This window comes from Ciconia boyciana, chromosome 1 (assembly GCF_034638445.1).
Source record: "Ciconia boyciana chromosome 1, ASM3463844v1, whole genome shotgun sequence".
NCBI classification, from domain to species: Eukaryota; Metazoa; Chordata; class Aves; order Ciconiiformes; family Ciconiidae; genus Ciconia; species Ciconia boyciana.
The window spans coordinates 210,442,001-210,685,793 of NC_132934.1; the positions used below are offsets into that span (position 1 = coordinate 210,442,001).

The window sequence follows — 243,793 nt, forward strand, 5'->3', positions numbered from 1 at the left end:
AACATAAACATCCTTCCTACATTGTGTTTGTTTGTTTAGAATAATTAAATGAAAATACGTGTCTGAATCATGGTTCATACTGATATGTTTGGAAATTTATTTCTCAGCTGAAAGCAATAATGAAGTCTATCCACTACCTAAATCCTAATTAAGCCTAGTGGCACCAGACAGAAACAACCCTCTTCATTTAGGCTGTATCAGTCTACAGGCACTTGGCTGATTTATGCTATGGTAACTGAGGACAGAATTTGGCAGTTTACTTAAGAAAAAGGGAACTTCTCTTTAGAGTGTATACATAATCATATTTTAGAATAATGGACTAGAGGAAGGACAAACGAAGAACTGTGTACTGAAAGTAGCTGAGATTGTGGAGCTTGGACACCTGGAATGCATTCACTGAATCTCTCTCTCTTGCAGTGAGGGAGTCCAAGGAATAAGACAAAAAACACAGAACAGTGTCTCTTGGTATTTCCCTTCGTTGTTGTTATTTCAGCCCCATGTTATGGACACACAAATAGTTCCAAGGGAAATTATTACTGTTATAATTAATATTATCTACCAAATTATAATTTTTAGAAAGCTAAACACAATAGGGATAACTAGATGACTGCTCGATTTAAAGATAATATGTGAAACTATATGAACTTGGCAATGCTGAATGTAGGTGATGTTCCCTGATCTTACAGCTGGGTCTTGTAATATATCTACTTCATATAACATCTGTTTTCTATTATATTGAGTGTATTTTAGCTACCTAACTCTTTCTACTGTTTCCAGTTGTAAAAGTGTTACTTTTACAAATAAAACAGTTTCAATAGGCATGTCTCTACTGACCAATGAATGTTGATCTCTAGGGGACTGGAAACAAGCCTTACCAACACTGACAAAGTTTCAGTGAATAACAGTGCTCTGTCTGTCTGCAGAGTGCTGAAGATAATTGCTTCCTTTCTCTGGACAAGGACAGCTTTCTTTAGTCCTAGACCTCTTGCTCTGCTCTCCTACACCTGCTGTGTTTTCCTCCCACTTACCACTTCAACAGTGCCCTTGATTTATAGCAGTGTAACCCAGTGATCCCTCTGCAAAGGACAGGGAAGTGTATTATATTCCAGTCATTACTATACATCATAACTAGTGAATATTGTAAGGAAGTGAAATTGGGACCAATCATATTAATGGATAAATATATAGGTTTTTGCACATTCAGTCCAATGCACTATGCACTGATGGTATCTTTTCAGGATACCCTAATGTCACTGGGTGAGTTCTTGATCCATAGAGGGCGGTGATAGTTTTGTCAGTTTTATCAGTTTTAGCCAGGATGTTAATGGTTTTATGAAGAAAGCTTATGGAGTCCTCTGCAGTTGCCTAACACATCCCATGTTGTTTATAATTTTTGTACCATGTGTATAGAGCAAGCAAGCAAGCCTCGTAGTAGTTCTAGTGCTTTCTAACCTACCTGTGTATGGACAAACATTGTAGAAATGATCTGTCTATATAAATGTATTTGCACATAGGGAGTGCAGAATAAGGCTCTCAAGAAACCTTGGATGATATAATAGAAATCCATTTAAATAGGAACGTACCCTCTGTTGCTGTTAGTCTGCTGAACAGACTGGTATATTTCCTCAGGTACTAAGTCATCTTTTAACAAGGTGATGAAGGACTTTGATGTTACTGCCTTTTCTTGGCAGCTTAACTAACCAAGAAAACTGAATAAAGTTAATTGCAAGCTCATCCACAGTAGAGATGCAACAGAAGTAAACATCACTTCACAAATGTTATAACTTTGACTGTTTCCAGTATCACTTGTGCCTGCATACTGGAATTGCTGGGCTAAGGCTCAGTGTCCCATGCTGGGAAGAGGACTGTATGAGATCAGTCACATGCATTCCTATTGACTTTTAAAATGTATTATCTTAAAGTATGCTTGTTTGGAATCTGCATTTGTATGCTATGAAGAGGGATGTACCCTGCACATCCACATGGTAGCCAATTTAAACTGTATCAATTTAAAACAAATAATAAAGAAAAAACATGTAAAACTGTTGACCAAAATGCTTATGGCTGTCTTGGAAATTCGTGCTCTTTCCTCATTTTGCCTCTTGTGGTTACAGAGGAGGTGAAGCAGACACGGGCAGTGTGTCTGCCACAGATCGCTTTTACATTGCGGATTCTTTCCAGCGGAGACAGATGCTTGCCGTGCAAATAGCACCTACCACAGTGGGAAGCCTGCTCTGAGGTCTCTCATCACCTCCACAACCCATTTAAATTCTCAAGTCCACTCCAGGTCCTTCTAGACTGAGGGTCTGGCCTCCTCTGTTTGATGCAATCTGGGCATAGCCCTTTTTCCCGTGGTATCTAGTTTCGCATTCGCAAGTGTGTGAGGAGTTATATTTCAAGGAAAAGGCATTAAGGATGAAAGAGATGCCATTTATGCTGGAACTGATCCTTGTCTATTCTGGATACTGAGCATCTTCCATATTTTAAGGTAGTAAAAGGAGTGTCAGAGTGGAAACAAGAGTAGCAGGCTGTGAGGAGGTGAGGTAGCTAAGTATGTATGTCTTAATATGTATTTTATCTTGCTATAGAATTCACATCTGTGGTGTAACATAGTGGAATACAACTCATGGACAGCCTTGTTTTCTTTAAGTCTCATAACATATGGCTTAGGGCAGTATTGCTGTTACTTCACTATTCAAGAATCACAGCTATAAATCACTGTCAAAACAAAAATGGATAAGCACATGTGCTTTGGGAGGTGAGCTGTTTAACACTGAGGCCCTTTTTAAACCTGTCTTCTCTGAGTTAATTAAACACCTATTACAGAGCTGTCCTATTTGGCCTAAACTTCATTTTCCATGACACTGAATGCATGACAACCATGATATGCACTGACATCGCAGAGACTGAACCAAGAATATCCTATGCAAAAAACGTTAAATAATTAAGGAATTAAGAATTAAGGAACCAGTGTTTTCAAGTTAGTGCTAGAGCTAGTCTCTGGGTTTGGTGATTCTGGCCCCACAGGGAGTGATCTGCAATATGCACAAGAGGTGAAATTAGAATTCTGTGAAGATTTGGGGGAGAGCATGGATCTTAGAAGGCTAAGTACTTCCATGAATTCAGCTGTACAATTTAGCTCCTATTCTATTTTAGATCTCAGCTATTTGATTTGGATCCAGCTTATTTAAACTGGAACTGTATCAGCAACTATCCTTTTATTTCCACATTTGATTAGTGGTACCACAGTTAAAAAAAATCATTTGCCCAGGTCATGTCCAGCAAAGTTTATGAAAACCTCATGGATCAAATGTTCTGTTGTGAATCTGTCAAAATCCATGGTGTTCTGAGTTGCAACAAGGACTGACTTTGATCAATGAAAGAAAAGAAAAAGACAAATACACCATTAATCATTATTAGTTTTATGTGGTCTTTTTCTTGAATTCAAGATTCAGTGCCAGTCCCATGTCTCCAAGGAGGCACAAATTACTTACATGATTTTATGTTGGATTTACTCTTTCTGGTATGCTTAGGAAGCTGCCATCAGAGTAAGAACTTTAAAAGGATAAGTGACTGCCTGGCCACTGGATATCACCACCATTATTAATTTAATGTTGTTAATATAATTATAAATATTTTTTACTCCATTTACAAACCTTCATTATATTTTACATCCCAGGTAAAAAATCATTCATATACTTGACAGATAAGCCTTCTAAAATTTCGTTTATCTAAATGAACTGTACTTCACAAAGGCAGCAAGATAGCCTACTTGTCCTAAATTCTTCTTCTCTGTAATCATTATATCTTTTTCATGGAACAGCCCAGGAAAAGACTAGAAAAATCTGAAGAGCTCATGTTATAAGTCACACAGATGGGCTGAGAATATTATGCAGACAAATTACAATGCTGCCTGCTCAGGTCAACAGATTGCCCATTAAGGATAGATAATCTGATAATGATTTAGGATGCATTTGTGGGCAGAGGGGAGCAGAAGTTCTGGCCAAAGTTGTTCCCATTGAGTTGGAATAATGCCAGTGGATGATAATTTATCTCCTAGAGCCCATAGAACTGAACTGCAGCTAGCTACTTGGATATACTACCTCAACCTACCATGCCAGAAATGGGCAGGTGTATAAAAGCCACTGCTGAATTATACTCTGAGGATGCTTTTTGTTGGCTCTTTTCCATAGGGAGAATTGTGAAGGGCATGCAGTAAGTGTGCCACATCACCATAAAGTCAGATTTGTACTTCTTATCGCTCTTCACTTTGACCTCTATTTCTGCAAACTAAATACTAGCACTGATGCTGATGATGCTTGCATTCCAATACAGGTGGATAATTTTTGATTATTTGCTGCTAGAGCCAAATAAAATATTGACTTTTAAACACAGAAGGCACAGAACAAGGGAGCATACTGCTATCTAGCTTTAAAATCCAGCTCCAATTCTTACTCCAGCTCCTGACTTTAATATGTGTTCTTGATATATAGCGCTTGAGAGGGTGGTTAGTAGGTTGCAATGAGCTAAGTAATGAAGTCAATAAAGAACTTCTTTTTGGCTCACTTACTTTATATTAGTAAATAGCTTTATTTCTGTTTTCTCTGCTTATTTCATTAAGTGTTATCCCAACTGACAAACAGAGAGTTGGTATTTTATGCTGTGTATTTCTAGTGCTTATAAGACCTTTGCACTAAATGCACTCATTTATGTATTACTATTTGATATGAATATTTATTAAAGTCCTTTACTGTGTTGAAACTGAAGTATTTAGTTAAGTCATCATCCCAGAATGCTTTGCACTGGCAGTTTTGCTACCATAATGGTGTTAGCTGTTGCTGGCAGCATGTATTTAAAAAGACTGCTCAAAATTAATTCTGAAGGTGTTCCCCAAGCATTTACTCTGTACTGGCGACAAAAGATGGCTTTGAAACTGCATTTCCTTTTGGTAAGCTCTCTTCAAAAAGAAATAGGAAACTGCTAGAAATATTTTGATTTATACAGTATGACAGAAATGGGATGTATATTTGGGGTGTTCGAACAGGAATTGTGAACTGCAATAGGAATGCTGCAGCACTGAACTATGCCAGGATTGGTAATGGATCCATGGATGCTTTCTTCCATTTACTAATGACACTAAAATAACTGGGTCTGGTCAGTTTGGCCTTCTAAGACTTTTATTCTTTATACAAAATAACTAATAGTCAGCAGTTCCAGAATTTTAAAGAGATTCAGACATTATTTTATTATTTGTACAGCAATAATGCTTACAAACCTCTGATTAGATCCGGATCCCTATGGGCTTGGTCCTATACTTCCTTCTTCCCTGTTAAGCTGAAAACCTAAATAAGAACAAAAATAGAAAAATATTGCCCTCTTATACTGTCCCATTGTATAATCTAAAATACTTTTAAATATTTTAAATGCAAAAACATTTTTAAAAACCTATAAATCAAACAGGCATTAACATCATAGCCTGACTGGGAGAATTAAAACAGTGAAACAAAGGATAAAAGTAAAAAAGACTTGCTGGCATCCAGGGGCTTGTGACTATCCTGTGTAAAGATTCACTTGTCTAGACCTACTCTGGGTGTCTGGATCCTCAAAACGTCCAACGTAATTTAGATAAGAGATCTGAACTAACACAGCTTGGTTTGTTTCTAAGGCTGTATTCAGATTCTCGGCAGGAGAAATTAGCCCATGTCATGCTCTGACTTACTATGGCTAGACTGCTTCTTGCAGGCAAGCTAACTTGTTTCCTGTACACTCAGTGGCGGAGTGCAATGTAGATGTGATGCTGAGACCACAGGAATCCTTGCCTCGAAATTTGTGCCAAGATTCTTGAAAGTCTGGTTGTACAATTAAAAATGATTGGTTCTGTTGTGGTTTCTACCTGCCTGCTGAAGGGTGGTGATGGACTTGATAACCAGTGTTAGATGTCTGCAACTGAGAAGTAAATTGCCTTAGTTTTATGACTAACAAGCAGTAAACTGTTATGCTGCAGGAGTAAAATCGCTTTTGTATATATAGCCTTACCCAAGCTATTCTTTTTGCACATTGTATTTTTTTCAATATAGACAATATGTTTAAGCAGAGCACAATATAAGTGCTTATTTTTTAAAGTAGCACCTGTCCTTCTCATTTTTTTTAAAGTATTGATGCTTCCTTTTTTTCAGTATTAAATATAAAGGTAACAATTGCACAGCTCTTTCTAAAGCATGAGACAAATCAGAAAATCTGTACGAGAGCCAGGTATGATATTCAGCCAGAAGATTGTCTTGGTAGCTTTGGGACTGGGGAATTTATGACACTAAACAGTTTCACATGAATTGTTTCTCTAAAGAAATCCCATCTTTGAGAATAAGGCAGACAGAAAATGACATTTAGGCTGACCTTCCAAGAAAACAAATTTTGTTTTTATTATTTTAACAAGAGCTACAGATGTTTATCTGAGCATCTGCTAAATTTACCCTGATTTTGAAGTTTGATACAACAAATGGATGCTCAGTACATTATTAATAGGTTTTTAAAAATAAGAAGGAAGTTTTGACCCATCCTGGGTGGGCAAAGGCTCTAAACCCCTGACCTACGCTTCATCATATCATGAATCCAAGAAAGCATCATTATAATGTTAATGGCATTGCCTCAGTTTAAAGTGTTAGTGTCTGTAGTTAGGGGTGATTTCGTTACTTATTTCATATTGGTGTAAAATTTGCAAATTGTGGCACCTTTCAAAAGCTGCAGAAAAGCTAATCGGTGGCCTGGAGAATCATGCAGATACTTGTCATTCTGGGTCATAGTAACTGAGACTATGAATAAATGAATGTTAAACATTTTTTTTTTCCAGAATGTGCCTGTTTAAAAAGGAAGAAGCCATTCTGATTGCAATCACAGCATTCCAGTCACCTTATAAATAAAATCTCAATCTAAAATTGCATTAAAACACTGTAAAGCTTCCCACATTTTATATAAAGCCATGCATTAGCTAGATGCATTTAGTTGTGCAACCCTGTGAATTGTTTAATCCACAGCAAACATAATAATGAAATTAAGTGTCTTAGACATTTCTGTGTGTGGGTTCCCTTGGCTGTCCATGGACCTACTGAAAATCGAATAGGTCCCAAAGGGAGTGAGTGAGTATGGCAAAGCTTGGGACAGCTTATGAAATTACTTCCTCCAATTGTCCTTCTGTCCCTGCTGCACAGAGGATGGGGCTGTTCATGGATTATCTCTGTCACTCTAAGTACATTAAAGATAAATTTGCTTCTTAATGCATGAGGCTAATGAGTCATTGGGCCACCTCACTGATGGAAGGGGCAATGAAGCTGGAAGCACTGACCTGGTCAACGCTGTTGTTCCTGCTTTCACCTAATCAGCTGGGGTACAAAGAATAATCTACCAGAGCAGCATGGGGACATCTGCTCTACATCATCACTGTACAAACAAACAGCCTCAGTCTTTGTCCTGCTTCATGGTTGAGACTGTAACCTTGCTGATCTCACAGCCATTGTAGCCAGCGAGTCTGTCACTATGATTAAAATTTAGAAACAGCTCCCATATCTTTTAAAAATCTTTTAAAAATTTTACTCATCCTGTATTACAAAGTGCATAGTAATAGGCTCAGTGTCAGTTTGGTGTTTATTTCTTTTTTTTCACTTTGATTTACCCCTGGAAGTTTAGAGATTGTATAATTTTAAAAAGGGAAAAAGGGAAAAAAATGGCACATATGCCTAAAAATTCTATAGTTTAGACACAAATGTACTGGAGTTCAAGGTCCCAGTCATTATAGCTGCTTGGTTTATTCATTAAGGATAACAAACAGCCCCATCTTCCATTCTGTCCTGAATGAATTCTATTTCAGAAAAGTCTCAGATTCCAGAAACCTGTGCAATTAGCACTCAGAAAAGAGCATCACAACAGTAGGAAAAGGCATAAGGACAGATTGCCAGTTGACTAGTTGATATATTCCTGCTGAGAATCTGCTGCAGAAACAGATCAACTACTCCATTTTTCTAAGAGAAAGGCCTCTGCTAATACCTGCGTGAACAGTAGTCTTATGCTACTTTTCCTGAGTAAGGACTACACTGATTAGCTCTGCTTCTGGTTTTCCCCAGTTCAGAGCAAGGACATTATAGCAGCTGACAAGTGGTAGAGCACCATCTGGGTTGGGGTGGATGCACAGCATGGAAAGAAAACATACCTGCTGCACCAGAAACACAGCGGATACATCCTTACGTTCACTGGAGGGCAACTGGTCAGCTTCCAATGGACCTGAGCCATTGCACACAGAATTGGATAACACACTATATTTGTTGCTGAAGCTGAAGTTACGCTATTATTAATATGGGTCAGGAAATGTCTGCTCTCTCTCTCCCTGCTAAAAGACAAAAGTACTTAATTTTGGGATATGTTTGTTAGCTCCTCCCTTCCAAGGGATTCATGATGGATTTAGTGGGATGCTAAATGTCTTAATTTATTCTCTGGGGTTAATTAAACTTAATTTCAAACACAGGTTTGAAGATGACAGGCCAGATCTCTGAAGGACACATGCCTTCTGTTCCCTCAATTAGTGTGAATGCATGGTAATTGACATTTTGGTAATACCTCCTAGATCTGCTATTTTAAGGTGAAGCATAGAATTGTCTTTGCAACGTTGCCTGACAGGCCCTTTCAACTTATCAACTCAACATGTCTATTCTGGAGTGAGAACTTTGTTTTTTTTTCTTTACGGCACTTAGTGGCTGAAACTTAAAAATAAGGATTAAGGGTGGTAAAAACAGAAGATTACTCAATTATTATATAACAAATATGACAAGTTCCAACTTCAGATGATTCCAAAAAAGGGTGGGAACAAGCAGAAGAAAAATAAAGAATTTCAAGGAAATACAATGCGGTTCTCATCAGGCTGCTTCTAAAAGCAAGGGAGATCATGAGAAGGAACGATTTCTAATTTTTAAATACCACAGGATAACCAATCATAAATCTTAACTTAGAACCAAAGAAAGGGATTAATGTGTTAGTACGCCTGTGCGCTGTAGGTTTATTAATGTGATTCATCAGTAGTTGTAGGAGCTAGTTTGAATTTCATGGAACAAGTAAAATCAAAGGAGGCTTGGATGAGGTAGAATTTTTTCTCCTTTGCTGGGAAATTTTTACTTTACAAATATGATAACAGAGCATGAATATGCCTTGGACCAAAACAACTGCTGAAGCAATTTTTCCTTCTAATCCCTTCTTCTAGGTGAGTTTGCAATATTAACAACATCCAGTTTTTAGTGAAATAACTTCAATTAAATAAAATAAATCCAACTTTTGAAATCATGTTCTCCTCTTTCCACTAGGCCAAACAAAGGCTTAATGATCAGGAGGTGGAAGAAATTTTTTTTAATTTTTGTAGTGAACTGGAAATTTTTCTCTTCCCTTTACTTTGCCCCCTCCCCTTTGTTAGAAAAGGATTGATCAGTATTGAAAAAATGGGAGAATGATCAGGGGAGAAAACTACCCAGCTGAAATTCTATTTTGAAAGAGAAAGCAATTTTTTTTCCTCCACTTGTTATTTATTTTTCTGTTACAATTGTCACTAGAAAAACATGGAGAGTTGAAAATTGAGCAAAATGTGAACTTTTTTCACTCTGAAACATACCACTGAATTTCTCCCTTCTCCTTCACCCTTCATCTGCTCTAGTTAACATGCAAGCTTTCTTGATGCTGTAGTATGATCATGAAGGAATGGTCTAAATATTTATTAGAGACTTTAAATTTAGTCTTATACTTTCCTGTGCAACTCCTCCAGTCTCACTTATCAGCTGCCTGTCTCTCTGGAAAGAGCTCTGAAAGAAGTAAGCAAAGGAAAGCACGAGAAATGGCTTCCAAGACCACAGGGTGCCAAGCAGACATATGTGGGCTTGTTTTTAAAACTGTTCTTGACTTTTTAGGCCTCTTAACTTCTGAAGGTTCCCCCTTGTTTCTGCAAAAAAGTCACATTTACTGGCCCTGTGCTCCTTATCTGAAAATTGAATTATCTGTGGGGATTTCTGCTTGGACAGAGAGGAAGTTTTGTGGCTAAGGCTGAGATGGGACAAGGAGAGCTCACTGCTACCAGGCTGGAGGTGCCATTCTCTGTTCCACCATGTACCAGCTCCCTGGAAATGTGCTCCTGCTGTTGCCTATCTGTTCAGTCACATCAGAGCTCCTCTGATCTGACTGAGCCAGGTCTGTTCTCTACCTCCAACATTTCATGTGGGTAGATGTTTTTTTTCCTGCCTTTAGTGAGCACTACCAGCTCATGGAGCACTCAGGAAAGCATGAGCACAAGGCAGCACTTGAGCATAGAGGAGACTGGAGTCCTGACTGCTTCTTTCAGCAATCCCCTAGATTTGACTAGATTAGCTGCAGCATAACTCTTACTTTATAAATTAGCATATTCAAACAGCCACTGTATTTTCTTTAAAACTGAAACAGTTTTGGAAGGTGATCAATAGGAGCAGAGATGCATCAGCTAGTCCAAATGCAAAAGTAATAATGACAAAACCGCACTTTTTCTACAGTCACTTTCATGTCTCTCCCATGTTAATTAAGACTTCAACACTCTTGCCAGTTAACTGAGGTATGAGAATATGAAGAATCTTGCCCAAGGTCACATAGCAAGGAACTACTGTCTCCAAGGAGTCTCTGCCTTGCAACAGCGAACTTCCCTGCTGGAGTTAGAGGAAACAACAGTGCTGCTTAATTGAATTGGCATTCTGTGCCCCATTCTGTTCCCTGGAAACTGCAGAAGTCTAGTATCAGTAAAGGCAAAATATTCCTGCTCTCTGATCCAGGATTTGATTTGAACCAGATGCCCTTTTTGGTCCCTCATGAAGGCTCATTCCCTTTGGGAGTAATTCCTTGGCATATCAAAAATTCTTCTGGAGGAAATGCTACTGGGCTTGGCAGGTCCCAAGAGGAAGCTAAAAAAAGAGAGAGAGTGAGAGGTGATGTTTCAAAGCAGGGCCAGGCTGTCTTGGGAACCTTTTCTACCCTGCAGCTGAAACCTCCATCATCTGAAATTTGGCATCCTTGGGTGGTGCTGGTGGTGTTTATTTATTTTTGATTGCCATTTTATGCTTTAAATTGCAGAAATGGGGAGCACTTTGCAGATTATCCATGAGAAATTGTCTCTTTTCCCAGGCACTGCCCAAGAAGCAAGTTTGTTGTTTTCTTTTTTAATGTGACTGTTGGCTGTCATTGTTGATCTTTCACTGGCGACCTTTCAGTCCCAGTACTCCCTCCAATCTGCAGTTAGTTAACTGTGAATATATTTAATTAAAGCTGTGTCTCACAGCAGGGGAAGTATTAGCAGTCTGTATATCATTAGGTTTTTTTATTTTTATTAGTCTTAGAGTGTTTTAGGACTCTCACTATGAAAATATCATGACATCCCCATCTGCTTTCTCCTGACAGAAGCTGTAGCCAGCTACAAAATGTAGACTTTTTGCAGACTGTGAGCTCAGAGAAAACTGTTCTTTCATCAACCTTGTCTTAATTGCAAAGCACTGCGACTGCAGTCATGCTTTAGGTTCGCATCACCAGATTTTGTGCTTCCTCATGTAAAATACTTCAGTGATGAAAGTTATAGTAACACCTCTCAATGACTTGTGCCAGAGCAGTCAACAGAAAGTCGGAAAGAGGGATTACAAAACAGAGAAAAAGACATATAGAGATTTGGAGGCATTAATAAAAAAATGTCAATGTTACCGTATAAGCTAATAAGAGGAAAAAACATTTTCTTTGAAGAAGTAATTACCTGACAGGACTTCATTTGCTTCCCACTCCTCTGCCCCCTCTCTTCCAAACACACTCAAGCAGTTGCCATTGACATTTCCTGACTGGGGGTTGAACATCTACCTGCTGGTTCAGGCCATGCTCTTCCACCTGTACATCCCAGAATCTTTCAAAACTCAAATATGTATCCCCTGTCATTACAGTCTCTATCTTCTGCTGCATTATCAATGAACCAGAAAACATTGTCACAATATTTTCACTTTGTACTACCTTTGGTGAGATTCTCTTGACAGTAAGAATTTAAGCCAGCCCCTACATTTACTGGGAATTTAGAAATCGCATCAAATGTGCTTGCAACTTGAAAAAGTGGCAGAAGACTGAGGTGACTGTTAGAAATTGTCATTGATTTTAAAACTATTTCATTTTATCTAGATGTACTGCTATACAGCAGGTCTCTAACAGGAGATAAGTGTTAATATATTAAGATAAGTAGGCTTCTTTAAAGGTTGTTATCTGGCACAATGGAAATTCAAATTTGTCAAATTGGTGCCAAAATTAAGTAAAGCTTTGATGAATCACAGCTTTGTTTTATTTGGGGGCAGGGGAGTCATAGTCTAATGAAAATAATAAACTCTTGTCTGAGGCTACAGGCTTGCCATCATAATTTTACAAATTGTTGCTGCAAGAAATACAAGTTGTTTCAGCTACAGAAGCAGCTTCTGTTTTAAGAAACACACCCTTACCCTCCTCCAGAGAGTCCATTAAACCTGTGGTCCTTACGGTGTGTCCAGAACATCACCAGGTGGAGATCATTTCTGTTGAAGAAGAAAGGAAAAAGCAAATTTTAGTACTCTGACACCCTCTCAGAAATCATACTGCCAATGGTGCTACGAAGTGGGAATATGGGCTGACTGCAGCCGTGGTAGAGCAGTGCAAAGAGAGGCAGCCCTACCCAGAAATACAGTCTCAGGCTTTTGAGACATCTTGTATATTAAACTCTACCAAGGATCAAGTGGCTGTTGAAAGAGCAGGATTGCCATGAAAAGTGACTTGAAAACTTGTTGTGGTGTTTGCATATGTTTTCTTTGCTTCCCCTGGCTCCCTTTGAAACTGCAGAATTAACAGGACTATCCAGGAGTGACCTGGATCAGTATTATTGTAATAAAATCTCTATTACATCCCTTTGAATACAATTACATTTATCAAGTCAATAAATGTTGCCTGCATATTAACATTTTAAAGGATTAGCACCATAATTTAACAAAACATTTTGATACAGATGTCAAATATTCATAAGATTGTTACAGCCCAACAAGAAACATTTTTGTTTCTCCAAGGGGAAAAAAAGGAAACAATTTAAAGGCTGTAACACCTCCCACCACTTATTTTTTAGTATGACTGCGCTCAATTCTTTTGTTCTTGTTTTCAATGTCCTGGAGTTTTGTCCATCTCATTTGCAGCCTGGACTAGATGGCATTTCAAGGAAGAAGATAAATGTGTAATAGGATTTAAAAGTTGGGATCTTGGGATCCTGCTGACCATAGAAAAGATCTAGAGAGCACATAAGGAGAACAGTAAAGGAATTCTTCTGTTTGCTGGATGCGTGCAGAAATGGGTGGCTATGAAGGGGTCAAAGTCAAGGAATTAGTCATGCAGACACACTCTTTCCAGGCTCTTTCCCAAGTTCATGTTGTTCATCCCTTCCCTTTCTAGGGCTTCTTTTTGTCAAATCCATGCAATGATTGGGAGTAGGGTGGGTACTGCTTTTCAAGACCACCATGATGTTCGAGTGCACCAGCAGGTCTTAATTGTCCTGACTGACCTCACCTTGGGACCTCCACTCCATGCAGCCTCTGTCGATTTCTCAAGGAGCTCTGTTTAAGCTTGGGCTGTGTCTATATGCCTCACCTGAGCTATACTGTATGTATACATTTCTAGCCTTGTCTCTTGTTTGGATTTTGGACCTATCTTGTTGACTTGTCTCTAGTCTTGTCTCCAGCGTGTCTCTTGCTGCTCTGAACCCCTTAGATACATGCTGGACCAGATTCATCACCTTTCTTTGTCTGGGGCTGCTGATGGATCCTGTTACCAGCATCCTGCTCTGCTCAGATACATGGGACTTGCACCATGCCTCTGCTGTGGCCACCTGTGGCTCCCAGCTCGTCCTTCCTTGTGCAGCAGCCCTGCTCTTGCTGCTCCCTGACATGGGAAACATTTGGTTTTCTTTTTGCAGAAATTCTAAGTAGGAGCTTAGGTATTATCTTACAAACAGCCAGCACTAAAGTTCCATTCAATCAATATCTTGTTTAAACTGGCTATGAAAATTAAAATTGCCAGAACTGAAGTGGAAGCTAATCTCAAGATGCTTAGCATCTAAGGGAGAGAGTGTGTGTATGGGAAGAATGAGATATATTTTATTCCAGAATTCTGATATTCTGATTGCATTAAACATGAATGTATTAGTGAGGATTATTGCCAAATGGTGGGGGAAGAAGGGGAGAGATGAGAGAGATGTGTTATATGCAACTTTTAGAGAGGATAAAACAGAATTTGAATATGTTACACTGAATTGGTTATATGAAAAACTTTACAATGTAATTTGAAGAAGAAAGTCCTTTACCAATGGGGTGATGTGTGGGAAATGGAGAAAAAGCAGCATGAATTTCCCAAGAGCAAACAATATTCAGTAACCCAGCCATTTTCTCTGATAAGATTTCTGTTTTTTGCTAAATAAAGGAGATGTAATAAATTTTCCTTATCTGGGCTTCAGTAAAGAATTTTAAAACAACAAACACAATGCTGTGATATATTGGACAACATATTTCCACCAGAGTATTAATGCCATTGACCAAGGCCCTGGAAACCTGTCTGTGATTGTGGTCTCTTCCCAGCAAGGAGTCATAACCCAGCCATGGTACACAGCTGGGATGCAAGACTTCAGACTACCCCAGAGAATATCCCTGTACCATGTTTGGCTTAGCAAATTAGAGCTTAAGTGGGGAGGTCATGGCTCCTTGTAAATTTGTTGGGAAGGAATAACTGAGAAAAAGAGAAATTTAAGCTAAAAAAGAGCATTGGAACAAATTCAGGGTCGATTTCAGAGAATGCAAATACATTTGTAAAGCTGGATAACAGAAGACAGTGTCTAGGTATTTGAAGAATGAAGCTGTGTGATGATCATTTGGTAGTAACAGGAGGATCAGAACTGAAATGAGAAGGAATTTTAAGACAGAGATTAATCAGTTTATGAAATAAACTTCCCTGAGTGGTTCCTCAAAGGTCTGAGTACACTGACTGAAGAGATTCCTCACAACCATGTTATGATTTTTTCCAGTGGACTGAGAATGGATTGATTTTGACAGAGAACAAGACTATTCGGCAACTCTGACAACTGTCGTTTCCACTTTATACTTGGATACAGTCTGTTGCTTACTACTGTGTGCTTCACTTTCTCACAGAACATTTCAGACTATTTAATCTTCCTCTGAATAATGAGAAAAATTTCAGTTATGCTGAATTAGCTGGTCCTTTATTGTTGGTTACTGGATGACTTACAGAGACAGAGATCTTTCTCCATTGTTGAATAGTGGTAAGACTGTGTCCACTCTGATATATAGAAAGTTAACACCAAGCAAAATTATGTTCTCTTCTCCAAATAGATGATTGTACCTATTTTCCTGCTTGCCAGCCTCCTAGAAGGTTACAAATTCTTGTGCCTTCTGCAGCATTTGAAGAATTAGAGCAGCAATATACAGCCAAGACAATGATTTACTAAGAGCAAAATGCTAACTGGCCCAAATGTCTCCTTGAAATACATAGGCAAAGAAAAAAATTGAACTTACGATTTTCTGCTAATGAGAACAGTATTTCTTCAAGTACTAATATGAGCTATGATGAAGTGTATCATAAACAAGCCATGATGGGACAGTTAAAATTTTTCAAACCATGAATGATCTGCTAAGTAGTTGCAGTTTTTTATGTTCAAGGACCTGACATTTCTTTAAAAGCAGACAAAAATATTTTGTTTCTTATTTCCATGCAATGAACCAATTAAGGTCCACAAAACTGAAATAATTTCTTTCACAGTCACACCGAGAATTAATGTCGGTGTGTTGTGGTATACAGAGGTTTGACTGTTAAGTCTTGTGCTTGAGGAAGTTTTACTTATCAACAGAATTCTGCTTTTGATCTACTGTAAAGAAACAAACTTAAAAAGACATTTGAGATCTTTCTACTTGCACTTTTTTGTCTGTACTTTAACTCAGCCAACAAGCCTGTGATACAGAGGATACCACAGGAATATCACTGCTCACAGGAATATCTTTTTGTTGATAAGCCCTTAAAAGCAAATACAAAACCCCAGAGAGTTGCCAAGAATAGACCTATTGAATGTCCACTATTAACAAACTGAGGTTTCTTTCGCTGAAGGGAAAGTAGAACCTTGTTCATAGTCTCTTAAAACTGAAAATGTAACAAAAGAAAATTGAAGCACAGTAATGTACCACATGAATTTCCATCAAAATGTACATCATAGGTCCCAGGCAACATTTTTTTGGTAAATGCTGAGTATCTTACAGTTCTCCCAGAGCTCAGAAAATGTAGCTTGAACTCCCAGGACAACTTAGAGTTAATGGTGTCTTCCAGGGAGAAGAGTTATATTCAGGCCAGTGCAAAAGTGTCCTTTGGTATGTGAGAGGGAGTATCAGGGATGTAGAACAACAGCATTAATGGCCACAGGATCTGCCTGGTGGAGGAGGAGCAGTGGAGTTGGGAGCTGGAGCAGTGGGAGGAAAGCAAAAAAACATCCTGCCCCAAGCACTGAAATGCCTCAGTATGGCTCTGCCAACTCTAAACTGAGGTATGATACCTCCTTCTGTGAGAGTCGGAGAGGTGGAAATGATGCCATGCCCACTCTTACACCTTTGCAAGATTAGGGTGAGAGGGTAGCATCTCTGTGAAGCAACTGAGCTACTTATGATACAGAAATTCCTGTAAGGGTGTATCAAGGTGCCCAGCACCCTGCTGCTCAGGAGTGTATAGGAAGCAACAATCTCCCTCCCATTATACAATTAACTAATTACGCTTCTCAGTAGAATTGATTATATATAAAATTCCCTCATTCATATTCATAATTCTTGTGTCTCTACATGGTAGCTATGATTTTCCTCTATTACAGTTAGAATTATAGCAGCCTAAATCTGTTCATTTTTCCACTTCTGAACACTTCTCATCCCTTCACGTCTTTGGCACAGCTGCTATTTCTGAAGCAAAGGCAAAAAGAGAATGCAACATTTTCTTCCCTTCTATGACTTCTCAGAACTCATATTGCCCCATTGGGAAAAATTTATTGCCCCATTGGGAAAAACATTTTAACAAGGCTACACATTATGCATAAACTGTTCTCTGTTTTCTCTGGAGGAAACCATTATGCTCTCTGCTTTACGGTCTAGAAAGTGATTCACTGTCTGTACTGAGCGTGTGTAACCTAGAAACCTTATGTATAATTTAAACCTCTTCCATTACATGCAGCATCTCATGGCTGAAGACCAGCTTTCACTATTAGAGATGAGGATGTGCTCAATGAGGTACTTAAAACTCTCAGGAAAAAAACCCTCAAAATTTGTTAGCTAGTTTTGCAAACGCTCTGAGAATTTGTCACACAAACTTTGGATTAGGATATGCACCCTTTATACCTTCACCTCAGCTACTATCTGGCTGTGAGCATAAACCCTTTTTGCAAGAGGAAAGAGATATTTGGTTGCGCAAATGTCCATGTACACTGCAAACATCACTTAGACATTTGAAACTAAACTGAATTTCATTTACACTGCAGTAATCTAGAGAAACTTGACTGAGCTTAATGAAATGGTTTTGGATTAGGCTTGAAGAAATGGCAACAGAATTTAGCTTCAACCTTACAAATCTTTTCCCTAAATTTCTAACATTTTTTTCACTTTTAAAGAGCTGCCAAGAAATCATTTATAGGCCACAAAATGTTGTCTTGATTAAAAAAAAACCCACAACCCAGAAGCCCCAAATAAACCCCTCCAGGAATAGAACTAACTTTTCATTTGTTCATTTGACAGAAAGTATGAATTGCAAACCTGAAGCATTCCGGGGAAATATGTTTTGTTTGTTAGTGTTTTCTGTCTAAACATTGGAGAGAGGTTATCTCTGTGTGTATGTGTACCTACGCCTCACTGCAACAAGGAGAGAGACATGTAGCCCCATTGCAGTCTGGAACTCCTGTGCCTCTCATTTCCCTTAAAAAAAGGAGAAATCTATGTCCCTGCTTGGTGGGGAAGTTGCTTTGTGCTGGAATCAACGCATGTGGGCAGATGAGTTAGTTCTGGATGAGCATAACTACAACTAAGAAGTCTGTTTCAGCTAGTGTATTGTATGGCCTTCTCCCAGTTTGCTCGAAAGGTAGTCCTGGTTAGTCTGAGAAGGTTTTTACTGGGAAGCAAGAGAGGGATACAGCTTTTTTGCTGAAACTGAAGAAAAAGCTATGAGGAAAACAGACCAAGACATAAGTTAAGGCTTGGGCCAAAGTGACAAGATTGACTGTCGAGAGATAATCAATAAAGCTGAATGCTCCGTGGAGCTTCATAGGTTTGGGATACTTATCTAAGCATGCTGGAGGACACAAGAATATGAAGAGCAGAAGATGAACTTGCAGAGACACCCTCACTAGAAAATAACTTTTAGATTTTCATTTCATTTCATTTTCATTTTAGTTTCATTTTTTAAGTGAAAGCAGATTTTTCCTTTGTTTTTCTTAGAAGAGAAATTAAAAGCAACGTCCTTGCTAAATGGTGTCTTAAAACGACTATGGGCATTCAGGAGTGAATTTATTTGCTCTCATTTGTTCATAATTTTCCCTACTGCAAAAAAATATCTTGGGTAATTTCTCTTACTGCTTACATTGCATACTGTGCTATATTCCTTTATGATGTGGTTAATGTTTCTATAGGACGGCTAACCTTTCAGTTTCCTTTAACTTTTGTGCATTTTAAACTTCAAAAATATCCACTATATTAATGTGGAGGAAGAGGAACTGCATTACCCCTCTTAATGGTGAGCTTGAGTTCTCCAAAGAGTTGCTGGAACAGATTCATGGCCAGCTCACTTCTTACAACCAGCCAACTCAGGCAAAAATAGGATGAGGTCACCTCTTTCCAGCGTCTGAACATTTTATGCTGTGCTACTGTTTCGAGTACAACCTCTTTTCCCTTAGGTTCATGTGCATCACTCTCCAGACAGGCAAATATTTAAAAAAAAAAAAAAAAAAATCAAGTTGGTCTAGCAAATTAAAAACAGAGAATCTTGCCAGGAAAAAAAGATATTAAAACTTGGTTATTCAGTCTCTGTTTATCTCAGTTGGAATGACTGATGGCTGTTTTTCTTCTGCTCTTTGGCTGTTTTCTCTTCTCCAACTTGAGTTTAAAAACTTCATAGCAGTATTTAAACTTGAAGTAATAGTAATATCTAAATGTTCTAAATCTTGAAGTGCACATACTCAAGTACTTAACTTGGCCTCCAAAATTGCTCAGTGGGCAAGTTTATTGACTTGCTAAGACTGTCTCCAGGAAAGCAGTGATACCAGATATGTTTAATCTATTGATAAATTTTAATTGCTTGAGGGCTAGTTAAGAAACTACACTCGTATGTGCATAAGTGTATCATATATTGAATAATAAAAATATTATTCTTATTTTCCTAAAACAAAACAGCAAACATCTGATATTTCCTTATAATTGTCTTGGCCCAGTGCTTCTGAGCTGGTTCAAAAGAATTTTGAAAAGAATTTGCTAGGAATTTTGAAAAGAAAATAAATATTAATGGTTTAAAAGAAAATGTGAAATGAACACACATGCAGTTCTCAAATAACATGCAAGTTGGAGGACAGGTAAATTATACAAATAGGTTTCTACAGCTTGATAAGGAGTGTACCTATGAATAATTTGCTTCTTAATAAAGTCATAGGGAAAGCCTAGCAAAAAGGGTGTATACATATGGTGAAGAACTGTCTCCTAGAAAAGTGATTATGAGATAGGAGCTGGGACATGATCCATAGCAAATCAAGTGCAAACCTCAAATGTGGTGGTGCAGTTGAAGGTAAACAGAGTACTTGGATCTACCGTCAGAGGAACGTCAGCTAGAATAAAGAGGTGGTGTTATAGTCATGTGCAGAACAGAGAAGACCACTACTGGAATATTTTGTCTAGATCTGGTTACTCTCTTCAAACAGAAGTATCAAGCAATTCCTAAGCATTCTGAAAAGAAGTGAGAGAACTGAAGTTTGGTGTCAGGTGTGATAACTGAGCCTAATTCATTTGCAAATAGAAATATTACAAAGCTGATGAAGGTACCTTTTGAATATACCAACAGAAGAAAAGAAATCTGATGGTACATGCTCTTTGATCTAGGAGAACAAGGTATGCCTGAGATCCAGTCTCTAGAAATTGATGATATATCAATTCAGATCGAGAATGGAGTGAAACATTTGAACAGGGATGTTAATAAACTACTAAGAACTATTACCAATGGCTGTGGAAGATTTTTTATCACTTGATGTTTAAACGAGAGTGGGTATCTTGTGAGCGATGGGTATCTTGTAGGAGTGGGTATCTTGTGAGGACTTATGAGCAATGTGATGGTTGGAGGCCATCTTGGGCAGAGTGATCACAAAATGATAGAGTTTTTTATTCTTGGAGAAGTGACGAGGGGGGTAAGCAGAACTGTCACCTTAGACTTCCAGAGGGCAGACTTTGGCCTATATGGGAGACTGGTCAACAGAGTCCCCTGGGAGGCAGCCTTAATGGGCAAAGGAGTACAGGAAGGGTGGACATTCTTTAAGGAGAAAGTCCTAAAGGCACAAGAGCAGGCTGTCCCCAGGTGCCGAAAGATGAGCTGGCGGGGAAGAAGACCGGCCTGGCTGAATAGAGAGCTTTGGCTAGAATTCAGGAAAAAGAGAAGAGTCTGTGACCTTTGGAAGAAGGGGCAGGCAACTCAGGAGGACTACAAAGGTGTAGCGAGGTTGTGTGGGGAGAAAATTAGAAGGGCCAAAGCTGAGCTAGAGCTCAATCTGGCTACTGCTGTAAAAGACAACAAAAAATGCTTCTTCAAATACATTAGCAGCAAAAGGAGAGCTAAGGAGAATCTCCAGCCCCTAGCAGACGGGGGAGGGAACACAGTGACCAAGGATGAGGAAAAGGCTGAGCTACTTAATGCCTACTTTGCCTCAGTCTTTAATAGCAGGGCCAATAGTTCTCTGGGTACCCAGCCCCCTGAGTCAGAAGATAGGGACGGGGACCAGAATGGAGCCCCCATAATCCATGGGGAAATGGTCAGTGACCTGCTGCACCACTTAGACACTCACAAGTCTATGGGGCCTGATGAGATCCACCCGAGAGTACTGAAGGAACTGGCAGATGTGCTCACCAAGCCCCTTTCCATCATTTACCAGCAGTCCTGGCTAACTAGGGAGGTCCCTGCTGACTGGAGATTAGCAAATGTGACACCCATCTACAAGAAGGGTCGGAAGGAGGACCCGGGGAACTACAGGCCTGGCAGCCTGACCTTGGTACCGGGGAAGCTGATGGAGCAGATCATTTTGAGGATGAGGGGAAGGCTGTGGATGTTGTCTGTCTAGACTTCAGTAAAGCCTTTGACACCATTTCCCACAGCATTCTCCTGGAGAAACTGGCTGCTCATGGCTTGGACGGGTATACTCTTCGCTGGGTAAAGAACTGGCTGGATGGCCAGGCCCAAAGAGTGGTGGTGAATGGAGTTTACTCCAGTTGGTAGCCTGTCACAAGTGGTGTTCCCCAGGGCTGTGTTGGGGCAGTCCTGTTTAATATCTTCATCAATGATCTGGACAAAGGGATCGAGTGCACCCTCAGTAAGTTTGCAGATGACACCAAGTTGTGCGGGAGTGTTGATCTGCTTGAGGGGAGGAAGGCTCTGCAGAGGGACCTGGACAGGCTGGATCGATGGGCCGAGGTCAATTGTATGGGGTTCAACAAGTCTCAGTGCAAGGTCCTGCACTTGGGCCACAGCAACCCCATGCAATGCTACAGGCTTGGGGAAGAGTGGCTGGAAAGCTGCCCTGTGGAAAAGGACCTGGGGGTGTTGGTTGACAGCCACCTGAATATGAGCCAGCAGTGTGCCCAGGTGGCCAAGAAAGCCAATGGCATCCTGGCTTGTATCAAAAACAGTGTGGCCAGCAGGACTAGGGAAGTGATCGTGCCCCTGTACTCAGCACTGGTGAGGCTGCACCTTGAATCCTGTGTTCAGTTTTGGGCCCCTCACTACAAGAGAGACCTTGAGGTGCTGGAGCGTGTCCAGAGAAGGGCAACGAAGCTGGTGAAGCGTCTGGAGCACAAGTCTGATGAGGAGCGGCTGAGGGAACTGGGGTTGTTTAGCCTGGAGAAAAGGAGGCTGAGGGGAGACCTTATCACTCTCTACAACTACCTGAAAGGAGGTTGTAGCGAGGTGGGGGTCGGTCTCTTCTCCCAGGTAACAAGTGATAGGATGAGAGGAAATGGCCTCAAGTTGCACCAGGGGAGGTTTAGACTGGATATTAGGAAATTTTACTGCACTGAAAGGGTTATCAAGCACTGGAACAGGCTGCCCAGGGAAGTGGTTGAGTCACCATCCCTGGAAGTATTTAAAAAACATTTGGATGAGGTGCTTAGGGACACAGTATAGTGGTGGTCTTGGTAGTGTTAGGTTTACAGTTGGACTTGATGATCTTAAAGGTCTTTTCCAACCTATACGATTCTGTGATTCTGTGATCTTTAAGAAAAATGGCTTTGGCATCAAGTATTTCTTCTATATGCTCAATGTAGGAATTGCTGGATAAAGTCCTTTAACCTGTGATACTCAGAAAGTAAAAGCAGGATGACCTTAACTGTATATTGTCTTTAAAATGCTGACAATTTTTTAAATCCCCAATCTATCATATATCAGGTTTGACAGAATTTCTCAACTGGATCTCTGTAAATCATGATTGGCCAACCAATGGCATCTTCCTTTGGAGACTGTTTTTTAAGATTTAAGCCCTCTCTCCTTCCAATCAGAAGCAAAAAATTCCAATACTTCACAGCAAGTCCTAAAAGAATGGAGCTAGCTGTGGAAATAGAGTGGGAAAAGACCATTGAAACCCATCTCTTTGAAGAATATGAAGATACAAATAATGATAGAAGAGGTGTTTCCTCAGAAGCAGGTTGTTGGAAAAGAAAATGATGCGTAATGATTTGTAGGAATCCCTGTTGATGCTGAGGGTACTCATATGTAGCTAGTATCATTATCTGACAAGTTTTTCTGAGCATAAAGTGCTTTACAACATCTTAAGGTGAGCATTATGGACACTGTAAATGATGATTCTTTTATGGGGCATAAAGAAGGGAACCACTTGCTCTCTTCTTCCTGCTGGGTCTCCCTTAATGCATTCTTTTTTAAAAAAAAGCCACTTGCCTTCTGTCATGTCCTGGCCCTGTTCCTGCCACTTTTGCATTGACTATTTCCTCTGCCACTACAATAGAGATGTGGCACACAGTGGGGATTACATGAAGCAGAGGGAAAGCACAACTATAGCAATATTTTATCGCAAATGGTTGCCCCAAAAAAAGTAAGATGTCTTTTACTGGTCAGATTCACCTAAATTCACTTTAAAGTGCTCAAAATGCAAACAGTAAGTTTGATTTGTAGCAGAGCAAGAGATTCAGTTCTTGGCTATGAAATTAGAAACACCATTTCAAAAGAAAACCCCAGAAATAAGAAGGCATAAGTTGCAAAAACACGTTGCTGATGTCTTGTCCCAACTGACACTTAGTGCAGACTCAGACTTGCAGGTTTCCCTCTCCAGGAGCCTCTGGGGGCTGTTCTCACTTCTTTTTCCACCTGCACATGAAGGCTATAAGATGGCATTGAATGCAAATGAGAATTCACAGCAGTTCCAAGGAACTCTCAGTTCTTCCTCCGTAACAATGGAGATTTATTATACAATGACTTCTATTAACTTTAGTCTTTGTGAGGACAAAACCACTCTTCTTGTCTGGATCTGAACTGCATTTTGAAATGCCATGAGGCTTGCTTGTGTTGCTTTCTACCTCAGGATGACCTTCCTGTTATGAAGTCAATTGCGTTACAGTCTGATCTGATTTTTTCCCATCCCAATGTGATTTGCCCTGTGAAACTTTGTATGGCTTCATAACTGATCATAACATAAATATTTATCTGTAGACTCTGTTAGTCTTGCAATCCTTGACATGTCTCTGGCTTTGCAAGAAGAGCCCTCTTTCCCAGTTACTGGTACAGAAGTCTAAGGCAATCTTTAGGGTGGCTTTGCTGAAGCATTTTAAAGTTTTCTCCTCCTGCCTGCAACTTTTGGTCGATTTTAGGGGCCAGGCCTGATGACTCACTCTACGAACTTCTGCAGCAGCCTGATCCTTGTTTTTATGCTTTCTGTGGATTGTTTGTTATGTTTGAATGTTTTACAGAATTAAACTTGACAAAATCACGTTTAATAAGGACAAGGACTAGGAGTTCTTCCTCTCCTTATTCCCGTTTCTCATTTTTTAAAATGTTGTTTACCATTTTTCTTTGTTTCTTAGCAGCTTCACATTCTTTCAGATGACCTTTCTTCTATTTGTCTTCAGATGTGGATAAAACCAGTTCTGTTGAGATAATTAAATCATATCCATTTTCCTCTCTTTCCCAGTCTGTGTTTAGTTATCTTTCTTCTGTGCAACTATGTGATTGGATGCTGTCATACTGCAGCTTCTTCCAAGCTGGCAGTAGCATTTCTCTCCCCACTGTCTTCTCACAAATTATTTCTTCAGCCTCTTTCAGGAGATCCCCAATGTACCATCCTTCTTCAATAATGTCTCTTTTCACAGTTTGTTTCTACTTTCAGATACTTTTTGAAACTGCTTATTATTTCTAAGGCTTCCTTTTCTTTAGATTTTCTTTAGTTTCTCCTCCTGTTAGGCCACTCTGTGGCATCACTTAGTAAGTAGGATTCTTGATTGGATTTAGCAGGTAGCTAAATGGCTCAGTACCATCCAAAATGTTTGTAACTTAAGTCACTGCATCTTTTAAAGATTCCAAATCAGCTTTGTTCCATCACCTGCAGCTCCTTGATATTACTTAAACACTGATGCATATCTTTCCTAGTTTAGTCAACTTTAAAAAAAAAAAAGCTTTTCTTTTTTAATTCCAATTGTTCATTTTTTTCATAATTTTGACCTACAGTGTGACATTATTCTTCCACATTTTCTAGTAAAATTTTTCTCTGCATATTCACTACAACCTTTACATGTTACAGTATTTTTTCTTGGTTTTATTCATCAAGCTGTTAATTGGTCCTTTTCTGACCAAACCTGACAATTGTCTTAGTTTGCACTTATTTCTAAAATTCTCAGTTTCTTCTATGTAAATCTTTGTTCCTTACATATATTTGAATTCAGATTCCAGAAGCAATGTCAGGGCTCCATTGAACCTGTGCTACACAGTGTCCATCCCTTTCCAAAAGGTTATAGTACAACTGGGAGAGCAACAGAGAAGGCAACCAAAGTGATTAAAGTTTGAGAAATAACTAATAGCAGAATTAGGGGATATTGTCCAGGAAGAAACATACCTTTGGGGAGAAGGGTACATACAGGTATTCAAAATCCTGAGTGCTTTGGTAAAAATTAGTACAGAACAATTGTACTTCTAAAACAATAAACAGGAGATGTCAGATGAAACTGGTAGGTAAGTGGTCTTAAGCAGGTGAAAAAAAAAAAATGTCACCTATAGTTCAGCTGTAGAATTTCTTACCAGTGGAGGTAGTGGACACTGAAAGTCTACATGGTTCTTAAAGTGATGGACAATCAATGGAAGGAAAAACACCTCAACAATTAAAAAAAAGACTGACTCGCAATAACTCCCTGGACCACAAATAGTGAGATGCTGGAATATTATTCTGCAGAGGCATCCCTAAGACTCTTGCTGTTTTCTTCTGTTTTTTTTCTTAGGCATCTGACCCTGGACGCCCTCAGAGACAGAGCAGTGTGTGAGGCCATTTGCCTGACCTGGAATGGATATTGCACGCTAAAGTGTTTCTTCAGGCTTTTATAATTCGAACTTGGATGTTTGGAATTCAATAAATAATAATACAAATTACATGTTGTCTTTCTGCATTTTGGGTCACTTAACACTGCACAGAGACTGGAGCCTCCAGGACAGTCAACTTTGAAAACTGGACCGGCTTTGCAGTGCTAGAGAGACATATCTGTTATGTTTAGTCTACGTAAATACATGTACTTGTGGGCTAGAGAGCACATAGTCCCTAAAGCAAGTCCCTTGTGAATTGAATCTGCCTGTATGTTGCATAGCCTAGAGGGCTATTTTGAAAAAGTGGAGGCAAAGAAAAGGTACTGAGAGGCCAAACTTTCTCTCTTCCCCAAACTGTTGTTTAACTAATACTTGACATGTGCCTGGCAAGATGGCCAGAACCGCAAATTCTTTCTCAATCTGTGTTGAAAAAAGTTATCTTCTATCATCCTGCTTTGTTTATTTAGCACTGACAAGGCACAAAGATGAGGAGGGCTATTGGTCTTGTAAAGCTTGTAATGTAACAAGTAGAAAGCCAACATAATGGGAGATCAGAAGAGGGAAAAATTGAAGGATGTAGGAACTGAAGAACCTCACCCACTCAGAATCAGTAAGCATTTTAGGGACAAGTCACTTTACTCTAGATTCTTATCTGTAAAAATGAGGACATCTCACAAGGCTGCATGCAAATTTGTGAAAGTTAGAGATGCTTATTTTCTGCAGTAATGCACACAACAAAAAAGCTCCCAAGGAAACAGAATATTCTGTGCGCAATGCAATTTGGAGAAGTGTGAGGCCACACGCTGGATGAAGAGGATAAAAAAAAGAAATAAATAAATAAAAAGAAAATTCTGAACAGCAAGATGGTTCATTTGCTGAGCACTCTCCATCGAAGGATCTCATTTAAAAGAAACCCCAAACAAGATTTATTAAGAGTAGAGAGACAGTCTTCTGAAGACAAAAGAAACAGCCTGATTAACGCATCTTGTCATACAGCGGATCTGGGTTAACGTGAAAGGATGGCATGTGGGGTTTTTTGTTGTTTTTGTTTTTGTTTTTTTTCTGAGAGGTGGGAATTTGTTGTGGTTTATCCCCAGGCAGCAACCAAGCACCACGCAGCCGCTCGCTCACCCTCTCCCCTGGTGGGATGGGGGAGAGAATCTGAAGAGAAAAAGTAAGAAAACTAGTGGGTTGAGATAAAAACAGTTTAATAATTGAAATAAAATATAATCATAATAATCATAATCATAATAAATTGTAATGAAAAGGAAAACAACGAGAGAGAGAGAGAAAGAGATACAAACCCCAAGAAAAAACAAGTGACACAACCACTCACCACCCATCGACTGATGCCCAGCCTGACCCTGAGCAGCGATCGCTGTCCCCCGGCCAACTCCCCCAGTTTCTATACTGAGCATGATGCCATATGGTATGGAATAGCCCTTTGGCCAGTTGGGGTCAGCTGTCCTGGCTGTGCCCCCTCCCAGCTTCTTGTGCACCTGGCAGAGCAGGGGAAGCTGAAAAGTCCTTGACCAGTGTAAGCACTGCTTAGCAACAGCTAAAACATGAGTGTGTTATCAACATTATTCTCATCCTAAATCCAAAACACAGCACTATACCCACTACTAGGAAGAAAATTAACTCTATCCCAGCCAAAACCAGGACAGGATTTTTTCTTCTTCCCCCCCCCCACCTTTTTAACTCTTTTAACTAGTCAGTCTGCTACCATATTTTTCTGAATATCTATCCTGTAGAAACTTCTACAACCTTGTGAGGTTTCTGAAGTCTTTCTGGACCCTGTCACAGAAATGTATGTTCCCTGGAGTGGTCCCCAAACCACTCATTTTGTTGGTACTGTGTCAGTTTGCTCAGTCTTTGTGGTTATGGCTCTGGATGCTGAAGGTATGTGCATGGCCCTAATTACTACCGTTCCTGACTCTCCTTCCCTGCACAGTAAGATGATATCTCCATTTTATCTGAGCTCAGTCACTACTTCATGCTCTTTTAGATGCATCATTTTAACACTGGCAATTCTCAAGCATCTTAAAGGTTGTGCTTCTACCCAGGCCTAGGCATCTCTTGTTCCCAGCAGGTATCAAGCTGCCCATTACTCTCACCCAAGTCATGTTATCACCTGAAAATTTTAATGACAGTTGGGCTACATCTGGTAGGTCTTCTCAAAACTCTTATCAAACTGGGAACTTTGTTAAATGCTATTGAATTTCTTTTCTTTCAAATACAGAATAAGATGATATCTGTTTTCATGCAGTATCCTGACAGTGAGAGCATACAGGCAAGATGCTGGAAGATTAATAATGAAATTATTCCTCAACCTCAGGGAATTAAACTCACCCTACATGCTATGTGGGAGGGTGCCCTTACCACCAGGCTGTCAGGCAGGCTGGGCTGGAGGTCTTCCCTCTGGTGATGGTATGACGCTCTGCTCTTCTACACAAAGATCGATTTTAGGATTCTGTAGGGTAGAAGACAGCTCTCTGAGCAGAGGAGGAAAATCCAGCAACCTTGTTTCCAGTCTCTGCTCCAAAGTCTTTGATGTCTAAGACATCTAACTCTAAAAAGAGGTTTAGAGGGTTTAAAAAAAAAAATCGCATTTTATAAAGTAGTTGCTTATTTTTGAACTGCCTTTGACTGCTACATTTGTGAGACAAAGAACCAGGGTATTAATCTCACAGAAAAAACCCACCGCCTGTTTATCTAGGTTTCTATGGCTATGATCACGTTAGGATTAGTAAAAACAATAATGCTTCCCTGCATTACATGAATACTGAAAGATTAAGGATCTATCACTGATCTTTTACAGACAGGAGTTAAAGATACTGCAGCTTGTCCCTGCCACCAGTACTTAAGTTTTTGACACTGATTTGTGAACTGTCCTTCTTCATATGGAAAATTCCTCTTTATTTTTATCAATCACTGTAGCGAATTGCTCCTTTTCACTGACACACCAAACATAAAATACTTAGGCTATGAAGTACCTTAGTGGTTATTACCTCTCATTTGCTATCACAATGTCAATCACCAACCTTAGTCAGCCAGTAGTGTTGACTTTCCTGGTCCACTTACTAAATTCATCAGCAAACATGAACTGGGCTTTTCCCTGTTTTGCCTTTCTTCCTAAAAGGAGCTTGCTGTAAAACTCTCAAAAGCCACGTCATTGACCTCCTTCAAATCCTTCAGTATCATGCTTACAAAAAAACTTAGCCATGCTGGTAGGCTTATACCACCTATTATAGTTATTAATAACCTTGATATTAATTGGCTTGACTTCAGTTCATCTTCTTGTGTCTTTCCTATCTTTGGAAAAGATGGAAAGTCACAGTCAAGGATGATGTTATCCAGTGGTGGTGATGTTCTTAACATGAGTGGTTACTTAGATATATAAAAACCACTTCTGTCATTCTCCTCATGTATCTACTCATTGAGAATGCTTCTTTTAAGTGTGTTTTTTAAATATAAACACATGAATCTTAGTGTTTACCAGTGATGCCTTTTGAGATACAGTATTGCCAGACCTTTTCCGTATTATGTTAGCTTTATTATCTCTCGAATGAAACCAATGCAAAAGCAAACTTTGCAGCCCCCAGGCTAGGTTACGCCAAGGAACTGACATTTCTAGGAAGTTTGTTGTACTGTTCAGAGCTACTTCATTTTAGTTCATTGAAATAACAGGAAGACAATTTTTAATGTAACAAACAGGTTAAATAACAAACAACTCTAAAAGTTATATTACAAAATGGTTTTGTTTTCCTTTCTTTTTTTATATGGCATGATAAAGGCGCTCGTTATACATCAGTTTATGACTACCTTATGTTTCTTCCATTTATGTGGCTTGATAATCAAAGCATGAGAAAAGTCCAGCTAAATTAGAATTGCACTGATCACACTTCAGTATATGTCTGACACTCCTTTGAAATATCACTGTCTAGGCTAGCTTAAAATAATGCAAGCAACAGAAGGGCAACAGTTGTGATTAGAAATGTTATATAATGCCAATACTTTGTCAATTATTCTTACTTTCAGAAAGCAGATGTGCTATATGAGTTGTGTGGACTAATGCGGAGCAGTGTTGCAAATCTCCAAGTGTTGGGTTTTTTTAAAATTTCTGCAACTCCGCACACATAAGTAATTCTTGCTGCCTTTGTTCCTGCAGAAGGAAGGTTGCATGAGCAAGCACTGTTCCTCAAAATACATGGCTATTTACTTTCTTTGAACAATAGGGTTTCTAATTACCAGTTCTTCATTTCTATAGCAAAGACAAAGAATAAAGCTCAATGGGAAACCTAAAGACAAATGTTATCTTGCTATTCAGTAGACAATTGTGAATTCTATCATTTAGAAATTATATGGAACAACAGGTAAACAATCAAAACATGCCCCAGTGAGGACAGTTTCTCTGTGGTAGGTACAGATTCTTCATTTGATGAGAATAATTTTATTCCAAAGCAGTGGGAGTTCTTTATTTAAAAAGATAAACTGTATATGTTTTTATAGCTACAGCAATCATAAAAAAGGAAATGGATGTAAAAAGTGTTCCTATTAGGTACTTAAAATTGAAAATAATGTTGCTTACAAATATTGTGGGACATAAAACAAATAGATAAAAATATAAAATGCTATCAGTATCTTTAAGATGCATTTTCCAATTTATCATCACAATGGTTTCTTTGGTTGTGGCTATAACAAAGAGATGTTAGTTTCAGTAAATATGTATTTGTCTTTATACATACATAAGCACAGGTACTGTGGATTTTTATTAAAAGGGATTGAAGTTTAGGATTGTGGCTATACAAACAGCACTCATATGATGCACAGGTTTGCCTGTGCTGGAAGATGGGATGAACTGTTGTAGCACTCCTGTATTAGCACTGCTCAGTGAGTGATGCCTATTTTTGTGTCCTGGGGGATGCGGTGACCACCCAGCTGCTCAGCACTCCCATCCAGGCATGGCTGTTGCCCTTGCAGTGTATCTTACCTAACACCTGGCTGACGGTGCATAGCAGATGATGATTGCAACATGTTAGTGGAATTACTGCTCTCAGCTAAAAGGGTAAATATTTCTATTAGTGCAATAGATTATACTGTTCAAACTCCTATGAGATACAGATATATCTATGTATTTACTAATCTTATTAAACCTCTTAGAAACAGTTCAATAGGTTTTGAAGTGACTCTGCTGTGGGCACTGTTCCCCTTCTCCTTCCTTTCTTCCGTCCCTGCCCAAACTTGCTGAGACACCAAAATGTTCCTTGAGAACTTTATCTCAAGGTAAGGGCTGCAGAAGGTTGCTGGACTCCCTGTTCCTCATCCACTTTCTTAACATGCAGGACTATCCCCGCTCTGCAAGGGTCTACATTCCTCACTCACCTTCTGAGATTGCTAATCCCAAATGCTCAGCAGCCCTGCCCTAGGGAGTGTTATCCCTCAGGGAGGAGAGAAGGGATGTGTGGTTTGCTTCTAGTGCTATCTCCTTCCAGCTGCAGGAGAAGAAAGCCTATGCAGACACCAGAGAGTACTGGGAGGAGACACAGATGTAGCAAGGGCAGTTGGTACAGAAGTAGAACATAGGCTGGAAGTCATGGATTCTGCAGTAGACTTGGGTACAGCAAGCTTGGGTATAGCTATGTTGGTACAGCAGTTACTACTACTAATAGAGTATTACTTTATTGCCCATCACTGAGATTTTTTAGAGGTTGTTAAAAGAAAGGAAAGGAAACGTCTGTTTCACAGAACACATTGGTATTTTGAATCACAATGAAAACTATCTTCCAAATTTGTTCCAAAGTGGAAATTATAAAAATCTTGTTTTGGAAAAACATAAAGGTGGTTTTAATTTTTATAGTTACATTTTGTAATGTCTTGTTAACATTTATCACATCTACTTGAAACATATCACAGCACGTCAGAAGAAACACTGTGAAATTCTGTATCTCAAATTACAACAGTCATTGAATACCAATACAAATATCTGATTTTCTGGTTCCATCTGCTTCTACTGTAATAGTGTGATATGTCATGCAAAAGATGAAGGTAAGCACCTGGTGAACTAATTTAAGGAGAAGCTGTTTTCAACAAGTTGTGTTAGCTTGTTAATGTGCTACTCAGCAGCAATGATAGGAGCTGGGAGTGCAACTGCGAATTTATACTTCTTATTTGTGCTCTTCCACTTGTGGCAGAGTCAAGATGTGACTTGTGCTCTTCTTCCTTTTTGCTGCCTGAATTTTGCATCATTTAGTGCACTGGCTGAGAGTTTCAGTGGCATATCCACACTCCATCCTACTTGGAAACTGGTGGTAGGGAAATACAGGTCTAAATCTCCTTGAACTGAGGACAAAATGCATAGGTTCAATATCAGATGCCATTCAATGATAAGCTCTAGATCTAACAGTCATCCTCAGTGATCTGGGATTCATTCAATTGTTTTCTTACTTGCTACACTGCCACCGTGGACTATGATTTGGTTTCTTAGAGTGAATTGATCATCTGTTTCCAAAAAAACCCTTCATGAAGGACCTACTTCCAAAAAAGAGCTGAAATCTTTACAGAGATCAACTGTTATAAATTGATCAAGTCGCTGTATATCCAGAAATTTTAGATGGATAGCTAAAGTCCTCAGTTTCCCTCAAGAGAGCATGTCTTGGTGGAAGAAGATATATCCAGGACAGTCTAGATGACAGGTAGCTCTACTTGCAGAGAAACCTGATGAGAATGTATCTGTGATTTCCTTTACCAATGTGTAGCAAAATAAGGAAAGGAGAGAAACATTGAGAATGAAAGTGAGCAGCAACCAGCTAATAAAAACAATTTTCTGCTGAACTAGCTTTTTCCTATTAAAAGCATTAATTCTTGTCAAATAAAATCTTATGGATTTACATACTAAAAAATGCCAGTACCTTAGTGTTCCAGCACTCTCCTTGTAGATGCTGGGGAATGTTATCTGATGAAAGACTCTGGCATTGAACTGAAAAATTTATTTCCTTTGGGAAGCAATTTAATTACAGAAAAATGTTTTTCATTTTCACAGAGAATTGACTATATCTTGTTTGTTTATTTCTTTTTGTCTCTGATGTCAGTCGGTTACCTTTATTGGCAGGAAAATGTAAATGCATTAAATTCCTGGCAAGCGTATTTCACCTTCCCCTAGCGTCTCTTAATCAAATAGCAGAATTTGCTTTGTATTAAATTATTGAAAAATGATGCTGTTTACTGACCTTTGGATTTTAAACACCTTTATAAATCTTTCCACTCTAAATTCTTTAAAATTAATTAATATTAACTGTTTAGTTGATACTGCAATTCACTTTTTTGGCTTCCAAAGTAGATGATGATAGCTTAAATTCCACTGAGGGTACAGGGCAATAAAAAGAACATCCAAAAATCTGCTCAGGAATACTTGGTATATCATTCATCATTTAAATGATTTAATGTGCTTCAAATTGTGTATGTGAGAGAAAAAACTTTTGCTTTTTAATAACATTTAAAGAGTGAAACTGCTTTTAGGCAACAAATTACCAAGTAAGGAGGAATTACAGTTGTAATTCCAAAAGCCCAGCCTAATTGAAAATAGATATTATTCATCTATTCTAGTTTATAAAGTGTTCATAATACTTTAAACAAAAAGGATGAATAATGATAGAAGAATTCTTACTTGGGGTAACAAGAGCATTTTTTTCCAGTTAGTTATATCTTATGTATTTACCCTGAGATGAAAATTGGAATTACTGAACAATTAATTTTGAATGTACATGAATTGAAGAAACCATGTCACTGTTATCTACACTGTTCCTTTATTTTTTTAATTAGTGGAGCTAGACTTGCAGAAAGAAAAAATGTTTGAAGAAAATATGCATGAAGAAACCAAGCACTTCCTGATACCATAAGTATTTGTAAAAAGTGTGTGTTCATAAAGAATGTACATTTATATTTTCCTAGCAAGGGATCTAGTAACAAAAAAGATTATCTTTGTGTGTACTCCATGCTTTTTTCATCAGCTACAAATCTTGATACTATTATTCAAGGAGTTCCAGCTTTTCAATTTCGGCCATTTGTTTCTTTTGTTTTTACCTTGCAATACTTTCACGTGCAAATGTAAACTTTGCTCTTCTTAATCAATATGTAGCAAACTCTGCCCTGTAATAAATTCAGTTTTGGCGCACTTGCCTTTTGGAGCAGTAATGTGCATCTTTTCTGGGGATATTTCTTTTCAACAACCTTTTTCATTGACGGACCTCAGTGACTTCTTCGGCTTAAGTGAGAGAAATGAGGGAAGTGAGTTTGGTTACAGCCCTTAGTTTCAGTGAGGCTTAACATAATCCACAGTGGCACTGTTCTCAGGGGGAAGCATGTTTTGGCATGCCTTTGGCAAACATGTTTTGGACCTGCAATACAGAAAGGTGACTGCAGTGAATTTTTCAGAGGCACCACATAAATAAGGAAAAAGAGAACAGTGCTGTCATAAGACATGGTCGGGGAGGGATACTAAAAGGTTGTGGAAATAGTTCACTTCCTACAGAGCTGAGAGGTGTGAATGCTGTGCAAGAGTATTTATTTCTCAGTTGTGGAATTGCTCTCACACAAACTCAAGACCCACCTTTAATGATGCTGTTGGTTGGTTCAGTTTAAGTAGCCTCACCAGAAACTGTGTTTCATTAATTCGCAAGGGTTTGTGCAATGCTTGTGGCTCCAGAGGAATAAAGAACATTAACTCTAAGTCCTTATTATACAGTGAGGAGACCTTCAGCTTCTCCCAGAAGACTGTCTAGTAAGAAAGCCCAAAATAGCTTCAGATAACTAAGACTTGTCCTAACTTTCTACCTAGGTACTTTGCCAAAGAAGGGCAGGGTCTGAAAAAAAAATCATAGCATCAGTTACAAGCATATCTATCTATGCAAGCAAATCATAAACCTCTAGATATTCAATAACACATAAATGTGTTATTAAACTTTAAATGCATTTAAAATTAGGGTTCTCAAGCCAGCAGCATTTTGTGTCAAGGTTTATCATAATGGCTGTCTCTAATAAAACTGGCTCTGCTTACTCAGAATACTGAGAGGAGAACAAGGAGAAATACCAGCCATATTTTGTTCCCAGCCTAACTGACAGAATTCCACGCACTTCAGTAATGTTGCTTCTCATTTACTCCTGTGCAAGACTTTGATTCAACAAAGCGCTTACATATGTGCTGAAAGCCCTCACAGAGCAAAGAAATCCCTTTACTTAACTGCAAAGTCAGTGACTTTGCATAAGCAAAGTCAGACTGGACCTCAGTGCTTGGTTTTTTTCAAGTTAAATGTGTGTCTAAGACCTTTACTGGATGACAGCCTAATTGAATAAAAAAGGGGATTCGAGTCTATCCCCTATAATCTTCTCCATAATGTTCACAATCTTTCTTCTCTAAACTATCTTGCCTGATACTATTTACCTTGTCTTAGCATTAAATGCAACATGATCCGCAGAAAGTTCCACATGTCGTTGGGCTTCATCAAACTGAACAGGGGGTGGGGATCCTCTAACATTGTGAGATTGACTCTGTAGGTTGTATGAAGCAAGGAATATGAGTTAATTGCCAAGTAGGAATATTAAGTATTACTTCTACAAAAATAGTTGAATCTTGGAGTAAGACCCCATAATTGTGACAATAATAGGCTCATTCTCAGGAAAGTTCAAGAGGATTTTAATTAAAAGAAAAAGACAGAAACATTGTGTTCAATATTAAATTGAAAATAAAACATCAGAAATAACTTAGAAATTCTGACCCAAAAAACTCCTACTAAAAATGGAAGGAGTGGTGAAGTCAGGACAGTGCCTGACTTTTGGGAGTCCTGGGTGGCAGTCCCTGGTCATTGTAATGATTGCTGGAAGGTGTGTTTGGACTGGAAGACGTTTTCTGAAATTGGATCATTTAACAGTCTTCCACTTACTCTGGAAGATATTATACAGTCCTTTTCATAAAACAATAGAGCTCTAAAATTTAACAAGTTCTTTTTTTTTTCCCCATTACTCTTACTGGAAAGCTGTTCCAGCACTTCGCTGCACCTCATCTAGTTTCCAAGCTAAATTTAATTGTGAACAGGGTATAAATATTTATTCACGTACTGGTGTTCCCCTTTATTTAAAGAGTGGTAGAGTGCTTTCCCTCATTAGTGTTTACACTGTTACTGCCAACTGTAGTTTCTTTGTCTGACTGAATCCCATACCACCATTTCTCTCCAAGCTAAGATCTTGCACTTTCACCATACTTGCATTACTCCTCAACTCCCCAGCAAGTGCAGCTGTCTGGCACAGTCAACTTTTCTGCCTTAAGTTTGTACTACTGGCCTGGCAGGTTCCAGTCATTGCTTATGGGTTTTTGTGGTTTTTCTTTTTGTTTGTTTGTTTGTTTTTTCCTGGTGCTGTTACAACCTTTCATCTGCATGTAGGCATTTGGAGATTTTCGTATCTCTGGCAATAGCATGTATTACACTTCAGATTCCCTACCTGTTCAGGCAGCAAGACGCATCCTGAAGGCAGTCTAAAGGCATCTTTCAGAAGGCAAACTTTTTAAGACACAGTAATTACGGGAGAAATATCTGAATAGCTCTTTTCTGCATTCCCATGGGAATTTCCTTCTCAAATGTGGAGACAGCAGTGAACTTCCATAGAAGTAGTCTACACGAGTGATTTGAGCAAGCTTTATGAAGACAGATGTAACCCCAGATTAAATAACAGTAATAAAGTTGGCCAAGGCACTTTTTAAAGAGGATTCTGAGGTGTGACAATGTGAATAGACAAAGAATGAACTCTTTCTTGGGTGAGAATTTCTAGTATCTGGAATATCTGACCAAAATTTGGTCACTTTTTCTCCTTCTGTATCAAAAGTGCTTTCCTGATTTTACTTTTTGATCATGGATAAAAGTCAGCTTTAGTCCTCAGAGCTCCTTTGTTAGCTTCGAGCTTCGTGTCCCCCTTTGCCCTTGCCATTCCAATTTTTTTTCTGCCCTGCTAACTTTGTAGTACGAGTGCAAACACCAGTTTGGCAGCGTTAATGCAGAAGAACGTGCCAGTGTCTCAGATATGCAGTCTTGATGCTTTTAACTTTACACTCTTCTGAGGAAAAGTTTTTCCAAGAATTGAGGAATTATGAATGTTTACACAATGTTGACATTTATGATGCTTGCATAAGCATGTTGTTGGATGTTGTCCTGTAGACTTTAAGAGTTTCTGTAAACTATGCTCTGTAAACTATAAGAACTGTAGTTTGTACTGTAATTATTTAAAATTTTTCAGTTAACTGGGACTGACATGTTCTTGATGAGACCCCTGGGAAACTTGGATACTGCAGATTATTTGGCACTAACCTTTGTGTTCTGGCACTGAATCAGGATGCCCTGGCACAACGTTAGCATGCACTACGTCACCTTGGGATGCAAGCTACCAGAGATGTAAAAGAATGTTTTATTTCTTGTCTTAAATTATTGCTGCACACTCTTAACCAGCTCTCCCCTTCTACCTGAGAAGTGACTGTGCTGATATGAAGCATTTCTTGCCCAGCTTTTACTTATTTCATGGATTGTTCCAAGACTCAGAATCATTAATATGATTCCACTAAAGCTCTGGCCTCTCTTTGAAGGATATCACTTTTTTATTAAGAGCATATCACAAGGGATTGTTATTCAGCAGTAGTGTGTTAGTGTGATTGTTCAGTAACTTTTTTTCCACACCAGCTCTGTCCAATAGCTTTTATTCATGGTCTGGAAGCATTAATAATCTTCAGTGCAGTGCTGTAGCTAAATTGGCAAATGCAGTAACTTGGCATATAAGCAGAGGAGTATCCTGTAATGTATTAAGATACTTGTACTCCTACCTATTAGTGAGCCTGGTTTTGGACTGTTGTATAAAAAGAAGGGGTTTCCTCTTCAGAAAAGAAGATGAAATGTCTACTAAAATCCCTCTAACTCTGGAAACCTTGTCTCGGAGGGAAGAATTAAGAACTAAATGCACAGTCTATTCAGTTAATCAGGAAAAAGTTAAAAAGGTGACTTGAAGGTAGGTTATATGAACTGAAGAGAAAAGGGATTTTTTAGGGTGGATTCATTTCTGTGTAACAGTAAAATACACGATAATGCCTCTGCTCCCAAAATGGTTTTAGTCCTGTTTGGTCTAAAAATATGGTGCATCCACAAAAAAAGAAAGCAAAGAATAATGAATTAAGGGATCATTTAGCTTGGTAGGTTGTGTTTATTTCCCTCTTCAAAGGTTTTAAAATAAGGCTAGCAATTTTTTTTAAAAAGAACTGCTCAAGCTCAAAAAGAGTTGATTGGCCAAATACAGAAATAATTGGTTAAGAATATCTGGAATGACAGTTTGGGGGAATATAATAGTTCCTTTAACCTCTAAAATCGATACAACATATGTTTTAACCCTTGTACTATTCTCAGATGTGGTCCCTCTCATGGCAAAATCAAGGAAAGGCCCATACTTTCAGTGGAAGGTGGATCAGACCTAAAACCTTTTAGAAGGTACGAGGTGCTGCATGTTAATGATCCGTAGATATGTGGTTCAATTCTGTAATAAGTTCAAGAAAATCTTACAAACAGTTGCAAAAATAAATATAACTGACATTGTTATATTTATTTTTATATATTTATTTTCTCTGCAAAAATAAATATAACTGACAACAAATTGTCATGGAATGCACTCCAGCTGTATTTATTATACACATTTTCCCCATGTGCCATGTGCTTGCATTCTTTTGTGATGAACGATGTTGCCGTGTGTTGGAGTTGTCATACTATCTTTTTTGTTTGAAATGGGAATGTGTAGGAGGTTATTTGAGGACAAAATACTGTAGGACCTCCTGTCATATTTTTGAACTTGTAGCATGGAGCTGAGCAGTGGCTGAATGGCTTGGTTTAGGAGAGAGTTTCAATGGAAGCAAAACACAGCCTGCTAATGCTACCAGTGCACTCGTGCCTCGCTGCCCTTTTTGCTGTGTCTATGAGAATCAAGGGTCAGCTCTCCATCTGTCATTGTTTGACTTTTCATTTGAAGTCTTTGGGCATAAATTTTACTTTTCTGGTAAGGTAAAGTGTGGGCCATGCCTAACGCTCCTAGACACTACGGCAGCAGTAAATAATGCATTACCATGAATCACTGCGGCTTCACTGAAATTGATAAACTTGGCTGTCACCCAACTCTGGAGAAGCATTTCACCCTAGGGAGGCCTCCGAGTCCATCAGGGAGCATACAAGAAAGCAAGTTGATCTTGTGGTATGCAGCAAATGTAAAGATCCAGTTTCAAAAAAGGAAAGAAATGACACAACATGTAATGCCATAAAAGCCATATGCCATTGCACAGGATATTACTCACATGGCACGGATCTTAAGAGTAACATACATTTTGATTGCTATTTTACCCTTATGTTGTGACTACACACTAGAGTTATAGGAAAAATTATAAAGGCAAAGAGCATGTAGCTTAAGTTTAATAAGAAAGTGTCTAAGAAATACAAGACGTTCATTTGTGGGGAAACCTTTCTGTTTCTGTTTTCTTCTGTGATTGCAGTTTTCTCCTGAGCATTTTGAATTTTGAAATTTGCTCCACATTTTTTCTTCCAATGGAAACAAAAAATGAACTAGCATCCCAAATCTCCTTTTCCTAGATGATCCTCTCCCTTCCTTAGATGTGTGCTGTTACCACTTGGCCAGCATCCCTTTCTGATTTTCTTTGACCTCTCTCTCTTGCATTCCTGGCTGCACAGTGGCTCACTTGGAGATTGGTTCCTTCCTTGACCCTGGTGAAGGGCAGCGGTTAGGAAACTTTCCTGGGATGTGAACGCAATGGCTTCAGTTCTTTGAGAAAGGTCCAGCTCTCCCACTGTTGGGCAAGTGCTCTAATCACTCAACTATTATGCAGAAACTGCACTTTTCCTGTTCTCTCTAATGAAATCAGTGCCAACATTTCCTTCTCCTCCCATGAGCTCAGTGTTAAGGGTAAATACTCCCAGAAGGCACACTGGATCAACCCCCTCAGGGATGCAGGCAGAATTTAAGGGCCTGTCTGCCTAAATCTAGATTGCAAGGATAGACGAGGTGCCTGGATCGCTCCCGAGACTGGAAGGACACAGTATTGTGCTCCCAACATGTGCAGTCACCCTGCAGGAACTTGCAGGGTGATCGTGATGTTCTGAGAGATGGAGACACCTAGAAGTTTAGGTGATTTGGCTCTTGATCACTCTCAGATACATAAGCAAAATTCAGGCACCAGAAACCTTTTAAGCCATGTCTGTAACATTAACTACAACAATCAGCAGTGTTGTAAAGTACCCGAATAAGCTCTGGGAGAGTAGATTTGAGTGTTGTGGATGTTGATGGGAAGTAGACTTGAAAGGCGAGTGTGCAGTCAGGGTGACTTTGCTGACGCAGAAGCAACCTTATCAGAGAAAGACTGTGCTCATTCTCTAAGAGGGACTGCCTGCCGTGGCAGCGGTCTGTCCAGCTGGCAGAACGAAGCACAAAGATTGTCATAACCAGAGAATGGATGTTGAGGAAGCAGAGAAGAGATGAACTGGTGCTCAAATGATGTTTGAGAGTCATATTATAACTTTTCTAATTATGCAGGTTATAACTACCACCTATGGCCATTTCTGAGTACTCTTACCAAGCAGTTTAAAACATATGCTCACATACGGCTGGGACAGTTTAAAACAGACAAAGAAGACAGAAAACTTCCAGAGACCCCTGGGAAGGCATGATTTAGCCACTTGCAAATGCAGCCTTTTCTATGGAGGAAGGACGCAGTTGTATTAGTGTGGCACTGGTCTCTGCCAGCCTCTTCTTGGGATACTGATTCAAAACCCTTTGTTGTTTCCAGGGAGAAAGAAAAAGGGGATGTTTTCTACAAAAACGCACTCCTTACTCTGTACCTAGATATGATGTAGGATCCAATGTCGACTGGAACATGAGTCATGTACTCCACATGCATTACGGCGCTTGGTAAGTGGGCAGTGAGGTACAGTCGCTGGTGCATGAGTCATCAGCTTCATGTGAGTGGGCAGTCAAATCCTGCATAAGCTGATTTTTCAGAGACATTTCTATGGGTATTTTGAAGTATAGCATATGGCATGGGCAAATTATTTTGGTTTTGTTTGTGCTTGCTGCGGCTTCAGCTTTGGCCGAGGCCCCACGTTATTAGGCATGACATATCCTGCAAGTTTTGTTTTCTGTCATTCCAGCTTTGACATGCTTGTCTAGAGAATTTTCATCATCTGGTTCTCTGTAAGCAGCTTCCATTTCTCTTTATATTCCAACAGAAATGAGGAAGTGAATGGAAATAGCAAACAAGATAAATAAACTATACTATTTCTTCTGCTGTTAGAGCTGCTTTGGCATCAAACTATGGTTCTGGTGAGCTTTAAATTAAACATATGTATTTTCCCTTTCACTAGTTCTTCTTTTAGTGTCATTTGATGATACAAAATAGCTGTAATCCTCTGTCCTGCTGTTGCAAAACTTCACCTGGCACCTCATAAAGCTGCAGAAATCCTGCCACTTTCTGAGACAGGACTCCTGCCGCAGCCAAAGCACCCCCAACTGAGTTTCACAGGAGCCATGCCCTACTCGTACTCTTTACGCTTAGGGCCACATATGGGTCAGACACTCCCTCCATCTTTATATGGAACTGGAGAAAGATGGTACTTAGCTTCCTCCCAGTTTTCCCTGGACCCTTGGTATGTGGCTCATAAGGAACACAAAAAAATGGCAACTTTCCGAGTTGTAAGAAAGACAGCCAGCTCAAGCTGGACTGGATGAGACTTCTCGGCACTGCTCCTTGGACTTGGCATCTCCTGGAAAAACAGCCTTGTTCTTCTGCCAGCTGTCATTGCTGCTGCTATCTCAGGGAGCAGCCATGTGCACCACAATGTGTGGTTTAGAGTGGAAGCTCCCCGGTGACTCATGAGGGTGTTGTATTTAAAAGCTGCTAGCAACAAGGTGTTTTATAAAGCTTTTTCTTAATATAAAAATCAGTATTTGGTGCAACTCCCCCTCAAAAAAAAGACAAACCAAACCAACCCAAACCATGAAGACCACCACAAAAAGCAGACTGGTTGCAAAGCACAGCAATCAGAACTTGGGACACTGTGGTGCGGAGGTGCCCATAGCACCCCTTCTTGTCGCTGCGGCATGGTTATGCACTCGCTGTGCCAGCAGCCGCTCGCTTCGTGCTGGGCACAGGAGCCTGCCTCTTCCCGTGCCCCCCAGGACACCTGATGGAGCAGGACCAAATCGTAATTCCGCGATCCGGCCCTTCCTAGCTTTCGAGGACCTCATGAACAGCCCCAGCAGTGGTTTCTTGGACAGCCTCTTTGTTTTCCCCCGAGTTGCAGTACAGTTGCACGCACGGCTGCTCCCGCGCTCCCTCCTGCTTTTTGTATCGCATTTCAGCCGGGGCGGGGGGGTTGGGGCACGGGGGAAGCCCACGGACGGGATTCTCCGTGGGGAAACGCGCTTTTCAAGGTGGGGGGATGCGAGGAGCCGGCCACATCGCTCCGCGGCAGAGGCCCTGGCCACCCAGAGCCCGTTCGGGGCTGGCCCCGGCTCGGCTGCGGGTCCCCGGGGAGCCCCGCGGGCAGTGCCCGCACGAAGCGCGGCCGGCGGCAGACAAAGGGGCAGCGCCCGCGGGCCGCAGCGCGCCCGGGAGCCGCGGCGGAGCCGGGGGCGGCTGGAGCGCGGCGCGGCGGGGCCGGAGCGCAACGCCCCGGCGGCCGGAAGACAGGGCGGGGGGTGAGGGGTGGGGAGAGGGGAGGACCGGCTGAGCCCAGCTGAAAAGGAGGGCTCGCTCGCCCGCCCGTCGCCCCCCCGTCCCCCCCGGGTCCTGCCCGCAGGCGTCCCGCACCATGGCTCTGTCCTGGAGGAGCTGGCTGGCCAATGAGGGGAGCAAACACCTCTTTCTGGTAGGGGGCTGCCCCCGGGGGGGTCCCCTCGGCGGGGCTGACCTGCGGGGGAGGCTCGGGAGGTGGGCGCGGGGGTGCTGGTAGCGGCCGGGGCCGGCCCGGCTGGCGGCTGGCTCGGCGGGGCACCGAGGAGCCCCGGGGTCGGGGCGGTTCGCACGCTCGCCCCGGGCACGGAGCGGGAGGTCCCAGCCGTGCTCGGCGTGAGGTGCTCGGGGGCAGGTCGGCGTTAGGGATGGAGGTGCGCGGGTGGTCGGGATGTGCTCCGCGCCGGTGTGCGGCTGGCAGCGGCACACGCGTGTGCCACGGCCCGGGGACAATGCAGGCGTTCGTGTCCTGCTGGGACTCGGCACACGTTGTGCGTGTGCTTGCTCTTTGTTAGATCCTCTTTGGGAAAGTTTGGGGGGGGAAGTTGCATCTTCTTGGAGGTCAAGTTCTCCCTGCCTTTGTCTTTGTCTCTTTGTTGCTAGTTTTAATTCTTTGAGTCTTTAACTGAGTCTTTAGTTAATACCTAACTAAAGATTTGGAGTAGCGTTTTGTATGGGGAGGGTTTTGCCAGCTCTCAGTAGTCTGAAGTCACAAAGGTAAAGTTTTGTGAAGTTCAATTAAAGTGAAAATTTCTCACATAGGGTCTATTCTTTTTAATATTTTAAAATACTTTGTGCTAAATGCTTGAAGTTTGTTTTCCCATTCCATTCACATATGTTTATGAAACTACAGGCATGTGAGTTTTATGAATGAAATTAACACTGAAAAGTTTGCACACGTAACTTTCACTTACAATCTCTTGTTTCTGTTTCATTTTAGTTTTTCTGGCTCTCACTCAATGTATGGCTCTTCTGGAAAACCTTCCTGCTCTATTATCGAGGGCTGCAGTATTATTATTTGCATCAGATGTTAGGGGTGAGTGACCCGGACATTACTTTTCGCCTTGGAAATTGGGATGCTGGGAGTTGGGAAAGGGACAGAATGCATTTGCTAATCAAGGATGACACAAACTGCCTGTTAACGCTGCAAAGTGGGGAAAGATCAAGTAGGAAATTACTGGGGTACTGTTGACAGTTGTTTAGGAGTAGAAAGTGAACAGTGTTGAGAAGAAAAAGCCAGTCAAGTGTGGGACAGCTATCCTTCCCCCTCCTCTCCTCCCTCCTGGTGTTCCCAGCTGCAGGCAGTCTCGCAGGAACACAAACATGCTCAACAGATGACTGGAGCTCAACTTTTTGTCATCAGAATGTTAGCCAAGCTTATGGGCTCGTGCTGGCAAATTCTTTCTAATCCAGTTATTGTGATACATATTTGCTGAAGGAATTCTTTTGATAAGTCTTAGTTGTTTTCAGTCTTTGTCATCCTCGTGGATCCTCCGTTCTGTGTAAATCATTGTAATTATATAATTTTAGTTTTGTTTTCTAATAACAAATTCTTGGAATCTGAATGCTTTAATGAAGATTTGACTATTTTGATTTAGCAAGGGTAACATCCACCACCACCAGAAGAATCCAAAAAGATAATTTGGGGAAGTGAGATATTGGTCTGTCTTGTGAAGTTATCTACAGCTACGCCATTGCAGTTGTTTGAAACGACTTCTATCCAAAGGGATAGATTAAGGGTTAACAGCTTTCTGAAAAATGCTCTACGGTTGCTCAGAATTTGAGAATCCAGGAAAAAGTGGATGCTTTGTAACACTATGTCATACTCAGGAATGGATTTCAATGGAAAGTTGACATGGGGTTGAAGTACAGACGATGCACATCCTAACTTGCTGTAGACCCTCTGGGTTTTATTTTTCATAGATCCAGGATATATTTTTTCATGTGGTTGATATCATTGCCATAGCTAGTCAGTTCCATAAGCTTTTGTGAACTTGCTTGAAAGTAAGTTGACCTGATATACTTTTCTCTTTTTTTTTCTTCTTATGGCTGACTCAGATGTGTTCAAGAAATGAATCTTAGCAAAAGTAGTGCAAAAAGAAAGGAATGAAAATACTTAAATCCTTCATAATGTTGACTTTCTTGACAGAAAAAGCATGAAGATGTGTTTAATTTTACCATAATCTCTAATGGCTTTGCAGCCCAGTGCATCCATTTGAAAACTGTGTTCGTTCCTGGCAGAGCAAGTGGGTTGTTTATAAAGCAAATGTTCTTGGGTCAACATGTTGGGCCAGATTGTCAGCTGGTATCAATCAGCAAAGTTCCTCTGCCTTGTACCAGCTCATGGTCTGGTCTTTTTTTGGTTTTCTTATACTTCAAAATGAAAGACACATACAAAGTAATATAATGCGTGTTCAGAACCTGTGAGATGATTCAAGCAACAGATTCCCTGTCTTGGTCAGGAGATGAGGACTGGGAGGCCATGCGTTTGAGTTTGTCTAACTGTGTCTGCAACTGTGGGGGAAAAAAATACCAAAGAAGTTTAGAGACTTTCTAAAATGAGAAGGAAAGTGAAGAGCTAATTCTAAAAGATACTTTTGGTCAAAGTTCTGAAACGAATTTAAAAATTTTGAAAATGTTAAAGACTGTAAAATATTCTCACAATTCACTTTTTACAGTTTGTCTAAATATCGTCCGTAGACCCCAAAGTTAGCTTTCTCCCTTCTCTTCAATATATTTGTATATGCGTATGAATTATACAGATTATTTTGCAAGGCTTGGGAAAACTGAACCCAGTTTTAGTCTCTTCAGAAAACAGAGTAAGTATATCCATACTACAGCTGCTGTTACCTTCCATGGGGATATTTGCACCTCTTCTTTTTCTGTATTGGTTTGTGTAGCCACTGGCCCATGGCCCATCTCCATAACCAGTCTCCTCTCTGTTCCATACATGGGTAAGTGGCTTGCAGTGCCTCTGTGTGTCATTTCTTGATGTTTGAAAATTTTGAGATTTAGATGAAAATTCTTCATTGATAATTCAACAGTTGATTTTTTTTTTTTTGTCCTAACAGAATGAGTTTTTTTACAGATACTTTCATGAAAATGGATTTATTTTTCCAGCCAGTTAAAAAATCACAGAGTCATAGAATCACAGAATCGTATAGATTGGAAAAGACCTTTAAGATCATTGAGTCCAACCATAAACCTAACACTACCAAGACCACCACTATACCATGTCCCTAAGCACCTCATCCAAAAGTCTTTTAAATACTTCCAGGGATGGCAACTCAAAAAATGGCAAATAGGAATGGCATTTTTTGAATAAAAAAATAAATTATCTTGTTTTTCAGTGAGGTCTGCTAAGGATTTTTTTTCTCTCTTTGTATGCTACGATAGCCTAAAATCTCCTTCAGAACGTCGCACTTGCAGCACTGAAAGATTTACCACAGGTGATTTTATTGTTTACCAAGTAACAGGATGGACAACAAGAAGGGTTGCTGTAGGAAATCAGATTGTGGTATGAAATGATATCTTAGACTGAATATCCTGAATATACTCAACTGCGCCATGTTTTCATGCCAGATCTTTTCTTTCTGATGTGAAGAAGGAGAAAGCATGAGGTTAGTCTTTCATTCAGTTGTCACTGAAGTGGTTCACTTTCCTTCAGCCTTCTACAGAAGAAGGAGGCTCAGTTTTATTCTTTTCTGATTGCATCCTCTGCGACCTTGAACAAGATACTTAGCACAGGATTTTAAAATTATTCAGGTACCTAAGTCTCACTCAGTCTTTCAATGACAATCTTTCCGATCCTTAATTCTATACCTGTAAAAAGGCACTAAAAGCACGGTGGTGTCCTGGAAGCGCAGAGAGAAGAAATAAGTCAAAGGCACTGATGTGCTAGGGGGAGGTTAATCAGCCTCTTCTATGCTACAAAATTTAGTGGGTAAATTTACATTGTGTCAAATGTCACTGCTTTGCTCAGTCTGAGTCCTGTTGATGAGACCATGAACTCTTCACTGTGGAATCTCCATCCCTGGAGGTTTTAAAAAACTAATTGGGCAAAACCCTGAGCAAACTTAGTCTGAGTTTGGTGTTGAACCTGCTTGGAGCAGGAGGTTGGAATAGAGACATCGCGAGGTCCCTTCTGACCAGAATAATTCTGTGATTATATGATTCTTGAGGTGTAAGTTCAACCAGGACCTAGCAGATGTAAACCCCTTCCTAGTACTTTTGTCTTGACAAACCATCTCTTTGGATACTTAATTGCTTGTAACGCTGCAGATCATAGTCTTACTGCATGAATGCATTCATTACCTCTGGTTCAGGAACATGATTCAGATAAAGAATCTCAATTTTTCATAATTTAATAAAAGTTGACTTGTGGCCTTACATTGCTTAAAGAAGAGAAGCCTGGGAAACATCCAAAAGGCATGGATTTCTTATAAAAGAATGTGTCAAAGAGGAAAGGAATATTCTCATCTTCATGTTCATGATAGATACTACAAGATGTAGTAGGCATGAATTACGAAAGGAAGATTCATAAATTGCTTGATGTGACTCCAGAATCTTCATTGTTGGAGGTTTTGTGTCTGCTCAGTCAGAGAAATTGTCCAGATTATTAATTTCTTTGCAGACTTCAAGATTTCTCCCTTCAGATTAGCTTGGCTGTATTTTTTTCCAACAAGTTTGCTTGCATCTGACCAACAAATTCAGTCCTAAATTCGGTACTGGCCTTATTATAGAACTCAAATCTTGCTTTTAACAGCATTAACTGAAATACCTGTTTCTTGTTGCTTGAGTTCCCCATGAACAGAAAGAGCATCGGGCTCATTTTGTCATGGCATAAAAGGTCTCTCTTTCCCTATTCCCTCTCTAGTTCCCTGCTCAAATAACTCTACTGTAGTTAAATGTATGTTAATGCAAGAGATAAGCTTCTGGTTTCAGACCAAAGTGGAGAAAATACATTCTCAGAAGGGGAAAGATTGAATAACTGAAAATGAGACTGAAAAGAAAAAGTGCTGCCTCACTTTTTTGTCTCTGCAGTTGCTGCCTTCTTACGGTGCAGTACTGTGCATCACATTTATGTAATCTTTATTCACTGCTTGGAACATGTTCCAGATATTCCAGTAACTTGCTTGTATCTCCTTGCTAGTTTATCATAATGATAGAGATTCTACTAATTGAGGCCAAATTCTGCTTTCATTGATCCTTATGCAACCACACTGCAGCCTGCTTCCCCCACACATCTAAGCACTGAGGGGAGTTGTGTATCTTGACCCTTTATTTTCCTTAATGCAGCGTATTTTTGCTATTTAATTGTCTTGTAACCAGGCTATTTGGGAGTTGCTCTTTAGAGTGTTACATGTAGCAAAAATGTCTAATAATAGATTTATGTTGCCATGGAAGATATATATATATATATATGCAGGATTCCCTAATGAAGACTGAGGGTGTTAATCCACAAGACCTTATCTTGACAGTCCCCTTGAATTTGCAAGCAAATCTCTTCTTGCATTCTCTTTGCCTCATTCTAGATTTTTTGTTTGCCAAAACATTTTTTCTTTCAACCCTTTGTCCTTCCTGGACAGCCCACAGTTCAGCATCATTGCTGAGATTATTCTCGGTTATGAGCCAATGAAGAACTTGGGTTTTGCACCACACAGTTCTTCTGTTTGCTTTCTTTTTTTTTTTGTTTGTTTGTAGCTCAAATGTCAGTAATCCTGTGAAAGACATCTATATTATTAACTTTTATGGGAGAACTTCCACTTTTGCAGAACTTCTTGTGAAACTGTCAATAGAGGAGGTTTGATTAGTAGAGGTACATCTCAAATGATTAACTGAAATTTTTACCACTGTATCATGTAGATTTGTATTAAAAATAAGTCTTCTTGTCATTATTGCTCCTCTTTCTATGATGTTCATGGCATAATACTCTGTGTAGAACAGAACTGAGTTACGGCCCAAATGTTTCTTTGGTTGATTATTCATTATATTATGTATTATTGCAGGGTTCCCATGGTAGTCCAACAGTGGAAGGTCTTAAGATAAAAATAGCTGCGTTGTTACACTCCAGAAGACCGGTTTTACAGACCATATTACCTACTGTGTTGTGATAAGGCGAAATAATTCAACATAAGGAAGGCCTTAGTAGCAGATGTTGCATCACTTCTGTGTGACTGTGACTCAGATATGACAATAAGCAACTTGTTGTACTGGCCATGAGTTGCAGTGTGTTGTGAATCTCTTGGAGGAACTTAGGTATCCTTAATCCCTTGATTCATGACCAAATTTGTGGAGTTTCGATCATGCCGCATCTTGCAGGATCAACCATTCAAGCGCTTGTTGCTAATTAATATATAAAATACTGATACGTGTTGTGATGTTGCTACAGAAGAAGGATGATCTGGAACACTCGAATCTGGAAGATAACTTGAGATCCCTTCCAGTCTGTGTATGTGTCATTCTGCCTAACACAAAAAGAAACCTCTAACTCAGCAACACTGACAAAAGTCTTTTTTAAAATTGTATTTACTGAGGTCAGGATTCTAACAGATTAAATTAACTGATTAATAGATTAATAAAGATGAACATTTGGTCTGAAATCTTGTAAATGAATACACTTTCTTTGGAGATTATCAGAGAAGTTGGAAGCTAATATTGAATTCCATGTTAAGATAGTTGCTTTCTTCAGATTGAATGACTGATTTAAGCAGAAGGAGGAGTACACAAAGGGACTGCATATAAAATGAGAATGTGACCTAAATATGTGGACAGAAAGAGAAGGAAAACCTTCAAGGAATGCGTGTTTCGTGAGTTACAAGTGAACGGTGAGAATATTGATTCTCAGTAGTGCAGGGAAGATACCCCATACCTCATGAAAGAGCTAAAAGTATTGTTGCCCTTGTCCTCTCCTGATGTTTCTCCCTTTCTATAATATCATATCCAACTTCTGATTCATATATGCAAGCAGAAGACTGAAGCTGAATTAGCATAGAGAATTGGGCTGCTGTTAAATTCTCTGTGTAGAGAATTGCTGGTGGTTTGTGTTTTGTTTTGTTTTGTTTTTTTTAAATACTTAATATACTTTTTCAAATGTGATTCAAAAATATTACACCACTTAGTCTTAAAATAATTTTTAAAGGGTTGCAGTACCTGAGGTTGGGATTTACAGAGCCCTGCCTTGAAACTTTCCATCTTCAGGAACAAAACCAAGTCAAACTTTTGTAGGAGTTTTCAAATGTTCTGGTAGGTTTCCTCTACCCTCGCATTTTCCTTCCTTTGAGCTTCCTTTCAGCTGCTTCGAGGTTTTTTTTTGCTAGATCTCCAGCCAGATTTGGCAGGCCTAGGGGGAATAATTGGTATCCGTACAATTCAGATCTGTCCTTCATCTTAGATTATCTGTGCTCTGTTACTCAAAACAAGGAGTACTTTATGAAGAAAAGGAAGTCAGGTCAAAAGGAGGCACGTTGTGTAGCACAGTTTGTCCCACCTACGAAAATAAATGTTTTTAGCTGCTCCAGTACTGGTTTGGGGAGGTGGTCTATGACCTGTGTCTACAGAGCACCAAGTTGATTATGAGTCTTCCCACAACTTTTCATGTTGCCCTGAACCATAGGAGACTGAAAAAGTTCAAAGAAAGGCCTCCAGAGAGAGCATCAAGTGTGGTGTCTCTACCGCACCATGCCCTGTTCAGGATTTTTGCTTGTAGATAGTGAAGTCTTAAGAAAAAGAATCACATCACTTTCAGGTGTGAAAGGATTTGCGGTATTCTTCTATTTTTTTGCTACAAGATGAGCTTAAAAGGTGAGATAGGACAGTATTTGTTGAAGTCTTCCTGTATTCTGCTCTCCAGTATGTTTTGCAACCATGTATTGAATATTAGATTTATGTGCACAGCAGTTGCAGGTAACGTTTGTCTCTATTTATAACTGACGAACTTTGGGGAATTCTGTGGTACACAGTAAGTTACTTTAGCCCCAAACTAATACTGAAATCATTTGCCTAACAACAGAGAAGTTCATTTCCCCTACTTTGCTGGCAGCAACACAGAGAACATCCAACGAGAACTGACTCTTTGCTTGTCTGTCCTACTTTGCACGTTGTACGAGCGTAGCCAGGAGTCCACCCTGATTTCTGTGGGACTGTACATCAGACAGGGATAGCTGGAGAACTTACATTCTGACTATATCTCTGGAGCCCTTTTCTACTGCTTTGGAGAAGGAAAATATGTTAACTGCTTTATACTTGTCTGGAGAAAAAATCTAGCCTAGTTTTTAGGATTTGAGTTTGTAGTGGGTCCAGTTCCCTACTATCCCTGCCACAGATTTCCTCTGTGAATTCGATTAATCCTTTAGTTTTTCTATGCCTGTTTGCCCCTCCATGAAACGGGATAACAGCATGTGTGGTACTGGGTAGGCAGGGTACAGAAGGAGATTGTCAAATGCTTGGATTTGATATCAACAAAGGTGGATAAAAGACAGTGTCCAGCAGAAATTTTGGGGGTGTTTTTTTCTCTCTTTTTGATCCTACAGAAATTTCACACGCTACTAACATGAAATAACACTTTTTTTTTGTCTCCTTAAGACAACAATAATCTTTGGAAGAAAAGAGGATTATATTCCTCTCATTTCTGAGCTACTTAATAAGGATATATATTCCCTTCTAGAACCAGTGAGTTGCCTTGGAGCAAAAATGATCTTTTATTCTACTATTGTTTAAAAATCCAACAATGTACTATGTTAATTTGTTACTATGCCACCCAAGCAATGCAAAGGAAGTCAAGAAAGAGACCACTTGGAAGCCATTTGGAAAGAATTAGTTTCATGGGGATATTTTTAGCCTTTGGATATATGTTAAGAGCAAAGTTAGTACTCTGTTATTCTTCTGGGTCTTGCATGAATTGTGATTCTAAGCATTGCTAAATGTATTACTTTACCATTGTTTTCAAATTAGTCATGGGCTTGTTGCAGCAAACATTGCCCAACTTTATTTCTTCAGGATAAAACCTTAAATGAACCATTGGTGAAAATATTTGAATCACACTTTCCTAGAAGTGCACTGCATATTTGAAGAAGTAGTTTCCTGCTCTTTTTTTTTATTTATTTGTACAGATGCTGAAAGCATTGAATTAGAATTAATGTAAGGGCATTCTTCCATAGTAATTGCATTACGAATGAATATTTGCTATTTGTTAAATAGTGGCATGGAAAAACACAAAGGAAGGTTAGTAGGGTAGCTTTTTCTACTCATCATAGCTGATTCATATTTTTTGTACCTGTTAAATTGTTTGGCATTTTACTTATTTCTTACAACAAATTATTTCATTTATTTAATACTATACAGTGTAGATTTAACTATTCTAGACTATTCCAAACTAGACTGTTCTGTTGAAGTTTTGTAAGAAGAATAGTTGTGCCTGATAAAGGAAGTCTTGGATAACTGATATCATGCCTGGTTTATGTTTAAACTCAAAGACAACATAAATTCTTGAGAAGCTAATGATGTACCATATAGGTCTTACAATAGAAATTATTACAATTTTCAAATTGCTTTACTTATTAGTTGTATTGCAACTTTTTTCAGCTTCTGGGTGTTAGTCAAGAGCTACAAAAAAGATTCAGTTTGATTCTGGGTTTTGCATAACGTTAGTTCTACATAATTCTTGGGTTTTTCAAATCATGCTCATTTCATCACTGAAATACTGTAGCACATCAGCAAGCTGTAATAGAAATGCTTATACGTGTTTAATGACCATGTTTTTGAAGTTATTGCTTTTATGAGGTGTATAGCTCAGTTTTAGCTTCCCTTTAGAGGAATAATAATTAATGAAAGTAGAGACAGTCTTGTATATGCAAATGGCACATTATAGAGACTTTTTACTTGCCATTAAGTCCAGTCATTTCAAAGGTATTGGCATTTTATCTGATAGTCCAAAAAATATTTACGATGTTCTAAAGTCACTTTAAGCTACCGTGGGCAAGGATAGAGAAATATTTATTGTGGTTGTTCACATATATTTTTTTTTATCGTACTTTGAAGTGGAAAGTGACATCAGCATTCAGTAAAATCTCAGCTCAGTTGCTGAGGTTGTAGCCCTTATAGCTGGTGCTCAGTTGTAGTCATTGCACTTGGGCTCTGGACCAGCTGGGAGAGTCCAGAGGGGGGAGGAGAGGATGATCTAAAATCTGAAGAACATAACTTGTGAGGGAAAAGTAGCAAGAATAATCTCTCATTGTACATGTGACCAGAGTGTGAAGTAACAGATGAAATAGAAGCAAGGGAGGTTTTATGTAAGGAAAAAAAGACTAACAGTGCATTGGAAGAAATAGTGGAGGAGGTCTGGAGAGTGGAAAAGAACCAAGTGATGTTGTTCATTCTAGTCTTATTTTCTATAATTCAGGAGGTTAGAGATGCCTGTGTTGTAAGTGTCCCTTCCAGTGTAACTTTCGTGAGATCCGCTCCTGGGACATTTGCCAGGGATCCCACATTTACATGGCAAAGAACAAGGTAGAGCACATTTTGTGGGGTAATTGCTCCTAATTCTCATGGGTAATTTTTGAGAGAAGGTGCCCTTATGACTGCTTTGTTCTGTGGAAGCTGGTAATGTCTGGTGAGGAGGTCCCTAGCGCTCAGGTCTAACTAAATAATGTAAAGTAGCCAAAAGAGAAACAGGATTTAGGTGGAGAGCTTGATGCTTCAGGTAGATTGAACATCTTTACCTTCTGTTTGCCTACTGGTTTTGTGCCCAGATGTACTGCAGAGAAGGTGGGGTACGTGGGTGCTACTAACTGTCAGAGCTGGCAGTTTTGATGTTTTATAGTACTGAGAAGCTCCTGTCATGCCGTCGTGCTTGTGATCTTGCTAGACATGCTGAAGTACAGTTATTTTTTTTACTTTATTTTTACTGGTTTAGATATCCATCCATTTCTGTGACATGTAGATAAATCTGTAAAAAACAACTAATAGGAATTACAAATTTTGAAATTGCAAGGCTTTTCTAATAATTTTTGTAAGAAAAATATTTCCAAATAAATAAAACTTATTTGTTTCTCTCCAATTTTGTTTCTTCTTCTTGATAAGAAAGAATTATGAATATAATAAATGTTTCACTGAGGAATTTTTTTTAAACTGAGAAATAACAAATGTTCTTTTTTTGACATAAAGTTTCATTTTGAAAAAGCAATTAATCTGTAGTAATTTTTATTAGATAATTTGTACCTGTTCAAGTAATTCACATACCTCTGCAGTATTTGAGTTATTGTATAATATTATAATAGTTTTTTATTAATTTGTTCAGGAGTTGAAAAACTTGGGGTTTAGAGAACATTGTGAGAAATATCCTTCCAGAAATCTGTTGACAGTCTAAAAGCATCTTTTATATAAGCTAGTAAAATGGTAATTCAACCTAATAACTAGGAGAACAATGGCATTTTGCTAACTTTTTTAAAAATCATAAGTGAATGAGAGATTATAAGATTAAAAAATACAGCATTATGACATTAATGTGTGCTTTGTTCATTTATTTGACAAGTGGTTTTGTTCTAATTATGTAAGTTCCAAATATACCAGTGAAAGCACTAGTGAAATTAGATTTCATTACAGTTCCCAGCTATTGAGTAGTTAAAATGAAGAAAACCTACTTTCTTTAGGTCCAAATATGGCACTGCATAGTGTGAATGGATGAGGAGTTCTGTGACAATTCCATAACAGTCCTTGAAACAATATTATCATTTCAGTTAAATTGAATCAATTTTTCTTTTACATCTGTTCCTGGCTTGTTTACCAGAAAATCATTACACTTAACTTAAGTGGCTGTCTAGTATTTAATACTATCTAGTATTATTAGTACTACTCTTCATAGTATTTATCCCTCTTTCTTATTTAATTATGTCTGTTGAAGCTTTCAGGTGATTTCTTGGTGGACGGTTATTGTTGTCTCAGATACGTTTTGTTCCATGTGGCTTTGAGCACTGATGAGGATATTGGTTCTTTTGGTAGAAAGTTATCATTTGCTGACATTAATGCTGACAAAATTAATTTTGAATAATTTTTTGATGCAAAGATGAGAGCTGTTTTCCTTGGAGAACAGCATAGCATGCTGTGTGTACAGTGGTTTTTCCAGTACATATAAAACATCATGAAACTCCACTATTCTGATGAGTCAAGAGAGCATGGGAACCGTTTGGTTTCAGCAAAGAAAAGGAGTTTGAATACTGACACCTGAACCATTAGAGTGTCTTTTCTCCCTGTAATCTAACTCTTGCTATATTTGTTCAGCTAGGATTGTGTGTTAGCAGAGCTTCAGCATCTGTCCTCAATCTCAACTGCTGCCTGGTCCTTCTACCAATGTGCCGTGTTCTCTTGGCCTTCCTGCGAGGATCTCAGAAGGTAAGTACTGTCCTCAGAATGCAGCAGTTGAAAAGAAGAGGGCCCTGGTCTCTGTTTAGTCTAAAAATAATAGGACAAAATCTGTTACGTCCCTGTTAATTATACAGTATGTGCCTTCATGGTGCAAGTATCAGACATTCAGCCTAGATTCATAACTCCTTTGAAAACAATGCCTTGGCTGGTATTGTCTGGTTTGACTGGACTTGTTGTGGGGCAGGTTTCTTCCACGCATTTTTGAAGGGTGGGGAGTTGCTGTGGAACTGTAACCAGACAAAGTCTCCTCCTTCTTTCCCAACTCTAATATAAAAGACATCTGTGTCATCTCTACTGCTTCCTGGTAGAATTCAACTGAGCAAAAAGTACTTCGTCTCTGCATGACCAGAAGTGTCCTACTAGAGATGATAGAACTTTAAATAAAAATACCCAACCTGATATATTCATTATCACGGGAGAAAAAAAGTTCTGGCAAAGCTAAGAGGATTTGTTTTCTGTACCAGTATCCAGTAGACAATAGTTTAGCTTGTTTGTGATTCGCCAGTTGCTTTTACAGAAATGTACGCAATGCTTTTGAGGGACATCTGTGTTTTCTAGATGGTTGCAGATTAAACCTATGAGTTCTGTTCATCACGTGACAATACCCATAAGATTTTATGCCTATAGATGCATATATGTATGCAAATATACCTTTCCCTCTGATCCTGCTCACCAAAGAGTCAGTGACACCTACAACAATTAGTGCTGGAATTCCTAAATTTTAAGGCCAGAAGGGACATTACTTTATGTGCCCTTGACATCTATGTAATACAGATCCAACTGTAGTTTCTTCATTAAGACCTCAAAATTGGCTCATTGACATATCCTGCAGTTTTTAAATTTAGGTACTGTGCTTGCAAGGGTGTTAAACCTAGTAAAAGCTGAAGTTGCTATTATATCACCTCAGTTGCTGTCAGTATTTTTTTTTTCTTTGCTTTATTTTAGAAGAGAGATTGCTTGAATTCTTCTCTTATTAGGTTGCCAGCAGGAAAACCAGAAGGCTGCTCGATAAGAGTAAAACTTTCCATGTGACGTGTGGTGTTACAATATGCATCTTTTCAGGTGAGATCTTACTGTGCTGAGCAGCAGCTTGTTTGGGAAACACATCGAAGCAGTACTTTGTGGTTTTTCTTGTACAGTACATTTGGGGGTAGTCTTGCTCTGTGCTTCCCTGCCTTAGATTGTGAATGCTTTCTCGGATGTGTGTGGGTTTTGGTTTATTTTTCCTTTAAACAGATGGGCTTACATTCTAATGCCGAGCCCTTCCTTAAGATTCCAGTTTCTAAAAGGACAGGTATATGAGATCAGGTCAAAATCTGCCAGTGACCCTCGGTTGTGCCTTAGGAATTCGAGTGAAGAAGCAGGGTGCTACAGGCTTATCTGCAGAAGAGACAAATACCCAATTTGGTGAAAAAGAAATATTCTTGGGTGGACACCTTTGCATGTTATCTCCCAGCTGAAGCATTGCAGTACAGAAATGATTGCTGTAGTGTTAAAAAATCTTAAAATACATACAGCTTTCTGCCACGAATGCCTATAACCTGATTTACTTTAGAAAAAGAATTCCTTAGTCCCTGATGCATCTCATGCAGGTGATGTGATTATAGCTTGGCATCTGGGTAGCCACTTTTCTTTACTTCAGGGGAACAGCTACCTCTTGTTTATAGATCTCAGCTTTACTCTGTTTTTTTTAGTCTTACATGTTGCTGCTCATCTGGTGAATGCTCTTAACTTCTCTGAGAACTACAACGAAGACTTTCTGGCACTAAATGCAGCGAACTATCGTGGTGAGGTGAGCCAGCTGTCCTTTCATATTTTGCTTTTAAGTATATAATTTAAATATATGATTATTTGTATATTCAATTCCATTGTATGATCCTTCCTATGATCTATACAGTGCTGCTATTTTGTGCACTGAAAACTCACCATCATGTGCATTGCTGTGGATTTTACTTCTTTTTCCGGACAAAGCATGTATTAACCACTTTTTATTTACACCAGCGGGATTCAGTCCTATTGGATTATGAGGTGGAGAATGCTGTCATCAAGTCCTTTCACCTTGCACCCTGTTCTCCTGCTTCTCTTCTTCTGCTTCTCTCTGTTCCTTGGGTGGGCCTGGTTGAGACACTTCTGCCGCTGTTTGGGAAAACACATTCTGCGTTTGCACTATTTAGAATACAGTGCTATGTGACATACACTGGGGATTTGAGGATAGTGAGATTTGAGACTGATTTTACATTTTTAAACTGCAGTGGGAACTGGAGTATATATGCCAAGAGTGGAATTAGTTATCTGCATGAACTGGGCTGGAAGCTGATTTCTACTTACGAAATACTTGGTTTGCATGACTTCTCTGACTGTGGTGCAGATCTTTTGAAGGCATACCAGAGTCCTAGTCCCTCCTCCAGGTGCTTGCTTATGCATTTGGCACTGGAGAGATATTTGCAGATTTTAGGAGTAAGACCAGAGTCCAGGACTCTTTCTTCTTTGGGCTACAATCAAGTTCTCTCTTGTTTATATTCATTCTAGTCTCAAGTCTGCATTTCTTTTCTACCAGCTTCATTAGGAAAGATTTAGAATGACCCTATCCCAGCTGCATCCTTTCCTGGAAAAGGAGAGCTTGACTCAGCCCCGGCTCATAAGGACCAACAACCAAGGTCTTCCACTCCCTGGGTGAATGATCTAATCACCAAGCTATTCTATGGCAGTAGACATGCCAACACCAACTATTATGCTGAGGTTCTGGATTGAACTTGAGTGTCCGCATGTGTTACGAGTCGTCTAATAGACTTAGCCTCATCAGGAACATTAGTGGGAACTTGCCTCAGGCAAGAACGTGCCAGGGTGTATATGGCAGCTTGTACTAAGCAGCCTTAGGAATTTTGCAATAGAAAATAGAGATAATAACAAGTTTTTAGTAACTCTAGGATCAAAACATCCCGGATTTTAGGTACCCTAGTAGCTCTTGAACCTTTGTGCTTGAATTCCACTTAAACCTGTTTTTTAACTGTGGTGGGCAGTCTGGATGCTACTGTCATCTTCTGTACATGGGTGCACACATCTGGATGCAGACAAGGTCAGGGAGAGGGACTCTTCATTTTTCCTGACCTGTATGAAAACTGCTCACCTCCCCTCACTGCATTTTACTGCAAGTTTCAAAAAAAGTTTTTCTCCACAGTGAAGACAAAACCTCACGAAGCATAGGACTCAGGGGGAGTGAGGCAGTTTCCTGTGAGGTTGACATATCCCTCTTCCTTTCACATGTGGTGAAGGACACAGGAACATCTGGCCTTGTATTGTCAGCTCCTTTGTGTTCAGTGGAGCTTCACTGGAGTCCACTGTAGATCTGTTGGTGATGTAACTGGCAGTAAAATGCTTGCTGCTGGTCTTTCATTTAAATTCAAAATCTCTCTCTCTTCTGCTCCCCCTCTGTCCTCCCAAAGGTATGAGGTAGCTGAGCAAAGTTAGGCTTTCAAAAAATAATTATTTGTAAAATTATCTGGATCCTAATTTTTCATAACAGATCAGAACTGTCTTCATTGGGGGAATACAAAGGCTAAAGGTTTAGTTTATGTTGAATTGCAGTCAGTGTAAACTGCTACCAAATATCAAATCCATTCCTGCATCCAGATTTAGGGATTGCTTATGCCATCAAGCACATGAGCTTTATGAGCTACTTATTATTATTACATTATTCATATAGATATAAAATCATATATGTTGACTTTTTTTTTGGCCTGTCTGTTTTTCAGGACCCGAGGAAACTGCTTTTTGCTACTGGTGAGTCTGTTGCAAAACTGAATGAGAAAGTTTGCTGCTTCTCATCATCACTCTCCAGACAAAACATTTTGATCCTGTGTTCGCATGCTCCATTTGTTGTATCTCATCTAGGTTGAGATGTGTTATTTGTGTTAATATAACCTGGGTTTGCTTATCCAATAGTCAGGAGGGAGGAGTTACATAAGCCCTGTAGTAGGATGAGCAGCATCTTCAAAGCTGTTGTTGTACAGATGAGTCAGTGGAAAATCATCAGTTTCAAACAGAGATTCTGCATAATATTAAAACCAAATTCCTAAATGATCCAATTTCTAGAAAAAGAAACACAACAAGAAAGCGGTCTTCTTGCTTCAGCTGGTTTATTTAAGGGTTGGTTTGACTTCAGAGCCATCTAAACTGTTACACGGGAATCAGGCTTCAGCACTCATAAAGAATAAATAAGCAAAGACATTTTTGGTGCAGGAATTTGGTAGGGAGCAACATCTGGGTATGGAGGGGTAGGCACAAGCCTGAGCTGTAGTGCTTCCCAAGCAGGTAAAGGTCCTTTCTGAGGTTATCTCTCTTTCTCTCTTATTTAGATCGAATGCAAAAATCCCAACTTGGTAGCATTTAGGGCAAGGTCCAAAGGAATCAGTCTGGACAGCAATAAATGGGGTTCTAGACCTGTCAATCCCAATACATTTACTAGAATTGGCAGCCTGTGGGAAAGGGCTTTCCAAAAACCCTAAGCAAGGTTTAGGTCAGTTGAGAGTAGAGGAAGTGAGAAAATGAAGTGATGGAAATTGAGGTACAAGTTAACTGCTAACTGGAAATAGGTTGGGTAACTGGTGCAGTTAGTGAATCAGTGGTGGAGGCCTGAAAGAAGGTAACTCACAGAGGAGGGAGTTAAAGATGGGAAGGAAGAATCAGAACAAGCAGCTAGTATTATATTTAGTATCTTAGATAAAGGAGAAAGGCTTAGGGTGAAGAATGAGTGTAGAGGTCCCATCAAATATTGTCACAGCTTCTGGGGACACCTTGAGACCTCTCTAGCTGAGCAGAGGACCTGCAAGGGGAAACTCCTTTTACCTTCTGACAGCTGGGAAAATGTTGCATTTTCAAAAGTTTGAGCACATTGCTGCAAAAAGCAGTGATTCCAAGTCATCTTAAGTATAAAATTATTCAGATCACTCCCCATCCTAACAACTGGTAATTAACATTTACTATTTGTGCTGTGGGAGTGCGCACACAGGGACCAAGATTTTGCTGCACTGGGAGCTATACAAATATGCAAAAAAATGGCCTTTTCCCAAACAGTTCAGAACTAGATTTATTGGCTGGTCTTTTTAACACAGTGAAGAGAAGGAATAAGGAGTTGGAAGGATTTACAGTGTGATGGCTTTTCAGATCAGTCCAGGAAAGAACTTCCTTGCTTAAGGGTGTGAGGCTAGCTCTGGGAGGAACAAGTATTCAAGATTATAGTTAGTGGAGAAAAAGAGAGACAAGGACAGGGAGGAGAGGAAACACTACAAATGCACTGATGAATTGGGGCAAGGTTGTCAGTGACTTCATGTTTGCAGTTTGATGGAGAACTGAAGAACTGGATGTACAAGGTGACCTGTGGCTTGAGTGACAATGTAGGAAGCTGGATCAAGTGCTGTACTGCAAGTGGATTGGAAGTATTTGTGTCAGAGGGGAGAATGATTGCACACTACATATCAAGTTAGATTAAGAAAGAAGAAAATAAGAAGGAGGCAACGGAAAGAATGCCCATTTTTTATTGCAACTACTTTTAATTGTAACCTTTCCATGAAGAGGTGAAATTATGTTTCTTATGCAGTTAAAACTTCCATTGATTGTAGGACTGGGATTTGTCCTACAGTTTGTAAAACTGAGGAGTGATTTGGGATGTATCAGATTTTGGGTACCAGACTTTTCAACAAGTAGATATTGAGAAGTTTAAAAAGATAAGATTTAAAATTGTTTCTTTATTGCTAAAGAGTCTAAAATCACAATCAATTATTTAAAAAAATAGCTTGTTCTTATTGTTAGGATGTGGTCATGTAAAAGACCCTGGACCATTAAAATCTGTGGTTTTGCCATTTATGTCCATGAAAGGTGGTTGAGACGCTTATATTCTGACACTAAAACGGCACTTATTTAGCTTTGTGCTTGGTGATTGGCCCGACTGACTTTGTTTAAACCAAAACACGTAGCTTTTAGGATGACCAGAGACTGTGCTTAAAAACTATAATTCTTCAACAAGTAAAAGATTTTGATGTAATGCTTCATGGATTTTAGGTTCTTAATTCTTAATTCAGATTCTTAATTTCTGGGATGGCAATTTTGAAGACAAGGTGCTCAGAAAAAGTGGTAACTTTGGTTGGGATTTTCTAATCTATCTTTAGGCTGATGGTTTACTGTACTTGGACAGGATTCTACTTTAGGATGAGGTGAATCATGCTGTAGAAATACTTGCTTCTCTCCTTTGACTTAAAAAACAGCCGAGGATAGACTAGTTCTGATACGAGTCTGCATTTGAGCAGATGAGTCCAATCCTTAATGTTTTTAACCTTTCCTTCTCAAATGCTGGCTGTAGATCACTCTCACAGACCTTGCTCTACGGGCAACAATTTCAAGCATGGTACAATGCCGTGGAGAGTAATTTCAGGCTCTTTCTCATTCCAGGATGAAACGGGTTGGCAAACAATTGTAGTGACAGCTTGCATAGAAATTGATTTGCTTGAAATTCTGTCCCTGACCAGGTTTTTAATTGTCATGTTCAACAGGGTTTAGGGTTTGGAATAAAAAAGAGATACAGAAACTTGTACAGTCAGTCTTACAAATAAACAAATAGACAGGATTTGTTCTTGGTTACCTGCTTAGAGACAAATGTCATAAGCAAATGATTACAGGAGCAAAGACTAATAGGAAATTAGTGATGCATGGTGAAATGCAAGGAAAAGGGCAGTTTTCTCTGGGAAGGTGGGAAATAACACAACAGCTCTTCTTTCCTATCTGGTTTGATACATGAATTGTCTTCAAGAGATAAATACATGCAAGAGTTTGATTGAATCAAGATTTGTATGTCTAATAACTTCCACTTTCTTAAAAGGTCATAGGAGACAAGTATACCTCTTCCCAATTCAAATGTAAGTTATCTTATGTCTGTTTTAGTTCCAGGTCTGACTGGAGTCATTATGGTGTTAGTATTATTCCTAATGTGTACAGCTTCTACGTATGCCATCAGGTAAGACATAATCTGATCATTATGCTGAAAAATGCCATTCGAGTAATCATATTCTCATACTGATTAGAGGGAATGAAGAGTAAATGCAATAGGAGGCAAGAAGTATTTAAATGAGTGTTAAAAATACCACTTTTCTTGCCCTTTTTTTTTTTACTGGCTTGCAGGTGAATTAGCATAGTGAATTTTGTATTCAAAAAATTACAAAACCTGATTAAATTGCCTTCAGAGAAAAATATTGTTTGAGGCATGTACTCAGTTAAAAATCTAGACCTTTAAAAATTCAAATAGTCTTTCTTCCTGTTTGTACAGGGAGGCAGTAAACTAAGCATATGGAAAGTTCTGTCCAATGCATAAATTAACTACGCTAGAAGTAAAATAAGATGGTATCTTTATCTTGATTATTTTCACCAATTAATTGTAACAGCAAACTGTAAAAACCAGTAACAAAAAAACCCAGCAACGAAGCAAACCAAAACAGAATTGTGCTACTTAAGTAGAAGGTTGCTTTTTTAGAGCTCTGTTTCTGGTTGTCAGATATATTCTTTTTTAATGTCTGTTATAATTTTGAGACCAATGCAGCATTGGCTCAGAGTAGCTGCTGGGATTTCTAAAGGTTTTGTCCTCCAATGAGTTCACATTCTGCACCAACATTATTGAATACATATTATAGTACATTTGAGTGACCGGTACCTTGGAGGTTCTAGCCCAATGCTGTAGCCTTTTTAAGGCTTGGATTCTGCAACTGAAGCATATAAAAACCCCCTTGATTTGTATAGCAGTCTCTGGTGAATTCAGAGACTGTTTATGTAAATACATCATCTCAATGCAGCAAACACTGAAGCATATTTTAATTCCATATCTTCAAACATTAATGGTGCTCCACTGATGTGAGCTAGATATGTGGTTTTGAACTTTATTGAACTAATCTGTCTTTCCTGAGTGGCAATGTTATCAGGCACTGATTCAAGAAAGTAGTTCAGCAAATACTTTTGCACTTTTTGTAGACAAAGATACTTCCAGGGCTGAGACCTTTATGAGGAACTGTAGACTACAGAAGTGCAGGATAAGACTGCTGCACAAGATGTCAAACGTGGCTGCACATTACGTAGTCCACACAGATGGCTCTACTTGCAAAAGAAAACCAGTTTTGGGAAGATGGAAAAATGAAACAATTACTTCACTCTGCAGCAGTGAGCCAGAACAAAGTCCTGTTTTCTCCAAGGCTGTGAGAAATTAGAAAAAAAGAACAGCATTTAGTAATGATTGAGAAACTTAGGAACATATATGTAGTTGTAAACATATTATTGGAAATAATAATTTTGGGGTTCACGCAACAAAGTTTTCCATCTTTTGAAATTACATGCTTGTTATTTCCTTCTTCAATTACTGCAAGTGCAAGTGCTTTCCTGTCTTTCTGCCATCTAGCCAACAGAATCAAAGCCCTTAAGAGATCATCTGCATCTCCTGTTACTCTAGCAATAATTCTTATTTAGAAATTTTATCCTGGCTTCTCCCTCAGGCATATGGTTCAAGCTTGTCTTTATAGTGTGTTTTCCTAAGGAAACAAGCTTCCATGTGCATCTTTCTGTTCCTTTTAAATCTCTTTCCCTGTGGACTCTCACATGTCTTATGATGGCTAAGCTCATGCTATAGTCTTAGGAAAATTAATTGTAAATGTTCACTGCCTGTCAGAAACTGAGCTTTTTAAAAAGTATTTCAGAGACTATTATAGTCTCTTGAATTTCAGCCCTAATCTGCTCTCGCACACTGACCTGCTTAATCATTTCTTCCTTCATATGTTCTTCCTGAAATTTTTCTATGCATGATTATCCTGCTATTTTCGTGCCTTTACTTGTTCAGTAAACTGTGTGAATAAGTATTAGGAGGACTGAATTAGCTGCTAATGTTTTAAAGGGGGAAAGTGAATATTGTTTGACAAATTTTCTTAATTTTTGCCATGTCATACCTGAGAATTAGACCGACATTTTTTGTTCAGTAGTTGTTTGTTGGAAGGATTATGACATTATTAGAAAATACAATAAATCCTGTGAATAAATGTTTACATTTGTGCTAACTTTCAAATGAATGTTTTTCAAGAGTATTTTCATTGAACACAATTACTAGTGACTTTGGAAATTATATATTTAAAGGAACATTAAAATATAAGTTGCTTCAATGCCATCTCTTTTTGTAACCAAATATTCCAGTCTTCAATTTCATCTTCTAAACTACCACATATATCTTCCTTTTCAAAACTAGCTGTAACAGGGTTAAAAATATTTTTCCAAAACTGTGCTGCTTACTGTGTCCCTTTAAATCATGGCAATCTCCCCTTACATTTCTCAGTAAGTTAACTCTTGCAGGTCTTCACCTGCAAAATTCTAAAGTAGGTTAAGCAAAATTAAAATTTAATATTCAACTTGATCTCAAATTTTCAAGACTTTGAGTTCCCAAGAAATGCATTAATTCTGTGAATAATGTCTATTTTAAGTCCTAAGAAGAAGGTAAAGAAAGTAATAAATGTTCTGAAGAACTATAAAAATATATATGTAACAGTCAGAAGATTATTGAGTATATTAGAATACTGTATGTATCTGTAGGACACACAGTTTAAGAAGGATACAAGTAAGAAATATATAATTATTAAAATGTTGGAAAATATGCTTCATGGTAAGAGATTCAAGGATCTTCATCCCTTTAGTTTAAGGAGGTGAAGTTGAGAGGACTTGATTGCATTTAGCGGAACTTGATACATGTGAGGAACCAGGATTTTATAGTAGAGATATCTGCAGGAATGCTGAAAGAAGAATGAAATGCGCAACTGGCTGGAAGCTGACATTTAGACATATTCAGACAAGAAGTGTACAGTAATTTTAACCAGTAATAATAATTAGCTGTTGAAAACAACACATCAGAAGCTGGATTGACTTTCCATCACTGAAATTTTGAAAAATTGATGCATTCTGAAAAAAGTGCTCAAGATCCAATAAAAAGTAATTCAGTGTGCAGCTTTTGGTATTGTAGCAAGATACCAAATTAAAACAGAGCTCCAAGACCTGTTTCGGGTCTGGGGGTAAATGTTATTCTCTTTGTGCCTTTTCACTTTGCTTCCACTCCCCACGCTATCATCCTTTACTTTCATCTTGCTGCTGTTCACTCCCACAACTCCTTACAGATACTGATGGGTGACTGCATGGAAATGCCTACCAGGGTGTGGGTAGTTAGAAATGGTTTGAGCAGTCTCAAGGAGGAAAAAGTGTTAGCGTGGTGCTGAATGGGGGAAAGATGGCAGGGTGAAGGGAAGGTTTCAGAGCCCAGCTGTTGCTGGGTTCCTTAGAACTGCCCTTGCTTGGGTTTTATTTTGGTGGCCCTCAGACTATCAAAATTATCTTTTCTGTCTTGAGGAAGAAAACAACTCCTGTATTGACAGAAACAAATGCAGTGTATGTTTCAGATGTATTGAAGCATAGGTAGTTAGCTGTTTATGTAAAAGGCCATAGGAGGGGAAAAAATTCTGAAAAAAGTTAGCTATGTTGGAGGAGTAGCTTCTTAAACTATGTTCCCACAGTTAAGATTGTTTTTTATTTAATAACTGTTTTGGCTTATGAATGGGGGTAGGTTTTTTGGTTTTGGAAGGGACTCTTCTACCATGGTGTGTAGTGTGAGAGGTGTGTTTGTGTGCTATGAAGTAGAGTATTTTCTTAACCATTTGGTTGTTGGTGGTTTTTGGTGACTATTTTACTCAAGAAAAAACAAACAGACTGAACAGAAAACAGTTCCAGATGGGTATTTTCTTTGGTCTTGGTTCTTCTTACATTACCTAACAAATTACTGATGAAAGGAAGTCCTCTTTCCCCTTCACGTCTCCTGATCCTCACAGTGGTAATGTTCTTCTTGTTCCTCCCAAGACCATCAGTCTTAGAGCTCCACCGTATGTGGCCTCCTGCCCTAAAAATTCTCCTACCTGTCCTGTTGTTGCCTCCTTGCTCTAGTTCCCTTTCCTCCTGTGTCTGCTTCCACTCCATACCTTCATAAGTTTCTTTTACCTATCCCACCAGCCCTTCTGCTGCTGTCTATGCTGCCTGTTTGTATGTTGTACCAGTAGTGACATGTTAAACACCACAGCCCTGTATTGGCAAGGAGGCATTCACTGTAAAGAGGTTGAGTTTTGAGCCTGGAGACTGAAGAACTATTCTAGCTATAAGGGTCTGATAGGGACTAAGTAGAACCTATGAAAGCAGTGAAGTCTCCTAATTTAGGAACAGTTCTTCAGCTGGCTCTGTACTTCTGTGTCCTTCATCTCTCTTTCTCAGCTTTTTACTTCTGTGACAGTCACCTGTTCTTCTCAACATTTAATTGCTTGCAAGTACAGTGTGCCTGTAGGAATACATACTGGGCTTTGACTATTCTACATGACTACATGGTGTATAATGATGTCCTCTGTGCACAGATCTGCTTTTAATTAGCAGTGATTCCTTCTGAGTAAAACAGCATTGAACCATGGTTTATTCTTTTCAGGGTTTCAAACTATGACATCTTCTGGTATACACACAACCTTTTCTTTGTCTTCTATATGCTGCTGATGCTGCATGTTTCTGGGTAAGTAAATGGAAAACACTGTCCCTTTTCCTGAAGCACAACCAGAAGGAGCAATTCCCTTGATTACTGCCTCTCCCGAGCTTGCTTGTGCACAGTGGGCCAACTTCTTGACAAGATACTATGCTCTTCAGTTTTTCAACAGGTTATTGTTTAAATAAAGTTCAGACTGTAGCTTGGAGAATTGTGTGTTAATACAGCCAGCTAGCACAAACTTCTTCACTTTCAAGTTTATTCCTTGTCCAAGTTACCAGTTTCTAGTGGGAAAACAAGAAAACATTTTTGTTTCTTTTCTGCCCCCTCTTACCTGGCTGCTGAGAGGAGAATGTGAAGCAAAGTTGCTCATCCCTTTCTCTTTCCTCTCTACCTTCCATTTTGACTCCTAAGGAGAGGGAAGGAACGGCTTCTCCCTAATTATCTCTTTCTCATTGCTATGATACAAAATTTACTAGTTTTTCTTCTTGCTTTCACAAACATCAGACCATGTGCCAGTTCATGTGCCATGAAGCTGATGGTCAGGTCTGTATCTGGCACAAACAAGTCCAGCTCTACCACAAGGTAAAGCAGCTTCCACAAGTTACTCCGTGTGAAAATCTGGTCCATTAACATATCTGAAGTTTCCTTTGTGGATGTAGGTGCAGAGGTTGGTATAGGGAATGGAACATGTATGTGAACGAGGTTTATTTCTCCATGTCATCAAACATCTACTGAAACATGGGGTGCTGGAATGTCTGTGCGAACTTGGCACCACTGCTTAAAGTAAACAGTGAAAGGTAATTAGGCCTAGCAAGATCACAGTAGGAATATATTGTTGAACAAAACAAACGCAGCTTGAGATCTGATGAATTGAAATAATGAGTTCAAAAAAATTGAAACTCCTGGACACAATTCCAGTTCTCTGTGGTTTGTTTTTTGTTTTGTTTGTTTGTTTGTTTTTGTTTGTTTGTTTTGTTTTTGTTTTGTTTTGTTTTTTGGGTTTTTTTTTTTTTTTTGCTGTGGCATAGCTCTTGTTCATAGCTGAGGAAGATGGATCTAACCTGTTCTCCCCATCCTGGGGCAGGATGAACTTTTGCTAAATTATTCTTGACAGGTGTTTGTCTAACTTCTTGAAAACATCTGGTGACTGTGATCCTCTAACCTCCCTAGGCAATCTGTTCCAGTGATTGCCTTCGGAGTATTTTTCACGTCCAGTTTAATTCATCTCCTTCACTGTATGATCCTTTGCCCATTGTCTTCCTAACCATGTTGCCACTTCATGAAGGAAGAAGTCTAATTGGAGAAGTTCACAAACCAAGGCTGCAGGAATACACCAAGCTTTAAACAGGCATCTTCTTGTACACAACCTCCTTAATATTGAATTGGAAAGCCTTTCAGTGCGATTCTAAAAGAACAGAGTGTCAGTTAAAAGTGGGAGAAGAATGAGTCATGGAGAGTGGGAGTCAGTTCAAGTTGAAGATGCCTATATGTAGGTCTCTACATGTTTTCTGTCTCCCATTATAGTCTAATGAGTTCTAATAAATAGAGTCAATGGAGCCTCAAGAATGCTTCAGCTAACCTGCTGCTACAAAAATCTACATTCAAGTCAGCTGGATTGATTTCTGGGCTCCATTGGTGATATTGATTAGAAGATCTCTTCTGAGAATAAAGGAAGCTTAGGAACCTACGCTTAGGTGCCCAAGTGACTCCTACATGGCATGTCTTAGAGATTTGCAGACACATAGCCAGTTACTCTACAGAGCAAGGCATTTCCTATAGCTGGACTGTGCAGGCAGATTGGGTGAGGATTTACCCGTCTTGGGAGTCTCTCCTTTTGAGTATTTCCACATTACTCCTGGATTCTTGTTTTGTTTCAAACTATTATAGGTATGTTCTTATAGTATCCTCTTCTTCAGGGTAGCCAGGCACTTCTCAGCAGTATATAAAGTGACATGATTCATCTGTTATATGTAATTGGTTTGTTCTTTCATCCCTACCCTAAGGGAGAGGAGAATCTTTCGGGGAATTATTTTTAAAGACTTTCGTTGCTCTTGTACTTCTTGCGACGTGACTTTCAAATATTTTAGTGGCTTAAGGCTCAGTGCATATCTACATTAATTTATCTATATTTTAAGCCAGTAATAGCAACAACAAAAAATAGTTTATGTAAAAACAGAAGCTTGATGTTTCTAGTACGAATATAAGGAGCTATAAAACATATGAAACATTTGGAGCCCAGTCCTTATCTGGTCCAAATTTGGTACTACTGTGGAGTTAAGTAGGTTATGCTGGTTCATAGGAGCTGAGAATAAGAGTCACTAGAGTTATCCAAGGGTTTATCTTCCGAAGGCTGAAAATTCTTAAGATTCCATCCACACATTGACCTTTAGGAGACCCCTCAGGCAACTCACCTTGAGTTGAGCAGCGGAAGATGGATGAGAAGACAGGAGCAGTGTAGTTCCCTATCTAAATATTTAGAACCATTGACCTCTAGCTTATCATCATAAAAATTTCAAGAAATAGTGATATACATTTTCCAGCTCTAGCCAGAAGTGCATGTTGTCTCTATTTTGGGGGTGGAAAATTGGTGCAGAGGCTGATGTATGCCCGTGCAAATAGACTGCATGCTGTGTGGCTCAGCTAGTAAGGCACTTTCATATGACTTGCCCTTTTTGTCTCTCCCGTATTTGTTTGCTAAGGATGTCTGTCTCCTACTTAGTGGCATCCTTACATCAATTTTTATGTATTAAAGTGTTGTACTGAATAAATATGTGAGGATATATTTTAGGCTCCTTAAGAGTTGTGCAGAACTCAACCTTTCTGGGAACTGATCTTGGGTGTGTAAGACAACTTGCCTTTCCTTGACAGCTTCAGAAATGGGAGTCATCGCAGCTGCTGTTAACAAGCAGCTTTGTCATCCCAGTTTGCCACTCAGTTAGCATGTATGTAATAGTTTAAATAAACTAGAGATCGCTGGAGGGGATGCTCATGTTTGCAGTTCAGCTATTCATGTCTCAAGGAAAACTTTGAATCCTCTTTTGGGATGTTCTGAGAACAGAGAAGCTGCGAGAGCAGCTGGCAGGCATGCACACAAGGTTGATTGAAAAAATATCACATGTGCTGTGACTTCCAGCTAAGCCTATGAGGCACCATAATATTTATGGAACAGGGAACAAGCTTAATGCTAGGGGTATCTGTCACTTTGCAAATATGCGATGACCAACAGTGATGCCAGATGCAAGTGATAGGCATGATCGGGCAATAAATACAGACAGAAGCATGGGTATAGGCACATGGATGCTTCCCAAGTGGTTCTCACAGGGTCAGATGTGGAGTTGAGAGTGAGCAGGTTTAACTTCCAAACTGTACATTATTCACTGGACCATGCAGGAATCTTGTTACTAGCTGTCAGGAATGCATTTCAGTAGGGAAGATTGCCAGTAGCCTGTCGGAACCCATTTAAGTTTGGAATATTGCAGATACCCTACTTCTTTCTCTTCTTGTGAATTAAACTCTGTCACTGCTGCTGCTGTGTGTGTATGTTGGGGAGAGAAGGGGGGAGCATATGTCCTTATGTTTGATCGTATACTTGAGATGAGCCTTCACCACATGGCCTAGCACCCAGAGGGCACGTCTCAACAGACATTATTTCCCACCCAACACCATCCTATACAGTGGTCCTTTAGCCCTTTGTTTTTTTAAATATTCCTCCTTGTGGTTTTACTGTCATCAAATCCAGATTTGGAGGCAAGTAGTACTTCCAAGGAATTTCATTACTAGTATTACCAGTTCTTCCCCGTTTTCAATGATTCATTCATGTGTTGAGATATCCCAGAATCTCTCAGGTTTCCACTTCTTTCTTCACAGTTTCTACCTGCAGCTGCAAAGTTCTCACTTCATTTTACTATAAATTTAACTTTAGTTTAAAAAACAAGCACGGACCCCACAAAATAATTTGGAAGAAAGGTTCCTTGGCTATCATGCAGGACTTTCTTTTTTCCTTCTATCTGACAAGATGATATTCAAAGGAGCAAATTATACCATTGTGTGCAAACCTGATAAACACCAAGTAGTGGGAACATTCCTGCAGTTTATGATTTGGCAACTTAGGCCACTTCTGCTACAGATTGCCTTAAAAAATGGGGCTTGCTGACTGTAGGGAGGATGAGTGAAAACAGCCTGGGTGTGATTGAACTGGAAAGGTGATTATTTAATTTTTTTTTTAAGGCTCCCACAATATCTTCCCCTTTCTAGCAGTATTAAGCTTGAGGCTGTTCAGTGGAGGAGTGCCAATGAGCTGGAAAAGTTAAACCTTGCCTCTAGTGACAGAGGGCTCTATTGTTGCAAAGCTTCAATTTCATTGAAAGTCCTGAAAGCAAATGGAATAAAAATTCTTACAGAAGATGAGCCTTGTGACTGGTTTCTAAAACCCTCTCCGAATTAAGATAAGTTGCTTGTTTTTGACTGTTACTTCAGTGTCTTTGCTATTTTTATTTTCCTGTAGGGGAGTGCTGAAGTACCAGACCAACTTAGAGGAACACCCTCCTGGTTGCTTTAATCCTAGCAAAACACTCCGAGAGAATATGACGGTGCCAAAGGCTTTTGAAGAGATGTTTCCTAACTATACTACTGAGCCTTTCCCAGAGGACTTATCAGTACCAGAACCCCTTGTACAAAATAACTTTATGAGAATTTGTTCTGAGGAACCCAAGTTCCAGTCACACTTCCCAGAGGTCTGTATGATCCGACGTTTCAGGTATTACAAGCCATGCCAAGTCTTTCAGTCAGCCATAACCACTAATTATTGCTTTTCCAGACCAGATGTTTTAATAATGGAAAATATTATTAAAACCTTTTCAAGCATTCAGAGATTTCTTGGGGAAAAACAATCTGTATTAAACCCTGAACTGCATTACAATGTGAACTGCATAGAATAGGGTGGAAAAATGTCAAGAGATTGGCTGTAATGTTCTTTTTTGTATGACACGATAAGAGATGTATTGGTCTTGCTATAAATGTGACTTTAAATTACAGTGTAGCACTTCAGAGCAAACATTTATATAACGTATTCATAAGGTCCCTTTGTAAGCATTGTGCGGCAGTAGTTAGTTGAAATAATCAAACTCCATTTGTTCTCTTTTTTACCATGCGGATGCAAGTCCTAATGCTCATTTCTGGGTTGCAGTTGGTTGTGGTTTGGCTTTGTATAGCCTGTTGTTTGCAGAGAGGCTTGTTTTATATGTGGCATGGGTAAATGAGTATGATGACAGTGGGGATAGAAAAGCCTTTTCTTTTTTTGTTTTCTGTTTTCCTTTTGTTTCTTTATGTTTTGTGGCAGCAGCTTTTTCTTCATCCAAATTTTCTCTTTTCTTTTGAGAAAAGATGAGCTGCACTGCATTGGCAAGTAGCCTGAGGAAGTCTGGGGATATGGAGTTCACAAGTCTGAGGCCCACCATTCAAGGTGGTCCCATAACAGACCTCACAGGAGTTTCTTCTTATTATAATTGTTTTCTGTAGAGCACATATGTCCCTTACTAGCTGCAGTGGGAACCCATTTTACTATGGAGCAGGTAATCATAGTAAGAAACGGTCAATTCTACACTGAAGTCCTCCAACAAAGTTCTTTGGATTTGTATTTTGTTCTGATAATACTCCTGAATTACAAGCATCGATGTATATCTGGCTCCATATGATCCACAGGACATCAAACAGTCTTCTTTGGGGCTTAAGATGTCTACTTTAGAGCCATTTATGGGAAAAGAGGAGCCATGTAAAGATATGGCCACTCAGTGTTCTCATGGCAGCTTGTAACATTATTTTAGGACTTTTTTGGATTTGGAAGTGTTTTATGCACTTAGTGATACCAAGTCTAAAAAAAAAAAAAAAAGCCTTAGGTCTTGTGAGCTCCTGAAGTTTTTAAGGCCAGAGGTGCTTGAGGAAATTAAATACTCTGCTAGTTGCAAGAGATGCTGATGTGTAACTTCAAAAATTGGGAAGGGAAGATGGATGAGGGTTGAGGGCACTTCAGTGCCATGGCTTGAATGACTGAGCAGATGTGGAATTAGTATTTAGCTCTGCCATAAGCTGTTAGTAATTGACTCTTAGGGTGAGATTTAGCTGAGCAGCTGCAAATGTCTCCATCTGAGGTAGTCACCCAGGGCTCCCTGTATAATCAGTGCAAAGAAATGGGCACTTCCAGGGCATTATTTGTCTAGCATACACATCTTCCACAGGGGCAAATGAATTGTGATTCAAAAGTGCCCATTTCTCTCCCTTGTCTATGATTTTACCCTAGCTTTACATAAGCATAAATTCTATAGCACAAGAGTTGCTTCTTTCTTAGTCTTTTTGCTTGTACCTGAGATGATTAAAAGAACGTAATAGTAAAATAATATTGCAAACCAGAAAGTGTTTTTCCATAAAGGTTAACCAGTTTTATAGTACTCTGGCCTGTTAGATTTTGAAACAGTGTATGTACTGTGTCATTCACTGCTGAAACCAGTTGCAATCTAACTACATAAAACCAGAGTAACATGGTTGCAAAGGAGGTCATTAGCATTTTGTTCCTGATGAGTTTTATGATTGAAATCATTTGTGCTTGTGGATGATGCTGCCGGTTAGACTGATTAAGCGTCCATAATGTGCTTGGATTTCTGCACGTAGAGAGATGTGGAGGTTACTTGTGACCAAAACACTGTTCCACAATAGATGTGAAATGAGGCCCTGCAGGCACTCATGTAGTTTTGAAATTAGAAAACAAAACATGAAAAGTCCTTGAGGTAACATATTTTTCTTCTCCCATAGACCTGGTTTTGGATTTCTGGACCTCTGTGCTTGTACTGTGTGGAAAGGCTGTACCGCTACATCCGCAGCAATAAACCAGTCACAATAACTTCAGTGATAAGCCATCCCTCCAATGTCCTTGAAGTGAGGATGATGAAAGATGACTTTAAAGCAAGGCCTGGCCAGGTGAGTTAATGTGCCCCTAAAAATCACTGCTGTTCACGTAGCATTGCCTATAGGGATGACTTTCACTTTGTATGTACTAACCCATCACAGAATGTTTTGAACATATCTTTTCTATCATTTTATTTTCTCTGGCTGATTTTGTTTCAGTATGTTATTCTACACTGTCCAAGAGTCTCTGCACTGGAAAGCCATCCATTCACCCTTACAATGGTAAGAAATATGATTATTTTCTGTACTTTCCCTTTTATTTATATTTGGTAAGCAAATGGTCTTTATTGCCTTCAAGGTGAAAATTCCCTCCAGAAGAGCTTATGTTTCATTTATGAGGGTACCAATGAATATGAAATGGAATTATTATTATGTATGACAGCACTCAATACATATTTAATTTTCTCCACTGTTGAGAAAATGATAATGGGAACTTTTTTCAAAGTCTTCTATAAGTGAAAAACAATGATAAATAAATAGAAAAAATCCATGTGATTTTGATCATTGTTTCATAAAAGAGGTTTCAGCCATTTTTGTAGACCTTAATGCAGAATGAGCAGAAATTGTAATAAATTTTCTGTCGTCTTTCCTATTCAATGAAAAGGCATTCCTGCAACTGCCTTTTCCAAAGTTAGAAAAACATCAAGTTTGAAAAAGAAGTTTCTAAAATAGTCTTCTGATTTATTTTTATATTAAGAGATATATCGATGACTTAAAGTGATATACCAGTGAAGTCATACAACATTGGGATTATTACTTACGCAGCTCAATTGATCTAGAATGGGAACTGGACCCCCCAGAGACAGACTGGAATAAAGTGAAATTGTATATAAACATATCTGAAGTTCTCCAGGAGTGAGCAGTGCAGAGGCCTGGGAGATGCTACCAGAAAACCACAGTACTGCACTGGCTATGTTGTTACAAAAAGCAGAGTCTAAGGTTGAATGAATATTAGTGTCAGCCTTTTCCTTCCAAAGGGAATAATTTAGGATTGCCTGGAACTGATTCTTCTGCCTGATTCTTCTTCAGGAAGATGGTGGAGATAAATATTCACGTTGTTTGATTCTTTTCTTTGGACTGATAACTGATACTTTATCCCCACTGAACTGTACCTAGTGCTATGGAACAGCTGAGATGTTTTAATGTTACTTGAGATTCAGAGGGCACAACCAGGTCCTATCCACTCCCAGCTCTTTGGTTTTGTGGGGTGTTTTGTTTTGCTTTGTTTTTTTAATTTATATATCTATATGCCAGGCCAGCAGGCAGGTACTGTCACAAGACAACCCACACTAAATTCCATCCAAAATAAATTTTGTGCTGTAAATCTGGGAGTGAGTCTCATTTAAAGGAAGCTGCGTCTGTATAGCTTGATGAAGCAATGCTGGCACTTGTGTAGCCTGGTTTTTGCAAAGTTTTCCTGGCTAGCCACTTAACTGGGAGAAAGCAGAGGCGTTTGTTATTTATCTGTTGTTAACTCCAGTAGGCAATTTTTAAGGCTTTCCTCTGTATAGTGTGTGAAGATAACTAGATATGCAATGCTGAAAAATCATGTGCATTGCAGTACTGATGGAATGGTAGCGCTTTTTTTGTGCAGAATGATTCAATCAGTATTTATTTATAATTTTTATTAGTTTGGTGGTCAGAAAATAAATTTGAAGAACTTAGCGTAAGTCTCAGATTGCTCTTACACTCGTTTGGCCCTAGCATAGGTATATTTAATAAAGTTGCACCTGTTCTATACCAGTGGACATATCTTATTTAAACATTAATCTCAAAACATCATGTTCTTGATTTCTGACTGTCCATCTCAGTGGAAATTAAAATAATGGTAATAATTTGATCATTAGTAGTAATTGCACAGTTTGGAAACTATGGGACTGTTATAAAGATTTACTTTTCTTACATTAGGACATTGCTAAAACAATGGATCGTGTGATTCTAATTTCCAGAAATAATGTCATGAAAAGATATTAGGCCTGGTTCAGTAGTCTTTTCTCTGGCAAAACTTCTTATTCGTTATGATGAGAGTTTTTATCAGAAAAGAGATGCTGACATGGACCTACTGGGTTAGATCACGGGATGAAGTTGAATAGAATGTTTTATTGAAGTCAGATTCTTTGCATGAGTTGAGGATTTCATCCAGTATTTAAAATGGCATACTATAATAATGCGTGTTATGAAAAATGATTTTTGCACAAAAGCTTCTAGATCTACGAGCTATGGAAAATAGATATCTTGTTGTGAGTCTGAGTTTTCTTAGTGAATATGAATAACTTAGATAATGTGCAGTATATTTCATATATATGTCTGGTTGATAAGTTACAGTTTGTATAATTTTTACAGTCACGTATTAAATATGTAACATTAGAACTAGCAATTTCCACTCATGCACAATGCATTATATTTTAAGTATGTAACACTAGACCGGGCAATTTCTGTTCATGCTCAATGCTTTACACTTTAAAGTACAGTGATATCCTTCAGCATAACAGCATATCCTTCAATATCAGATACATGTTTTAACTATTACAAGATATGAAGTTACTACAAGACATGAGTTACTGAGCTTCATTTTTATTGCCACAAACATACTTCGGTATAATGTCAACTGGAGAAATGCTGTTATTGGGTAAATGGCTGTTTTACAGCATAATGAGGATTTGAAATGTCTAGGTTTATGACAATCTTTTTGCCCAGCCTAAGCAGGGGACAGTCGTTTCCACATGTCTTTCTAGGTCATAGAATATGCCTTGGGCTGCTGTCCTGCTTAGAAAGCTTTTTTTTGTTGTTGTTTAATATGATGCCAGACACAAGACTGTGCTTATAGGATGTGTAGGCAATAGCTTAACGCAGTATTTTTTCTGCTCCCATCTGACCTACTTGCAGTTACCAAGCAAGCTCAAACACTACTGCTGCTTCTTTTGCTGGATGATGATAATCCCTGGGCTATTTTTCTAGGCTGGTGTAGGAGTGTGGGGCTCAGAGCCACAGTGAGAGCAGCATGAGGGGAGTGTGGGGCTTTGGATGCTGGAAGCACAGTGCAGTGATGACTGCAGCAGAGCTAGGAGGAAGGCTGCAGCCTTCTTCCTGGCACTGTTGTCCTGCTTAGGCTCAATGTGATGTCCTGTCTAAGCTGATGAAACATCTCACTGTGCCTGGAGTATGCTTAAAAGACAAGAAGTGACCAGTTCAGGCATATCTTTATACTCTAAGCAAGGACTGTAAGCAAAAGCTGAAAGGAAGGGGTGAGTCAGTGTGAAGCAGTCATGCAGATATTTTACTATTCCCTTCCCTTTTTGAGGTTGTGTAATATTTACAGTTTAGCTCAGTTTCTTACATAATGCCGGGGTGGAGGAAAACACTGGGAGGCTGTGTAAAGGGCCTGAACCTACTCCCATTGCACTCTGGCAAGGCTCCCACATGGAGCCAGAGGGAGCTCTGAACTGTAACCAAGTGAGCATAAAGAGGTAAGCATTGTTCAGAAATGTGTGCAGTGGTGTTTATTTTCTTTTCCTTTTTGTCAACTGAAAGCATTCTTACCCCTGCTGATGGAAGGAATGAGCAGAATTCATTGGTGCAAAATGCACATGGGAATTTGGAGAAGCAAGATCCGTGTTGCTCTGAACTCAGAGCTGCCAGTCTGGCTTCTTTGCTAACCTGTGACCTGGCTCTGCTGTCAAAGGCACCATGCCACAGAATGGTTGAGATTGAAAGGGACCTCTGGAGGTCATCCTGTCCAACCCTCCTGCTCAAGCAGGGCCACGTAGACCCAGTTGCCCAGGGCTATGTCCAGGTCGGTTTTGAATATCTCCACGGATGGAGACTCCACAACCTCCCTGGGCAACCTATTTCAGTGCTTAGTCACCCTCACAGTAAAAAAGTGTTTCCTGATGTTCAGAGGGAACCTCCTGTGTTTCAGATTGTGCCCATTGCCTCTTGTACTGCCACTGGGCACCACTGAAAAGAGCCTGACTCCATCCTCTTTTACACCCTACCTTCAGGTATTTATATACATTGATAAGGTCCCCTTAAGCCTTCTCTTCTCCAGGCTGAACAGACCCAGCTTTCTCAGCCTTTCCTCACAGGAGAGATGCTCCAGACCCTTAATCATCTTCATGGCCCTTTGTTGGACTCTCCCCAGTATGTCCATGTCTCTCTTGTAGTGGCCCAGTCCAGTAGCCCAGAACTGGACACAGTGCTCCAGGTGTGGCCTCACCAGTGCTGAATAAAGGGGAGGCATCACCTCCCTCGACCTGCTGGCAATGTCACTTGTACACTCTGAAGTTCAGGCACTCAGAGATCCCCATTTTCTCTCATGATCGATGTGGAAGCTGGCATTTATGTCATAACTCCATTTTTGAAGCGTGCTTCCACTGTTTTTTTTCACTAGTTTTGTGTTCACTAGTGTGACTCCTTGACTTTGTTATCCATTGGAAAGGCTGGGAATGGTAATGAGGGGATGACTCAATGTCTGGGATTCCTGCAACTGACCTGCTGGCCAGTTCTAGGTAGTTCATAGTGGGCTACTACCTTCATGTTGTCTTCATTGATCCATTGTCTTTGATTTAACTTTGACAAAATGCTTTCTTTTTAACATGTTTTACTGTGCTTCTTTCACTGGTTTCTGTACACAACTGTACACAACTATTACTATGCTGTGTGAAACATTTTCATGCTGTGTGAAACTATTACTATGCTGTGAGTAATATTTTCAGTCCTGTACTCCCTTGTGTCCAGCTTACTTATTTTAGATAGGATATTATTGCATCATACAATTGAATCTGAGCAGAATACAGTCAGCTCCAAGATATTTTGAGCTGTAGTGGGGAGCAATATTTTCTGTAAATAAATATTTTAGTTGAGGGTTTGTAAAGGGACAAACGATTTTTGTGTGTTTCCACTTGAACCCTTTTAAGGAGATTTGTCTTTCAGACCAAGTGCACAATATGGTCTTGAGATCAGACCATCCAAAGAAACATCAGAAATCTCTTTAGTGCTCTGCTTCCCAAGACTGACATTTCTTTACACTTCTGTGGAAGAAAGTATGGCACTCATCTGCTGTGGAATACAGTTTAAATGTCATTATCTGTAGTAATCTTTAAAGCCTTGGAAAAGAAAACAAGAGTCAGCATAGTACCAATTTCTAACAGTGAGGATGGTCCTTCATTACAGTTCATATATCCAAAACATTGCTTGCACTTTCTTTAGTATACAAAGCCCCACCTCTTATCAAAACTAAGGAAAAAAATAGTTTATGGAGATCCTTCCATCTTTTTTTTTTACATTTTGCAAAGTGTTTGTTTCATCTGACTTCATTATGGTTGCTCTTCATTTTAACTTGTATGAACAAGAAAAGACTCAGGCTTGCAATTTATGGTAGCATTGGCTTTCTTTCCATCGCCATCTTACATTTTCCACTTAGTATTGAGTTCCCTCTCTTTCCAGACACTTAACCACACTACTGATTATTTGCAGCAGCATGAAACCATAGTACTGACTATTTATGGCTGTGCACTTCCTTTTTTTGCTAATGAATGACTTCAGAATTAGGTTCCTGTTTAGAGTATATATTAGTGTCTTACAAGAGAAGTCACCTTTTGTGCTGTGTTTTTGGAATTTCTTGCATTGGCATGAAATGATTGGCAATAAGCCTCGTGGAAATAGCCTTGTGTTTTTCGGATGTTAAGTGGTTCAGAAGATGTGCTGGGTCCTTTCATGTGGTCTCTGCTGAATCTACTACAGAGTCAATGCAAACCATAAACTCTCACAAGCTGCAGTTTAGACAGCTTGGCTACCAAAAGACTGGTGTCTGTTCCCAGCACCTCATAAAGCTTGGTAACCTTGTTGTTTTAGTAGTGTTGATTTGATTTGCTTGTGGCAAAAGAAGGTAGGAAACAATTACGTCACTTCATGTTGAACTTAGATTGTGACAAACCTTGAAATAAGGACAAGACCAAGAGATTAATTCTAAATTTGGAGATGGCTCAGATATGAGGCTTGGTGAAAACTTCTGCTCTGAAACAAACATCCACAAATGCAGGATCAAATAATCTGTTATCTCAAATTTGTGACAGTTTTGGTTGTCACTAGCTGCTGTCATGCCCCCGTTTCCCCTTGGAACTGAAATCTACATTGCACAAAAATAGGAGACACTGTTCTGCTGCTGTTGTGGTGTGAATTCAGAGCTCACTTAAACTGCTGGCTGAATAGCTTAAACTTTAAAGTCCTTCCTTCTGGTGGATGCAAGGAACAGTGCAAACTGTTCAAAACTGTTCTTTCAGTGGGTACCATCTCTGAACTAGAAGTACCACCTCTGAGGAGGAAACAAAATCAGTACCGATGGTACATGCAGTAGAGAAGTGAGTCTTTCATCAAAGCTTCTTTACTGCTGCCTTTTACAGTGGTGGCTATGGAGGAAAGCGTAGCAGGTGCTGTGGTGATTGAATGAGTCAGTTTGCAGTATCCTCTTTGCTGAAGTTGAACTGCTGATGGAAAGGCTTCATTAAGTTTTGTTTTACAGCAACAACATAGATCTGCTCTTTGGAATAGTAATTTATATATTTTTTCAGCTAAAATGTTGGGTCTCAAGGGTTTGTCCTCTTTCATTTCTGACAATTATGTGTGTGTACAATAAATTATCTTTTCAGGTATTTTGACACTTCACCATAACAAGGTATCTGAAGTATTACTTTAGGACCCAAGACATGAGACGTCAGAGTTTTATGCATTATATGTAGACACTGAGACAACACCTGCTCTAGACTGGCACTCTTGTCGTGCAAAACAAAGGGGAGTGTTTTTGGCTAGTCCATACTTCTGTAGTATGAGAGCAAGAGACTATTCCAATAGACATTCAGGACAGGAGCCAAACCTTAAATCCTCTGAATCACATTATTGCATTGACTAGAGAATGTGTTATAGTCCCTGGCAATCCCCCCTCAGATCTTGTGGGTGCTGGAGAGGAGGGAGGCTTTAAGAGTTTCTGGGAACTGAATTCTGCACTCTGTAGTTCTTGTCTAGCGATTTCAGTGACCCAGCCACAATTCCTTTCTTCACTGAAGTCACTCAGGCAAATAATCCATCTTGAATTTCTCTGAGATTTGGGACATCATTTTGTTGGAAGTGATGAGACAATAAATCTTAGCCCACTAAGCTCAGGCTCTTCAGGCAGAGAAAAAGCATTGCCTGGTCTGTATAGGTCAACCTTCACTGACTGACTTGACATAGAGATTTCATTCCTTTCTCCATCATTCCTCCTGACCCAGCACCATTGGTAGGATGCCCCCTCCCATCCTGCAGTTCCCCTTTAAGCATCCAGAATCCCTTTTGGAAACAATTAAAAAGCCACCTGTTATTAAGATAAAAGGCTTAATGTGAAGATATTAATCTACATTGTTAAGAAGCGGACTGTCTATGTAGAAAGAACACCACCTCTTCTGCTCCTGTGAACAGTGCAACCTTAAATATTTTGGATAAATGTCCTTGTCTGTTACTCATATCTATAAAGCTGTCCAGGACCTCATTTGTCATTCCAAGAGATATATGTACTGAGCTTGATGTTTGTTGTCTTTTCAGATTGATACTGTTTTGGCATTGAAGTTGTCCTTCGGTCACCTTTTTTTTTTTAATTAACACATACATGTATCCCAAGATACTCTTGTTGATACTCAGACACAGCATAAACTCTTGCATAAACTCTTGTCGAGCTTTCTCTGCCTTTCTGTTTAAGATGTACTCTGCATATCCACTGATTAGTAGCTTCACGAGATGGAGTTAATAGACGCAGATGGCGTGGAAGTGGTGCATATAAAGCAAAAAATAAAGCCAAAACAAAGAACCCAATGCAAAGATCCCAGCCTTCAGACTCCAGGACTTTATGAAGTATCTGCTTTATATTAACATGAGTGCCTGCTTCTTCAGATCCTCCAAAGAGTTTTGGCCCTTCATTCAATGTTTAGAGCCTAGTTCTGGTAGCAGGTAAGCAGAGATCAACTAGCTGCAACATGTAGTTTGAAACTTTCTTTGAAACTAGAAATTTTCTCCTGTGTTATAATGTGCTCTGACCTCCCCTACTTCAGTGCTGCATAACAAATCTGCTTTTAAATGCCACTGAAGTAGAAGCTGGAAGAGTCTGGTAATAAAAAGCTCCAAGAAGTTCTGCCCTTTTGCTGGTTCTCCCATCTTTTTGCGTAGATGGTTAATTTGAAGCAGATCACATCAGGAAGATTTTTAGTGCGACATCTTTCTTCCTTTCCTTCCACATACAGTTCTGTATGAGTAAGAACAGAAAAAGTCCAGAGGGACTTGGATTCTCTGCTCATATACATGAATTGTCAAATCCTTGCTATGTCATTTACGGCATGTAACGAGTTAGGGAGCCAGTATGTGTGTGTTCTTTAAGAAGTCAAAGCTGAGTTTTGAGAAGGGGAGAGGACAAGTTTGCATATGCAGATACTCAGATCCACAGACAAAATCCAAATATATATTATTGAGGAAGAATACTTTGTCTGATTAGTATCCAAATTAAAATTCTATAAAGTAACAATTACTGAACCCCAGGCAGAGGAACTCTTAAGTCCATTAATCATCTCGGAGTAGGTAGAAGAATTACCTGAAAAAGGGTTCTGGATGTATACATGACAAATTATAGTACTGTACCTAAATGTCTATTATGAAACATAATGAGACATATGTCTATGTCTAATAGAAATGCTATTGCTCTTCATACATTTTCTACCTTTAAGGGTTTTGTTTTGTTTTGGTTTGATTTTTTTGTAGGTTGCGTTTTTCTTGTTACCTCCGCACCTCTATTTAAGTCCATTTGGTGTCTGGATTTAGGCATGATGGGATTACAAGATGATGACCCTGATCTGTACATTTACATTTTTGGGCTTGATACCTTGTCAGAAAGGTCTCAGCAAATAATACATGAGTATACACAACATCACAAGTAACACATTTGCTTTTGTAAGAGAAAACCAGTGTTTTGTAGAGCCAAGGTTGTCTTTATCCTTGGATAATCCAGACTTCATTTAAAATCAGTGAAGGTATTAATAGTCTAGCAGTGAAGTTTTAGCTCTAAGCTTCTTTTAAGCAAGAAATTTTGTACGGTGCAGGGAACAAAACTGGAGATGATGGAGAAACACATGTCCTGTACTGTAAACTTGAAGTAAACTATCCACAACAGGAAAAGCCTAGGGGCCAAATTCTGAAGTACTTCATTAAAAAAATTGATAAGTTTTTGGAAGTTTGCCTGGATAAAAAGTATGCAAGGACATCAAGAGCTAAGTTCATATTGACAGATGAATACAATAAAAACAAAATCTAACATGATGACATTCTAATAAGATTTGTGCAAATGGTTATGAAACTTGTCTTTATGAGATGATTTACAGAGCATTTAGGGAAATGCAGATATTGTGAAGTATCTTGCTGGCAAACTAAAGAAATCCCTAGAGCTTGTCTGCTCTTCATAGAAGTAGAAAATCTAGCAGCTGTTTGACAAAGAATTTAAGGAAAACAAAAATAGAATAGATTAATATTTCAGATGCCTTTAGTACTTCCTTAGACTTGTTTGTTTGGTTTGGTTTGGTTTTGGGCTTAATAGTTTTGGGATCTGTATAAAAACCCTAAGTAAACCTTCACTTTCATTTAAACTTATGAATCTGACTCTCTTGGATCAAGGGAACACAGAAATTGTTACATTCAAGTTCACTAAATCCTGAGTACTCCTTCAGCAGGTCTTTTAAACAGAAGGTGTCAGATTCGTCTCATGAGCAGTTTTTTTTCCAATATTCTGAAAGTAAATTTACAATATATAACAAGCATATACTGACTTTAGCAGAGAAGCCTGTTTTCTCCCATCAGAGGTAGTGCTTCTAGGTTAGCTGCTAGGTCAAGTTAGAGAAAGGTCTAGGAAGTGCAGGAGAATGTCAAAATGAAAAAAACAAGCACAACTGTTAAGCATGAATATGGTTAACATGTAAACAAAATATTAGAGGAAATGAAGCACCTTGCCTCTTGCTGTCCTAAAAGTAAGACCAGCTGACTGCCTGGGATCTGTGCTTTAGCCTGGCAAAATACTCTGTGTGCTGGCAGGGTAGTTTGGAGGGACACAGCGTTCCTCAAGGTGTTGATGATCCAACTAGAAAACCTATCGATCCTTTGATGGTTCTTTCCATGAGTGCTGCACACCACTGGCAGCCAGTTAGCATGAGTCTGGAGATGGGCCGTAGCTTCTGCTCGGGGATGATGGAGAAGGAGCCTTTTGTGCCATTCAGTTTCCTTGTTCGTGCATTTGTCAGCTCAGTGCGGTGTTGCTTGGCAATGTGTCTGCATACCCTTGGAAGACTTGGAGAGGCAGCCCTGGGCAGAAACACTGCTCTACTGCCTTTTACTCCTTCAAGGACAAAGGTTTGTGTCCTGAGCATACCATAAGGTTGTGGCTTGTTTTTTCCACTAGCTAGGAACTTGAAATGCATAAATTATATGGGCTGAATATTGCTAGGATTGAAACATTTTTACTATGTTATAGGGAGTTGGACTTGATGAACCTTATGGGTTCCTTCCAACTTGTGCATTCTATGATTCTATGAAATGTAATGTGTCTGCTGGGGTGAAAGGGTAGTCAGCAATTTTTTTACCTTGCTTGAGCTGCAGCAGCAAAGAAATACTGACTGGTCTGTAGAAGTGTATCTTTGTCGTGCATCTATAATGGCAACAAAGTAGCAGTTGGGCTATTACAGACTTACTAGAAAACAAATAAAGTACTTTCATATTATTTATTCAACAATGTATATATTTTATGCAACATTATATGTATTTTACACTTACAACTACTGATCTATTTACAATCCTAAGACATCTATTACAGTAAAGATTCGTGTTTTCTTGTGGTACAAGAGTGAAATCAAGGAACAAATGCTCATAGATTGAGACCTAAAAAAAAAAAAGATTGTTTTGAACACTGAGAGTAATTTAACAACTGAGACTGCAGGGAGTGAAGTAGCAAATGCTGAACTACAGACTTGCAGGAATTAGTGGGTGTGGGTTTGTGGTTTATGTTACAGAAGAAGTTAGACCCCAGATGACCAGAGTGATCCTTCTTGGCACTGCAGCTGACCAGTGATGCATCCTGAGCATCCCACAGTGTTATGGTGTGTTTTTTTCCACTAGCTAGATTGCAGGTGTTTGGGGTTGTACAACAAGGAGTATAAGGGGATGGAAAGCGAAAAGGAAAAGTGTTTGGGATATGTTTCTGCAGCTGGGCTGCTTGCAAGGAATCAGCTCTGCAATGGGAGGGCTCTGGCTGAAGCAATGAGTATTCAAGGCATGGTGGTCTTGCCTTGATCATCCAGACACCCTTGATACTTAAATCATGTTCCATGGTTAGGATTTCCCCACCTTCAGAGATGTTATAATGTCTGGTGATGTCTGCCAGTTAAATTAGGATAGCTGTGAGGCCAAGTCTCTAGCAGGGAAAGCTTTTAGACAAAATCCAATCTCTAAAGTAACACGAAACAGAAAAATAAACAGAGCCATTTTAGAGAACTTCCTAGCCTTTGAGGCAGAGATGTGTTTAAAAGAGTAACTCCTCAGATTAACTTTTTTTCCTCTGAAATTTGCTTCTTATGGGATTTATTAGTTAAAACAGGGGTAGCCCAGTGTAACAGAGTTCACCTCCTATGAGTCAGACTGAAGTCTAGCTACTATTTTTTGGCTACCTTTATATAGCATGCCTGTGTTTGTCATCACTCCTCTTCATTTTCTAATGTCAGGATGAATCATTTTAGGAATGTTTATATCAGTTCTGTATGAAACCAGACAAGCTACAGCTTACTGAGCTTCTAAGGTTCACATTTTCTTGTCAGTTGACAAAGTTGAAAACCTTTTCTTTTTCTCTCCCCCCCCCCCCCCCCCCCCCCGGGAAAATAAGTTGATTGTGTTTAGTTCTTTTTTTTCTCCCAATTCCGCCTCTTTCCCAAACATGCTAAGTCTTTAATGTGTTTATCTGTGTAAGGGTTCATCTGAATCTGGAGCAAGGATGGGCTGATGAAACGGGGTTCGCGGTGCAGCTGGTTCAGCCTGGCAGGCAGGCAGAGGCATGGAAACAGGTCAGGGGCTCAGCAGTGTTTACAGTTCCTGCCAGGATATCTGCAAATCCATATTAGGATCATATCGTGGCTTTTTCCCCAAAGTGAAAGCCTCCTTTTGAAGGAGTTTCCCTTTATTTAAACAAACACCGCAATGAGCTTTTTAGTTCCCAAAATCAGACAAAGATGAGGTTTCACTTTGTTCTTTCAGCTGTGGCACAGATCTTCTTTGTAAATTTGGGCACTATTCAGGACACCTACTACAGCACCAAACATAGAAGTTGGTGTTAACTGTGGTGCATCAGCCTGAGAGCAATATCTCCCGAGGAACTTGTAAGGAGCTTTATTTGCAGAGCCACATTGGGGTACATAACTTGGGCATCCCTTTCATCTCTTTTTTTCTGATAATAGATATTCTGCAGTGTTATCCTGGTGTATGCATCAGTGCTTCCGTGACAGCACTGTAATCAAAACCTAACATCTCTCTAAAGAGTCTTCACAATTCTTACGGTAGAGATGTACAGAAGGACTGGAAACTTTCAGGAATTCACTTTCTATTTTCTTGCTCGTTTGCTGTTGACTCACCCCAGCTCCCTGCACCCCAAGGTCTAAAAAGAGTGTTTTACAATATTTCAGTAGTATTTAATACCATTAAAATTATTTCAGTAAGGTTTGTCCTGTTTCTTATTCTGGGCAGGCTTCTTGACTGGGAGTACATACCAGTGATGTTAAATATTCAGGGTATTCTAAGCTGGAAATACAGATGCTGATAACAGAGTTTTCATTTGCTATATGTTGTGCTCTCGTATGTACAGATTTCTCCACTACTTATCACCTCCAGTAGATTTTTATACCAATATAAAGTGGGTGTAAAGTGTTGCCACTATGATCTAACAGTAATTAGTTCACTCACTTTGTGTTCATATAAAAGCAAGGCATAGAGGACAACTGAGAATCATGTTCACGATGTAAATCTGATAAATAAAACATGTTTCAAGTATGTATTAATCTAGTAGTGCATTAAATATTAATTAATTAAATTATTAAGATTATTAAAAATTATCATCTATATTTTATCTCAGCATAGAGATAAATAGTAGAGCTACAGCTACTGGTGACTGTAATTAATTTGGTGGTTTATAAGCATAAAGTTATCCAGGGATTGTTGCAAATTCCCTATGTGATAATTTGCATTTGTATTGCAAGTTAGCTTGAAAAAAAAGGAAAGAAAAATATATGGAAAGGTTTTTTTCATCAAGTTATAGAATAATCTGTATTCCATATATTTTATCTACATATAAAATACTATTCTCACTGCTTTGAATGTGAAAATGCATACAAAAATAAAATAAAAATAGGCATTGTAAACTTGCTCACATGTGATTAACAGCTCTGAGGAAATCTATCAACTTTCCAATGCTAAGAATATAGTTTGATTTCTCCGGGTGTGTAAATCTGCACAGATCTATTAAATTTAACAGAATTCCTTCAGTTTTCAATTGTTTTTGGAGGATGGCCAAATGCTGGCAGATAACCTGATTAGCGTAGATGTTCCTACCTGTAAAATCTTGCACTTTTTAAAGGTATAGATAGCTTGAGGTTCGAATAAGATTAACATAGCTTCACGTAATTACACGTTAATTTGTGCACCATAGCATTTTAATCAAATGAGTGCAGCAAACGGGGTTCATTTAACTCTTCAAAATATGGAAGGAACTACTGAAAAACTTACCCCTTGTGGCCTTTTGTTTAACAATGTCTAGTGTCCTTTCTCATTACAGACTATTCAAGTTAGTGATTTACCTGTTTGGAAGACATTGTTTATTTATGGAAAAGGAACTAAGAGAAAGTATTTTTTTATTTCAAGATTGGCTAATCTTTACAATGTCCTCTTGGGCAGTGTACTGGGCAATAAGGAAAAAATACAGGGCTGCATGTAGCTCTCACCCCGGTACAGTTAATAGTCACTGGATTGTTTCTTAGGGCTCCTAGATTAAAAGGAGCAGGGGAACATCCAAGTACTATTTGCCAAAACACATTTTAAAAACAATTTTAATTGTTTTTGTTCACAGCTGCAGAGGGGACATCACGCATTGCTGAGGCCACTTTGAAGCGCCTTTATTTGACCAAGGCTCATGTGCTTATTCTCTTGATTTCCAATTCAAAAGGGTGCTTCAGCTTGTGCTTGTCTTCATAGAACATAAATAGATGACAGTTTAAACGTGTGTATGAGCTGACTGTAATAAGGATCTTGAAGCAGTGTTTATCTGTGCAGTGTTTTAAAGATGATATGGCAAATTAAAAGTAAAATAGTTGATCAGAGACTTAGATATGTAAAATGGACAAAAGCATCATAATTCACAAGATTTTTGACAGTTTCTCATAAAATCCTCATAGAGGAATTGATGAAGTGTGGAGTAGATGAATGGGCAGGGAATTAAGTGGAAAACTGGCTGAATTGCTGGGCTGAAAGCGTTGTGATCAGTAGCATGAAGTCCAGCTGGAGGCCAGTCAGTAGTGCTGTACCTCAGGAGTCAGTACTGGTTTGCAAATGATACAAAACTGGGAAGAGTGGTTGATACACTAGGTGGTTGTGCTGCCATTTGAGGGACCTTGAGAGGCTGGAAAAATGGGCTGACAGTAACCCTGTGAACATCATGAAAGTGAATTGACAAATCCTGCCTCTGATGAAGAATAATCCCAGGTACTAGTACATGATGGGAACTGACTGACTGGAAAATGGCTCAGCAGAGAATGACCAAGGGGTCCTCGTGGACATCAAATTGACAAAAAGCCAGCAATGTGCCCTTTCAGCAAAGAAGGCCAGCAACCTCCTGGGCTGCATTAGGCAGAGCATTGCCAGCAGGTTGAGGGAAGTGACCCTTCTCTGCTCAGCACTGGTGAGTTATATCTGGAGCTCTGTGTCCAGTTCTGGGCTCCCCAGTACAAGAGAGACATGGACCTATTGGAGCACAAAAAGCCATGAAGATGGTTAAGGAACAGGAGCATATTTCATATCAGGAGAGGGTGAGAGAGCTGGAACTGATGGAGGAGTGAAAAAAACAGAGCCAGAGTCTTCTCAGTGGCACCCAGTGACAGGACAACACAAAATGAAATATAGGAGGTTCATGTGAACATAAGAAAAACCAAACTTTTTCTGTGAGGGTGGCGCAGGTTGCCCAGAGAGGCTGTGGAGTCTCCATTGTTGGAGATATTCAAAGCGCAACTGGACACTGTCCTGGGCCACCTGCTCTCGCAGACTCTGCTTGAGCAGGAGGGTTGAAGTAGCCAGTCTCCAGAGGTGCTTTCTAGTCTCAGATATCCTACAATTCTGTGATTTTATGAAGAAGGTTAAATATATAAGAGGATAATTTCATTGCACTTCATTACACATGCCCAGTGGTCTGTTAATAACATGGGAAAGTTTACCCACTTTCATGATTAAACTTCTGAAAAACTGTCTTTGAATATTTTCTTAAGCTTCGGAATATATTCTCTAACAGTCCGGAAAAAGCCACAATTTGGAGACTTAATTGTGTTTACGGAGAAGAGAGCGGTAAAATAAGTGTTCTGTGCAGTAAAAACATAAATACAATTTTCAAAGTTAAAATTACAGGTCCATAGGAAAGTCCTAAGTTGGAAGAGGCTTCTGGAGATCATCTGGTTCAACCTTCTAGTGCAAGGGCCATAGATTAGGTTATCCAGGGACCTGTGAAGCTGAATTAGCAAGAGAAATTGCACCATTTCTCTGGTTACCTATTCCATGGTGAAGAATATTTTTCTTATACCCAGGTGAAATTTCCCCTGAAGCAACTTGTGCCCTGGTCTCTTGTCCTGCCACCATGAATGGTGGTGAAGAGAGCACGTTCATCTTCTCTATAGCTATTTTTTCGGTATTGGAAGACAGTGATCTCCCTGAGCCTTCTCTTCTGTGGGTTACACAAGCACATTCCCTTTTTGACCTCTCTTTGTATGTCAGGTTCTCCGATCCTCTCATCGTCTTGGTGGCCCTTTGCTGGACCATCTACAATCTTTCTCTCGAACTGGGGGAAATTCACTCTGTGTAGCCTAGATAATGGGCATGTTTCTTCTGGTAAGGTTTTTCCAGAACTCTCTGAGGAACTCTCCTACGCAGTTATAGGTATTAAAATAGGCTTCCTAAACTCTAAAGAGAAATAAATCTCTTTTTTATTGCATAATTTTTTCAAAGTACTGCAGAAAGGAGTTAGTCACAAGGGTAATGTAAAGGATAACAGGTTTGAACCTATTCTGGCTGGAGACAAGGGGTATTCTGCCGTTAACTTTAATGGAAGGAGGGAATGACAGCCAATTTTATAGAAGATGTGCTGAACTGCGACTATACATAGTTGGACTAAGAAAATCACTCAACCTCCTGTGAAACACAAATAGCCCTGGGACAGCCCAGACTGAAAAATAAACTCTGCTAAAGTTGCTTACAGAAGCCCCCAGGAGAACAAATCTTTTTGCTGCCAGTATGCAACTTTCTAGCTGAGAGCATGCTTACCTACTTTTATATGGAGAATTGGTCTTGTTATTTTTGTTGGACGACATTGCAACTAGCCACAGCAAATACTGGCCTCGTTGTGTGAGGTTTGCCTGCATCCCTCCCTTGATACCATTTTTTGAAGGCTAAGACTTGCTGAAATAATTGATTCTAAGTTTCTGTACCAGATTTTTATAGGAAAACTTGAAAGATGACAAGGAATTAAATATGAGTCTGTCTAGTAATCAGTATTCTTAACAAGAATGCTCTTCCCCTTCAGGAAAATGTAGTGACCGGGACATTGTATTCCCTGTTCTAGGTTTGCCCAGATGTAGAGAATACTAACCTTTTATCTGTGCTTGCTGCTAAATAAGGAACTGATAGGAACTGATCCTCAGCCCTGAGATCAGTGGTTTCCCACTCCACAACAGATTATCTTGGGAACGCTAATGGCAATGGTCCAGAACAGAGCCAAGAAGTGTCCTCACAACCGTGGCGGATGATTGAGTATTTGGTGCTTGGATTCACTACGTGGGCCTCTTTTATTTATAATATAGATGTGTTCCTTGAATTTAAGCCATCTCGTCAGAATTCATATTTGTCTGTAGCAGTAGAAAAAAAAAGACAGGAGTGTCATCTGTTGGGTGTTGTATTCATGATGGAGCTTGGATCAATCATTAACAGGTTCTAAGAAAGGCATCAAAACTCAGTAGTAATATCTTCTATCAAAAAGAAACAAATGGTGTTGGTTTATAGAAGAGAAGTAAAGAATCTTTTCTTGAGGAGTAGTTGCTTGTCCTGTTTATGTGTGAAATCATTTGGTGTACCTGCAAAAGCTGTCCAGACAGCGCATTTGAAATCTCCCTGTAGCTAACAGGGAACAAAACTGAGGGGGGTCCTTAGACTTTTGACGTGGCTTGACTGGAGGGTTTTAGATACCGTGGTGTGGATAAGACTGTAAATATCATTCCTGTGTTGATAGTCACAAGTAAGTAGCCCCGAGGTGAGGGCATAGGTGCAGAGTGAGAGAATGGTGGCTGCAAAGTGATTTTTCTGATGTGCCATGCAATGTGGTGTTTTTCCTTTGCAAACTCCAAGTTCTTGTGCAGTGCAGCAAAATCTCAGTTTTCTTTTAGAAGAAAGCGTCAGTTGTGTGAGAGTGATAAGCTTGAAAACATGTGCCCTGACATTCAAGAACTAGAAGTCTCTTAAATGCCTTGATTTAGGAGTGATGGGGCAGTTCCTGATTTTGAATGATAAGTGTCAATAGTAGAGGGAGTATTTCTGTACTGTTGTATCCTCAGTTTTTATCATTGCTGAGTAATGCTTAGTGAAGAGGCTGTTCCAAATCACACCCCCAGACAAGCTCATCCCAAACTCCTCTGTGACCAGAAGAAAGGGTTAAGACTGAGTGGAGACTAGCCATGCTCAGCTTCCTGAACTGTTCTGATGCTAGACTTGCTTTTTAAAGGGTATAGCTGCTGGTATGGCTGCTCAGGAATGACCTATTTACACCAAGTTCTGTCTTAACAACTGTGGTTTGAATGCATTTTGTTATTTTCTTGTTACTCAGAAGTGGTCCTTAATATATTTAATATTTTTAGTGCCCTACAGATACCAAAGCAACGTTTGGGGTCCACCTTAAAGTAGTAGGAGACTGGACAGGTATGTAGAAAAACAATTCCTTTTCAGAGACAAATACCTTTACTTGGACTGTTACCCCTTTCTGGCTTCAGCACTATTGTGTCTTGATCGTGGTGTATTCTCAGTAAAGATCGTTCATGCTTGTTTTCCCAAAGTTGTTTTTATTACATACTTCATGCAACCCCTGCTTTATTCAGATGTACATTTCTTCAGATAACATGTTTTCCCAACTACTAACAGATCTTCTGATTGCAATGTAATAATTTTCAGTGTTCCTCCGTTTCTGCCTCTTTTTCTTATTTTTTGTTAGCGTGCTGCCCCTGTGCAGTGCAGTGCCTCTGTGCATAGTAGTGTCTGCAGAAAAGCTGAAATGTGCAGCTCCCAGATAAGCGGATTTTGATGCCAGCAGTTTGGATGGCTGCCAGGTTAATTAACGCCTATGGTACACTGAGATTACAGGTTGCTTTCATGTTCTTCCATGTTCTTCCATTGCTCTTTGAATGTCCTCCAGACCAAGGGTGTAAGCCAGGATTCCCTGCAGAGGAGAATGGTAATTTGCTGCTCCCTGTGACAGTTGTATACTCAAGTGATAGTTGTCATTATTCCTTGGCGGCTGACTTTCTTCTTGCTTAGCATAGCATTTCCTTGTATGGAAGACAAATACACAACATGGTCTTGTTCATGTCCTATGAAGAAATGTTTTCCATGTTAATTTGTATTGGCTTGTGTTTGTGGAACTGAGTCAAATGAGCGTGTCGCCCTAAAAGGGATTAGACCAATTCAGGGAGAATAAGTCCATGAATAACTGTTGAACTTGTTGGTCTGGCTGCATACTTGGCTGTGGAAGTCACTGAAACTTTAATAGGCAAAGGTTGGGAGGGCAGTGCCATATGCACATATGCTCTAGAATCACTCTGATTTTCTGTTCTTGCTTGAAGTATAGGATGTTGGCCAGAGGCAGATTATGGGCCTAATTAGCCTCTGGTCTGCCCCAGTATGATGGCTCTTTTGTTGTTAAGCATCATTCCTACCTGGGAGAGGACAGTAGGCTATTGGGACAAGTGGGGTGCAGAAGTACTAGCTAAATGACTTTTCCAAAAGAAGTGGCATCTTTGAAGTTTTCTGGTTGCATCTGTGGTGTGAATTGCTCTCTACTAGCATTTAAATGTTATTCTCCCAACTCAGTATCTATATTCTCCATTGAGAGGCAGGTCTGCCTAGGTAGGACTGTATGAGATTCAGGACACTGTCAAATTACAGAGACCATTTGTTGTATTAGTTTTGCTAAACAGGCATATCTCTCCCAGGGTCTAACGTGCTGTCAAGAAGCAGGCAGTTTACCCAACCCTTTATGCTGCATCTGTACCATGGACCCCTGTTGTCACTTGGTCCCTTAAGCCCTGTGACAATTAATGGTCTCTAATCTGCTGACTGTTTGAGGAAGGATTATTACATTTGCCACGTTCCTTATAATCTTTCTTAAATGTGCTCTAATGGCTGCTTCTGCAGACAGGATATTGGGCTGGAGGAGTTTTTATGTGACATACTGTCATTTGAGCTCTTCTCACGTCCTATTCTTTCAGTCTTTATCCTATTTATTTAAATTCTCTTTTGTATCACATTTTCACATTCCTGACAGTTTATGCCTGACACCAAAGAGAGTTAACAATTTGTTTCAGAGAACTCAATTACAAGCCTAAATTAAAAGGATGCAAGAAGAGTGCAGATATGCTGTGAAATGCAGAGAAGAACTGGTTAGTTTGAGACATTTCTCCTCTCGCTGGCTTCAGCTTCTGCTGCCTGCACCTGGGAGATGTGGTGAAGGAACAATTTCCTGCTGTTAGCTGTAAGGACTTGAGGGGGGATACACACTGCTGGCAAACCAATTCTGCAAGTTATATTTTGGGTCAAGTCTTTGACACTGAGTCTTATGTTTTGAAAATTACATAGAATACCTCGTGACCTTAGTGACTTTGTTTTGTAGGTTGGGAAAGCAAATGCATGGCAAGAGAAAAGATAAGGGGTAATAGAATTGTCAGGTCCTGATGAGAAGTTGCTGTTAATGGAAAGTCATTTATTGCCCATATCCCAGTGCATATCATTTTAGATATCCAATAGAAGAAGCCACAAGAAGCAACTTCTGGAAAAGATAGTAGCTCTAGAAATAATTTTTTGCATAGGATCAAATATTTAGTAGATTTTCAGGCAATACTGTTATTTGCTCTTTAAAGCAATGATTTGAATAATGAAAATCGTAGGACAGAAAAAGTAGGGAAGAGAGGAAGAAACCTCAGAAATGGTAGCTCTGAGACCTTTGCAAACCAAATGGTAATCCAGACCCCAAAGTGATGTATTTCTTGCTCCATGGAAATCAAATGCTGCTATCTGAGCTTAGAAGAGCTGAGAACCTGACCTTCTCAGAAGCAGATTTGCATAAAGGCACAACATTCCCTCCCATTACGTAGGCAGAGGCATCCTTTAGATAAATTTCCAATATAAATCTAAGCTCTTCCATTTCTCATCTGTGTTATGGTGGTATTAGTAACTGTATTGTGCTTAGCTTTCACGTTCATCACAGAAAACAGAGACACACAGGCACTGGTATAGCTGTAATGTGCCCTCAGATGCCTGTGTAGCAGATACTTTCACCTGAAATACTTCTCATGGCTCCCTTTGTAGACCTCTGACCTGTTTATGTTTCTAGTTTAGGCCCCAGGCATGCCTTTTTTTCTTCATTCATTGTAAAGAGAGTTTAGATATATACATCACTACTTCAGAGGTAGTTAGTTTAGTTAATTGACAATTAGTTGTGATTTTTCCCATGTAAAGGTTCCTAACATGACTTTTCCATCTTTTGCCATGTGCACTGGAACAGCTATTATAGACCTGCTTAAAGAATGGCTTTGTGATAATGTAATTACTATCTTTGTGCTGACATGTGACTCCTTAAGTCAGCACCTATTGTATTAACAAAGTGTTTTGTGGCATTGTGGTGGCGAAATAATGCAATTATTTCGTTGTATTACAGAGGTGAAACCTATGGCTGTAGACCACAGCTTAGTTAGCCTGTCAGGACTTAGACACCCAGGTTACGATGGGTTTACAGTGGCTGATCTGTGCTAATTGCAAATGTGAAACCCTGCAGGGTGGGTTAGCCCTGTGGCTCAGAGCTAAGTCAGCGTGTCTTCTTCTGTGGCTGCCTGGCAGTTATTGCAGCTGAGCTGGTGGATGGCAACTTTAAACCCTACAGTAACATTGGAGTCCCTGCAATGGCTCGTGCACAGATCAGAGCTGTGAGATCCATGGATTAGCTGATAAACTGATCTTGTTACTAGCCTCCCTTCTAAACACCTGTTTTGTTCTGCTTCTCTCATATCTCTGTGGTCACCTATTTCTCCTTCAGCTTTGAAAAAATTGTTGGCTTAGTATTTACAAAATATTTTTTTAAAGTTATTTTGTCCCACTTACTGTCTAGTTTGTCCTCAGTGTTGTCATCTATCAGCCTTATGCTTCCTCTGTCCTTGCTGCTGCCTCAAGTACTACTGCTTGTTTAGTTTTAAAGCTGACATTTCATCTGGCACCTCCAGAGGGAAAAAGAGAGGCTATGGGCCATGCCTCATGTCCAGCCACTTGACAGCAGTGAGAAAAAAACATGGCAGTGTATCAAGACAATGTGTCTCATTCACTAGACAAACTTCAGGGTGCGAGACAGAAAGTGATATTGATAATGCCAAAATAACAGACTTCTGAAGCCGTACAGTATGTTTTTGTGGAAAACAAATACACAGCACTCAGAGGTGTTAAGTTGAACTGCATGCCTTAAGGCAATAAAACATTGCTGTTTTGTTGCAGTGTGTTGCTGGTACAAGTTGATGTGGGACCGTGTTTAAAACACTGCTGCTGTTCTGCGCTCTACAGTAATTTTTATCCTGTAGTGACATCATCCTGCTGTGTAGTTGCGTATGATCGTAGAGACGTTCGCAAGGCCTGTCCACTATTCTGAGCAGCATGGTATTTATTGTGGGGATGCCATAAGAGCACTTTAATACCACCCACTGAATTTGAGACTTGTGTCCTATTGGTTACTAAATGTCATGGCAGCAGGAGGTGTTGATGTGTGCAGGAACTCTCCAGCTAGAGCCAGAACAGACAGATCATGGGGTATCAATCTGCATCAACCTAGTAAACTCTAGGTCTCATCAGAAAATAGGTATCTTTGCTTAATTCTTCCTGCTAGAGATGAGGATATGCACGGTCACTAGGTCATTTAGGTACTGACTACCTTATTTTGAATCTGACGTGGTGTGATGTGAATTTTGGTCAGATACTGTCATAGTCCTTTTTCTGGAAGGTTGAGATTTGGATCAGGATGTTTCAGGGGAAAAAAAACCCCACATTTTTCAGTTAAAAACAACAGTTTTCCAGAACATGGCAAATGTATGAAAGCATGGATCTTGTTTAACTCCCTATGGACTAAAACCTGAGACACCAAATTATCTTGTTTTTAAACAGACAAAAATTTTAAGGCAGTTGTTTGGGATTTTGGAGGCTAAGTATTTTTTCCATGTTTAACAGAAGAAAATAAACATACATTTTGAGTGGCTCTGAAGGAAGAATGATCTAAACTTGTTGGGCTGGGAGGGTTTGTCAGATTGTTTAGGAGTATCTACGTGACCTTGTTAAGCCCTTGCAGCTCCTGGTTTAGAGAATGCCTGAGGCATCCCAAGGCTCACTATGCAATGCTGCGTTTAGCTGCAGTTTATCAGCAAGTGTAGGAGCTAGCAAAGAAGCAATATTTTATTTTCAGTAACCCCGGGGACAGTTTTAGAGATATTGAAGTAGTGGATCATTCAGTCAGTAGCTACTATATTCTTAGTAGAACTTGATTCAGACTGGAGGTATGTGTGAAGCAGATGACAAGAAGGAATAATAAGACTACAAAGTCTGCCCACAGGATGTGGCAAGGTTGTTCCAGGATCACTATAACTGCTACTGACTTTCTTTAAAAATTTCTAGTCACTGGTGATGAACTGTTGGTCAACTCTTTTGCTATTACCTCAAGCTCTGTTTGATTTGGGCATTTTTCATTCCATAGTAAAATGTATTTTGTTGTGTTTAGTTATTCCATGAGATTCCTGGCAGGGTGTAAAGGTGTTAATGACATGGTCCTGTCGGTTGTTCCAGCAAAATCAATGTGTGGTTTTGGAAGACACACTGAAGCGTCTTCCAGAAGACAGGATGGGATAGATGTTATTTTCCCCTGTTAGATTTTATGACTGCTGATTCTTGTATTGTCAGTGAATCCTACTTACACTTCTGAAGAAGATATCAGAATTGAGTGCTAAAAAGTTTTAACTGTGTTCATTTTTATATAATTTGACATTAGTAATAAAAGTAATACTGTTACATTCCTGTGAGGTTAAAATGCTTTAACAATATAATTAGCCAAAGTGTGCCATAAGGAATACTAGTTTTATTCTTCATTGCCATTAACATTCATTAATTACATTATTTATGACTGCAAACAAGCTCAATAAAAGACTGGAGAATGGAGAAAAAGAAGGAGAACAGATTTAGTTTACTGGCTTAATGCTGAAAGCCCCTTTCCTCTGATTACAGAACTAATGCTGAAGGTGAACACATCTGAATTTTTGGCTCCAGATCTGGATTGTTTTACAGTAGTTGAACTCCAGCTGACTTAGTACCAGAAACAATATAACTTGAGTCGACTCCGATTTGAACAGTTAGTGAGTTTTACCTCTACAGGGAAAAAAGATTTTTAGATGAGAAAGTTGCCTTGAAGGAAATTTTCTCCTACTCTGAAGTCCTTTCTTCATGCATCCTGTTATTTGTAAATTTCCACCTTTTTGCATATCCCAGGCTCTTTTTAATCATGCGATGATTATAGAAATGACATGGCTGAATGATGTAAATTATTTTTATCCTTTGATATAATATGCACAGGATGTGTGGATGTTGCTGTAGTTAAGAACTGATCCAAGAATACAAGGGTGAAGGATTCCTTGCCGTGCCTCAGATGTTTTAAGTACCCTTATGAACTACAGGAATGAAACCTGTGGGGCACATTAACAGGTAGCAGCTGATGGGATCTAAATGAATGTGGTGAAAAAAAGGAAAAAGCTACTCTCTGCTTTGAAAAGAGAGTCACAAGATAGAAAAGCTCTAGGACATATATTTGAGTGGACTGCGAGGAAAATTTCTGGTTTTGTAATGACTATTTATATGCTGTGTTTGCCTATTTAAGAAGGCAAAGTTGCTGTTCTGGAATTGCCTGTGTTTCACCATTTTTCTGTTAATCTTTGCTTAGGGAAGCAAATCTTTGCTGAGTTTCACCATTTTTTTTTGTTTATCTTTGCTTAGGGATGCTTAGGGAATTCCCGTTCTTCTGGTCATTTCTGTGCAGAGGTACACAGCTGCTTCAAGCAATGAATACACAAAGTCTGGCTGGGCTTTCTGGTTCCTTTGTGTGAGCACCTTTAACAAGCTCAGGTGTCTAATGATTTCTAGAGAAATGGGAGAGTTCACATCAAGATGTCAGCTCTTCATGCATACCTGCACTTCCCTGGGGGCAATAGTGGACTCCCCTAGATGCCAGTCAAGTTTTGCTGAAGAATCCCTACCAAACATCTTCTTGTTTTGTTCCCAGTTCATTGAAACTTCTCCCTCAGGGACAGAAGAAAAAAGTGGACATGCTTCAGACTTGAAATTATGAGTTACCACAGTTTAACTAACAATTGCTGGTTAAAATATCTTAAAAGTAGATTTGAAAGGTTTCTTTTTGTTAGAAAAGAATCCTTTTCTAACAGATTGTAAAAGTGCTGTAGTTAATTAGGAAAAATAGATTTCAAATTTGAAACATTAAAAAAAATAGGAAAAACTTCTGTAGGAACTGTTGATATTTCTAAACTTTATGATCAGAAGGGACAGTTATCTTTTTGCGCTCCCAACTCCCACATGATGCTTTAGAACTTCTTAGAATAGTTTCTCTACAGAAGTTAACATAAGCCAAAACCAAAACTTGGGGTTGAAATAGTCTGCAGATTTTTCAGCTTCAACCTTTGGACATCCATGGTCTCTTTCTGTGCTGCTTATGAAAATGAAGCTCAACTTTGTGATGATGTCATAATGTTGTGTTTTTTCCTGTTTTGGTTTTTTTTTTTTTCTCCCTTTCTTCCTTCATTTCAGGGCAAGAACCACCACTGGAAAATGTGTGTGCATTTTACTTGTTGCCTCTTTGTGTGCAAATACTTACAGAAAATGAGCATGGCACCTCTGAACCTTCTGTTTGGTTGATCTGTTGTACTAAGTTCAACTTTTGAGACCATGCATTTGTCTGGCTCTTGCTTTCTCCACCCTCTCCACTTCTAACATTCCTTTTAAATACAGAAGTGGGCTTGCTTTTCAGTAGAGGTCTCATCATTGATTTGGGCTGTGGTATGATTTAAATTGTAGATCTTTTTTGCCATAAAGAACACTAGCAGTGATGGTTGCTGGGCTATTCAGAAGACTACCTATCATGCTACCTTGTATTGCTCCTTATTCTTGGTCTTTCCTACCTGTCTGTTTATTTCTAGAGGTGCCTTGTGTAAGCTTGGATTGGAAGGGAGAGGGGCCATCACTTGCTCAGAATTTGTTCTGTGCTCAGCAGTTAACTCTGTGGGAGTGAATTAAAACTCCCACAACATTGCAAATGTCATCACGATCAAATAACATGGTCAAATGACATTTTCACCCTATTTACACAGCAAGTATTGTATAGCTCATTGTTGGCATGATATTAGTATTGAAGTTGTAGTTAGGATATCCCATCTCCTTTATTGCATTATTTTTTGTCCTTCATTCCGTAGGTATATATACCCCAATTTTCTCCAGCTGCATGTCCTCACCCCAAACTTCAGAACTCCTTGAAACAGCAACTGTCTGTTCCAAAATCTCTTTCTATTCCAAGATGCATTACAATCAGTGCTGGCCTTGTTCATGTGAAGCAAATCCTACACCTCAAATTTTAGCATCAATTCCCTACAGCCCCTTGCAATCCAGCTTTGCATTCACGTGCAACACACACCTTCCTGTTGCTCCATCCAGTCCTTTGACTTTTGTTTATACATTGTTTCTCCAATGCATCAAGCACTAGCTGGAGAATTTGGGTTTCGCCATAACAAAATATAGCCAGTCTGTCATCCAAGAATTTTTGAGAGTCATCGTGCAGCCACAGCTATTCTCTGCCCCAGTCCTCCCCTGGAGATCTGTCCCATTAAATCATAAATATTATTAAAAAAAATCTGCCACCAACCAACTATATAGTTATCAACTGCAAAAATAGGATTCCTGTGAAAAAAAAATGGGTATGTGACAGTCGCAAAAGGTTTACTTCTTTCTTTAAAGAACCAGACCAAACCAAACCAAACCAAACCTCAGAACTTGCACTGAAAGTGCCATGTGGTGACAATGGGCCAACAGCAGGTTTCCACAGCTTGTCAAAATAGATATTTTGGTGTCTGCTATAAACAAAATAGAAAAGTTCAGTTTAAAATGTTTATGTCTACGCATTTTATACAAACTTAAACCACACACAAAACTACATGCTAATCACAGCTCTGTACTGGATGAACCTCGTGGTCCCATGCCTCAAAAAAGTGGATATCCCAGTGCAGAACACAGATGTGGGGGCAAGTTCCTAATGGGAATGGAGTCAGACTGCTAGTGCAATCCATTTTTTAATATAAAGGCATCCTTTTGTGAGTGTCAGTCCACTAAATTAATTTCTAATTAAAACCCAATTTTTTTCATTTTATCAGGCTTTGAAATTTCAACAGGTGTCAAGGCAGAAATGCCTTAAGTACTCTATAAAGTCTAAGACGCTGCAAAGTAAATTAATTGCCAGTGCATCCAAATTTTGAGTAAAATTTGAAATGGCGGTTGCTATGTGCTGAACGTGGCACTTCTTAATGAGACAAATGACTCAATTGTCTCAGTATTAACGAAAGCGCTGTGAGGAGAAACTGTAGGAGGGAATTCATAGGCTGGGAATCACTTTCCAAAATGTGAATGGGATTGCAGCCTTGCCCCTTGTGGTACTCGGAGTAGTGTGTTCCGTGACAGCAATAAACGGTGCTTTGGTATGAAGTGCAGCAGCTGATGGGCAGGGTGCAGCGTGTGTTTTGTTTCACTGACATTATAACCCACATTTCTGCAGCTCAGGCATGTTCTTGTTCTTCCTCTTTTTTCTTCTTTATTTAAAGTGCTTTTTGCTCAGAATGAGGATAAAGTGACAGAACTTGTTTCAAAAAGGTTATCATGATACTTCTTATTTATATAGTTTCTGACATTTGTAGCAGATTAGACCAAAGTACACTATAATGAAATAATATTCCATGAGAGGCAAGTTTTGTAGGGAGAGGTAATACCTTTTATTAGATCACCTGAAATAGCTGGAAAAAACAGGTTGGCTTTCAGGCATGCAGTGCCTTCAGCAGGTTTGACAAAGAGGCAGCAAAGTCAAAGCAAAGAGCAGGGAATGAAATAACATTCCCTGTTACTTTTTAAAGCAATTCCTTCCTTGAGAAATATGAGCGATAAAATTGCCTAGTAAATGAAGAGAAGATGCCCCCTCCCTCTTTTTTTAAAAAAGTTGATTTACCTTTTCCATGAGAAATATTATTTGTTTCTTAAAAAATTCATATGGTCAAAAATACTGTCTGAAAGCCAAAAATATCACTTGTAAGTGCTCTCCCCTTTGCCTCTTTGGATTTGTATGTCTCCAGCTTTCTTTATCTTCTCTTGGCTGGGCTCCCAGTTTCGGGTATATTTGCTGTAATATGCCATGGTCTCACTCTCTCCTGTAGAGAGAAAGCACTTGCATCATGGCAGATACAGTTCGGCTGGCAACTCCAACTGGGAAAAGAGATGAGCACGTGAGAACTCCACTGTGAATTGCATGAGGTGCTGCATTTTATTTATATATATGTGCTCACACATATCCCTAAACTTTCAGCATTTGAGTGTGTTTTTTACATTTTAATAATTTTTTTCTCTTAAAATCTCAATATCCTATCTAAGCAACATTTTGCTTGAAAATGTTTGACCATCTATAGAGAGTAAAATTTGGACAATGCTTTATGCAAAGCATCACTGTGTTTTTAGTAATTTGAAGGGACCCTGTTCTGTAAGTAGAAGCTGATAAACAGTGGACGACTGCTTAGCTTTGTGACTTACCTGGAACTAGAAAATTTTAAGTTATGCTATAGTAAATACCATGGTCATGAGTAAGAGAGAATGCTTCTCTGATGGAGAGAGAGCCTGGAAGGTCTGCAGATCCAAATAGGCACATTTTGTGTTTTTATGTGTATTGGACAAGGGGGGAGTCAGTGGAAGGTGGCATTTAATGAAGGCTGTTGACACATTTTTCAGTGTTGAAGGGGGATTTTGGGGATAGGAGTAGTTTCAGAGATTATTGGCTATTTTGAGTTTTGCTGAAATGGCTGCTGTGATGATTTTATTGTACTATCGACGATAACTAGCACACCTACAGCCTCCGAGAAGCTTCCTTGTGTTATGTGGAATGAAAATAAATCAGTGGGCAGTTTGTGCTCTTCATTGTGATAAGCAGTTTTAAGGACTATCTCTTCCCATAAATTTAACACATTCCCTTATTCATTAAGCACACTGTAAGTGCCATTTCCTCAAGGAAAATGCCACAGACACCCACGCACATTTTCAAAGATGAAGCTGTGATGCTTTGCTGTGCTTTGCCAAGTGGCTGGTGCCAGCCTGACAGCACAGGGCTTTCCCTCAAGGATTTCACTTACACTGTGTTATGTGAGTGTCTCTTGAGCTTAGCTGTGACTGGTTTGAAAAAGAAAAATTTATAACTAAAGGAAGATATTTTTATAATTTCTGTTATTTGATGTTTGCAATTTTTTAATGGGTTGAGGGGATTATGCTAATTGTGCCCCATTACTAACAAGCATGGCAAATGACATTTTCTCAGTGCAGTTTCCAAATAAAGCAGCATTTCATTAATCCAAAAAATTGTTTAGAAATAACATTTCTTTAAAAGTCTTCCATACTTCTCAACACATATGTACGAGCATGTGCCATTTCTGCATGAAGAGGTTTTTATCATTTCTGTACCATTTTATATTGCTGAATTTGTGATGGTACATTGATGCATTGCTATATGCCAGGTCGTAACTGGTATCTAAAAGAATCAAAACATAGATATCTAATGACAGCTTATAGTTATAAGAATTGGCAAAATCACTTTTTCAGAAAAATACATGCCAAACCATTTCCTTACAATGATGTGAGAAACTGTGTGATCTAAATCATGTTAAACCACTGGTTCTTTGTTCTAGAAAATAGTTATCAATGTAGTATTACATAGTAACATTTTCAAGCTTTTCTCTCCCATTCAAGGCTGGGAATACTTTTTCTGCTGACTTGGGTAGTAACAGACTTTTTGTCATGTAAAAACATGTCTGTTGAGTATTTCATTACATTCATAACATCATGATAGTTGAAAGATGGAGACGACAATCTGGTAGAAAATCCCGCAGCATATTTTAAGGAGCTAGCACAAGAGCTAGTGCTAAGTCAGCAAATGTATGTATTTTTAATAAATTATTAATTAAGAGTAAACGAAAACTACCCAGACTAGGTTATATATAGTAGTTTATATTCAGGGAGTGGGCTGGCTTAAGTTCTCAAGAATGACTTGTCTAATTCAGATGTAAGAAATAACAGAATTGCTCACAGTAGGGTGAAATTAAACCAAACTTTTGATACATTTCCTGATACACTTGTGTGCATTACGTTTTATCATCTATCCAAAAAAAAAGAGAAAAACAATATCTAATGGCTCATTTCATTTGCCAGTCATTCAAATGATTTCCTGCTAAGGTTTTGATATTGCCCTTTGAGAGATGTTATAAGAAATGGAGCCTCAGATGTGATTAGATCTTTGGAAAAAAATGTGCATTTCTTCCCAGTAGATCATTCCCAGTTGACTAGAAAAATTTATATAGAAAATAGGATCCAGCTGAGCTCTGATCACTTTATCTTGTGTTATGCTTCAGTGCAACTGGTGCTAGGAATGCTTTTAGAGAAGAACTTGTATGTATTCTCTGAAAGACACAAGCAGCTGAAAACACAGGAGAAATTATTTTAATATATAAATGAAGTCCCTTAATACCCTATTTCTTCTTTTGTTTCTTATTTGGAGCCTTGTTACTGTTATTTCTAGCATTTCAGTTTAGCTAAGTGGTTGGCTGGACAGGCGTTTTCCCCACAGGGTGTATATCAGCGCTGTTTTGTCCAGGCACTGTCTCTAAGTATTCAGCGTATTTCAGATTTCGGTCTGGCCCTCAGCACAGACCCTGAGAACAACTTAGCACCTTCAATGTAGGTATTCATACAACTTAGCTGTGAGGAAGTAAAAGTTATGCTTAATGATCTTACTAACATCAGTTAAGCCTCAGTGATTGGCAGCACCGTTCACAGCTGCAGTTGGAGGGAAGAAGGGGGCAATCTCACTGCTACCTTATATTAAAAGGCAGGGAATGAGGGTGCATTAACATGGAAACTCCCCTTCTCTTTTGCAAACTCTTTTTTCTTTAGCATTTTCCCTTCTCTTCTCATCCCTGCCCCAACTAAGAGAAGCCAGCACCTAACCTGCCCAGCATGTACGAAGCCTATGGCAGGGCAGTGTCTTGACTGCATGTTTATGCGCTGTGGGGACAGTTGCCTCCTAACCTGCTGTGTCCCTCTCCTCAAACAGATGTGGGTTTGCAGTTTTATCCAAAGGTGGCAATCAATGGAAACAGCACAAAATATTGATATTATTTTTTTTTCCCATAAGCAGACCTGCTGATTATATCAGTTAGTGAAATTTAGGGTGACTTTTAAGAAGGGAGTTGGCACAAAGAACTGGGATGTACTTAACAGTGATGTGTCTATAGGGGCATCCTTTGCTAAGCCAAAATCTGCTAGTGCTTCCCTCCTGTTCTGTTGTAATGGAGTAGGAGTGCTTTGTATAAGACTGGCCTGTTGTGTGTTTCGGGTATGCAAAGCATTTTGTGCATCACCCACCACAACAACAGTGGCTGAAGATAAAATATAATCTTACCAGCCTTAAATCTCCCCTTATGTTGCACAGGGAAGGGTTCATTAGATCTTGAATCCAAGTCTCATGGCATATCATTGTTCCCTCCAAAATCTTTTGTCCTATCTACTTTTACCTGGGAGGGAGTAAAGCAGATGGAGCCAGCCTCTTCTCAGTGGTGCCCAGTGACAGAACAAGAGGCAATGGGCACAAATTGAAATACAGGAAATTCTTTTTAAATGTAAGAAAAAACTTTTCCACCGTGAGGGTCGTCAGGCACAGGAGCAGGTTGCTCAGAGAGCTTGTGAAGTCTCCATTTTTTCAGATATTAAAAACCCAGCTGAACATGGCCATGAGCAACCTGCTCTCACTGACCCTGCTCAGAGAGGGGGATTGAACTAGGGGATTTCCAGAGATCCCTTCTACCCTCAACTATTCTGTGATGCTGCAAAGTTATTATACAGCAATTTATTTGCATATTCGAGTGTAATAATGAAGCTGTGTCTGTATTAGTAAGAGGGTGAAATGATCCCATGCTTACAGTCTAAACTGAGACCAAATATGAATAGACAAAAGCCCAAGAATGAATTCCCAGTGACTCATGGTGATTTTGTTAAGATACAAAATTTTAGCCTTGGATGGGATTAATTCCATTATTTTGTGATTGCCATTTAAATATGTTTAATGAAAAGTTCTTGTAGCTTGTTCAAATGTATAAGATGTATTACACTTGCAAACCTATTTATAGACCTGGCTAAAAATACCAGTGCATGTACGCATGTGGGTACGTACTGATGTTTGATATATTTGGTGACAAACTAATACACATGGCTGGAGGTGATGTGACCATGACAGCCCAAGAATAACGCTTGAGAGTCATGATAATTATTTCCATGAAGACATCAGCTCAGTGCTCAGCAGCAATAAAGAGAAAAATTATTAGGAGAAGAGTAAAGAATAAAGCAGAGGAGATCACTGTGCAGCTGGGTATTTCTGTGGTGCTCCCAGGACGTGAATCCTGTGTGCAGGTCTGGTCCTCATCTCTCAGACAGGATAGTGGACAGGGTTTAGGAAGGAATGACAAAGATGATCAAAAGCGTGGAAAGGCTTCCAAACACAGGACAGCAGAGTATGCAGGGACTCTTTAGCCTGGAAGAGAGATAATTTAGGGAAATATAGCAGTGGTCTACAAAATCATGCATAACACTGGAAGAATGAGTGGGTAGGGCCTGACTATTCATGGTTTCTGCCAATATCGGAACTTGTGGCCATCGAATACAGTCAGCAAGACACTATTTCAGTGCAAACATAAGATGATGGATCCTCATGTAGTAGGTGAGAGACACATGGAACTCCTTGTGAGAGGATATGGGATAGATGAGGAGGCTTACATGGGGGACTGAGCAAGTACTTTAGAGAAGTCAATGCATTTCTTAATAGCCAAACCACCTTAGGCTCAGGAGATCTGCTGAGATAGAAACGGTTGGAGGCTGGGAAAGTGACAGCAGGAAGGTCTTGCCCTGTGCTGATTCTTCCATAGGTGTCTGCATGTGAAGCAAGATATTAGGGTAGGGGGGCCCTTGGTGTGAATCACTTCACCCTGATGAATTGTGCCTTTGCTTCGCTTTTTAGAGGCATACCCTCTGGAGCTTTGCAGTGCAGGATAGTATTGCAGTAATTGCACAGCTGGTTAGTAGCTCCATTTCAGTGTTAAAATCCCATGTAGCTTTTGAAAGGTCGGGCTTTCTCTGGTTTCTGTATCAGATTACAAGTTACAAAGAGAGAACCAGTTGAATCCCCCCTTGCATAATTTGAGTCTTTTTTTTGTGAATGTAAGCACTTTTTAGATCAAGTGTCACAACTTTACCTTAAAGCCAAAAAGGGATATACCGAGGCCTCATCATTTCTTCTGGCATGTTGTGAAAGAGGAAAGTGCACCACTAGTGAAGAAAATGGTAGTTGAGCCTCCCTGGGTAGTTGGCTCATGGGGAGTTCAAACAGCAAAGTACAGCCCTTCATGGCCAAAGGGAGCAATTGTAGAACTCAGTGCTAAAAAAATCTGCATAAATAACATTTGCTTCAGAGCATGTATTTATAAAGATATTTTTTAAAGTTAAAGTTACTGTTTTGTGTTGTTTCTAAACCCTGTTTTACTGTTGCACTTAGTAAGTGTTGAGTTGTGGAATGAATTCTACTGTCATGACAGAAATAGTCTTCAAGTTCGGTAAGTACCTCTGAGAAAAAAAAGTTTCTTGATTAAGACATTGAACTCCAGTGGTCTAGCTAATCCCCAGCTCTGCCAGGCAGTTGCTGTATAGCCTGCAGAAGGATTTCTAACTCAGTAGTGATCATCAAGACTGCTTAACTTTGGTGTTGTGTCCACTTCTCTTCACTGGCTGTCTGGGGAACCCGAGTCTGGCAGCATAGCTAATAGGCAGTCTGGGTCACTCACTGCTGTTTTGTCGAGTTAGGCATACAAAATACAGTCTAAATATGGTCCTCAGCATCTCTCTTCCCTCTTTTGAAACAAAGCAAGTGATGCTTTTTCCTTCCCATCATTCATCTTCCAACCTTTTAAGGTTCCTTGGAGAAGAACTGCCTTTTACTCTGTTTCTTCATTGGCTGATACATGGGTATGCACACATAAATCATGCAATATGTGTGATTATTGTGTAAATGAGGGAGGTCTAATCAGAAGTAAATCTGTCCAAGCTAATTTTGACATAGTAGGTGGGACATTTTAAAGACATAAGAAAGCACCTGGAGTTCCAGCAGGGAAAGGATATGCTGATGCCAGAATCAGGGAGGGAGAATGATTTCCAGCTGGTAGGCACACAGCTAGAGAAACAGAAGGAGCTGACTACTTTTTAGGAAGCAAATGCAGATTAGGAGAGAAAGGAAGGTGTGCAGAGACTTTCTTCAAAGAAAGGAGGACTATTCTGCAGGTCCAGAGTGGCTGGAAGGTTCACTGCTGACCTGTGTAATGATTAGTTGATTTCCTTATTTTTCCCCCTCTGCTTAAATAAATGAAAATCCTGCAAAAGAAAATGTTGAACAGAAGGATGATCACTGTTTATTCACCTAGCTTAGAAAATGAAGAGACCAGTTGCCTTTCTGTAAAAGCTTCTCTATTTCCCTTAAATAAATATAAACAGCAAGATTTTAAAATAATTTTCAACTTCCTGTGTTTTTGCTAGCTTTTAATTTTTTTTAGGATCTCTATAAATGGTGGGCTCTAATTAGTCCTTCAGATGACTGATGAGGAGAGAAGGAAATGGCGGCGAAAAAACAGGAGAATTAAACTCCGTGAGGCTTAATGGACTGAGAATCATGGAAGTTCAAGCTGGTCAAAAAGCCTGTCTCTTTGTATCAGCAAAATATGCATCTTTCAGGGTAATTCCAAGGCTTATGATGTAATCATTTGGGAGCCTTTAGCTCACCAACATTACCTCATCATCGTTTTCTTTCCTCCCCTTTTAATCTGATGGAGGATATTTGTAGCACTGACTCTTCAAGAGGAGAGAAGTGACACTTTCTTATCTTCAGAAACTTTGGCCATTAATAAGCCACAGGTCAAACTAAAATATTAGACATTTCAGTTTTATGCCATCTTGTTGCTCATCATAGTTTTATAGCCCTTAACTGGCAAAGACTTATTCCTAAATGCCTTTTCTTTTTACAAGGCACTGAGGAACTACTTATGACAGCATTTCCAAATTTACAGAGCTTGAAAATAAGTCAGATTAGTGGGTCTCAAATCCTTTTAAATGCTGTTTGCAGTTTTAAGAAAGCTGACTTTTTTTTTTTTTTTTAAATTATTGCAAGGTGCTATTCATGACATGGAAGGTTCTCCAGACCACTCTGCATTTTGCATAAAACTAGGCAGATTTTTTTTAGTTTGAAATTGCAGGGCTTGCAAGTGTCCACGTGGTGAAAGATGGAACTGAGATTTGCGTCCCAATGAATGCAGAAGTGCTACAGGTAATTACAGAAACATGACTGCAAAATATCCAAATGCATGAGAGTGGCACTGTGGATAGACCTTTTGTTAGACAGTTAGGCTTCTGGACCGCAATGTTCTGTACTTTATAACTGATGAGGCTATTCTGTTCTCCCATTCTCTGGTTGCTTTCTAATCACATTTCTGTTTATTATTATTGTTGTGGTTTAACCTGGCAGGCAGCTAAACACCACACAGCCGTTCACTCACTCCCCGCCTCCCGCAGTGGGATGGGGGAGAGAATCGCGAAAAAAAAATAAAAAGAAAGATTCGTGGTTGAGATAAAGACAGTTTAATAGGACAGAAAAGGAAGGGAAAATAATAATAATAGTAATAATAATGATAAAAGAATATACAAAATAAGTGATGCACAATGCAATTGCTTGCTACCTGCCGACCAATGCCCAGCCGGTTCCTGAGCAGCAGCCCCCTGGCCAACTCCCCCCAGTTTCTATACTGAGCGTGATGCCATATGGTATGGAATAGCCCTTTGGCCAGTTGGGGTCAGCTGTCCTGGCTGTGCCCCCTCCCAGCTTCTTGTGCACCTGGCAGAGCATGGGAAGCTGAAAAGGCCTTGACCAGTGTAAGCACTGCTTAGCAACAACTAAAACGTCAGTGTGTTATCAACATTATTCTCATCCTAAATCCAAAACACAGAACTATACCAGCTACTAGGAAGAAAATGAACTCTATCCCAGCCGAAACCAGGACACTATGAACTTTGATTTAAAAAATAATGCATAAAGCTGATATAAAAAATCCTTATCCCATAAAAAAGCAATTACCATCAGTTTTACAGTGTTCTTAATCAAGTTGATTGCATGCAATTCAACCTGTTTTGTGTTAGAAGTCCGGAGTGGTCTGAAGCTGCTAGTAAAAGGTGATTGGGATAAACAAAACAGTAACATCTCAGACTTCAGTTATATACTGCTACGGCCTTATAAGTACAGACCCATCAGTCTCTGAAAGAGCAGGAATTTGATTTTTCAAGACCCTTGGAATTCAGTGGAGTGACTTTGCTGTTATTTTCTGTAAAGTATTTTGTAACAAGAAGGAGCAAGGAAAGAAGAACCACGAGACCTGACTTTTAAAGTCATACCTGACACAACTGCAGTGTGTGACTTTTGGTATCATCTTCGAAGTGCTAAAGCAGTAAGAGCTTCAGGGATGTGACAGCTTCGAAAAACAAGGCCAGTGCTCCCTGTGCCATAGCGTCTCTGTCTACAGAATGAGAATAATAACGTGGTTTAATTCACAGTGACCTTTATACAAATTATTTTTCTTTGCTTTGAGAGCCCCAGATATTAATATAGTATCATAATATAGTATCATAAAATTTCCCTTCGTCTCTCTTTCTACCTCTCTAATCCTGGAAAAAAGGAAACTTGACTGTGTAACCAGTTTGAATGGGCTTCAGGCTGTACGCCCATTCTTGTTCACATTTTTCCAGCATTGCCATTTACTCACCATACTGAGCACAATCCCATTCTGCTTCAGAACAACAATGACATGCATCATGACATTTCAAATGGAAAATTTGTGTCCTTGTCAATTGGTAACTGGTTTGTCACAACAGGTATTATAAAGATGTTAGTGGGCATTTATACTGAGATTCCAGTAGCTGACTTGTGAATATGTTGAGCTGGGATGGGGGAGGAGGAACAAAGGGTGGAAAAGAGGGGAGAAGAATTAGATGAGAGACAGGGAAGAGAGGTGTAGGTAAGAGGACAGATTAAATCTCTAAAGCTTTCAATGGCAAACTTTATCTTCTCCTTTATAGTCTACAACCTTCCTGATTTAGGAGGACAGGGCATAAGATTGTGTTATTATATCCAGCCCCTAGTCATCACAGGCAACTATGCTACACATTTAGCTAAACATATATGATCCCAGTGCGACTTCCTCAGTTTAACTGAGGACTTCTCACTGATCAAGGATTTGGAAGGAACTGTATGTTTAAAATGAAAACCAGGAGGAAATGGAGATGCTCAGCAAGTTGAAAAGATAAGTTGGAACATAAGACATGACTGTGCAACCATTCTTGATGTCTATGAGAACTTCGTCCTGTAGGTAGACTTATGGGAGAGTCAGTGAGATGATGTCTGCAGTGTCACACTCAGCAGAATGACAAAACAATCAATGGCATAATTGATCTCAGAACAATGTAAAAAATCATTAGGACACTAGCTAGCACAGACTTAAACTAATGCAAATTGCATGGATAGAATGCGGGACAGAGAAGATAATTACAGATTTTCAGAAGTAAGCCTTTTAAAACTTGCTTAAGTAAATGTTATTCATGTTTTGTTAACAAATCAGACCAACACCTAGACAAAAGCATCTCATTTTAGGGACTAAAGTGTAGGAAGTGATGGAAAAGACTCAATTTTGGGAGATGTCTCTCTAAAATGATCCAAGTAATGATAAGATTGTCTGTGACTTCATTTGGTTCTATTGACCAACTAGGGATAGCAAATCAAAATAATGTAAAAATGCTCTAATTATTAGTTTCATCAGTTCTCAAGTTTTTCATTTGTTGTAGCATGGATTAGAAGAAAATCTTATTTTTTTGAAAAAATTCCCCCGCTTAGAAAGTATCATTTTGATTTTTTCTTGCAAATTTAAAAGCCTTCTCTTGTCAGGCGTTAAGCTTCTGATATTCACTTTTGTAAGAGCACGAAAAGTACCTGTGTTCTGTCAGTAGCTGCCAAAGCTCTCATCACCTCCCTCATCACCTTGCTGGATAGTCCTTAAAGGCAATAGTGTCATTGGCACCAGTGTGACTTTTGTACTGTGCACACGCATGTGTAATATGAGAATATCATAGACCTGAAGGGTGAAGCATGTACATAATGGTCCTATGGGACAAATTAATCCTAAAGGCTTCTGTTTAGTGTGCCATTTGTCTTAAGAAGATTTACAGGACGTGGAGGCTACATGTGCTGGAGGAAGTTGTAGGATATATTTGAGATGAGGTGGAACACTATAAGCGTTGCCATGGAAAAATGAGTAAAGTCATATGGTGAAAAGAAAATACATCTGTCTGGGAAATTTGCCATAGCGTGCGGAAAAAAATAAAAGTTGACTTTAACTAAAACAAGATCCAGTAGGGAAGCTGTTTAGGCCAATTTCAGATGCCATAACTTGGCTGCTTTCACTCCAGTACTGGCCAGCCCTGTCACATTACTATTCAAAATATTTTCAAGATCACGGCTTGTTGAATTGAGTCCTGGAGTGCAGCCAGGTGGCCTGGATCAATGGGAAAGGGCAGCAGCACAAGAAAAAGTCACAGAGTAGGGGATAGAGATGGAATGTGGCGCTCTGCCTGGGTGCTATCCATCTCGGGCAGAACAATGGAGCAGGACATATCTGTGCCCTCTCCAAGATGTGTTTTGTCTCTCCCAGAGAGTCACAGGCCCTTTGCAAGGTCTGCCAAACCAGCCTCACTCACTTACATATAGTGTGGTGGTGTGCAATATTGAACTGAGGAAGAGCATGTCTCCCTGTGCTTTCTATTGCTGTTGCACCTGGTTATAGGCCCTAAAAAATAAATAAATCAGACCACCCCAAAGACAAATCCTTAATCATAGTGACTCGCACCATGTTCTGGAGGTCAAAACCCTGAAGTCATGGAAGGAAGTGCTATCGTTCAGTGTTTGCCATTGAAAACTTCCTCTCTTTCCTCCACCAGGCACACACAAAGGCTGTTGTTCATACAAAGCCTTTTTATAAAGGGTTCCTAGAAATGCACCAGTAGCTTGAGTTGCGTTGGGAGATTCCTGAGGTAGGGGTGGAAGTTAATGTGCTCACTCTGGTACATATACAGTTGTATATTTTGCACAAGTGAAAGCTTCCTGAAGCCTTTCAGTTCTTGTCCAGTGGCTTTTGAAGATCATATCGTATCATCTTTAAGGATGACAGGGCATGCCTGTGTATAGCATATTGCCATGTACCAGAGGACTGAGAAAAAAGCAAATCTCAGCATCTTCCTAAAAATTCAAGAAGAGGTCAAGAAGTAGCGGTAATGGCAAGCTTTTTGTCAAGACAATGAGCAGGCTGTTCCCTGAAAGATGCTCACTGAATTTCACTTCCATCTTTACAGCATTGAATTTATTGATGTTGGCCACATCCAGTCTCTGTCCTCATTAGGTACAGAGAAAGCTAAGCTACATTTTGAAGATGTGGTAAGAATTTTGAAGGTACAAGTGCTTATTTCTTTCAAAATTGAATCTGAAGAGGTGTTGAAATAAAGGAATAAAGATACTAAGTATCAGCACTTGTTTCTTCACTGGCAGATCCTGGTATCTTCTCCGAGATGTTTGCAATACATCTTAGCCAGCTGATGAAAGACTAGATCAGACCATCTGAGAAAATTGACCTTTAAAACTGAGCCCTTAATGAGAGAATTTTTCTTTTGAATTTATTATGCTTTCTTCAAAGTATTAAACTTTATGAAGTATGGCTTTGGGTTTTTTTTCCATCTTAGAGACTACATGGCAGAATTGTATCAGAATTAATGGAGTTTAGTTATAAAGACATAACTGTGCCTAAAACTGAATGTTAAGAAAGCCATCATAAACTAACCTGTAAGAAGTAAGAAAGCTGCTATGGTTCCTTTTTGGAGCTGGGAGATTCAGATTTTTTCTCCACTGATTTTCTGTTCCTTGATTTCCTTATCTGGAAACCCGGTGTGAGAGGATATTTTGAGATACATGGGGACATAAGGGAGGAAGGACTGTCGTTATCCTCAGGTTCAGTTCCTGGAATGGAAAACTTATATGGAAAAGATCGCTAGTTTAGAGAAACCTATAGTACAGCTACTACACACAACACAGGCTACAAACTGTGGTTTAGCAAATGAAGGATAAAACCTGTAGCTGCAGACTTCAAGCCACAGTTATAAGGTATTGCAGGAAGAACAGGAAATGAGAAGTGGGAAGGGTATCACCAGTGTCCTAGGTTTCTGTACTGCTGGAGGACTGGTTAAATAGAAGTTGCAGGTGATGGGAGGAAAGAAGGAAACACAACATGTCCCATGCTATGAACAGCTACAGGGGGTGCTAAGGGGATTTGACGTGGGTGGGAAATTCCCTTCTATCTCTGAATCTGGGTATCAAGTGAATTTTGAGTAGGTTCCAATCTTTCAGGAACTAAGAAGTTGATACTGATAGAAGCTCCTAGAGATCCTGCTTACGTATTGCATCTAACCACCTCTAGAGACCAGCATCAGAGAAAGGCAGCTACACAAACCACAGCCACCCCTTCACTTGGTGGTCGGTGAAGCTAACTTACAAAAACCTTACCTACTGCAGATGATCCTATAATGCAGTTTTTAAAATATATAGTAGTGAACAAAAAGCAATCCAGTCTTCCAACCATCCTTGAAAATACCAATGAATCAGTTACCCAAGGACTCGTACTGCAATTTAATTTAGATTAATTAATTAATCTATGTTTGTTTAGACTACTGTGATCCTTAAGTGACTGGTGAATTCTTAGTTGCTCCTCCTTTCTGTTTAGACTAAGCTCTTCAAGGCAGGGACTATTTATGGCTGTCTGTGTATGATACCCAGAAGACCTGTATGCAGACCTCAGAAACTTTTAAGCACTACTAGAATTAAATATTGGATGAAAAAATGACATTTTAAAATATTATTAAAAAGGTTTACAGGAAACAGTGATTTCTACTCTTAGCAGCAGTTTTGTATGAATATACAGATTTTATTCCCTATACACTTAGCTTTGTCCTCTGGTAAATATTGCTGGAGAAGAGAATTCACTGATATTACTGCTTGCTTACTTGTGGCCTGAATTTATAATGCAGAGTCACAGTCTGGGTTTGTTTTTTTTTCTTTTCTTCTTTTTTCTTTGTCCTGACAGAAAGATTTCGGGATTTACTGCTTCTACATTCAAATCAAGATACAGAGATTCTGCCCATCTTTCAGCAGAGGCGATATCCCAAGTAAGTAAGATTGTCTTCTTGGGAGAAATAAAATCTTTATCTATTTGCAGCGAGGGAGAGTGAAGCATTTATAGTACTGTACATGCTTTTGGTGTGAAGTCCTAAGGCAGAGCTGTCAGGGAGCCATACTTAGACTGAGCTTTGCAGTCTTTCAGCAGTGTCAGGGAGAAGCAGACGTGCTTTGCAAGCGTGCCCGCAAGCAGCGGGGAGGTGGTGGCGGAGTGCAGACGTTAAGTCGCCTGGATCAGTGTCTGGTGGAGCTTTGTTTCACTTGACACTGTGTTGACATAGGCAGATGTTTTGTCAGGCTAATCCCTACTCTTCTCTTGTGGGATTCCATCATTTATGGTGACAGATTCCCTTGGATTTTAACAAGCTCCCCTCTGGAAGCCTGCAAGCAGTAAAAAACATTTTTTTTCTGCCCTTTTTAGGGATATATGTACAGGCAAACCAAAAGAGTAGTGTTGTGTGTTTAGGAAGTCTCACATGTATTGAGTATCCTGGACAAAACCTCTTCTTCTCCCAAGTGACATACCTGAATGAAACAATAAGTGCTCCTTGTTATTATATTGGTTAAGAGAAACAGTCATTTTCAGCTAAGTCTTGAAAAGAGGCAGTGAAGGGGAAAGAAGAAGAAGATTAAATAGTCCTCGCATTAACCATGACCAGAGTAAGCAACGAAAGAAGGCTAGTGCAAGATGGACAGAGGGAGGAGAAGGAAGAAAGAATGTCTGGAGCCAATCCAGCAATGATGGTGGAAATAAGCAAAGTTATTTATTGTAATTATTATTGTTAGCAGGTTCCTGAAATGCAAAAGAAGCCAGTGGAGCTAAGTGTTAAATACAGCTCTTAAAATCCGATAATATGCATTTTTTTAAGAGCAGGCAACAAATAGAGGTGCTGAGTGCTGAAAACCAGTCACCTCATCGCTGTGAATACTTGAAAATAAAAGCACTCAGGGGTGAAATCCTGATTCTGACAATGGTGAAATTTTGCATTGACTTCGAGGGAGACAGAATTTCATCCCCCTGAATTTATTGTTTGCCTTATCCATTGTCCTGTTTTACTGGAATACTATGGAGGTACAATATATGAAACTGTGAGAGGCACCTTATGTGGATGGACTGGTCTACTTGTTTCACTAGGACTTCCATTAATTATTACTTTTCTCCTTACCCTTTGGAGCACTGGAACAGTTATTTTTCTATGGCAATAGAATGCTTTGCTTGGCTGAGATGTTTTCACTTATGGTATGGACACTGTCAGATTGGTCTGAGAAACTAGTTTATTGTCCTTCCTCAAAGAACAGACTTATTTCCATATAAGTCATTCCTAAGGCATCTGACTTTCTGTTTCCTTACATTCAATTTATTGCTAGCATTGTTGGCAAGTATAGCCTACTAGCAATTACACAGTCAGATTCATGGGTGAATGAGTGCCAGTTGTCTTCTGTTCACTGGATGATTCAGCTCTTTGAAGATCATACAACAAATAGCTTGTAGTATGGAGCTCTATTGCTATTTGAAGTTACACTGACCTTGCATCACAAAATGATACATGTTTTCAGCCACATCACATGGCAAGATTGACTCATTCCTCTATAATATACAAAATCAGCCAAACTTTGGCACCTAACTGAAAGAGAAGTTTGTGTATGTTCTTAAAAGGAATAGATTTCTGTTTATAGCATCATTAATTGGTGCAAATTTGCTTGCTTGTTACAGAAATTTATCATTTATTATAGTTCATTTAGAAACTGGTTGTAGACTATTGACATGTCCTAATTTCCCTCAGGGTTGTCTTTGAAATGAAATACTTGTGTTCAGCAAGATAGAAAACCTGTTCATCTTCATAATATATTTTGTTTTATTCCCATGTCAGTTTTTTCCTTTCCCTATGCTCGTTTTCATTGAAAGGTCAGTTAACAGAAATGAAGATAACGAACAGACAGATCTCATAAATCAGTGTCCCTTCATTGACTTCAGTTGAGCAATGGCTGGTTCTACTACATAAGGATCTGAGCAGTAAGGTCATTTTAATGAGACATTGTCATGGGGCAGAAGCTGGAGCTTGTAATGCTTAAGGAAATCCTAAGAATATGGAGGGTGTCGTGGTTTAGCCCCAGCCGGGAACTAAGCACCACGCAGCCGCTCGCTCACTCCCCCCTGGTGGGATGGGGGAGAGAATCAGAAGAGCAAAAGTAAGAAAACTCGAGGGTTGAGATAAAAACAGTTTAATAGGTAAAGCAAAAGCTGCGCACGCAAGCAAAGCAAAGCAAGGAATTCCTTCACTACTTCCCATGGGCAGGCAGGTGTTCGGCCATCTCCAGGAAAGCAGGGCTCCAGCACGCGTAATGGTTACTTGGGAAGACAAACGCCATCACTCCAAACATCCCCCCCCTTCCTTCTTCTTCTCCACCTTTATATACTAAGCATGATGTCATATGGTATGGAATAGCCCTTTGGTCAGTTTGGATCAACTATCCTGGCTGTGTCCCCTCCCAGCTTCTTGTGCACCTGGCAGAGCACGGGAAGCTGAAAAGTCCTTGACTAGTGCAGCAACAACTAAAACATCTCTGTATTATCAGCACTGTTTTCAGCACAAATCCAAAACATAGCCCCATACCAGCCACTATAAAGAAAATTAACTCTATCTCAGCTGAAACCAGGACAGAGGGTTAAAAATAGAAAAGAAATTTTAATGACTTAGCTGAATAGCTTGACTAAGCAGGACTTAGTAGGTAGAAAGGACAAAAGTTTGCACTTAGTCCAAAGGAAGGAGATTGGATAGGAAGATGTTCAGCATCTCCTAGGATATTTGGAGTCATGGTAATAAATATTAAAGGCTAGATTGTCAAACTAAAATCCATCAATTTGCGAAAGAAATAGAAACCTTGATGTTCTGGCCTGAATTATGTTCTTGTACATTTATTATATTAAGACCTGAACTCTTTCCCAGGGAACAGCAGGATAATTTTGGGTATGTGTTTGTTCTCAGAGAAGATGTCTGTGCACTGGAATGGCTGGAAGAAGTTTTCTAGACTATGCATGGACATTGTTCTGGACTTGCTGGGGCAAATGTGTCAAAGAAACATGCTTTGCACTCCTGGTTGATGAGAGGAGAAATGCAGGATCTTTTTATGGTCCTTGTGTTTGCCTGAGCTTATTCTGCTGGTCTTGGCTTAGCCAAGGAGCAAGTACCAACTCCAGCACGTGGAGGAGATTATAGAGAGGCCTGAATTTAGAAAGATTAAGGCTTGTAAAGCCACACGGCACATCACCTTGACTTCCTTGACTTATTACTGTGTGTCCACAAGTAACATGGCATCATGAGCACCAGTTCTCATCATGGCCTGTGGGCTGAGATGCAGTACTATGCCAGCACATCGGTACAGCATCCAACCAGTCAGGCCAACCTGCAGTATGCATCCTCTCACTTTTCTTTACAAGGTTTCAGAGCAGAAGGAGCTCAGCTTTATCTTATGCTTCACTCACATGACAATGTAACTATGTCTTGGAAAGATTATGGAATATGGAATTAAGTTCTCCTATAAATGCCTACAGTAGAGTTTCTTAATGAAACATATTGCACTGCACACAGTTACAGGTTATTGAACTAGCAAGACCAGTCTAATCCAAGCAAAGTCTTTTTGATACCTCAAGTGACTGTCAGAGGATGAAATGCATGGTTCAGAAATCAGACTTCACTAGACCCACCTCATCCACCTCAGCAGGAAACCCACCCATCCACAGAGAGAAATGTTTTGAGGAGAAGATCTGTCTCCTAGCTGACAAGAAGCCATCACCAATGTGAGGGTTTGCATTCCTGAAACTAAGAATAAACCTGCAGCTGTGGGCAGGCGAACAGGCTGGGGAGCATAGCAGCCTCCGAGTGTATCCACCCGGGAAGAGCCTCCACATGCAAACCACATCACAGACATACTTGCAGCTTGTTCCTTCTCTCCCTCACTCCATAGGTGTGCTGAAGTCACCAAGGTGAGTTACACCAACACCATCAGGCCTGTCAACAAACTAAACTTGTTGCAATGAGTCTTATCCCGATTTGTTACTTTGACAATGAGCATTAGGTCTCCTAAATCTCTTAAAAACCTTTTCAGAGTTTCACTCTTAGCACATTTCTGCAGAAGTTTTCCTTGCGTTGGTTTCAAGCTCATGCTCTCCTTGGTTGCCCTCTTCGCCCATGAGATTCCTACTGTTTTATCACATGGATTCAGTCATAAAATGCAAGAACTACCGAAGTGCTGACTCAGGCTGCAGAGGATTGCTCCTGAAGAAGACACTATTATGGTCATTACTAGGGCTGTAGGGGTCAGCATGTGACAGGGTTGTTGGTGCTAGCAGTGGGGGCCCAGATCGCTCTGTCCCACCAGGGTCTTTTGGTCTTTTCCTGCTGACTCCACTCCGCTCCTGACTGCCCACACTGTGTGTGCAAGGGAGGGATGCGCAATTGCCTTGCAACACTAGAGAGAAGTGTCTCTTGTAGCTGGGCCTGATAATGTCAAAAGAAAAAAGAAACCAAAAGAACGGAATGATAAGGGAAGTGATAAAAGAAGTGTGAGAGTGAGGAATGAGGTTGGTGGGTGAAAAAGGCAGGAGAGCGGCTGACACTGCACAAAACAGTGCTTGAGAGGGATGTGCCAGAAATGCTACTGGCGTTACAGCTTTTTAGCAAATTTCTCTGTATACAAGTGACTTGAGAAATCAGCTGTACTTTATATTTTTAAGATATTGCTGAAATCCTCAAATACATATGTGGGTTCTTTAGAGGGATTATTTGCTTCTTTTTTTCTCCCCTTCAGAAATATTTGCAGTCTTCATTCTTATCTTCTGTGGGTTTGGTGGAAAAGTTCTTGGATGATTCACAGGTTTTAAGAACAGAAGGAGCTGTTAATGTTCCAGCTAATTTGAGTCCCTTCTTAACATAAGCCATAGAGCATTACCCGATAATCCCTGCAGAAAGCTTCTGGTTCAACCGGAGCATGAATTTAGAAAGACATCCAGTCTTTAAATTGAGATGTTAAAAACTGGAAAATTCACAAGCCTTTAGATCAGCTTGTCTCAATTGTTAGTTACTTCACGTATGTGTAACATTAATTTCTTTAACTTCAGTTTCCAGTCTCTTATCTCACTATACCATTTTCTGCTAAACAAAAAATCCTGTACCATCAGAAATGATACCTCCATACAAGAGGTTGGAGGTAATTTTAAAACTTATCCTTCTCTTGAACAAATTAAATAAAAAAAACTTTCTTGCAGGATAAGACTTACTTAAAAGGTCTCTGATACTTTGTTTTGTCTTTTTAAAACCTTTCAAAAGTTGGATTTTTTGGGGTTCTTTTTGAAACATGGGCAGGAATTAAGAAAGTATTTTCATAACTGTTTCCATAATGTGCACATAAGGAAATAACAGCACTTCTTTGTAGTCAAATAGGGACACAATGTAAATTGAGCACTATCTTATTATTTAAATGGAGTGACAAAGTGTTGAACTTTGGATAAAAAAGTGAACTTAGAATCTAGCAGGTGTAATGAAATTGCAGAGTATTCCAAATACGTTTACCTTCCATCTGTCATAAACTTACAAACCTTTATTTGGCATATATTCTTAGTAAATTAAGGTAGACTTCTTGTGTATGAACAAAAATATTGATCATTTTCATGTCACAAAACCCCAGAAAATACAGGATCCTGATTTTTTTATATATATATCCTCAAATATGTATTTTTAAAGGTCATCTTTGAAAAGCTGCTGAAAGTTTCAGCTCAAACAAAGCAAAATGGTGTTATTCAATTGTCATCATGGAGGAGTCTGGACAAATAGGCGGCAGAAAGTTAGTGCCCTAAACCATTGTGCCATCTCATTCGCGATTGCTACTCATTTTAATTATAATGGAACTGTAATGGATCCATGCCAACTTACTACAATTTGAGAACCAAGCCAAGAAACTGATAATATTCCATAAATAATATCCCAGGAATAAAACTTGTCTCTTATTTGTAACTGTCTTGAGAATGTTTTTCCTTTTAGAGAAAAATAATTTGTGTCTAACTGGAGAAAGTAGTGAGTTGTGGCTTCTGGAAGTGACGATATTCAGATAATGCATCCACTGAGATTCCCCCTGAATCACAGATATAAGCATGCACAAGAGGAGGTAGCAGGATTGTGGCCTAGAAACCCAATTCAGTTTGCATTAGAAACAAAGGCAACATCTTCCTTGATGTTCAACAAGGGGAAAAATCACAACCTATGCATTTGTCACTCAGTCTTCATTGTAAGGCAAAGAGATTTTTAGTTTTAAAAAGAGGGGGTGAACTTTCACAGAGTGATTTTCTATAAAAGGCTTTCTGTGAAGTGCTTTACAAAAGATTTTCTCTTGTTACAGAGGAGAAACTGAGGCATGGGACTCTGATGTGAGTTACCAGTGTCACCCAGGAACAACTCTCCCAGGGACGAGGCCAGAAATAGAAATCAGGTCTTCCACAGTCCTTTCAGTTGTGTGCAATTGGCTCTCTCATCTAAAATAACATCTATCCTGTTTTCCACTGCAAAAAACACATGGCCTGCCCATATTGCTGAAATCAGATGGGAGAGTGCCAAGTGAAGGAGCCTTTCAGAAGTGCCCACACAAGCACTTTAAGTGCTTTGTGTAGCATTGTACATTAAGCATGAAAATTACTGTTTTTGAAGTGCTTCAAGATTTATTTCAAAATGCAGGCTAAAAGCTAAGTATCTTACCAGCAGCACTGAGCCATCAGAAAACCTGAGTCTCAGAAAACCTGAGTCTCAGAGAATTCTGATTTCTTGTTAAAAAAATGAGATACCTGCTTAAGGAATCTGTAATGACATTTAAAAGAAACTCAAGCTGTTTATAGAGAAGAATGTTTATAGGTTTTTTTAGTGGTTTGGGATTTTGTCTCTTATTGTCATCCTTTTTTTTTTTTTTAATATAATGTGACTTGCAGTGGTATCAGGTTATCCTGTAGAGTTTGCAGACCAGTGCAGGGTTGAGCTCCATGGCAGTAAAACCTCCGCTAGAAGAAAAGGGCATTTTTCTGTCGTTTGGGATTTTTACCAAATGATAAGAACAACAGTGGCAATGGGGTAAAGGCTAGTAACTGTTTATAAAAAACCAATCATGTTATTGGGGTAATCATGTCACTAAAAATGTAAGTATTGGATCTAGATTTTGTTGAAACCATAATGGAAACGGGAAGAAAGAGGACAGTAATTCATACTGTGCACTACGTGTTTGGGCTCAGATCCTACAAAGACTCGTGTGGACACATCCACATAATATCAAACCAGGCCAAGTCAATATCTTGAAATATTTAGGACTGCACATTAAACTCAAATGTGGGTCATAGATTCCTCAAGACAGAGGCTATATTTGTTTAGAGTATCAGTACAATGCCTCAGTAGCTTCTAGTGCAAAATAAAGACACTTTTGTTCTGATTCCCAAGGCCTCGAGTTCAAGTACCGACAACACAGAGTGAACCAGTCCCCTTAAAGTCGAGGGGAATTTTCCTGCTAACTTTGACAGGGCTCAGATCTGAAATCTAAGAAACTTTGAAGAAACAAGTACAAATCTTTCAGATGTAGAGAGATGTGGGGAAAAACCTGTATCCTCTGAGAGATTTGTGCAGCAACTTACATGCAAAATTGAAGCTCCATGTGCATATATATTCTCTTTTAAGTACCAAGCAATCTAGAATGCAAGTTTAACTTAGCTCTGTTTATCATAGCATAGTTGTGGCTCATTAGCAGTCATGAATGGTTTTATGCAAAACGTTGCAATACTCCCAATTGAGAAGGGGAAAGGAAATAAAAGATGCCTAAACTTTTCAAAATATTTGGGAGATGAAATCATTGCTTTGTTCAAAGTGAATGGTATAAGACAAAACATTACAGCTGGTTTTCATTCTGCTATTTGGGAGCATGAGCATGGTTCTTGATAAAGCCTGTTGATGTAATTGATATATACCTGCCTACTACTGAGCAGCAGTGTGAGACTCTGGGGAATTATCTGCCACCAGATGTCTTGAAGGATGCTTTTTTAAACAGCTCAAACAGAAGTTATAGTTGTTTGATGCAGAAATTATTAGTGAAGTTCTTTGATTCATTATGCAAGAGAGAGTTACAATGATCCCTTCTGGCCTTATATCCAGTTTTAACATAGTTTTGAAAATAATGGCTTATATTAGTTTAAAAAATAGTCTCACAATTACCATAGTTACAAAAATCCAAGCACCAGGCTCTTGAAAAAGAAAAACAAGTGCTAAAGAGTTGTGGTTGTTGACAGTAGTGACTTCCTCCTTGACTCTATGGATAAAAGGGAACAGCATCATGCATTTGCTTCTGTACGCTTACCTGCACATTAGCAATTTAATTTTTGGCCCTGTGCTTTCAGTGTGGGACCCCAGAGGCACTTTTCTTTCATATAAACTGTTAAAAGAGACAGCATCTTTTGTTGGTGTTTTGTTAGTGAGTCTTGGTGAAAAAGGGAGAAAAGAAAGATTCCAGCTATAATAAAGGGGAAAATGGACAATATTATGCCCCTAAACCTGTGAAAGAAACCGGGAGAGAAAAAGGAGTTGCCTACCATGTCTTCTGTTATATTTCATGTAAGACATAAGCAAAACCTGTATTTCTTGGTCTCTAAGGAGGGCAGAAATCTAACACCACTCATTGCTATTCTGGCCCTTCCCCAAACAAGGTTTGAAGAAGCAGGAAAACTATTAGATAAACGTCTGAGCTGTACCACAAGTCCCTCTTCATGCCGTTTAATACCTCAGAAAACAGTATACACTGCTGCTTCCCCTCGGGTAGCAAAGCAAGTGTATGCTCTGTGTAAGAGCAGAGGGGAGCACAAACCTTCAAGCCAAAGGAGACAGTTACGATGTTCTAGTTTTGCATAAAATGGGCAAGGGTGGCTTGTTCTCATCAGGTTGTTCTCATGAGCCTAGATTCACTTTTAGCAACCTTTTAGTGGGTGGCACTGGGAGTGGTTCAATTCTGAGTGCCACGCTCTTCAGTATATGTGAGAGAGACACTTCACATTTCTTTTTCATGCAACAAGTTGGGCTTTAAGCTCTTGGTGATAATCAGGGGCAGCAAGAGGCCCATGTTGATCTAACAGCTGTCCTGTGTCTCTTCTGAGAAATGGATAGGAGATCTGGGCTGTGGGATGCCAACTGGGCCACCTTGAATTAAGCATCCCCAAGTAAACATGTACGTCAACCACATTTCATGGAGGAAGATGTCCCAACATCTAGGCTAGAACGTAGCTCAGAAGTAACTATCAAGTCTTAAAAACTGGAAGTAATAGAAAATCCATCTCATCCTATAGTATGTTATTCCAGCTGTTAATTATTGTCAGTCATGGGGACAGGAGTTGGCTGCTGGGAGATTGTACCCAGTGGCCCAAGCCTAGCCCCAAGGAAAGTTCTTCTATGACCACATCAAGTAGTTTGTAAGAATCAAAAGGCTTTTGAACAGCCAGACAGCTAGCAGCTGGAAAACATTGTTAGCAGCTGCAGAACAGCAATGGCCCATGATATTAGCTGCCAAATCCTTTCTGAGTGTTGCCTAATCAGCTAGCTGAGGCTGTTCATGAGCAGAATTGGAGACTAAAGTAGGTAAGTCCTAACACAAAAGCTGTTTGAATAGAAGATATGTACTGAGTTGTTGGATGGCAAAGATAAGTTGGGTGATATTCAGAGTTCCTGGTTGTTGTTTTTTAATAGAAGAATTTTGTGGGTTACAGATTTGTCAGAAAATTACCAGTCTAAGCATCTGCACCTAAAGTGAGGCATTACATGTGTCGAGTGAGGTGACTAGCAATGCTTTTCCTTGGTGTCATGAATGTAGTGACATTTTTTTCTCCCCCAAAGCAATGACAGAAGCTGTGTTATAAGCACCAGCCAGAAAGAAAAGATACTAAAATAATTTGCTTTAGAGCCTAATAGCTTTCATGTAACACTTCGCTTTATGACCTAATTATCCATTGCTGTCAAGGTATCTTTGTGATACGAGGTTTAAATTAAGTTTGTGTATGGTTGAAACTCATTTAGAACCTAACTCTGCAAGGAATTTTCCTCGTTCCTCTGTGAGCTTGTATACAGCAAAATTGCTGCATACTCCAAAAAAACACATGGGAGCAGGGTCAGTCCTCCTACCCTAAATCCACTTGACCAGTATGGAAATAGTAACCACCTACAACCTATACAGTTGTCAGTGTAAATGTTCTCTGTATCCTCTCTGGTTTCAAAAAGTACTCAAAAGTGTTTAATGAAAGCCAAGTGCCTGAGCACTTCTGAGGACTGGGGTCTTGCTTTCCTCTGCATGGTGCATTGTGATATTACCTAAGGATATTACAGCTTTGTATTTTCCTTCACTGTATACCATGTCTTTATGGCATAAAATAGTTTTTTAGATACATTATTGTTGGTGATCTCTAATATTTGAATATTTAATTAAGGTATAATTAATTAAGGTATAATTAATTCCTTTTAGACAAATCACCATAAAAGATTGAATTTCTTTATTATTTTGATTTCCCTCTGCTAAACCAGTTCTGAAAGTCTTAAAATAGATTAAATTGTCCTTTTCTGCATGGATAGCTGAAACTTCCTGAACAATATTTGAAATGCAGGCATTTATTTCCAGTGTTTTCTCCAAAATAAAGGTATTTGCATCACCTCAAAAGTATCAAAAGACTTTGAAAGCTATTTGTAGCGGGGGGGGGGTGTACCATACTTTTTAAGTTAAGAGGGAAAATAGAGCAATGGAAGTGGTTGGTGACCATTTCTCCATCACATGGTACTAATACCAGAGCAAGGCCAAAGAAATGGTGGCAGAACTGGGCCATTTATTTTCTTGTGCTTGATCCCCAGATGTATTTTCAACTTGGATAAGGCAAATCATGTAGATGTAATGTTACCTTGTGAAGGTGTCATAAACCTGATGTGCTGCGCTTTTGTGCACTGTGACGATGAAAGTCTGTGATCTAAAGAATATACCAAGAGTATCTCCTGCCACTGCAGTTTTCAAGGGAAGCAGTTCTAGGATTTCAGCTAATCACTCCATCAGTAAGAGTTTGAAGTGTGTTGGAGAGATCCCACTCACTTGGCTCAAATCTAGGCAACTGGCACTTTGTTCAAGCTGGTGTAAGATAGAATCTGGCAGAATTGTGAATTGAAATCAGGCTTTCCATAAATTTTTAGTATAAGCTGCAAGAAAGACTAGAAAGTACCAAAATCCATTAGTTACAGTGGTACACTAGGCAATTCAGTTGCTGTGCCAGCATTTCTGTGTGGGAAGGGCAGAGGCTGCTGTCCTGAAGGATCACAGCTGATCTGAAGAGTGTAAAAGCCATTGGTTACATATTCCAGTTATGTCCAAGTGAAATGCTATGCTGCTTTCCCTCCAGAAAGAGCAAACTTTCTGTGAAGGGCAGTCATTACATGCCAGCCTCTCTGTCGACCCTGTTTTGTTTCAAGGAGATGACATGAAATTTTGCTTCAGCTCACATATGTCAAACTTGCTGGTGAACTGAAGAAAAAGAAAAAACTCTAATGTAAGTTTGGTTTCTGAATGGCTTGAAAGGGAGCAGTGCTGCTGAATATTGTGTGGTCTGATGGGGAGGGTGGAAGGAAGGAGGGAAGGAGAGCAGGGAGGAGGAAAAGACAGATGTAGCTTTCTGTTTTGTGCACGGTCCACACATTACATGGAGAAAGATACCTTAATTCAAAAGAACAGGTTTACCTTACGGGATCAGAAGAGCAAAATAAAATTAGCCTGTTCAGCTGCATAGGGCTCTGATTGTAATGAGAGCCTCTGGGCACTGCTCTTCTGTGACAGGCAAGCAATGCTGGTATTGACAGACAACTTGAGCTCCTTCTGTCTTGTGTTGGGGAAGAGGGCTTAAGAAATGTCTTGCTAATTTATTTGTGGATCACTGTGACCTCAGGAGAAAACAGGCTGTGAATTTGGCATCTTCAAGCCTTCTTTCACCCATGGTGCCATTAGCACACACTTGAGCATCTAATTCCAAGCTCTAAGTGCAGCAGAAGGGCTGCCTCCTGGGGCTCAGCCCCTGCTTCCCTCTTGCAGAGTCAGCACAAGCAGCACTTCTGAGATGAGGAACTTCTCTAGCTTTCCCTGCCCCATCTGCAGCAGTACTTTGCTGTTTCATAGAATCATAGAATCATAGAACACTTTGGATTGGAAGGGAGCTTTACAGGTCATCTAGTCTAACCCCCCTGCAAGAGCAGGGACATCTTTAACTAGATCAGGTTGCTCAGAGCCCTGTCCAACCTGACCTTGAACGTTCCCAGGGATGGGGCCTCCACTACCTCTCTGGGCAACCTGTTCCAGTGCCTCACCACCCTCATTGTAAAAAATTTATTTCTTAAATCCAGTCTAAATCTGCCCTCCCTTAGTTTAAAACCATTGCTCCTTGTCCTGTCACAACAGGCCTTGCTAAAAAGTCTGTCCCTGTCTTTCCTATAGGCCCCCTTTAAGTACTGGAAGGCTGCTATAAGGTCTCCCTGCAGCCTTCTCTTCTCCAGGCTGAACAACCCCAGCTCTCTCAGCCTTTCCTCATAGGAGAGGTGTTCCAGCCCTCGGATCATTTTCATGGCCCTACTCTGGACTCGCTCCAACAGCTCCATGTCCTTCTTGTGCTGAGGACTCCAGAGCTGGACGCAGTACTGCAGGTGGGGTCTCACCAGGGCAGAGCAGAGGGGCAGAATCACCTCCCTCAACCTGCTGGCCACACTGCTTTTGATGCAGCCCAAGATATGGTTCTGTTGGCTCATGTCCAGCTTTTCATCCATCAGTACCCCCAAGTCCTTTTCCGCAGGGCTGCTCTCGATCACATCATCCCCCAGCCTGTATTGAAACTGAGGATTGCCCCGACCCAGGTGTAGGACCCTGCACTTGGCCTTGTTGAACCTCATGAGGTTCACACAGGCCCACTTCTCCAGCTTGTCCAGGTCCCTCTGGATGACATCCCGTCCTTCTGGCGTGTCAGCTGCACCACTCAGCTTGGTGTCATCTGCAAACTTGCTGAGGGTGCACTTGATCCCACTATCTATGTCATTGATGAAGATATTAAACAGTACTGCTCCCAGTATGGACCCCTGAGGGACACCACTTGTCACTGATCTCCATCTGGACATTGAGCCATTGATTGCTAACCTCTGGATGCAACCATCCAACCAATTCCTTATCCACTGAACAGTCCACCCATCAAATCCGTATCTCTCCAATTTAGAGAGCAGGATGTTGTGGGGGACCATGTCAAAGGCTTTACAGAAGTCCATAGATGGATAGATGACATCCATTGCTTTTCCCTTGTCCCCTGATGTGGTAACTCCATCATAGAAAGCCACTAGGTTGGTCAGGCAGGACTTGCCCTTGGTAAAGCCGTGCTGGCTGTCTCAAATCACTTCCCTGTCCTCCATGTGCCTTAGCATAGCTTCTAGGAGGATCTGTTCCATGATCTTCCCGGGCACAGAGGTGAGGCTGACAGGTCGGTAGTTCCCAGGGTCATCCTTTCTACTCCTTTTAAAAATGGGCACAATGTTTCCCTTCTTCCAGTCACCAGGGACTTCACCTGACTGCCATGACTTTTCAAATATCATGGAGAATGGCTTGGCAGCTACATCAGCCAATTCCCTCAGGACTCTGGGATGCATCTCATCAGGTCCCATAGACTTATATATGTTCAGGTTCCTCAGGTGATCATGAACCTGATCTTCCCTTACAGTGGGAGGGGCTTTACTCCCCTGGTCCCCAACATGTTGTCCATTGACTTGGGAGGGGTGAGGAGAATGGTTGACAGAGAAGACTGAAGCAAAAAAGTTGTTGAGTACCTCAGCCTTCTTCTTGTCTGTTGATGCTAGGTCACCATTCTTGTTCATTAGTGGAGGTACGCTTTCTTTAACTCTCCTTTTCTGGTTGATATACCTGTAGAAGCCCCTCTTGTTATTCTTTGCATCCCTTGCCAAGTTCAGCTCCAGCTGCGCCTTGGCCTTCCTGACCCCATCCCTACACAAGTGGGCAGCCTCCCTATACTCTTCCCAGGTTACCTGTCCCTGCTTCCACTGCCTGTGCAGTTCCCTCTTGCTCTTTAGTTTGACCAGCATGTCTTGAGTCAGCCATGCTGGTTTCTTCCCTTCCTTGCCTGATTTCCTACATCTGGGGACTGAGAGCTCTTGCGCTTTATGGAAAGCGTCCTTAAAGATCTGCCAGCTCTGTTCTGCTCCCCTGTCCCTGAGGACCATTTCCCAGGGGGTCCTACTGACTGACTCCTTGAAGAGCTGGAAGTTTGCTTTCCTAAAATTTAGTGTCCTGACTATACTCCTCACCTATCCCATAACCCTCAGGACTATGAGCTCACTTGCATTGGTGACCATCAGGCCCAGTATTGCATCCCCTCAGGTAGAGGTGTCTATTACCTGAGTTAAGAAGTTATCCTCAATGCACTCCAGGAGTCTCCTGGATTGCCTACAGCTTGCCGTGCTACTTTTCCAGCAGATGTTGGGGTGGTTGAAGTCCCCCAGTAGGACAAGAGCTTGTGAGCATGAAGCCTCCTGTAGCTGGAGGAAGAAGGCTTCATCAGTAGGCTCTCCTTGATCAGGTGGCCTGTAGTAGACACCAACCACAAGGTTCCCTTTGTTGCCTTGGTCTCTGATTCTTACCCATAAGCTTTCAACCTGCTCGTGGCTATTCTTCAGGGACAGCTCTTCACACTCTATCCATTTCTTGATATAGAGGGCAACACCTCTGCTCCTCCTTCCCCGCCTGTCCCTTCTGAACAGCCTGTAGCCGTTGATAGCCACATTCCAGTCATGGGATTCGTCCCACCAGGTTTCAATAATGGCAATCAGGTCATAGCTTTCTAGCAGCATGGTAGCTTCCAACTCCTCCTGTTTGTTGCCCATGCTGCGTGCATTTGTGTAGAGACACTTCATCTGGGCTGTTGGCTGTGTCGCCTTCCTAGTGGAACAAACCCTTGTTTCCCTTAGGATGTTCCACGGCAGTTTCCTTGTTGGCTCCTACTACTTCAGGAGCCCCCAGCTCATCTCCACAAGACTTTGACTGTGGTGCAGTGTCCCCAGTGTGTCTCTGGGCAACAGGTTGAGGGCTCATACTAGCACCCTGTCCCTCTAACCATTGTGTGTCCTCCCGCGGCTTGCCGCAGGCAAGCCTGATATGTTCCACCTCCCCCTTCACATCTAGTTTAAAGCCCTGTCAATGAGACCCACAAGCTCCTGGGCAAAGACCCTCTTTCCCCTTTGAGAAAGGTAGCTCCCATTTGATGCCATCAAGCCTGGTGCTGTGTAGGCCACCCCATTGTCAATAAACCCAAAATTGTGACATTGACACCAGCCACGGAGCCATGTATTAATAGACTGGGTCCGCCTTTTCCTTCCAACGTCACTGCCCATAACTGGAAGGAGGGAGGAAAAATCACCACATTACTAGATGGCATTAACTAGCTGTGTAGTGATTGATGGTTAACTTTTTTTTCTTGGTGCAGATTTGCACTACAGTTGAGAAATCCACTTTAAGGGATCAGTGCAAACAGTAATTATCAAAATTTGGGTTAGCTCTCTCAAGTCATTAGATAGCAAAATAGAGCAGGTTGGCTGCGAGCAACTCTAAAGAGCACCACTGGAGCTTAAGAAATCCATTTACCTCTGCATTGGCTATGCCAGCTATACATGGTCAGATGAACCCTCCTCACTGAATTAACTTTGTTGTTAGTTATTTGGCCCTGCACTCGGATTCTGGTACCAGTGAATAGCATCTGCACTGTGTGAAAATGTTTTGGCAATTAAGAGCCAATTAAATTTGGCTCATTCCCCTGTTCCATCCTTATGATGCCCAAGACTCGTGACTGAAATATTTAGCATCTATTAAAAAAAAAAGGGTGTCTTGATTTTGCTGAGTCTGGGGGTCTGTTTTTCTCTGCACTTCAAGATCCCTTGGAGGATGAAAGTTCAAGGGACATTGCACCATAAAACTTGTTCACAGAAAAAAAATATATCAAAAGTGCTTCTAAATCATGTATGGTTTTATTATCATTGGGTCACTGGTAGTAAAAAAACCCCTGTGCACTCAAATATTTGAACAGTCATGTAAGGTCAACCAAACTGATGAAATAGAATTAACAAGGAAATAATGGGGCTGGTGCCTTTATCCACAGTCATCTTTACCCTTTCTTTCACTTGTTTGTCTTGACAAGACTTCTCCAATATGATACGAAGCTATTGCTTACCCTTTTTTAAACTGTGTATCAGTCAGGTCTGCAGATAAAAGCCATCAGTTAGGCAGATGAAACTGTAAAACAATGAATCTCTAGAAACACTCCTTTGTGTAAAGTTGTCCTTCCTTTCCTTTTATTTGCTCATTAAGGACTGTGATCCATATATTGATGGGGTTTATGACCACCATTATAGATGTATCTGTGGGCCTCACAGCATTTTAATGAAGTCATTGTTGCAATGCTCTTCTGTGTTTGAGAAATATAACTGTTCCCGTGTAACAGGTACATGGTGTCACACGGTGTCAAACTGACTTGCCCAAGTTCTCCTAAGGAAGGTATGGCAGAGAGCAGGTTGGATCCCAGCACAGCACCTGAGCTGCTGCATTTATCCTTCCTCTTTGTGCTCTTTGTAAAGTTCCTACTCCAAGGGGTAAAGTACCTTTTGATTAGGGAACTTTGCGCACTTTCACAATAGGTGTAGCAGTGACAACATTAGAAACGTGGCGGTGCTTTAGCAAATGGTTGATGAACGCAACCATTAGGAAAAACATAAATGCAGTTTCAGAATCTCAGAAAGGAACAACCAGAAAGTATTCACCTGTCAATCCAATATTTACTTTACAGTTTGTTTAAATTACAATTGTTAAGAGAACCCTTAAACAGAAAGAAAGAGGTATGTGGAACACCTAAACCACTGATCACAGCTGATGGATACAGAGTGAGCTCTTCAAAAAATGAGGTTTTGTAGATACACAAAACCCAGAGAACTGGGATTTCATCCATTGTATACAGCCCATGTCATGGTGTATTTACTTGCAAATATAGGTACCACAGGAGGATAAATAGTAAAAAGTAGACTTGGTATATATATCCACTTGTATAGTGGATGTCTGCTTGACAATATACCTTTCAGGCCTGTAGAACTAAATTCTAGTATTGTGGAATTCAGTGGCATTTTTGCCATTTGATTTGTCCTGGAATCAGATTTTTTTTTTCCATAGAAAATTTAGCAAAGTATTGTCTAAATTAGAATACAGCACAGTGTATTAAAAAGAAAAAAAGAAAAAATGAAAAAGTCAGTGCTGACAGGTGTCAAGCAGCAAATAGTTCTTAAGCAGACAGTTTTTAAAAGGGGTGAGGTATCAAATATGCAGTAATTCATCTTGAGACTTGTTCTTTTCAATATATCAAGTAATGAATGACAAGGAGGGAGATGTAAACACCAAGTTAATTAAATCCTCCAATGATATTGGGCCAGGGAGGATAGTATATTTCAGAGCAGATAGATTGAAATTTCTGAATGATCTGGCAAATTTCAGGAGGCAGGTGGAAGAAAAGGAAGATGAGTTGGAATAGGCAAAAATGTCAGACAGTTCACCAAGAGAGAAATTACCATCATCAAAGAAGAAACAGTGACATGGGGTGGGGGAAATGTTAGGATCATACTTAGCACTTTATGACAGCCTTTTGTCTGCGTGTATCAGAGTATTAATCCTATTAAATTAAGCATTCCTGATCTAGTGGAGCGGAGGTCTGAGAAAGTGTTGCTACCTGGTTTCACCAAAAGGAAGAGCATAGCTGAGGATGTAAATGACATTCTGGAAATGACAGTAGATCAGCATGAAGGAGATGGGATTAAAAGGCCAGACTTCTCTTCCTCTCTGACCGATCAAAACTGGCATTTGAGGTCAGACCTGAGGCACAGTCCTGTGATCTGCATTTCACAATGACAATGAACATGACGGGGATCAGCTTGACCAGTGTGGAGCTGCAGGACACTGATTTTATGCAAGAAGTCTCACGAGTCAAGATTTGCTGTGTCCGTCTGGAATGACAAGACCAGTCACACACAGTGTGGTTTCTCTGTATATACACAGAGAAGACTTCAGGGGGCCTGGTCAATAGGAACTGGTATTGGACCTACAGGAAAAGCCCCTTTGGCTTAGACCCTGCCTCTGTGCCAGATGTACTGGCTGTGATGTCCAGCCTCTGTTCTCTTCAGTGCCTTACAGTCACCTTGCGCTACAGCAGTGTTTTGCACCCAGTGGGTTGTACCCCTCAGGATTTTTATGAAAAGTAAGGGTGGAAAGGGTTATAAGAGGAATTATATATTTGAAGTACTTAAACACTGATCCCTTCTCTCTCTGTCCCTCACCAAGTCACTTGCTCATCTGTCTTGTTTGGGGTCACCTGTTCTCTCCCAGCTTCTTAAAACTCATAGAAATGCTAAAAATAAGACTCTGTTATCATGGATACTCTTACAGCACATAGAAAGGTAAGCGCTTGAAGGAATTTAAAAATTCAAGGCATGAAAAATTCTTTATTTTGAATAACCCAAGAGGCCAGGGGGCTGTACTGAGGCATCTTTGTATATCTAGAAAGGTAGTAATAATGACACTACTACCTATGAATAATGGTGCCATCATATAGAGCTTTGGCAGGACTGAAATTGGAACAGTGCAGACAGTAATGGGCCATTCACTGAAAAAGACAGAACTTGAAATAAGAAGTTGGAGCATATTCAGAGAAAAACAATGAAGAGGTCAAGATGGTCAGGGATGGATTGAGCTCATCTATGATGTAATGCAGTATATTCTCTGGTAGCTTGTGCCAGCTGCTTGAGCCAGCTATATGCAGACCCATCTATAGGCTTACGTCGACTTCAGAAATTCCTTCTCCAAGTTGGATGATCTCATCCTTAATCTGCCATTTTACTGCAACTATGTATGGTTTACTCTAGCATTCGGCAGGTATTCTTTCTTTCTATTTTGGTCTTGCCAGTTTTCTATATCCCTTTTCAGATAAGAGGCTGTCTGCCTAAGGAAATGATCTTGTCTGACCATCACTGAACATCTGGAACCCATTTGCAGTTGCCTTCTCATTATCTTGCAGACGTCACTCCTCAACTGTCTGAGCAATTTTTAGAGAATTTCTTTCTAGGCTTCCTGGCAGCTAAGTTCAAGCAAAGATATTTTACAAACCCCCAAACTAGTAATTATTTGCTTCATGAAGCTGCCCTGAAGTGAACCTACTCCTGTAAGCACATTCACTGGCCTGTATAGGATGCGAGACTCATGGAGAGCATCTTTCCTAAAAGGAGGTGTAGCTGTGAGACACATGTCCTTACAAAGAGAGTTTTCCAGAGAAAAGATGGGCTTGTGACTGGACTAAGTCACTTTGCTTACCCAAAGGTACACCTTAAGACAGAAGAGTCAGCAATGAGACATGGCAAATTTTTCCTGGGGGTTTATTATGTTTTAGGTAGCATATTTGTGCTTAGGTTTACTATATATTGAGGATCCCATTTTATTGCAGGATTGACTACTTCATTCCAGCTGCAGAATTTGTTGTGCAATTTGTTCTTCTTTGGTTTTTTTCTTCTTATTCTCTTCATTTGGAATTCTTCATCTCTACTTAGTCTAGTCCAAAGAGCCTGAAAGGGCTGCCTTTGGAGTGGATTGTGATATGCCTGGCCTTGTCTTCAGATTGATCTGCTGCCAACTACATCTTCCAACACTCTAGTCAGCTTCTTCTCTCCTCCCCTTTTGCTTCTGTGGATACCTAGCTAGGATTTTAATTTCTGAACTTAGCATGCTTGGGATTTGTTAGCAGGTGCCAACTTTACTTTCCCCAGCCCTAAGGTGTATTGGAGCTTGACTGGGAAAGCCTACTGGCAGTGTGGGTGTCTAATTAGAGTGGTCTTCTTCTTCCCCCAGTCTACTCTATCAAAAAAAGTATTTTGACCTTTGGTATAATATGCCCCCCGAGTATATTTGTAAGTGCAAAGCAGCTGCCAGGAGTGGGGGACTACTACGTCTCATATATGTACTGTCAGGCTTTCCTGAATCCTAAACTCGCATGTAGACTTTTTACTTAACTTGAAAATACCCAAACCCTGGCTGAGGGAACTGGATTAGACCTCCAGTGCTGCTTAATATGTAATAATTAGAGGTGTGAAAAACTTGAATCAGCATCTGAAATCTCAATCCAGTTGCATCAGTATGTTTCAGTATGCTTCAGTTGCTTCAGGTTTCCCATAGTACCCTGAGGTACTGATGCTGCAGGTATTTCCACTCACATGAGGACGTGGGATATCCTCTTAGTGAGTATAATTTACCAAGTGAGGAAGAGGGCTCAGTGCTAATATCAGCACTGCTTGTGAGAAGTACCCATGCCGTCTGCTAGATGGCAACTCTGAGGTGACCACCAAAGGGAACAAAAAGTATAGACAAGAAAAAGCTTCCTGTAAATATTGAAAGAGATGAAAGGTCAAATATGGAAGTGGATTACTCTAAAGCAGAAATACTGTTTGCAGCGAGATGGACAGATAACTACTGTGCTAGTGAATGAGTTGTGGAGAAACATGGCCAACACACTCAACCTACTTGTAGTTGCTGACCTGCAGCATCTTAACACTTAATGATGTAACAATCTAAATTTTCAAAAGGCGAGTTACAATAGGTGGTGCAGTCATTACAAATACTCTTTCTTTTACTTTATTAGCTGAGGCAAAATTGGTAGGAGACAAGTTTACAGAGAGGCAAGGCACTTCACAAAATAGATACTGTAATTGGTAAGGAAATAAGTGGAAAATTGGATTTCTTGTTATAATAAAATTAAATCATGTGTGATCTTTAATCAAAGGAATAAGTTTTGGAAACATTTTATAAAAATGACAGTAAAAAGGCTGCCATGGAGAAGAATTAATACAACATTAATTAAGAATATTGACCCGAGAATTTGGTACAGAAAGTACATGTACTTTCAGAGAACAAAGATGTCTGAATACATAATTATACTTGATTGTAGTTCTTATAGTGGTTTTACAGACCTTTTTAATGAAGTGGATGGTCTAAACTGTTGCTTCTCTCCTGTACCCAGAAATGAGTAATAAGAAATATGTGCTCTCTGTAAATACTTTAGGCAATATTTAGACAGAGGAAAATGAACATGGTCTGAGAGATTACCTTCAGATTGCTCTAGGAGTCCTGAACAAGGAAGAACCATGCTTACAAGGGTGTCCATCAGTTGTGCAAGTCTGTTTTCTGTTGTCTTCAGTGGAAATTCTATCTCTATGCTTTTTGTAAATTTTCATTCATAGTTAGGAGGTTCTTTTCTCCTCCTCCACCATCCTTCTCACTCCTCTGTTAGAAGTCCAGCTCCCCATAGGTAGTTGTACAACTTTTACTGCTGTAGTGTTCCAGCCTACTCCAGTGAGATCTTCTCCTTGAACCTGTACTGTGTCTCACAGAAAACCATGGATCTCAGTTCAGGGTTTACAGAAGGAGCCTTATCCATGAAAATGCAGGTGCCTGCTCTGCTTTTCCACTTTCTTGCCCTTGTCATCATGCCTTCAACATATTTTCTCTTGCTAAGGATGTTGTAGAAATAGAAATTCTTCTTCAGTCATCTCTGGGCCCTTGAGAGTATAGTAAGCTGAAGAACAGGTAATTTCATTTTGGTTTGCCCAGCCAGGGAGAAATAAATGGAACTGAGATGTGCTAAAACCAATGGCTTTTCTAGAACTTTAAAAATAATGATAATTTGACATGTTTCTATGAGAAGAAAATCTGATGCTAATTGATGCTGTAGGTTTTTGAGCCATATATGTTGTTATAATTGGATGTTTCACCAACTGATAAAAGAAGCAACTTTTGTAGAAGAGAGAAGGAAACTTGTACAATCTCTAGTACATCTTGTAAGAATAAGTTTGAAGTTGAAAGGAAAAAATATGGATAATCAATCAGAAATTAAACTCTGATTGATTATTCATATTATACTCTGATAAAAGCTGTTAAAAAAAGGAGAGGATGCCTAATGAAATCTGAATTAGAATCATAACACTTTGCAATCTTGTGCAAAATAGTATATAAAGTTAATTGGACCCACTGGGTTTTGCAAGCTTACTTGTCTAAGGGGCTGCTGCTGAAAACATCATCCTTCACAATGTCAGGGCAACACATGGGAATCTCTGAACTCACATGCCAGATGTCGCATTTTGTTACACTTTTAAACCTTGAAAGCTATTGTAGTTTTGGAAATCCGTACAAATCAAGGATGATGTGCTTTGTTCAGTGGTGGTTCTTCGTCTGTAAAAGGCTGTTGGTACTGAAACGCTGTCAATAATCACAAGCCCTCTAGAAAAATAATGTCAGAGTGTACACGTATTAATTGAGGTCTAAATAATGACATGAAGTGTCATATGTTGACTTCAAAAGATGAAGCAGCTGTCTTGATTTTTGCTGCAGAAAATATTTTAAAATCTTCAATAGTAGTAAGTGCAGCTTCTTTGCAAAATAAAATCATGTATTTGTTGTAGCTAGGTTTTTACTGAAAACTGTGACTTCACCCTTGGACTCCAAAGTGGTCTGGAACACTTCTGTAGTCAGTTTTGCTTTCTGCAAGCCTACCATATGAAAGATTGCCTCTGATATAAGTTTCAAATTTGGATGGTTTCCAGTAATTCTTCATTTATCTGTATTATCCTAGTGCCCTGAAGAACCAGTCATTCATCAGGAAGCCATCCTGATACATGCAATCACACAGCAGAGAGACTGACCAAACCAACTTAAACTAGAAGAACAGGAGACAACAGATGGATACAATCAGACAGCAAAATTCAGGGAAACAGTGAGACAGTACTGGACCAGAATATGACTGAGCTATGGCGAGCACATCGGCAGCCTAACTACTGCCAACTTCTGGTTTTGGGGGTTTTTTTAGATATTAGAGGAAAGAGGAGTCTTACTAAGGAATTTGAAGGGAGATAATGAAATAGCTCTGCAGATGTTTGCAGAGATTTCCTCCCAGGCATGAAGGGCAGTGTGGGAGGAACATGAAGGCATTTGAATATTTATCACGTGGGGGTGGAGGCTGGTATTGTGGGTTATCAGAGGGAGGTGATGGCATCTCTCTGGTGCATAAGAGTTACAGCAGCAGAAGAGCATAAGGAGACCGTTGTAACCATCAGACAGTTGGTTCCTTGGAGTTCTCTGGCTGTATCCATCATGGCAGTACTGAGCTGTGGTTTTAGTAGGACAAGTTAAAGAGAAGAACAAATGTGGGGGGAGGGTTTTTTACTTGGGTTTATTTTGGTTTTGGAGAACTTTATCCAACACCTATTGAAGTCAATGGCATGAGCTTTTCATAGGCTATCAGGGGAGGGATTCAGCTCCAGCTGAAGACATCAAAATGTAGGTGTTTGTGTGTGAGCTAGGTATCTGAGCTCCAGTTTTCTCAGTGGAGACCTAGGTCTGGATTTGGATACCTCAGGCTAGGTGTCCAATGCCATTTCAGTTCTGCTTGGCCTTCAGCTGTTCCAGAGGGACACCGATCTCTAAGGTGCTGTTAATTGGGTCAGCACAGTCTGTAGACATAGAGAGCAATTCATTACATCCTGAATCTCTCTGTAGGCTCCTTTAACTCTGTTGACTGCATCTCTTTTGACTGTATCAGGGACTTACTCAGTATGTTCACACAAAGATACCTACCTACACCTGGGTCTTAGTAACAAACTGAATATTGCTCCAAGGATATAAAATATCGTACTGCTGGGTGAAATCCTTACTCTGTTGACATTGGTAAGAGTTTTGCTACAAACATCAGTCAGACTAGAACTTCACTTTCTGTGATCTATTCAGTACTTTGTATCCAAGCATTTTGTTCAGCTTACAAATGCTGATACTTCTTTAATTAAAATTTCCTACAAACTCTTGAATTAACTCCCCTATCCATCTGTTATTCCACTAATATCCCTGATAATGTCTCACAGTAGCTCTCAAAGAGCCTGGGAAAAAAGCTACGATATAATATCAGCATTTACAGTTGGGTAGTGAAGTACAAGATAAGCATTAAACTTTTCTAAGGGCACCTACACTCTGCAGTAAAGCATGGCACTGAGGTCCAAGTCTGACAGAGATGTGGGCAGGTGTCTCCACACATCATTATGCAGTTCCTTATGGAAGATAATAACTTTGGTCTCAAAAGCAGTACATCTGCCTGTGTCCCTGAGAAAGTGTCCCTTGCTTTAGGGACAGCCCCATGTTAGTGCAGTTGCATTGCCCAGCGCTGGAACAAACTGTCTTGGTGCTTGCTGGGATATTTCTGTACTGTGGTACTGCAGAATGTAAGTGTGCTTTAAATAGAAAATATGTTCACCAGCTATCTGTAAGATGCTTTTTAATAATGTGCTCTGCTATTTTTTGTGATATATTCTGCTTTGAGGAGCTTTTTTTCTGTTTGTGAGCTAGGAAATTGTGCCAGAATAACTGAGAGCACTCCTAAGACTGGAAATGAACACATGTGAAAAGAACAACTCGTTATTTGAATAAGTTTGCCTGAAGGGCGAATTTCTAAACTTTTAGTAAAATTCCATTCCCTTCCTTCATGTTAATTAAATTAAAGCTAGGAGGATAGGAGAGCATAGCATGGTAGTGTGATATATTTGGGGCACAACTCAAGAAACAAAAAGTCATCTTACCCCCCCTTGACTTGTCTGTTTTTTTATTGAATGCTGTGAGATTTCATTTGCAATAATGAAGTGCTTTTATGCAAAACTTTTCAGTACTACCAAATGAAAGAAGGAACATGTTGACAGGAAGTGAAAGTTGCATAATCTCTGCAAAAGGCTGTGACTGAATCGCTGCTCTGTTCATCACTGTGCTGTATGATACGGCATCAGGAGAGGTTTTTTTCTTGCACTGACTTGAATAAAAGAAGGATCAATCCCTAACTGACCACCTCCATCAGGGCATCAGGGTCACATTTCTTTTGGTTATAAATTACCCCCTAGTAAAATGGGATTAAATAGTGCATGTTTATGACATCCAACAAAATCTTCCAGGGAGATCATGTTATCCTTGGAATCAGTCTTTTCAGGCAGTCTTGTGGAGTGGGTTAACACAGTAGCAATATTTCTCTAGCTTTTTCCCCATTTCTCTTTCTCACACTTGGAAGCGGTGACTTCTGGCTGTTCTGTGCTCGGCCACATGCAGGCACAGCAGGAGGCTCTTGGCTCCTCTGACTGCATTTGCTGTCCAAACAACTGTTCCTTACTCCCTCAGAGGAAGACACAGTGGGCAGATAGAAATATTTTGCAGGCCAGATGGGGCTAATGGGCCACAAACTGGAGCAATCTGACCAAAATACATATTTAATTGAAGGTTGTTTCTTGAATTTCTGGCATGGAATTATGCACCGTGCTTGACTGGTTTGCAGTGACCAGATCTAGTTTTGCATGTTTCAACTCCTGATCGTGTCAGGGGTATTCAGTGGCATTCTGACTTCCCAAGGATTGCTTAGTCCCTTCTGAGGTCAGACATACATACATACATACTTCAGATAGTCCTCAAGTAGGCTTAAGTGCAATTCTGCTAAGTGGCAGCCCTACAGTATATGACTATTGTCACATCCACTGTGGTAATTTCTGGAAAAATCTCCTTTGCTACTTTGCTTTTGTTTTGTTTGCTTGTGTTTTTCCCCAAAAATGTTGGCTTTAAGTCTGTATATCCAAATGAAAGCTAGTGCTGCATGTGCAAAATGCAAGGAATTTCCCTCAGGCCTGTGCTTATGCCCTTCGTGCCTTTAGGAGCGATTCTCCGGATTTCACCAGCTAGGCAGGATCTGATTAGGGTAACATATGTATAAGAGGTATGCCAGGAATGACAGTGGACTTCAGTTGCTGGTCTTTGTTATCCAGTAATTTTTTTTTCTTTTTGCCCCTGCACTGGTATCCCAAAATTAGATCTCTGTTGAGATATATATCTGAGACCCATAACATATGTGGACTTCTCTCAAAATGTCCCCTGGACCAGATTCATTTCAGAGTAATGACCTGCTTCTCTAGATTTCTCCTGTTGCTTATTTAAATAAGAGATGCTCCTTTACCTCCTCAGTCAAATGATAGTGCAACATTTAGAAGATCTCTTAAAGCAGCTGCTGCTGCACTCTACACCAGCAGTGGTATAATTTCATTAGTGGAAAATAAATCCTTGTTAAGCAAATGGGGTATAAAGTGTTATGTAACAGGAAACATTTAATGAGAAGATACTTAAAGTTCTGTTTATATTGCATGCACATGTCCAATTAAGTTTTTTTTGTCCCCATTGTGCAAAATAATTTATCTGTCCTAAGTAAGGAGTGAATTTGTTTTTCTAGTATTCTCTTCATGCTGGTACTAACATACCTGACATTGAAAAGCTTTGAGATTCTCCAAGAGAACATTTGTAGAATACTGTAGTGACTTCAGAATACAAAGACAGAAATAAGAATAAGCATGTTTGGGTTGCAGATTGATTAGTTATGCATATCAGTGAGGAATTTCGGTTATTTAAAAATGCCTGCTGCCAGCATTTCCAATGCTTTCTGATGATGGCTGTGGCTGGCCCAGTGTCTTCTCCCTTTCTCTCCAGGTAGGACTCCAAGAGCCAAGAAAGGAATTTATAAGACAGGGCATAGTTAAGGATCAGCCTGTTTGCCTGCAGATTCATCAGAAAGTAGGTACTCATCTGTGCTCAGATAAGACACTGTAGAAGAAGGAGCCTAACATATGAGGCACCAAGATGTCAGCAATAGCAGAGGTCTGGAAGAAATTTCCTAGAAAGGACCATATTGGCCAAAGACACCCAAACAAGATGTTGTCTTGACTGGTAAGATTCCAAGGGTCAGACCACAAAACTAAAAGAAATGAGATCAGTCTGAGATCTTCAGTTATGGCTAAGATCCAGACCTCAAAAGGAAAGAATCAGATGAGGGTTGGAAGACTTTGTCTGGGAAAAGGGACGTCTCCTCTGCCTGTAATTCTCTGGCTGATGGTATAAAGAAGAAGCTTATGCCCTTTTATTAGACTAATAGTATACCTAGCTTAGTTGTATAATGGTACCAGTATGTGTGTGTGTATAAAAATATATATGTCAGAGCCTTTGTGTGGACTCAGGCCAAAGGTTGATGTCAGTCAGCCTAGCTGGGAGCAAATACCTAGTCAGTGAGCTGCTGAATGCAGTGCTGGTCCCACCAGACTTTCCTGTATTCACTGGTTACCTAAAATGTGGTGATCCAGTGAGCCACTCATACACAGAATGGACCTTGACTAAATGTGCTGTTCAAGTTCTCTTCATAATAGTTTCTAAAGGTGCATCTATTACTGAAGATATATAGTTGGTATTCCATAAGTAGAATAGGGCATAAGCGACTCTTATTAGACGTATTACAGCCAAAAAATTTTGAGCTATCTGTGGATGACCTTGGTCAGACTTTCAGCAGTGTAGGAAAGATTTGGAGGTCAGACTTTTGAAGATGCCTAACAGCCCATTTTTAAATTACAGTCAACTGACTTTCCAGCATTATCTGAAATATTAAAAATGGGTTGGGAACGAGACTCAGTCTCCTAAATGTTCTTTAAAAACAGGCAGACAAAACTATTGTAAGAATGAGAGGCATGAATCAAAGAGGTAGACTCAGTGGTTTTTCCACCTCTTCAGATATCCTGTATGATTGAGATAGGTCACATTGCCAAGGGTGTGGATGTGAAGTGAAGGAGTAGATAGATGTTAATTTGTTCCTCTTGCTCACTGCAGGATGGATATGTCACCTCTTCTTTATTCCATGGAAGCCCTTGAAAAGCATTATGAGAAGCCACGAAAAATAGATTTTTGTACCCCTTTATCCATCTCAGCTGTTTCTGATGCTCAAGATGTGAACCTCCTAGGCAGGGCTAGCCAAACTCTCTTCCTGCTTATGGCTCACCAAGTTGTTATTTTCTCCAGTGCAGCACTTTCTTTGCCCTCTAATACCAGACACAAAGGGCAGTCATAATTTAGTCACCTCCACCTGTTTGATTAAAAAATGGCTTGTCTAATCATGGAATGTGCCAAGAGATTTCATATAACAGTTTTTCATACCACTTGTATGTTTGTTTCTCTCCACATAAAGCTTTCCAGAAAAAAGGTTTTCATATTCTCCATTCCAAGACTAATAAAAAATTGAAACAAATTATTTGTAAGATGTTAATTACAGCCCACTTTTCTTTTCCTCTCTTTGATTTTAGCAGCTTTGTCTGAAAGTGTTCTTTTTGATTTTTCTGCAGACTGTATGTGGATGGACCTTTTGGAAGTCCCTTTGAGGAATCCCTGAACTATGAGGTCAGCCTCTGCGTAGCTGGAGGTATTGGAGTTACACCATTTGCATCGGTACTCAACACACTCCTGTAAGTGAGCTTAAGCCTTTTAAAGGCATTTCCCCCCAATTTACCATAGTAGTGTATGTCAGAAAGACTTTCAGAGTATTTAAAAACTTCCATTAGCATAACATAAATGAATAATTCCTTGGAGAGAGGTAGAGGACTGGGATGTCCCCTGAAGAGCTTAAATCATCTCATACAGGCTTTGTAACCCAAAGAGTTGTGGCAGAGTTGTGCCAGTAATGCACCTGAACTGGGACAGTGTCACTAACCTCTATATCCTGCCACCAGCCTAGCCTGTGATTAATGTAGTCACAGCCATTCAGCTAGACTTGTTCCCCTAGTCCCGACTTAGATGAGGCCATGGACTATATAGTGAGTTTTTGAGAGTCAGGAAGTTGTGACAGTCTTTCTGCTGGAAATGCAGGGCCAGCTCTCCCGGTCTGACTTCTGTAAATGTGTAAGCTTAAGGTTTTAAAGGAAAGGGATCAACTTGGATTCAGATAGCATTAGGATGTTTAACTCCATTTGAAAAGTTTAAATTTTAGGTAAGCCTTTTTCTTTACTTTTTTTTTTTTTTTCTTGTTTCTCTCTCTTTTTTTTTTTTTTTTTTAATTTAAAGCCTTTGACATTATATTCAGACCAAACCTTTCACCTCTTGTTTCCCTGTCACATTGGCAACATGGTTCCCACCAAATCTTACACTCTGTGAAATAGACTTGTTTTTATGATTGCTATTGAATTTTTTTATTATTTTATTTGCTAGATTATTGGCTAAGAGCTCCAGTCACAGGTTAATCACCCCTGTTTCGTAGGCACCATATAAACAGCCAACCAAAGCAGCAAACCTTCCCTGAAGTGTTGAAAGTCTAGCTGGCTTTGGGAGGGTTTCACAACGCACAACTGAAGCATTTGTTCTAAAATAAACATGCCAAGGGCCAACTCTAACTCCAAAGTGAAGTTAAAGCCTGGAATTTAGATGCTGTGCACGTTCTTCTGTCCTTGATCTGGGCTGGACCTGACAGTGCTGAGCGCTTCTGAAAATTATCAGCCCCACCTGTGTCATAGTGATGCAGCCCTTAAAGACCATCTTGGGCTCCCTCATTTTCTTTTCCTGAGAGTGTATTGATCATCCTCTCAAAAAGAGGGTACATTTTGCTGAAAGACTGGGGCCCAGGTGGATAAGATGACCATTTTCCTCGTGATGGATTATCCTTGACAGTGCTTAGCAAAAATGTCACAGATTATAATGGTGGACCAGCAGCAGGTAATGAGATGTTTGCCTCTACCAGTGTGTTATCAGAGGCTGTAGGAACTTGCACAGACATTACCATAGAAGGTTAGTGTCCAAAAGCTTTTGCAATGTCCATTTATCTGGAAAAAGCCATAAATGGGCTTCCAAGCAGCCAATCCCATAGCCTGCCTTTGTAGCCAATCTTCCCCTTATGCACTGTAACATTATACAGGGGAATCATTCTGTGATTCTGGGAAAAAGTAACAGTCTAAGTCTGCTTTCCTTCTCAGTATTTAAACATCAACAAAGCACTGGTTTAGTGGATGTTCTGCCTGTTGTCTTTGCCCTGGCTTAGAAGCAGAAGTTGGCAGGTGTGAACATGCAAACTGCCTTACGATGCCAGCACTGCAGAGCAGCGGGGCCAGTCCTGTTGTGTCAAGGACTTGCGGGTCTGGGGAGATCAGAAGCTTGTTGACATAGTCATTTGTTTCCTGCTCAGTTGTGTTCCTGTTGTATGTACACAATTTAATTCATGCTCCTGCCCTTCCCTCCACTTAACTGTTGAACCCTATTCCCTATTTTTAAGTAAATATAACTTACATTAAGGAAAGCTAGCAGCTTTCATGCAGAAGAGTCCGTAAATAATGGCTATTATTATGGGCAGTGGTAGCATAGAAAGACACAAGAAGTGTTATATACATGTGGATTTGGTTGTAATGGGGGATTGCACCTTTATTGCATAATATATCCATCTGGAGGTAGACCCAAGCATATGTGTCTGAGGAGCTATTTTAAATCCATGCTTGACTTGTTTCATGAAGTATTGCAGTCCAGCCTTTTTGTCCAGCTGCAATGTTTCATCACCGAGAGCCGTGTTTTGTTACTGAGCTACAGTTCAATACAAAATGCCTTGCATTTTTCTCTTCTTTTATCCTTTTTTATGGTGAAAGGCACTTATTGTTCTTGCTACTGCTTATAGTTATCTTGTCACATCTGACCAGATTGTGACCCTTCCTAAGGGCTTGTCTTAGTATAGGCAGTCAGGAAAAGATGGAGGAAATCCTGCTCTGCAGGTCAACAGTTTACAAATAAAAAAGCTGAAATAAGGACTTGAAAGACACTGTACTCCCCAGTCTTAAAGCACTTTTTTTCTCTCTGTGAGGAGTTTACACGAAAAGTGAGCTCTCAGCCGCTACATGCTGCTGAGAATGTCTCCATCCTTTGCTCCTTGGACTTACAGTGGAGGTTAGGGGTATGCAGAGGTAACACAGTGATTGGAGTCATCACTTACGTAGATCTATTAATACAATACCCTTGATGGATATGCCAGCAACCCTAGAGTGTGAAATAATGCACAATGGATATGGTGAGATGTATCATGAAACTTTTCAACTGGGGTTGGCTCCTGGGACTAGCGTTTGAAGTTGACAGGCTATGGTCTTCTCTATCTGAAAATTATTTTAGGAGGAAAAGGAGGAAACAACCTATGCACTGGCTACTTCAGTGATCAGAACAACAGAAAACAGCATTGGCTAACTAAGAAGATGCTTCCTGGAAGTTTGTGCTTTGTTTGAACTCATTAATCATCAGGATTTTTTTCACTTCTGTTTTCTTTCCCAGTTCATCCCAGTCCTTCCTTTGTGCTATATTTGTGGTTTATTTACATTAGAAATCTGACACGAGAGTCCTGTTTTTCTAAATGCAACGCCAGAATCTGCCCGTGACTGCACTTTCCCCAGCAGCATTTTCTGAGAACTATAATATATCACATGGTTCCCTAACACAATGGAGCTCTGATTTGATTTGGTCTTTGTGATTTTGCTAGAGTATTAATTATAATCAACCAGAGCCTTTCACATATAAAGGCAGAATTAAGTTCTGACATTATTGCATTTGTCAATATTTTCCTCTTATGGGTCACTTTATAAACCTAATGAAGAATTGACATAATACACTTGAACTTAGAATGTCTGCTTTGCTTTGAAATAAAAGTTTGGTGATGATGCATGAATCCATATTTGCTGCCCAAATCATCTGTATAGCTGACAACTTCCTAATGCAGAAACAATATCTGTGAAGGGTGTTAGCTCTGTGCTAGAGATTTAATATTCTCAGGATCATCATAATAGGCTGCATTGGTCATTTCAGTGTCTGATGTATCATAGGATGAAGAACAACTTAGCAGTTAGCTTCTAATGGAAATTCACGTTTCCACTAATGAATATAAAGCATCTTAATTAATGTTTCCTTTTTAAATGATAATTTTTAATTACCCAAACATTTTATTTTCAAGTGATGGCTGGAAATGCTATAAGCTCAGAAGACTCTACTTCATCTGGGTGTGCAGGGACATTGAATCTTTCCGCTGGTTTGCAGATCTGCTCTGTATGTTGCATAACAAGGTAATGGGTGTTGCTTGGAGGGATACTGACAACTTAATAAATGCAGAGTATGTCCACACCACACAACTGGCATGCTATAGAGAAGGGCAGCCTTGCTCAAAACAAGCAAGCTCCAGCAGTACTTCTGCTTGGGCTACCTGACCCAGACTCCATTTAGTCTTGGAGCTGCACAAAACAGTTTTGAGTATCTGTCACCAGTATTTCGTTGCTCAGTGTTGCCATGTACCAGTGGTCTGGACACTCATCTGTGAAATTTATGAGATGGAAGAATGTGCAGACTGGGGAGTCTGAGTGGCCTTTAGCCATTTGGCTAGTAGGCAGATTGAGAAGGGAGGGGGATTTACAATTTCGGGTAGATTTTAAGAGCAATGTAGCTTCCTAAAATAATATTTTGTACACAGCATGATGTGCAACATTCTGGAGTGCACGAAGGGGTGCTATGCAAGTGTATCTTCTACATTAAAAAGCTTACTTCACTGATGCTGAAACCCAAGTCTCTCAGGATAGTAGGCACAAGTGACTTTACACTTACATTAAGAGAAGGGATAATTTTTCACTGGTTGTTTTTATCATCCTCCCAGCTTTGGCAGGAGAATCGACCAGACTATATAAACATCCAGCTGTACCTCAGTCAAACAGATGGAATACAGGTATGTGGCTAAATGATGTTTGTAAACCGAACTAGACCTTGGGGTAGTAGACAATGCAAACTGTCAGTCAAAGGCAAAAGGGAATTACTGCAGTTGGTAAAAACAGGAAATGAGGCCATAAACTCAAGTGACTGATTCATTACTAGGGCAAGACAGCAAGTCCATCCCCACAGCATTAAGAGAATCTGGTCTAGTAGCCTTAACTTGATTAGATGTGGGCAGAAATCCATATCTTCCTTTTCTAGGAAGGTCCTTCCAGGCCAGGCCACGGACCAGACAGTTGGCCATGTTTTATGGGAAATCTGCATCATTTCTGGGCTAAGAATCAAAACAAAATAGTTGTAGGAGCTTGCAAGCTCAAATCTTCCTTTCAAATAAATATTTCGAGAGAAACTAGCTATTTTTCAAATCTTTGGATTCCTTTGCCTCAAATATAGACAAAAGTTACAGATCTCTTGATATATAAGACTGGAAATTATACTGAACTGTTGATTGTCATGTGTTACCAACCCCAAAGCCGGTGTAATTCCTCAGATCTTTGCATCTCCCATAGCTATTTATGCTTGCGATCTTCATTTTACACTATTTACCACATGAGCCTAGGCCTGATTCTTTACCCTGCTGCATCTGGAAGCTTTGCATTGACTGCAGCAGGCCCAGAACCAAGCTTAACAACTACTACAAAACATGAAATGCAGTGAGAAACCATGCCCAAAGGATTTTGATCTGCCTGGTATCAGGCATAACCTTCACAGCTCTGGTAGGAACACTATCCAATAGTCTAAATAATGTGATAGCTACAGTAGTTATGAACAGTACTCCACAGATTTAATGGCTGGATGACGTATGTCAACTGGAATGGGGTGCTTGAAAATACCTAATTGATGAACCTGGTATGCAATTGTTAGGTTAAAATTAAAACCCGAAGCAGGACTGCATTGCAATGACACAGCAAGATTATAATAACAGACAATTCAAAGCAAGTTTTCTAATAATGTGTATCAAGCAGCTACTAAATTTATTTAAGTCAAATTTGTTTTAAGTCTTTCTTGAAAGTCACTTTTCTTTTGTGGCTGTTGAACAGAAGTGGCATGAAATTTAATGCTGCTTGTGATTTCTCATGGGGGAGTTAAACTCAGCTCTCCATTGCCATACAGCTTCTGTGTTCAGTGATGTTAGTCCAAAGTGCTGACTGCTACCAAAATTAGGGCAGTTTTGCTTCGTGCTCCCTTTGCTCAGAAGTAGCATGCCTGTGTGACAACAGGGAGCCAAGCCTATCCTTCAGCAAATGCCTCTTGAATATAAAAGGCCAACAGAGGATGACTTAGACCAAGGCTCTGTGTTTGCACTGGTACGAGCAATGTTTCAGGTCACTCAGCAGTGGAGTGAATCTGGTAGCCTAGATAAGATGTAACTTCTCTCTGCCTTTCTATCACATTAGGACAGAAAACCAAAGAAAGGGAATGCCCTGCAATGGATGGGCATTTGACCTTTTCAAAATGCTGGTGAGTTAGCACTGCTGGAATGGGTTGGGATCCATCTAGAGAGCAGTTTTGGCTGCTTTCTGCTGTTACGGCAGCTCAAAACAGCTGGCAAACTACTCTTAGGGAGAAATGTAAGATTTCCCTTGTTACTTTTCCAGACCTAGTCATCTTAATAGTTACTTGTACAAAGTTAAAAAAAAGACTTCAGACAGAAATATGATTTTTGCATCAGCAGTGTTTCTCCCATCTTAGCATTAAAAGCCAATGAGGGAATGAATAATAGGAGCGTGGTTATTGTTTTATGGCTTAAATAAATTGGTTTAAAAGTAATGGGGAGATTAATGAGCAGCTGCATGAGGAACAATGCATAACGAACACCAAGGAGAGCCATTGAAAAGGCAGTGAGCAGAGGTATTGGTGCATGAAATGGCTGCAGTTTTAATCACAACTGTCTGATACTTGTGCTCAGGTTTTACACCTCAGCGATATGGTAAGTCAGCCAATGTCAGAAATGGGAGCCTTGGGTGATATGAGGCAATCTGCAAATCAGGCAGAATGGAATTTTTTGTTTCTTGCAGAAAATAATTGGTGAAAAATATCAAGCTTTAAACTCAAGGCTTTTGATTGGACGACCCCGGTGGAAACTCCTTTTTGATGAAATAGCGAAGTGTAACAGGCGGTAAGTACCAGTCCGTTTGAAGGATGCCACAATTTGAAGGGTGGGGATATTATCTGTTTCCAACTATGCTTGTATGAAAATATTTTTGGGTTTTATCTTAAAGTATAATGTTTAAGCTGCTGATGTTGAAATTAGCTAATATTTTGCTGTGAGAGATAGCCTGTACAAACTGAAACATTTTTTTTTTACACTCAGAACAGTTCATCTTTTCATGCAGCTAGGATGTTCAGTGGCCCAGAAAATAAAAGTAATAGATTTCCATCTCACAGCACAGAGATTGCATATGTTTTTTTTCTGTGGCAATATCTTGCTTGCAACATATGCTTGTTTTATATATAAAGTTGCATTTTTTAAAATTTTTGACTTCTTCTATAATTTTCATGATTTATAGTGCTGGTTTACAAACAGAATGCACAAGGAAGAATCTGGTTGTCCTGTATTGTTTTTATTCAGAGGATATATTGTCTTTGGAGATTCCTGGCACTTTTTTATTCTTTGTTAAGACCTGGCAATGCCTTTTTACTGTGCTAGGCAAACATATTATGGTCTGAAACAAGACAGTTGTAAACCAGAGAAGATATGCGATTAGACTATGGAACGTCTTTGTCCAGATCCAGCTTTGTTGGTTGAGTATTTTACACCCCACTGGCAGTTTTCTGCCTCAAAAGCTGATCTGGTAGAAGGGATTGTGTGAGTCTTCCCTAATTCACTTCTGGTATAGTCAGTGGGGTGGGAGCAAACCACCCTCAGTAGCTGTTGATAGTCATCTGGGTGTAGCAGGTTGAGAGATGCTCTCATGATCCCATTCACATTCTGAACTTTCCCTCAATAACATTTTATCCTCTCTTGCACTTGCAAAGTGAACACCTGCCCATGGCTTATTGACTCTCCTCTTCTGAGGCTGGGTACGACTAAGGGACACTGAGCACTGGCTCTTGAGAAATATTGAGTGCCAATATGTATCACAGTTGGCAACGTAAGCTGCTGACAATACGTGTCTTGGATTCAGGTCCTAGAGGATGTTGTGGACAGGATCCCTTGCTAAGATGCCCAAAGGCTGCTACAGAGGGACATCCCTAGTAGGATTCTCACACTGTGCAAACAAGTCTCACTTAGAGAAGGGTTTTGTAGTAAAGAACCATGGGAAAGAAAGGGAAATAGAGAGGTCAGAGAAGCAAGTTGACTCTCTGGCTCAGAGTCCTCTGCGTAGAGGAGTGTTGACCTTTTATGCTCCATTCTAGTGCCTTTTTTGTTTAACTCTGTGAATGCAGTTTTAAAAGATGAAAATGATGAGGTTTCTGCTACTTCCTTGCAAGGCTGTAAGTGCACATAACATAGATGAAGCTATTAGTGGTAGTCATACTTGCTTTTTCTTTTGTGCTTTCCATCGCATTACTCCTAATTAGACTTCAAGTACCATTTCCTCTGCATTTCCACATTAGGTCTTTAAATTGTGCCACCATTTCCAAGCAAGGTGTCTTTTAGTACCTAAATAATATTCTGACTTTTGATTATCCTGAAGTTGCTAAGATGTAGGCTTCCTCACCCTTTGTCACCCCTTTATCAGGGTTTATAGGTACAGGTCTGTATCGATAGATATAGTTGCATGTAACATGATAGACAGTAGTGCAACCTATAGCTCAGCTATCCCACAAAAAATTACCTGTTGTAGGTAAATATTCTCCCTGTTTCCCTGCACAAGACGGGAACTTCAATTTTTCTGTATAGTCCAAGTCTTCCCATCTCCTGGTCTCCTTCTAACTTTATTTCAGTTCTTATTTCTCAGTAGCTTTCCATCTAAATGACCCTGCTACAATACAGAGACACCGAAAAAAAAAAAAAAAAGCAGGGCAACCAAGTTGTTTCTAACATCTGGTGCCAGTGTTCAGGCTTTCACATGTATTTGCAATCATCTCCTTGGGCTTGTTTATGGGTAGCCAAGATATTTTCCACTTTTTATCTTGTGTTTTTAGTAAAAGCTGCACATAAATAAACAAGCAGCTGGCAAACCTTTCATCGGTTTAGCCATCTGATTGGTTTGTGGTTTGTGAATTGTTGCTGCTGTTGCTGTTTGGGTCCCAAGTAAGCAAAGTGCATTTGTAAGTGTCTGAGCTTTGCCAGACTTTCAGAGCGTGACATGGGACAACCCGGCATCAGGTTCCTGATTCTTTCTTCTGGACTAAGAGGAGCAGATGCGTGCCATCTACTGTTGATGTTTTATATGACACCCGCAGACACCCGCACCAAGGATGTGCATTGAGCTAGTTTATATAATAAATTATTGGTCTTGTTTTTCATGCTCCCTTTTTGGGGATGGAGCAGCAGCCTTGTTTCTGTTCAGTTGTCTCCTGGATGAAAGGCTTATACCATGCCTTGGCTGCCACGCTTTCTCAATTTTGCTTAGTTCAAATGTCTGCGTGCTTTTTTCCAGATGGAGACTGACCTAGAAAAGGCATGAATATCTGTAGGAGAGGAAGGCGTGGAGCACCATGATACATTTCTTGTGCACTATAAAGGAGAAATGTCTCTCTAGGAACGAATATGGGATTTAAAACTGGAATATTTAAAGTCCTGACTCTGTCCCCTCTAGGTCGCAAAGTATTTCACCTCTCCCTCACCTCCTGCTGTTCATAAAATGGATGTAAGAATACGTGCTGACCTACTCATCCCATAGGAACACTGAGGAGTTATTTGCTTAGTGCTCTGAATGAGTAAAATCCTATATTAATGTTTATAATTATTACAAAAAATAGCCTATAACACGGTTTCTCTAATTATAAACATGTTAGTGGTGTTTCAAAGACATTATGCCTCAGCAATACCTAGCTGCCTGTTTTCATCTGAGCAACAAGATGAGTCATTGACCCAAACAAGCGGTACACAATTAAAGCCCATCAGCTCAGGGTAGTAGCGTGCTGCTCCGTGTAGTAGCTGCTTTCAGCCGCCTGCCTGCTTGTGTCCCAGCAAGCAGGCAGGAGCCAAAGGAGGCAGGGAGGAAGGTATCTGCAAGCAGGGAAGTGGGGGGCATAAGTGGGGGAGGATGTGGGGCGTGAACTGTGGGAGGTAAGTAGTACATGGAGGGATGTCCAGAAATGATGCTGATGGTGGGTATCCTGGGAAGGACGTTTGAGAGCCTCTGGCTCACCGCATGGGGCAGTGGCTCAGCTGGGTTTCAGGAGACCTTCTTAGTCAGCCACGGGTCTCTTGTGTGACCTTAGGCAAATCATTTAACCTTTCTGTGATTCTGTTTACTAGCCAAAAATTCTGTGTACCTTGGAAGGATGTTGCTGGTATGGGAATACATTAGCTCTATGCGCTGCTTAGACATGTCTGTGCTTGGGAGGCCATATATGTGTAATGAAAGGGAGACAAATGAACTCTTTGGGTTTTATTTATCAGTTGTCTGTACTAATTAGGCTAATGAAAACAAGCAACAACATTAATTCTCTCAATTAAATACGCAGTAGAAAACAGATTCTTGCTGGCAGCTCATGCACCCTTTTTCTCTACTGTGTACAGATTAGAGGGTGTTCAGGTTCTGCAAGTGCTGAGGAATCTTATTTGAGAGCAATGAGCAACAGTGTTCTCATTATTTCTGCAAATCCAGCCACCAACACAACACCCCTTACCATTAAAAGGAGTACTGCTAATCGATTTACATCAGAGCGAGAAAAGTACGAGTTGTGAATATTTGCTGTGGATTGATACGAGAGATGATGTAACTGAAGGCAGTTAAAGTCAGCGCTGTAAGGTACCTGCGCAAGGACACCATTGCAGTTAGTTACCTGCGTAACTTTGTGATGCTTTTTGGTGTTTGAGTCCTCAGTTGTACCATGCCAGTGTTGCTGTGCACTGGTACAGCACGGACTGCCACATTATTTGGGCTGCTGCATCAGGCACATACACTTGACACTATGCATCAAAGATTTCTTCTTGTATGTGTTAGTTTCCTTCTCTCACCAAACACATACAGAGGCAGCTTTAAACTGTGCATTTGAATATCCTGCATGTGCTAAGATATTTTATATTAAATAGTTACTGGATAAAATACTGAAACAGTCCTGGAGTCAGGGACCAGAACTCAAGTCTCCAGCCTCTTGGTGAGTGCTGTAGATCACAATAGTTAGAGCCATGTTCCCTCTTCCGTGCTCTCTCTCCATCCCAGTAAATCTTTAAGATCTTTCTCTGTAATGGCACAATTTCAGCAGGAAGATGAAGAATTTTTTTTCATTATATAGAAGAGACAGCACCGCATCCTCATCCCTGCTCCTTCCTTTCCTTTCTCCTCATCTTTCAAAAAAGGGAGATGATGAATATCATGAGTGCTTCAGTCCTGCTGTTGTGGATGTGCCCGTTCTGATGCTGGCTACTGTTCTGAGCCCTTAGATGCTGTATGACTGTGATTCTGACTTATACCCTGTGTTTAAGGTGACCAGAGAGCAAAGAGCTGTCGTCAGTGGAGTGGAAAGTGTGAAAAAGTCAGGTTAACTAATGCACCCGGGCTGATAGCTGTGGATGATGAACAAGGGTCATATTCTGTGTTTGGCTTTTCATAAGACTTTCCAATACAGCTGTTGAAGGAAAGATTACATGCTAATGTGAAACTAAAGTGGTAAAATTATTCTGCTGCTGCCAGAAATAATCATGGGTTAGTAGTGCTCTGTTTTCATTAGTGTAACGAATCACCGTTAGTGACTAGATCTCCTACTGGTGTAAATCACGAGTTACACTAATGAAGTCATTACAGTGAGACACATTTTTAACAAAAAAAGTGATTAATCATAGAAAAAATTAGAGTGGGACGTAGTAATTTTTCATCAGTTGGTGTCTTGAGACTAAGATGAGGCACTTTTATCTAAGAGTTATCTTAGTCAAATAAGTAATAGGGCTTGTTGTGGGGATACTTGGGAGAGATCTGGTGGCTTCAGTAATACTAACTACATGATCTAGTGAGCTGTTCTCACCTTAAAATCTATGCATAGTTGGCTTATGTATAATACGCTGAGGCCAGAATCCAGTTCTGTCTATGGTTAGAAGTTACTGTTTATTTGCAATGTCATAACTTTTTTTCTTTTTTTTTTTTTAACAGGAAGACCATTGGAGTTTTCTGTTGTGGACCAAACAAAATCTCTAAGATACTTCACAAACTGAGCAACAGCAGCAACTCTTATGGGACAAGGTTTGAGTATAATAAAGAATCCTTCAGCTGAAAGTCTGTTGGACTAGCAAGACTCTCTAGAAGATAAAAGTGCAATTTTTTGTTTGTACAACTTAAAAGTTCAGCTGTGGTTTAAACAGACAGAAATGTACCAAAGAATAGCACAGATTTTCTTATTTATGATTATTTAAGACTTTGGAAAATGATGGGTACAGCAGTATACCAACAAATAATAAGTGCTTATGCTGAAAGCCAAATGCGCTCACACAATATTTGCGGCAGAGGAGATTCTTTGGAGTTGTTTCTGTTAATTAAAAAGTACAGAAGCTGGGGAGCGACACAGTTGCTTTAAAAGCTGATGGAAGAAGAATCTGTGGAACATCTGAACTTCTTCCACTTCAGTCCTCTGAAGCAGGATCAGTAAACCAAACCCCAGGTTAATCCAAATGACAAAACGTAGTGTATTACAAAGACCCGTTGCTTTTGTTGGTATACAGATCTCATGGCTTTGGGGTGGAAATACTCCATATTAAAGATTTTATACATTGCAGAATTGGGATTCTGTATTTAAAATATAGTGTTACTGTCACTAATCTACTTCTGTAATGGATGTGAATATTTGCACCCTGAAGAGGTGGAAATATTGGGGAAGAGAGGGTGGAATATGGGGAAAGATATAAGTTAAGCTATGGAAAAGTGAGCACAACTGTGTAGCACCTGTGGGCAGACTCTGCTGTGATGTAAATCGCAGACTCTGCTGTGATGTAAATCACAGCCTTTTGGCAAGCAAACAGCTGTACATGGAGAACTATCTTGCATTGATTCAGCATTCAGTGAGCTTGCAAAATAAGTGTGATTTATGCAGTCACAAAGATGGAGCAAGAAAAGCAATTAACAGGAGCAGACAGGATATGATGTTTTATTATACCACATGCTCAACATGGAAGTTGCACTCATTCTGCACTCACATGCCTTGAATGTCAAATACTTCAAGCATTCAGATGCTCTTACTGATTACTTTGCAATGCGGCAGGTTGAAATCCAATTTTAGAGGTGCCAGAGTATGTTTGGTTGACTGTGATCCTTTGAGTACCTTCCCTGAGTCACTCTTGTTTGCACTGATGTCACTGAAAGCAGGATCAGGCCAGATCTGCAGCAGAGTAAGAACGAAGCCTTCATTACTGTGGCTTTTTGCATCATGTGTGCAGATAGAAACTTTGCAGAAGCTGCAGTATGGTTTCAGTATGTTCCAAAGGGGAGGATCTGAAACATCTAAATTTAATCTCCCCTTCCCTTCTCCTCCCCACAGCTGTTTTCCGCTCTGCTCATAGTTGCCATGGAAGGGCTAGAGGTTGAAACAGGCACTTTAAAACTTTTTGGTTCTGAGGAGCAACTTTTTTTCTTCCATCCAATAGCTGATCCAACTTCCTTTATTTCTTCTTTACCCCCTTTACCTTATTTTGCTGAGAAGAAGACATTGAAGCAGGAGTCAGGCACTTAGCTTGCATAAACAGGCGTCATTCTAGTGCATATTAATAGAGCAGCGTCGCTTTACACATGCTGAAAATCTGCCCCTTAATCTCCAGCAGAAGCTTGGGAGCAATACCCTGTAGTGTTTGCAGCACACACAGACGGAAGATGGCTCAGCATCTCTCATGCCTGTGGTTCACCTGTATTTAGCACAGTGCATTTGATTCAGTTTATGGCTTTCCAATGAATACCTTTTTTATTTTAGTAGGAAAGATACTAATTTTCAGCTCATAACACAAACTCTGTACAGGGGTCTACAAGTATCAGTGTCAGTGTTCAGAGGGAAGCATTTTTCTAGGAGGTGGTGTATAGGCATGTGGTATGTGTAACTAGTGAAAATGAGTTTGGTCTTTGCCTTGGCAGCTTCTGCTCAGGAGTTGCCCGCAGCGGAGCAGCAGGGTGGAGGTGCATCAGTGAAGCCACATGGAGACATGTTCCTCAGTGTCTGGACTTTGCACTGAAGTTTTTACCACTGGCTCTGCCCAATTTGAAATGCAGGGGGGAAGGAAAGAGCGAGAGATGGACGTATTCCTACTGATGAGAATTCTTGAAGTAGCCTAGAGGAGAGAGAAGCCAAAATAGAAATGCAGTGTGAGATGGGAGCCTACATTGCAGCTACTGATTTTAATTTTTTTTTTGAGGCTGGAAGGATCCTTATTTTCCCATTGGATCTCATTCATCCATCACTGTAAAACTGGAGGTATGCAGAAATGATTAGATCCTTTTTAATCATTATTTCTTTCTAATACTGCCTGTATAGGTTTTATGATAAACATAACACTGATGGCAAAATGCATAGTTATCGGGTATTGCCGATACTGCAGGCTTTTTTGTTTGCTGGCAGTTAGCTTAAAACATTATTGAGATCATGACTGCATCTATTAACCACAACCAGACAGTGATCTTTTTCCTCTTGTTTTAGGATCTACTATCTAATGGTTTTTAAATACGGTTTAGAGTCATCTAATCACAATGTTGTTTGTGGTTTCACATCTCCTCTCTGATAGATATCGGTTCCATTACCGTATAATGAGCAGCGAGTTTTGTAGTTAGCTCTGTGCTAAAACAGATTATATTTTCTGGCTCAGCTCCTATATAGGTAGCGCTTTATAATTAAAATAATAATACCAGTACTGTGCTCTTGTTCTGCATTGTAGCAGGAGCTGACGCTGTGTGTAGGCACGTTAAATGCCTGTTGTTACATTAAGCAGTGCTGTCAGAGCAAGATGCGGGCAGAGTCAGGGTCTCCTCTTTCTGCCTTTGTCCTGTACCCGCCTCAGCTGAGCCACTTGTAAAACAGGCTTGGGACTGTCTACCTTTCTGGAGCGTTGTGAGGCTTAATCAATGTTCCGGGATCACTTCAGTGCACCTGCAGTGAAAAGGTCTGTCTAATTGCTATGCAACTGTATTTGTGTTTTATTTTGTATAAAGCTTTGTCTGACCAAACCTCTCTGTCGCTCATATGAGTTATCACTAGACCAGGTGAGGGTGAGTTTGGGGAAAGGCTAAAAGCCTCAGTGGCTTTTTTCCTTTTCCTTGAGCTATGCTTTTTAGAGGGGCAAAAAGTTGAAGGGTTACTGACTGTGACTTGGCTTCAGGAGGGGCAGATGTTATGATAAATATGGCCTTTCTACAGGCTGCATTGTCCTTGCTGCTTCTGAGTGTGTCTCCAGCTTGCAAAACTGAGCCAAGCCCTCTTTGAAACTCCATGGCTTTTTTATCTGTAAGCCAAGTGTATATGAAAATATAGCTCTGTGCCAGGCAAGTAAGCGAAGGCTGACAGCACTTAATTCCACATTTACAGATCAACCGGATTTACGTAATTGAATGTCTCTTTATGCTTTAAACTGAGTCCTGTAAGTGGGTCTGTCATAAGTGTCCTGCTGGCAGGGGAAGGATCCCACCATGTATTCTGCCACTTCTCACTCAGTCTGTCACAAAACTGCAGACCCCTCAGTGTTTGCTCAGCGGGGCCTTTGCATTTTATTCATCATAAATGTTTCAGGACTTTTCTTTAAAACAGAAGTGTTTTCATGTCATGATGGAAACCAAGCCCTTTCTCTGCAATGGAAATCCAGCCCTCATACAGCAGTGTGAGACTCAGGGCTTTACACAGCTAGATTAATCAGATTTACCTGAGAAATCCTATTCCCATAGGACTGAGATTACGTGTGTGAGTAAATGTTCAGTGCTGTAGCAAAGAGCTGCAGAGGTGAGCCCTGATGGAGTGTGGGAAGGCCTGATGAGGATCAACCTTCACCTCTGAAGTCTGCAGGACAGCCCGTCCCTCCATGATTATTCCAGCCCTGAGTTTGGAGCAACACTTCCCTATTGCAGCATATGGTACTAATAGCATGTGAGTTCTTCCTTGGTCTTTTATCTGCTCTTCTAGGATGCAGGACTTAAAGGAGTATGAGAGATCACTACATACAGCCTTGAACCTGGGCTGGGGAGAGGACACCAGTGCGTACCACAGATGCCTAGCTGGTGACTGCACTGCTTAGGATAGAAAGTTTAAGCCAAATCCATTTTTCTGCAAAATGCCAATTGTTTTGCTACAACAAACTAGAGAACAGTTGCTGTAAAAGGAAATGAGATAAACCCTCTCTCTGTTTGAAGACTCCTGCCCACACAAGCCTGATGTGAAGATGTGTATGAAAGCACTGCGCACATTCAGCTTCCACTAGCGCTGCGGTGCACACACGTGGCATCCCGGTCACAGGCTTACTCCCTCAGCACTGAATCCCCATCATTTTCCATGGTTGCAGATCTTCACCTGTCTTGTTAGCAGATGTGCCTTGCAGGTGAGAGAAATACTACATATGCTTGCATCCATGCACAGAGTCTGATATAAGCACGGAGCAACCTGTGAGCATGCCTTGCAGCCAGTGCAAGCAAGTGCAGCGTCATCCCTTTGCTTCTAATGCTTCTTGCACACAGGTGACAAAACGATTTGGAGCTGGCTGAGAAGGGACAGATAATACGAGTGGCAGACCAGCCGTGTTGGGAACAGTAATTCAGCTATAACAGCCTAACAGAGCGGAGAAGTAATGGCTTGGTAAGAAATTTGCTTTTAGAACAGCTGCCTAAGAGAAAAGCCTCTTCTCAACACTAACGCACCAGGTTATAGTTTCAAACTACAAGATGTTGCTTAGAGAAGCAGGCAGGAGACTAACTAGTCATTGCCTATAGCAGTTCAAGCCCTGTAAGTCAGAGAAGAAACATTGTTACTAAAATGCAATGTTTACTTGTTTAAAAAATAAAAGGGCTTCTGGGGAGATTAATTTTCATTTCAGCCTGGCAATCATTTCATAAACATGCCAGTGTGATTTAAGACAAGCTGTATCTGTTCTTCTCTCGATTATGCATCTTATTTGTCTGCAGATTTCCCACCCCTCACAAATAAAACCAGTTTTTATTGTTTTAACAAAGAGGATTTAACAGCAAGGTTTAATCAAAAATGCCACTGGTGCCCATGCTGAACTGAGCTTTTCTGCAATGAATGTACATTTTTGGGGGATATATATAATACAGCTGATGACTCAACTCTGAATGGTGATTTGGGGTTTGCATCGTCTCTGCTGCTGGTGTATTTCATTAAGGTCACTATAGTGATGCACTGGTGAAACGCATGGAGCTGAAAAGAGACTTTTCATTCCCATAAAGAACCTGATATTTTTGTGTCTGTACTAAGCATAATAAATCCCAGAAAGTCTGGAATTCCTTTGTAGGTATAGTAGATTAATTAGCCATCATCTTTTAGGGTTGAACCCCGAATCCTCTGCTGGGCTGACTTGTATAATTAATGCTCTTACACAAATGTTTTGAGCAGTAAATGCTGCTCCTTAAAGGGCTGGAGGAGTATTTGTGAAGGTTTAATATCCTGCTAGTTGTATCACCCATGTTGTAAGAGGGATGTGATCTGTTTTGGTACCATGGAATGCTGTGCACTTCCTCTGATGTTATGAATATCTCCAAACTTGCAGTGGATGCTCAAGGTTTGCCGTGCCTGAATTGTTGTATTCTCTAGAAGGAACATATTTGTAAGAGACAGCTTCTGGAGCTGTACTAACAGCAGTGGATCTGTCCCATTATTACAGGGGCATGGAGAGAAAGCTGGAGAAAGCCACCCATCCCAATTGTAGATTGCCTCTTAACAGAGCCCTTGGATTTCTGAGGATGTCAGACCTTGCAAAAAATATTTACATGCAGTCTGTTTCTTCCTGGCAAAGTCTGTCCATCGCACAGCCCAAAATCTGCACCTTCTTCCCAATGATCTGTACTGTTACACCAGGAGGGGGAAGCCAAGAGTAGCTCCTGAAGCTTCAGGTAAACTGCGGTCAACTGAGGAGCAAACCAAGGAGGGCAGAAGAGGATGATGAATGCTAGCAATGAACAGGATGAAATATTTTGAACCTGGGAGAAAAGGGGAAGGAGGGAGACTTTCTTCTTGGCTTCTCAACTTTAGAAATTAAAAGCAAGCCCTGTTGTCTAGATGTGGATACAAAGTCTCCCTGGGGTTTGAGAACAAACATATGCAAAGGCATTGCCTTTCTACGCACAACTTGGTGCTAAAGCGCAGAAGAGAACTAGTATATGTAGCAAACATCTTGGAAATAAGCAATTTGTTTGAAATAGATCCACCATTGACTCTTCCGACTTAGCCTGTTTCAAAAAGCATCTACTTCTGTTGTGCAGCTTTGGGGTTGGGAATAGCTTTACCTGTTAACTCTTTTTCACCAAAATACTGGAGTGTATAGTTCTCTGTGCTAGCTGTAAGTAGCTTTGACAGTTCAATAAATAAATTTTGTGTTCGTTGCTGCTGACCCTAGGTAACGACAGCCTTGAGGATGAGAAGCAGTGTTACATAAATGTCTAGTGTACATAGCAACACTGAGAAGAGAGACGCTGCTGCATTGCTTTTGGTGCACCAGTCACACATTAAAATTCTGTCATTGCAAGGTCGCGTTGCTCATCTCATACTCTACAACCTTGGGGAAGAAATTTGAATGAGAGGTGGGGGTGTAAAAGTGAAAACTTCCTCCTTGTGCTATAACCAAGCATATATTCATTGACAGCAGGGCATTTCTTTTGATTTCAAAAGAGCATGCCATTTCTTTTTCAGGGATAACGGATTCCCTCCTGGTGCTGTGTAGTGGTGTTTGCATGTTAGAAATGTAACACAGTGATAACGGGTTGCTTCTGAATTGAATAAATAACGCCTCTGAGCCTTTTCTTCTCCCTTTAATTATCTGAGAGAAATGCAAAATGCCAGAGAGCATACAGAGTGGACTGTGTCCTGAGCTGCACTCAGTACAGCCTGGTTAGGAATGCTGCGCAGAAACTATGCAAGCTGCTGGGAAGAGGCGAGGTTTCAGGCAAAGAGGAAAACTGTTTTAAGGAGAAACACAGCAGTGATGCATGATCTGTAGTCAGAAGCAGGCCATGTCACAACATTGGCCATCACATCTTTGAACAGTGCTGAGTCAGAGCCTATCCTAAAGGTACACTTTGGCATCAGGGAAAGTCGAAGGCTCTCGGGTTGAGCCTGCACTGTGAGACGAAAGTAGGTTTAAATGCAGGTGGTTGAGCCACCTGTGTGCATTTCCCAGCTTGGAGCTCAGACCTGTCATATCTGAAGGTGAATTGTGTAGACAATGAGCTGGTCTGATTCTTGAGTGCAGTCTCAGTTGTGTGGTTAGCTGAGGGTATGGACATACCCTTTGTATTTCTGTGGCTTTGTAGAAGCACGTTGTTCAGGGACTGGGGAGCAAGGTATGTTATTGTACGTCATTAGGTGTTACATGCTTGAAAGCATGTACTGTCTAGAACAGATGATGATGATGGTGAATGCCAGCTTCCACTGACAACTGAATATACCCTGCCCATATTTGCAGTAGTGTTCGTGAGGAATAAATGGCAAAATCTCTGCAGAGAAGATACAAGTGCTGTGGTTTTCCTTTATTGTGTCAAAACAACGTAATTAACTGTTAAAAAATATTTGATAAGAATGTGAAGATTCACCTATGGCGTTATTGGTTTTGATTGCTTAAGCACTTGTAACTGTTTAATATATGTTCTTTGAGAAAAACATAATGTCCCCAAGCAGAGCTTAAAAACGTGGCTGAGGTGTAACTTGGCAAAGAGTCTCCATCTGATAGTGAAGTATCCTTGTCTGTTGAAGCTGGATGCATTGGTGCTTTCATTAATCTCAGTCTAGTCCCTCTCTGTGGAAGACTAGTGGGAGCTGAGCTTTCAGATCCATCTCTTCCTCTCCACATACCCTCAGCCTTCATCTAGAGATGTGCTCTAACCTTTGGATCACTGGAAACATCCTCATACATATGTCACATAGTCCTCCTTTTGCACTCTTCCTCCCTCCATAGCACATGTTGTGTCAAGAGGCTTCTCCCACCCTCTGCTTCCCTTAACTCTGGAAAACACCACTTTGGGAAATGCAGAGGTCCTCAATTTTAGTCATAGCATACAGCAGCCTTTATAACCCTCCTAGTGTACACAATCAAATGGGGGTCTTGTAGTCACTTTGATTAGCTTTAGGAAGGTGATGGGTTGCAGCATCCCAATGCTGGAGATGCTTTTTAGAATGAGAGGGGGGGCAGTGCCACAAGGACAGCTATGTAGAAAATGGGGAAAACTCATAATAGCAAAGATTATATCATCTTCTGAATGAGAATCGGGGATTTGGTTTTGTGAAAGTCAGATCGTTTGTGGCCATCACTGAAATTAAGTCATATATCTGCTTTCACACATAGGCATTTCAGGACAGCGGGCAGTGATGGAAAGGGTTGCTTTTTTCAATTACATTCTCTATTTCCATACAGCCCCTAGTTTATCAACTGCATATGAATTCCTCCTTTCACTGATTAAATATTTCCTCGCCTGGTTTCTTTGCTTCAGGGAACTTGAGAGCTCATTGTTTATAAAGGGAAAGAAGAAGTATTGTGCTGTTAAGCAGACAACTCCCAACACATATGTTCTGCTCTGCATCTTTGAGAAGGAGACACTGATGCTTCTGTGACTGCAGAAGGGCAGAACTTTCACTGAGATTCAGATGTGACCAGGACCCTCTTCCAGGATTCATATGTTGATGAAGCTCTTATTAATTAGCTTTTTCTGAAACAAGTTGCCTTAGCCCATATGTGCCAGGTTGTGAAACCCTTAATCCCACTGAGTTTTTCTCTCCCTGTGTTCCTTCTAATCACTTGCAAGAGCAAATATGATGAAGCACATTTCGGTAAGAAATTCTTCCCTTGACCTGTGATAGTTGAGGAGAAAAGTAATAATTGTGACATTTTTCCTCAAACGGATGTCCAAAAAGATACTTTGACTGGGCCAGCTATATTAGTTCCATAATGTGCATATGGGGTTTTTTTCATGCTCTATGGTTTTACATTGTTTATATAAATATATTTTCATTTCAGAACAAAAAAGCAGAACAAAAAAGCCCAAAAAACTTTTTACTTGGGAAATGTTAGCATGTCCAAAACTTGTCTGTTTTAAAAAAATTCTTCCAAGATGCTTAGAAGGAGAGCGGCAACCAGCTGGAAAAAACTATTATTTTCTAATGGCAAAGCATTCTTTGGGTTTTTTTCCTTTCCAACCTTCATTAGTGAAAAGTAGTGTTCAAACTAAGCAATACTACCACAATCTGAGCTTCAACAAGTGAATATCTTCCTTTTAAAGTAAAGCATCTCTCCAGGATCATGTCTACACTGTCATCTGAACCTTCAAGGCAATGTCTGCAGCAGGTCCAGACTTGGGTTGCTCCATAACTGGAGCCCAGAGGCTGAGCCGGCCTCTGGGGACTCGATGGACTCTTGGGCACACACCAGCCCTCCCATGAGAGAGCTATGTGTACTGAGGGCAGGGAGCAGGTTGAGCATTTAGCCTTCTTTAGCCACAGCTTATGTTGTCTCACAATGGTTTCTGAGGTGATGAGGATATAGAGTTAGGAATTATACTGGAAAGGAAGAAGGCAAATGGTCCATTTTTATCTCACATTAGATAGTTATTTGGGGCTCATAAGCCATGTGAGAGTTTGACATGGTAAATGTCCCAAGAACTGGGCACACTAGTACAAACGTGGGTATCCTGAAAAGACTGTGATCCCACCAGTCAAAAGACTTCTTTGAACCAGAGTGCTACACAGGTAGAAAATAATTAATCAAAATCCAGTCTCAGGAAGGAAGATATGGACCCCAGATTTTTTGCCATCCCTAAAATTTGAAAAAAGCAATAAACTAAGTTCAGCTTTCCAGTTTTTTGTTTAAGAAATAAGTCTTGGAAGTAGTTCTTTCCAATTAACATGTATAATGTGATAGAAAAAATGAATGCCCTATCTTTTCTGTAGTTGCAGGTCTTGACTTTTTCACTACTGACCACATTCTTCCCTCACTCTTTCCTGTCCCAAAAGAAAGAGGCCAGAAAATTTGTTCTGAATTTCCAATTTTGTAATTATATATTTTTTCCACTAGAGCTGAAGTAAAAATGATGTATTAAAAAGGAAAGCGGCATTTACTTTTCTATCTCTATACAGTGTGCAAGATAACAATTTTGGAAAATACTAGCATAAATGTCCACAATTTTGAGTACTCAATGGTCTTTTCAGAGATGCCTGTTTATATTAATGTAATTTCAATCTGTTCTTATGGTTTTATAGATCAGGATGTGGTACAATTCTTTGAAGAGAAATGTCTGCTTAGTTTCCAAGTGGAACAGAAAGCAAAATTTGGTCCTGAACTTTCATTTTTTAATTTTTTCCCCCAGGCTTGACTTTAAGAACAAGAATAGTACTTAGGGGGTTCCTGCCCATAACAAGTCATACTCTTGTCATATGAAACAGGCCATTTTGTAGCTTCAGCTTGCTGCCCACCAACACAACAGAGGAACTATATTTCACTGGCTGGAAGGATTTAAATAGGTCGCTATTGTAACTGCATGCCTCATAAACCTTCAAAGAGTAAGCAGTAAGCTTTTTGACTCTGCTAGTTCCCATCAAACGAAGCAAAGCTTTTACCAGTTAGCTGTATAATAAGGCAGAGCTAGAAAATTGATCATAAAAAAAAGCTTAGGTTTTTTTTTCTCTCTCTTTCTCTCTTTTTTCTGAGTCCTTTGGGGTTTTTTTCTTCTCTTTTTCCTCAGTCATGTGCAGAAATCTTTTCCCATTAGTGTCCCTTTCTTAATTACACAGGGTTGTGAGGGTAGGTGCAAACCATTGGCTAAAAAATGGATCAGACAGGGAGGAATCCAGGGCTCTATCCCATTATCTTACAGAGTTTCCTTACCAACCAGTCACTCTGCTTAGGATTTTCAGAGTAACATGAAGAATTCATGTTCGCTGAGATTTTGATACCCAACTGCATCAAGTTTCTTTCTAAAATCCCACATTCTTTTTGCCTACTTGTAAAATGGTGACAGTCACACCTGATGAAAAGAGTTTCATGGGTTTGCCTGGCAAACAGTCCTTCATTTCAAATTTGTTTAGTTAAATTGCAAAATCCTGGTTGCAGTATGGAAAGGATGCTTCTTCCCAAAAATACTAGACTGAATTAGCCCTTTTATCTTAATGGCAATCCTGAAAAAGTATTTGGCTGCTGAGTTCTGTTGCTGTTCAGATGTTATTTCTACATTCTGTTATATTAGCAGGACGCCCTAATGTGAGTTTATGTCTCTTACTGTATTTGACAAAGCACCATACACGTATTCATCATGTAATTATGGCACTGTACTCTCAAGGTATTTACAGGAAGCTTCATGACTTTGGAATAAACAACCATTCCAGGACTGAGCAAAACACGGTTGAGTTGCTGTTTGTGACCTGGTTTTAATTAATGACATACTGCTTTAATCATGGAAGCATTGTGTATCTGCATGTGTGCGTAGGTATTACTGCTGGCAGGGGAGGCTGGGATTTCACTGCTTAAACAGGGGCTCTAATACTGTTTGAGATGCCCTGGCTAGCTGACACATCCACACAGGGTGGCCAGATATGCTACAGGAGACCCATCATCCTCTGGAACGACAGCAGGAAGCTGGGTAGGATACCCGAAGTACCAAGATTGTACTAGGCACCCTTGTTTAGCCACCCAGAGTCATTTTTCTGACTTAAAACATTAGGCACATGCTTACTTTGTATGCCACCTCTTGACATTTCTGATAAATCCAGATCATTTGAAATGAAGGACTGAGACAAATATATTATTTTGGTATCTTTGACTATGAGACCATCTCAGAAGCAGAATGAATTTATCTCATTCTCATACACAGTCATCCCACCACTGGAACTTGGAAGAACATCAGTCCTCTGCACTCTGCGTGTCTTTGTTTAGAGCACAGTGGGAACAGAAAACAGCACCTGCCTGACCCTAGCCCACCAAAATCAATGATGAACAAAGTTCCTTCCCATACCAGAAGTGTGTAGAAATCCTTCCCACTTAAGATGAGCACTTGAGAACTTGACTGAGTGAAACAAAATCTGGGCATTTTCTTCAGTCTGCTCAGTCTGGTAAAGCATTTCACAGTGTTTTATCTGAAGCACCTGCTCAGACTGTACTGCTTTTGATAGATCTTAATGGAGAGCTGATATTCTATTATGATATTCAAGACACTACTGATTCTACAGCAAATCTGAAAGAATTGCTTTAAAACTCATGATTCACTTCCCAGTAATGTGGTTGGGGTCTTTCTGGTGCACTGCAGACCAAAGCACCCACTCAATCTTTCTACAAGACGTCGAATGTCCTGGTAGCTGTCCACCTAATAATTTCGGCATTTGGCAGGGTTGTGGTTTTTTTAGGAAAACTACATGTGAAACATGGATTAATACAAGTGTGCAGACTTCTCTGAGATTTTTCAGAATTGCTGTCAAAAGTTCTTGGTAATTATTTATTTTTGAGAAGTAAGGATACACAATTAAACTGCATATATTAATCTCAAGGTTGTATCTTTCGCTTTCTCATTCCAGAGTGGTGTTGATATAATGATGGCAAAAGGTACCATCCCTCCAGGATGAGGACTTTAACTGCAGCAAGATGGAAAAAAAAAAAACCTCTGTATATTCCTTCTCATTTATTTTTAGTTGTTACGTTAAAAACATGTAGAGAAAGTTAATGTCTCCACTTCAGAGAAGTTCCTGAGCTGTGGAAATGGAAAAGGTGTTTATTTATACTTAGTGCAAGGTCAGTGACATGCTGGGCAGAATTATCAGAGGAAAAATGGATACTTTCAAAAATTATTATGGTGTTTTTCATTAAGAAGAATATTTTTTCCTACTCACCTTCCCCTGGCCAAGTAATGAGGTTTGGCAAAATGTGTTTTGGCTCATGAGCTTTGATTTTCTGTCTGATATTTGGAGAGTTTTTATGGGAAATGCTACATTTCGCAAATGCATTTGATCAAGAGGGACATCTTATTCTTCATACAAGAAGAGCAGGGGAAGGGGAGCACAAAAATTGGGGGGCTATTTATTTTGACAAAACCTGGCTAAGAATGCTGAAGCAAATAAGAAACTCTCCTTGCACTAGGTAGCAAGCAAAGTATTGCAGTCTGCTGTTTTCCTAGCTGAACAGAAAAACTGTGCTTCCTGCTCCCACTTCAGCACTCTGTAGGCATCCTTGATCATGATAAATTCTTGATAGTAAGGTGAGCAGAAGGGTGGGCAATGGCAGGCAAAGGCTGCTCCTGCTGATAGATGAGGCTTTCTAGAGAGGAAAAACAGCAGCTGCGGGCTGAGAAGCTGTTGTCTGCCCAACCCAGACACCAACCTCTCATGAATTTCAGTTATCTGATGAACCAAATCTCCTAAAGTAAATGAACATCTTTCTCATATAGTCAGTGGGGAGATGTGAAAGCCTTTGAAGACCTCCAGGGAGATCTGATTCACCTAACTTGGATTTTTGCATTTCAGCATACAAAATCTGTTTCAAAAGCTCTTTTTTCCCTCCACTGATGGGGGGGAACATACTCATTTATTTGGAGAAGACAGCACATTATGGGCTCCAAATGTGGGTGCTGGTCAGGTGTGAACTGGCTCCATTGTCCTAGAATATCTCAGCTGGAGAACCACCTGAAAAAGCAGTGTGTGTTACAAAATTGAGACCATTTGAGGAGCACACATAGGTGGTTCCTTGCATATTCCTGATTCTGAATTCTGGGGTAAAAGGGATAGGTACCCCATTGCTGGTCCCACCAGCCTTCTGAAAGCTGCGGAGCAGCCGTGCAAGACAGTTAGAGCCTTGTTCACTGCAGGGAACCTGATGCTTAGCCTTAAATGTGCCCTAAAGCACATTACAGCCATGTGACTGTTACAGGAGGGCTGAAGAGTGGCACACTGGAATAATTTCTAATCAATGCAACTTGGATTGTTTCTCCTGAAAACCCATCATCATTTTTTTAGGCCATATGACTTAAAATAATCTGCACTTCTCATCCATTTCCCTTTTCCAACTCCTCCCAAATTTAATTCTCATTAATTTAATGGCTCCATGATTTATCATTATTCTTTCTGGTGTCTTGTTTAGCGTATGCATAAGCATTAGACTGAGCTTAATAACAGTGCACTTTCTAATCTGAAGTTGTGCATTGTGGACTGATGACTGATGGTCTGAATAACCAACAACTTGTCCTGTCTCCCTCCCCAAAATCATTCTTCTGCTTTTCGTGAAAATTAATTTTGTTAGCCCAAAGTTTCTGATCTCTCTATAGATTAATTTTCCAAATGAGCCTTCCTGTAACTTTTTGCAGTAGTATGTCTCGTTGTAAGAGAATGTCACCTTAATTATGGTGACTGCAGTGATTTCCCGATCTGTCATCTGTATCCAGACCTCTTTACAATTTCTAAAGTGGCAGCCTCCCTGCAGACATCCCTGTTTGGTGCTCGAGAATGCCATGGCTCCTAGGATGAGACAAAAGGCCATCATTTTTAAGTCTTGGTATCTAGACTTGTGGATTTAAGCATATTTGTTCCACTGAAAGGGAAAAGTCTTTCTGACTAGAAGTGGTCTGATTTTCTGAAGTGACAAGCACCTTTTCTGGTAGCAGTAGGGAAGACAGAAATGCCTCATTTTCATTTAGACTCTTAAATGAGAGTTGTCAAGAGCCTGATTCTCCCTGAATGTTAATAGGAGGTTGATGCTTTGAAAGTCAACCCCCTGCATTAAACAATTGGGACCACAGGCTATTGAATTAAAAGACTAAAATTAATTTTAAAGTAACATCCATGATGGTGTAAAGTGGTCCATGATGGTGTAAAAGAGGACATGGAGCCTGGATTCTCTGGTGGTCTGTATGTTCCATGGTAACTGTGGCATTAATTGACAAGATCAAAGTAAAAACAAATTGCTGCTGTTCTGACTTGACAAATCATATATTCACTTGCTCTTGATATAAATGTAATGTCGTCTATATGAAAGCAGAGCAGGAAAAAGAGTCCTTATAGGGCTTGTCTACACACATATACACACATGTGGTACAACTTCTACTACTATAGTAAGAATACAGTTAGGTAGCACCTCTCTGTTGCCATGAGTATATGTATTTTGCTATCAGCTAATGGCTGTAGCTCTGTCACTCTGGGATGTGTGTTGTGCTTCAGTCAAAAAAAAAACCACAAAACATTTTCTCATAATTACACCAATGAATAATTCTGTATACAGATACTGTCATGATCTTGGTCATTTGATATTTTTCCAACTATCTAACCATGTGTATATTTCATTCTATACAGCCAGGTCATTTGACAATGAAATCAGTCCACAGTAAATTTGGCAGAGCACCGTTAATGGACCAGTATTTTCCACACTGCCAATCTCCCAGTAAACTTAGGAGAAGATGGTCCAGGCCTTCAAGTTCTTATTAGCAGATCTTCCTGACACGTTCAGCTCTGTGACAAAATAGCCAGCACATTTTTGTAATGTTCTTGTCTTTGCATGAACGGGTTACATGCAAAGAACTTAAGCTTTTAGCACTTCTCCCAGAAATATATTTTCTTCTGTGATGCATATGGGCTATTTTTTTGCAATAGCTTGCACAAAGGAATGAAGGTGAGTAATGACATTAATGTTGCAAAAAAACTCATCAGCATCAGTTACTTGTGGAGAAAAACAGAATCTGATTACAAGGAAGGTTGTATTGGTATGCAAGGCAAGGAAAGCCTGCTGCATGGCTCTGCCCTAAGAGCTAAGAGGCTCTGCAGACTACTTTCCTTTATTCATATTTATGGCACTGTTGTCAGAAGTGCTTGGAAAGATGTACAGCAGTTTGAAAACGTAACACAATGAAATGGTTGTACTTAAATTTTCCAAGAAGCAGTTCAAAGCAGAAACATTTTAACATTGTTATGATTGCAGGAAAATGTGTGAAAATTTGTCCACAATATGTAATCAACCTGAAAATGCCTTATTTGCTTATTATTGCCTGAGCATATTTCTTTTACTAGAAAACAGTGAGGAAAAACAGGGAGGTGTTTTTATACATCCAAATTCCTTTAAAATCTGTATGACACACTCAGACACCCTTTTGGGCTGTTTTTTCATTGCCATCACTATCCCAGCCTCAATAATGTGGGACAATCCCACCACTGAGCCCTCCAGGGTCCCTTTTCCTGACGGATAAAACAATGCGGTGTGGGGTGACAGGAGAGGGAAGTCAGGTAAGGCTGAATCAAGTTGCATGAAGGGAGATGATCCTAAGTGCCAAGCCACAGTTAGGGTCTAGAATTAATGTTTATTGCTGAGTTCTTGTTTCAAAGGGGATTTTGTCTGTATGCAGGGAAAGAACTAGTTTCTCCACATATTTTACTAATCCAGCAGATTTCCAGAACTTTTTGGCACTGTGTGAATTCTGCATGCCTGACACCCTCAAGAGAAGGAGATAACAGGCAGACTCCTGGGGAAATGTCCATATATAAAATGGGACATCAGAAAGCCTAATGGATGCAAGAAGAATACACAGAAATAAGTTGGTTTTCTATAGTTATAATAGCTACTTCATAGCTTATTACAAAAATTACAGTAAAAGGCCATTTTTAATGACAAGGTCTCATTGCTGCCAATTTTCAGCTCACTATGGAGACTGATTCAAAAGGACTTGTATCCCTACACACATGTGTATACACAGATGGTGAATTACAGATTTAATTCGATGGAGAGGACAGGTGCTAAAAATACAAATTTGGGGAAAATATGGGAGGGAGAACAGAATGAAAAAGACTGACAGCTGCTCATTGTCCTGCCTTGACTAAATGTGATTCTTAACAGTTCGGGGAAGAAAGACACCAGGCTAGAAAATGAAAGACTTCACAGACGTAACCGTCTCCTGCAAAGGCCAGAGACAAACAATACTGAGTATGTTTTAGTGAAGCTGCTAGGTATTCTATAGAAGATTTCTGAACATCAGCCGTATGGTATTTTTGTTTCATTATGTGAAACAACATGGTGCGGGTACTGCAAACACGTCCCTGGATGCTGAAGCTGGTGGGATCCCCATCTGACAAGTGCTTTCAGACAAGCCTAACTTCAATGCCCTCTGGTGTCAAGGTATCATGTGGTTGCATGGGTTACATACACAGGATCTAGATTTTATGGCACCAAGCACTGGAATGCACCATTTTTGGCATTGATCCTGTCAGAATGAACTCCCCAGGCCTGAACCAGCTGTCTAATGCCAATGGGAAGTTTCTTGTCTCAGAAGGGGAGACACAGTGTGGGAAGTCATCTTGGCCAGACAGAAGAAAAGGTAAAGGCAGGGTTGCGTATAAGCTCTGCTCATGCTGATTCAATGAAATTAGATGGCAAGCACAGCCTCATGGCATTACATTATTCCCAATAAAAAACAATGCAGAAGCTCCAGCTGCCGTCTCAGGGAAGCATCTATGAAGAGAAGAGGTCCTTCAACACTTAACTTACGTATGTCTGAGCCCAGGAGTAAGCACAAGCCTGAACGAGACCCTGAGGAGAAAAAGGATGTGCCATTGCATTTGTAGCCTCCAGACAGAAAGTACAATGTCTGCTGTCAGGCGTGGGTGAGGTGTGCCAAGAAGACATTCAGTGCCATAAATGCTGAAAGAGTCCTGTCTCTCCTTCTGAGCCATCCAAAAACTAGGTAGCTGGTCCAAGCTAGCATGCAGAGTCCCTGAAAAGCCAATGGGAAGGATTAGGCATGTCCACAGGACACTTTCTCCTGTCCCAAAATAGTTGCTTTAAGATTGATGCAGTCAATCCCAACCTGACAGCGGTGTTCACTTCCCACTTGAGGAACTTTAACAGCTTGCTCAGAAAAGAGGACCAGCTGGGGTTTTGTGTGCTCATAGTCAGATACTCTTCTGAAGAGTTTTAACTCCAAACTATCATCAGGCCAGTGGTCTAAGCAGAAACCCCACAATGATGGAGAGAACCAGCATGTGTTGCTCATATCAATTTTGTCCTAGTTACTAAGATTAATATACACTGTACTATTTATTCCCTGCCACAGATCATGTGGACTGTTTGAAACAGGGCTACTGTCTTCTTTGTTTCCTCTCAAAGCAGATGTGGTCTCCAGGTCATATGGTGAGTGGGAATTAAAGGGAAAAAATGCTTGGGGGCATGCCTACAAGTATGAAGGGAATACAAATTCCCTTTCACCAGTTAGAGCTAAGTCGAGGTCTCTGTGGTTAAACTTCTGGGGTAAGAAAATGGGCTGTTAGATCCTCCACTGAAGAAAAAGGAAAGGAAAAAGCTTGCCTAGGAATTGCTAGATGTTCTGAGAAGACCATAAAGAGACTTTCATTAATAGATCACAAGGTTTGGTCACAAGGTATGAGTTATGCATTCCATGCTTTTGAGGAAGAAGGGATGATCAAGAGCTGGCAAAAAGTAGGATTTAGAAGACCTGATGAACCAAAGCTCCACTTTTATCTTTCCACAGATGATGAGTTGCTGTGGCCAAAGGAGAGATACCCAGGGAACACTGGTGAAGATCTTCTGTGGAGAGACACCAACAATTGAGGAGTTGAATCAGAAATGACTTGTTGGCTGTGTCCTTTGCGAGGGGGTGACATTTGGTAAAAATGACCTTAGCTGATGTGAAAAGGAGACACTGTCACCAGATAGTGAAATATCCATGGAATATTACAAGGGCTGAGATAATCTTGCTTAATATAGTTAGGATTTTTCTATCAGAACAACTTTTCAAAGGAAAATATCACTTTACTGACATGAAATATTTTGCAGAAAGGCATTGTTTTCAACAAACTTCCAGTGAATCACAGGAGTTGTCTTCCTGCCAGGGCATCCACCCAACCAGGGATCATGGCTCTGCTGCAGTCTGTCTCAGACTGCCGCAGCCATTCAGACTGTCTCAAAGCTGGACATTTGGGATTTTTAAGGTGCACAACTCCAACATATTCCTGTCGCATTCTAACACCAGGACTGGGGACCCCAAAAGCGTACCAGCTCCAGACTCCCTCAAGAGACACTCCTCTGCCTGGGAAGCCCCTGGGAGCTTGTGGGATTTCCACTCTCCCTCCATAGTTTGAAAGAGTCTTTATATCTCAACTCCACTGCAGCTGCCACTGTTTGTGTGTTTGCAGCTCTCCATCTGCCCAGTAGAGCCGAGTGGGAGCAAGGAGTCCGGGATTCCCAGGCAATCATGCAACTTAGGCTTCTGTGAACAGTTATGGATTAAAAAGCACTTTTAATTTTAATCTCGCTCTTCTCTGTCCCCAGAGATTTCCCTTTCAAAGTGCTTCCATTACCTTTTTCATATTTGTTCAGCAGAATTTTGAATAATAAGAATTACATAATAATTTTAAATATTTTAGACAAACCTTGTTTGTGTTAGTGAACACAGCAAGCCAGGCTTCTAGAAGAAGCACTAAGCACCAAAGGTTGTTTTTCACTGTGTGCCTATCAGAGTGTTTTTCCTCCCATTTTAATTAATTGAAGTAGTCCAGAGAAATTAAACAAATGGTTACTACTTGTAGAATTTGAGTGGAGTCCTCAAATAGACTATATAAAAATCTTTGTGTTTATCTGACTTTGAAACCAATCATTTATGAAGTCAAAATTTAAATATGCATGTTTTTCCTCTGCCGCTAGTATTTATTTTTACCAATAGAATATTCTGGGTTATATAAAATACAAATTAAATTACTGAACTGACCACTTGAAATATTGTCATAATATAATTCCTTTCCTCCTGCCTATGCCTCAGTGCCAAGAAGCATTTAAAATCCCATGCATTGTGTTTGTTTTTCATACTTTCTAAGATACTGGAGAGCATTCATCTACTAATATCTCAGATCATCAGTCAGAAGCCACAGGAAAAGAGACAGCTCTTTTGGATTTAAGACTGGAGTCTTTCACATGGGCGAACAGCTTCATTCAGCAAAAGGCCTGCGCTTTGCTGAGCTGGAGGCCATTTTAGCCCATGCCTTCCTTAATCAGGGCAGTGGAGCAGATTAGCAGGCACCAGTCAGTCACTTAGCTCCTGGGGATGGGATATGGTTGGATTTGAGGGTGTAGATGGTGACATTTCCTTCTATTGCTAGTGGAACACACTGGTAGTTTTATTCCTACCTTCCGTTTTGCCTGTTTTTGTGACTATTAGTGTTCAGTCAAGGAGAGTTGCGAGACTGCAAATGTCCTTGTATGCTCCTTGAAAGCAGGATTTCCACAGCAGCAGAGGGATATTAACACTTCGATGTGAAAAATCACAGAAGGACACCTCCTATAGAAATATCTGCTCTAGGTGGACCCTTCCCAACAGACATACCAGACCCTTACTGTTTTGTGTCTCCTCTGCTCTGTAAAGAGCTGTAATTTCTGTAGTTCAGAGGACAATTCCAGTGCAATTGCCCTGAAAGGGAAATGAGTTCATGTAGTTGGCCAGTTGAAAACTATCAAAATAATGCCTTTCAAGTGCTCCATGAGGATGTTCACTGGAGGAAGTTGTGAGAGAAAATACTTCATCTGAGAGGTCCCGTGGCATTTATTGACTAGGAAAGAGCACTCAGACCAATGGTCAAATTACATGTTTCTCCTATATTCATATGATGCAGTGTCGTCCCTTCCTTCCCACCCAACTTGCCTCCCAACCCTCCTGAACCTGCTTGTGGCTCCTTGCAGTCTTCAAGGTGCCCTTGTCTGCAGTTCCCAAAAGCTGAATCTATCACTTTAACCACTAGACTATCCTGAATATCTGGAATAAACCCAGATGGGCAGCATCACCATCAGTAGAACAGGTCTCTCCAGCACCAAAGGCATGGCCCTTGCCTTGTTCTGTTAATTTTTTAAAAGAAGACCAAAAAGTGATGGGAATCCTCTGAACCAGACTAACAGTGTAGATCATTTTGGGACATCTGTGAATTTGTGGTTATGGCTGGAGATGAGCTTTGGAACTATCGAAAGCCAGTTGGAGTCACTGTCCCAAAAAAAGGAGTGATTCTTTTCGGTTAGGGCTCATCATGTGATTACCTACTGTGTGCATTGGGTTTGCATGGTAAGGTTTTGGTAGCGGGGGGGCGGCAGGGGTGGCTTCTGTGAAAAGATGCTAGAAGCTTCCCCTATGTCCAATAGAGCCAATGCCAACCGGCTCCAAGACAGATCCACCTCTGGCCAGGGCCGAGCCCATCAGCGACAGTGGTAGCACCTCTGTGGTAACATATTTAAGAAGGGGAAAAAACTGCTATGCAACAGCAGCCAGAGAGAGGAGTGAGAATATGTGAGAGCAACAACCCTGCAGACACCAAGGCCAGTGAAGGAGGGGGAGGAGGTGCTCCAGGCACCGGAGCAGAGATTCCCCTGCAGCCCATGGTGAAGCCCATGGTGAGGCAGGCTGTCCCCCTGCAGCCCATGGAGGTTAACGGTGGAGCAGATCTCCACCTGCAGCCCATGGAGGACCCCATGCTGGAGCAGGTGGATGCCTGAAGGAGGCTGTGACCCTGTGGAGAGCCCGCACTGGAGCAGGCTCTTGGCAGGACCTGTGAACCCGTGGAGAGAGGAGCCCACACTGGAGCAGGTTTGCTGGCAGGGCTTGTGACCCTGTGGGGGATCCATGCTGGAGCAGTCTGTTCCTGAAGGACTGCACTGTGTGGAAGGGACCCACGCTGGAGCAGTTCTTGAAGAACTGCAGCCTGTGGGAGGGACTCACGTTGGAGAAGTCCGTGGAGGACTGTCTCCATGGGAGGCACCCCACACTGGAGCAGAGGAAGAGTGTGAGGAGTCCTCCCCCTGAAGAGGAAGGAGCGGCAGAGACAACATGTGATGAGCTGACCACAACCCCCATTCCCCACCCCACTGTGCTGCTGGGGGGAGGAGGTAGAGAAAAATCGGGAGTGAAGCTGAGCCCAGGAAGAAGGGAAGGGTCGGGGGAAGGTGTTTTAAGATTTGGTTTTATTTCTCATTATCCTATTCTGACTTTTGATTGGCAATAAATTAAATTAATTTCCCCGAGTCGAGTCTGTTTTGCCCGTGACAGTAACTGCCGAGTGATCTCCCTGTCCTTATCTCAACCCACGAGACTTTTGTAATATTTTCTCTCCCCTGTCCTGCTGAGAAGGGAATGATAGAGTGTCTTGGTGGGTGCCTTGCGTCCAGCCAGGCTCAACCCACCACACTTTGTTTTGTTATGTATGGGTTACCTGTATGGAATATATGCATACTGAGCAACCAAAAGTCAACCATAATATGAGCAATCATTAAGTCAAACTGAACAGAGGTGGACACGGTGAGACTAGGTTTCATCTCCTAAAAACCTCTCAGCCCCCCAGAGGAAAGCAAAATGGTATAGAAGGACACTAACTGGAGTACTTGAGACAAGTGGGAAGGGGTTTCTGAGAGCCCACTTTCTGCTGCTGATGGCATTCAACCAAGGACAAACAGGACATTACAGGAGCTGGAGGGAAAATACTTTTATCCTAGAAGAAAAATGTGTGTATGGGTCGTTCCTTCTGCTCAGAGGCACCACATATTTTCCTTACTAAATTAAAGGACTCTTTCTGCTCTTACATTCAAACACAGAGTGAATGTAGCACCGATGGTGCAGTCAGGCACCTCTCCCTAAATCCATGCACCAATCACATGGCTTGGGCTGTGGGATTAGAGCCTACAGCTGTAAAAGAGCAAATAAAAGGGCACAGAATTATACATGAAAGCCACCAACACACGAGCCTGTCTGGTTTCACAGGAGCATTATTTAATCAAGCATAGGAAATACATCGTGTTCTTTGGATGGTGTGGTAACTTATGTTGGATATGGGAGATTTTTGTAGGAGTGGATCTGATAAGATACTACCACACTGGAGGTTACAAGAGGCTTGAGGAACAAGAATGTTCAGCCTGCAGCACACCTCAACAAGGTATTTGTAAACATGAATCAAACACTGCATGCTTGATTAGCACCTTAGTAACATCACTGAGTTACTGGAGGCCTCTAGAAATGGGACTGATAAGATATATTGTTGTAATCTTCACTTTCTGTGAGCAAGGGTTGTATCTCTGAAGAAGTTCCTCTTCTTTTCTTCTGGCAGGCCAGAACGAGCCCTGTGAGCACAGCAGTAACAATGCCTCCAATCACAGCTGCTCCAACCAACCAAGCCCAGATCTGACGGGCTTGCTCAAGGTAGGGTATTAAAAACTCCTGGAAAGAATCAAGTGCTGGAAAAAAAAAAAAACAGAAAAAGAAAGGTCCTTTTATATGATGCAATGTAGTGTCAGTCTTTAGATGTTGTATAACAGATAATACTGGAAGGCTGAGTGAGAAAAGACTATATTGGTAGAAATTGTCTGAAGGGCACAAATAGTTTTAAACAAGTATCTTCAGTCCTTATAGTCTGTTTCTCAGTCTTCATATTGAAGGCAGGAATAGAGTTCACTGTCCCCAGTGCTCTTTATGGTCTTGTCAGAAATGTAAGACCCAAGAAGTTTGATACAGTATGGCCAAAGGTCCTGCTAGCTCAGCATCCTGTTGGCAACAATAACCAAAGCAGAGCACTGTGAAGAGTTTAAGAGCAGGTCAAGCCTATTACAATCCTTTCACAAAATACTTACCCAGCCTCCAACAATTTTCAGCTCAGGGATTTCCTGAACCAGATGTGGTGTCGTTGTATATAATAGTCATTGGAGGATTTTTTTTTTCCCTTCCATCAGCTTTTCTAGCTGCTCTTTGAACTTTTATCACAACTTCTTGCAGCAAGGAGATCCCTGCCTTAACTACATATTGAGTAGGAAAAAAAAGCTTCCTTTCACTAATTTTGAACCTGCCCCCTGCTCGTTTCTTTTGATAGTTCTTGTGTGGGGAGAGGCAGTAGACAATTATTGTCCAGTCACTCTCTGCACAAGAAATCCTCTTTCTTTGGTGAACCCAGGGCAGCTTCTCACTGGTTAGATAATCAGATGCCTTCTTGCTTTGTGGTATGAATGTATGTGTGTGTCTGTTTTTCTCACTATGCTTAATGAGTTATGAAAACCCTGCCATACAGGGCTCTCACTTCATGATAGAGGCTGGAAAGTGATCTGTTCACAGTGCACCCAACAACCTGTTGGCTTGCATTTGAGAAATGGGAATACCTGTCCCCTTGGGTCAAGGAGTATTTCAAATCCACATCTCTGAATTACTAGCTGTAATTACTATTATTAGCTGTAATTACTAGCTATTAGGGAAAGAAAAGGGGACCCCTATAGAGGGACCCCTATGGTGGTTTATTTTTAAATAGTGTTCATGCATCTGGACTGGTTATGCATCTGGACTGGTTAATATGTGCTCAACCCTATTTAGTGTGCTATAGCCCTACAAAGGCTATAAACATCTTCCTCCATCTTGCATTTTCACTAGTGCCCAAAAGTGTAATCCTATATAACTTCTTGGATCATGGTGCTTCTGAGTGTATGCTGTTATGTGCACTGTGCTCTGAAAAGATGCTTTTGGTTTGCAGCACCTTTAAGGATAAGCTATCCATAGCACTTGATGTCTGAATCACTTTCTGAGATGAAATTCCATTTTAGGCTGAGTTTAGGCAGAATATAGCTTGTTTGTCCCTGCAACTCAGCTTCACTTTGGGGACTGTTTGGTTGCTATGTCTCTGGTTCTTGTTTTCCAGTTAATCCAACTTTGTATTCTGAGTTTGTATTTGCAAGAATCTGCATGTTCAGCCTTCTGCTTCTGACCTTATTAGACATATACATGTTATATAATACTAAGAATTTTAAAAAAAAATAGGTTCTTGATGTTTCAGAGTGAACTCCACAAACCTCTGGGTATGAGGTACATTATCTCTTTAATCCTTCATTTCTCATCTGTCAAATAAGGACAGTACCATTCACTGAATCCTTTGTATTGTGAATATAAATTAATATTTCTGCAGGACTCAGCTGCTATAGTGATCGGCACCAAAGAAAAGTGTTAGAGGGAACATCTTCACGATAGCATTTTAAAATTGTGCAATAAATCATACATTAGGCTACACAATGCTTAACTGAGAAAACAAAAATCAAAAGTAAAAAGGATTGGACATCTGGTTCTTAATGGATACTGTCTATGCTGTGTAGTGAATGAGGTGGGGGTCTGGGGAAAAAATAGTGTACAATTAAAGATAATGCATACATGTAGAGGTGGAGGGTGAATTATGGCTATATAGATAACTAATGCTGGTATTTCTTCACTTTGTGTGCTTGACTTTGTAACTCCAATGTTTTTTAACTCAACTTTTTTATGTTTCTAGTGCAAACTTGTCTAAATTAGAAACAATCTGGCTATTGAAACTGGAGTATGCGTATGATAAAAGAAAATTGATACATAACAGGAACCGGATACTGTTTTAATGTTATGGAAAAAAAGAATTACCATAAAGTTCTCTTCCTAGCAGAATTTATCTAGGATATGAGGGTTTTCTAAGTGATGCCTTAAATCTATACTTTGTCCTTGAACCATCTCTCTCCTCTATCAATATTAGTTGGAGATCTGAGCTATCTTCTTCCCGATAAAACATAACATGACTTTGAGATGATGAGATGTCACATATCATGGCAGGCCCTTTCAGAAGGGATTAATCTATTTTATTATATCCTGATAATGAGTCAAACATGCCCTTCTCTTGCTTTCAGCCTCAGTCTGTACAGTTTCTGTAATTAGCTCAAAGCCAAAAGCCACCTCCTAGCATCTACTGCCTGTTTCTTTTTGCCGCACAAAGAGTGTTTGGCATCACTATCATAAAGTTGCCATGGCAACTCTTGGGTGTCAGAGGATGGGGCACCCCAGGACACCCTATAATCTGTTAATCTGTGACTAACACAACAGTATACCTATGACTGGACTGGCTGCCCAGCCAAAATCATGCAAACCAGGTTTTCAATCCAGAAACCGTAAATCTTTAATCTCTAACAATGCAAGACCCAAGAGTACAGCAACTGTGTTTGCTGATGACTACATGGGAAAATTGTCAAGGGAGTGGTGGGGGGCAGGGACAACACATAGCTGCTTTGTGGGAGACATTAGCCAATGACAATTCCATTCCTTTTATATCGGTGTTTAGAGTCAAAGGATAATCCTCACTGGAAACTGACATGAACATCGATTAGAACTGCCCTTTCAATCAATAGGTTCATGACAAAGCACGAGGAAGCCAGGTCGGGCTGGTGCTTGATATCTACCCTCCTATTAGTGGCTAATACCAACAATATCTCCTCATCTTGCTCTTTCTGAGAGGAAAATAGCAGTGATTAACCTCAGCCATGGTCTTAGCTGTCAACTCTTGACATACTCTTTCTTCTCAAAGAAAGTGTTAACTCTAGGTAATAGCAACAAATAATTTCTTACTCTTAATACATCAGATTGTTCTTTTTTAATGTAATGTAATTTAAAAATACCAGGCAGTCCATTTTGTGTGGGTTGTTGGATGTCATTGAGAGGGTAGGAAACCACAGCAGTGTAATTTTAAGGTGAAGCAATGTGTGTCTCCTCTACTTAGGGTAATAATGTGGACTTTCCATGATGATTGAAGAAGAAACTGCTATGGCCAATCTATTATTTGGCATACTGAGATCTTCATTTTATGGTAATGTCAAACTACATTATTGACATAATAGATCCCAAGCATGAAAAAAAAACCCACCTTAATATTTAAAATTTTTTGAAAGAATATTTATATATTTTAGATATTCATTCTATGTAAACTAGAGGATGATGAAGTCTTTCCTGGGTTAATTCCACAAATTAGAAATAAAAACTCTGGCCAGTCAAGAAATAAACAAAACAAATTTTCTATGATTTATCTATTGCCATATGCCCCACTGATATGTTGGCAGTCTTGCTATTCCATTTTACATGCTTTCTACCCCTAACATGAGTAGTTAATGGGCACCAGATTTTAAAGCAAACCTTAAGGCAGCACAAACATATCTTATTAGGTCAAGCTTGCAACTTTTTTCTTATACTGGTGAGCAAGTTCTTTCTGTTTGGTTTCTGCCATTTCTTGTGTGTGTATGGTTCACTGATTGTGTCCCTCTGGGTGGTCAAAGGAAATACCACTGAGACTTCCACAATCAAAAACTAGGAAGATGAGCTGGGCGGGATTCAAGTTTTTGAGTCCCTCAGTCTGTCTTAAGGCAAAATCACTTTGCAGTGATGGAAAGTTCACGGTTCCTGCTAATTTAATCAGGGTCTTCTTCCAGCTTGGAAAGTCTTTGAAACATTGTCTTCTGACAACAATGAGAGAAAATCTGGAGAATACTGTCAGCCATAGTCCACTATCTTTGGACTGCAAGAGATGCTGTGCAGTGGGTGGTAGTGGGTTGTTCATGGTAGAGCTACAGTGTAAAGTAGAGAGCTAATGGTGTAAAGTCAAGCTGCTCCCTTTCAAGTCTGCCTTCAGCCCAAGGTGGGTAAATCAGGCAACTATGACCCATCCTCCATCATGTGACTGTCTCTAGAAACAGCGATAATCAGACCATTTCTGCATGGTTAACAACAGCTTTATATTTCATTTTTCAATGATGAAGTTGATTAGAGTTGTCTCCGCCTGTTACTTCTGCGTAGTGACATTGCTGTGGAGTCCTGCCTACTCGCTGGCAATGATGGCACATCCACAGAGTGGATTACTGGCAAAACTTGATTACTTTGGAGTATTGAGAGGAGATAAATCAAATATTCCTGGGTGTATTTATAGAGCAATACTGTTTACTTTTTGTTTGACAACCTCAGTTAACACTTGCACTTCATAAGTGCTCTTTCACAGTTTACTTACTTATATAAATTTCTGAAAAAAGAGGTGAGATCTGGCTATAAGATTCCTGATATCACCACACTATATGCTACTAGGGTGTTAAACTCACCAAAAGATAGTTTCCTACCCCTAAATGGCTTCCAGGAAAAAGAAAAAAACCCAGTTTTTAAAATCCGTATTTCTGTTCCTCCATTAAATATCATTATATAACCATCAAAATATCTGCTCATACTCTTTTTTCTGAGGAATATATTTGTGCATCCTCTTTTCTTTGGTTGTCTCCTTCTGTTTTAATTAACCTTAATCTACACCTCCTTATCTCTGCCTGAAGAAAACCAGGGACCAAAATGCTCTTTTCTCATCTTTTATTTAATTCAGAAACGTAAACCACATCGCAAGCCAGCATTTCTCAAGTATTGTCATCTTTAATTGCTTTCTATTGTCCCAGCATCCACATTTTATTGTGCATGTCACTATTTCACCATAGGCTCTTACATGCATAACATCTCCCTTTCACATCATGGCCAACAGTGTGTGCTCCTGAGTCAGGACACTCAGCAGAGTCCCTCAGAAATAGAAGTCAGCTGCAGTCAGACTCTGGATCTGAGCTCTCCTCCTGCAACACATCCCTAAGCAACCTGGCCTTCTACATTGTAAACACAACACTCTTTTCCCTTGCTTTGCCCTGAGTGTCAAAGATCCTTAGTTAACATGTCCAAAAATTGCAACTGATGGTTAGATTCCTGGGTTTATAATTGAGTAGCCGCCTGCTTTGCCTGAAAAAATGTGAATCACCGGGCTACGCATGTAGTGGTCATCAAATTGTTCCCACTGAGAGAGGGAGATTTTCTGGGGAAAAGTCAAAGCTGTGTCTACAGATTTATCTGTTCCTATTTCTGGAAGAAAAAAAAAATAGAAAAGACGTAGTCCAGGCCCTGATATGTAAGTGCTTGGAATAGCTCTTGCCATAGAAAATTGTTTTGACAGCTATTGCTAGGTGGTGCCGTTAGTCTTCCAAATCTTTTTTATTGATGCTAACTAATGTTCTTTTTCAGCAAGCCATGCGGGTTGTGGTAGTTTTACAGTTCATGGTTCTCATGTCAAGGAAAGCTGGGTGTCTGCTCTGGTTTGTGTTCAGAGCAGCTCCCCAGTAACTAGACGCTGACATGTGTCTTTGATTCCTGAGGGATGGATTTCCACGCACACTGTTTGTGACCACTTCTGCTTCAGGGCTGTCGTACGTATAAAAATAAATGAAGCTGCAATTAAAATAACCACATACTGTCACACACTGATTTGCTTTTCAGTGGAAAGCAGGACTCCAGGCATCAGCTTTTCCTCAGTGGTAGAGCAACAATATAATTTAGCATTAAAATGCCATTTTGTCACTGGATTCTTTCCAAGTTTTATTTCTTGTAACCAGCCTCATCATGCTCTGTGTAGTCCTGCTTCATCTCTACCAAGTCGCCAGTGCTGTAACTCAGAACTGTTGGCCTTGCTACCTCCTTTAAAAGCAAACAAGCCAAGTCTTGAGGACAGGACAGAGCCAGGTCTTGTGTGCTCATTCCTCACTCTGTCCTGTCCTCTTCCTCTGCCTTTCCTCTTCCTCCTCATTGGGAATATCTGCAGAAATGCTGCCTCTTCTTGACCACCAAGATCTTCACTGCTATGATTTTTTTTTTCTCTTTGTAACTTTTTCCTATTTGTCTAGTAACCCCTGGCTGCCAGTCACAGACTTTCTGTTCTCCCTTCAGTACACAGGAGCTTTCAAGGAGGGTCATCAGGCTTTCCTCCCTCAGCTCCTCTACCAAGAAGTTCCCATTTACTCCTATGTTCCTCTGAACAGGAACCCAGCATTCCTATCTGGAGAAAAGTCTGGGTTTAAACACTGAAGTACTGAGAAAATCCGTATCTGCATTTTGGGATTCCATCCCATTTTCCATTTATTCCAGTTTTTCCCTTCAGAAAATAGCTTAAGCTCTCTTCTTCTTAGTGAGATTAGCAAGGGGTTGAGTGACATCCAAGGATTATCTGGGCTTTCTAAACAAGGCTGAATTTCACTCTTTGTGTTGATCTTTCAAAATAATTAAGGAACTACTTTCCTTACCTCTGTGTTAAAAACATGGGCAGAATTTAACAATTTCATTTTCTGAGGACCGTGTGTTCCCCTGGGAAAAGGGAAGAGACCAGGAAGCAACATAAGTGAATTGTTAAAATGGTAAATAGCTTCCATTTGGTTCCTTTTGCAGTACCTATTCAGGACTCAGTGTTTCTGAAAGTCATGGTATTTGGCACTTTTTTTAGTGGTACAATTTAAGGAATAGTGTGGTTTTAGGAAACTAGTGGCCTTCATTAAAAATATGTATAAATATTTCTGGTCTTGATCAAGAATTAAATTATGGCAACATGAATAAAAAGGCAAAAATACTACTGATAAGACCAAAACAATAATTTTGATATTATATTTGAAGCATTTATTAGATTATTTTCTGTCTGAATACTTTGGATTGACCAAATTGTTTATGGCATGTTAAGAGAAATATTGACTTCTCTCCCTGGGTTGTAGTACTAAAACAGCTTTAACAATTATGCAGGAGAGTTGCAGATTCCTTTCATTACACAAAGATAGTCAAAACCATGTTTTCTGGATTACTTTAAATCACAAGCTAGATTTTACTTGAGAAGTGAACGAACAAGATAAATGCATGGTTGGACAGTTTATCAAGTATGCAGAAACCATACAGCCCATTAGTAAGCAAACTCTGTCAGAAAAGCAGGGATGCCCTGAGAACTAATATTGTTTTGATGAAGACAAAAAGCAAGCTATAAGAATGCTAACATCCCTAAAACGTCCCTGGTGCTTTTGCTGTATAGTAGTTGGACTTTCAGCTCTTAATTGCCTTTTAATCGAAGAGACATATTCACAGAAAGTTTTGTGCCTCAAACAGGGAACGCAAGCATGCCCAGTAACCTACCTGTTCAGTGGCCAATGCTTTGCAAGGATAACCACACCCCACATCCTGGGTAGCTTTTGGCAGTGACGAATGTAACAGATCTGATCATTCCAATGGCCCAGTTTTATAAAGGATTGGGCCAAAGTATCTGAGCAATCCTCAGTTCCAGGCAACTTTATATGTTTAACAGATTTTAACCCTTCCCGGAGACAATAAGGAGGCCTGTACTACTCAAGCAAAACCACAAAGTCCACTACTCTAAGCATGAGACCTGGCCTACCTGGGGTTCCCGAGCAGCTACAGCCCCAAGGACCTCTGTCCTCCTTGTGCCAAGATGCCCGACTCAAAACCATCTTTGAACAGCAATGCAAGTCAAAACCATCACTAAACAGCGCAAAATTAATTTGATTAAATGAAATTAACATTATTTAGCGTTACAACCACAGGGCAAGCACAAAGTCAGTGGATCACTGTTTTAAGTGCTGCACCTTGTGTTGGCCTTTGGTGCCATGGTGAATTTTACTTCTGGTATTTAAGAGACCAGATTACATTTGTAAACAAGAAAGACAGCTTTGCATCTGCCCTCCTTTAAACCACGTCCAGAAATCTGAAAATTCCACTGGTTCCCATTTGTGTTGAACTGTAACAGCTGAGCTGGGCAAATGGCAGACTCAAAATCCAGCACTTTTTCTCCCCACTTCTGATCATGAGATGACCATTTGGATCAGATTCTGCTTTTAATAGGCTAGGATAGATAGGATTGATGTCAGTGACTGATTTGTGGTTGGAACTTTACTAATGATATCATGTTGACTCTACATCAGACCAGAAATGTGAAAACAAGCAGGTATGATCTGGGATTATACTCAGAGAAAAATCTGGAATAGAAGGATTTTTTAGTATGTTATTTTAAAGACATGTGCCAGGTTATAGGCAACAAATTTGACATTTACCCAAAATAGTAACATTACCTGGTTCTTGCAGATACTCATAGTCATACCCCAGCTCTCTTGAGGGTTTAAAAAATTCTCCATTTCTGTAAAGGGGGATAAAGGGGACCATGTAGTTTTCTCGATTGTGCCCAATGGGTGCATTGGCTGCTGGGTAAACTTCTAGCATGGGCCTGTGTCTTCTTAACCATTGCTCAAAAATGCTGTAGAAGAAAAAGCATGTCAATTAATGGTGGAGATTGGCAGAAATTTTTTTCTTGAAGATTAAAAAAAAGTGTCGATGCCTTTTTTTGTGAACCTTGGGGACAGAGTGGCATGCAATGACTTGTGTTCATGTGCATGTAATGCTTTCCAAATCATTTGGGTTTAGCTGCTTCAGTGCTGAGTTCCTATGCAAGCCTACAAAAAGCAAAGGCCTGCAGTGCTGCAGAGAGGCTGAATATGCTTTTAAATTCCATAATGCAATTCACTGTCTCGTGTGACCTGACTGAAATTTCTGCTCAGGAATTCACATGGTTGTGAAGGATAGAAAGAAAAGGATTAAAGATCTCAGTCCTTCCTCCTCACCCTCAGAAACATTTATGGCTGGTTGTGAATGGTCTTGTTGCCAGCTGCTCAGTCCTGTTCCCCTTCCTCTATTTTCTTACCAAGGTTTTTCACACCTGCATTAAAGTATGGCTACATCATGGTTGGTTTGACATCACCAAGGAGGTGGAAACATCTGAGGAAGAAGGGATAATCTATATGAGTCCAAAAACTTGATAAAGCATGTCATCTATCCGGAAAGAGTCTTTCTCCAGCCATAGCTTCTTCACTGACCTTGGTGTCTGCATAGTTATTTTACATATTCTCACTCCTCTCTCCCAGCTGTTGTTGTGCAGCTTTTTTTACCCTTTCTTAAATATGTTATTACAGAGGCACTACCACCATCGCTGATGGGCTCAGCCTTGGCCAGTGGGAGGTCCATCTTGGAGCCAGCTGTCATTGGGTCTGTCTGACATGGGGTCAGATTCTGGCATCTTCTCACAGAACCCACCCCCGCAGTCCCCTTGCTACCAAAAACCTTACCATGCAAACCCAATACAAGCTGTTACCCACACCTTTGACCTCAGCTGCTCCTTTCCATTTTTCTCTACCAAAGTTTCTCCCATTAGCTGTCTGTCAGCGCTTGGCAATATGTCTGTTCTTTAACTTGGAAGCAGAAAGCTTAAAGGCTGTGGTATGGGAAGAGTTTGTATTGACATTTTCAAGTCAACTACTGGATGTGTTCGGAAAGCAAAATTTACAACTCTCCAAAACACTCTCAGTTCTCTTCCCTTTGTGTCTGAGCTTTTTCTGCTCAATTCTTCACTTTGTTTCAATCCTCAAATCCTTCCCCTGATCCCCTGCTGTTTACACAGTGACCTTGGCTTGTCAGCAGACACCTGGATGGTTGGAATAGAGGATCTGGCAAGATGCTGTAAGGGGAGCAGATGCAGGTATCTTATACATGAAGAAAGGGGATCCCATGCTCGATCGGAAGGTATTGGTAGAAAGGGATTATCAGCATCAAGCTCAGGGAGGGATAACTGAATTCAGTTATGAGGGGTGGAAATGGTCTAAAGAGACCTGTAGATTGTACTTTAATTGAGATCTTGACTCAACAGTTGCTGCTCCCTGACACTGGCCACTGGCTGGAGGACACTTTCCCCCCTCTTATAATTATTAACCAGCTGTTCAGGAACTGAAGTTACCTCAGAAACACAGACCCAAATGTAAGTGCTCGGCAGTATCAGGATCTCTGCAGAGCATCCAGGGATTCTGCTGGTAGATTTTTACCTCCTGTCTTTGGGCAGAAATGTTGAGAAACACTCTGCTTACCCCACCAAATTAAAGCCCTCTCGCAGTCATCAAAACAGAGGTAGGGCCAAAGCCTTGGTTCTTTTTTTAGAATCAAAAGATTTAATAGATGACAACATCACTATGTTCATACATCTTGTCAACCCTTAACAATGCAGGTATTAATCTTGATTAAAATCTTCATTTGTGGCTCTCTTCTTCAGCTAATTTCATCAGCCCTGTCTAGAAAAACTCTTGTCAGAATGATAATGTTCAGCTGAAGCTTTCAGATGGATAAATTTAAACAATGATATCAAGGCTTCAGCTGCAGTTATCACAAGAAAGTTTGAACAGAAAATGTAATCTGATTACATCTTTGGCGAACAGCATAGAGAAATCCAGTAATCATTAAAAAAGGCATATAATATAAAGGAAACCAGGACATTAGTTTAGCTTGAGAGTAGTAGGGGTGTGTGTTGACTCCAATCCTTTCCCTGCCTGGCTTTTACTCATGTTTTGGGCAAGGCACCCTAACTATCAGTGCCTTGTTTTTCTAGCAGTTGTAGATGGGAGCCAAGATGATAGCTCTTCTCTGCAGCACAGGGCTGTTAGAGGTACAGAGATACTTTGGTTATGGGAACATGGTAATATTTTAAGAAGAAGTCAGAGATAGGACTTGGATCAGTTTTTCAAAGTCTGCTGCTGATCCATACCCTAACTTTTGAATGCGCAATTTGAGGTACTTCTTGGGGCACGATTTTTAGAAAACGCTGAGCAGCCACATTCTGATAATCTGGATGGCTGATGAGCACAAGGTTCAGAGCTAGAAGTCGTCATTTGCCTGAAATAGCTTTTGTATGACATGCCCTGAAATGCAGCATCCTCTCTGGATGACTTAAATGTTGCTGTTTCATAAGCAGTTTCGAGAAGAATCCTTAGGCCAGTAATCTTTCAAGCAGAATGCAAATGCAAAGCATTTCCATGGAAATGAACATATGTACTTTTGGATTCCTTCATTTGCAGTGTGGTTCCCACATTAGATATCAAGCTTGTAGCAGGAGCATTGAATTGTCTGCCCTTGCAGCTGATCTTTAGATTTAGATGCAATTGTATGCCTCTAATTACTGATATGATGAGTTGTGCTGATGCACAAGATATGTTGCACAATTCATTGAATTGTTTATGAACAGTTCTCTCCTTTAGCCAGCATAAAATCATATAATCTTTACTGAAATCTGTTTCATCTAACATGTCTGTATGCCACTGTAGAAATCTCAGAAACATCCGTTAGGGTTTTAAGAGTCACACTTTCCATTACTCCCTTTAGAATAGCTGGCCCTGTGCATTTATCTTGGCTTTTTTTTTTTTTTTTTTTGACACTTTGAAAGATTAGGATCATATTCTACTTGCTAATAAAGCAATTGGGTGAAGTTGCATTTATTCTTTCCACTTAAAGTCTTGTTCCCAACTTGTTCAGTAAGATAGGTTCACAACACTCATTTTTTCTTGGCAAAATAATGCATGATGCTCAGTATTTTCATGGGGATCTTCATGTTTTTCTTCTTTTACCTGAGAAAACTGACAGATTTAATATAACAGTAGTATTTTTTACATCCTCATTTGTTTGTATTTCTCCTTTTAAAAGGGAGGCACTGTCATTTCCCTGCCTTACTCATATTTTGTAAGAAAAGTTATGAAAGAAGGAACCTTACCCTTGCCTTTCAAGAAAGGTTTCCCAGCTGAGTGGAAAAAGAAACCTCTCAATTGCATCCACTTGGGGAGAAAATCCATGGAGAAGATAAAACTTAAGCTGTATTTCTATTGTGAAGTACAAATAGTTCTTGTTGGGCACCATAAGCCATTTAATATGAGAGAGTTACATTTTATGATTCCCCAACTGAGGCTGTTAACTCCCTTCCTACATTTTTAAGGAAAACTGAAATCCTGAAGTAGCCTATGGCTTTTGCTATCAGCCAGGTAATGACGTTGGCACAGTGCCCCTATCCTTGGAGACTTGTCTTAACTGAAAAGTCTTGGGCCAAAAAAAAGTATATCTGGAGAAAATAAGCACATTGTCTTTTGTTTCAGAGTACTGGGACCACTGAATTACATGTTGTAGGATACTTTTTTCCTCAAATAAGGTGCTTTCTCAATCCCTGGCTACATTTGAGGCAGTTAGCATCAAATGTGCTCTAGTTTATGCAGTGGTATCCTTTCTGTAGGCAAAGAGAACACATCTGAACAGCTACAATGGATCATCTGACAATTCTTTCATGTGCAGTGGCCTACAGTAATGGTTGCTATATCTGATAACGGACATGTGGTTTCTGTGACAGAGAGAAATCAGTACTTCCATCATCAGATGTTGATCTACTTACCATTGATAGAAGTTTTTCTTTTCTTCCCTTAAAAGCAGCCATGTTGTAAGTCATTTCCTTTTAGTACCTTGAAAATATATACTTGTTTTCTGTGCTTTGCTCAGTAGCTGCAAACCTGGAAGAGCTTAGGGCTGCAGAATTAAAGCTACATGCAGAGAGACAAAATGCTGATGCAATTAGCTGGTCCGTTTGTGGAGTGACAAGTTCCTGGTAGAAAAGCCAGGATTGCGGCAGAACAGCAGACCTGAACTCCCTGGGATTGTTGATTATCTTGGCAAACCACTGCTATTATGTTCTCTTCATATGAACCTCTGCATTCTCCCCTGGCCCTGAGAGCCTAACAAAGCAGGACTATGAATTAAATGACATCTGAAGGGCCATTTTATTCTACTTTTCCTCCCTTTCTTGACGTAATGAGACTAAAGGTAACAAAAAGACAGCTAAAGAATCAGATCAGGGCTCTGTGATATCCAATCTCCATATTTCTTCTATGCAAAAAAAAAGTACTGGGCAGAAGTTCAGTGAGAGAGAAATCTGTCTGACTCCTACAGCAGTCTGGTTGGCTACTTTCTTCCTCAGCATGTAGACAAAGAGGGCAAGCAGATAATTAGTTGTTTGTATAGGTAGGAGTGATATTTTCCAGACACGGAGCCTTTTTTAGCATTGCAATCCCAGCTAGACTGGTGTCATTTGGGAGATGTTGGCAGTGCTGAAGAGAGCAGATGGGATGTGGGCATGGTGGGGAATACAAAGAGGGATAAAAGAAAGAAGAGAAGAGCTAATCAAACTCCCTGGGAATTTTGTTCAGGGAATGGAAATGGGAGAACCCAACCTGGGATCTAGCAGGAATAAACCATAAATCCTCGAGGGTGACAGCTCTTACCTAGAAGGGTCATGGGCAATCAGGACTTAAGAAATAGAAATTTAAAATATGGAAATGAACTAACTGAAATGGAGATCAGTCTCCTGATAACCCTAATGCCCTTTGTATTTCTTGAACAGTAAGCAGAAGTGACTCGGAAGAGGTAGCTTTTATTTAAAGGCCTTGGACAGATTAAAAAATAATTCTGTCTAGATTAGGGGAAAGACTGTTTCCGTCTGGAAGGCTTCTTCCTTTGCTTGAAGAAATCAAAACTATGTGTCCCAAATAAGAGGCTAAGGAACCGAAAGGGATAGGAGAATAGTTTCAATTTTGAAAGATGCCCTGTCTCACATTTAGAACGCAAAAAGACTCAATCTCTCTATATTGCACTTCCGAAGTAGAAATTATTTTGTAGTGGTTGTTTTATTAAAGTAAATATTGAAGGTTTTAGAATTACTAGATTATGATGATTAACAGTCTATACAGATTATTTTTGTGGTAAGAAACAGTATTTTAATATTGTAGAATGGGTTGGATTTAGACAAATATAAGCTAAAATAAGGCTCAGTGTTTGTATTTAAACATTGGAAAAACTGATCTAGGGACGTGATAAATTCACCATCACTTAAATTCTCTGGTTCAGTCAGAAGCCACATGCTTGATGCAGAAATAGCTAAGCGAGGTTATCTGGTCAGAGGGATTCCCAAAAAGTCATAAAAGCAAAGAATATTCTTCCTGCATATTAGAGAAATTTTAGAAAGTGTTAGAGGCCCCATTTTACTTCAGACAAAATAGGCAGAGAGTAAAAATGACTTGCATAAGTTCACACTAGACATGCTGCAGTGGAGTGGGACCTCAACTATGGCATCACTTTGTACCTACCAGACTATGATACCTCATGGAGTCCTGTTATACTATTGCAAAGCATGAAGTCTCAATTTTATTTAAGTTTTTTGCTATGTATCTGTATACAGATCTCTCTAACTGTTAGTGAGCTTAATACATGTGTGTACCAGCACACATGTATTAGGTCTAAAGAGCTGATATGTGGTAAAAAGTAATAAAGAATCCCACCTGCTATGTCGATGCTTTGGTAGTTTAAATTTTCATTCTGGGGAAATAGACTTTGCTTTCGCAAAGAGTTTTAGTGTGGTAAGGTGCTTTTACAGAGAAAATTAAAGCCATCTATAAAAGACATGGATATATCACTTCCATTTAACTGCGTATAAATAGACCTGAATATTTTCCTTGTTCTGCTCCATACATACCAGATTATATGAAGTGAAATGAAATGAGCCTTAGTGGAAAATTAATTTGAAAAAAAAAACCCCTTGGTTTAAAGAATGGGGGGAAAAATAAGATTGATTTGAGGATGATTAAAAAAAGGCCACCAATATATATTTCTGAATTCATATTATTCTATGAATAATATATGCAATGGGATTATAGCTAATGAAAGGATGAGTCAAGAAATAAATGGGTTTATGTTGCCAGTGGGAAATATCAAGCAGAGTCTAAGAACAGTGCTGTTCACTTCATACTGTTCCAGACAGTGTTGTGTGCTCTGAAAAAAGGTGCTGCTCACAGGAAAGAAATGTTAAAACCTGGAAAAAGTAGAGTAAAACAATGAGAGTAGGCATTTTATTTATCATTTTGAAAAGAGCCTCTCCTAAGAGCCGTTTCCCAACAGCATGCCTCCACAGTCATGAGCAGAGCTACACTTGACCGATTGCAGTGTAGGAGGAGAAACCAGACCGTAAATATCTGTTATTAAAGATTTCCTTGTATTGAACTACTGCAGAGAAACTGACACATAGTGTAAACCTAACTGGCCCTTCAGGAAGATTTTCTAGGAGAAGTTTAATCCGCTGTGTTTTGCCTTGCAATTAAGGACAGCTGGAGAGAGGGAAAGGGGGAAGAAGAGGGTTCGGTACCTCCATATGAATTCCTCTGCCGTGCAACCAGGAACATGTGTGACACTGCAGGTGTCCCCAGTGGGAGGACTACAGTGCCCTTATGGCGAAGGGTCATGGTCAATCTAGGTCCATACCACTACAGAGGACACGGTCCTGCTTTCCTCCTACCTTCTTGTCCTCACTTTCCTTGCAAGCATTTGCACAACGTTGCCATAACCAAGATTAAGGAACTGATTTGGTTTAAAACCAAACATATCATTTGTTTTTATTTGTTCTGGGATAGCTGAGGTGAGATAAAGTCACGGACCTGATTCATCATGCTTTGGCATGATGTAGTATCAGCACAAGGGAGGAACAGAGGTGAGCACCTCCGGGTAGCACTAATTGGTGAGCAGGACTGTTTTTTCTTCTTAACCTATGTGCAAGGTTAAGCTGACTTAAAGCAACAGTGAAACTGTGCCTTTTGTTTCTCAGTAGCCTCATAAATCCATGCCTCAGCTAAGTGTGCACACAGACAGTACTAACAGTTCAGCTGCTAGATGGCAACTTTGTAAGCCACTAGTAACTTTATCGCATTCAAATATGAAGCCATGTCACTAGTTGTGCCAGATTTGAAACAGACTTTCATTCCTCATCTACAGTTGTGAGACTGCGGCTGACTATGGCAGAAGGAAGGCAGAACATTGTTGCTTAGAGCGCTTTTATACAATTTATTTCAGTATCATGAGTTCTGACATTCTGTAAAAGAAATCTGGCAAGCAACATGTATTTGCATTTGGAAAGAAAGGGAAAAGGAAACAAATTGAGGAAAGCTGAAATGCCAGTCCAAGGACTGTGATTACACAGTAGTCATCACTTTAAAAGTTGGCACTAGTCAGCTGGTATTACAAAGTCACCTCAGGTAATTCCCATCCCAAGCATTTGGGAGAAACATTGGTGCTTCAGTCCTGGAAGAGCTGCTAATGCTGAGGTTGTAAAGTCAAGGCACTGTACTGTTTGCCAATGTATGCAGTTATATTGCAGTGTCATTTTTTTCTTTTTGTTTTAAGTTGGCTAAAGACACTACAGGGACTCTCAGTCAGATTATAAACAAATGGCACTGGTTACAATGCAAGTGTCTGATTAAAAATTAAGATGCTGCCCTCAATTATTGTGAGAAACCCATCCAAGGCCTCTGAGGCTATGTCTCCCCACTGTTGAATCACCGCTGAGTGCTTGCTCTGTGTCCAGTCCCAGATGCTGGGGAACATCCAGGCTTCCACCATTGCTTCCAAGCTGCAGCATGCGGCAAGCATCCTTGGGCACAACGCCTCTTCCACAAACCCTTGCAGTACCACTGTCCAGTTACTTCTATGCCAGTTCCTGGACCAGCTACCGGAGAGACCTGTTTGTGCATGTGTGCATGTGTGTGTCTGCCTGTGGATAAGGCAACTGGGAGACCAGGGGATCCAGGGGCAGTTACTGGGTAGACTGGGTATCTAAGGCCAGTTATGCAGGGATCCAGACTGTATGTGTGTGTATATATATATATACATATGTATATGTATTTTCCCATAACAGGCTTTCATCCTGGTCAGCCAAAGAGGGCAAGAGGATAAGGTTGTTGGTGCTGTTGGAATTAGTGTTGGTGCTGTATTTCTTTGTTGATCTGTGTAGCTAGTAAAGCATGTATGCATATATACATATGCATTATATATAAATATTGTGTGTATGTGTGCCTATTGGGAATACATGCTCAGCCTCACTATTGGTTGAACCCAAGAACATGGAGCTGTGGTAGCCATACCACTATTGGGCTACTAGATTTGTTAACCCCTAACACTTTAAACACAGACTTGTACAAAACAGACAAGAAAGGATGTTTTAGCCCAGTGGAGCTGTTCCCTCATATAACGTTGTGCTTCTGATTTTTTTCTTGGAGCATGTATTCCCATGTAGATCGATTATATGTCTCTGAAATAAGAATATTAATTTTCAGGAAACGTCTGGCCTACTTTTTTGTTTCCCTTTACTCCACCTTCTGAACCAAAAGGTTTTTGGTTTTGTGGACCACAGTGGACTAGACCACCTGCAACACTGAGAGGCAATGTGCAGATGACAGCAAGCCCCTTACTTATTCAGCCAGATTGACATAGGTGGCACGCTGCTTCCTAGAGGATCATTCTCTGGATGAGGTATAATAATGCACCATGCTGACACCTTCCCACCTGTTACAAAGTACCACCAGAGCTGGGGAGCCATGTGGCGCCTGAGGATCTTGGCACTGCTCTGCTTCATCATCCCACTACAAGCATCTGTACTTCCTTCCATCTCCTTTGTTCTCATTTACGGCACTGCACAAACTGGGTGCTTGGAAAGTGTCAGATGAAGGAAATAAGAGGGAGGGAGATGGTATAGGTATAGTCCCACACAACCAGTCCCAAATAAGAGACAACTAATGCCACTTTCTTTGCCTATGTCCTACTTTGTTGAAAGCTTCAAGGTTACTGCGGCTGCTGGGGTTATGAGATATTTTTAATATTCCCTCTACCAATGTGATTTAGAGCAGTTTTTCCCCCTTGACTTTAAAATACCCTCAACACCTCTGTAGGATTAGGAGAGGAGAAAGGGTCTTCAACCTTTCCGGCTGAAACTATTCTTTATGTCAAGCAATTTAAATATCCATAGCCATTTGGAGAAGATGCAGTTGGATCTCTCATTGCTACTTAGCATGCTCATTTGGGTGCAGAGGGCTACACAGCTTCCAGTCATTGCTCCAATAATCATGTAGTGCTCCAAATGTTTCTCTTCTAGAATAGAAAAGGCGGCAGCTCCTCCAACCTCTATTGTGAGAAACAGCTCCTCAGGCACCTGAGTCCTGCAAAGGATTCAGATAAAATGATCCTGAGCAGAGATCACTGCTGGTGGTGTAGGACCAAATGCCGCTCCTCACTCAGAGAGAGCTGCTGAAGTCCTCCTGCATTTCTGTTCCCCATTTGCTGTGCCAGTTTCCATGAGTCACACTGTGAAAGCCTAACTCTTCCCAGGAAACCCATATAGCTGCTTGGGGCTTTGACCCCATTGCGCATAAGTCTGGGGCACAGCTCCCATACCACAAAGCCTAACCTGCTGGGCAGCCCTGCAACCCACCTTCCCAGTCAATGAACGTCACAGAAATATTCTTGTTTTCTGCCTTCTCGAAAAACTGGGTAGCCTGAATCAATGAGTGCTGAGCCCAGCTTATATTTGATCGGTTGCTGATGGATTACAACATAAAAAGCTTTATTCCTACTGGAAAAGGGAGATAATGGATAAGCTGAGCATGACACATCGCTCACAACACTAAAGGCAGGAGCTGAGTGTTGGAAATTGTGTAGGAATCTGTGCAGAGGAATGTCAGTATTCTCTAGTGTAGGACTAGGTAGAGCCTCATTGTAACCCAGCTATTGACAAAGCAAGCTAACTCCTGTGGAAGCTTATTCTGGACCTCCACTGGAAAGAAATGGTGAGTTTAGGTGAGGCTTAGCTGGGCTGAGATTTGGTCAGATATCTGATCTAAACTCTATCACTTTTCTTAGTCAAGCCAGCCTCTGTTTTACACCAATGAAAGCTAGCAATGACTCTTCCTAGGTGCAGGAGAGAAATTCTTCTTCCTTAAAATAGCTGTCATCATGTGTGTTATTTCACCCCTTGCTGTCAAACCAAAGCAATTTTTGGCTAGAAATATTTGTTTCTCATTCAGATTTAGGTCTCTCATGCTGTCCAACACTGCAAACCCCAAGGTGTACCTGAGGCATGATGGTGTGTACTGTGTGCTTTGTAAATAAGGAAATACAAATGCAACCATGTGTTACACGGAAAAAAAAAGTTAACATTTGCTGGAGTGTATATCCTGTGTTAACTTTCTCAGGTTCATCTTTGCCACGGTTTGCAGCTAACAGAAAAACATCACTTGAAGTAAGAGATAATACAAATGCCAGCTGCTCCGAAGTTTAATAACTAGTTTCCCCTGAAGAGAAAGATAACAAGCAGATTAAAATGGACTGCTGTGGAGGTAGCTGGACTGACTCTATGTGGCCCATTCCTGTGCTCTGTAATTCAATTCTTTTGAGACTGAGAGATTGTCATTATTGAGGTTCACAAGGGCATGTAATATATAAATCACATCTACGGTGGCAAAGTGATAATTTCTTTTGATGAATAGAAGGTAGCTACACGTGGGTGAGAAAAGTACCATGTTTTCCTGTGATTTTTTTACAATTTGAACAATTACAGCAGCTGTTATTGCAGAAGTGCTGCAGGAAGGAAATTCAATGCTATGCTAGCTGTCTGCATCAGAGCTTGTCTTGATCGCTGTGTCACAGAGAGCACTTTCTCCTCCTCCAGCGTTAAGAGGATAGGTGAAGACTAACCATGTGGCTCTTGCCAAGTTTCAGGGCAAAGTAACCTTTCCTTTTAAAAACCACTAATCGCTTGCATAATATGTAGTGTACAAAGTGATCCATTCTATAACTGCCTTGGCTGAACTAAAATCTTGCAGTAAGAGTGATATGAAACATGCACTTCAAATGGGACTATTTGAACAGTATTATTGATTTTTAAGAGCAGAATGGGTCATTACAAACATCTAGCCTGAATAATGAGATGGCAGGTGAGATGATTGCAACTACTGTATTTCACATATAATCCAGAAGATGTCTGTTTAACCTTAACCTTGCTGTTCCCCTAAAGCAAGGTGGATCAGCAGAACTGTAGGTTTTATATATGCTTAATCGATAAAAAGAACATTTAACTCCAAAGCCTGTTCCTTGTCCTTATTTCTCTCTGTTTGATTCTGTATGGTCTATCTGTGGATTGCTAGAAGACTTATTTAAGAGTGTGGGTTACTTTAGACACAGATGCAACCTGAAGTGTACTATATAGACTCAGCCCCTGTCTGTCTAATGGGCAAAGCAGGGAGGTCTTCTGGAGGAGGGATGCTCTAAACCTATACTCCTTTGCTTTTGCTTCTGGCCACCACTCTAGCCATGGTACAGGTTAGATGGACCTGTGGTGTGACCCTCCAAGGCTGTTCCTGCATCCCTTTGGGTGCTTTGCAATTGCAGTAGCAGGAACTGCCCAGCCTTACTAAAATAGATGTTAAAAGTCCAGCTTCAGTATCTCGGTGTATGGTATGCCTTTCAGCCCCAGACACAGGGATATCAAAGAAGAGATACTGGGGAGCTGTATTTCTCAGCAACACCCCAACCTTCCCACTTACACTCTGTTTTCCATGGATATATTTATGTGGTATTTTGCAGTAGATGTGAACTCACTCTACCCACATACTGAGCCCACTTTGAGTGAGTCAGCTCCATCAAACAAGCTCAGCAGCTCTGGTTAACATGCTACTAAGCCTGAGAGGTTAAGAGGGGAAGGTTAGCAGCTCCAGTTCAGTGCCAGATGAGGGCTTGTGGTAACAGAGGGAGTGTGTGTCCTCCTGCACATTTGTAGACATCCCCAAGGGGAAACAAAATTAAGACGAATCCTTCCCTGCTTTCATTTCTAAAAATTTCTGTGCTTGAGTTTCCCACCCCTTCAGTGGTGATCTGCTCTGTATCTCATACTTGTGTGCCAATAAAGCTTGTGACCAAAGTCACTCGTGGCCCACCCTCATATGAAACGGTCTGCTGGAGGGCAGTTTTCTTCCTCTGATGTCCCTCCTGGTAAAACAGAACTGGTTTTTGTGACATGGTGGCTTCCAGCACAGCAGCTGCTGGTAACCAGGTGATTTTGTTAAGCATCAGAGAAGGGTGAGAGCTGGGCTACCTTGCTGCCATGTCACAGAGCCTGCTGGTGGGACGTAGCTGTGCACGCTGATCAGGGTTCTCTTCCCAGTAGGAGGCATGTAATACACACGAGGCAGGGAGAAGAGGTCTGATAGGCAACTGCCACCCAGGATGCATTGCAAAAATGTAATTAATTCCCCCAAGAGCTTTAGAGGTGGGGAGATAACTTTCCCAGACACAGTCTTATTACATACACAAGTAATGGGTCATACACCCATTACATTATATGTGTAGTGGGTGTTTGTATTATAGTAATTTCTGAACTTGAATTTAAATGAACCCTCTGTGCTAGCAATTAGATAAAAAGAAGTATTTTGAGGCGACTCATCCAATCAAAAGACAAAAAGGTGTCTCAGCAGAGATGTCTGCAGCTGAGCTGGTCACTAGTCAGTGACTTTCTGACTATAGTCTCTACTGACTGTAAGTGGGGCTCAAAAGGGGGTGTCTGCATTGTAGCTTGAGAAGAATACATCTTAGCCAACGCTGAAGGTGTGTTTCCTTAGAGGGAGAAACCAGCAGTTCTGCTGGCTGTGGATCTGATGCAGGCCTACTTGTTAACAAGTAGTTAAAGCGTGAGCAGGTCATCCGCTCCAATGCTGATGCTCTCACTAGCCCAGGTGCCATGGGACAAGGGAGCTCCCTCAGACAGGAGGACTAAGGTCTAAGGTAACACAGAGCTCCTCATTCATAGTCCTACAGATAAAATGGTTTATGGGGGTTTCTTTGGATATTGTGCTACTATACACCACAATTGTGCTACTCCACAATCACCACGTTTAAGTGCTTCTCCAGCTGTCCTTGGCTTCCTGCTGCCTTTCCTGTCTGCTTCTGAAGTGGGTTTTTCCCTCTTTATCCATCTTGCATGCATTCAGCATATGCATACAGTACCAGTGAAACCATAAAGCCTCCACCAATACCGTCCCACTCCTTCCATCTCTGCTGCATGGTGAACAAGGTTCAATTTTTTTTGTGCAAAGGCACTTTATAATCCAGATATTTAATTCCAAAAGACAGCCTAAATGTTATGGACATGCATCCTGAGTAAGAAATGACTGTCACACCCACCAGCTTCCACAAGATTTCACTCAGGTGCCAGATATCAAAAGATGTATTAGCAAAATACAAAAGCTTTTACGAGGTAAAGTAGTATTTGGGAGCATTAGGGGTTTGTCCTGCTACACACCACCTTCTCAGCTCTGTTCTGGAAATGGTGCAAAACATCCCTAGGTCAGGAGCAAATCCCAGGGGCTTCGCTCATAAAAGCTGTACTTGCTTACCCCTGGGCATAGCAGTAGCTCAGTGATGTTCATGCTTTCATTGAGTGGAAGGACTTTAACCATGTTTCACCTTCATGCCAGGGATAATTACGGAGTTGACTTCACCTCATCCACTGCCTTTATTCAGGCACTTGGGAGGATACAGTGCTGGGCACAGACAGTAAGATCCTGAGCTGACACAATGCAGCAGCACTGTGGGTTTACTGTTACTGTGGAAGGAGGTATATTGCTAATGGCAGCCTCTTGACCTGCCTTTGTCTAACAGATTTCACATGGCTCCAAGCCATAGTTCATTCAGCTCCAGAAAAATATGACATAAAAGTGTCATCATTTTTTGCAAACATACCTCAGAAAGCAATAAAAGTCTTGCTGTGCCTATATAAAGGGAGAAAATTAATCATACACTTAGTGTTTATGTAGTGACTTCTCCATTTTTACACTGCTTTATTGCTAGCTGATATATCATTGTACTACAGTCTCCATCTCAGCTGTGCTTAAGTCACTTGTTTCGGTGTCTCTAACTTTCCATATACCAAATGGGGATAATGCTTCCTAGGGTTCATGTTTGTCTGTGTTGTCTCCCACTGGAGACAGTTCAGGGTAAGGAAAGAATCTTATTTCATGTATTAAACAAGTCTGGAAACCTAGTGTTGCCTTACAAGAATTTCTAATGATCCTTCTTGAATGCTTTCACTCCAAATGTTCCAAATTCTTGAAGCAAATAGTTTTTAACTGCTAAAAAAAGTTCTTGTTTCCTGTCAACATTTCAAAACAAGAGAACAACTTGGTTTTTCTAGTGCCATTTTTTGGTTTAAAAAACCTGAGATGACATTTAAGAGAAAATGAAAATGTTCTGTTTCAAAAACAGAGTAAAAATAAGAAGCTTTTATTTTGACATCTCCTGGGAGTGAAAATCAAATTTCCTCTTGTTAAAGTATTTTCCAACAAAATCATTTTTGACATAATGCTAACTTTTTTTGCAGTGGAAGGAGAAGGGACTGGCATGAAGGTGAGTATATTGAGTCCACAGGAACTGAAAGTGTCCATAAAGTTGGCTTAGGGGATGGAGCATTGCTGGCATGCAAATCAGGATGTGTAGATTTTGGGTTCTAATATATTTTTGAACAGATTGCTCCATACATGCTTTTCAGTTTAACAACACTTTACTGACAAGCAGTGTGATAAGGAACATTTTATTGTTAGATGCTCAGATAAGCCAGAGTCTGGCATTTCCTAAGGCTCCCAGCTCCAGCCTGCCTCTGAAGCAGAAAGGGTTATTTTAGCATCCTGCAGAGGAGTCTATGGCAGCTGATGTTGCTGAACAGCACAGAGACATTTGCCTTGATCAGGCAGAATTAGTGGCATTTTCTTTGGGCTCTGAAGCTGATGCGTAGGAGAGTTTCTCCTGCACCCGCTTGGAAGTGTGCATGTATGTAAGTGGCTGTAAGTGAGAGTGTCTCCATTTCCTATGTATGTGACCTTATGCTTGACTTGGATTACTTTTAGCAGAATGCACGTGCACACACAAATACACACCCCCCTACACCTTCACCCCTGAAGGTTTTGTCTCTTTGATGCAAGGATTTTAGTCAAGCGAAAGAGTAACTGAAGCAACAAGATCAGCATAGGGATGTCCAGCTGTCTCTTGTCATTGCCATTTCATATGACTGTAAATGAAGCAATTGCTATCTCCTGTTGCCCATGTTGCTTTGATACCTGAAAGCCACAGTCAGAGGCTGAGAATATGCCAGGTGCTACACAGACCAGTGCAATTAGACAGTCCCTTAATGACAGAGCTTATAATATACACATAGGGCAGAGGACAACAGATGGGTACAAACAGATGGGAGGAGGACTAGGCAACCATGCAGTGAGACCACAAGGGTCCACCCACTAAGTGAAGGTTTCAGCTTACTAATATGTGAGCTTTTCTGCAAGTATCACGCCAAAGAAAGAATGGTGATTGAATGTGTGGATGTGTAGGGTGAACAATTCCCAACCAGGAGGAGTATGGAGGGACTTGTCTGAATGCCAAACAGATGTAAGATAGAGATTGATATCATGAACTTATTGAATGGGTGAGTGAGTTCCTTAGCAATTAATAAGGGATGATTTGGGGATGGGCAGTGATGGGCCTTGAAAATAGAGACCAGCAGTTCATCTGGTGTGACAGAGAGCAAAGAAATGGTAGAAGGGTATGAACAGAGAGGAACAACTGATCAGAGCATTGAGTTAATGCAATGATGGTTGCAGCAGTATTCTGAGCTGTTTGATTACTCATGAAAGCTGGAGAAAAAGGTGCTGTAGTGGTGGCACCACTAGAACTGACAAGTAGGTCTAGCTGTACAAGTAGGCTAACAAGTCTAGATTTTAGAGATGCAAGAGACTGAAAGTCTACACCCTATTGTGTTTCTCTAGAAAATCAGTTCTAAATTGCTTGTTCTAAAATCAGGGCCTTTGAAAGTCATCCATGTTATTGTAATAAACCCTGTCCATTACTGCAAAACTTAGAAATGAGTTGAGAACTGGAGCCCTATTGCATTAGCTGCTGTACAGGTATAAAGTAGTATGGAGATTTTTAATGGCAACAATTTTTCCCATTGCTATTTAGTTTTTCTTGCACTTGGCAAGGGGAACTGTTGGGGTGGGATGTGGAAGTTAAGGACAAGAGAGGTACAGAACAAATGAGAAGAAAGATTGAAGGAACATTCAAAGGGCAGAAGTGCAGGGAGAACAGACAGATACTATGTGGCTATAGGGATGGAGGGGCTGAAAAGTTGACAAAGAGGAAAGAGTTCCTTTTCAAAACAAAGAAAACACCTTAGTGAGCTCAAGTGGGACTGTGGGCCCTTGCTTTCACTGCTTGTGCAGCTGCTCCTTCCCGCTTGAGTGGGTTGACTCCTCCCTTGTTATTCCCTTTTGCTGACTGTTGAGCATATCTGAATAGCAAAGAGATTTGCAATTAAGGGAAATGCTTCACAGAGCTAAAAAAGCTCACATTTTTGCTGAATATATATTTTGTTGCATCTTTTTTATTTTTTTAAGCCATTCAATTAACAATTAATAATCTTCAGGATGGTCACCTGCTCTTACCAAGCACTGAGGTCTGATCCCTAGGTCTTCTAGCTAGCAAATAAGAAGGCAAGGAGACTGATTTATCATTGCTAAGAAAGCTGTTGCCTGGGTACCTTCATACTTCTGCATTGCTGAAAGACAATGACCTAAAGAAAGGGGAGTGTTTGTAAGCAAACGCTTTGCTTTTCACCTGAGACATCTTTTCAACTGCACCTCTGCTCCGTCCATCCTTCCCTCATTTTGTGCATCAGGCCTGGGTAGGAACGGCTGGGGGGTAGCAGATGGGAGGCTGACTGTTGCTCAGTTTGGAAAGCAGCTCCTAACATTTGGCTCACACCTGTCAACAGACTCCGTATACACTTGTTTATCCTCCTCTGTACCATATGTTTCTATGTAAAATCAGTTCCAATGATCTATTGCCTTACTTCTATCACTCCTATTATGGTCGTAACTGAGCATTTCACAGTCGTTAATGCATTTACCCTGACAGTGTCCCTGTTGCGTAGGCATCTAATATCACCCGCTTTACAGATGGGTTAGCTGAAGCTCAGATCAACAGCTCCTCAAAAGTCTTGTTGAAATCAATAGGAAGGAAACACATCACCAGGAGATGTGAGTTTGGGAGAGAAAACTACACGCTCAGTTTCACTCAAGGAATTTGCAGTGGAGTGAGGAATCCCTCTTCTGGGTCCTACATAGATGCTCAAAGTGCTGGACCATTCTTGATTTCTTGAGACAGAGCTGTTCCCTGCCTTTGCAAGACTCAGCAGACCTGTGGTTGCTGGTGTCCAGTCTTTTTACACCCTTTGCCTGTAAAACCCCATCTCACAACTCTCTGTGTCCTCAGCAAGACCTGGAAGAGATGCTGTCCTCTGGAAGATTTAGTTTAAAAGTTAGTTAAAAGCTCATTGGCTCAATGTAGTGAGAGCAATCAGCTCAAAAGTGTTCTTCCGAAATGAGAAAAGCTGATATGGACAAAAAAAAAAAAAAAAAAAAGCTCCTGCTGCTGTGGAGACTGTTTTTCCCCTTTCCTTTATTCTTTGTATTCTTGCTTGCCTCTCAGAAAATAACTTCTTCGCAGCCCTTCAGATTTAAAGTCTATGTAGGAGAGGAACAGGGTTTTTTTAAATGTACTGTATGTACCTATCAGTCACCTACTTATTAATTGTAACTAAAAGCATGATTAATCTGTCATGGATAAGGCTGCTAAGTAACCTTAATCATGCTAATGCATTTCTGTCACTTATACAAAAGGCAGCATTATTATCAGTTTTTACATCCGTGTGTACTAAAGCCTATATATGCAGCAGCTGCAGAGCACTGGTAACGTTCTTTCTGCCACAGATGGGATGAGGTTGCATCATGGATATCTGTATTGCTCCCACAGTGCTTGTGCAGTGATTTATTTCCTCAACACTAGCAGGATTTAATGATGTTACCTTTTGCAAATAATTTTGCCTTCTAAAATGGATAACAACTACAGTTATGAAAAGTATTTCCAGGGGCTCATAATGACTACAACTGAAATTCCTCTGTGGGAGAGGTCAGCATGAAGACCAAGGTGCTACTTAAGCCCTGCAATGAGTGGGAGCTAAGAGATGCGTAGGTCTTACACAAGTGTGAATGTCTAAGGAAAACAATTCTTTTGCTATTGCGGAGCATAATGCTTTCCCTTCGGTGTTCCTTTTCTCTGAATATTCAATTGATCCATTTTTTAATAGCCTGGATGTTGGAAAGTTAATTTCCAGGTGCCAAATGTGAAATTTGTAACCACACCTGAAACCTTTGTGCATCCATCCCGTCAAGCGGTCAATGGGTGGATATGCTAAATCACAACTAAGCTACACTGTTTAACTTTTAAAATGTTCTGAAGAAAAGCTTTTCACAGAAAAGAGTTTCAAAACTGACACCTCCAGAAGGCTAATTATACCCTACAGTATTAGGAGCAGAAGACAGGTGGGTCACCCTTTGAAGGAACATTCCACTGATGCCTGGGTGACCTGCTTAGACTTGATGCCCTATTTCTGGATGGGTAAAGTATGAAGAATACAACCATTAGGCTCATTAAATATATAAACTAAGGAGAAAAAGCCCAACTTCAAATTTGTCTTTTACACTGACTAGCTTTTTGGTTAAATACCATAAAGTTTTATATAAGAGCTTTGGTGTGAACTGCCTGAAACTAAAGAACTTCACTGCAAGATGATGTCTGCAAGATATAATCTGCATCCCTCCTGTGCTGCATGCCTCAGTGACCCAAATAAAGAAACCATCTTAGTTTCCATCTGAATAAGCGCCTTGCTGCGTGTAGGCAGGGTCTCAGTCAGTAGGTATCTGAGCATACAAATTTGTGAAAGAGTCCCAAAAGTTTTTACAGCGTAATAGTTCTTTTGTTCTAAGCACTGCAGTAGCCAAGTCACGGTCAGTGCATGGTGGGAAAGTAGAAGAAGATTGGTAAGAAAATACAAACTACTCCAGAACAAGTGTTGTTTGTGTGGCTTTTATAGTCCTTTGCTTAGCTAACTTTCTTTTTTATAGCTCTTTAGTCATCAGTTTGGTGTAATGCAGTCCACAGTAAATTGTTTGTAGCTGTTCGCATATATTATAGTGACACAGAAATTTGTAAGGTCACCATTAAATCTTGGAATACTGTCCTTAACATAGCAATTTCACTCTTTTCTTGCAAAACTGTGCTCCCCTACTCTTTCTTATTAACAAACATGATATCCTTCTGTTTGCTTTCCTTTCATTCTGCACAGCTGTACTCTTCTCTTTCATCAAGAGAGTCACAGTTTTGTTTATCACACTGAAATATGGATTTTTTCTTCTTTATTTATGAATAGCATGCTTGGATTTTCCTTATGGAATAGAAATTAAAACAGCACTGACATTTAGAATGTAAAGGAATTGCTCCAACTGATTACAATTGTGTTAAAATGAGTCATGCACTTTTGGTCCAAACTTCCTGATGTACACATCCATATATATTAATCACTATGACATCATTGAAGAACTATTTTTACCTTGGTAATAAAAGCTGAATGCATTTGTCAACTTTTCAAATTATATTTAATCCAGTGAACATACAGACAGGTTAGGAAAGACATTTGCTCTCAAATAATAGCAGAGCTCAATTCTACATGTCTGCAAATGCTGTGCATGTAATGGCATGTAAAATATTTGCAGTTTTGAAACGTAGGTGAAAAGCACACTGTAAAAACACAAAATAAATTAGGTTTACCAAGAAGAATTAAACTCACCTGTCAACAAATGCATGGTGTAGTACAAAGATAGGATCATTTGCAGAGCCTTGTACTTGGGACATGGAGCCATTCATGTAGATGTGAAGTGCATTATGTAAACCACTTTGAGATATGTTTGATATTGCAGTCCGTGGATCAGCAAAGCCTATATATTCAAGAGGAAATCATATGCTGATATGACAATGCGTATAATTCTTTTTCCAGTAAGACTGAAGATCAAAGTACCTACTTTCACTTCATTTACATTCAGCTTTTTAGACACGGGCTTAGGAAAACATGTAAAGGAGTGCTAATATATTTCAAAGGCATAACAAAGATGCAATTAGAATAAGCTAAATTAAAACTCCTGCCATGTAGCTAATGCAGCATGTCAGCAAATGTACTGCTTAATTGCTTTATATTTTTAAATTTCTTTGTCCATTGTGTCTGCCCCTTAAAAGGCAACGTAATCCCTGCAGACATTTATGCGTGTACATTTATTCATGTTGAGAAAATTTATTCACTTTATTTTCATTTTTGATCTCTGTACTTCTAGGTTCCTAAGATAAAACAAGCTATTCTATCTCATCATATACTCAGTCATTTAATATTGTTTGTCTCTATAGAACACTTTCTTTTATTGATAGGAGCTAACACAATACAAGCTATAATCTTTACAAAAGGATTTGGTAAATAATCAATAGTCTTCCACAGTCAGACCTGCAGGATGGAAGTCTGTGGATTGCTGTTATTTTGGAGGGCACTTAAAACATGGGCTTTGAAAAGAGCTCACACAGACCAACCCCCAAATAAGAAATACTGGAAGATGAGTCTCTACATCAGTTTTTATTTTGGTAGCCTGTCCATACCTCAGCTCTGAGGTTGGTAGTCCTTCTCAGCATCCTGACAGCCAAGCTTCCTCCCTGCCTGTAAGGACTCCTAATAAAAGTAAACTGAACTATTTGATGCTTCCTTGGATTTTCCAGGAGAATAGAAGGAGAAACATATGTTGTCCTCCTAATCTATTTCTTAACCTGATGCTAGTCCTCCTATTTAACCCATGCTACAAAACCTCTCTGTTCTCTCTCTTTGATTTGGTTCCTGAAGATGTCTTGTTCTCACAATTTCTGTAAGCTGTAGGATGAGGAAGCATAGTGGAGACATATTAAAACATCTCTACATATTAATAATCAAATAAAAAGGGCTGTGAACAATATGCTGCTTGTGCTGATCCTCAGTCTTTTCCCAGTACTGTTTCAAGTCTGCAAGGTGGGGAAAAGAAAGATCTTAGCTCTTTGGGAAATGCCTCACACACTTTGAACATTTGCTTTATTTACTTATTTGGACCAAGAACTAGCATTTGAATGAGGATCAGCAATGTACTTTTGAAGTGAATCTCCTAATTGTCCTTCTGTTTCATGCTGTGACTTACATCACAGGGCAATTTCTGACTTTGCAAGCTGGATTCCTTTTGGAGGAAATCTAAAATGTACCAACCATCAGTGGGTTGAACTGAACTAGAAGTAGTCTGAAAGAACCCCTTCCCTGTCCAAACCCTCATGTATAGCATGGAAGTCAGGTCCTCAGTACCAACTATTTTGCTCTTTGGATTTGCTCCTCTGTGAATCACACAGAGTATTAATTGAGACATGGCTAGAGATGCCTTATGAGTAGAGCCATACCCTGTGAACTTGGAAACCTGAGGGTTATAACCCATTGGGACTCTGATCTTCTGTGTGAAATGATTGCATCTCTTTGTGACTCTAAATTCCCTCTTTGGGCTTTGCCTTGCCTGTCAACCTCTTCAAACAAGGGAAAAGCTTCTGGCATAAAAACATTTATAATTATAAAAAGGATCAAATCACCTAAGAACCAATATACCATAATAACCATCCATCTTTCTGATTGTAATAGTATCAAAAACATTTTGAGAAATTCAAGGGGAGTCAGAGGAGCAAACATAATCAGGATAGCTGGAGGAGGTAGAATTGGCTTATGGTGAAAATTGTAAGACTTCAAGGCGGAGTGAGTCTGGATTTAGGAGAGAAAGAGGAACATGTTGATGCCTATAGATAACTGCAGGTTTTAAGTACATCAGGTGTGGACTGAGATTATTGAGGACACTGCATGGTGACATAAACAGCAATGGGCAGAAGTTCTCAAAGGGAAAATCTTGCCCACATAAATTTGTCTGATGGTGAATGCTGTGTTACCTAGATTTCACTCAGGGGAAACAGCAGAATAAAACATTACCAAATGTGCTATGAAGAATGATGTACATTGACAGTGTGACCAGAACTCACAGAACTGTTGATGGCAGCAATTTTGGCCACCTTTACTGATGGCCACAGCAGGTGATCATTGGGATCAATTGATGTAGCAATACTAGGAAGTTTCTGTGAATATTAGCTGAAAATGATCTATCTTTATATCATCCTGTAGCAACACTTCCACTTATATTCAGCTGCATTATAAGTATGTTTAAGGGAAGACAGACTTTATGCAGAGTTTAGGCAGAAGGCTAGATGTTTTATATCAGACTTGGGATACTTCTTAAAATTTCTTAATGTGTTGCAAACACTTCATCTAATCATTCATTAAAAATATACACAATACTTATTTTGGCTCTGGACAACTTTTCATGGAACATCTGAACACAAGCAATTTACCTTAATAATCAAAAACTCTGTAACTGGGAGGGCTTTAGCAGCCTCACCCTCCAGTTCCCAGTTAACTGGAGTACATTCTGTCAAAATTGACATCATGTTTAACCATGCGCATTAGAAGTTCTAATATCTGATTTCTTGTTATAAAAACTCCATATAAATTGCAAAGTTAGTAGGAATAAAACCACAATGTAGTGTCATTTTATTTTATTAGCCTGGGTCTTATTCTTTTCTCTCAGACATTTTAAAAGACTTCAGGACAATCAGCTACTCAGGATGACATACTATGAAATGGGGTAGTTAAAAAGAATATGTGAAAACATGAGAATTTTTTCAGAGTACAGGAAACTTTGCTGCAGTGGCTGCAGTAATATCACCTCTACAGAAAATGTGAGGCTACAGATCTACAAGAGCAGTGAGCTGAAATAAGAGCTCCCTGCCTCTATATAGGGGAACGCCACTTTCCCCACCTGCCTTGCCCCATGCTGTGCCTTCCCATGCATTAATTGCAGCTCTTGTCAGGCCTTCTGTCAACTGATTTAACTCACTAATCTGGCAGAAACCTACCCTGGAGTTTGGGATCTCAGTTTTTTTCCAGGCTACTGAGATACAGTATCTCATGTAAGGTTATGATGAGAACCAGTGTTGGTACCAAAAACAGAGGGAGAGCAACTGGCTGTTGGTGGAGGAGATTGCACAGAGAAGTGGGCTGTCCCTGATGGCAGTGAGCTGTTAAATCATCTGGCCAGTATAGGAAGCTGTAGCATTCAGACATCCTTTTAAACCCTCGTTTAATTATGGTGCATTAGAAATAGCCGTTAAGGAATACATCACTGAAGTGAATGGAATTTTTACCAGTGATTTCAATGAGAGAAAAATCACATTTTTAAGAGATCATAAACCTGATTCTGCTCCTTCTGACAGCACTGTAAATCAGCAACAGTGATTCAGTGGATTTGCAGTAGCTTCACTGGATCCAGGCCAAATTAAATTAGATGGGGATTTAGCTGAAAGTTTATTATAGGAGGAGCTAAAGATGCCACTCAAAATTAAGGCTGCCTGACAGTTTTTAGGATGATATATAGGTAGTTCTCATTGAACAAGCAGTTGGGTCAGGTGTATGTCTTTTAATAGAGTATTTAATTATATTAACTGCAGATTTTACAATATAATAATGGAGACCACAGAAGTCCATGTACAATCAGTCAAGTGCAAAGCTTTATCTATTGAAAGCAGGTAGTGTTTTCCTCAGTTGCTCACTGACTGAAGTGCTGTAAGTACGCTTAGCAGAGGGTATGCAGAGCTTGGAGAGCATTAGCAGCCTTCAGTGCTACACAAATAGAGGAACCATTCCAACAATCCTATCTCCTCTGATTATCTTAGTGGACTGCTTAACATATGTGCATCCCCAATATCACTGAGCTATTCATAACAGTTTTGCAGGTGTTTTTTTTTTAACTGCAAAACTGTTTTTCTCACAAAATAAATTTTAGTTTTGTATGACTTTCTAGGCCAGTGGTTAGGACAGCAGGGATTTTAAAGGTCAAATTCTGCTTTGTATGTTGCATGTTGAGGGGATCGAGTTCACACTGAGTGGACTGAGTGCACCCTCAGTAAGTTTGCAGGTGACACGAAGTTGGGCGGGAGTGTTGATCTGCTTGAGGGAGGGAAGGCTCTACTGAGGGATCTGGACAGGCTGGATCAATGGGCTGAGGCCAACTGTATGAGATTCAACAAGGCTCAGTGCCAGGTCCTGCACTTGGGTCACAACAACCCCATGCAATGCTACAGGCTTGAGGAAGAGTGACTGAAAGCTGTCTGGCAGAAAAGGACCTGGGGGTGTTGGTTGACAGCCGCCTGAATATGAGCCAGCAGTGTGCCCAGGTGGCCAAGAAGGTCAATAGCATCCTGGCTTGCATCAGGAATAGTGTGGCCAGCAGGAGTAGGGAAGTGATCGTGCCCCTGTACTCGGCACTGGTGAGGCCGCACCTCGAATCCTGTGTTCAGTTTTGGGCCCCTCACTACAAGAGAGACATTGAGGTGCTGGAGCGTGTCCAGAGAAGGGCAACGAAGCTGGTGAAGGGTCTGGAGCACAAGTCTGATGAGGAGCAGCTGAGGGAACTGGAATTGTTTAGCCTGGAGACAAGGAGGCTGAGGGGAGACCTTATCACTCTCTACAGCTCCTGAAAGGAGGTTGGAGCAACGTGGGTGTCAGTCTTTTCTCCCAGGTAGCAAGTGGGAGTTAGGAAGAGTGGAAATGGCCTCAAGTTGCACCAGGGGAGGTTTAGATTGGATATTAGGAAAAATTTCTGCACTGAAAGGGTTATCAAGCATTGGAAGGGGCTGCCCTGGGAAGTGGTTGAGTCGCCATCCCTGGAGGTATTTAAAAGACGTTTAGATGTGCTGCTTAGGGACATGGTTTAGTGGTGGACGTGGCAGTGTTAGGTTAAGGGTTGGACTTGATGATCTTAAGGGTCTTTTCGAACCTAAATGATTCTATGATTCTATGATTCTATGTCTGAGTCCAACTGGCTGATAAACTTAGTCCCACTCTCCCTGAGGATGATTTTTTCTTCAATAAGGATTTCACATTTTAGAGTAGTTCAAGTCAGATACATGCATTTACTTTAAAATAAGAAGGAAGATATAGATATAAGAATTTTAAGTCCATATTCTTGCTGGTCTTTGAAGTTAGCGATGTTTCTCTGGCTTATGTTCATGGAGTTTTTCTGCCATTGGCAAACTCACAGGAAATTTTTCAGGGTTAAATCTTACATATTTTTTCAAGCAATGTTATTACTGTAATCTCTCTAGAGTGAGGTAGCTGCAAGATCTGCACAATTTGGCCTAGGGGGCTGTAATAAATGAAAGTTTGTGATTATCTAATTTAGACCATGTCACCATCTAGGATTTTTTTTCTTAAAACAACTCTTGTAGAGCTTCTGTGGTCTGGGCTGAACAGTCTTTCTAGTTTGCTGGTAATGACCCTCTGCATCTTGACAGCACTTTCTCAATGTGCAGCATAAATTTACCCAGAGGTTGAAAGTTTGAGCTTGTTGAGGGATGTTTGCTGTAGGCTAAAACTTTTTTAATTAGAAGTTTTCTGTTGGCAAACTTCATTTTGAGAAACCATTTTTCATTAGCTATATGGATCGCAGTGAAAAAAACTGAGAAAAGTTTTCCAGATGAAAATCTCTCACAAAAAAAGGAAAATGTCCTATTAAAATGAAATTACATTTTGAAGTGTTTGATGTTTTATTCCATTATTTTATGACAGAACAGCAGTAACAATACATAATTGTGACAGACAGTGGAATGCTATGACATGGCTTGACTTGATACCATGTGTCATGAGTTAATTCATGAATAATGAAAGTGATATAGAGTTTTAGAAATTTTTTTTTAAATGTTCTTTTGTCACTTTCTGCAAAGCTTAGAAAGGACTGATTTTCATTTGAAGTTGCCATGAATAAAATAATTTAAAATGTGGAATTTGCTCACAACGAAAAAGAAATCCTAAGTTTTTCAGCCATCTCTTATTCTTAGGAGGTAGCATTCAAGGTGTCACACCACAACAGAACTGCACAAAGAAGAAACCCAACTATTTCATTTGCAGTCAGCTAATCCATTTCTGATCTTACCTGCTGCTTATAAATTAGATTGATTTTCTGTTCTCTTCTTGTATCCATTAAGCTTCCAATGAAGTCAACAGTGTTCCCCAGTTAGGGCCATGATTCAACAGAACCTATTTAAAATAATTGCTTCCACTTCAAGGGGCAACATAGAAACTGCTTTTCACATGCTTTTCAGTCAAAGCAGAAACTGGCCTGTCGCAGAGTGAGAGGGCAACCCACGTGCTCAGACTCAGGGGAGTGTTGTTTTATTGAATAATATTGACCGTTGCTGTTTATGGCTGTTGTGGTTACTCTTCAGTGACGTAATTTCTGTCTCTGTAGCAGCATTTTCTGTTAGTCAAACAGAGATTTGGCCTGCGTTGTTGGCATCTGCTCATAATGATGCTGATACCTACCCCTTAGAAGGGTAAAAAGTTGTTGTCTTTGTTCCAGTGCACTCAAGCATGGAAGAGCATAAAATTTTGCCCTGAAGTGGTTTTTCTATGTGATTGGTTCTTCTAAGTGATCACAGTGTTTTCCATTACAGAACTAAAACTGAGGAGTAAATCTCACATTGGTGTAAATCAGGAGCCACTCAATTGCAGTCACTGGCTTGGTTCTGGTCATCTTTTGTAAATCTAGAGTAACTCCAGTAAAGTCAATGGACTTACTTTGGATTTACTTTGGATCTAAAATAGATTAGAATTTGACCTTAGGTGTATTGGCACAAACTTGTGTAAACAAGTAAAGAAGGACTGAAAAGCTTTTTGCTTAGAAAAATAAGTAAATGTTAGGAACTATAGAGTGTTAGCAGGTTTGTAAGAATGCTGTCACACAGAAGTGGGCACTGGCACAATAAGTGCAAGCTGGCAATTTAAGCTTGGCATGTGTACACAACAAAAAACTAAGCAGGCCATTTGTAAGAAAGAAGCTAACATAATATGGGGTTTTTTTGGCAGTAAAACTAGTTTAAAAACTTTCCACCATCTTTTTCAACATTAGCCATGTATTCTTGGCGTCGCATTGCAGTTCACTATCTTGTTAGCTAAATAAGTTAGTTGACAGAAACATTTGTGGTCCTGTGGTGTAAAGTTGAGTGTTGAAATAATTCAGGTTAAAAAAAAATATATCCTCAAAGAAAAAAAAAAAAAGAAAAAAGCTGTCTCAGAATAACACTGTGTCTGATGGAATAAGCTCCATCTCCATAGTAATACAGATAAATGCTTACTGAGCCACATCTGGCTCACATTCGGACAGACTCATCACCAAAAGAGCCACTTATCATGGAACACTGTGGACACATTCTCACTCCAGTGATCTCTGGCTCTAATGAAATGTTCTTATGGAAAGAAAGGTAATATCACTCTGTTGACCTTTACTCTCTTCCATACCAGCTCTTGGGCACTGTAGATCTCCTTTAGCTAGGCTATAAAAGTTAGGTGGCAATATAGGCTCTGGTAATTGCACTGGGAGTTGGACTATGAGCAAACATGGTCACTTTCTTAACAGAAATTACCCTAGAATAGAGAGGATCTAATGTTAGGTTGCTTTGGGTTTTTTTGGTGTGATGTCCACAGAGCTTCTAAGGCGGGGACATTGATTGCCTCAGTCTTACCCTACTGGGCTTTTCCTCAGTGTGCTACATCTTCCCAGGCTCCCTCCACGGGGATCCTAGGACTTGCAAAGGTCCACCTTCACTGACAGGAGAAAAGGAGCTGCTCAATCTCTTTTCTTCCCTTTTCAAATCACATACAAGGGATCCTACAGATGCTCTGAAAGAGCTATGGTCCATGTCAGGGAGGGCACATCTGGATGGACTGATAAAACAAGCATGCCCTGCCCCTGTGTTGAGCTAACTGCATGCATCCAGAAGCCATGCAGCACTATGACCAAGATAATATATGGTGCTTCTGTAGCTACCTAAGCTGTATGGCTTCTGAATCATATTTGACCTGCAAGAACATGTAGTTTTTTTCCCCAGTCTATTGGAAGAACTATCTGAATCACATGAAATCCATTAGAGCCTATTGGCAGCAACCATGACATGCCTTGTGTGGCATTTGGAGGGCTCCAAATGACCACAGTGGTGAGCTGGAGCTACATAACCTCAGTTAGGAGAAAGATTAACACTCTTCAGTTTCTGAAGGGTTTTTACACAGAACAAAAGAACTCACTTGAAGGAAAATATGATCCAAAAGAGCTCTTTTCAGATGCAGTGACATTGTCGTTTTTCAGATTAAAGCATGACCCTCTTCAAGTGTGATTGGCAGATGACACTATGTTATCAACAAAGACCAGCCGTGACTGTGCTTGCTAGCCATGAAATTAATACGACAAAGAGACAGCAGTAAAGAAAGGGTTTGATTGATTAATCAGACAAAACACTGATTCTGATTTTAGAGTGAAAATAACTTCTTCTTGGCTCTTTGGGAACTGTAGGTGCTTTCCTGATCATTGTGCAATTCTGTTGAACATCTGTGTTACTGCCTTTTTTCAAATAGCTACTGTTATTTTCAATAGGAAAATGTATCCATTTGTATCAAAGGGGTATACTTGATCTATGACTCTGTTTAGCTGTCAGTTTAAACTTAGCATTGACAAAAAGCAGGTTTTGCCCTTTTTCTGCAAGTACTCATGAATTATTCTTATTTAATGAACAGTCATGATACTGAAATTTAGGATTTGTGAGTGGTCCATTTTGACTCTGCCTTCTTATCAAACCCATATGTGGCAGTGTGTAACTTCCATAGACTGTGCCTTTGCTTTTGTTTACTATACCAGCAGCATGACGGTAGACCCTCATTATTTGATGACTTGTTTGCTTTAATTCCATTTTCCACTCCTCCTATTCCTGCTCCTCCTATTCCACTCTTTGCATCTATTCACATACTTCATGAAGAAAAATGTGAGCAAACCTCTGCTCAATTATGTCACCTTTTTCTTTCCCAAACTTCACATGGTTCCCTTTCTCAAAGGTAGAAAGCACAGCTATGTCCAGAGCTGGAGTTAATTAATGTCTGGATTCTCTGTTGTCTTCAGCAGACAAAGTCTACCTTTTTGACTGCTTTAAGAGCAGAAACTGGTTCACTTTTTTTTTCCCAAGAAAGCTTTATGGCATTCCACACTGCATGAAGAGTAATACTGAACATATTAAAAGCTTTGCTTTCTTATCCTCACACCAACTCCTATATTGTATTGTTTTGGCCCTTGCACAGTTCCTTGCAAGCAAAAATCTCTGGGACATCAAAAGTAGGTCATATTTGATTCAGCTGATATATGATACTGTAGCAAGATTTATTGATAAATATATAATGTGCTATCCTTGTTTATTAGCAATGTAGCAAGATTCAAAAGAGATTGGGTAGACAGATAATTAAGAATAACGATTCCTTTTAGCAAAGAACCCTTGTTTACTAGAAAATTAGGAACATTCAAAACAGGTTGGATAGTTAGAAAATTAAGATAAATAACTATATTCTTTTGGAAATGATACTAAGGATCATTTTTGAGGTATAACTTAATCCTTAGAGTTTGGGGAGAAGTCTGCTATGGAGTTGACAGTAGCAGGATGTAGACATAACATGCCAACTGGCTGCATTCTCTTTCACCCTTGTTGTCCAGCCTGGCCTCTGGAGGACAGTGGATTCCAGGGAGAACCTGTAACCCACATGGACATGGTTATGATCATGTGTAAGTAGATTATTCGATGATCTTCTTTTATCCAGTGCTACATTTTTTTGCTATGCCTGGTGCTGACTATAGCAGGAGACAACATCTAACAGATAGATTTAGGGTCTGATCTAATCTATAGCTTCTATTTTCTTATCAAATGCCTTTAATGTGGTTCTTTCTGTCTGTTGCTCTTCCAGGAGAAAGCATCACTTTTTCTTTCCTTTTTTGTTTCTTTTTGAGTGGTGCTTCATGGAATTAGCTGAAACTGTCCAGAGTTTAAAGACGCTAACCCCAGAGAGAATTAATTTACAGATGGAAATGGCATAATAGAATAAAACATGTTACCTTCCAAGGTGTTTCGGAAACTGTAATTGGCCATTTTATCCATGGATCCAGATTCATACTGAGTCAGTGATAGGCAAAATTCAACTTCAGCTGAGGATGGGAGCCTTGGAGTCCTTGATTTATCGTTGTTCCCAGGATTTCGCAGTATAGGCCCCTCACTTGTGGCATTGCATAAAGCCTGTTGGCTGTTGTATTCCTCAGAATGAGTACAAATTACCTGTATAAAACACTTTCTGTTAGCAGAGTTGCAATTGTAAAAAATAAAAGCAAACAAAAGAGGTACTTCGATTATTTTTTTTAAAAGAGAAAAGAAAATGTACAATGTAAAAACTTTGTTAGAAGCATATATATTAATTTTTAAATTTTCTATGTATGATTTTAATATAAGCTAGGTTATTTCATAGAAGACACTCCTCTACTATAGTGTACATTTTGAAATAATACACTAGTCTGTATCTGAAACTGCCCATGTGGACTAAGGCATCAATTCTCATATATGCCCTTGAAAACTCACTGAGGCTAAATTCAGTGTTACCTACCAATGCAGCAGGACACAAACAGAGTTAAATCTGCTGCTGCAGTTGCTAAATGGAGGCTTTTTGGCTTCAGCAGACTACTGAACAAAGCCATAATCGCAGATTTTTCTCCCCACACAGTAAGAGGGGGAATTGTTGACTTGGAATATATAAAAAAAAATCTTTTATTCTCAAAAGATCTGTCTGTGCTTTGTCAGACTAAATGGGCACTTAGTTTCACTATGTCTTGATGCTATGTACAAAATGGGAAAAGACGCTGTGCTAACTCAGAGGAATGTTGTGGGGATGAGCATATATCACCAGCTGAGATACCATAGTGATGGGTATTGGGAAAGGGACCTTAAATAGAGAGATGGATACAGATATTAAATACTGTCAGAATCCAACATCATTTATACAAATGTTCTGGGTTCACAGGCAAAGTCCAGTTACCATGGCATAACAAGTCATTATTTGTCAGATGACCTGTGGAAGCTGCCAGTCCAGTTTGAGACTCCTGGAAGAGCAAAGTAGTTCAATGTAACTTCAAATGATAGTCAGCTGATTTCTGCTGAATCAAACTCCTTCACATTTACCATGGGTTAAAAGTGCTCGCACACACTGTCAGTGTCACTAAGGTGCTGCTCAATATCTTTTTAAGCCACATACATTAAGTTATTTGTTACCTAAGTAAGTTATTTGTTACCATGGTCATCCTCTGATGACCATGAGCTCTTATAGTAGCTCTCACTGCGTCCCCTGCGTGGCCAGTGTTTGGAATGAGAGGGAGGATTTTTTTCATATTCTGGTACAATAAACCTACAGGGAGTTAGTGCAAGTACTAACTCATATTTCTACTTTATATTCAGGAACTTCCCTAACATGGAGTCAGGATGGAGGATGGAGAAAAATATAATGACACAATGACAAAGCAGAAGGTCAGACTAGAGGGTTTGGTGGGTGTGTATAGTGGTACAGCTGATGCGTCTAAGAAAATGAAACAGAGCAACAGTGGCTCAAAACTCCCAGAAGCTGTTTTGTATCCCTTTCAGGTGAGGCTGAGGCTCTGAACCAAAATTGCTGTCTATTGTTTTGCTTTGTTTCTGAAAAACCCACCAAAACAAATAAAAGTCTAAACCACCAGAGATCCCTTCAAAATATAGGACTCTGTGGTTAGCAGGTAATCAATGTGGTTAAAGAGAACTTTGTGTGAAGAAAGAACAGGTCTCACTATTGAGTGCGACGTCATAGGGGAGAAAACACATAACACTGAAACCTCCAGACTTCTTTCATCCTGGAGGCGTACTTCTGTTTCATGGACTGAAACAATGAACGAGAAGGTGAGTGAAAGCAATCATATCTGCTGTGAATGGGATTGAAGAACATGAGATTCTCTGTTAGTGAAGGAAGTGAGTGGGAGATTCATTTCACCAGCACTAGCTGTGTACAAATTGCCAGACTGAAGCAACACTTTAGGACAACCTCTGCAGTCAACAGAGAGAGGCATCTCCAGAGTGTGATTCAGCCCTCCTAAGCCAGATGTCTGGTAGGTGAGATTTACTTACCTCTAGGGGTGCCTAACTCTCTATTGACTAAGTCAATGAAATAAAATGTGTTAAAAAAATCAATGCAGAAACAGTCTCTGGACTGCAGTTAGCAAGGGAAGCAAAATTAAGAGTGTTCAACTTAATGCTCTGCTTCTGCATTAGGATGGGATGAATCACACCCTGGAGGCATGGATGTGCCTCTGAAGTGACTAAAGACAGAGCCAAAGGCAAGTTGCTTTGCTGCCTAAGTAACTTTTGAAAGAGTGGAAGTAGATGAGATCAATCCTCTTCTAAGTGATTTGACCACAAATTCACAGAAAATGTATGATGGAGCTGGTGATATAACCTAGTTTTCTTAAGAATCTGGAGTTCTCAAATGATAAGTTTCCTATGAATATGACTCTCCTGAATAAATTATTCTCATCTTTTTTTTGAGGAGATAAGAAAGCTTATCAGAGAAATTTATCCTTAGAGACTGTTTTATTAGCTGAAATCTGCCCTAGTCTGTTAAAACTACTAAGGTGCCCTTGGAGGCTGTAGTTGTCCAGCAGTAGTTGTCCAGCAGAGAGTTTCATGTTCACATTCCCCCCAGAAGCGCACTGAGTGGGTCAGGATTGTGCCTCTAAGAGGGACTGAGGTCAAGACTGTTCCTCTAAGAAGTCTCTTTTAAGAATCCCCACTGAGAACGGAGACGTAGCGGCATGGAGAGACCTACAGTTATAAACACAAAGCGTAGCTACGGTGCTGTTCTTATGATTGTTTTGTGTTACTGAGAGTTTATTCCCATTAGAATGAAAATAGGGGGATGATTCGGGCTGAGGGAGATGCTCTAGTAATTTCTTTGTTTATAAAATGCACAGTCCTATGTCCCTAGAAGTACATTAGTGAAGAAGGCAAGTGTGTCTTGGCTGGTGGAGCTCAACCCATTTTCCAGTTGGCACTTGGCTCAGAAACTGCATACATATGGATTTTCTGTTTAGCTCTGTTTCCTATGGACCTTATCTAGGTCCATATCTTCTTCTGGCTTCTCTGCCCTGCCATCTCCTATCTTTTCATCCTCTCCCCACTGCCCTGGGGATATATTCCTGTTGGGTCCTAAAGAGGAATCACATACTGCCTTCAAGACCAGCTTTTCAGATATTCAGACAGGGAATCTTCAAGCATGAGCTCAAATATATCTAAACAAAGGAACATTTCCCCTTCATTCTGTTTATCCATTTCAGTGGGATTTAATGCAACTGTTAATGTTACGAGGCTTATAAATGGTTAGAGTGCATTTTTTTTTTTTTCTATTTATGTCTCAGTGTAGCCCTCATTAACTGTCTGACTAACCGAATTCATCCTAAACAGAAGCCAGATGCTATAAGGCATGTGGTAACTCATGGTCAAGAAATGCTAACATAAGGGGCAGGAATGAAAATGCTTATCTGTGACCTTCTTCTTTTGTTCTGAACTAAAAATTAAAGTCTGGCCATAAAATTAGTCTTTTCCAGAAAGATGTAACTTAGGTAATATAAATTATGGGTCTATCCTGAAACTATAATTTGCTGTTTTATCAATCGTGATGTGTAAGTGGTAACAGAACATAGGTCAGTTAAATGGTTCTTTCTGGATGTAATCTGCATAAAGCACACACAAAATGGGTCACATCATTGCCTTCTCTTCATTCAGCAGGAGGACTTTCTACTGGAAACAATCTGGCTTAACACATGATTTTTTGTTCCCTTTCAGAACAGTCCTGAGCAGATCTCTCAGTTCACCCTGGACAAAGCTTCATATTCAAACTGCACCCAACACCTGCTCTCCTGTATGCGTAAATTCACCGGCTCCAGGGAAATTGTTAGGAAGTTACTCCGAGAAAAAGCTTATGTAAGTAGTTAGGCAGAGCAAATGCCAGTAGATGGCAGTCCAGAATACGCAGCATCGCTCCTGGGCCTTGTAGCACCCAGCAAAAATCCCTCCGTGCACTGCAGTTGAGATCTTGAGCACAGCTCTTTGTACCGTTTCTTAGAAAACAGACTGTAAATGTGTGGAAGCGTTGCTGCTGTCTCGCACCTTTTCACAAATGGGAAACCCTTTTGTCTTTTAGTTTGCAACTGCTTGCACAGACTAGCCCCTGTGCCTAAATAAAGTGAATTACATTACAGGGGTCTTCAACAGTGTTCAGTCCTTAGTCTGCTATTTTTAAATTCAAAGCTTTGGGGGTTTTAGTGACAAATTCTTTTTGGTTGCTTTGGACTTATTAGATCTTTGCTCACAGGGACATGCAATACAGGTAATATATACCTGAATACTTGCAAAAAGGTGATTTTCTACAGTATTGAAATAGCTGATCACTTACAAAGTGATCTGAAGTTCCTTAGTTTGCTGGGAAAGTATGGCCACTCAAAGGGTTAATCTGCACCTCTGCTTCCGTTAGAGCTGGTCCCTCGCTCTGCTTCTCTTCTGAGCCCACCGAGCTGGAGTCTGCCCCCATCCAGAAACTATATCAGCATGTTTTCATAGTGTTATGCTCCAGGTTAATATAGCCTGAAAGAACCACCTCAGGCTACAGCCACAGCAACCACATGATTTGCTTATCTGTGGTGCCCGTCCCAGCTCTCCCAAGGGTGTGATGTGGGCACTTTCTGGCCCTCCTTGACATATCCCCATGTCTTCGTTTGTCCTACCTGAAGTCTAGACTCCTGAACTGGAGCCTTGGGTCCCACTATGCGGCCAAAAGAGATTTTGCATTGATTCATTGCCTTTCTCTGTCTTTCTTCACTTACTCTCACATCCTTGCTTGGGAACAGGATTCAAGTGCAGCCTTCTCACTGGTTTTAAAATATTTGGCAATTATAAAGAGGTTTAATTTTTACTTTTTTGGCTGTATTAGGGCCTGGCATAATCTAATCCTAATTAAGTGGCATCCAGAAGTCATTTACTCACCGAACTGGCAAAACGCAAGGAATTCCCCAAATAACCTGCAACAGAACAAACTGTACTTTGAGAGCTTGCTTTTATAGGCCGAACTTTAAAAGGTGCTGTATCTACAGCAGACCAAAAAGTTTTTAAGAAACTGTGTATATTTATATCTGGTTCTTCATGTACTCCCCAATATTAGTAGGAATGGAAAGGTAAAACAGGCACAGGACTGAATGAAAAGAAGAAAATTTGGAAAACAAAGCTTCAAAGAAAGTCTAAGAAACATGTTTGTGCAAGGATGAGGTTATTAATTATCTTTTTGACCCTTACAGCCTATGCATTAACTGGAGGAGCTGTGAAACTCAAGCTAAAAGGAGATGAGACAAACATGAAGTGACAGCACTGAAACAAACCCAGGGCCTTCAAGGTATTTTCTCAGCCTTCAGTAAAAGCTGGCTGAGTTTCATCTCTTTGCTCAGAGGCAGCCCAGAACTGGGGGGGTAACTTACACCCCTTTCAACACCTCAAAGTGGTGCTGGGGTGGAGTAGGAAACTCTGTTATCAGTTACTGCTGAAATATTCATTAACACTTTCTGGTTTGGCAGACCGTGATTCCCTGCTCTCTGGCTGCCTCCAAGCTGTACTGTTAGTGTTGCTGTCTCCATGTCTACCGCGAATTCCCAAAGGCACATCTCTCTACAGGTAGGCTTCTTTTTCTGTGAATTATTAACAAAACCCAATTTTTATGAAATTCCTTAGCTATTAATTTATACACCTCTGAAGAAGTTTATCTTTTACACTACACGGCTCCTGAGCAAGCACGGTTATATACTAGAGATCAGCCAGGCAACCACAGGCCAAACTCTGCTGTCACCCACTCGTGATCCTGTGGAAGAACGAGTATTACTTTGAGGTTACAGTGACATAAAGAAGCTGAGGATACCCAAATGGCTGCTCTTGCTATTCACAGATCCTGATTCCCTCAGGCTGTGGTACTGGGGTGTGTAACGTGGAGACTTATCTCTTTGTAATAGGAAATGTTTCAAATTTATAAACCATGTAAGCATATCATTAGGAGACCAATCTTGATAAACTCTTATTTTACAGTTACTTACTCCATTTGGGCTGCTGATTTTTTAATTTACCAGCCTGTAGCTGGCACCAAAACCTATTAAGTTGCAATAAAAAATAAAGTCATTGAGTTCATGAGATATTCAGGCGTCCACAAGCAGATGGATGTAAGACTTTGGCTGATTTAAGAATCAAGAAGTGTTGGCTTCTGGTGTTTGTATTTTTGAAAATTTCTTGCAGTTTTTAAAGGTGGTCATAAAATAGTCCTTCAAATGATCCTCTCAGACTATTCAGCTAGCAATACAGCTCCCTGATAAACTGTGCTTAGTATTAAATAACTGTCTCTGAATAGCTACATTTCATACTTCTTATGAAGTCATATTTTCAGGTAATGGATCTAAAGTACTGTCATTATTAGTTCCGGAGCATTATATCCATTTTTTATTTGTGTAACTTGTTTCCTTTTTGTAGTAGCTTTGCATTTGTGTAAGTGGTTCTGCAGGGTGACACAGAAGGAAGTGCTAAGGGAAATTCTCGGTGCTTGCAACAAAGAATTGGCTGCAGGCTTACACCAGCACATCTGAGAGCAGACAGCTCTCCACGTTATGCAATTACTTCTCTCAAGTCACTCTTCTTTTAGGAGAGACAAAATACAGCAGACTAAAGTTGGTGGTATAGCCTGCTTGCCACAATAGCAAACCTAAAACAGCACTTACATTCTCCTGCTTTATTTTCTTCATTGTCTGACTAGCACGCTGTGGGGACCACCGAAGTCTAATGTTAACTCCCAGCAGAAAGATTCTGCTTTTATTTGCAGAAGGCTTTTTATGCATTTGTAACTTCACTGACTTCAGTTATTTCTCCAAATTAGTTCTGGTGCAGAGAGAAGAATTTCACCTACTACTATTTAAGTGAGGCATAATAGCAAATCTATTATCTTGAACAATTATAGAAATGGGCATTAAACCAAAAACCTCTCAAAATGGCATGGAAGATCTCCATTTCCCACATAGCTTTCCGTTAAGTCAGCATGGAATTGCAAAATTTGGTAAAGCATTAGCAGGTGTCATGCAGTCCTAATTCTGAATGCAACACCTGAATCATCACAAACAAGTCACTGAAAACATGAGAAAATCCTTCCCACCTACCCTAAAACATGAGACAAGAAAACAAATAAGACCACTAAAGATTCCTGATAGTCTTGTTGGTAAAAACAGAGGCAGGAATCAGAAGTTTCACTTAGATGATGAACGTGAGAAAAATGTGGACAGGTAATTCACTCAGCTAAGTGGTAACAGCAGCATGTTGAAGAAAAAGTAAGGCAAAAGCAAGAATTTCAGCATGTATTCATGGGTATCCATGTTGCCATGGCAACTTCTCAATGGAATAAAGTATTTTCTCCTTTCTTTAGGGATTATAAAAAAGAGAGATGCTGTTCTGCAAATAGGCACTTTACCTTTTTTTTTAATAAATCTATAACTATTTCCTAACATAGCAGGCATTGTTTTGTTATGTTTTGGAAAGAGACTTAAAATTCTAAAAAGGACACCATATTATAGATGTGTTATTCAAAAGGTTTCTCTTGCCCTCTTTTTATTTTGAACGTTTATTAAAAGCCTAAATTCCTTCACATTTCTGGATCCTCCTCTTTTTTTTTTTTTCTCTTGCTGTTTAGCTACAGACGTTGGATAATCAGCGTATTCTGCAGCAGATCTATGGCTGTTTTCCGGTTCAAGCTAAGGCTATTTTTGTTCCCTTTTGATTTTCTGGAGTGAGATTCTGATCTTTTACTTTGTGCTGCTTGAAGGAAGTGTATTGACTAAGTTATTCCATCATAAAGAATTGTTTAAATTTGGATTCAAAGCTAATAAAGAAATACCAGTTTGTGTTGTATCTTCACCCCAAACGCACTGTCTGAAAATGCAGATCTGTTCAATCCCTTTCATTCCTTCTCCAGATAAGGCAGCAGAGATATACGTAGATAGAAGATTTTAAAGGGGAATAATAACCTTTGAAGGTAAAATTATTGTAGCCCTGCTTTGGAAATTTTGATAAAAGTGTAGCATTTCCAGAAGTGGCTGAAAAATCTAAGTGATAAGCATTCATTTTCACAAATTACTTGGTAAACTTCAACAAAGGACTTAGGTGCTCTTACATATATACACTGATGCTGAATGTGTTTTAAACATAGCACAATTTTTATTGCTACACCTATTAAAGTTATACAAAAATATCTTTTAAAGCAACTTGTTTCATAAAAAAGTGTCTTTATTTTCAGGTTATATTTGTGGGAACTGACCTTAAATTAGAAGTCATAAACCTGGCTGTTTCTTAAATATATTCATTACTACTCGTAAATTTTCTGGGTACTTATTACCAGGATGGAAAAATTCTAAGAATCTGGATATGATTAATAGCACCTTTGAAAAAATGAGCTAAACATAACTATCTGACGCTTCCAGGTTTTTTAGAGAATTCTGCTAGCAACTTGCTGATTTCTTTATACTACCTGCCTTCTACTACTTTGGTTATCTATCTCATCCAACATATTGTATTGATAGCTCCACTTGACACGTGTAACCAGTGCAATTCTAGTTTTATTTAATCCACTTTAACACTTTTATCATTTTCACATAACTCTTTATTCAGCTCAGTGCAGAACAGCATCAGATCCACTTCATTCCAGTAATACAATCTAATTAAGTTAGGAGAGTTCATCCAGATTCGTAGTGCTAGAAATGAGCAGAATCTTGGAAAATGGGATGAATATACATGCTTGTAGCTATATCTACTTTATGGCTATGCCTACACTGGTAAATTAAATGTGGCCAGGAACTTTCCTGGGCAGTGAGGCCAAATGGCATGAAATAATCCATGTCTATGCTAGTTAAACCATCTTAGCCTCCCAAGCAGGGTGGCTATATGCAAACATTCTGCTGGAAATGGTCCCTGAAAAGTACCTTTTTGGGGGAGAACTAGTCAATACATACAAAAGGTATGCCAGAGAATGTCCTAAATAGGTCTGTTACAGTATATGGGAATGTTTTAATTTACAGGTATATATACAACCTATATTGTTCAGAGGACACAAATCAAGACTAAATACAGTATAACCAGCCCAGCTGCTGTTTTGTAATGCAATATCAGAGAGCTGCTGGAACTTGTATCATCTCTTTCACTTTTCCTTAAATCACTAAAACTGCCCAACCTTCATTTGGGCTCTTGCTACAGAAATAAATAGAACAAAGATAGATTTCCACCAACATAATCATAGACTTCAGCGCCAGAAGGGACTGTTGCTATTGTCATGATGGAGTGCATCTATGGAAGCCAATAGACCTTTGTCACTGTATTTTAGGCGATGTGGCAGTAATGAGCAAGAGACAAAAAAAAAGTCAAGAAGCGCTCAGTGTTAGAACAGCACGGTATAGTTCAGCTATATAAGAACATATCACCTATGTAAATATGTAAATTTACCTTGGTTTACAGACTAATTTGCAGTGCTTTAAAGTGGCAGGAATAGCTATTGAGTTTACTTCTTAGTTCCTTTGAGCAACAGAGATTACTTCTTATATATCTTTTGAACTAGTGATGTGAATTACACATCTGGTTCTTCTACACTCTAAAGATTTTGTTTGTTTGTTTGTTTGTTTGTTTGTTTAATTTGAAAGCAGACAAGCTTAACTGGAGAGTTTTTAACTCTTGGATGGAAGAAGGCACTGGGAGAGGGGTAGAGCCTCTGAAAACTTTTTGCTTCTGTTTCCATCATTCAGTCACCAACTGTCTTGCAACGGTCGTGTGCTAGCAATTTGTGTACATAAATCCTGCTTTTTCTCACCTGACTGCTTCAGCAGACCCAAGCCTGTTTAGCATGCTAAAGGCCATGTCTGAACACAAAGGCATACTTTCCTCCTTCCACCTTAACTTCAGGTTCTTAATTAAGCAGCCTAAATCCTACAGTCAGAGAGAGAAGAGACAAAGATACAAATGAACAGCCTAAATGAAGATTAAGTCCACATAAAATCTGATTTGCTCTCTCGTAGTGCTTACTTTCTCTCCAGGAACGCCTAAGGGAATGCAGCATGGCTAAGCTCCCAGCTTGTGCACCTCACTTAAGTGCCTATATTCAGATAGGATAATTCTGGCACAATCAGCCTTTCCCTTCCCCTTTCCCTTGGCCTGTCCTTACCTGCCACGAGGAGAAAAATGATGCTGGGCTGAGTAAATTAGGGTTGGTGGGATGTCTGCCACCCATGTACTCATCAGTGCAGACCACACAGTCCTCTGCATCTCGCCAGTCCCAGTAGGGGATGGTGAAGTTCTCATCTCCTGTTATCTTCTGGATCTCACGTTCCCACATCAGCAGAAAGACCCGATGCCAAGGCAGAAAACCAGGGGCTTCGTGGGCAAAATCAATGTCCCGCCACACATTGGACCCACCTAAGAGTGTGTCTCGAGAGGCATAATAATGCATCCACACAAAGACATCATACACGTTGATGTTTCTGAACATGGGGTTGGAGCCATTGTTCATCTGAGTATATGTGCCAGTAGCAATAACATAGTCCTGGCTAGGGGTGTTCTTTGCCAAGTTAAGGTAGGCAAGAAACTTGTCCTTCTCACTGGTGGTGAGCTGGAAGATGTTTCTTCTTGTTCTCAGTTGCCTTTCAGTGCAGTTGAGTCCTGAGAAACCAAACTTGCACTCCCCACAGTTGAATCCCATGAAGTTGCCTTCACATTTACATGTCCGGTTGTAAAATACAGAGGGCCAGTCCTCTCTGTCATCCACTCCTGAGAAAGGGAACTGTGGTCCCAGCGGAGCCTGAGAGAGAAGGATGTTCTGGCAGGACCCTCTGCTGGAAAGCTCCCCACAAGGGGACCCGTCTCCATCCCAGGGGGGACAGCACTCCTTCCTCAGCAAGCTCTGTGTGTTTGCACAGGCTCTGGGGAACTGCCCAGTGGACCGCTGAAGGATGACTAGCAGAAAACCCATGGCAAACAGCGACATCCTCACAGAGCAGCAGGAGAGCATCAGCATTACGCTTCAGTGCATGGAGTGTTCTCTCTGACCCATCCAAAGTCCTGGGTGTGAAAGGAATTCCTCCCCTCCACCAGGAATGCTTCACTGCTGACTTCTGCTACAGTGCACCCTCCAATGTCCTTCCCCATTCCTACCCTGGATGCATTTACACAGAAAATACACTTCAGGGTTAATATGATTATCACATGTTCTGGGTGAAAGCCAAGTAACTTTTTTCCCCACCCCCTACAGGTTTCAGAATACAGGCAGTTATTATAAACTTTCATCTTCTGCCTAGCACATGATTGCTTTCCTCTGGCAATTGGAGAGGAAGTAAAATTAACATTTGGACACAGAAGCAATTGTCAGCTCTTCAAATTCCTCCTTAGAGTAAATAGTTGTTTAAAAAAAGACCCAGAAGAATCTGATCGGTTAAATAAGCACAGTGAACCTAAAAATGAGAAAATAAACAATTTGGGGGTAAGCTATCTATTTTTTTAAGAGGAAGCAAACATAAAATGTGGTCAGATTAGGTGTGAATGTAGGGCAGAACCAGAATAAATGGTTTGGCTTGGGATTTTTATATTTCAGTTTAAACTGCCTTTCCCGGGCCAGCAAACAGCAAAATAACTTCACAAGTGAAGTGATAAACTTTTCAGAAAAAAATAATTTTTTGTTCCCCTAGAATCCATAGCACTTTGTCAGTTAATGACATACCAAAATCTACACCCAAATCTTCTCCAGTTTTGTGGGGAATACAGGCAATCTGCCAATAGATTTGCAGAAAGCACTTTAAGCAGTTGTCCCCAGACCTGAAGACAAAACCTCGACTCCTGTTTTTCTCCCATCAGTTTGCAAAAACCATATCTGTGTTCTTTACTCAATATGTTACTGGGCAGCCTGCAGACCACCCACCTCTTTCTTCTTATACATTAGCCCGATCAGAGCTAGCAGAGGTGTATGGGTGGCATTAGAAGTCAGACATTCTTTGAAGTTGCCCCTTGAAGCAAAGGGAATCAGTTGTTTTACTGCTGGGCAAATTGCATATGAATTATCCACAGGTTTCTTCAGCTATCACTGTTATTAGTAAGAGTGGTTTTGTTGGTTTTATTTTTTTACTAAAAGCATTGTGAATTATTTCCTTATGCTTAGGGAGAATCCCAGCAGGGCAGGAACAACTTATAGGCAAATGAAGTGAGAACTTTGCTGGGAAACGATGCCTTTTGCTGGGATCAGCAGGTCATCACATGACCGTGCTGAGGAGCACGAGGTACTTTAATCCTGTTGGCTTCTACGCGTCAGGTATTCCAGGAGATTATCCCCGAGTCCTTCTGCCAGGGAGCCTGTGATGGGGGAGCTTGGAGCAAGAAGGGCAAAGGAAAAGGAGTTGCTTTTTCAAAAAATATTTCTAACCACAGGCTGATGTTTGCTATTGTTTGACTGATTCCCCTGGTTTCCATGCTAGGCTTGTAAAACAGATTTCATCACAGAAATGTTACTTGTTTGATTTATTTTATTTTCTCTGTGCCTGGCTGTTTGGGAAACCTTTGCAATTTATTTTGTTTACTGTTCCTGCCAGGAGTCTAGTGCAAAACTACTGTTTGTGAGAAGAGACCCATCTCTGAGGATAACATTATATATTTTTTAATTTTCACTGAAAAGCTACAGGGATCAGGAAAGGCTTGGGGTAGATCCTCAGAGCGAACCAGAAAAGCCCTCAAATATATATTTAGGCAGACAGTCATACACACAAATACATTCAATATCCTATTTTTATATTCAAATGAGATTTTATGTTCAACATTAAAAAAATAAGATTTTGAGCCTGGATGGTTGTCATATGACAAGTTTCTGAAGCAGCTGATTAACAGAGGAGTCCCCTGTGAAACGGTATGAATGAGAAACTCTGAATGAGGAATGTGACTGAGGAGCAGCACACACCCTTCTTGACCTACTATTGAGCAGAGTCCTGTTTTGAATAGCTGTCAGTGATTCGGATAGTAGTTGAGAAATCAAACTTTCCATATATCAACAGCCATAAGCATTAAACAAGTAAGAAAACATGTGTTCCTATTCCCATGCGTGACTGTAGAGCCACCAAAACATGAGACAGTCACACCTTACATGCTGCATCTGGGCAAAATTCTCTTCATTAAAAAAGCCTCACGGGACTTTCCATCTCTCTTGTGCTTCAACCCAGCACTCTTTATTTCATTGTTCGCCTAACAAAGCCATCACATCTGCATGAAGTTTGTGCATAAGTTGAATTTAGTCTTTTTGACTGAGAACTTTTTCCCTTGCGTTCTGCCAGTGGATTGGCATCATTTTGCCATACGCTCCGAGAGACCCATTTCTCACACCTGGGTCTCCACATATGAGTATGGGTCAAGATTTACTCATTTAAGGTACACAAATGCTAGGTGGATGGTAAGATCAGCATGGCTAAGGCACACCACTTTCTGTATCCAAAAACATGAAAGACAGGTGTTTGCTGGCCATATGCAACTTTACTTGATTCCAAAGCATAAATGACCAGGAATCACTTCACAGTTGGGTCTCGTAGAGGTGTCCTTCAACAACAAACTAGCATGGGGCTCTGCCTCATGTCCCTAAATCTTAACTCCACCCTAAAGTTTGCAACTAAATCAGTTAAAGTATTGGTTTCAGTCTAATAGAGTAGCATAGTAATGACAGTATTTAAAATCTAACTTGTGTTTTCATTGCAAGGTCCTTAAGTGCTTTATAGAGATGTCAATAGTGATTGGAAGGAAAATGCCCAGACACAGAGTACTGAGATGTCTTCCTGAAGTTTGCATGCTGGCTTGCTTGTGGCATTAGGGTCAGATTTTCAGCACTATGCTGCAATGCTAAACCAAACTTTGTATAGATAAGTCTTGTGGCTTTCTGATGTGGTTATGGACAAAGAAAAGGAACAATCCAAATAAAAAATAATGGCATTGAATGAGGGTTCATATTACCTCATAAAAATAACTCTTGGTCTCCTCAGATCTGACTGGGCTGATCTTCAAAAGATCATTTCTTCCTTTTGGAAGATGTCACATGAAATTGCACTTGTGGGCTGCTGATACTGAAGCATTCAAAGTTTCAAGTAATATTAGTGGGTTTTAAAAAATTCTGATAGCTGGATGACACCATGAAGAAAGTATCTCTCAATGTTGCTTGCTAACACTTTTTAGGAATTCTGTGGGGATTTTAAGGTCCAGTTGTCTGTGTTGAGCAGGGAAAAAATGAAATCTGGGATGGGAAAATGGATAATAATTTTTAATTGTAATTATTTTAAAAGTATAAAACTGTTAAGAAATGAAGGCTGGGTAGAAAAAGTTGGTGCCACTCAGTTCCAGTGGAAAGAAAAACTGTCAAGAGAAAAAGAGAAAAAAAAATACACGGTTATTTGAGATGGATAAGTACAAGGACCTTTTGACAATGAGAGAGCACTGACAAATGGAAGGAAAGGTAGTGTATTAACCAGCCGGGGAATTCAGTCTGACAAACCAGTAGGCTCAGATTGTGCTCTCTGATCCTTACCTGTTACTTGCTGTTCAGCATCAGCATCTGTATGCACTGCATAAGGCACCTGGTTTCAGATGTTTTCCTGAGCTCCTACTGAGCTCACATTTCAGAGAAGGACAAAGCATCATTTTTTTCCCTTGCCCCATGACCCGTGTGCCAGATGGAGCTATTGGACTCCTCAGTAGTTTGGCAGTGAGCCAAATCTGGCTTCTGGCCCCCAGGAGAAAGAAAATGGGAGTGGATGTAGGATGATGACACATGTCATAGGTACTACGTTGTGGTCAAAACCAGAACAGAAAATCCATCTCCTGGTTACTGATGAATGAGGAAGGGAAGTTTAAGAAGAGTCCTGCTTATCATTAAGAGCCATGAAGCAGCTAGGCATTTAAACATTACACAAGGAAGAGGAAAACATTCAATTTCTATTTATAATCAACTTTTTATCCTTAGGTGGAAAAAAAATCAAGTTTCTGATTAGAAAGTAAGAATTTCAATAAGTTTACTCCTACTAATCAAAGTTCTTTACTAAGAAGCAGGCTAGAAATTCCCACAAACTTTTTAGCCTAAGACAAAGACCTCCACACCTTTTGGTACAGTATTTGAAGATAAGGCTTAAACACCCATTTGGATGTATGAAAGGAGGACAACCCTATGCTCAGAAATGATTCTGAATGCTGTAAGTAACCAACCTTTAACTCGGGACTAGCATTCCTAATATACAGTCCACCCAGCTGATGGTCTGATAGATGTAATCATGGGCATATTCAGCCATGAATGGGATGTTGGGCCCCTAATCTGAAATTCAGTGCAAGGTTCAATTAAGCTTGACTTATGCACCAATTCAAAGCACTCCTGTCACCCTAGCCAGCCTTACCCCTGAACTCTTGCAGAAAGAATTCACAGGTGTATTTGGTTTCCCAGGCTAAAGTTGGGTTATCATGGTTATGGACAGCAATCTTTGCATTAGCAGATCAACCCCCTTCCTGATCCTAATGTAACCTAGTCCATGCATGAATCCCCAGCCTTGGTGTTGTTGAATCAGTCAGAGAACGCAAGGCCAGTGCTATTGTTTTATGGGTTTTACAGTGCATGCAAAGAGAAGAAATACTTGTTCTAGCAAAAGTATAAAGGTGTGGACAGATGATATTTGATTGGTCACAAAGCCTGCTGGCACAAAATTAATCTATCTATTTTAATGACATTGAACCAGTGAGTTTTACTGGATCAGTGCTTTTATTATGTATCCGTGTTACTTTTTGATCTGATACTGGGAGCCTTAGAGACAGACTCAGTGCACCAGAAAATAGGTATTCAAACTGGTCTGAAAACATAGACTAAATATTACAGGCAACATCTAGGAGTAAGAAAAAAAGTCATTGATCTGCAGTCCAAAGCAAGGGAGAAGAGGCATTGATGCAATCAGAGCAATAAAAGTATAGAAACAGCAGCAAAAGACAAAAGGCAGTTTTCCCCTGTCATAGACTGAAGATTGTATGAAAGTAGTTACTAACCTATCAATCTACAATCTACATGATTTGGGTTTTTGCTACAGGAGACACAAAACTTATCTGATATCTATCAATCAGTCTTGATGACAGGACAGCATTTAAGGGGGATGCTGAAGCCATATTTTCTATAGTTTTGTTACACTCTGCTTACACTTCACCTCTGCTTTCAGCTCTTTGCTGAAAGGCAGCCTGGCTTCTGGCCTTTGGGAGCACGCTGGGCATAGTGGAAATTTTGGTAAGTGGGTCTGAATGCTTTCCTACCAGCTTTCAGAGGAAAAGTTTCATTCAATTTTTTACTACTGTGTGGCTGATATGTGAATTTGGCCTTGATAGCAGGCTAGGTCCCAGGTTTAACTAGGTGGATAATAGCGTGCTGGTTCAGGAAATCCCTGTCTCATCTAACAGCTCACTGAGGCTGAAAGCACAGAAAGTTTTTCAGCAACCTACAAGGAAACTATTCATATTTTTTGCTGGGTTAATGTTCTGCTTATTTTCCAAGGGGAACTGGCCTGCTGAGGGGTCAGACAAGCACTCTAACTCATGCAAAACCAGTGGTGGAAACAACTAGGGGAGAGGCAAGGCCAGTCTTTGCTCTGTTGGAGGTCTCTCGGACTGGGTCACCCATTTTGCAAAGCTGCATCCTTTGCCCTTGTGGCAGATACCCCACAGCTGTGTCAATCAACTTCACAGTCTTACTGTTGCAGTTAAAAACCTATAATCTTCCTCCTCCTTTTAGTGTCCTCTGATAAACTTAACTCGCTGCAGGTTGACTGGAGGGAACCTTCTTTCTGGGCTGCCCACCATGCTTGGATCCTCTTCAGAAACAGCTGTGTCTAATAAGTGCCTCTAGGCCCTTCTCACAGACTCGTCCTGCTCCATTTGTCCAGCTCTACAGAGACACAGAAGAATACTAAAATTCCGAGTAGCTGCCTGTTGGGTTTGTGTGTCTGCATGCTTTGGAAAACAGATAATCAAATAGTGTATTAAGAAATAGGGGAGTGATACTTAGCACAGAGCAAGTCTCAGCAGCTCCTGGTGGTAAGGCAGACATAGCTGCGCAGTGTCAAAAACTAAATTTGGAAAAGGAAAGAGAGACTCATTTGGGACAGATACATGTATATAAACCAGCTGGGACACTCTGAGGCTGAGGTCACCTCATCTGAGCCAAGAGCAGCTGGGCTTCCATGAAACTTTGCCTTTGCTTATAGATGCAAGGGGGATCCGTGCATCAGATAAGCAGTTCACAGGCATATCTTTCTCTTCATTTTAAACACACATTATTTTAGTCATAAATTGGTGCTTTTAACATACTACCAAAAAATCCTTTGAATACTCAAAAATGGTGAGGAGAATGCTACAGTTGTTCTAAAGTGTACCCCAGATATTTGCTGAGGTAAATAAAAACTTTGTAGGTGGGAAAAGAAGCTGACTTTTTCATAACTATAGAATATCTTTTAAAATGAAAAAAACCACCAAAAATGTTATTAAATGTGGCTAGTTCTAGCGGAAAAAATTTGTACAGAAGAAATTAATCTCATATGTTGCATTTAGACTCTTTCCTTTGAATATTATCCTAACCTGCAGTAAGCTTTACCTCCTTTGGGTTTGAAAAGCAGCTTGGCTGGCTAGACTTTCAGATACCTCACAGAACCCTTTAAACATCATGACTTTTTATTACTAATGGGTTCTTAGAGTCCGCAGACTTTGCTTTGCCTGAAACCCCCTTATCATGGTAACTCTGGTAGAAGGAGCAAATCAGATAAAACCAGGCTGACAGAGACTACAATATACATACATTTTCTATGAGACACGATGGGAGAAGGAAAGCTGTGGAAAGCGCATGTTCCTTAATCTCCCAGACTGCTACCCGCATATCTGCTTCTTATTGCAAGATTTTCAAGCAGGGGCCTCCCATGCTGCAATGAGCAAGAAAGAGATGACCTGCAAGTCCAATGTGTCTGTGGGCGAATGACAAGCGTCTTCCTTTTGCTTCCTCTGCTCTGCAAAGCGGAGAACATCATGCGGTTCTTCGGTCCCAGATCATTGCAGGGAGAAAATGCAGATAATACAGTAAGTAATAATAATAGCTCCACTCACATTTCTATTAATTTAAACCTCTCTACAGCATATGAAAGATAAGGGGAAAAGACATACATTGTTTAGAATTAAAAAAAATCTTATTAACCTTCCATAACTGTCTGACAATACTCAAAGTCCCAGCTACACAAAAGACTCAAATATTAGATGTAGTCTCTGATTCCCCTCCATCTTCCAAATAATGACTGTAATGAAGAATCAAATTGTACTGAATTTGACTTTCTCTGTAGAACTTCACTAATTAATCCACAGCTAAATAAATATATAAATAAGACCTTGACATTCAATTTCACTTCAATGCAAATAGCAGATAGGAAACTCAGTTTCTCACGCTGCAAACTCTCTGAATAAAGAACAAAATGTCTTGGTAAGACATTAAGCATCTGGGAAAATGGGAAAAAAAATCCTTCCAAAGTAATGTACAATGATTCTGATAGCAGCTGACAGTTTTGAGTAACACAGAGAAGGTGAATTACGAATTATTTTTCTCATTTTTCTCCTTATTTTTTGCCATTAAGATGTAGTATGTTTGAAACAAGCAAAAAGATATTTTTCTTCCTACAAGTCATAGTTAAGCTGCTAGATCCCTTGTAGTTGAAAATTTTCATATGTTCAAAAACTGACCAGACAAATTCAGGAACAAAAAATTATCAAGGCCTGTTCAGTACAAATGCACCATCTCTGGCTCCAGAAGTCTCTGAACCTTGTATTGCTTGAGGAGGGGAGATGACTCCAGGGAAATGTCTCTACAGGCTTGTTCTATTCCCAGACCCATAGTGCATCTGCCACGTTCCGTTGTGGGGCAGGATAATGGACAACACGATCCTTTAGTTTGACCATTCCTATGACAAAAGCAGATTAAATATTGCTCCATTGCAGCCAGTGGTATGTTTAGCACAGATGTCACCAGGCAGTTCCTGGTCTCTACTGCAGAGCAGTGCAACTATTACAACATGTTTCTCTTTGATATTTGACAGCAAGATTCCCAGAGTAGTTAGAAAGGAGAATGCACAAAGATTTGGACTGACACACCAACAACACACCACCAACAATGAATTACTACACTTTTAAACTAAATTCAGTGTCAGACACAAAAAACGTTTTGCTAGAAGAAGCTTTGTGTATGTTAGCAAAATTTAATGTGATCTAGCATTAAATACAGCCAAGTTTATTTTTAACTTCGTCTTCCACTCACAGAAAACAAAGCCACATTTAATAATATGTTAGACAAAATGCTTTTACACATGTGGAAACTCCAAGACAATATTGCTCATCCTGATAGCATGTGCCTACCAACATGACCAAAGATGGCTTCATCGCTAAGGAGTGGTGAGGACAGCATGAGAGAAGTACTGAAAGTGGGTCATAGTGTGAAAATTACTGACAATGTGCATATGGTTAATCTTAATTGTCCCTTATACCAACAATAAGCCAATAGCAATGAAGAGAGAGTTGGACTTCAACCCCTTTTGTATGAATTCTTTCTTGAGTATTTTATTTTTGAGTATTTTATTATTATTTTGTACATCCTGCTTAAAAGCAAACACTGCCTCAATGCCATGAGCTGATATCAGATTCCCCCATGGAAAAGATATAATGCTCAGAAATTCCTAAAAACATTTGCCTGTAGCTTTTCTATATGGAGTGATGTCTCAAGTTTTCTAGGTCTGATATTTTGGGATCTCCCAGAACTAGAAGTAAGTGTCAGTTCCGCTCTACTTTTGGGAATGCCTTCATTTCATGGGGGCAAAGCTCCTGTTTTCTCTTTCAGTGCTTGAAAAATGCTGGACTTCAGCCTTACTATTTGGGTAACTGGTGTTTTGCAGGGGAGTGACATTTACGGATGATTTTTTTTTTTCCTAATTTTTTTATTGCTCCTATGCCTTGCATGTTAGAAGATTAACAGATAGAATTCAACTACTCAAGGAAGTATGTCAGTTCTGCAACTGTATTTAGCATATAGGCTTCTTGACATGGGTTATCAGGGGAGTAAAGGGGCATATCCTTCCTTTTGCTAAACATGTCCCCATGCCCCATGCAAGCTCCCGCTCCTGGGAGGTATGTAGTAATACCCCCCAGGTGGTATGTATTACTACATAATGAGGTGATAGCACAGCTCCCTCGCTCCCACTGCAGCTGCTTTCTTCCTTCTTCTGATCAGTATTGCTTATGCAGGTTGTGGAATTGCTACCAGAAATGGTCAATGCCATGGGGAAAACCTCACAGATGCTTCATTTTAAAAACTAAGGTGGCAATAAGGTCTCTCTAGTCTGACCTTTTCCCTAATGTAGGCCATGGGATTTGACCCCTTGATTCCTGCATCACGCTTAATAACTTGGCTTGAACTCTGCTAGTCCTTTCAACCTGACATGTCAAATCAGTTTGCACCTCTAAGGTGCTCTGATTAACTGCAGTGGAATTAGGCCAAAGATAATTCTTGTAAATTTGTACTAATTAAAAAAAACACAGGAACAGTACCTGTTTGATTCATAAAATATGCCTAGTAGTCTACAACACACTGCAAGTACATTGCAGTGAACTTCTACAGAACCTTGGTGACCCAAATTCTTTCAGTTTTGGCCAAAGTTTGTATTAGCTAAATTATTAATAGACTTATTTACATGGACGGGACAAAGAAAAGCTAATAACCACCAAAACAATCTGCTGGCATGCCACATTTTTAAACTGTCCTTGCACGCATTTGATTTCAGTGTGATCAATATGTTTCTATGTGGAACATCTTGGACTTTGAATACTTTATGTCACCCAGAGAACTGCAAATGGTTAATGTATTAGTATGACATGTAATTAGGTATTTTGCCTTCATTCACAGACAAGAAAATGAGGTCGAGAGAGATGAAGCAGCCTGTTCTGAGGCCACACAAAGCCTGTTTTTAATGTGTTTGAGAATCTGTAGCAAAACTAACAACAATAGCAAAATTATATTTTCATGAACATAAAGCAGAAGAGAGCTGATTGCAGTACTATTGCCAGTTTTTCCATCTCCTCATTTAGTTTAGCTTGAGAGTTAAACAAAGTTAATGTCACATATGAACTTGCCATATTTCCAGCAAGTATCTACCTCACTTTTTATTCAGCCAATAAGCTATCTTTGTCCTATGTTCAGGAAAACAGTTTGCCTTCATTGATGGACTGAACTATCCTTCCAAGAAAAAATCTTCCAAAGAAAAGGATATAGATAAACCTCATTGTTGTCAATGAAGAGCCCATCCTACATATTGAATTCTTCTAATCAAGTGTAACTACCTGAATCTGAGCTACTCATCTGGACTGATTTACAGTTATTGGAGAGAAGCTACTGGAGAGAAGTTACTTGAGGATCCTTCCCTTTTACTCAGCACTGGTGAGGCCACACCTGGAGTACTGGGTTCAGTTCTGGGATCCTCACTACAAGAGAAACATGGACATCCTGGAGAGAGTTCAGCAAAGGGCCAAGAAGATGATAAAGGGACTGGAGCATCTCTCCTATGAGGAAAGGCTGAGAGAGCTGGGACAGTTCAGCCAGAAGACTCAAGGGGGGATCTCATCAATGCCTATAAATACCTGCAGGGACAGTACAAAGAAAATGGAGCCAGGCTCTTTTCAGTGGTGCCCAGTGACAGGAACAGAAGCAATAGGCACAAGCTGAAAAACAGGAGATTCCCTCTCGACATCAGGAAACACATTTTTACTGTGAGGGTGACAGCACTGGAACAGGTTGCTCAGGGAGGCTGTGTTGTCTCCATCCTTGGAGACATTCAAAAGCCATCTGGACATGGCCCTGGGCTACTGGCTGTAGGTGGCCCTGCTTGAACAGGGGGATTGGAGCAGATGACCTCCAGAGGTCCCTTCCAACCTCAACCATTCTGTGATTCTGTGAAGGAGAAAATTTTAGGATGTAAATTACCTCATCCTAAAGCAAAGCGAACACCTAAAATAGTCTAAATGAAGTACTTATTCCTTTCCATTTATTATTGTGGGAGCTTCGGCTACTCAGCAGTACAGTATCTAGGTTGTAGAAATATAAAATTTGGTGAGATGTGGTTGACACTGGATGTTTTATCTTCGTTATTCAAGTTTTTTATGTTTGGCAGTTGATTAATTACATATTTATTCTTTTATGTATAATATAAACATAGTGATATTGACTCATGGCTGAAAAATTGTGGGATACTTGCTGCTCTGCTTCCTGCCAATAGTGAAACAGTGCATAGCACATGCAAAGCTTCATATAGCAGATGTGATAAATGAGTAAATACAAATGAATGAAACTCCAAGTGGAACTCATCTGCCCTAACTTTGGTTGTCCATACCTGAGCTAGTCACAGTGGCCTTCCTTCAGAGGAAATGGCATCAGCTCATGAGTGCAGTCATTTCACCCTAAAATAGGTGACCAAGATAGTTCAGTTTAATGACTTTCAGAAGGTGCCAATTTCTCTCCATTACTGCAAAGAAAAGACAAGTTGGCCAGCCCAGACTCAGACATCTGAAACAGGGTGAGATCTAAGAAAGACAATTTTAACCCTGTATTTAACCATGCATTGCCTCACCACAGTAAGCCTGAGCAGTCCTTGAACCCAGCAAAGATGCCATTTGCTGCTCACTAGTATGGCACTGTTTTGTATTCAGCTTCACTGAAACATTTTCCTGTTTCTTAAAAGCAACAGAAATAAAAACAGCCCCGAATGTGTTGCTGATTTAGTTGCCAAAGTCATCTATCACAAAAATGAACTTGCTTATGCATTTTTTCAGCTGTACTGATAAGTTTACAATAATTCTATACAAATCATCCTTACAAAGATATGGGCTAGATAAATGCTCTAATTTTTAAATGCGAGCTGTGCCACCTATATACTTGTAAGTACTGACAAATCCGAGACAGCTTCCTGCAGTATCAGTTGTTTTGTAATCTTTATTATATTTCTAGACAACCTGCTGAAATAGAAACAATATTAAGAGATAAGTAGCCTTTCCTTCTAAAAGTGAACAGTCTTTTTTCTGTAAACGGGGAGAAAAGTTCGTCATTACCATATATATAAGCAAATACATGACATGGAGTGTTTTTCCCCTTCTAGAAAAATATTACTGAAGAAGTAAAGCAGAATGATTTAAAATAAAATATCCAATTTTGACTAAAGGAGGCTACACATATGTTGACTTTGGAATGCAATTACTATGGAAACAACAAACAAAGAGGATATCTCAGAGTGTGCCAAGCTGAAATTCATGCCTGGACTGATTTCAAATCTTTTCCTTGCTGAGAACTACAGCTGAAGGTTTTCAGGCTGAATTCTATAGGAAAAGTCTTCCAGCATGTTATTTTCATTCCTCAACTTCTCCCTCCTCCTTTTTGGTAACAAGGCATGAATAACTCAAATTTTTTTCTTAAAGGCTATTAATTTTGAATGCCCAAAATTTCAGGGTATCTACTTGTTAAAACCTTTTTCACTTTCAAAAATTACCAAGTAAAATTAGCACTGAGTATGCAGTAATAGTAGATGTATGCATCTGAGTATTTCACTCCAGGTTTTTATAACCAAGGGAGAGAAATGGACAATTTTAGTTGCAATCCATATGACCTTTTCAGACATCTACCTCATAATGACCTGACTTGCATGCTATAAGCCCCTATTTCTTTCTATTTACTGTAAATGGCGTCTGCAGCACATTTACATTTGTATATATAAATATATTGCTTAACACAACCATATTATTGTGTATTATATCACATATAGTAGGTACATATACAGGATAATCTGTACTTCCCATATTATTTCCCCATGGAAAAACAGCCCTGAGAAACTTGGAAACTAATTAGTATTTTGATAAATCATGAAAATGTAATCTTCCAGAGGGTTTGTTTCTTTTATTGATCAACTTGATGGTGTGTTTCAAGCCTTTTATTAACCAAAATGTTTTTCCAGTTACTGAAAATCCATGTTTAAAAATTAATTTTGGCAGAAATAAAAATATGTCACAGATATTTCAAATTTTCATACAGTAAAAATTATATTGTGAAAGATGGTATTGGAAGAAAGTATTAAAGCTTGCAAGATATAGAATATGTCATACTGGTTGCCAATTGTGTAAATGAAAATAGATAATTTTAATTAAACAGTGTGTGAAAAAAGAAGTCTAGTCATAATTTCAAAAAATTATGCATTTTGCAAAGAACCAAGGAGTAATCAGGATTTTTGAGAAGGATTTTGCAGCTGCTATATTCTTCTTGGGAATGTAGGAGATATAGAATAATAGCTGTATTGCCACTTTTAAAAACTTGGAACGATTATATTTTCAGAGTTTACTTAGTATTACTGCACATATTGTATGGGGATAGAGGAGGGGGTTTTGAGTACGATTAAGATGGGGAAGGAGAAACAGTCTTGTCTGAAAATATAACAATATAGAGAAGACTGAAGATCCTCATTCTTGATCCTGCTTTAATAGATATTAAAGGTTTTGTTTTGGATAATAATAATTATAGTTTTCTTCTTCCACTTTTCCCAAAGTGGAAAAAATCACTGTAGATCAAAATAAAAAGAAAAAAATATCATTTTCTCACAAAAAAATCCAAACCCTTCATTACAATTTGGGTTTACCACATGATTTATCTAAAGGTTTTAATCTTTTTGGTTTATTTTAGTTTATTGAAAGTTAGCCTGCAATGCCATTTTTAAATGAAAAATCCATGTATTTTATTAAAATTATTCAGAGTAAATCTTCATCTGTCTTAATTTCCTCTTATGCTTTTAGCTGAATTCAAGCTGAATTTGCTTCTGGTTTGGAGTGATCAAACCTATATTTATTAATGAAAAAATGGCTTGCTTTCTTTCAAATATCTGTTCAAAGATCTGAAGACACACAATCTGGCTTCAGAACAAACATGAACACACAGAGGAAAACTCGTGTACAAAATATTTTATAAATTGCTAAATTTCAAATTAAAACAGATTTATTTTGACATTTTCTTGCAATGTTTGTTTTTAGAATATAAAGGCTTTGTGTGGCCTCATGAAAAGCAAAAGGTGAAACTAATTAAAAATCAAATTGTATCTGACACAATTTTTGGGGGGAGTTAAGATGCATAAATTTAGATACCTGCATGCAGGTATCTCCATGGAGGTGTCACAGGTGAGACAGGGACTTAATTCAGGTCTCTGAACATAGATGTTTGAGCCATTTCAGATGGAGAGGGATAGAAGATATGCAGCAGACAGACTGGCACCTTCTGGACAAGGCAGCTGGAAACCTGGTGAAATAGCCTTAGGCATCTCAAATGGCTCTAGATGCCATTTATCTGAGCAACTGAACAGGGCTGTAGGAATCTACCTGTAGGATTCACGTCTCCAAGTGCCACCAGACATGTAGACTAGGAGGGGGATTCAGCCACTGAAGTGTAGGCACTTAGTGACATTTGAGTTTTGAGGATATCCCAATAGCGTCCCACCTCAGAATCCAAAAAGGTGCACGTCTCCCTCACCTCCCATGCTGTTGTGCCAGCCCAGTGCAGTCTCAAATGTCCCATTGCATCCCAGGTGCCAGCACGTATCTATATTTAGACAAGTGCCTCCTGCCCTACATCTCCATAGCAGAAGTGGAAGAAACTTAGACACCCAGCTCCTGTGTCAATACCTCTGTAGTGATACCTAAACAAGGGAGTCCTGATCTGAAACAGAATCTTACTGAATAAGCTCATGGTCACTTTTATCTACTTAGTCACCAAACCAAATAGTGTTTATAAATAGTGAAAAATACTCAGTCTTCGAAAGGCATTTGGAAGTATATTGTGATACCTACATAGGTCAAATGTCATGTTTACACGTACATTGAACTGGAGTTTAGCTGCATGAAAGAGTGGTTCAGAGTAGAGTTTGAAAACCATTAAGGAAATGATGCAGGCTGAATTTATTTACCTGTGTGGCTTTGAAGCACCACTGTGAGCAATAAGCATCACCATTCGTGAACTCACATTTCCCTCTGTTTGGCCATGTCCTCAATGCTTTTAGCTTGTGCTCCACAGGAGGACTCCCTTGGGCGAGATGAATCTGCGTGCAGCTAGATCCAACAGTGTTATGTGTAAGGCAATAGCACATTTAAACCTGTGCTATGTCTTCAGAGCCCTACAAAATAGAATTAACACATTGGGAACTCAGGCTGTTATTCTTATTTTGACAATGTTCTTATTATTTTATCCTGCTAATCTGATTTTCAAAGATTTATACATTAATTTTTCATACGTT

The 243,793-nt window shown here is 40.1% G+C and overlaps 2 protein-coding genes and 1 long non-coding RNA gene across 18 annotated transcripts; 2 read left to right on the forward strand and 1 right to left on the reverse strand.

Moving 5' to 3' along the window:
* The first annotated feature begins 42,637 nt into the window (after positions 1-42,637).
* NOX4 (NADPH oxidase 4) lies at positions 42,638-218,817 on the forward strand. 16 transcript variants are annotated; one of them, XM_072850746.1, is made up of 21 exons: positions 42,639-42,815; positions 43,620-43,715; positions 54,956-55,066; positions 56,077-56,161; positions 56,794-56,891; positions 58,852-58,879; positions 62,039-62,105; positions 66,624-66,704; positions 71,182-71,410; positions 73,482-73,646; positions 73,794-73,856; positions 91,835-91,895; positions 114,878-114,959; positions 143,340-143,459; positions 146,960-147,068; positions 147,650-147,718; positions 149,781-149,881; positions 154,971-155,060; positions 157,211-157,269; positions 173,058-173,134; positions 173,493-177,112. In XM_072850746.1, exons 1-21 carry the CDS (start codon positions 42,759-42,761, stop codon positions 173,589-173,591), a joined length of 1,947 nt encoding a protein of 648 aa, XP_072706847.1. In that variant the 5' UTR covers positions 42,639-42,758; the 3' UTR covers positions 173,592-177,112. The 16 variants fall into 16 exon arrangements, 14 of the variants coding, with proteins under 14 accessions (XP_072706852.1, XP_072706847.1, XP_072706849.1 ...); XM_072850745.1 differs by having other exon boundaries at positions 42,641-42,815; positions 62,033-62,105; positions 173,493-177,110; XR_012040496.1 differs by lacking the exons at positions 157,211-157,269; positions 173,058-173,134; positions 173,493-177,112 and adding exons at positions 158,962-159,373; positions 159,510-159,627; positions 160,670-167,539 and having other exon boundaries at positions 42,643-42,815; positions 62,033-62,105.
* TYR (tyrosinase) lies at positions 177,797-228,429 on the reverse strand. Its single transcript, XM_072850760.1, has 5 exons — positions 227,587-228,429; positions 217,361-217,577; positions 207,082-207,229; positions 186,710-186,891; positions 177,797-178,222 (listed from the first exon to the last, which is right to left on the reverse strand). The coding sequence occupies exons 1-5, from the start codon at positions 228,427-228,429 to the stop codon at positions 177,999-178,001; spliced, it is 1,614 nt and encodes a 537-aa protein (XP_072706861.1). The 3' UTR covers positions 177,797-177,998.
* LOC140646587 (uncharacterized) lies at positions 218,940-225,369 on the forward strand. Its single transcript, XR_012040497.1, has 4 exons — positions 218,940-221,291; positions 222,659-222,753; positions 222,932-223,028; positions 225,073-225,369. It is a non-coding gene; the product is annotated as an uncharacterized lncRNA (long non-coding RNA).
* Positions 228,430-243,793: the final 15,364 nt, after the last annotated feature.

What these genes read in the sequence shown, in the direction of transcription:
- NOX4 (XM_072850745.1), top strand. Translation starts at nt 42,759, where the DNA reads ATGGCTCTGTCCTGGAGGAGCTGGCTGGCCAATGAGGGGAGCAAACAC. An exon ending in TCCTGCGAGGATCTCAGAAG is followed by an intron (nt 55,067 to 56,076) that starts GTAAGTACTGTC and finishes TTCTCTTATTAG; the next exon opens with GTTGCCAGCAGGAAAACCAG. An exon ending in AGCAACTCTTATGGGACAAG is followed by an intron (nt 155,061 to 157,210) that starts GTTTGAGTATAA and finishes TTTTTTTTTGAG; the next exon opens with GCTGGAAGGATCCTTATTTT.
- TYR (XM_072850760.1), bottom strand. Translation starts at nt 228,429, where the DNA reads ATGCTCTCCTGCTGCTCTGTGAGGATGTCGCTGTTTGCCATGGGTTTT. An exon ending in TTTCCGAAACACCTTGGAAG is followed by an intron (nt 207,230 to 217,360) that starts GTAACATGTTTT and finishes TTGAATATATAG; the next exon opens with GCTTTGCTGATCCACGGACT. An exon ending in CACCATGCATTTGTTGACAG is followed by an intron (nt 186,892 to 207,081) that starts GTGAGTTTAATT and finishes TTTCTTCTACAG; the next exon opens with CATTTTTGAGCAATGGTTAA.